The following is a 288,358-nucleotide window of genomic DNA, read 5'->3' on the forward strand; positions in this document are numbered from 1 at the left end:
TCTCGTCGTCCTTCTACAGGCCCAAAAACAACCCATCCTAATTCGATTGCGGCCGCGTACGGTCTCTCGCTGGCAAACCGTCTCGTTTTCAATGGCAGTCCTAGATGCCCATGGTCCAAACCAATAAGCAGCTTCGGCACTGCATTTACGTAGGGCTTCATTGGTAATCGAGCGTCCTTGTTCACGCTCCTAACATCCCTTCTGTGGAGGCTCTGCATCGGCAGACTCAAGTTCAAGATGGCATAGACGTTTCTCTGCACATGTCGGGAGGACTTGCCTGCTCCACTGATCTCCAGACGTACCACGTTAGTAGGCTCTCTTGTGGCCCTGCCTCCGAACCATTGGACGTTCAGCTGACGACGTACTCCTTGTACGCCTAGCTCTGCAACCAGCTCGTTGTCGATCATCGTCACCGAAGAACCTTCATCCAGAAGAGCGTACGTATCCACCTGCTTCCCACCTCCGTATAGCGTCACCGGCAATACACGGAACAGAAGTCGTTCTCGGTCCTCGTCGACACAGCTCAAATTTCTCTCCGGCGTCGCAGAGGCATCCACGGATGAGGCTGCTCCTTCATTCACTCGGACGCCTTCCCTCGGTCCGGCTGCCTGCCGGTTGTAGCTTCTTCAATTGCCGCCTCGCTGTGGCGGTCTCCTGAAGCCTCCATTGTTTTCCTCATGAAGAAGACGGTGATGGTTCCTCCTGCATCCATTCACGGGGCACTCTCCTGACGCAGCGCAGGATCCAGTCATATGCCCGCTTTGCGATGTCTTCTTGCGAGTCTCCAACTCTCTGTAGGTGTGGCTCCAATAAATCGTTGGCAGTCCCGAACTGCATGTTGTCCAAGGCCTTCACAAATTGGACAATTCCTGCGGCAGCTCTCCTATTGCTCGTCCTGCTCTCGGTCGACGCTGGCATGAAGCAATCGACGCCTTGGCTCCTTTCCATCAATGTCCGCCACCACGCAGACCACATTGGCTAATTCCATCAACCACGAACTGAAGTCCACAATCGTCGGATAGGGCTGAATAGTTGCAGCGTGCCTTGCCCAGTCCACTCGTTTGCTTATTGGGAGCTTGGCCACAAGATCCTCCATCAGCATAGGGTTACCCAGGTGCTGCTCCGCCTTCGCTGACTGTAGGAAAGCCTTGAGGTTGCTGACATGGGTGGCGAATGCGACGAGCTTTCCCAGGTTGTGCTCCGTAATTGCAGGCACATCTCGAATGCTGTTGAGCTGGCTGCGTATTAGTTGCTCCGGTCGGCCGTATCTGAATCGCAGCTGCTCCACCGCTGCATTCGCATTGCTGGGGTGAATCAACAACGACTTCACCGTCTCACGCGCATCGTCCTTTAACGCCTTCAGTAGCCTTTGGTTGTTCTCCAAGTCCGTACAACCATACGCTTGCGTCGTCTCCGTAAACGCGCAGTAGAAAATGGGCCAGTCCTCTGGCTTCCCTCCGAACGTAGGCAGTTCAGGAAGCTTTCGTGGCGCCCAGCGTGCAGTTCCTCCAATGCTCGTCGCCCAAGCACCGTCTCCAGGAGAAGGCGCACGTACCGATGTTCCGCCGGCCACTTCATTCTGCAGCCCGAAACCATGCGCTGGAACAGTAGTGCCGGTATCGCAAAATGGCGATGCGTGATTAATCCTCGTGGTACAGTTCTGCGAACACGGTACCGTTTGAGATCCGCTCCAGGATGGCGGTCTCTCTGACGCCGCATGATACACACTTGTTGCGTTGGGTACGGTCAGGCCGATTGCAAATGGCGGCTGTCCTACCCCAACCTCACTCGACATAACGGGGTCAGTGCGTTCCATATTAGCCCTGCGAGCGCGTTTCAACTCCTTCTCCAACTCGGCAATCCTATCCATGAGGTCGGCCACCTTCGGTTTCCTGGTGGCTCCAGATGCTGCCAGCTGCGCTGATGACGCCGGGGCTTCACTACCTCGGCCGCCGGCTTGCGACGCCCCTACACTCGGTTGCGGGGCCAAAATGCTGCCATCTACTTGCGTTGCGATATTCTGTCCCTCGTTCAGTCGGGGACTCCTTCTGGGCGAATGGTGCATCATGTCGTCCAGGCAAGATCGACCCTCTCACCAGGGTGTTGTTTTCAAAACAATGTCGCCTGATTGTGAATAAAAGCTTCTGTCGTCTCTCGGGGGGGAGATGCCTTAAACATATGTACGGCGGCGATGGGGCAACCCGCTTCTAAAACACAAACCAATGTGTATTCGTACAGCGTATGTTTTATTCTATGGGGATTACATGTTAGGGTAAGAAGAATGATAAATTACAAAAGCTTACCGCAGTTTAACCTCCCACACTCTATGACAACAATCACAAATTCACCACACGCGCCATTATTTTCTATCCTAGTGTGCCCAATCTCTTCACGAGTGCACAATAACAAAATTCTACTTAAATACTAACTATCGATAATCGATCCGCGACAACATGCAATAGGTGGTTGCGCCCATAGGCCAAAAATAAAAAAAGAAACAAAATTTTTCTGGAAGTCTTACGGTTCTTTGTAAAAATAGAATTGAAGTTGTGAGAAGGTGTTCATTTGCTCAGCGCAGCTTGCGCGCATCGAATATTTTACAACAAAACCGAACTTTGAAGTTGTCAGTTTATTCATTACGTATCCAAATTTAAAATATTTTTAATGTTAAACTGTTCTTGTTATATTCATTTGAAATAATATATGTTTTTTGCATACTTGTGTTCGCTTGGCTCTAAAGGTAATAAATGTGTAACTTTTTTTTACAGAACAGGCAAGCGAGCACGGCAGAGTCGGAAGCGCCAGCGCAGCCGTGTTTAGAAAGAACGGAAGAGAAGAAATGCGTCGAGTACGGACGGCATACGGGGGCAGCAGCGGGGGCAGAGGAACCAGCACGGCGTCGTGCATGTAAGAAGGAGAAAGAGGAATCACCGTGGAACGTAACGGTCCCGGGCGGGCCTCCAGGGCCGCGCTCGAATGTTATAGGAGAGAGCGGGGAAGGCGGGGAACGAAGCGGCCCGCGACTGCGCAGCTGTGATTAGCAAAATTCACAAAACACAGAAATGCATTTGGAGTGACCAAAGGGGGTATCTGGACGAAGTCCGATGACCAGAACAATAACAATACGGATCGGAGGCCCAAGCGGACAAATAAAGAAAACCCGCGGACAGAAATGCGGCGAAGGATTAACGGCAGGAAGCGAGATTTGCAGGGATTAACGGGCGCCTCTGGCACTATATAAGGAGGGCCCCTGGAGCAAATCGGGACCGAGTCTTCTAGGGAAGCTGGAAGAGTTAAGTGAAAGACCCTCCATGGGTAAGTCTGACATTCAAGCGGAAAAGTTTCCTTGGAGGAATTAGGAGTATAGGCTAAAGGACCCCCCAAGGGTAAGTCCGACAGTCTTAATTGCGGGATTTAAAGCGAGTGCGCAAGGAGCTGCGATCAGTAGCTTAAGGACCCCCTGTGGGTAAGTCCGGCGGCGGTACGCGATTCAGATAAGGAGTAGAAATCAAGGAGCAAGTGGGAAAAAAAATCAAAAATCCGCGGCGGAACTGAAACCCAAGAGTAAAACGAGTTGGGATGGGTTATTCCCGGACACGACAGGTATCCTGGTGTCATAGCGATAGCGAGGAAACGGCCTGGCGTACGTTAAAACCAGGTGTGATCCTGTAAAGCGAGGGGTAGCCAGCTCGGGAACTCAAGCCCAACAGTGAAACCAAGCAGGGACACCCCGGGAGATCAGATAAGGAGTCAAGAGAATCCTGATCCAGGCGCTGGGGCGTATGCACAGCGTATCACCTGGAGTTAAAGGAGACGCGACTCTAAAACCTCTGGTCTGCCATAGATCCTGCGGAGCGTACCGGGGGCGTGTCCTGCGGGGTAGGTAGGCCCTTCGTGCCTTGATCCGGCCGCCAGGCACCGAGAAGCGCATCCTGCCCGGCGTATGCCAGGAAGGTGAGCCTATCGGTCTGCTAACACGGATTAGGTGCCTGCCACGGCGAAAGGGCATTCCCAGTGAGCCAAGGATACCGAAGGTCGACGGCGCCCACAGAAGAAGAGCAGCGACAAGGGGAGCGAATTAATTGCCAAAGGCCAATCCTAATGACACTTTCGAGAACAAATAAGATTGACCAAAATAGAATGGAAGTCCCATCATTCTAGTTTAAAAAACACCAAAGCTATGTCAATTCCGATCGTGCAGTTATATGGCAGCTATAGGATATAGTTGGCCGATCCTTATGAAATTTGGCAAATCAGATTATTTTGTCTAAAATAGAATCTGTACCAAGTCTCATATTTCTAACTTAAAAAACATCATAGTTATGCCAATTCCGATCGTTGTATGACAGCTATAGGATATAGTCGGACGATCCCTATGAAATTTTGTACATATATTTTGGCCAAATATAAAATGTGTAGAAAGTTCCAACCATTTTACCTAAAAAACACTAAAGTTATGGCATTTCCGATCAATCAGTTATATGGCAGCTATAAGATATAGTCGACCGAGGAAAAGAAGGATGTGTGCAAAGTTTCAACTCGATAACTCTAAAGCTGAGAGACTAGTTTGCTTAGAAACAGACAGACAGGCGGACAGACGGACATGCTTATGTGGACTCAGGATGATCCTGATCCTGTGATCCTGATCAAGAATATACATATAATACTAGAACATATATATATAGATACATATATATATATACTTTATAGTGTCGGAGATGTCTCCTTCACTGCGTCGCGAAAATTCGCCACGTGGTTTCGGCATAACCAATAAAGCTTTGAGCTTTGGTGCTGCCAACCGCGTTGAACGCGTAAAAAAGCTTAAAAACAGCTGTGCGTCGGTGCTGCTATCGCGGTGAAAACTATAAAAACATCTGTTAACAGCTGTTTTTGGTGTTGCCATATAGGTAAAAAGTTGTGGAACAGCTGTGTGTAGTGTGACCGTGTTTAGTAAACTTTTTGGTACTAAATTTGGAGCATTTTGTGGCGCGGAAAACTCGAATTTTCGAATTTAAATTTGAATATGCCGCGCGGTCGAGGTTGCCGCAGCTGCTCAGGCACTCGCTCGAGCATAGCGAGGGCTGTCAGCGTCGCGTGCGTTGCCAGCGTCGCGGTCGACGTCCCAGCTGCCATACGGCAGGCAAGGAAGTCGAGGGAGCGCTCCATCTCCTTCGATCTGGAGGAGGAAATGCGGGAGCCGAAGCGTGTGGAGCTCGCCGAAGAAGGCCGGCGCAGAGATGACCTTCTCCTGCCCTGGAGGATAGAATGGTGCTGGCCTGGAGGCCGCACATGGAGCCAACGCCGTCGCCTCCGCTGCCGCCGCCATCGCCGCTATCATTGCCGAGCCCGTCGCCGTCGCCCCCGCTGCTGCAACAACTCTTGCCCCCGCTGCTGTCAAGGAGAAGATCGGTGCTCGTGCAGCCGTTGCTGCTGGACATGGAGCGGTCCTCACGGAGCTGTCTGACACCCAGCGTATCGTCCGAGATGCCCTGCTGAGCGGCAATGACGAGCTGGTGCCGCTATGACGAGCTGGTGGTGGCTCTGATGCTCCGGGTTGCGGAGCTGGAGACCCGGCTCACCATGCCGCCGCCGACGACATCGACGCTGAGCCCCAACGCCGTTTGACAAGCCGCCACCCCCGTAGTCGCAGTTCCGGTCCCCCGTACAAAGGTGCGGGAGACTTGGTCCTGTGTGGTGAAGGGGACGGACCCGGAGCTCTGCAGGCGACAGATCGTGGATAAGGTGCGCAAGAAGGTCGCACCAGCACTAGGAGTCCGTGTGCACGAAGTCCGGGAGCTGAAGCGTGGCGGAGCCATCATCCGCACGCCGTCAGCCTCGGAGGCGTCGAAGGTTGCTGCGTCGAGGAAGTCAAGCCCCGCCTGACGGTCTTCGATGTGGACATGGCGCTGACACCGAAGGACTTCATGCAGGAGTTGTGGACGAACAACTTCAAGACTTCGGTGCACTTTGCATCGAAGCCGTGGACCGCAGCTGATGGAGGCACGACGAACGTGATTCTGGAGGTCAGCGAGAAGGCTCTAGCCGCTTTAGACATGCTGCGTGGGCTTCGACCACAAGGTCCAGGAGTGCCGCTTGAAGGCCAGTACGGCCAGTACGTACTGGTATGTGTGGGTTTAGAGGGAATTTTTGGTAGGTTGTATGTTGTGAGTATATATTGCAAGTTTTCCGAGGCAATAGATTCGTACCTTCAGTACATGAATGCGGTACTACTCCAGGTGAGTAGCAATCCTGTCATTCTTGGCCTTGATGCGAACGCGTCGTCCCCTTTCTGGTTTAGTAAGATGTCCAGGCTTGGGCCTGGCCGTCGGAACTATGACCGGGGTGAGACGCTGGCCGAATGGGTGATCACCCAGGATGTGCAGGTTGTTAACAAAGTCGAGTGGTACACATTTAACGGTCCGAACGGAGCGAGTGACATTGATGTTACTCTCGCGAATGAGGCAGCAATGAGAGTGTGTGACTTTCAATGGAATGTGTTGGGGGGTCATGGCGTGAGTGATCATAATCCGATTGAGATTGTTGTGACCCGCGCCTTGGCCCCGGAAGCGAATGAGGGGCTTAATGGGTGGTGCTATCGTGGAGCGAATTGGGCCCTTCATGGGAATTATGTGAGAGAAGCGGCGGCGCAAGTCCCGTTTAGCACCTTCTGTGCTATGAATGTGGATGAGCAAGTTGCATGTGTGACAGGGTGGGTTACAAGTGCGAATGATTCCATGTTTGCGAGGTACCGCAAGGTGCATCGTACCACGCAGTGTTTAGTGGTGGACGAGTGAACTGCAAGCCGAGAAGCGGTCTCTCCGGTCTCTGAGGAAGAGGCCAAGTGCTTATAACCTGGAAGGACTGAGTGGAATGTCTTTTGTCCGAATTCTTTCCTTGGGAGGATCGGCAGCACTCAATGCCTGATGCAGTGGGTGATGCCGACCCCCTCCCGATGAGCGAGCTTGAGTGGGCGTTCACCAAGCTTCACTCTGGGAAAGCGCCTGGTTTGGATGGGTTTACGGGGGAAATTTGTAAAAGTATCGGAAGTCCATTCCAGATCACTTATACGAATTGTATGCAAAGTGTGTTAGCGAGGGGGCCTTTCCGAGTGCATGGAAGTGCACAAGAGTGAGTGTGCTCCTAAAGTCACTCGATAGGGACCGGAGCAATCCACGTTCCTTTCGGGGCATCAGTCTCGTTCCAGTTCTTGCAAAAGTTCTGAACGAGTGTGGGTGCCGGGACGTAGCTCTTTGGAAGAGCTATTTCTCGGGACGAAATGCATGAATGATCATGCATTGAGGGAGTAAATGAGGTTGTTTGGAAGGATGTGGCTCGTGGTTGCATCTGTGGTCCATTTATATGGAACCTCATGATGGATCCCCTGCTTTGGCAGCTAGGGCAAGAATGGCAGTGTTGTGCGTATGCGGACGACTTGCTCATCTTGGTTGAGGGCCAGTCGTGTTCCACGATTGAGGCAAGCGCTTCAGAGTGCTTGCGCATTGTTGGCCAGTGGGGCAACAGTGTGGGTGTCAGCGTGGCAAGGGATAAGACTGTGACAATGCTGCTGAAACAGGTGAAGTACCTGGGCGTGACCGTTGGAGAACGGTTGCGCTTCGCACCACACCTTGCCAATCTGAAGAACCGATTGGTCAGTACGGTTGGACGATTGCGCCGAATTTTGAGAAGTGAATGGGGCCTTAGCAGAAAAGCTGTTCGCACCATATATGGTGGTCTATTTGTTGCTTATGCAGCAAGCGGATCACCTGCGTGGTACGATGCAGTCTTGGACGTTAGGGGCAGAATGAAAATTTTAAGTGTGCAGAGGTTGATTTTGTTGAGGTGTATGCCTGTGTGTCGCAGTGTCTCTACGGAGGAATGTGTCCTGTCGGACTGGCAAGCCCGATGGGATGAAAGTGAGAATATGCGGGCTACTTACGAGTTCATTCCAGATGTCTCGTTTGTTGTCGATCGACCGGACTTTGGTTTTAACCTTAGTGCCGGGTTCCTGTTGACTGGCCATGGGTCGCTGAATGCATTCTTGCATAGGCGGAACCTGGCAGACAGTCCGGAATGCCGGTGTGGCTCTCGGCAGGAGACCTGGAAACATATTCCCTGTGAGCGTCCGTTGTATGATGATCTTCGAGATCTGGGCGGGTTGGGTGTGGTTCAGGCTGGGGGGGACTTCGACTTCAAGTGCTCTCCACTAGCAATAGGGTTAATAGGTTGAATGTGTTTGCGAGAACCGTATTCAGTCGTCGACGAATGCGTTGATTTGTAGATGCCGAGATGTGTTAGGGGTGAATGGTGCGTAAATAAGGATCGAGTGAATAGGTGTGTGTAAAGTTCGCCGGGTTTTCGCCCGCCGCCGGGGTTACCAGTCCCCAAGCTTCATGGTAACCAAACTGGGAGTGCTTCGTTTAGTTGCACGAACCTGACCATAAGATTTTTCTGGTACCACGGGTGATGAGGATTCACGGAGATGGTGCTCCAACTCCGCCATGTCACAAGCCCTTAGGGGTTGTTGGGAACATAGCTGGCCGTTTTTGAGCGGTCTGGTCACTGACCCGCAGCGATGTCCACGCTTTGCGGAAGAGGAAGGAATAGTCTTCGCCTCCGAACAGTGAGAAAGCCATGTCCATGAACATGGTAGATAAAACTGTACCACCTTATGACTTGGCTTTGGCCACTTCATAATCTATTCCCAGCAGCTATGCACTATACAGGGCCACCTACCCGTGACTGTTCTGGAGTCAAAATCGGTAGTGTCCTTGTTGGCACGGCGCCTGACCGGAGGCTGTGATAATTTCTGGTACCACGGGAGCCAGAGCCCACGTAACTTGTTCCGTCCAGGCAATGGTTGAGGCCCCTTAGTGAGCTACGTGGTGGTTGTGGTTTATCACCCAAATGCGGATAGAGCCCTCACGCTCGACGTGGAGTTGCGTTACACAACCGCGTGCCGTGATCCCTTAGATCGGAAGAGGTTTTAGATAGGCCTCCACCTTAACCGAGGATTAAGTCATGACCGAACAGATTGACTTACATTCGGTTTCCGGCGGAACATGGTTCCAAAGGGGCGCTGATTGACGCATAGTTTCATATCCCACGGCCAAGGGGGCCGTGAGATTAAGCCAACATGGCAGGTGCTCACGTTAAACATATTAGACTTTCATACCGAAGGTCCACGGCACCTACAAAGGAGAAGCAGCGACCGGACCAGCGAAGGAAGCAGCAATAGGAGCGGCGACGACGAGGGAGCAGCGACGTCAGAAAAGCAGCGACGACGAGGAAGCAGCGTCGACAGAAGAGCAGTGATGACAACAACAGCGACAGCACAGGCCCAAACGGAGGGAACTGTGAGCCGTTTCGGCACCAGGCACCAAGACCACAAGTCCTGGGAAGCTTTGGGAGGGCGTGTGTATTGGCACCAACCCGGAGCGGGAATCGGGGATCGACGGGAGGACGAGCGGTCGGTCGGCTGAGCCAAGCAGCCGGTGAGATTCACCGTTTTGTAAAGTTACCGCAATAAAGGGAATATTTATTAAACGAAGCACCCTGTGTTATTTCTGGGTTTGGGCAATCACGTCGAATCTATAAATTCGGTGGAACGTTCCCCCAAACTCTGTGAGCTAGCCGCGGCATTTGTTGCGAGCAAAAGTTAACAAAAACAGTTCGTTACTGTATATATAAGTAATATATATTGCCGACGCTCGGCCGCGTCCCTCTGCAGCAGCGCAGCCTTTTTATGAAAGGTTTAGAATAAGTGAAATTGTACGAAAAGAATCAGAATGGAGTAGCGACACGACTTGTCGCTCTCTAAGAATAAATGGATTATATTGCATGGCGACCGTGCAGGACCAAAAATAATTTACTTCAAAAACAACAAAGGAAAGACAAAGGAAAATTGGAAGACTGGAAAAGCGGAGCGAATAAATGTGAGTGAGTAGAGATGGAGCCATGGCAAAAAAGAGGGGGCGTAAAGAACAAAATAAAAAAAAGAAGAGCGCACATTAAACGGCTATTATTTACAAATCAACTGCCACCACCCTGGGCCAAAGCCCAAAAATTGCAAGAAGAACTTTACTTTCATAAATCAAGCCTTGTAAAAATAAAGACCAAGGCTCCAGCTCACTCAATAATTAAACAAATAAACGAAAAAAAATTAACATCTCCAATTCAAAAACAGTTGCCAAAAAGACGAAAGGAATGCCCCAAAGATTGCCCAGGACCATTGGAGAGTCCATTCTGCGAATCAACCTGTTCGAAACCTGTGCAAGGACCAGCACCGGTGCCCCAACGAGAAGCAGCAAACAAGGAGCAGACTGTGCAGCCAGCACCGGCACCGTCCGGCGTACCAGGTCAGACCCAGAGCTGTGAACCGACAGTGCTACAAAGAGCGCACAACAATAAATACTATTTTTTTTAATGCACTGCGTTGTATTATTAATATACTAGGATACATTATAGTTATAAACGACTTTATGTTAAATTAAGCGGAACCCTTTCCGTCGCAGTGTAGCCTGTAAAGCTATGCGAAAAATTAGGTAGACATTTGTAAAAACAAAACCGACTTAAAATAATAAAAAAAAAAATAGAATGCTAATGAACAAAAATAACATAAGTAAATTTGATAATTGTAACGAAATTAATAATATAAATACAATGGGATTGATCGATACAAAGACGGTGGATTCCACTGCAAATGTTATTAATAAAATAGAATCAACAAATATCGATTCCCATTTAACAAATATATTTTTGTTGATAGTTGTTATAATTATGGGTGGATATATACTGTATAAAGCATACTTTATGCACACTAAATGCATAAGAAACAAGGCACTGAGATAAGCAAACGATCTGGATAGGATCTAGTTACATATGCCCACAATAATTATGATAGTTGTAATTTATTTAAAATTTATACATTGAAAACTAACGGTTTTATTTTGAATAAACAAATTAATACATAAAAAAAATTGAAAATCTAAAATATATTAAAAATAATAAGAATAAAAGAATACAAATATTTTTTTTCAATATGATGGTAAATTTAAAGGAAAACAACTATATATCTTTGTCTCAATGCCTGCAAATAAGGCAATAAGGGAAACCTTAAAAAGAGATCCCGAATATATTGAAAGGTATAACTTACAATTTTCTGTATTGATCCATTGCACGGCAACACAAAAAGGAATTATTCTGTCTACAGTACCAAAGTGTAAAATTTTTTCGAAGTTATCACACCGCTCAATAAGTTCCCGGCCTAAAAAGGAAAAACACTTTTTTAAAAATTTTTTTTTTTATTAATCAATATAGTTTTCATCTACGGCTATATACTCAGTCCAGCGCTTCTCCAACCTTTCTATGCCATTTTTGTAGAAAGATGAACTTTTACCCTCAAAAAAGGTCTCAGTATCGACAATCACCTCCTCATTTGATCGATATCTCTTGACTTGGAGGTGCTTTTTGAGATCTGAAAAAAGCCCGTAGTCACTGGGAGCCATATCTGAAGAATAGGGTGGATGCGGCAGAAGTTCGAACCTCAATTGACTCAATTTCACAATTGTTGCACGGTGCATTATCCTAATGAAACAGTGGTTTCTTCTTTGCTATATGTGGACGTTTTTCCTTGATAACGCGCTCCAGTCGATCCAGCAGTTTTATATAATATTCGCTGTTTATTGTTTTACCTTTTTTCAGGTAGTCTATAAATAAAATCCGATGTGCATCCCAAAATACAGAAGCTATAACCTTACCCGCCGATATTTGTGTTTTGCGACGCTTCCGACGGCTTTCACCGGCTACCACCCACTCAGAAGACTGACGACTCAGTGGTGTATCCAGGTTTCATCCATGATTACGTAACAGCGAAAAAAGTCGGTCCTATTATGCTTCAACATGCTTAAACACGTCTCGGAAGCATCGATGCGTTGTTGCTTTTGGTCCGGTGTTAGCAATCGTGGCACCCACTTTGAGCAGATCTTTCTCATATCCAAATGTTCATGTAATATCGTAAACACACTGCCTTCCGATATCTTTGAGGCATCAGCTATCTCCTTTAATTGCAATTTGCGATCGGCTAATACCATTTTTCGGATTTTTGCATCATTTTCTGGCGTAACTGCTGTTTTTGGGCGACCACTGCGTTCAGCGTCTTCAGTGTCCACACGACCACGTTGAAATTCATTGTACCAATCTTTGATGGTTGATTTTCCCGGAGAAGAATCTGAGTAATGTTTATCAACCCTAGTTTTTGCTTCTACTGTATTTTTTCCGATCAAAAAACAGTGCTTAATCAGGACACGAAACTCCTTTTTTTTCATATTGTGAAAAAACCCAAAGGTTGTATCACTTAAAAATTTGTAACTTAAAAGCACGTGGTTGTAGAGTTGTAGAATTTTTACACATAGCTTATGATAATCGACACTTTCGATAAAAAATATCTATATTTGCTTACTACTGCTCCTTATATGTCCCTAAATAAAAATCCTTTAATTGGTAATGTAATTGTGATAAAAATAGCATGGAATGAAAAGAAATAAAGGATGAGCTTACAGAAGTAAAGAGTGCGTTTGACAAATCCTTTAAATGCCTACATCAAAATAGAAATATGTATACAAGAAGTGGAATTGTAGCACTTGCCATTACGTAAAGTGACCCCTAGAAGCCGCAGTTGGCGGAAGGAGGCGCCATCTATGGGAAGGGTGTAGCTGTAGGTAGTGAGGAAGCGCCTGAAACAATTAAATTCCGGTAGTTCGCCATTTGTGGACCCCAGGATCCAGACCGCCTAAAAAGCGTCGGTCTGGTTATGAGAGTAGGTCGGTTCATTCCCGAGCGAGACATTGAACTGTCAAGAAGGGTGAAGCAGCCTTGTAGCAGGCAAGAATAACCGTAGATCCAGCTCGCATTTGAGGTAATTTTTGGGACGCGCAAAGGCTCCCCATTGGAGAACACCCCATGGTGAGTGTGTCAATAGTCAAGGAAGAGGTGGGCGTAGTCCCAAATTCAAATTTCTCAAAGTTTTAGCAGGCCCAAGCAGAAGTTCGTATTGGCTATTCCAAGTGTGGAGGCCAAAGGAAAGGACTGTAGGTGGCTCGAAGAAGCCAGTCCCATCAAAGGCGGACAAGAAGAGCGCCAAGGAGCAGCAGTAATCCCAGCTTAGAATAGGGTACCGCAGCAAGTTCGCTTCGAACCAAAGCTAGGTTCGAGCGAACGGAGGAGCGCAGAAGAGGCCCTAATTGAAGTTTAGCGCGTCAGACCGGAATGTGAGGGACGAAGACGGCTGAGGTTTCCCCTTTTTAGAAGGTCCAAGCTGAGTGGGTTCCAGCCTAGGATCCGGTCCGACAGTGAACCCGTAGAGTGAACCGGCAAAGTGATTTCAAGGCTCTTGGAGTCGTATTATAAGATCAGTTAAACAGTAGAGTAAAATGATAGAGATATAAACCGAAAAAAACAAGAAAATACGAAAAAATCATCACCGGGGAAAAAGTAAAGAAAAAAAAAAGAGAAAAAAAGTATATATTAACATAATTGTACTAACGATTTTAATCGGGGAACCATCTTAATCAAAATGAATTGTCTCTGCAAATTGTGATTTTTGTTGGTTTTATTTGTTTGTGCGGACCCCATAGGGGAAACAGGTCTTTGTGTAAAACTTTGTTTCAGTGACCCATCGAAAGCGCTTTCGTCCCCACTCTTACCATCTATAGGAAATCGGGACTCATTTCGGAGAGTATGTTGTCAAGAGCACGCAATTTTTAAGTTAGATCCCTACCTGGCACCCTTGGAAACCAGAAAGGAAAACAAGAAAGGAAAGCTAACTTCGGGCGGAGCCGAAGTTTATATACCCTTTCAGTCAAGGTTGTACCATTTCCGATCGTTCAGTTATATGGCGGCTATCGGATATAGTCGGCCAATCCTAATGAAATTTTCCAGAACAAATAAGATTGACCAAAATGGAATGGAAGTCCCATCATTCTAGCTTAAAAAACACCAAAGCTATGCCAATTCCGATCGTTCAGTTATATGGCAGCTATAGGATATAGTCGGCCGATTCTTATGAAATTTGGTAAATCAGATTATTTTGTCTAAAATAGAATCTGTACCAAGTCTCATATTTCTAATTTAAAAAACATCATAGTTATGCCAATTGTATGCCGATCGTTGTATGACAGCTATAGGATATAATCGGACGATCCTTATGAAATTTTGTAAAATTTTGATATTTTGGCCAAATATCTTATTATGCTAATCGTAATATGCTGTCGTAATATCTTATTATGCATAATATATACTAATATGTGTAGAAAGTCCCAACCATCTTACATAAAAAACACCAAAATTATGGCATTTCCGATCAATCAGTTATATGGCAGCTATAAGATATAGTCGACCGATCCCGGCCGTTCCGACTTATATACTGCCTGTAAAGAAAAGAAGGATGTGTGCAAAGTTTCAACTCGATAGCTCTAAAATTAGTTTGCTTAGAAACCGACAGACAGGCGGACATGCTCATATCGACACAGGAGGTGATCCTGATCAAGAATATATGCACTTTATAGGGTCGCAGATGACTTCTTCACTGCGTTGCAGAGATTTGACCAAATAATATACTCTCTGCAAGGGTATGAAAAATGAGAAGAAAACAAAAACAAACGAGAAGCTGGAACCTCGCCGCTTCTGTCGTTTCCCGAAGAAGCAGGGAAGTGTGAGGAGATTAAATCTCCCACACGCCAAAACAGGTGGCAAGAGGGGGCAACAGCGGGGGGCAGGCAAACTGACACGGCTGCGCACACGCATAAAGAAGAAAGAGAAGACGTGGAACGTAACGTGGAACGTGACGGTTCCGGACGGCCAGTGCGGCTGTGTTTAGAAAGTACGGAAAGAAATAAATGCGTTTGAAATGTAGACGGCATGAGGGGGCAGCAGCGGGGGCAGAAGAACCAGCACGGCTGAGCGCATGGAAGAAGGAGAAAGAGGAATCAGCGTGGATAGTAACGGTTCCGGGCGGGACGCCGCGTCCTCACTCGAATGTCGTAGGAGAAAACGGGGACGGCGGGGAACGTTGCGGCGCACGACACCACAGCTGTGTTTAGAAAAGCCAAAAACGAATAAATGCGTTTGAAATGGCCAAAGTGGGGACCGCGGCGGTATGAGGACGTAGTCCGGTGACCTGCATAATAACAATAAGAATCGGTGGCCCAAGCGGGGCAAAGGGGGGCAACAAAAGGATCCCGCCAATGGAAATGCGACGGGAATTCAAGAAAGGATTAACGGCGAGAACAGAAGAACAAAGGGTTAACGGCAGGAAGCGAGATTTGCATGGATTAACAGGCGCCTCAGGCGCTATATAAGGAGGACCATTAAAGAGAATCGAGGTCGAGTGTTCTAGGGAAGCTGGAAGAGTTAAGTGAAAGACCCCCGTGGGTAAGTCTAACATTCAAGCGAGAAAGTTTTCTTTCAGGAGTATAGGAGTGTAGGACTGAAGGACCCCCCAGTGGGTAAATCCGACAGTCTCAAGTGTGGGATTTAGAGCGAGTGCGCAAGGATCTGTGATCCGTGGCTCAAGGACCCCCTGTGGGTAAGTCCGGCGGCTGTACACGAGTCATCAAGCAAGGATAAGTCAAGGAGCAAGTGAGGAAAGGATCATGGATTCGCGGCGGAACTGAAGCCCCAGGGTAAATCAAGTGGGGTTGATTTATTCCCGGACACGAAAGGTATCCTGGTGTCATAGAAATAGCGACGGATCGGTCTGGCCTTATCGATTTCTACAGTTACAACCGTAAACAGCTCAGGAACGCAAGCCCAACAGTAAAATCAAACAGGGACAACCCGGTCAAGTCAAGAGACTCCTGATCCAGGCGCTGGGGCGTATCCAATGAGCCAAGGATAACGACGGTCCACGGGGCCCACAGAAGAAGACCAGCGTCAACGGGAGCGAATCAATTGCCAGGAGCAGCGACGACGACGGGAGCGGAGCCACGGTGACACCAACAACGAGAGCGGCAACTGGAGCAGCGACCGCGGCCGGATAGGAGCAGCATAAGGCCTGCAACTGGAGCACGTGAGTCCAAACGGAGGGAACTATGAGCCGAACAGGCGCCAGGCACCAAGACCACACGTCCTGCTAGGCGAAAGCTTCGGGGGGCGTGTATATTGGCACCAACCCGGAACGGTGACCGGCGAACGACGGTAGGACGAGCGCTCGATCGGGGGAGCCGCATTCGTACAGTCAGCGAGGACCCGGCGGAGTAGTCAACACCGAAGAGATTCACCCCTTGTAAAAGTTAACTAAGTCAACCGGGCGACGGCAACGACCGATCGTTCGACAGCTCGCTCCGGCCAAATTGCTGACCCAGCGTCTGGCCGGAAGCTCGTGCATAGCCGGCAAGCACTGCCCATTGGAGTGGCCGCTATGAGTCTCACTTTTGTTAGTTCTTAAGTTCAGTTCTGTTTTGACAATTATGAAATAAAGAGCCATCGCTCTCATACTGAAACTCCGACGATCTGTCGTAAAGCATGTATTATTACAAATCTGACTGAGTCTCTAGGCCAGCAGATAAAGAGGGACAGTCATCCCTCCAACCTAATCTCCCTAACTGGATATTCTACGGCCAGCCGGCTAGAAGACATCAAAGGGCCTGTTGCCCCAACCTTACATCTCCAGGAACAATCCGTGGCGGAATAGAAATTGTCAACGGCGAATCATCGCCGCACAACATCTTATTAATTTAAACAATATGGAAATAAAAGGGTTATTGTTTAAGGGGGCAGGATGGTTTCAGAGGCAGAAAAAATGCAGATTTTTGCGATTTTTTTTTTTTTTCATTTCTGAGTGAATATAATTATTCAATTTTTTTACACGATAAATTGCTATATTTGGAGAGTATCTAGGAATTTGTTTGTTAAGAAATAATTATTATTTATCCCGTGACGGGCAGTTGGCCGGAGTCGCTTCAAAAAATTATTATCTTGCGGTGCGTAAAGGTGGCCTAACAGTGTTATCGGAAATAAAAATAATGAATTGATTTACTTAAAATATTAGTTTTTTGTGCGGATAAACGAAACCATTTTGAAAATTATGCGATTTTGGCGCGGTTGTAAAGTCGGAGGTACCCTTTTAAAATAAAAATCAGCCCATTATTGCCGGTAAAAATGGTTAAAAAAAGTTGTTTTGAGGAAAACGCGTCTAAAGTTTTAAAAGCAATTGAAAGTATATGGAGAGAAAGAAACTAGAAAATCGGTATCTCAGCAAGTTTTAGTAAGATCGACATAAACCTTGTCAGGATATTCCTGAGATAATGTTCCATTATATAATATAAAAAATTTCTGAAAAAATTTCCACGAAAAACAGCTTGATTCACCACACGATAGAAACAAGATAGGAAAGCTAACTTCGGGTTGCAGTTAGGTATCAACTTATATTATTATATATATATCGGATCTTATATAGTTAGCCGATCCTTGTGAGAATTTCACCATCAAATCAAGTTTCTAATAAAAATAGCAAAATTGTGCCATTTCCGATCGTTCATTTATATGTCAGCTATATGATACAGTCGGTCAGCCCCGTTATATGACAGCTATAAGATATAGTTGGCCGATAGTCATGCAATTAGGCAAATTAGATTACTTTGTCAAAATAAAACCAATCTGTACCACCTTTCTAACTTAAAAAACACCAAATTTATGACAATTCCGATCGTTCTATGACAGCTATAGGATTTAGTCGGCCGATCCTTATGGAAATTTGTACATTTTGTACATAAGAGATTTTTTCAAAATTTGTCAATACATGTGTGGAAAGTCCCAACTCTCTAACTTAGAAAACACCAAAGTTATGGGATTTCCGATCAATCAGTTATATGGCAGCTATAGGATATAGCCGACCGATCCCGGCCGTTCCGACTTATGTACTACCTGCAAGAAAAAATAGGATGTGTGCAAAGTTTCAGCTCGATAGCTTTAAAACTGAGAGATCAGTTTGCGTAGAAACCGACAGACAGACGGACATGCTTATATCGACTCAGGAGGTGATCCTGATCAAGAATATATATACTTTATAGTGTCGGAGATGTCTCCTTCAGTGCGTTGCACCCTTTTGACCACAATTATATAATTATATTTATATATAAATATATAATTATATAATCTCTGCAAGGGTATAAAAATTAAAAGGTTTTCCGGTAAACTTTTAAAAACTTTCCGGTTAAAACTTTTATCTTGCTTACTCACCGAGAACTGTAATTTTACTTCATTTTTTTAAATATATTTAAATATGCGGTCTTTTGGAAATTATATAACAAATATTTTCTAACTTGTATGAAGAAGAGTAAACGAAAGTATTCAGAAATATTTTTTTATAACAATCTAAAACATCGCTAAAATCAATTTCTACATTTATTTAAACTAAACGTTCTTCAGTATTTTCGTGTACTTAAAATCGTATCTTAAAACGGTTATAGACAAAATGTATAAAATATCCTAGTAATTTTGGTATACTTTTGTAAAATTAGTACCAAAAAGCTTTTTTAGATATATATTCACAGCTGAAGCTTGTTCACCAAAAACGCAAGGCTACATACAAATAAGCATTCCAGGTAAAAAAGTTTAAAAAAGTCGCTGTTGTCGTTTTGTTTTTTTTTAAGTTTTTATTATTCAGAGTTTGAAATCGGCTATGATAATTTAAAAAAGTGCTAAAAAGATCATATACATTTCGAAAAATGATAAAACTTAGTGATGTATACTTACTAAGGAAGCTTAAAAAATATTCATAGTCTCCTCTGCGCATGTGTTGAAGTGTGAAATAAGTACATAAGTACATGCGAATATATACACAAATATCACATACACATATACATATAGTCACATATACATAGTGAATATATTATTTTAAAAAATAATACTGGTGTTGGTGATAACAATAGAAGCAGTAAAGGTAATAGTTTTTTTTGCTTAAAAATGCAGTGAGAACTCTGAATTCAAGCAAACCAAACGAAATAAATAATAATTTATTGTTTGTTAGTTGAACTTTTTAATTATTTTACGCCCAATTTTAACAGGTTGAGCCCCCGTATCGAATTTTAATTTGGGAATGGCGAAAATTTTAACTTATATGCGGATTCTTTATTTCCCATGGTTCCCCAAGTGCTTACGTTTTCTTGATTATATTGCGCTGGGACCGTTGATAACAAAAATCATCTTTATTAACATGCCTAAATGCATAAATGGAAACTTTCATAAAAGCCGGAAAAAGTAAATGTATATTCCAAAGTGAAAACGAGTTTTTACTAATTGCACAAAGTATTTCATGTTTTTGCACAGCACCTGTTATTAAAATGCACCATAAAACATTGCACTCAATACTAAATTATGTAAATATGATCAATAACGAATAATATTTCCATAAAAATACTAGCTAGATAGGCCGAAGTTTCTCTTACCTTTGCAAAGGATATTATAAATTCGCCTAATTTAATTTTTAAAACTTAACTTACTTTGTAAAGGGTTAAGGATTTTGAATGTCAGTATTTAATTTTAAGAGACTCTTATTTAATAATCTCTTGATCTTGGTGTTAAAATGTACGTTAAGGCTTAGGGATTTTTTAAAAGCCCATAAAACAGCTTTCCCCTTTTGAAATAAAATTATAAATCATCATTGTTTGGCATTTTGGTTCAGCGGTTTTAAGTGAGTAAGAAGTGACACCTCAAAATCAGTCATTTCAGTTGTTTCAACTGCAAATAAATTTGTAGACTTGGGTCTTCTCTCAAAAGAGTCTCGCTAAAGAGTATCTTCGTCATCGTTTTTGTGTAAACTCACTTCTTCTTTTTCTTGTCGTCTTTAAAAAGTTGGTTTATACTTGATGACCACATCTATACTACATTTTCAATATAATTATTATATTTTTCCTAAAATTTTATATTCGTCGTTATTTCTTTTCCGGAAAGTATATATGCAATATCTGTCATCGCCTTCGTAACTCACTTTGTATACTTTTATTGATTTTCGTCTATCTTGTCACTTTTAGGTGGAGGGTATTATAATTTTGGTCAAAAGTGTGCAACGCAGTGAAGGAGACATCTCCAACCCTGTAAAGTATATATTCTTGATCAGGATAACCTCCTGAGTCGATATGAGCATGTCCGTCTGACCGTCTGTCCGTTTTTACGCAAACTAGTCTCTCAGTTTTAATGCTATCAAGTTGAAACTTTGCACACATCCTTCTTTCCTTTGCAGGTAGTATATAAGTCGGAATGGCCGGGATCGGTCGACTTTATCCTATAGCTGCCATATAACTGATTGATCGGAAATGCTATAACTTCGTTGTTTATCAAGTTAGAAGGATTTTCAATTCCTCGTTGGGCAAAATAATTCGATATGCCAAATTTCATTAGGATCGGCCGACTATATACAATCCGCTATATATCTAATAATATAAGATGGGGCGTGGCGCCACCTATCCGACTGCGACTCAACTGCAAGGGTATATAAATTTCGGCTCCGCCCGAATTTAGCTTTCCTTTCTTGTTTTTATTTTGTGTTGTTATCTTGTCCCTCTTCTTGTTTGTTTTCTTTTTTTAATATACGTACTGTAGGGACTTGTGCCAGCATCAAATATCGTAATTATTACTAATTAATTCTCTCAGTGTAACTAGCCGCAGCGGTCCACTAATTGCCCGTTATCAGCAGTTCCATATTTTTTGATTCTGTTGTTGTTCTTTTGTAGCGCATGCACTTTGGGAGCTTTGGTAGAGCTTCTGTGCAAGCACTTAGTTTATGCACTTGTTATTCGGCATTATTTTGGATAGGCCGCTGCATTTTTTTTGGGGTTAAATTGACCCATAATAAATTGAAATAGAAAATAAACCTCGTCTATTTAATTCGGCCGCTATCAAAACTCCGATAGCGCAACATGTACATGTCGGGAAATGTTGGTCGTTTTTCTCAGTCATTTTCTATTTTGCACACGCAGCGAGTCGCAATGATATTCTTCCTTATGACCTTTCACTTCCGATGGCTGTTCTCGATTGCCTTCCCATTCCACTTCCTTCCTTCCATCATTGCGCCACGCTCAGCAGGGCTTTACTCTCTTTCCCTACCGCGCTCTTATTCTAATAAGCTTCTCTCTCTTCATTTTCAATACTTACATACAATACTTACTTTTTGCCGTCGTCAAGCTCTTCTTCAAATTCCAAGGTCTCTCGATCTTTAGGCACACTACGCACACTATCATGCGGGTATTTATACACCCTTCTAGTTGTCAATGATTTTAACAAATATCGGTCACCATCTAGCAATTGTACAATTTCGAATGGTCCCTTAAACTTTGGATCCAACTTCGTTTGGTGCCGCTCTTCGCTTTTCAGCAATACATGATCGCCAATTTTATGCCTTACTACCTGAGCATGCTTTTTATTTACTCTTGCCTTATCATACTGAGTATTCTTACTTATGCCTTCCTTAGCGTCCTTCCTAGCCTTATTCAGATCTACACGCCCTTCCTCATTTACAGTGAGCATTCCCAAGGGTCTCGCTTCTTTGCCAATCATCAGCTCTAATGTACTATGGTTAGTTACCCGGTTCATGGTACAGTTTATTGCCAATTGTACTTCGCCCAATGCTTCTTGCCATGTTCGCTCACTTGTCTCTACAACCGTTAGCATGCCCTTTAGCACACTCATAACGCGCTCCACCTGGCCATTTGCCCTACTGGCACCCGTTGCTACTACATGAAGGTAAATTTTGTTATTGGAACAGAATTTTCGAAATTCGCTACTCGTGAAGCATCTACCTTGGTCCGCTATAATTCTGTTAGGAACACCAAATACTGATATCGCAGACTTTACTGACTGTATGCAGTTCACCGTGTCCAAGTTCCACGTGTGGTACAGGTAAACAAATTTGGTGAAGGCATCCATTTGAACTATTACGTATTCCTTCTCGTCCTTTTTTCCGCTTAATTTCCCACTAATATCAATGTGCACCGTATGCCATGGTATCTCTACTTTGGGAATGGGATGTAACTCCGATTGTATTTTACCTGTCACCGATTTTGACAATTTACATGTCACACAATTTTCTACAAATCTTCGCACGTATTTTGACATTCCATCAAACCAATATTGCTCGTAAATCTTATCTAGGGTTTTTTGCCACCCCAAGTGCATTACAGCTTCGTGAACATGATTAACCACCGACCACCTGAATGCCCTGGGTACGACTGGCAAGCATCGTGTCTTCCCATTTCTTTGAATTTTACGATGCAGCAAACTATTCCTGATTTCATAAGAATTAGCTGTTTCTTTCTGCATTTCATCACTATTTAACTCGGTCATGATTTGCGATATGTCTTGATCACGCTTCTGTTCGGATATAAGCCAGTTGTGGGTTATAGTTGCCAAGTCAACTCGTACCTCCACTACCTTACTCAAACTTTCCTGCTCTACTATGGTGACGGGATTCCTAGACAAGCAGTCAACGTGAGCCACTTGGCTCTCTTTTTTATATTCCACCTGGAATTCGTATGACTGCAGAAATGACCACCAACGATGAACTCGCGGCGTCAATGCCGCTTTCTTTTGACTTGCACTAACAGAATTACATTCCGTATATACTGTGAACTTTCTGCCGCTTAAATAATGTCGGAAATTTCTAATCGCATTGTACACCGCCAATGTCTCGAGTTCATACGAATGATATTTTGACTCGGATATATTGGTGCATTTACTGTAATACTCAACTACACGGCGCTGACCATCTACCATGTGCAATAGCATAGCGCCATACCCATTGGCGCTAGCATCCGTATGCAGCTCTATTGGTAAATTTGGATCGAATATGATCAAAACGGGATCACTAGTTAGCACCTTAATAATTTTTTTTCGAATTTCCTCATGCTTTTCGCTCCACTCAAATTCGTTTATTTTTGATGTTAGCAGATAAAGAGGCTTCATTACTTCTGAGAAATGTGGGACAAATTTCCTAAAGTAAGATGCTAAACCTATGAACTGTCTAGTTTGTGTGACTGATTCTGGTTTGGGAAGTTGTGTTAGTGCTTGTATTTTTCGAGGATTGGGTTTTAGCTCGCCATCTCTTATAAGAAAACCTAAGTACTCTATCTCCGTTTGCAGAAATTTGCATTTTTTAATGTTAAAGGAAAAGCCTGACTTTGATAATGCGCTTAGAACTGTTTCCAATCTGTCAAATGCTTCCTCTATAGTACTAGAAACAATTAATACGTCATCGATATAGACTACTGCATATTTATTAACCAAATCCCCTAAAGCTCGAACTATGGCACGATGAAAGACTGACGAAGCGTTTCTGAGGCCAAAGGGCATAGCTAAAAATTCATATTGACCCTCTGGTGTCACGAATGCAGTTCGCTCAACCGAATCGGGGTGAATTGGCACCTGATAGAAGCCACTGGTCATGTCTAGGCTAGAGAAATATTTACCGCCTTGCAGGCGATCTATTTGGTCTGATATTAATGACAAGGGGTATCTATCTGACACATTATTTGCGTTGAGTTCTCGATAATCTATGCACAGTCTGTCACTGCCGTCCTTCTTTTTTACAAGTAACATTGGACTAGCGAAAGGGGAGCTTGGTCTAATTACGTTGGATTCTAGCATTTGCTGAATATTTTCTCTTACTATTTCTTTCTCACTCTCGCTAAGACGATATGGTCGTCTCTGTACTATTTTGTTTACGTCCACTAAACGGATTTCTAAAGAACCTGTCTTAACACGTCTATTTGGAATGCCATCAATGAGAAATTTGGAATATTTGGCCAGTATGTCGTTTAGTTTTAACTTATCACTATTACTTAGCTCCAAATTAACATTACTTTTATGATCTATCTCGTTTACATTTTTATCATTATTTAAAGACAATACGGTTTGAGTTTTGTAGATATCGAATCTATCTCTTTCTAAAGTTACTCCAGAACCAAGCTCAAAAATTTCTTGTCCAATTATCATTTCATATTTGAGGCACTATCTACTACATGAAATGACAATTCAAAATTAAATTGTGAAATTTGTATGGTGGACAGAATCTGCATATTGCTCTTGACAACATTGTCGCCTATGCCTCTCAAAACAACCATGTTATGGATTCTCTTTCCAGCCAGCTTGGCGCCAACTGTTTCTTTAACCAAAGAGCATTCTGATCCAGAATCAAAGAAAAATGGAAACTTCTTACCAAATTGAATTGCAGTCCCATTTGGCTGATGTAATGCGCACATGTCTACTCTCCTTTTGTTGCTGCTTCGGCTCGCTGTTGCTGTTCCTCTCGTACACACTGAAGCGATATGTCCAACGCCGCCGCACTTGAAGCAAGTAATTGTTGATCTCTCTCGTACCATCGTTGTTCTGTTGTTGCTTTCGCCATGTCTAGTCTCGTTTCGTTCTTCTGTTCTCCTCTTGCGACACTCCATTGCCTTATGTCCAAGTTTTCCGCAATTATGGCATCCAATCGGCGTCTGCATTTTGAATCTATTCCTCTCGGGTCCCGCTGATGCAGAAAATTCTAAATTTCTGCTGAACGTATGCGCCTTGAGTTGTTGTTGCAGTTCAGCACGTGTTTTTATGTTTGTGGTGAACGCTACACTGCAGTCTGGGGTCGATTTGGGATGCATGAGCCAAGACTAGGGATATAGCGATCTCCTCATGGGTCATTGATTTCCACTTGGTCAATAACGATGTAATTAGTCGGCTTGAATACACCGAGAGGCATTCATTTGCATTAGGACGTCCCTTGAGCATGTTGAGCAACACTGCTGCCGGCGTCTCGTTGCCTTCGTAGCGTTCCATGAACAAATCTCTGAATTGCGACCAGCTCATTCCGGGAAAACAAATTTGCGAAAGCCACTGCGATGCACTACCGAGTAGCGATTTGCTGAGCGTCATCACCAAGGATGCACCTTCTTGTGGATGTTCACTTAAAATCATATCCGCCGTTTTGCACCATGCTGCCGCATCGGCTTCTGCAGCTTCGGGGTTGAATATCGGTAACATCGCGGATGCGGCGCGCGTGTCAGGTTGCGGCGTTGCTTTTAATAGTTCGGTTATCACTCTATTTTGCGATTCTAATAGTCTGCGCCAGCTATCTTCCGAGTTATCTTGTAGGGGCGGTGATCCCACTTCTGATGTCGGGAAATGTTGGTCGTTTTTCTCAGTCATTTTCTATTTTGCACACGCAGCGAGTCGCAATGATATTCTTCCTTATGACCTTTCACTTCCGATGGCTGTTCTCGATTGCCTTCCCATTCCACTTCCTTCCTTCCATCATTGCGCCACGCTCAGCAGGGCTTTACTCTCTTTCCCTACCGCGCTCTTATTCTAATAAGCTTCTCTCTCTTCATTTTCAATACTCATTTATTTCCTTTTGGACCATACACTTAACTTATAATTAATCAGTAAATATTATTTGAATTAAATCTATCTTTTCTCCGACATACATTTATATAAATATACTAGCTGACCCGGCAGACTTCGCACTGCCAGCTGTTGTTTTTTTCTTCTTTTCTTAACAAAACTTCTTTTGTGACTTTTTCTTGAAACTTCTTTTGTGATAAAATTTAAAATTTTTCAAACTTAAAAATATCTGATACAGTAAGAACTGAAGATAGCTAAAGTAAAGTTTCGTGGAGCTGACCAAATAAATTAAATTATAGTACTAATTACAATTGGTGACTCTGAAAATTTTTCGCGATCGCGATTCACTTTTGTTTAATTTCGAAACGCGACATTAGATCCTCCAAAGCGCACGCGACGAATAATTTGATTGGATTTGAACTTTGTGGAGCGGGAAAAAATTTAAAATTGACCCTTTTTCGTTAGAAACACACCTAAATTGCTTTAAATTATAATCACATTGACTGATTATAATTTAATATGAACTGTATTGAATAGCAATAGATAAATAATAATCATTTTTAATCCCAGAAACTAAAGAGCGTAAAGGAGCTGGTGGTGGGACCATTTGTGGCAATTTTATTTTGCCTTTAGCACAACATAATCCAGTAAATTCACCAGTGTACTTTAACGCCTTACAATATTTACAAAGTGTTTTCATTTCCGCAATTGTTACTGTTTTGTCGGCACAATAATCAATTGCCGGATCATAGTGGAATGCAGCTCGTTCAAGAATCACAGAAGCACTGCGTCTGCGGATTCGCTCATTTTCATTATGTCTAGCTTGCTGTTGTTGTGTTTGATTTACACGAACTCGTTGCATTCTAAGCTTATCTCCTACATTGTCACTCACTAAAGAACGCAATTCTGACATAGCAATACGACTATTTTCTTCTGTCTGTCTCTGGTCATCAGTGCGGCTAGCACGTGAGGTAGCTCTTCGCACATTTAATTGACTACGACGACCTAAGTCTTCTCCTCGGCATCGTAAATTGTAATTAATCAAATTGAGAAAATTTCCCGCGAAATTTGAGAAGTAATAAAATTTCAAATAAAAATTTTTTTCAATTTTTTTCACAATTTTTCAGTGAACACAATATCGGTTTGTCACATAAAATTAACTGAGCAGAGAACAATGAGTAGCTGTCAAACAATATCACATACCGGCGCCTACTATTATTGTAGTCTCCATTTTGTTTAAAAAACGTTTGTATGGGAAATAGAAAAATGCTGTTTATGGATTTTCCCGGCAATCATTCCCGGTTGATCGTAGAAGGGTGAAAATTGAGGATTGCATGTATTTTTGTATGTTGTATCATAAAAAAAGAGAAATTAAAAATTTTGTCTAAAAAATAAAAATAAAAATTTAGGGTTGGACTACCCCTAACATTTAGGGGGATGAAAAATAGATGTTGGCCGATTCTCATAGATACCGGATAAGCAAAAAAAATTTCATCAAAATCGGTCAAGCCGTTTCGGAGGAGTATGGTAACGAAAACTGTGACACGAGAATTTTATATATTAGATATTTCTCCTATGCTTTTGGTGCCGACTCTTTTGCCGCGCTTAGGTGTGCCTTCTATTCTTTCTTCGTGTCTGTATGCCGCACTTGAATCCTTCGGCAGCCTTGGACAAGTGATGCACCTTCGTCCACATGGTGCCGCCAACCTTTGGACTCCATTTCCGTCTCCTCAAGTTCTACTGTCGAGTTTGGTCCAGTGCCACTTTTCGTAGCTTCACCGCGATCTCCGTTGGGGTGTTTTGTCAGATATCTGTTTCTAGTGCGCTTTTATCAAACATAGCCCTCAGCATTATTGACTCTCTGCTCTATTACCTAAGACTTGGCAAGGCCACGAAGTCTGACACGCTTGAGTTTACTGCCACCATTAACTCTGGTAGGTGCTCGTCCCATGTCCCAAAACCAATCTCTTGCAAACTGAACTGGGCGTTGTCCATCAGCTGGACGATCATTGCGTGATCATCTTTGGCTTTTGCCACCCCGTACCGTGCAACAATTCTTTCGAGGATTGCCTTTTGTAGCGTTTCAGTACAATCTCCGTCCAGTTCGATAATCCGTCGAACTTGTCCGTTTGAATACTATGATGGCATCTATTTATATTTATCTATTTATATTTGGGCCTACGACCTAGCCCAATACCCTCTGAAACGTTGCAAAAGCTGAGTGCAACCCGACATCTAATATGGCATCACTTTCTCTGGTACGTTGCCTTTTCCTGGAACTGTGAAAGCAGTGTACTTCTTGCTTCCCTCCTCTATTAAGATTTTCCATTATCCGTCCTTTAATTCGAGCAAGCTAAAAATCCTTGCCTCTCTCCGCTGCTCTAAAATATAATTGATGTGGTGCATTAGATTCGCATACTTTATTAATTTTGCGTTAATCTGTTGAAAGTCCACACACTTCCTTCATTGACTTTCCTCTTCTTTACTATAACAATCGGTGAGCTTTACGCTGTATTTCACGGCTCAATGCACACTTTCTCTAACAGCTCTTCTAGCTTTGTAACATCACACTGTCTCCCAAGCCTGGCATCACCTGCAGGTTCAGCGTCTTCTCCTTGTCGCCGAAGCTTACGCTTGTTTGTAGTATCGCCCGTGACTCCGTGTGACTCCCATTGTCCAAATTCACGGCACATCTTGTCGCTACGCGTTTTCCGGCAATCTCTGGGCTGCCTGCTAACTTCTCTGCAATAAGGCTTGACGTTGCCCCTGTATCTGTTAAGGCCTCAATTTTAGCTTTTTCGATCTTGACGACTACCGACAACTGCTGATAATGGCAGCATTCTACACCCTTCCCGATGGCCCATGCCCATGCACTTGTGGCATGCAAGCGCTGGGTTGTCTACTGGTTCTTGCCTCGGACTTGCAGCCCAATGTCGATTCTGCTATTTTTGAGCCATTCAATGCTTTTCCTCGGCCTGCCATCTTGGCATCCATCCTTGATCCATCCTGGGGTGCTCTGTTGCTCCGGTGGTGCTTGGTCTCTCTCAGCCATCTTGGTGTCCAGACTGGATGTTTCTGCCTGTTCTGAATGGGCGGTTGGTAGAATTCTTCAATCTTTTGGCACCAACGTTTTGTCAACCTGAAGGTTGCCTATCCAAGGCCTCTAATTCTAGAATTCATTCCTTGAATTCATTGAATAGACTCCTTTATATCGTTGGATTTATTATGCTGCAGGAACAATTTCGCTAAGCTAATAATAGTTTGTTAAATGTTGACTTTATGCTAAGTTAGATGTTAATTAAACTATCTTAAGTCTCAGCACCTTACGCACGCCAGCCCCTCTATAGCTGCCGATGCTGACTGGGGTATAAGCGAGGAGGTAACCCTTCGAGGTTTTAGATCAGACACACTCCAAACGAGGATCTTTACCGAGAAAGCACGCGACATCGGCAACGTCCCACCTGGAGGCTCTGATGAAATAGCTGACACCTTCGCAGCTAAGCTCGACGCCGCTATCCAAGGCATCACACCCTGGGGTATTGGTGGAGCAGCTAGATCGACTCCATCCGCAAAAAGTGCAAGAAGATAAGGAGGCTGATGCAACGAGCGACAGGCAGCGACAGCTTAGAGGAACTAAGTGCTTTATGGAGCTTTGCGACTCGGCAGGGGAAAACCCAAGAGCGACAACAGAAGCTTTTAAGACAATTGAGTGGTGGCTCAATAATGCATAATGCTTAGCCTAGCCCCCACAGAACGGAAGTAGTGCCAGGTAGAGATCAGTGGAGTGGCCATAACATACAGGGTAAGGCCACTCTTAGAGGCCTCGCCTCCTCCTGAACACCAGAGGCCCGAGGCAGAACAGGAACAGCCTTCTGCTGAGCATTGTCTCGGCGCAAGTTCTGTACGCCGCACCCATATGGACAGAGGCAATGAATACGCCCGATCTGATTAAGTTGTAGAAAATGGAATCCGTAGAAAGTCGAATCTATCTAGCTTAAAAAACAAAGTTATGACATTTTCAATCAATCAGTTATATGGCAGCTATATGATATAGTCACCCGATACCGACTGTTCTGACTTATATACTGCCTGCAAATAAAAGAAGGATTTTTTCAAAGTTACAATTCGATTGTTTTAAAACTGAAAAACACGTTGGCATAGAAACAGGTAGACTAACGGACAGACGGACATGATTATTGACTCAGGAGGTGATTCTGATCAAGAATATATATACACACATATATGTATACATTACATGGTCGGAGATGTCTCCTTACCTACCAAAATTGTAATACCCTTTGAAAGGGTATAAATATCCGAATGAATTAAGTTGTTAGCCGCAGAGTTTTTATTACTTTTCGTTGTTGGTGTTGGGGGGTTTTTATTACTCCATTGGTTTTATTTTTTATTCACGGGCACTTGTAAGTCAATGGCGAAAAAGTATTATATTTGTGTAATTTTCATCTATTCTCAACGAGTACCATAAAGTCCTTTTGATCATCTAAAAATGTCAGATTTGGTTGAATATTGTAATGAAAATTTAAAGTAGCTATTGAAACAGTTTTCATTTTATTGATTTAATTTTGGGTGGCGGGGTTGCTAAAATTTTGACACATGCTTGATCTGCATGGGTACAATGTAGGTGCCAAGGAGGATAGCTTTATCTCTAATAGTCTTTCAGATCAACGAATTCAAAAATACTGTGTGCCAGTATTAGAGTCAAAATAGTACATGGGTGCCACAGAAATTGCTTTCGATCGGAAACTCTTCAATTTCATTTAGTTCTGACACAGCCTATTGCGCCTAAAGATTTTCAGCAGAATGAGTTAAAAAAAAAACAAGAAAGGAAAGCTAACTTCGGGCGGAGCCGAAGTTTGTATACCCTTGCAGTTCAGTCGCAGTCCGCTAGGTGGCGCCACCCATCTTATTTTATTAGATATATAGCGGATCGTTTATAGTCGGCCGATCCTTATGATCAGATTGTTTTCCCCAAAATAGAATCTGTACCAAATCCCATCTTTCTAACTTAAAAAACACCAAAGTTATGCCAATTCCGATCGTTCTATGACAGCTATAGGATATAGTTGACCGAACCCGGCCGTTCCGACTTACATACTGCCTGCAAAGGAAAGAAGGATGTGTGCGAAGTTTCAACTCCATAGCTTTAAAACTGAGAGACTAGTTTGCGTAGAAACAGACAGACGGACAGACGGACAGACGGACATGCTCATATCGACTCAGGAGGTGATCCTGATCAAGAATATATATTCTTTATAGGGTCGGAGATGTCTCCTTCACTGCGTTGCACACTTTTGACCAAAATTATAATACCCTCTGCAAGGGTATAATAAATAAATGTTAAAATTCATCGATAGAATTGGAAAAGGTTCTAATCAATCCCTTGATATACTTAAACTTACAAGGTGTCAGCCCTAATCAGAATGGTTTGTGACCAGAATGGCTTGTGATCTGAACAAAATTTAAAATGGTTTTTGAGTTGGGTAAAAAACTTAAATACTGTGCCTCCTCTGAAAGTTTCAAGCGACATTGTTTTAACCTTATATTATTAATTATTATTTATCATTATATTAATTTATCAATCATACTATTTTGACCCTATAAAACACATTACAAATAAATGAAGTACATTTTAAAAATTTATAACCAAATATAGAAAAAATTTATATGTTCTTGCATGATTTCGAATATAAATTGACGTAAAACCTTATATATATATATATATTTATGTTTCGCATACTTATTTACATTTTTCTTTTTTAATAATAGATTATTCCACTTTGGGAATTTATAATAGCCCGATGCAAGAAAAGGAGCGATTTTCCAATTAATGTAATAATATTTGAGGGATTTTAAGATTCTTTTTAAAAATGCATTACAGTTGGTTATTGGTAAGTATACTACTAATTTAGACTACAAGATTGCACGTTTTTCTATATACTGTATCATATATTATCGCAGATAAAATGTATTCAATTTGACTTATTGGTTATTTTGGCAAATCTAAAGCAAAGCGATGCAAGCTATTTGATCCCACGTAATCGTGGAAAAAGCGAAAATTATAGCAATGAAAGAAAAATCGAAGATTCATCTTCCAATGTTAGGACAGTTGGTGAAGTGTTTGTGCCAAAAACATTTTCAATCAACTCACAGGAACCATCATGCGAGGAGCTTCGGGCAATGTGGATGTAAGCTTTGTAAAATTGTTAATATTATATTATTATATTAATTTTCTCTTCTCAAATAGCTTTTCACGAAGGCAATCGCGTGCAGCTGAAATAACTAATGAAATCCCAACATATCGAGATCCTTTCAAATATAATATTTGGGAACCTCTTTATTTAAACCCACGAATGTTAGGAGCGTAAGTAATACATACTAAAAATATTTCGACAAAAAATCTTTGGCAAAGATTATATAAAGCATTTTAAAACGACATTTTACGCACCAAAAACCCTTAAAGCATGTGCGATTCCAATAAGAAAATTTAAAAGTCAAACTTAAATCGATAAATATCTGTGTTAGGCTAAGCAGCCACCAGATAAGCCGATTAGAATACTGATAATTTTTTTAGCTGCAGCGGAACTTAATCTTCTCTTCTGTCTTCAAGTTTCGCATGCACTTTGTTGCCATTTGTTGCGCATTCGCTTTTGGGCGCTTTGGAAGAGCTTCTGCGCCAAAACTCTTGTTCTTACTAGTATATTCGGCATTGTTTGGATCGGCTGCATTTCGTTTTGGGGTTAAATTGTCCCGTAATAAATAGAGAAATATAAACTGAACCTCGTCTATTTAATTCGGCCGCTATAAAACGCTGATGGCACAACAATCTCTAAATAACGACTAAAGAACCCTAAACTTTTACAAACTATTTTTTACAAATTAAATTCACTCTTACGCAAACTAGTCTCTCTCAGTTTAGATCTATCGAGTTGAAACTTTGCACACATCCTTCTTTTCCTTGCAGGTAATATATAAGTCGGAACGGCCGGGATCGGTCGACTATATCCTATAGCTTTCATATAACTGATTGATCGGAAATGCCATAACTTAAGTGTTTTTTAAGTTGGAAGGTTGGGAATTTGGGACAACACATGGTAAATTTGGCCAAAATATCTTATGTACAAAATTTCATAAGGATCGGCCTAATATATCCTATAACCGACATAGAACTGAACGATCGGAAATGGAAAAACCTTATCTGCAAGAGTATATCAACTTCGGCTCCGCCCGAAGTTAGCTTTTCTTTCTTGTTTTTACTAAATTTCTTAAAGATTGGCCGACTATATCCTATAGCCGCCATATAACTGAACGATCGGACATGGCACAACCTTAACTGTAAGAGTATATCAACTTCGGCTCCGCCCGAAGTTACCTTTCTTGCTTTTATTCTATTTTGGACAAAATAATCTTATTTGCCGAATTTCATAAGGATCGGCCAAGGGTATTTCAACTTCCTTTCTTTGCTTTCCTTTCTTGCTTCATATATTCTTCAACCCAAACACCCAATATTCATATTCCATGAAGCGTGTTTTTATGAGCATCCCTTATTATCAAAGTCGAAATGTTTTGCAGTCTTCCACCTACCCGAAGTATTTTTCAATCTCTTTACCTGTTCTTGGGCATTGTATTTCTTTGTTAAATTGCCACTCCTTTTGTTTTTTGAGTATGATTATTTCTGTTTCTTTTAATGCTTTTGCTGTTAAAAACTTTGGGTTAGAATTTGCTCTTGTTTTTATCTTCAAAAATCGTATTACTCGTGTTAATTTATGTATGAAAGAGAACAATTGCATCAATTCATAAATCGCGTCATCTTACGTTTTTCTTTCTTCTTTTTCTTCTAGTTTTTTTTCTACATTTTCTGCTTAGTTTTATAACTTAAATTTAATTTTAATTTAAACAAAAAAAAAAGAAATTCAAAATGTCGACATAAGAAAAGACCAGGTGCGCCTCACCCGCAAGTGATGCGCTACTAGCAAAAAATACCTATTTATAAGAGTATAGGGAGTCGCAAAAAAATCTGGAGCTAAGAGCCTGTACCAATCACAATCATTAGGTTCAATTTGGTGCTGCAGAACACGAATATTTTACAAAAAATATTTCGATAGCATGCTATCAAAATTTAAGTCCGCCAAAGAAAAAAATAAAAACATTATTGGCCAGGCTAAGCTTTTTTCTAGGCTTGAGGGTGCTATAAAGAATCTCGAGGATTACCTCGAGAAAACTTACATAGAAATTCAGGAAAGGAAAGCTGAAACCTTTCCAATAAGACTTAAAAAATTAAAAATGTTTCTCAGCAGAGTAGAAACAATGTCCGATTTAATAAATATTAAGGGATTAATAACAAATATATGTCCAAAATAATAGAGCTCAAAGAAGGTGTTACATAAACATTGAGCAAATGAATAATAAAATCGAAGTAAGTCGATTAGAAAAGGAAGAAGGTGGTAGCCCTAAAATAGACGAACTACCTACCCTACCAAAAATTGGGGTCCCCAATTTCTTTGGAAACTTCAAAGATTGGGACCATTTTTATGAGCTAATCAAGGAGCTTGGGCATTCAAGAATGCATTTAAGTCCATCCTTGAAGCTAAGCTACCTTAAAAGTGCTCTAAAAGGGGAAGCACGAAATGTGGTTTTTCATATATTGCTTGTCTCAGGCAATAATTATGATGCAGCCTGGGAGTTGCCCATTAAGAGGTATGAGAATAATAGAAAAATATTTTCAGACCAACTGAATCGCCTCATTGACCTTCCAAAAATAAATTTGGACTCATATAGGCATTTAAAAAATACAATTGATTCTATAAATGAAACAATTTATATGATGCGTCTCAAAGAAAATCTGACCGAAGAACCAGATTGCACTTTTGCGTAAAAATTATAAAGAAATTTAATATTGAGGCTTTGCAACAATATGAGGGCCAAGTAAAAAAGTCAAATGATATCTAGAATTTAAAAGATGTCATCGAATTTTAAGATCAACTAGAATTACTTACAATTTTTTTTCATCAGTTGGAAATGAGTTACCAACTAGAATAAATAATACAAAAAAATACAAAAAAATCACAAAAATATCCAAATATGCCTGATGTGCAATTAATAATCAATTAATTGTTTTCTATAAATTTAAAGCATAAAGTCCACAGGAAAGAACGAATAAAAATTGAATTTGTATAGCACAAATGTTTGCTCAGATGTTTAAAGCACAGTTCAAACACAAAATGTGCAAGCGAGCTAGTACATGCTCGTATTGTCAAAAATTTTCACACCATAGCATGTTGCATTTTAAACAAGAAAGGAAAGCTAACTTCGGACGGAGCCGAAGTTGATATACCATTGCAGTTGAGTCGCAGTCCGCTAGGTGGCGCCACGCATCTTATATTATTAGATATATAGCGGATCGTATATAGTCGGCCGATCCTTATGAAATTTGGCATATTGGATTATTTTTTTCCAAAGAGGAATCTGTACCAAGTCTCATCTTAAAGTCATCTTAAAAAAACACCAAAGTTATGCCAATTCCGATCGTTCTATGACAGCTATAGGATATAGTCGGCCGATCCTTATGAAATTTTCTCATAAGATATTTTGGTCAAATATAACATGTGTGGAAAGTCCCAACCCTCTAACTTAAAAAACATCAAAGTTATGGAATTTTCGGCTTTAGGATATAGTCGATCGGTCGCGACCGAGGAAAAGAAGGATGTGTGCAAAGTTTTAACTCAATAGCTCTTAAAGTGAGAGACCAGTTTGCGTAGAAACCGACAGACAGACGGGCAGACAGACAGAGGGACAGACGGACATGCTTATATCGACTCAAAAGGTGATCCTGATCCAGAATATACATATATACTCTTTAGGGTCGGAGATGTCTCCTTCACTGCGTTGCACACTTTTGACCAAAATTATAATACCCTCTACAAGGATATAAAAAGAGAATGTAAATACATGCATGACCTCTGAACCAGCGTTGTTGGCCCCGGCGTATGTTCAGATTAAAGGTAAAGATGGTGAATTCGGGAAATTTACAGCATTGATTGACAATGGGTCACAAAGCACTTTAATTTCTGAAGAAGCGGCACAAAAATGTAAGTTGCCAAAAATAAAAGCGCACACTGAAATAAGTGGAGTATCAGTAATAAGTCGGATGGGAAAGGATTCTATTTAGCGGATCCCGATTTCGATATACCTGGCCGAATTGACCTGGTTATTGGTGCGGATTTATATCCATAAATTTTACTACCGGAGATAACAAAAAAAAACTTCATGGGCAAAAAACTATGTTTGGATGGAGTAAGTCAATTGTAGCAACAAGTATCGAGCTCAAACAAATAGAACGATTTTGAGAGGTAGAAGAAGAAGATAACAATGACTTAGAAACAGAAATATCTGGAATTAATTTTTTAAAAATTTACTAAAAAAGATCCGAATGGAAAATATATTGTAGGTATACCTTTTCAAGAAGATACAACATTAGGAGGCTCGAAGAATTAAGCAATGTATCGTTTCATGAACTTACGAAAGTTATTACAAAAAAATGCAAAACTTCGAATTGAAACCATATTATATAAATCACTGTGGACGGAAGTCCACGAGGTGACGACCTACATGCCTTGGCGTGCGCGAGGAAACTCTATATATAGCCGAAGAATTAAAAATTTTCTGTAGGCAACCGATCTAAATGAATTATACACCAATCGAAAGGTATTGTTTCAATTGGATAATTTTTGTCAAAACATATTCCAAAAGTTATTTGGTTTGGGAGAAATTAGGGTGAAAGTAAAAAAATTTTATATCACTAAAGTGGGACTGGGGGATACATTTTAGATATAGAAGAAGATAGAATATTTTTATATATTTGCATTCTAGAGCTAAATACGCGTCGATTGGTACCTCAATCGACCCGATCCAACATTTCATTCAGAAGTTATTCGAAAAATTCGATTTTTTCTTCTTCTTCAAAATGAAGCCAGCCAACATTAAAAAAACTTTGTTAATGAAAAAATTCATAACTTTATAATTAAGAAAAATATTAAAAAGAGCTTTACACCGTTGAAATATTTTTTTAAATATCAATTTCACTTTCTTTGAGACCAAACGTCTATATAGTATACAAAAAAAAATACACTAAAAATAAACTTTTTTTTTAAGAAAAAAAATTATTTTTCAAAATTTGGTCGACTGATCCTTTTTATATTGCACGTGGAGATAGCTTTTGAGATGACGCAACTTTTGATATATCGCTCATATCTAGCAAAATCCGTTAACTCAAGATATAGTCCTGTAAGTGCAGCTACCCATTTTGTGCAGCCTCCTGTGAAGCTTGCAGTTACTTATACATGTGTGTGTATTTGATTGGCAACTTTGCTTTTTGGAGTCTGCATATATTTGGTCAATACCCTATGAAATATGGAGTATATCTTTTCAGATTTTAGTTTATTTATTTAAAAATAAAATCCAAATAAAAAAGGGCTTAAAAAAAGTAAAACGCAAACATTGACTCAACTTGGACTCGAACCCAGGCCCTCCGTGTTGGGAACCACGACGCTCTTCACTCGGCTAACCTCGAACTTTGTTGCTTGATGGCAACTTTTGTAATAATTCTGCTTTGTGTTTCAGTGTCTCATGTCTTAATGAGAAGACTCACAAGATTGATACTTCAACCGACCCGGTCCGACATTTCTTTCAGAAGTTATTCAAGAAATTCGATTTTTACAGTTTTTTCAAAATGAAGCCAGTGTGTCTGTTTGTCTGTATTTTTTTCTTGGCAATCCTGAAAAAAATTGGAGATTTTTGTTATTGTCATATGAGCAATTATTGTTCTACAACTTTTTGAAAAAACTGTAAAAATCTAATTTCTTGAATAACTTCTGAAAGAAATGTCGGACGGGTCGGTTGAGGTACTAATCTTGAGGTCCCAAAGAAAAACAAGAAAGGAAAGCTAACTTCGGGCGAAGCCGAAGTTGATATACCCTTACAGTTGTGCCATTTCCGATCGTTCAGTTATATGGCTGCTATTGGATATAGTTGGCCGATCCCTATAAAATTTGGCCAATAAGATTATTTTGCCCAAAATGGAATCTGTACCAAGTCCCATCTTTCTAACTTAAAAAACACCAAAGTTATGCCAATTCCGATCGTTCTATGACAGCTATAGGATATAGTCGGCCCACCCTTATTAAATTTTGTACATAAGATATTTTCAAATATTTCAAAAATTAAATCCACATAAAAAAGGGCCTTTTCCAAATTTCCAAATTTCAAAACCTTTGTAAATTAAAAATACGTATAACTTCAGAGCCACTGAAGCTATCGAAAAATTCTTTACGTCTTTGGAAAGGTTTTTAATTATTCCACCTTCTTGAATGTCAAAATCTATAGAGTTAAAAAAAACAAGAAAGGAAAGCTAACTTCGGGCGGAGCCGAAGTTGATATACCCTTGCATTTGAGTCGCAGTCCGCTAGGTGGCGCGACGCATCTTATATTATTAGATATATAGCGGATCGTATATAGTCGGCCGATCCTTATGAAATTTGGCATATCGAATTATTTTGCCAAAAGAGGAATCCATTGAAACTCCTATGCTTCTAACTTGAAAAACAACGAAGTTATAGCATTTCCGATCAATCAGTTATGAAATTCGACAAATCAGATTTTTTTCCCCAAAATTAATTCTGTACCAAATCCCATCTTTCTAACTTAAAAAACAACAAAGTTATGCCAATTTCGATCGTTCTATGACAGCTATAGGATATAGTCGGCCGATCCTTATGAAATTTTGTACATAAGATATTTTGGTCAAATATTACAAGGACTGCGACTCAACTGCAAGGGTATATCAACTTCAACTTCGCCCGAAGTTAGCTTTCCTTTCTTGTTAATATGCAATTTTTTACTCCTAGATAGCATATTTTCGTCACTAAAATTGATATCAGATATTTTACCTCGTCAAGAGGTTTTTTTATATGATATATAATACCATAAATATGGTATTACCATATTTGCATATGGTAGAAGTAAATAATGAAGGAAAATATTACCTTCCTCGCCAAGCTGTTATCAAAGAACAAAATGAAGAGTAGTTTTTGATGCTTCAGCCAAAACTAGTAATAAAACAAACTAGTCTTGTGGGTTGGACCAAGAGTTTAAAAATATATTTTCGATATAATCATAATTTGACGTAAGTGGGAATATGAGGTATCCATCGGACATTGAGAAATGTACCGAAAAATTAAAATAAAACATAAAGATACAAAATTTCAATATATATTGTGGAGGGATGACCCTAAAACAACAGTGAAAACCTAAAAACTACCTACGGTTACTTATGGTACCGCTTCCGCCCCATATTTAGCATTTAGAATATTAGAAGATGTAGGTGAAAATTGCGAAAACAAAATGGTTGGGAAATTCAATAGAAGATGCCACAACCATTGTTTAATTAATTTTTAAGGAACTATTGAACTCTGGGTATAATTTGAGAAAGTGGGTTTCAAATAACGCAAAAATATTAAAAATGGTAGAAAATTCAGGAGATAATAAAATAATTAGCATCAGAGAAGATCAATTTTTAAAAATCTATGGGCTACAATGGGACCCTAGTAAGGACGAGTTTAAATTTACAGTATGTTGAACTGAACCTAAAATATTAACTAAAAGATTCGTGTTGTCCACATTATCAAAAATATTTGATCCATTAGGCTGGTTGGCACCGGTAACGATTGTGGGAAAAATCTTTATACAAAAATTGCGGACAGCAGGAATTAATTGGGATCAAAAGCTAGGTAATGAAGATCGTAAGGAATGGGAAGAATACTTTTTTTTTTTTTTTTCATACTTTTATCTTTTATTTGTTGGATCTTCTCTTATTAAGAGACTAACAACAATTTTAAAAATCTTAATCTAATAAATAATTAGTTTATCTTTGTAAACATCTATACTATGGGGCCTCCGATGTCAACGGGCTGGAAGGTAATTTCTTCTTAATCGGGATTGTTGACTAACTTGGTTTAGCGATCTGGCTAGAGGATTTTGGTGCGTGGAGAGTTTCCTTTGGTATTTTTCCTGGAGTTGAGAAATTTCGACTTTAACGAGAGGTATTAGTGGGGAACGAGGATTGATAAGCCAGTGCAGTCCTCTGGATTTATGTCTTAATTGGTCCCGTTTCGCTTCAATGTGTTTTTTCCACGTAAGACGCCTGTTCAGGTGGACGCCGAGATATGTGACCTCAGGGGACTATGGTATTGTTTTGAGTTGGAGCGGGGCAGTTTTGTCTGTTGAGAGTAAAGGTAATGTGTTTAGATTTTTCACCGTTTATCTTTATACGCCAGTCCGCCATCCACTTTTCTATTAGTGCAAGGTTAGAGGAGAGGCTTCTGGATGCCTCCAGCGGGCATTTAGATCTTTTTAGTATGGCTGTATCATCGGCGAATGTTGACATAGTTAGACGCTGGTCTGTTGGGATATCTGCTGTATATAGAAGATATAGGGTGGGGCCGAGGACGCTTCCTTGGGATACGCCCGCCTTAATTTCAAACTCTTCTGTTGTAAAGTTTTTTTGTTTTACAGTGAACACTCGATTAAGCAGGTATGTTTTGAGCAGCTCATGACAGTTTTGTGGGAGTAATAGTTTTATTTTATACATAAGTCCTTGCAGCCAGACTCGGTCAAATGCCTGGGATATGTCCAGAAATATAGCAGAACAGTATTCTCGCTGTTCATCGCACCTGCTCTATGGTGCCATGCTTTTCTCGGAAACCAAATTGATGTTCAGGGATTATATTATTCGAAGTCATATGAGGCGTGATACGGAGCAGTAGAAGTTTCTCAAAAAGCTTTGATAAGCATGAAAGTAGACTTTTTGGTCTATATGAAGAGGCCAAAGCTTTGTCTTTCCCTGGTTTCGGTATCATTATTATAATAGATTTTTTCCATTGTTGGGGGAAGGGGCCAAGCTTTGTAATAGAGTTAAATAGAATTTTTATATAATTGATAGCGCACGCAGGGAGCTCCATAATCATTTTCGGCGCAATGAGGTCATACCCTGGAGTCTTATTTGGCTTGAGCTGCTCTTTGAAGACCTTAGTGATTTCAGTTGTTTGAAATTCTATAGCTGGAATTGGATCTGGAATTGGTAGCTCTGGAAGAATGAAAGGAAAGGCTGCTTGATTTGGAGTAAAAACTTTACAAAGGTGACTAGCGAAACCGCTTGCTTTTTCTTCATCGCTGCGCGCCCAAGATCCATCTGGTTTTCGAAGGGGCATATCTGCTTCTATGGGCGGCTTTAAGTTAGGATGGGCTTTCCATAGAGGACACCTGGTACTTTTTGGGGAAAGCTGTTCTATGTATGATTTTTGAGCAAGTTCTTCTCTGCTCCGTAGGACCTTTGTGAGCCTTCGTGTCGCTGTTTTTAGCCTTTCCTTTGAAGAAGGGGATCTGTGTGCCTGCCATTCACGGCCGAGCTGCCGCTTTTCCCGGACTAGATTTTCTATATAGGAATTTGTGGCGGAGTATTTTCAGTGGTCGCAGGAGTCGAGAGCTTTGCTGCTGAGGTCATCATGTCTTCCAGGTGGTTGACCGCATCTTGAATGTCCTTGCTACAGTTAATTGACGGTCTTATGTTTATGTGAGAGCTTATGTACTTTTTGTACCTAAGCCAGTTTTTTTTCTTTGATGTGAGATAAATTTGATTATTTTGTAATTCGGCATATTGAAATAGGTGAAGAAGAACAACTGAATGGTCAGACGATAGGTCATCGAAAGGTTCGGCTCGAATGATGCTTCGTGGAATTTTTCTAGTGATCGCAAAGTCAATTAAGTCTGGCTTCTTCCGTGGGTCCGCTGGCCAGTATGTAGGCTTTCCCGGTGATAGAAAGTCTAGTTTATTTCCTGGCTGTATCAAAGCGTTGTATAGTTGTCTAACCTTTAGGTTGGTTAGGCGAGAACCCCAGTGAGGGTTCTTGGCATTGTAGTCGCCGCCTGCTATGAAGCAATCTCCTAGGGTATCAAAGAATTGCATAAACTCCATATCAGATATGCAGAAACGTGGTGGGCAGTATATTGCAGCTAGGTGTAGATGACCTCCCACGGTCTGAATTCGTATTGAAGTTGACTGCAAGGAATTTGTAGCAGCTCGTTGGAGGGAGTGGTGTTTTATGCGCTGCTTTATGAGGATCCCAGTTCCTCCATGAGCCTTCCCATCTGGATGATTTGTTGCATGTAATATATATCCCGTCAGATAGAAGATGTTTTTGTTCGTTAGATGGGATTCGGAGAGGAGCATAATATCGATATTATTATCATCAAGAAAATGAAAGTTCATTTTTGCGCTTCTAATTGGCCATCTATTGGATGGAAATAAGCCATCTAATTGGATTTTTGTTTGACTAAAAGCTCCATTAGTCGATTTTGGTTTCGCATGAGCTCCTGCATATTATTTTGCATTGTGACCATTAGACTTATAAGTGTGGACAACATTGCTTCGATACCCTTTATTTCGGGGGTTGCAGATTCTTGGCCTACTCTTTCCCTCGTAGTACCCGTAGGCGGAGGTGGATATCCTATAGTTTCAGGTTCCAGTGGTGCTGAACCTACGCTATTAAATTGACCTGGCCATCGTAGAGCGCTAGAGAAAGAAACTCCAGGTGTAGTCAAAGACGCCGTGGTGGTTTGGTGGTTAGTGTGAGTGGCAAACGGACGTTGTTGTAAGGGTTTTTTTGTATTCATGCGATTTTTTAGCTCTTTATAAACTGGGCATCCCCTGTAATTGGCAGTATGATTTCCACCGCAGTTGCCACATTTCTTAGAGTTATGGTCGGTTTTATTTATGGTACAGATGGCAGTGTTATGGAGGCCGCCACAAGCCACACAGACTGCACGCAAGGTGCAGTACGACTTTGAGTGTCCGCATTCTTGGCAGTTTGAACAGTGTAGATGTTGGTTGCGCTTATGAGGTTCCTCTACCATGATTCTTCTATGCAGAAGATACTGTAGTTTGTATATGGGATGAATCATATTTTTAGGAGTTGTTTTCGTTTCAGGTTGCAGCTCAACTTTGAACATAGGCTGGGGGACTTTTTGTCTTTTGATGATATTAATGGCTCCATTAACTTTAAGACCTGCGCTTGAAAGGGCTTCGATGATTTCTTTTATTGGTACCGACGATTCAATACCCTTTATGACCACTTGAAGGCCCTTGCTGCTCTTCAATTGGTAGGTGTAATATTTTTTCTGGTTGTTGTATAGGTATTTCGCTGCAGTTTTGATCACGTATGTAAATGGGTGGGGGCTTTTGCTTGGCTTTGGGAACTTCCGTATTCTCTTCATTATTACAGTCTTCGCTTAATATAAAAATCTGTTTTCAGACAGAGAATTAATCGGTTCGTCTTGATTGTTGACTTTCATCGCTTTTGCAGCGTTAGCATTTTTTTTCAGCTGAGGACTGAGCTTTCGTTTTACTTGGATATATCGGTCAATGCCCGTTTGGATTTTTGCTCGAGGAGGCTGAGAGGCAGCTACCGATGTTTCTGTTGTGGTTGATGTACACGATATGGTGATCGATGTAGTAGTGCTCGTTGTAGGCAAATATAACGGAGTTGATAGACCAGAGGGTGATAGGCTTTGAGGAAAGAATACAAATCAGGCTTTGAGGCATTGGGGCAAATAAGAGTCCCTAAATGGATTAATTTTAAATTAAAATTATGTATTCAAATTCATGGTTTCGCAGACGCTTAGCAAAAGGCGTAGGCGGTAGTATTATATGCCTAGGTGGGATGGAAGTAATCGAAATCGCTAGCAAAAGTAAGGTGAATCTGTTCAAAAATAGAAAAACTATTCCAAAACTAAAATTATGCGCAGCACATTTTCTCAGTAAGTTAATGATACCCAAACGGAAGCCATGAAAAATTAAATATATGCATGGAGTGATTCAACCATAACGCTAACAAGGACTAAGAATGGGTTAAATAATATAAAATTTATCAGGCGTTGAACAGATGAAATTCGGGCATTAAAAAATGCAGAATAGAATCTATGGAATATAAGATCCGAGGATAATCCAGTAAAAAGTGTGCAACGCAGTGAAGGAGACTTCTCCGTTTTAGATATCGAGTTAAAACTTTGCACATATCCTTCTTTTCCTTGCAGGTAGTATATAAGTCGGAACGGTCGGGATCGGTCGACTATATCCTATAGCTTCCAAATAACTGATTGATCGGAAATGCCATAACTTTGGTGTTAAAAAACACCAAGGGTAAAAGGGTTGGTATTTTTCACAAATGGTATATTTGCCACAATATCTTATGTACAATTCCTTAAGGATCTGCCGACTTTATCCTATAGCTGACATAGAACCATCGGAATTTACATAACTTGGTTGTTTTTCAAGTTAGAAGGATGGGAGTTTCAATGGATTCCTCTTTGGGCAAAATAATTCGATATTCCAAATTTCATAAGGATCGGCCGACTTTATAAGATCCGCTATATATCTAATAATATAAGATCATATAAAAAAACCTCTTGACGAGGTAAAGTACCGGTGACGAACCTGCATGCGAAACCGAAAATATCTGATATCAATTTTAGTGACGAAAATATGCTATATAGGTGTACAAAATTGCAAATAAAAAATATACTTGTTCGGCACGTGACTGATTTTTTTTTTGTTTTTCTTGCACGTGCCGAACATCTATATAGCATCCTATACCTATAGCTACAGTGGCTCTGAAGTTATACGTATTTTTAATTTGCAAAGGTTTTGGAATTTGGTTAGTTTAAAAATGTTAATAAACAAGAAAGGAAAGCTAACTTCGGGCGGAACCGAAGTTTATATACCCTTGCAGTTGAGTCGCAGTCCGCTATGTGGCGCCACGCATCTTATATTATTAGATATATAGCAGATTTTATATAGTTGGCCGATCCTTAAGAAATTTGTCATATCGAATTATTTTGCCAAAAGAGGAAACTCCCATCCTTCTAACTTGAAAAACAACGAAGTTATAGCATTTCCGATCAAACAGTTATATGGCAGCAATAGCGGACAGCGGACAGTCGGCCGATACATATGAAATTCGACAAATCAGATTGTTTTTAGATTCTGTACCAAATCCCATCTTCCTAACTTAAAAAACACCAAAGTTATGCCAATTTCGGTCGTTCTATGACAGCTATAGGATATAGTCGGCCGATCCTTATGAAATTTTGTACATAAGATATTTTGGTCAAATATAACATGTTTTCCACATGTCCCAACCCTCTAACATAAAAAACACCAAAGTTATCGCATTTCCGATCAATCAGTTATATGGCAGCTATAGGATATAGTTGACCGAACCCGGCCGTTCCGACTTATATACTGCCTGCAAAGGAAAGAAGGATGTGTGCAAAGTTTCAACTTGATAGCTTTAAAACTGAGAGACTAGTTTGCGTAGAAACGGACAGACGGACATGCTCATATCGACTCAGGAGGTGATCCTGATCAAGAATATATATTCTTTATAGGGTCGGAGATGTCTCCTTCACTGCGTTGCACACTTTTGACCAAAATTATAATACCCTCTGCAAGGGTATAAAAATATTGGAAACAGCCCCAAGCATCTTTAAAAATTGAAAGGTTGTGCCATTTCCGATCGTTCAGTTATATGGCAGGTATAGGATATAGTTAGCCGATTCTTATGAAACATAGGATTAGATTTCTTAAAACGGAAACCGTAGATAGTCCCATCTTGCTAGCTTCAAAAACAACAAAGTTAAGCCAAATTCCTAATAAAATTTTGCAAATGCCCAAAATGCAATCTGTACTAAGTCCCATCCATCTAACTTATAAAAAACAAGAAAGAAAAGCTAACGTCCGGAATAAAACCATAGAAAGGAAGAAAATGTTTATTTATTTTTGTTTTTTCTTTCTATTTATGTTTGCTCATTGGCATTTATATAATTCTATTTTCTGTGTTCCTTACCTCTTGGGGGAAACGTCAGTTGTTTCCTGATTACGATTTTAAACTGGGCTGTTTTTTGCCCAGATCGAAGCTTTATTTTATTTACCCTGGGATGAGAATTTTTATTTTTCTACAGCCACTTATAGGTTAAAATATTATAAACCGGAGTCTCTTACCACAGGGGGAAAACGTCAGGGTGTCCCGAAGGACCCAATGTTAAGAGGAGCCCCTTATAATAATTAGGTGTTACTCCAATGAGTTTCGTTTTTATTTCATACAATTCACTTACAATCAAGATACATGAAAATCTTAAATCTATTTTAAACTACTTATCAACGGATTTCACTTTGACATGATATGTGACCCTTTCTTAAGTGTTTCAAGTGCACCACTTAAGTATTTATTTAGACTGCAGGAGATCCTTTTTAAACCTTTTTAAACCTAATTAAACTATTAATTAGGTATTCCCATGGGTCCGATCTCTTGACATTCTATCTTTAGAATTTTTATCGTGTTCAATGCTTGAAAAAACTGAGCTTGCGACTAGTTTGCATAGAAATAGACAGACAGTCACCGATTGTTCGGAATTGTCCTACCTTTGGCGTTTTTTAAGTTTACATTATAGGACTTTCTACGCAAAATTGGGAGATTTGCGTAGATTTGCGTAGATTAACTTTTCTCTCTTGTTTTATTTTAGTTGGTACGCATACATTTCAAAAATGATATTTACTAAAAACAATGATGGTCCACGCAATTACATGGACTACATAATTCATATTCGTAAAATTTGATCAATTTTTTCTCTTAGGTGTACCGCGGAAACTATGGGTGTGGAACCTATGTTTGTTCTGAACTTTGGCTCAGGGGAGTATGAAGGTTATGGAGCAATTAAAATTTTGCATGGAGGAAAAAAAATTGGAAATTGTCGATCTAAGTAATTAGTATAATTTATTAGGAAATTGAAAAATTTATATATGAGACTTACGTCGTCCCGAGATACGTCGAGATATTGGGTTTCTAATTTTTGTTGGAACTGTAAAGTGCCTTTAAGATATAATTTCTCTAAATAACAACTATGGCATCCTAAACTAACATATAAATATATATGTTTGTATATTCGGATAGTTCCTTCTTTGTATTTTGTATTACTGTCTTTGCAGAAAGGAGATCTTTATCTTTTCCGGCCGTTAAGACTCATATACTTCGTGCAAAGGAAAGAAGAATGTGTGCAAAGTTTTAAGTTAATAGACCGACGGACATGCTTATATTGACTCAGGAGATGAAGAATATATTTACTTTATAGGATCGGAGGTGTCTCCTTTACTGCGTTGCACACTTTAGACCACAATTATAATACCTTTTGCTAGGGTATAACAAAAGCCAAATCGGACAATTTTGTGATGAGCTTCATTTTACTTCCCTACTGAATTAATAATGTTTTTTTCCAAAATATACAAAAGTGTGCAAAAAAATGTTTTTTGTTTAATTTACACTAAAGGCTAAATAAAGTTTTGAATGTATAATATATGAGTACCTTTCTGGATATAGTCGACTTGTTATATAGTTGGGAAACTCGACTAAAGCCCTTTGCTTCTAAGTTAATAAAGCCCCTAAGGTGACATCTTCTTGAAATGAAATTGACACAATGTATCACCCTTCTGAATCTTTTTCTGTAAAATCTTAGGTTAGGTTAGGTTAGGGCGGTGATGCAAGGGGGTCATAGAATACCCCCTCACTTCCACTTGAGCCGCAAGGGCTCCTTGTGCTGCCGCTGGAGCAAGGGGTTTCACCGAGATGCTACCCCCCCCCCCCCCCTTCCTGTCTACCAGGGTGCGTATAAATGCCTAGACTTCCTATGGCGGCCCATGGTCCCAGCCTGCTTTTTTTATGAAGGCGACCAGTCCGCGTGGAGAGATCTCTGAGAGATCGCTAAGGTCCGAGAGTTCTTCGGACCCGAAGTGTTTGAGCCTGCTGCGTCCGAGTGCCGGGCAGTGGCATAAGAGGTGCGATACCGATTCTACCTCCTCTTCATCCCTGCAGCTCCTGCAGAAATCATTGTGAGGGACTGCAAGCCTGGCCGCGTGCTCACCTATCAGCCAGTGCCCAGTGATTGCCCCAATCGCTAGGCTGCATTCCGGTCTAGTCAGAGCAATGAGTCTCGCCGATCTTTTCTGAGAGCGTGTCGGCCAGATCAAACGTGATGTTTTACAGGTCTGGAGATTATTCCATTTCCTATTGGCTGCCAGGTCGAAAAACTCCCTGCACTTTAGCCTGCAAGTAGCCAAGGGTATGCCTACAAGTTCTTTCTCCGGTAGGAGAGGGTTGGTAGTCCCTGCCCTAGCTAGTTCATCTGCAGCACAGTTTCCCTCGTGGTCCCTGTGACCGGGAACCCAGATGAGGTAGATGTCAAGCTGTTCAGCCATCTCGTTGAGAGATCTGCGACAGTCATTGACTGTCCTGGAGTTGGATGAGAATCCGTCAAGTGCCTTGAGCGCTGCTTGACTATCTGAGAAGATACATATTGTACCCCGGTTTCCCCTTAGAGCTGGGGATTCAAGTGCTTCCTTAATGGCTACTACTTCAGCCTGGAACACACTGCAGTGGTCAGGGAGTCTGAAGGACTCCTTTAGGCTCAGATGCTCACAAAAATAACCGCCTCCCACCTGGCCGTTAAGTTTTGATCCATCTGTATAGATATGAATGGAGCCCTCCGGTCCCGGTATCCGGGCTTCCCATTCTTCCCTCGAGGGGATTAAGACTTTGTAGTTAGTAGTGGGTTGGTCGACGGGCACACAGTAATCCGTACCCCCCTCAGGCATGAAATGTTGTAGGTCCAGTCTGGTATGACCGAAACTATTTTTGCTCCATAGGTTTGCCTCCCGCAGTCTTATTGCTGCCAGAGTAGCTGTCTTTACCCCCATCAGTTCAACTGGTAGTAGGTCAAGTATAGTGTCTAGGGCATCACTAGCCGTAGTGCGTAGACTGCCTGTCATACAGACTTCCGCCATGCGCTGCATCTTCCTGAACTTTTCCCTGCATGAGGAGTTGTCTAGGGCGGGCCACCAGACAACAACACCATAGAATAGAATTGGTCTGATGATCGCTGTGTATAACCATCTGACCATCTTCGGGGACATTCCCCATTTCAGGCCTACCGCCTTGCGGCAGGTATAGAGTGCTATTGCCGCTTTCTTAGTCCTTTCAGCGGTGTTCAGCTTCCAGTCCAGCTTCCTGTCTAGTGTGATACCTAGGTACTTCGCACTATCACTAAGAGCTAGTGTTCTCCTAGGAGCCTCGGAAGTCTTAAGCTAGGTATTTTGTACTTCCTGGTGAACAGCACGAGCTCTGTCTTGGATGGGTTGACTCCCAGCCCGTTCTTTTGCGCCCAGGCCGACAGAACTTCGAGCTTCCCTGTCATTAGGTCGCATAGCGTCTGTGGGAATTTCCCCACGAAGGCAATAGCAACATCGTCCGCGTACGCAATGATCTTACATCCGCCACCCTCTAAGGAACGTAGTAGGCTGTTAACCGCCACGTTCCAGAGTAGTGGTGAGAGTACACCTCCTTGTGGGGTGCCCCTCTTGACGTATCTTCGAATAGTCGAACCTCCAAGTGTAGCCTCGACACTCCTGTTAACCAGGATCTGCCGTATTAGGTGAGTTGATCGATTGTCTATTCCAAGTCCCGTCAGTGCGTCGATTATTGAGCACGGTAGGATGTTATTGAAGGCCCCTTCTATGTCTAGAAAAGCCACAAGTGCGTATTCCTTAAAATTAATCGCTCGTTCGGCGATCATAGTGATATCGTGCAGGGCTGTTTCTGTTGATCGGCCCCTTTTGTAGGCATGCTGAGAGCAAGAGATGTCGTTTGGGTTAATGTTAAGTTGTAGATGGTGACTTAAGAGTCTTTCCATCGTCTTAAGGAGAAAGGAAGACAGACTTATAGGTCTGAAGTCCTTGGGGGTGCAGTGGGATGGTTTCCCCGCCTTGGGTATGAATACAACCTTCGTGCACAGCCATGTCTTTGGTATCATACCAGTAGTGAAGACTGTGCTGAAGATTTTCTTAATCCATTTCCTTAGGTTAATACCGGCTCTGGATAACTGAGCTGGTAGAATACCGTCCGGTCCCGGAGATTTGAAGGGTTTAAAACTGTCCATTGCCCATTTCAGGTTTCTGTCACTAAGTAGGTAGTTGAGCGAGCCCTGATGACCCTAGCTACGCATCACCTGGGTTGTTCCTTCCGAAGAGCAACCCGGGAAGTGTGCGTTGATAAGGGTCTCCAGGGTTTCCAGGCTTGAGGTTGTCCAGCACCCCTCCGTGTTCTTAATGTAACCTGCGATGGGGGCTGTAGTCGAGAGAATCTTTCTTAGGCGGGCGGCCTCTGATGTCTCCTGAATGTTGGTGCAGAAATTGGCCCAGGCAACCCTCTTTGCCTTGCGCAATTCTATGTTATATTGCCTAAGTTCAGCTTTATAGGTTTCCCACGCCTCGTCTGTGTTGGAACGGTGCGCGTGGTTGAAGGCCCTACGTGCATTTTTTTTGTACGGGGCTAAAGACGAGGTCCACCACGGAGGCTTCTTCGATCTGTTGCTACCTATCCTTTTTTTGGGGCAGGCCTTGTGGTAAGCTTTTGCACTAGTCGCAGTAAGCTTGTCTACCATGGCGTTAAGCCCCTCATAGGTCTCGATGGTCTCCGAAGGCGGTTCGCCTAAGGATCTATCTAGTATATTTTTATAGAGCTCCCAGTTTGCCTTTCTAGGATTTCGTACTGCTTGCTTGGTAAAGTTTTCAAAATTTACTACTATCTCAATATAGCGATGGTCTGAAAATGAGTGTTTGTCAAGGACTCTCCAGCTGGTGATTGCATCAGCCAGGGAGTGCGAGAATAGTGTGACATCAAGAACCTCCCTTCTGTTCTTGACTACAAAAGTGGGTTCTGAACCTCTATTACCCACTAAAAGCTTAGAGCTGAGGATTGACTCACCCCTCTCGTTTGTGTCAGTGCTTTCCCACTGACTGTGATGAGCGTTGGCATCGCATCCTATTATTAGGTCGATGTCCTTCCTTTCGCTGTCTTCCACAAGCCGCCTGAGTAGCGAATGGGGTGGAGGTCTTAGGTGGTCGTGACCCATATATGCCGAGCATATTCTTAGATGGCCGTCTGGGCCCTCTATCGATGCGGCTACGTGATCTTCATTGCTGAAATTTGGTAGCAAGAAGGTATTAAGGCTTTTCTTTGCGAGTATGCATGCTCGCTTTTTACCTGTTACATCGGCTGTGTACAGCCTGAAGTCCGACGCCCCCAGACCGAGAATCCTGTCTCCGTGGATCCAGGGTTCTTGGATGAGGGCCACGTCAGCTCCATCCTCTGCAAGATGGAGCAGGAGGGCGGCGGAAGCCACCTTACTGTGATGGAGGTTTATCTGCAGGAATGTCAGGGACATCCTTTAGATTCTCCACCACAGTAACCTCCGCCTCGGTGTCGGAGCCCAGTAAAGAGTCCTCCTCCATGCCGACGCCACCAAGAGCCCTCGCCAGGTCACTCTCCTCTGAGGTGTACCCTTCCAGAATGTCCTCCTCCACATCCGACATTCCTTCTGGGCGGACCTCTTCGGTCGGTTCCCCCGAGTCCAGCTCCTGTGCGTCCATCTCCAAGTCGATGCCTCCAGGTTTACTCTTCGCATCCGACTTGTAGATCCTCACCGCAACGTGCTCGAACCCGTATTTGATACGGCTACCGGCACCCTCCAGGATCTTCGCAGTCTCCTCATTAAGAGTGAGGACAACCTGCCTTCTCAGTCCCACTGCTTCCTCCACCTTGGCGACCCTCCAGTCCGCCGTAGGGAGTGTGGGATTGCAGATTTTAAGCATGGCCAGAATGGTGTCAGGGTCCGCCGGCTTCTCTGTCAGCCATACGCGGGCCCTCGGTTTGCTGGGGATCTTGTCCCAGTCCACCGCCTCCAATCTGGCTCCTGGGTAAACCTCCCCAAGCGACGCTATCATTCGCTTGTAGAGGCTTACAGACCTCGCATCTTGGCACGCTATCACCTTGATGCTACCCTGGTACCACCCTGCATCTTTGCAGTCCGGTGGGGGTCCTCCGCTCTTGAGCATCTCCTCCATGAAGCGCCCATGCAGCTCATTCACTACCTTACGCCAAAGCTCCTTGGGGATCAGGCCATCTTTGGAGCCATTATCAATGACCCCAATGATGGTCCTGCCCTTGGTAACTTCGGCGAAGGATCTGCTACTCTGTGTCTGCACCTTCTTCTTCCTAGCTAGGGGCGCTCCACCGTCGGTCGACCTCTGCCTTTTCGCACTCTGTGCACTCTCCTTGGCAGAGTCGCCTACTCCTGTCGGCTTTTTTGGGTCCAATCTGGCTCCCGCTCTTGCTGGCTGAAAGTCAGGCAGGATTTCCCTCGCCCACTTTATAATTACAGCCTGATCGGGATTGGACTCCGCCGATGGGTCTGCCCTCATTAGGATGAAGGCCGCTCTCCTCCTATCTTTATAGGAGCCCTTCCGCTGCAGGGGGCCAGCAGTCGTCGGACCGGGGCCTTCCTTAGGGTTGCCGCCGGTGCGAAAGGAGCTCGATTCAGGGATCTTACCCCCCACACCGCTCGGTGGTCCCATAGTGGGCCCCGTTTTGGGGGTCGGTGCCTTGGCATCTCCCCCTACACCGGCGCCGCTCGCCTCCGGATGTTGTCCCTCAGTGGGGAGCTTCGCCATCCCAGCATCTCTTTGGCCTCTATCTGCCTTGGAGATTGACGGATCCGAGATCCCATTTCCGGACTTTCTTAGGGAGTTCCGTTCTCCACTGTTTTTTTTTTTTTTTTATAGTGTTATTGTTTATTTTTGGACCGACGAGTAGGCGGGAAGGGGTTCCTCCATCATGACATAGCCCGCTTGTCATGATAAGCCTGGCTAAAACTGAGGGGTCGGCCGGTCCCCCAGAGTCCGCATATTAACGTCCGTGCATCCCCCGGACATGCATCCCTCGGCATATGCTGTTCCACCTTGGATTGGTGTGATTTGAGGAAGGGAGTTTTCTTCTCCCCGCCCGACTACAATTAGCCAGCATTCTCGGCAGAGACATGACCTAACCGGGACCTGTTACCAGCCGCCCTCACGTGGAGAGTATAGTCGCACTACCATCGGTGTACACAGTTACGGCACATGAGCTCATGCGTTTCTCCCCCTGTTGTACCCGATTGGCTGACGGCCTGTAAAATCTTACTTTTTTATCTTTTTTTTTTACAAATTCAATTTCAAATTTTATCCTCTTTCTTTACTTCCTAAAAACCATGCATATCTTTCGATGCTGTCACGATTACTTTCTTTTCTTTCGATTTACAACCAGAAAAAATCCACCGCGAAGGCAGTTTTTTGGAATAAACATTCTTAATTACCTAGCTGAGTCCACATTCAAATATTAAAGACCAAGAAAGCAATTTAATTGAATTAAATTTTAAGGTTGAACTCAAGTCCTCGCTGGTGGATAAATGAATATATGTTCCGTAAATTTAGGTTTCAAATCTAATAGGAAAGCCAGATCGTTGACCTAAATTAATTGTTCTACGGCGTTTCCATAGAGGAAGAGCATAGTCTGGTGAGGACTAGATCGATAAAATGGCATCAGTTTACAATTTGATCCATTAAGCTTTAGATTATTTACTAAACACCAACTTAGAAATTTATCCAAATTGAATTGTGAATTTATACTGAAGACAAACCTTAACGTCATCAGCGTACATAAGTACAAATCAAACAGTTCAGGCAAGGGGCTCCTTAATAAGTTTACAGTGTAAAAACTAAGGGTCTCCAAGGATACCATCTTCCTTGGGGCACCCCAGATATGACGCGGATTAAACGCGAAGTCTTCTTTAAAGAAGACACGTTGGGTCTTCTTCCAGATAAGTAGCTCGAAATTCAGATAAGGAGATACGTTGGGAATCCCAAAAGACTGAGTTTACTTATAAGAAGCGAATGGTTAACAGAGTCGAATGCTTTACTGAAGTCAGTGTAAATACATTCTGTTTGTAAGCCATTCCAGAACCCATCCGTGACAAAAGATGTTAGCTCCAATGTTAGATGCTGGCACGGAGATATTATTGAACTACATGGGTGTTGCAAATGTGGAGTGATAAGTTTTTCAAAAAGCTTTGGAATTGCTCACAGTTTAGAAATGCCTCCCTTTATCATGCTAGAAGAATAGATTTAAGGAGCGGTTTTCACATAGCCTCGGCGCTGTTCTTCAGAACATAGCCTAGTACTCCATCAGGGCCTGGCGAATACACGGGCTTGACCTTAAGAAGATCCGATAATACACCACTTTGATCGAAAGGTGGGCAAAATATAAGGTTTGCTGATTGAATATTTTATATGTAAGGCTGAGCTGGACTGCTGCTAGGTGAATGCGTTGTTTTGAAAAAACTGTGCAAAGACCTGATCAGTGTTCGCATATGAGCTCTCAGGCGAAAGCAGAGAAGGAAAAGATACATGTTTGCGCTTAGTATTTACAAAGTTATAAAACTGCTTCGGATCCTGAGTAAACTGAATCCGGAAGCGGTGAATATACATTGGACCGAGCTAGTAAGTATATTAAATAACTAACTGTACAGCCAGAAAATTTAGTTTATTTAAAAGTCTACTCATAACGTTCTTTAAATTTAATAGGGGCTTGTATACCAAGGCGGATAAGTTAAGAAGCGGACGGATATTTCCACGGCACGCAAGCGTCGAAAAATATATTCAAGGTGTAATACAATTTATGAAAGGGAATGCTTATATCGTCGCATGCCAATAGATCGGACCAATTAAATTCCAAAATAAACTTATTTACTTCCATAAACTCAGCCTTACGGAATAAACTTATGGGAGGAACTTTATGAGATTTAAGCCCTAAGGTCAATTAAGCCCTAAGGTCAATTAAGCTATTGTTTTCGATTAAAACCTCCCACCGACCTTTTTTTTTTAGAATTTCTAACGTGGTTAATTTTCCCGAGTTACATCCCGCAGGGGTGTCGTGGTGCGAGTTAAGCTGTAAAGACGGTAAATTAATTGGCGAAACAAACATATCGTCTTGAACATCTGAAAGGGCACACATATTTTGAAAGATGTCCTGTGCCTGGTGTATGAATATATCAATTTTGTAATATTCACCACCTTTATGTCGGCTTTTGTTTTGGTTTTGATGTAAGCCGAGATATTAATCTCAGAAGTATCAGTATCTGGGAAACAAAAATGTGTTTCAATGGTGGGATGACCTGCAAGGGCCCTAACTAATACTGCGGCATCAGTTCGTATCGGGGGTCCCGACCATGTTCGGTGACTTTTAAGAGGGTTTGAATTATTGGGCCTAGGATCACTCGATGTCCACAAAGGACATATCAGACAATTACTCATTTATTCTGAGATATTCGGAAGGCGAATTTTCCCAAATTCCGGCCCTTGGAGTGGCCAGAGATATAAGCGGCTGCATAATTATCGACTGAGTAGGCTGAAGATTATTCGCCACAAGCACATCACTAAAGGAGGATTTCTTACGCTTTGGAGACTCATTTAATAGTTGAGGACTACTAAACTGTATATCGAGCGCACAGAGTTGGTCATTGATTTTATGAAAGCCGCTGTTTTTAGTCTGTCTCATGAACGTTCTCATTTCGTCCTGACAACCGTCACAGCATAAGTGGAGACCAGACCTACGTTAAATAGCATCCGAAACTGAGGCCGTGAATCCGGCAGACTTAGCGTGTAAAACGTTTTCACAGCGCCAGCAGTGGATAGTAGGCTGGGAAGAAGAGATTGTCTGATTGCAAGACTTCAACGCACAGAAAAGTTTAAATTCCATGATTATTAAATAATTAATTTAATAATATTTTGTATTTTTTTATTGACGTACCTTGTACCAATGTACTAGGGAAACGAAAAGAGAGCTATTAGTGTGAGTTAGTAAGCTATAAAGAATAGAAATAAGAATCTCTATTGAGCGAGAATAGAAGCAACACCGTAATAGATGAAGAAACAGAGCAGGGCTATTTTTGGAAGATAATTAATAAAATAGTTATTTTACCTCCGAATATATCACTGCACAATGCATAAGTTTGTTTTTATAAATGTAATTAAATAAAAATAAACACCGAAATGTTTAAAGTTGACAAATGAAAGATTTTATAACAAAGAGAGGAAGTGATCAATTCTGTTTCCCTCCATTTCATCTGCAAGCAAAATAAACATTATTATCCGTCATTAAGGTCATTGCGATTTTGCAATATCGTTCCGAATAACAAGACGGAATATGTATTTAAAAAGTTATAAGAATTTTTATTCACCTGCAGATGAAATTGAGACCAATATAACGGAGCTAAGCTGGATCGAGCTTCAAACATTCGTTGAAGTCAGCAAGTACGCGTATTTTGCTGTCTATACTTGCGCAAGGTGACCAAGGTGACACCTTCAAAACCACTAACGATTCCGCGTATGTAGTGGTATTGCAGTGGCTAACTATGGAACTACGTAACTTTCATCAGTTCGTGTTGCTCAGAGTCGCCGAAATCATAGATACTGGTCCAGCAATGGTGGTGAATATATCCTTCGGAATTGAATATAGGAGACAGAGCTACAAAGGTCACCAGCAAGCCTCAGCAAGAGACGTGGTCAACGGGGCCGGAGTTTTTGAAGACCAATTCCAGCGATTGGACAAAATCATCTGGGCAGGAGAGCAGCATTGATACTTCAGAGATATGGGATGACGACTCATGCAATATTAGCGGTTATGTTCAACGGGCAACATTTTTTCGGATTGGCGGCGAATATATTTATCGCCAAAATGCGCCAGCCAAAACATGCCAATAGCGGGGACAAAGGCTAATATAAGCTTTCTTTCCCTCTTCCATACAAGCAATCTAAATCCATCGCCATCGCTGAAGAGTTAAAAAGAAACAACGCTCCTTAAGGGGAATAGATTGGATTAAACGAATTCCTGGACAACGATGGATTTCTGCGGGCTAGATTTAGAATGATCTCAGAAGACATAGCTGATGTAGCACTCATAACGACTTCAGAATGCCACTCATAACGGTTCCAGAATACCCAATATAATAATAAGGTGTTTCCATGAGAAGTACCACCATCTCGCTCATGAAACTTTATGAAACAACATCAAGGCATCTTTTTAAATCAGCCATTCCCGACTAATTCCTAAATCTGTGCAAAAAACAAGCCAACGATGCTCCGAGAGACCGTTTACCAATACAGGCGCTGATTATTTTTGATTATAAAGAGAATACATAGGTAGCCCTGTTTGAGATCGGCTACTGCCAGGATACTAGTTCCTGCATCATATGCCCACCCAACTTTATGAAGGGATTCGAGGGAAACCAAAGAAAATATTCTCAGATAATGGTAGGAACTATAATGCCACGGAAAAAGCCGTGAGTGAAGACCTGAAAAACTCAAGCACGATAAGATCACCCACCCATCATGAGCGCCGCACATAATTTCATAAGAAAAACTTGTCTGGGCATCCAAGGGGATTTCGATGAACATTTGACCAAATTAGTCTTATTAAAATAAATAAGGCTCAGCGCTTCGAAGACAGCTTTTGGCATCGCACAGCTTATGCACTTCTGTGTTTAAGTCTTATCGGAAGCCAAGCATCGAAAACGATTCCAAGTTTGGTTGATTTGCTTTTAAGCCGTAGGACACTGTGATGGAGCTTTATCTTTAGATTTCTCAATATTGTCTAAAAAAAAAAACCGTTTAGGTACCTCGAATGAGTTTATTTAACATTAAATAGCACTCGAGTATTTTTCTTATAATATTCTTTGCATAATGTTCAGTCCTGCTCAGACGATAAAATCGTTTTAGTTGACCAAGAAGTTTATGATGCGATATTGCAGAAAATTGGCATCTAATAGACATACACATGCCAACTTTTTTTCCTTCCTTTCTCGGAGGCAAGCCTCACACTTAGACCGAATTCGGTCTTGTTTTTCGTGGACTCACAAGTGTGATTTCGTGCCACAGTTTTCCCACCCTGAGACTTTGATAAATTTTTGAATGCTTTGTGGATCTATTTCTGACATATCAAAAATTTTGGTTAAGACACTACTTAAGTTAAGCTTACTTAAGAAACGCGAATTCTGGCGCCAAATTTTTAACGCTTTTCACGGTTTGCGGATGGTCTGGTGGCTGTGGTGCAATAATGCTCAAGATTTTATAATGCTCAATTTTATAGTATTTGGCCCATTTAGCCTTTCTGGGGGTTTCAAAAACTACTGGCTTTGTGCTTTTATGAAGGAGAGATATATCAATATACCTGTTGAGAAAGGAGTGATTTTCCAGGACCTTTCAGAAAGCTACATGGATAAGTATCCGTAGCCATAATAGTGTCGTGATTCGCAATATAATAATTCCGAAAATAGACACATCTTCACTTTTTCCCTGGAATTTTGCATCGGCGCTACCTTTGTCGATAACCCTGAGCAGAGTGCGACTTTTTGCTATTCCTTCGCGAAGGACCGATTCGGTTGTGTGCGCAGCCGCTTTGCCGTGGGTCCTACTGGATCATCCTGAGATCGCTTACTTTTGGGTTGTGGTTTTGACTCTTGCTTTAGATCTGTGAGTTTTTACTCTTCCGTACTCCGGGAGTACGCTTTTTGCCCATTCCACTTTTTTGAGCCACTCCTCAGAAGTCTTCGCCGATTTTCTTCGCTGTTCTTTTCTCTACGTAAGTAAACTTTTTTTCGCGAATCGTCGTAAGTTCGCAGCCCTTAACTACACCTGAAGGAGGGATCATGGCACTAAGGCTGGAAAATGGTATTGTGGCGGTAGTGGGTGGCTTTCCGCAGGCCACCCTCGTTTTGGGGCGGGGTTCTTCTAGACCCTGCCTAGGCAGCTTGGCCGGACGGGTGGTTCGCTCGCTATTTGCTTCGTATTCGACCATTGACCAGACTCACTCGTCAATGCCGCCGGATTAGTGGGTTATTTAGGAGATCCCGACTTCTTTTTTGGCTGATGTTGCTAAGAATTTTCTATAGGTGGTCCAACGAGCTGAAAGAGGACAGTCCAGCGGGCCCCCGCCCAGGCTGATTCTCGGCACGGATCGGGTGACACCTTAGTGCGTCCCGTCGTGAGATGGTGTTTTGGGATGGGAGGTGGGTACTGTAGTGTGGAAAAGGAAAGTGTATGATGCCACTTGTTAGAGGCGGTCACACAAGCGCATCGTCGGCACCGCTTACGTCGCGGATACTCGTCCGGGGCTGCTTTGCAGCTATTCTTACTGTAAGGTCATTCGCTATCCGTAACCTGCGACCCGTTCGGTAGTCCTAAGCTAGGCATCTTAGGGGTCATTTCACAAACTCTTTAAGCTTAAGACTATTGCTGTTAATCCGAGCGCATTTTGCTTCTTTTTTGCTACCCTCTGTAGAAGTTATGGTAACAGATCAAACCGGGGATTCATTGGCCACTTATCTTCCGGTTCCTTTAAAATCGATGCACCTGTTAACTAGATCAATTCTACAGTCTCCTTTACGTCTCCACCTCTTGACACTATATCTGCCTGGTTATGTTTAGTCGGTACATGGCGCCATCTGACCACTCTTGAATCTCAACTCTACGTATGATAAGAGGCTTGATCTTGCGGCAGAGATCTGTGTGAAGATGAGCTTTCTACTGGTTCCATTTTGGGCAATCTAATTTGATCTGCCAAATTTCATAAGGAACAGACGACTATATTATACCATAGCCTTCATATAATTGAACGATGGGAAATGGCACAACCTTAAGTGCAAGGGTATATCAACTTCGGCTCTGCCGGAAGTTAGCTTTCCTTTCTTGTTCTTGGTAATTCAGGCTAGATCGACGGTTGAGCAGTTGAAGAACTTACCATATTTTATTTGATTTATTTATTGGATATAAGCCACAGCTAAAAAACAAGAAAGAAAAGCTAACTTCGGGCGGGGCCGAAGTTGATAAGCCCTTGCAGTTAGGCAGCAGCTATTATTATTATATATATATCGGATCGTATACAGTTGGCAGATTCTGCAAAATACGCGTCGATTGGTACCTCAACCATCCCGATCCGACATTTCGTTCAAAAATTATTCAGGAAAAACGAAGTTAAAAGAATTTCCCAAATGAAGATGTTTGTAAAATTTGTCTCCGAAAAATGTCCCGTCCGCGTGTCTCTTATTTTGTCTTTTAAAATTTTGAAAAAAGTTCAGTATGTTCGTTATTAAAACTGAACAGATAACATGAATACAATAACAGGAGATTACAGTAAAATTACTGCTTTAGGACTCGGGAAACATTACGTCCTCTTGTCCAGAGATCGCTGGGGTGTCTTCGTTTCAGTCTTCTTCGGTTATTTTGATTAGCTAGAGACGCTGCTAGGTGGTTGGGGTGCGCTAAGAGGCGATCGCTGTAGCGACTCGAGTGACGGTTGATCTGCTCTCTAATGGAGGGAATGTGGAGATCATTTGCTAGGGCGTCGTTTCGAACATACCAAGGCTCGTTTGCCATCATGCGAAGCGCTCGGTTTTGGGTTCTCTGCACTTTCATGACACTTGTGTCAGAAGCCATGCCCCATATCTGAATGCAATATGTGATCGAGGGCAGCACGATAGATTTATACAGCAACACTTTGTTGCCAAGGCTGAGCTTGCTTGTTGGCTTAAGTAACCAATTTAGCTGCCTGAGTTTACTCCGACATGTAGCTGTTATTTTCTTGGTTTGTTCCTTCCAGGTGAGCCGCTTGTCTAAGATCAGACCCAGGTACTGGGCGTCGTGGAGTTCGACTCTGGGTAGTGACTTTGCTCTCAAAGTGAAACTGCAATGTTGCGACTTCCTGCTATTTATGGCAATATTCCACCTGTTAGCCCACTTGCCATATGAGTCCAGAAATTCCTGGGTGATCCTTGATGCCTCGACTCGGCAGGAAGAGTTCACAAGGAAGGCAGTATCGTCAGCGTATGTGGCCAAAAGTGTGCCCGGTTCCACTAAACTTGGGAGGTCCGATGTGAACAGAGTGTAGAGAACGGGACCCAGAACGCTTCCCTGCGGAACGCCAGCACGAGCAAGTCTAATGCTTGACCTTTCCCCTCTCACCTCGACCATAAAACTTCGATCAAGCAGGTATGATTTTAGCAGCAGAAATTGGCCAGTCGGGAGTAATGACTTCAACTTATGAAGTAGTCCGAGATGCCATACGCGGTCAAAAGCTTCCTTGACGTCGAGGAAAATTGCAGAGCAGTATTGCTTGTTTTCAAAGGCCTTTAAAATGTGATTCACTACTCGATGTGCTTGCTCTGGGGTCCCATGACGATGCCTAAAACCAAACTGATGGTCGGGAATGGCGACCTTCACGCTTCACGCTATTCTCTCGAATATTTTAGAGAATGTAGGAAGCAAGCTTATAGGTCGGTATGACTCTACAAGGTTCTCCGGTTTTCCTGGCTTTGGTATCATCGTTATCACAGCACACTTCCATTGGGAGGGAAAGTGGTGGATACGTAGCATTGAATTAAAGAGGAGAACGAGGAACAGGATACCCTTCTTAGGCAGAGCCTTGGCAATTCTATTGTCTATGCCATCGAATCCCGGCGCTTTATTGACATGTAGCTTTCAAATATGGAGACAAACTTCTTCTGGGCTGACATGTGGGATCGGTAGAGCATTCGGTGAAGGAGCATTTATGAAGGCCATTGTTTCTTCAAGATCCTCTGGGCTCGCAAGGTCGAATGGCTGAAAGCGTTTCTCTAGTTCGTCCGCGAAAGCTAAAGAAATCTCTGAGTCAGACCTGCACCATGTATTGTCAGTTTTCTTTATGGGGATCTTTCGGAGAGGCTGTCGTTTGATGTTTCGTGTCGATTTCCAGAGGTTGAAGCCGTACGATTTGGTGGGGTCCGCCTTGAGGAGCATCTCATCAAAATATTCGCGCTTGGTTCGATGCAGAAGTTTTTTAAGCTCGTTCTCGGCACGACGGTAAGCCCTCTTGTCGACTAAGTCTTGGGATCTCATATATCTGCGACGTAAGGATCTTTTCAGCCTTACCAAGTCCATAACTACAGGTTTTAAAAGAGCCTGAGGTGGATTGGGGTGGCTTGAAACTTGTCTACAGGTTGAGGACTCGGCAGCGATATGAATGCTCCGGATAAATATCTCTACAGCGTCGTTTATGTCCTCGGGAGAGTTTAACACCAGATTGAGGTTTACAAGCCGGTTGACTGCTGCTTGGAAGCGCGGGATACTCGCGTTTCGAGGGAGGATACGAGGCCTATTCCGAATTATTTGCGCAGCTACTCTTAACTTTATAATCAGCGGGATGTGATCAGAGCTAAGCTCAAGGCTTTCTGTGATGGAGAGACACTCGGACCGTATCCCTCTATAGACGGCAAAGTCAATAGCTGTTGGCGTTCTTTGGCTGTATGGATAATGCGTAGGTCCTCCAGTTGCAAGGACCTGGACGTTTGATCTTTGAACAACATCTGCGAGTGCTCTTCCTCGGCTGGTTGAGTTTCGGGATCCCCAGATCGTCAAAGAGCTTTTCAAAGTCGTCAGCAGAACACTGAAAGTTTGGTGGACAGAATATAGATGCAATACCTATTTCCCCAAGGTCGGTTTTAACTTTGACAGAGACACATTGTACATTCGTGCTTTGTAAACTGTAGGACTGGTAGCATTTAATACCACGTTTTATTATTATTGCAGACCCACTGCGCTTACGATCGGCAGGATAAGTTGCTTGATGGATATCGTACCCATGCAAGTTGTAGTACGACCTCGAGCAAAAGTGTGTTTCACTAACCAGCATAATGTCAATATTATGACTTTGCACAAAGAGCTCCAGCTCAATGGCTTTGTTGGCCAGTCCGTCGGCGTTCCACACACCAATGCTCAGGCCGATTTGGCTCATGGTTGTGTCGCATTAACTGGGATAGATCCAGGGAAGCCTTGAGCTGTTCCTGGAGTATTTTGGGGTAATAATCTAGAGACAAGACCCATCATCGACACCATCATTCTTTTAAATTTTTTAAATAAAAACGCATAACTTTACAAAAAATGAAGCTTATTTCACATGCATATCTTTTAAATATCTTTTTCCCTTATTTTAAGAGCAAATGTCTAAATCTTAAGGATACAAGAAATACACTGAAACCTCAACTAAAAAACCCGTTAAAATGTTTTCAAAATTAACTTCAACAATCCATTTATAATAAATGTGGAGATAGCATTTGAGTTAACGCAACTTTTGGCTGGCTGGCTTTTTGGTATGCATAGATCAGAGTACCCTATCCCCATGTATTTTGGACCGCTGAACACGAATCTGAAGTCCGTTTTGGTCCTGCACGTGTACGTTTCTTCCTAACCTCAAAAAAAGTTTCACATTTTTGGAGGTATGCGACTTTTTTTTAAATTTATTGGATTTTCATGAAACTGGGTACCCAGGGGTTTTTGGGGTCGCTGATTACGAATTTGAAGTCAGATTTTCAAAATTCAATATGGCGGATCCAATATGGCAGACGAATTTTTAAAAAAATTTTGGATTTTCTTTAAAATGGGTACCCAGGGGTTTTTGGGGTCGCTGATTACGAATCTGGAGTCAGATTTTCAAAATCTACAACAACAACAATCCGCGGCCGGATCAGGGCACGAAGGGCCTACCTACCCCACAGGACACGCCCCCGTTTGCGCTCGCCACTCGCCTCCAAACACCTGCGTGCCTACGCTCCGCAAGATTTATGGCAGACCAGAGGTACCCACGGGGTAAGCCTATCTTCCGAATAGCCTTCAGCCTATACTCCTAATTCCGCCAAGGAAACATTCTCGCTTGAATGTCAGACTTACCCACGGGGAGTCTTTCACTCAACTCTTCCAGCTTCCCTAGAAGACTCGGTTCCTATTTGCTCCAGGGGCCCTCCTTATATAGCGCCTGAGCGCCGGATACCCCCTCGCTCCCAACCTTAGAGCATTCCAAATGCATTTATGCGTTTCTGTATTTTTTAAACACAGTTGCGCTGTCGCGGGCCGCTTCGTTTCCCGCCGTCCCCGCTCTCTCCTATAACATTCGAGCGTGGCCGTGGGGGCCCGCCCGGGATCATTACGTTTCACAGTGATTCCTCTTTCTCCTTCTTCCGTGCGCGCTGCCGTGCTAGCTTGCCTGTCCCCCTTGCCACCTGTTTTGGCGTGTGGGAGATATAATCTCTTCACAAGTTCTGTAATTGTGTTGCTCGTTGTTGTAGACAGCAAATGGAAATTGAGAAAATTCGCTTACACAGATTAGCCACATGGACTCAAATATGGGGCTAGTGAAATCAATGTGAACACGCTCTTAGATTTTTCTTGCTTCAGACTAACTGTCGTACTCTTTCGGCGGTGTTGATTTTTGATATCTTGATCAATGGTAGGACACTAAACAAGTTACCTGACTAACTAATTCATATTGATTATGTTTGGCTGGAATTATTAGACGATTCATATCTGTATGATGTTGGTTAGTGGTAAGTGCAAACATTCGATTGAAAATTCACTAAAAAAGAGCAATAAAGCTCCTGTATCGGTTGAAGTTTTTCTGGCCAGCTTATCGGTATAAATTTGAGAAAAATGGTTGCCTGGATTCAATGTTTTTTAGAATTTGGCTGTGTATTACTTATTGTTGTCAAGAGTACTTAGGTCGAAAACTGTTTGTCTTTCGGTTCCTCAGTGCTGAAGATAAGAAAGCACTACTCCGATTCCAAAGGATGAGGCATCGGTAGCTAGTATTACCAGTAGTTTTTCATAGTATTGAGCCATTGAGTTGAGTTTATAATGAGAGTTTTTAAATCTGTGAACACTTGATGGTGTTGAGGCTATCACTTCACCAAAATAGGCGCCAATGGTGCCTATCTACAGATGGAATTGGATGATGGTTGTAAATACACCTCTGGCCCTTTTCCAATATCAGCTCTTTCCGTATGGAATTGCCAACGCCCCGGGGACTTTCCGACTTGCATTTTACGATTATTTGAAATGCATTTTTTGGTGGCTGCTTGGACCAACTCCCCCCCATTGAATAGTGGGCCTTCAATAACAATGTTAGAAGGGGCAGCAGTGACATCATTGCAGTGGTTATTCTGTGGGTTGTCCTTCCTAGCATACCTAGCAGAAAACACACAGGCAAATCGAGTATTCTGAGCAATGTGACCTAACTGGATTTGGCCAGCCAACAATAGGTCAAAGAATAAGCTGGCTCCAATCAGAAGGTCCACGGAAGGTCAGAAGGTCCATGGACTGCCAAGACGGAAGGTTGTCGTTGTTTCCGGCAAGAGTGTCTTTCCACTTGGGTTTTGTGGCAGGATCCAACTTCTGCAGGATAATCTTGATAAGCGAGCATCCTTGGATCTCGGCAGCTGATCCGGAACTCATAAGAGCCCGCATATGCCCATTGAGCCGATCCGATAGCTCCCGCAGAGTAGCAACAGACCCTGGCTCGACCACACGAAGCTGCAGGATCTCAATAATGTAAGACTGAAATATTAAACGCCGATTACTGAAACGATTCCGCAATAGGTCAAGGCCCACATCGTAGTTCGCTTAAGTTATTTCCAGAGCTCTCACCGTATCCAAAACTGACTCGCGCAGGCATGAAATGAGCCACCGGAGCTTTTCCATTTTCGTTAGGTTAGGATGGCTGTCAATCGTGGTCTTAAAAAGGGCGCCGAAATCCGGCCAATGTTGTTGAATGTTGGCATCGGCAACGGTGGCAAGGAGGGGGCTGGCTTGTATAGCATTGGCGATACACTGGCACCGTCGAGAAGTGTGGAGTGGGCAGCGATTCTCATGGAGGCCTTGGCAACCTCCACTTGCACATCAGTCGCCAGCTGCGAGAATCTCCAATACAGATCGCTCCCGATCTCGCTAAAATTAAGCTCCTCCAACTCTTCTTGAAGCGCGGTGAACCGCTCACGCAAACGCTTCCCCAACTGACTCCAGCGTCATAATGGTGCAATCCTCATTCCGCGCCGCAGCTTTCACCTTATGATGCAGCGCCTCCATCTCCTGGCAGGACACCTCTTCTCCGCAGCATTTTTTCCCAAGTTTCGGCAGCAGCTCTAATAGTCTCAGCTCCAGACTCCATTACTCAATTAAAATGCAACTTGTAACAACAACAACAAGGGCATTTTCTTGGCACTTTTAATGCTGATCACAATAATCAACCGGAATGAAATTACGTCAGGATCACCAAATGTTAATAGGTTTTAATAGCAGCCGAATAATTAGACGCGTTTCTAATCAGATTTTCAATACATTTATTTCGATTCAATTTAACCCTTATCTATGCTGCTCCAATCAATTCCAAATCACAACCAATGCAAACCAATAGCTTGCGCAAAAGCTCTACCAAAGCGTAGACGCTACAAATAACAATAAAGCGCATTCGAAACTGGGAGACAAAACAGAGAAGAATACATGCTGATAACAACAGCTGCAGCTAAGCATTTATGATTATTTTAAATGCATTTCTTGGTGGCTGCTTGGCCCAACACCCAATCGCGAATGTTTTGAATAAATCCATACCAAAGAGATTGAATTTTCTATGCTTGCTACTATTGAATTAATTTCCCTTTTCTGCCACATTTCACAACCGTATGCAGCTTTTGTGTAATAGAAGCGCGTCTTTATTACAAATGCGGTTGCTCCTAAGTCTGTTTGAAATTAAACCACTTTGTCCAAATTTCCACATCAATGGCTTTTCAGTTCCTTTCATTTGTCACTACTATTACACAGTATACTCCTTCAGTCATTTCTTTTATTTTTGCATCTTTGTTGTTCTGTTTTTTAGCACGTCTTCAAGCATTGTGAAAAAATATGAGGTTTCGTTGTGAAATGCTTTGTGAGCTTGTCTGTGAGTTGCTTGTATGCAAATGTGTTCAAATCAGGGACCGTAATCACTATGCGTTATATTTTAAAAATCAGAAAATAATTATTATTTTCTGAACGAAAAAATAAAAATCAAATGCAGGTGGGCTATCAAATTCACGAGAGCGGGCGACTCGAATAGATACATAAAGATAATGAAAAGATAAACAAATTCAATAAATTATTACCGGCCAAACTTTCCGGCGACTGCTTGACCCGACAATCAAAAATAATTATTGCTTGTGTTTTTTATTTTTTTCGCACAAAAAAATATAACTCAATTCATGATTCGCAATCTATTAAATTTTTTGGACACATGAATTCATACCTCTATATAGGTCCAAATTAACACTATGATTTTTCCGCGAGTCCACCAGTAGATGGAGTCCTTTCAACTTTTATATGGGTCGGCTTCTTTACACAGCCAGATTTTGCGCCATTTTGGTGACTGTTAAGCAAACGTATTAGTATAGCTGTCAATATTTCTGTAACCACCAATCATGTATGAAAATTCATTTAAATTGCCTTCATAATTTTGGCTTTATTTTATTTAATGTTTGTTAATTTAATTTTATTCATTCATTTAATGTTTTAATGTTTAATTTTGGTTTATTTTACTTAATGTGTCACTATGTGGTAATTCCACAAGAAATCTTTCACTATTTTGTGACGCGTCCGATCTTATTGCACATTTCTTATTATGTCACTACTACCCATCATTAACCCATTCGACCCCGAAGTTGCCTGTGAGCAATTTCAAAAGTTTAACGGCTATCGGTAGTCGGTGCTTTTGTTTTTGTCTGCTTATTCTTCGAGATAACGGTGCTTTGATGTGTATACTTACAATGTAAGCAAAAAAAATTCTAGTTTGCGCATCATTTGACGAAATTATTTGGAATGTGCTGGACGTGCCTCGCGTAAAAAGTGTTTGTTGTATTGTGAGGTATATTGAAAAAAAAGTGATTTACTTTTAAATTACGCATTAAAAGTGGAAGAATGTGAGTGAAATTTGTTAATAAATGAATTCTTTAATGCATGTTGTAGTTCAATCTAATTGATTTCTATTAAAAAACAGCTGAGGAATTTTCAAAGTAATAAAGTTGCTTGTGAGCAACCTTGGGCCATTGCACCACCAAAATATGAGACCAAAAGAAAAAGGTTTATCAAATGATGATATTGAGAGAATTGTTAACTTCGATTGGGATGTCTCCAGTGACGAAGAAAGTGGTGATGAAATGGAAGACATCTCTGAAGACAGGGACAGAGATAGAGACAGGGATAGGGATAGGGATAGGGAGAGGCGAGGTGGGAGGGGGCCGGGGGATAACGGAGTCGTCAACAATCTCGGCAAGGACGTGCGCGGCAAGAAGCACGACGTCAATATCAACATCATATCCGACGGGGGCACTGGCCACGCCCACCCGCACCGCAAACTGGGCGGCGGTGCCAGCGGCAGCGCCAGCAGCAACCGTTGCCGCCAGGTCCAGGGTCCGGGTGGTCAGGGGTCAAGTCCGGGGCATCGCAGCTCCCTGAAACTGACCGCCGAGTGCCTCTCGAACGTAACGGCCTCCACATACTGCAACGGGAATGGGAGCGGAAACGGAACCAGCATCGCCATCCCGGACGACAGCAGCACCAGCAACTACGGGGACGGGGAGGAGAGCTTCGTGGTGAGCAGCATGATGGTGCCGCCGCAGCGGTGGCCTCCGGGCGGCGTCGACCTCCTGCGCCACAAGGACGTCTCGTTCAGCGAGTGCAGCAGCAGCACATTCTCCTCCAGCACTTTGGAACGGGACCTGGAGATCATGGACCAGCTGGAGCGGGAACGGAGCATGGACATCCAGGAGATGTTGCAGCGGGATCGGGAGAGGGAGCGGGAACGGGAACGGGAGAAGGGGGGTCGTGGGCGGCAGCTGCCGGACATCGAGAAGCTATATGCCCAGTTGTCGCCCAAAGGGGGCGGCAAAGGGAAATCCAGGTCCCGTTCCAAAGTGCTGGAGGAGAATGTGCTGCTGCTGCACTCGCTGAACGAGACGTCCTTGTGGCGCAGGAGGTCGACGCCGCCCGGAGGCCACCGCTGCGGCGGCACCATCATGCTGCTCACCACGAAGCTCTCCTCCCCGTCCCCGTAGTTGCTGGTGCTGCTGTCGTCCGGGATGGCGATGCTGGTTCCGTTTCCGCTCCCATTCCCGTTGCAGTATGTGGAGGCCGTTACGTTCGAGAGGCACTCGGCGGTCAGTTTCAGGGAGCTGCGATGCCCCGGACTTGACCCCTGACCACCCGGACCCTGGACCTGGCGGCAACGGTTGCTGCTGGCGCTGCCGCTGGCACCGCCGCCCAGTTTGCGGTGCGGGTGGGCGTGGCCAGTGCCCCCGTCGGATATGATGTTGATATTGACGTCGTGCTTCTTGCCGCGCACGTCCTTGCCGAGATTGTTGACGACTCCGTTATCCCCCGGCCCCCTCCCACCTCGCCTCTCCCTATCCCTATCCCTATCCCTGTCTCTATCTCTGTCCCTGTCTTCAGAGATGTCTTCCATTTCATCACCACTTTCTTCGTCACTGGAGACATCCCAATCGAAGTTAACAATTCTCTCAATATCATCATTTGATAAACCTTTTTCTTTTGGTCTCATATTTTGGTGGTGCAATGGCCCAAGGTTGCTCACAAGCAACTTTATTACTTTGAAAATTCCTCAGCTGTTTTTTAATAGAAATCAATTAGATTGAACTACAACATGCATTAAAGAATTCATTTATTAACAAATTTCACTCACATTCTTCCACTTTTAATGCGTAATTTAAAAGTAAATCACTTTTTTTTCAATATACCTCACAATACAACAAACACTTTTTACGCGAGGCACGTCCAGCACATTCCAAATAATTTCGTCAAATGATGCGCAAACTAGAATTTTTTTTGCTTACATTGTAAGTATACACATCAAAGCACCGTTATCTCGAAGAATAAGCAGACAAAAACAAAAGCACCGACTACCGATAGCCGTTAAACTTTTGAAATTGCTCACAGGCAACTTCGGGGTCGAATGGGTTAATGATGGGTAGTAGTGACATAATAAGAAATGTGCAATAAGATCGGACGCGTCACAAAATAGTGAAAGATTTCTTGTGGAATTACCACATAGTGACACATTAAGTAAAATAAACCAAAATTAAACATTAAAACATTAAATGAATGAATAAAATTAAATTAACAAACATTAAATAAAATAAAGCCAAAATTATGAAGGCAATTTAAATTAATTTTCATACATGATTGGTGGTTACAGAAATATTGACAGCTATACTAATACGTTTGCTTAACAGTCACCAAAATGGCGCAGAAAATCTGGCTGTGTAAAGAAGCCGACCCATATAAAAGTTGAAAGGACTCCATCTACTGGTGGACTCGCGGAAAAATCATAGTGTTAATTTGGACCTATATAGAGGTATGAATTCATGTGTCCAAAAAATTTAATAGATTGCGAATCATGAATTGAGTTATATTTTTTTGTGCGAAAAAAATAAAAAACACAAGCAATAATTATTTTTGATTGTCGGGTCAAGCAGTCGCCGGAAAGTTTGGCCGGTAATAATTTATTGAATTTGTTTATCTTTTCATTATCTTTATGTATCTATTCGAGTCGCCCGCTCTCGTGAATTTGATAGCCCACCTGCATTTGATTTTTATTTTTTCGTTCAGAAAATAATAATTATTTTCTGATTTTTAAAATATAACGCATAGTGATTACGGTCCCTGATTTGAACACATTTGCATACAAGCAACTCACAGACAAGCTCACAAAGCATTTCACAACGAAACCTCATATTTTTTCACAATGCTTGAAGACGTGCTAAAAAACAGAACAACAAAGATGCAAAAATAAAAGAAATGACTGAAGGAGTATACTGTGTAATAGTAGTGACAAATGAAAGGAACTGAAAAGCCATTGATGTGGAAATTTGGACAAAGTGGTTTAATTTCAAACAGACTTAGGAGCAACCGCATTTGTAATAAAGACGCGCTTCTATTACACAAAAGCTGCATACGGTTGTGAAATGTGGCAGAAAAGGGAAATTAATTCAATAGTAGCAAGCATAGAAAATTCAATCTCTTTGGTATGGATTTATTCAAAACATTCGCGATTGGGTGTTGGGCCAAGCAGCCACCAAGAAATGCATTTAAAATAATCATAAATGCTTAGCTGCAGCTGTTGTTATCAGCATGTATTCTTCTCTGTTTTGTCTCCCAGTTTCGAATGCGCTTTATTGTTATTTGTAGCGTCTACGCTTTGGTAGAGCTTTTGCGCAAGCTATTGGTTTGCATTGGTTGTGATTTGGAATTGATTGGAGCAGCATAGATAAGGGTTAAATTGAATCGAAATAAATGTATTGAAAATCTGATTAGAAACGCGTCTAATTATTCGGCTGCTATTAAAACCTATTAACATTTGGTGATCCTGACGTAATTTCATTCCGGTTGATTATTGTGATCAGCATTAAAAGTGCCAAGAAAATGCCCTTGTTGTTGTTGTTACAAGTTGCATTTTAATTGAGTAATGGAGTCTGGAGCTGAGACTATTAGAGCTGCTGCCGAAACTTGGGAAAAAATGCTGCGGAGAAGAGGTGTCCTGCCAGGAGATGGAGGCGCTGCATCATAAGGTGAAAGCTGCGGCGCGGAATGAGGATTGCACCATTATGACGCTGGAGTCAGTTGGGGAAGCGTTTGCGTGAGCGGTTCACCGCGCTTCAAGAAGAGTTGGAGGAGCTTAATTTTAGCGAGATCGGGAGCGATCTGTATTGGAGATTCTCGCAGCTGGCGACTGATGTGCAAGTGGAGGTTGCCAAGGCCTCCATGAGAATCGCTGCCCACTCCACACTTCTCGACGGTGCCAGTGTATCGCCAATGCTATACAAGCCAGCCCCCTCCTTGCCACCGTTGCCGATGCCAACATTCAACAACATTGGCCGGATTTCGGCGCCCTTTTTAAGACCACGATTGACAGCCATCCTAACCTAACGAAAATGGAAAAGCTCCGGTGGCTCATTTCATGCCTGCGCGAGTCAGTTTTGGATACGGTGAGAGCTCTGGAAATAACTTAAGCGAACTACGATGTGGGCCTTGACCTATTGCGGAATCGTTTCAGTAATCGGCGTTTAATATTTCAGTCTTACATTATTGAGATCCTGCAGCTTCGTGTGGTCGAGCCAGGGTCTGTTGCTACTCTGCGGGAGCTATCGGATCGGCTCAATGGGCATATGCGGGCTCTTATGAGTTCCGGATCAGCTGCCGAGATCCAAGGATGCTCGCTTATCAAGATTATCCTGCAGAAGTTGGATCCTGCCACAAAACCCAAGTGGAAAGACACTCTTGCCGGAAACAACGACAACCTTCCGTCTTGGCAGTCCATGGACCTTCTGACCTTCCGTGGACCTTCTGATTGGAGCCAGCTTATTCTTTGACCTATTGTTGGCTGGCCAAATCCAGTTAGGTCACATTGCTCAGAATACTCGATTTGCCTGTGTGTTTTCTGCTAGGTATGCTAGGAAGGACAACCCACAGAATAACCACTGCAATGATGTCACTGCTGCCCCTTCTAACATTGTTATTGAAGGCCCACTATTCAATGGGGGGGAGTTGGTCCAAGCAGCCACCAAAAAATGCATTTCAAATAATCGTAAAATGCAAGTCGGAAAGTCCCCGGGGCGTTGGCAATTCCATACGGAAAGAGCTGATATTGGAAAAGGGCCAGAGGTGTATTTACAACCATCATCCAATTCCATCTGTAGATAGGCACCATTGGCGCCTATTTTGGTGAAGTGATAGCCTCAACACCATCAAGTGTTCACAGATTTAAAAACTCTCATTATAAACTCAACTCAATGGCTCAATACTATGAAAAACTACTGGTAATACTAGCTACCGATGCCTCATCCTTTGGAATCGGAGTAGTGCTTTCTTATCTTCAGCACTGAGGAACCGAAAGACAAACAGTTTTCGACCTAAGTACTCTTGACAACAATAAGTAATACACAGCCAAATTCTAAAAAACATTGAATCCAGGCAACCATTTTTCTCAAATTTATACCGATAAGCTGGCCAGAAAAACTTCAACCGATACAGGAGCTTTATTGCTCTTTTTTAGTGAATTTTCAATCGAATGTTTGCACTTACCACTAACCAACATCATACAGATATGAATCGTCTAATAATTCCAGCCAAACATAATCAATATGAATTAGTTAGTCAGGTAACTTGTTTAGTGTCCTACCATTGATCAAGATATCAAAAATCAACACCGCCGAAAGAGTACGACAGTTAGTCTGAAGCAAGAAAAATCTAAGAGCGTGTTCACATTGATTTCACTAGCCCCATATTTGAGTCCATGTGGCTAATCTGTGTAAGCGAATTTTCTCAATTTCCATTTGCTGTCTACAACAACGAGCAACACAATTACAGAACTTGTGAAGAGATTATATCTCCCACACGCCAAAACAGGTGGCAAGGGGGACAGGCAAGCTAGCACGGCAGCGCGCACGGAAGAAGGAGAAAGAGGAATCACTGTGAAACGTAATGATCCCGGGCGGGCCCCCACGGCCACGCTCGAATGTTATAGGAGAGAGCGGGGACGGCGGGAAACGAAGCGGCCCGCGACAGCGCAACTGTGTTTAAAAAATACAGAAACGCATAAATGCATTTGGAATGCTCTAAGGTTGGGAGCGAGGGGGTATCCGGCGCTCAGGCGCTATATAAGGAGGGCCCCTGGAGCAAATAGGGACCGAGTCTTCTAGGGAAGCTGGAAGAGTTGAGTGAAAGACTCCCCGTGGGTAAGTCTGACATTCAAGCGAGAATGTTTCCTTGGCGGAATTAGGAGTATAGGCTGAAGGCTATTCGGAAGATAGGCTTACCCCGTGGGTACCTCTGGTCTGCCATAAATCTTGCGGAGCGTAGGCACGCAGGTGTTTGGAGGCGAGTGGCGAGCGCAAACGGGGGCGTGTCCTGTGGGGTAGGTAGGCCCTTCGTGCCCTGATCCGGCCGCGGATTGTTGTTGTTGTAGATTTTGAAAATCTGACTCCAGATTCGTAATCAGCGACCCCAAAAACCCCTGGGTACCCATTTTAAAGAAAATCCAAAATTTTTTTAAAAATTCGTCTGCCATATTGGATCCGCCATATTGAATTTTGAAAATCTGACTTCAAATTCGTAATCAGCGACCCCAAAAACCCCTGGGTACCCAGTTTCATGAAAATCCAATAAATTTAAAAAAAAGTCGCATACCTCCAAAAATGTGAAACTTTTTTTGAGGTTAGGAAGAAACGTACACGTGCAGGACCAAAACGGACTTCAGATTCGTGTTCAGCGGTCCAAAATACATGGGGATAGGGTACTCTGATCTATGCATACCAAAAAGCCAGCCAGCCAAAAGTTGCGTTAACTCAAATGCTATCTCCACATTTATTATAAATGGATTGTTGAAGTTAATTTTGAAAACATTTTAACGGGTTTTTTAGTTGAGGTTTCAGTGTATTTCTTGTATCCTTAAGATTTAGACATTTGCTCTTAAAATAAGGGAAAAAGATATTTAAAAGATATGCATGTGAAATAAGCTTCATTTTTTGTAAAGTTATGCGTTTTTATTTAAAAAATTTAAAAGAATGATGGTGTCGATGATGGGTCTTGTCTCTAGATTATTACCCCAAAATACTCCAGGAACAGCTCAAGGCTTCCCTGGATCTATCCCAGTTAATGCGACACAACCATGAGCCAAATCGGCCTGAGCATTGGTGTGTGGAACGCCGACGGACTGGCCAACAAAGCCATTGAGCTGGAGCTCTTTGTGCAAAGTCATAATATTGACATTATGCTGGTTAGTGAAACACACTTTTGCTCGAGGTCGTACTACAACTTGCATGGGTACGATATCCATCAAGCAACTTATCCTGCCGATCGTAAGCGCGGTGGGTCTGCAATAATAATAAAACGTGGTATTAAATGCTACCAGTCCTACAGTTTACAAAGCACGAATGTACAATGTGTCTCTGTCAAAGTTAAAACCGACCTTGGGGAAATAGGTATTGCATCTATATTCTGTCCACCAAACTTTCAGTGTTCTGCTGACGACTTTGAAAAGCTCTTTGACGATCTGGGGATCCCGAAACTCAACCAGCCGAGGAAGAGCACTCGCAGATGTTGTTCAAAGATCAAACGTCCAGGTCCTTGCAACTGGAGGACCTACGCATTATCCATACAGCCAAAGAACGCCAACAGCTATTGACTTTGCCGTCTATAGAGGGATACGGTCCGAGTGTCTCTCCATCACAGAAAGCCTTGAGCTTAGCTCTGATCACATCCCGCTGATTATAAAGTTAAGAGTAGCTGCGCAAATAATTCGGAATAGGCCTCGTATCCTCCCTCGAAACGCGAGTATCCCGCGCTTCCAAGCAGCAGTCAACCGGCTTGTAAACCTCAATCTGGTGTTAAACTCTCCCGAGGACATAAACGACGCTGTAGAGATATTTATCCGGAGCATTCATATCGCTGCCGAGTCCTCAACCTGTAGACAAGTTTCAAGCCACCCCAATCCACCTCAGGCTCTTTTAAAACCTGTAGTTATGGACTTGGTAAGGCTGAAAAGATCCTTACGTCGCAGATATATGAGATCCCAAGACTTAGTCGACAAGAGGGCTTACCGTCGTGCCGAGAACGAGCTTAAAAAACTTCTGCATCGAACCAAGCGCGAATATTTTGATGAGATGCTCCTCAAGGCGGACCCCACCAAATCGTACGGCTTCAACCTCTGGAAATCGACACGAAACATCAAACGACAGCCTCTCCGAAAGATCCCCATAAAGAAAACTGACAATACATGGTGCAGGTCTGACTCAGAGATTTCTTTAGCTTTCGCGGACGAACTAGAGAAACGCTTTCAGCCATTCGACCTTGCGAGCCCAGAGGATCTTGAAGAAACAATGGCCTTCATAAATGCTCCTTCACCGAATGCTCTACCGATCCCACATGTCAGCCCAGAAGAAGTTTGTCTCCATATTTGAAAGCTACATGTCAATAAAGCGCCGGGATTCGATGGCATAGACAATAGAATTGCCAAGGCTCTGCCTAAGAAGGGTATCCTGTTCCTCGTTCTCCTCTTTAATTCAATGCTACGTATCCACCACTTTCCCTCCCAATGGAAGTGTGCTGTGATAACGATGATACCAAAGCCAGGAAAACCGGAGAACCTTGTAGAGTCATACCGACCTATAAGCTTGCTTCCTACATTCTCTAAAATATTCGAGAGAATAGCGTGAAGCGTGAAGGTCGCCATTCCCGACCATCAGTTTGGTTTTAGGCATCGTCATGGGACCCCAGAGCAAGCACATCGAGTAGTGAATCACATTTTAAAGGCCTTTGAAAACAAGCAATACTGCTCTGCAATTTTCCTCGACGTCAAGGAAGCTTTTGACCGCGTATGGCATCTCGGACTACTTCATAAGTTGAAGTCATTACTCCCGACTGGCCAATTTCTGCTGCTAAAATCATACCTGCTTGATCGAAGTTTTATGGTCGAGGTGAGAGGGGAAAGGTCAAGCATTAGACTTGCTCGTGCTGGCGTTCCGCAGGGAAGCGTTCTGGGTCCCGTTCTCTACACTCTGTTCACATCGGACCTCCCAAGTTTAGTGGAACCGGGCACACTTTTGGCCACATACGCTGACGATACTGCCTTCCTTGTGAACTCTTCCTGCCGAGTCGAGGCATCAAGGATCACCCAGGAATTTCTGGACTCATATGGCAAGTGGGCTAACAGGTGGAATATTGCCATAAATAGCAGGAAGTCGCAACATTGCAGTTTCACTTTGAGAGCAAAGTCACTACCCAGAGTCGAACTCCACGACGCCCAGTACCTGGGTCTGATCTTAGACAAGCGGCTCACCTGGAAGGAACAAACCAAGAAAATAACAGCTACATGTCGGAGTAAACTCAGGCAGCTAAATTGGTTACTTAAGCCAACAAGCAAGCTCAGCCTTGGCAACAAAGTGTTGCTGTATAAATCTATCGTGCTGCCCTCGATCACATATTGCATTCAGATATGGGGCATGGCTTCTGACACAAGTGTCATGAAAGTGCAGAGAACCCAAAACCGAGCGCTTCGCATGATGGCAAACGAGCCTTGGTATGTTCGAAACGACGCCCTAGCAAATGATCTCCACATTCCCTCCATTAGAGAGCAGATCAACCGTCACTCGAGTCGCTACAGCGATCGCCTCTTAGCGCACCCCAACCACCTAGCAGCGTCTCTAGCTAATCAAAATAACCGAAGAAGACTGAAACGAAGACACCCCAGCGATCTCTGGACAAGAGGACGTAATGTTTCCCGAGTCCTAAAGCAGTAATTTTACTGTAATCTCCTGTTATTGTATTCATGTTATCTGTTCAGTTTTAATAACGAACATACTGAACTTTTTTCAAAATTTTAAAAGACAAAATAAGAGACACGCGGACGGGACATTTTTCGGAGACAAATTTTACAAACATCTTCATTTGGGAAATTCTTTTAACTTCGTTTTTCCTGAATAATTTTTGAACGAAATGTCGGATCGGGATGGTTGAGGTACCAATCGACGCGTATTTTGCAGAATCTGCCAACTGTATACGATCCGATATATATATAATAATAATAGCTGCTGCCTAACTGCAAGGGCTTATCAACTTCGGCCCCGCCCGAAGTTAGCTTTTCTTTCTTGTTTTTTAGCTGTGGCTTATATCCAATAAATAAATCAAATAAAATATGGTAAGTTCTTCAACTGCTCAACCGTCGATCTAGCCTGAATTACCAAGAACAAGAAAGGAAAGCTAACTTCCGGCAGAGCCGAAGTTGATATACCCTTGCACTTAAGGTTGTGCCATTTCCCATCGTTCAATTATATGAAGGCTATGGTATAATATAGTCGTCTGTTCCTTATGAAATTTGGCAGATCAAATTAGATTGCCCAAAATGGAACCAGTAGAAAGCTCATCTTCACACAGATCTCTGCCGCAAGATCAAGCCTCTTATCATACGTAGAGTTGAGATTCAAGAGTGGTCAGATGGCGCCATGTACCGACTAAACATAACCAGGCAGATATAGTGTCAAGAGGTGGAGACGTAAAGGAGACTGTAGAATTGATCTAGTTAACAGGTGCATCGATTTTAAAGGAACCGGAAGATAAGTGGCCAATGAATCCCCGGTTTGATCTGTTACCATAACTTCTACAGAGGGTAGCAAAAAAGAAGCAAAATGCGCTCGGATTAACAGCAATAGTCTTAAGCTTAAAGAGTTTGTGAAATGACCCCTAAGATGCCTAGCTTAGGACTACCGAACGGGTCGCAGGTTACGGATAGCGAATGACCTTACAGTAAGAATAGCTGCAAAGCAGCCCCGGACGAGTATCCGCGACGTAAGCGGTGCCGACGATGCGCTTGTGTGACCGCCTCTTACAAGTGGCATCATATTTCTATAATCTTCGATCTTTCGAAATTTTACTTTATCCTTTAGTCTTAGATCTAACCCAGCGATGTAACATTGTAACGAACTGTTTTCGCTAATATTTGTTCGCAACAAGTGCTGCGGCTAGCTCACAGAGTTTGGGGGATCGTATTCGACGTGATTGCCCGAGCCCAGAAATAATAAAAGGTGCTTCGTTTAATAAATATCCCCTTTATTTTCGATAAAGTTACAAAAGGGTCAATCTCACCGGCTGCTTGGCTCAGCGCCAAAACGGCTCACGGTTCCCTCCGTTTGGACTCACGTGCTCCAGCTGCCGGGCCTGTGCCGTTGCCGGTGCCGTCGCTCCCTCGTCGTTGCGGCTCTTCTGACGTCGCGGCTCTTCTGACGTCGCTGCTCTCTCGTCGTCGCTGCTCTTCTGTCGTCACCGCTCCTGTTGCTGCTTCCTTCGCTGATCCTGTCACTGCATCTCCTTTGCGGGTGCCGTGGACCTTCGGTATCCTTGGCTCACTGGTAATGCCCTTTCGCCGTGGCCGGCACGTTAGCAGACCGCTAGGCTCACCTTCCAAGCATACGCCGGGCAGGATACGCTTCTCGGTGCCTGGCGGCCGGATCAGGGCACGAAGTTGGGTCATTGTTGGGTTTGAGTTCCCGAACTGGCTACGCCTCGCTTTACAGGATCACAGCTGGTCTTAACGGTCAGGAATCGACAAGGCGTACTCCAGGCCGATCCATCGTTATGGCTATGACACCTGTCGTGTCCGGGATACCTGTCGTGTCCGGGAATAACCCGACCGCCGGACTTACCCACAGGGGGTCCTTAAGCTACTGATCCTGATCCTTGCGCACTCGCTTTAAATCCCGCACTTGAAACTGTCGGACTTACTCACGGGGGGTCCTTAAGCCTATACTCCTAATTCTTCCAAGGAAACTTTCCCGCTTGAATGTCAGACTTACCTACGGGGGGTCTTTCACTCAACTCTTCTAGCTTCCCTAGAAGACTCGGTCCCGATTTGCTCCAGGGGCCCTTTCTTATATAGTGCCTGAGGCGCCCGTTAATCCTTGCAAATCTCGCTTCCGGCCGTTAATCCTTCGCTCCTCTGCTCTCGCCGTTAACTTTCTCCAATTCCCGCGCATTTTTTTCGGCGGGCTTACTTTACTTGCCCCGCCGTCTGCACTCGACGCATTTCTTTTCTTCCGTACTTTCAAAATACAGCCGCGCTGTGCCGTCCGACGCAGCCGTGCTAGCATTCCTTTTCTCCCCGCTGCTGCCCCTCTTGCCACCTGTCTTGGCGTGAGGGAGATCTTATCTCCTCACAACATTTTGCGGCAGCGCCCGCAGTCGGTTTTGGGGAAGAAGGGTATGCAGCGGGAAGTATAATATATTCAGTCAATCATATCTATAAATATGTGATTTTTATTATTATCTCTACTCTACTCTGGTTATACTTCACGTATTATAGCCATTAAGTTGGCTGATCGACGTAATAAAACTTATATGTTAAATCAAAATATTATTATCTAGTAAAATTGTAAGGTTCTATTAAAGTAATATTTTTTTTAATCTAAAACAGAGTTCGGATGGGCTCTAGAGAAAGACCCCAATCTCCTGTATTTGGTCGTGTTGTCAGTCGAGAGCCAACTGCTTCGCATCGGAGTCCATTCGATCAGCATCAAAGAGCTTTTGATTTTGGGCTTGGTAGCTCGGGCCTAATTCAAACACGTTTTTATGGAGCAGAAATTCGACCTCCAAATGGAGCTTCTTCTTCGCGGAGATCTAGCAAAAATCGATATATGGGAGTACCAAATGGAACTGGAACTAGCATAAAAGAAAATCAGAATTACGTTCCTGTACAAGGTAGTTTTCAGAAATTAAAAGAACTCATTTGGACTGAGAGGGCAAAAGAATTAACTCAACAACGAAGAGATGAAGAATTAGCAGCACGAGTTGCAGCTCTAAAAGAGATTGCTAACGGAAGGAAGTAAGAAAACATTTAGAACATTTAAAACATTGGCGTAAACCTATTTTTATTTTTCAGCGTTAAGTCGCCATATTACTCAAAATCGACCGCTTCCTCTGACTCAATTTTAATGGATGAAAACCGGAGCCCAGATGAAAATTATAACCAGTATAGTGGTACTAATCGTATGCATATTTTAAGCGGACAACACCATCAAAATGTTAAAAATAATCGAAATATGCCCCAGGCAGATTTTCCTGCAAGCATCCGGCGTATTGGAAATTTTCCTTCCTCTGAAATAAAAACTGAAAAATCTAACAAAGAAATTAAAGGCAGTGCTGCTGGATACTATGTTGGGGATCTTCCTAATAACCGATTTCGTATTCAAATTCCATCGGCTTATATTTTGTCCAATGAAAGAGAGCAGTCTGTTATTGGTATACCAAGGAAGTATCCTATGCGAAAATCTCACTTCAGAGAACGGAACCGCTCCCTTATAAGAGAGGTAATATAAATAAATTTTTTTTATAAAAATTAACTATAGACTATACTATATACTATAATAATACTGTAAAACAAGAAAGGAAAGCTAACTTCGGGCGGAGCCGAAGTTGATATACCCTTGCAGTTGTGCCATTTCTGATAGTTCAGTTATATGGATGCTATTGTAGGCTAAATTTGTCAAATAAGATTATTTTGCCCAAAATGGAATCTGTACCAAGTCCCATTTTTCTAACTTAAAAAACATCAAAGTTATGCCAATTTCTAACGATCTATGACATGATATGATATGATAAGGATATAGTCGGCGGATCCTTATGAAATTTTGTAGACAAGATATTTTGGCCAAATATAACATGTGTGGAAAGTCTCAACCCTCCAACTTAAAAAACATCAATGTAATGGCATTTCCGATCAATCAGTTATATGGCAGCTATAGGATATAGTCGACCGATCCCGACCGTTCCGACTTATATACTACCTGCAAGGAAAAAAAGGATGTGTGCAAAGTTTCAACTCGATAGCTCCTAAACTGAGAGACAAAATTATAATACTCTCTGCAAGGGTATAAAAAATACTATAATAAAAAAAATATACAATACTTAAAAAAAAAACAAAAACAAGAAAGGAAAGCTAACTTCGGGCGGAGCCGAAGTTGATATACCCTTGCAGTTCAGTCACAGTCCGATAGGTGGCGCCACCCATCTTATTTTATTAGATATATAGCGGATCGTTTATAGTCGGCCGATTCTTATGAAAATTGGCAGATCAGATAGTTTTCCCCAAAATAAAATCTGTACCAAATCCCATCTTTCTAACTTAAAAAACACCAAAGTTATGCCAATTCCGATCGTTCTATGACAGCTATAGGATATAGTCGGCCGATCCTTATGAAATTTTGTACACAAGATATTTTGGTCAAATATAACATGTGTGGAAAGTCCCAACCCTCTAACTTAAAAAACACCAAAGTTATGGCATTTCCGATCAATCAGTTATATGGCAGCTATAGGATATAGTCGACCGATCCCGGCCGTTCCGACTTATATACTGCCTGCAAAGGAAAGAAGGATGTGTGCAAAGTTTCAACTCGATAGCTTTAAAACTGAGAGACAAGTTTGCGTAGAAACAGACAGACGGACAGACGGACATGCTTATATCGACTCAGGAGGTGATCCTGATCAAGAATATATATACTTTATAGGGTCGGAGATGTCTCCTTCACTGCGTTGCACACTTTTGACCAAAATTATAATACCCTCTGCAAGGGTATAAAAATTAAGAGATACATAGATTCGGGTGGAGCCGAAGTTAATATACCCTTTCAGTTATATTCAGTGGCAGCTTATATTATAAGATATAAATCGCAAATATCGGCTATGTTTAAGCTATCCTTGTGAGAATTTTATTAAAAAACTTATTAATTATAATACGAACTAAAAAAATCCTAACCCAATAGTGTTTTTCTTCAAAAACACTATCTAATTTCTGATCGTTCATTTATATACCAGATATGGTCCGATAAATTGGCCCAAAATAGAAACCATAGAAAGTACCATCCTCCTATCTTATGGGGGATGTACTCATAATGCCTAACTTAAACACCAAAGTTATGGTGTTTCAATCAGTTATTTGGTAGCTATAGTCTGACCTAAGACGTGCTAAGATACTGCGTGCAAGAGAATTAAGGATGTTTGCAAAATTTCAAGTCAATAGTTTTAAAACTGAGAGACTATTTTGCGTAGAAACAGGCAGACAGGCGAACCGACGGACATGCTTATATCGACTCAGGAGGTAATCCCGGTCAAGAAAATTTAAAATTTGTAGGGTCGCAGATGTCTGGTTCACTGAGTTACCTCTGCACAGATATAAATATATTCTTCACGGAACCTGTCTATGTCATATGTGGAGGGGTATTATAGTTTTAGACAAAAGTCTGCAACTAAGTGAAGGTTTGTTTATATGATATGAGAATGTTATTTTGGTGACTCCAGTGTCCCCAGTATCACTAATTCATTGAATAGAAATTTTCACATTCATCTAATTCTTGACATAAGCTATATCTTGACATAATTTTTGCAAGCTTGTTTTGACTTATTCCAGATATAAGGCTTGTTAACGCAGGGCTATCTCCAATCGCTTTATAAATAAAATTGTAACGCTAAAAGCTAATAGAAACAATTACAATTTTTGTTTATGGGCTAAGTTTAACCCCAAAGCGCAGCGGCCGTTCAACTAACTAGAATATACAAGAAAACTAAGTAATGAGCTTCGGCGCAGAATCTGTACAAATCTAATAAAAGCACATCTGGGAGTATCAAAGAAAATTTACGCCTGAATACGAGTAAATAGTAGGATGAATATTTTAATGATGGCACAAGTCCCAACAAAAATCATAAGAGCTTATTTTGAATTATATGTTTCTTTTTTTTTACTATTTAGACGTTGGAAAGAAATGAAATAAATGAAAGATGAAAGTTTTTTTTTTTTTTTTACCGCAAGCTAAAGATATTTCAAAAGTCTTAGAACACAAGTTGCTCCCATTTCCGTCATAAGCATATACGTTATATGATTTATAAACAACTTTGATCCATGAGCTCATTTCCTATTAATTCTGACAGACCCGAGATAAATCCGTGGTCAGCTGTTTCGGTTAACTACGTCTTCTTATTATTATGAGGTTGGGACTTTCCACACATGTTATATTTGACCAAAATATCTTATGTACAAAATTGCATAAGGATCGGCCGACAATATCCTATAGCTGTCATAGAACGATCGAAATTGGCATAGCTTTGGTGTTTTTTAAGTTAGAAAGATGGGATTTGGTACAGATTTTATTTTGAAAACAATCTGATTTGTCGAATTTCATAAGGATCGGCCGACTATATCCTATAGCTGCCATATAACTGATTGATCGGAAATGCTTTAACTTCGTTGTTTTTTAAGTTAGAAGGATGAGACTTTCTGTGCATTCTAATTTGGGCCAACTTATATGATCTGCCAAATGTCATAACGGCCGTCTATATCCTATAGCTGTCATATAACTGATTGATCGGAAATGCTATAACTTCGTTGTTTTTCAAGTTAGAAGGATGGGAGTTTCAATGGATTCCTCTTTTGGCAAAATAATTCGATTTAAGGATCGGCCAAGTATATACGACCGCTATACATCTAATAATATAAGATGCGTGTCACCACCTAGCGGACTGCGACTCATCTGCAAGGGTATAAAAACTTCGGCTCCGCCCGAAGTTAGCTTTCCTTTCTTGTTTTCTTTATTATTTTTTATTACGGTCACCGGGTTGAGTAGCGCTACTCTTAATGATTTCAATATATAATTGCCCATATATTTAAAATTATCAATTGAAACATGTTCAAATATATTTTCCCACGGTGCCACTTTAAGTTGGCTGATTTTGTGCATACCAGCTTGCTTTTCAAGCCTTTGAAAGAATTGACCTAAGTCAAGGGTTCCATTAGTATACAAATCGCTAAAATTATATCTTGCTGTAATTTTCCTTCCGTGCTTAAATAAACTCATATTGTTATTTACATGCAGGGTCACTATTTTACGTACTTCATCATTATTAATGACTTCATATACGTTGGGCTTTGAAGCTTTTTCTATGGATTGCCTATGCAATTCTGTTTTTTCTTTTCCTGCGCAGGATTTTTGCCTACTTTGGTTTCTGGTAGTGACTTTCAGAATTTTATTGTTTAAATGTATGTTTTTCAAGTCGGTGACTGTTATTCTAGAGAATAACTTTTCTCTACTGTATCTTTAGATACTCTACTGTAAAATTATATTCCTCTAATTCAAGTCTCATTCGTGTCAGTTTGGAACTGTCAGTTTGGAACTAAGTGCTCTGTGGCCTGTTTTGACAGTGAAGTGCCTACCATAAATATATGGTCTGAAGTATGTTATTGCCCAATGAATAGCTGCTAATTCTTGTTCTGTAGTGCTCTTGTTGCTTATACCTTTCGAAAAGGATCTTGATGCGTATGCAACTGGAAGCTGTAATCCATTTTTATTTTGAGTTAGTACTGCTCCACAAGCGTATTTGCTAGCATCTGTAATTATGCAAAATTCTTTGCTAAAATCTGGGTATTGCAACAGAGTTGGGTTTATTAATGCTGATTTTAGATGTTCGAAAACGTTTTGACATTCTGTTGTCCATTCGAATTTTACATTTTTCCTACATAATCTTGTTATGTGACGGGAGTATTCTGCAAAATTCTTTATAAAACGTCTGTAATAATTGCAAAATGCAACGAATCTTCTAGCGCTGTCCACATCATGTGGGACTGGGTAATTTTGAATGACGTCGTATTTTTTGTCGACAGGCAAGATTCTTTTATTTGTGCATTTATGTCCTAGGAAGGTGACTTCATGCATGAAAAATGAACATTTTTCGGGATGTAACTTTAGGTTGTGTTTCCTACATTTCTCGAAAACATCAGTTAGGTTCTTGAGCATGTGGTTTTCGGAGCCACCTATGACTATTAAGTCATCCATGTAAAGAAATGCTTGCGAAGGTTCCAATCCAGAGAAAGCTATAGTCATCATTCTCTGAAAGGAGTTTGGAGCTATTTTAAAACCGAATGGTCATCGCGTGAAACGACATGAACCATTGTTTATTGAAAAGGATGTTATATCTCGTGAATTTTTTTCGAGTTCAATTTGATGAAAACCGGACATTAAGTCGAGACATGAGAAATACTTTGCTCTACCTAGTTGATCTAAAATGTTATCGATTCTAGGGAGTGGAAATTTATCAGATAAGAGTTTTTTATTAATTTGACGATAATCAATTGCTAATCGCTATTTTTTATTTTCTGAATTTGGGAAAGTGGGCTATTATAAGGTGACACTATTTTATCATTAATGAGTTTTTGGACTTGTCTTTGAATTTCGTCTTGTTGATTATGAGTTTTTGTTTATAGAAGTTATTTGTAGTGATCGCTTCGGTTTGTAGTCCGAATACATTACTATACTGGGTGCATAATTTTGTAAGTTGATCATTGAATTGAGGTGGGAAGTTTTTTGTAAGTTGGGATAATACAGTTTTTTTACGGTTTTCTGGGTCTGTTTTTACTACATCGTAGTTTGAAAGTGGTTCATGATGAATATTTTTAATATTAACTACCTGATCTATATTTGTGGTATTTAGGAGTCTTACTTATGCGTTCTGGACGGTATTTGCTATATAGATACCTTTATGAATCTCTTGATTCGGAATTAATACTCTTTTTTCTTCGGAATTTATCTTAATTTTTCGGATGACTTGGGATCTTGCTGGCAGAATAAGGGAGTTGTTGCCATTTGGTCTAATTACAATTGTACCTTTTGATAAAATCCATTCCCAGTATCCCATCACAAGGAATAGCCAATTGCACATTTACTATATGGAAATCATGTGGGATGATGTACTTAGAAGTTTGAATTTCGATAGAAGTTATGCCTTTTGATTTGGTAACCTCTTGGCTTATACCCTGTATGTTTATGATATGATTATCTTGAATGTTTTGAAAATTATCAGAATTTTCCTTTAATATGGATATTTCTGCACCTGTATCTAGTAGAAAAACTAATTCTTTTCCTGTTGCTGCGTTTATGAAACTAACAAATGTACTTTGACTGAGATTTATAGTGTGAATTTTGTTGTTTTTTACCATTTTTTAAACATGTATCATGTTTCATCGAAAGTCCCAATGATTTTAATATAATAAGCAGCCGAAGTTTAGTTTAATCTTCTTTATTTTATTTAGGTCAGGAGCAGCTGCTGTTGCCGCTCCGACCTCATGGGAGTTTTCCGAATTCGTTTGGGCCATCCTAATATTGTTATTTTGATTATTATTATTATTACCGTTATTTTGGTAATATCTGGTATTATTATAATTACCTTGATTACTACCTCTACCGTGATAATTATTTCCTCGTTGGGTGTATAATATTGAATTGGCATTACCTGTCATTTCAGTACTGCATTGTATGTACTTTGTGACGGCTTCATTCATAGTTACGAAAGTGCCTGCTTCCAATATTGTTTTGAGGCGGCCATGCTCACAGTTTTTAACCATTGTGGTGGTGAACTCCTTGGTACTGAATTTGTTATCTGAATTATGTCAGATGTTTTTCCGCTTCTATTCTATTGCTTCCATTGCTTCTATAGTTCTTTCATTTTGGACTCTGTATAAAGTTGATCCAATTATTTTGGATTTAATTACTTCTACACCAAAATTCTCGAATGTGCCTTTCGTTAGGTTAACTAACTTCAAAGCTGTTATAAATCTTTGAAGGTGTATCCTTTGCCCGTTAAATTCAGGGATGGCATTCGATATTTCCTTAATGTATACCCTTTGGGCAATGCTCTCATCAGCCATTGTGGTTGGTTTTAATTCTACAATGCTGTCGTTAAATTCAGAGTCGGTCAAGTCCTGGTCTGATAATTCAGATTGAGTAAAGACTGCCGGGATCGTAAGGTTGTTAATATCTCCTTCTTCTATTTCTTGTTGGTCAATAACTTCTTTTGATTCTATTTCGTCACCAGCTTCAATTGTTAGATTAGATCTTAGTCTGATCAAAAACTCGAATACTCGAGACCAGTGATCTGGATTTAACTTTTCTCTGTGTTCATATATTAATATTCGAGCTTCATTAAAGCATTTAACTAATATTTCTACGTGTTTAATGACCGTTGTTTTTTGTATCGGTCTATTCTGTGTTAGTGATTTATGCGATTTGTCGAATTCTGCTTTAATGCTTGATAGTTCTTTCGATAATTCATTCCTTTCCATTATTTTAGGGGTATGGATTATCTTTTAGAAACCATCATAAAAATCGTTCTACCTAAAATTGGATGCTCATCTATTCTTGATTTCACTAGCACACCCAGAATTGTTGTTAATACTATTCTTTTTTGGGTTGCGGTACAGTGAAACATGGCAGTTAAATGTTTCTATATAAAGAACTCATACACACTAACTGGGGTTGTTGATACTAAATGCTGGATTCTTTCATTGAAATATGGGTCCTTTTCATATGTTTTGTTTACGGCTCTTTGTGTATTCATACTGGGATTATTTCTTTTCAACTTTCTTTATTTTATTTATTATTATACCCTTGCAGAGGGTATTATAATTTTCCGACCCTATAAAGTATATATATTCTTGATCAGGATCACCTCCTGAGTCGATATGAGCATGTCCGTCTGTCCGTCTGTCCGCCTGTCTGTTTCTACGCAAACTAGTCTCTCAGTTCCTTCTTTCCTTTGCAGGCAGTATATAAGTCGGAACGGCCGGGATCGGTCGACTATATCCTATAGCTGCCATATAACTGATTGATCGGAAATGCCATAACTTTGGTTTTTTTTAGGTTAGAGGGACCTAGTTAAGTTAGAGGGTTGGGACTTTCCACACATGTTATATTTGACCAGAATATCTTATGTACAAAATTTCATAAGGATCGGCCGACTATATCCTATAGCTGTCAAAGAACGATCGAAATTGGCATAGCTTAGGTGTTTTTTAAGTTAGAAAGATGGGATTTGGTACAGATTCTATTTTGGGAAAAAAAATCTGATCTGCCAATTTTCATAAGGATCGGCCGACTATATACGATCCGCTATATATCTTATAATATAAGATGTATGCTTTGTACAAAATGAATGCGATCAAAATGAATACAATAATTGATAATAGAATGTTTGTCAATTCTGTGTTCATTGTTTTGGACTCAATTTTATTTATTACATTTGCTGTGGAGTCCACTTGTTTTACATCTACTAAACCCATTTTGGGTATTTTCTCAAAAATTGGTATTTATTTATTATTTATTTATTAATTAATTTAATTTATTATTTATTTGCCATTCAGTTTGGCTCATTTAAAAACTTGCCCTATTTGGCTATATACATATATATTGTTTTTTTTTTCTTATTTTTATTTCTTTTTTTTTTACATAAAAACCTGCCTATTTTTTTTGTATATATATTGTTTTTTGTTCTTATTGTTTCTTTTTTAAATGAAAAAAAACCTGCCTATTTTTTTGTACGCTAATCGGGCAACTTTAATGTCGGTCAGTGCACTACAAAAAAATATGCAACGCAGTGCATGGGGGGGGAAAAAAAATTTTTGCGCTCTAGGTAGCGCTGTCGGTTCACTGTTCCGGGTTTAGCTTGAAGCGCTAAACGGGGCCGGTGCTGGCTGCACAGACTTCTCTTCTTCCATTAGGCTGTTGGGGCACCGGTGCTGGCACAGGTGTGTTCACAAATGGTGATTCCAGGAGTCCTCTGCAGTCGTTGAGGCATTTATACTTTCGTTGTGGGAGCTTCTTTTGTGTTGGTGTATTAATAGTTTGTTTTTCAAGTGTTTTTATAATACTTGAGTGAGTAGATGGGATTGGGATTTGTTTTCGGGTTTTTTTTTTATAAGCAATCAAGCTCGTTTTGTAGCTATTGAGCTGTTGACCATGCGGGTGCTGAAGTTTTCATAAAGAGTAGTCTCTCTCTCTGATGCGCTATTCCTTCTTTTTTTTTTTTGTTGTACTCCACCGTGCTTTCCCATCACATCACTCTACTCACACAGTTTTTTTTTTACTTTAGTCTCCGTTTCTTTGGCCAGCGTTGGCTGCGATATGCATTTAAAATGTCGATCTTCATGTGTTTGCTGAAGTTTGCTGCGTTCTTCATCGACCCATGTTGTTTTATTGTATGTTTTATTTATGGATCCCTCGACGTCCTAGTTGTTGGAGATCCTTCGATGTCGATGTCCTGAAGGTGCTGTCACGGTCGCCATGTATCATGTTTCATCGAAGGTCCCAATGATTTTAATATAATAAGCAGCCGAAGTTGAGTTTAATCTTCTTTATTTTATTTAGGTCAGGAGCAGCTGTTGTTGCCGCTCCGAGCTCAGAGAAGTTTCTGATTTTACAAATCTACTTAGGAGTTAAAGGAGGTCTAAGTCTCGTAGCTGCGCTGCACATAGCGGTAGCGGAGAGACGGTTATGAATTCTTAATTATATAGTTATGTTATGTATATATGTTCGCTTAGACGGAGGAATGTAGACATGCATAGGGTCAACTCGTGTTACATATATGCGGACATTTTCACTTTTCGGCGTACAGCAAAGGCACAGCGGGTGATTAATATTTCGGTGCACTTAGGTTTATGACCGAGACCTTGAATAACGTAAACACTGCGACAAAGTGTTACAGCGTGTACCCTTTAAGTACTCTTGGTACAGTGGGTGGTCGATATATATATAAAATATTAATTGTGCATATATGTGCATATTACAGGGGACTTAAGTGTTTTTTAATGGCTATTACTTCAGCCAGAAAAACACTGGAATGGCCGGGCAGCCTGAATGACTCATTTAGAACCAGATGTTCACAAAAGAAATCGCTTCCCACCTGGACGTTGAGCTTTGATCCATTCGTGTAGATATGAAAGGAGCCCGCTGGTCCCGGGGTTTACGCATCCCATTCCTCCCTAGAGGGGATGACGACTTTGTAGTTTATGGTGTATTGATCCACGGGGATACAGTAGTCCAACTTGGTATGGCCAAAACTAGTCCTCGTCCATAGATAGGTATAGAGTGAAATTGCCGCTTTATTTGCCCTATCTACGGTATTGAGCTTCCAGTCCAGTTTCTTGCCTAGAGTGATGCCTAGGTATTCCGCACTACCAATCAGGGTAAGAGATCCCCTAGGAGCTTCGGAAGCTTAAGACTTGGTATTTCCTAGTAAATAGAACGAGCTCTGTCTTGGATGGATTAATTCCGAACCCGTTCTCATGTGCCCATGCTGAGAGCACTCCCAGCTTCTCAGTCCGTAAGGTCAGTACAGCATTTGCGGGAATTTCCCTACAAAGGCCCGCAGTAGGTTGTTGACCGCCACGTTCCAAAGTAGTGGGGAGAGTACACCTCCTTGCGGGGTGGCCCTTTTAACGAATCTTCGAATTGACGATTCTTCAAGAGTCGTCTCGACCCTCCTGTTGACCGGATTTTTATGGTGTGCAGTGGGAGGGTTTCTTTGCCTTGGGTATGGAAAAAATCTTCATACGCAGTCACGTCCCTGGCGCCATGTCAGTAGTGAAGACTGTGCTGAAGATCTTCTCGATTCCATTGTCTTAGGTATGCCGTCCGGCCCGGAGGCTTAAAACTATTTGTCGCTCATTTAAGATTCCTATGCTTAGGTGGTATTCCAGTGAACCCTGGTATCCCTGGCTATGCATCGGGTTGTCCTTACCACGGAGCAGCCTGGGAAGTGTTGGTAGGAGTCTCAAGGGATTATTAGCTTCACGAAGTTCACCGTCCATCCGTAGTCTTTCTATATTCTTCGTTGGGAAAAACCTTGTAGGTAGGTACCTTGTAGGTAGTTCTTCTAAGGACCTATTTAGTATCTTTTTACAGAGCTCCCAGTTTGCCTTTCTAGGTTTGCGTACTGCTAGCTAGCTGGCGGTGGTCTAGCTAGCGGTGGTCTGGAGAGCGCTTATCAAGGATCCTCCAGCTGGTGACTGCATCAGCTAGGAAGTACGAGTATAGGGTAATATCAAGGACTTCTCTCCTGTTCTTGACGACAAAGGTGAGAATCTGAGCCTCTATTACCCACTAAGAACTTAGAGCTGAGGATAAAATCGAAAGTTGACTCACCCCTCTAATTTTTTTTTGTTTTTGTTGTTGGTAGATTCATGGAATTCATGGACCCACGAGAAGGCGGGAAGGAGTTCGTTCGTCCGTCATAGCTTAGCCCGCTTAAAATGATTGGCTTGCTTAAACCTGTTGGGGTTGGCTGGTCCCCCAGAGTCCGCATATTAACGTCCGTGCTCCGCCCCGGACATGCATCCCTCCGCAAATGCTGTTCCACCTTGGATTGGACTGATTTGAGGAAGGGAGTATTCTTCTCCCCGCCCGACTACAATGCGTCAGCATTCTCGGTAGAGACATGACCTTACCGGGACCTGTTACTAGCCGCCCTCCCGCGGAGAGTATACTCGCACTACCAGCGGTGTACACAGTTACAGCCCGTACAGGCTCACGTCTTGATGTACTCGTTGGCCGACCCAATATATATATATATAAAAAAATAAAAGATCCTGGCGACGGAGGTGGTGTTTTTGTGAAAAAAAAAACTTTAAAAAAAACCAGAAAGGAAAGCTAACTTCGGTCGGAGTCGAAGTTTATATACCCATACAGTTAAGTATTAGCATATTTTATATATATATATATCGGCGCGTTAATAGTGGGTCGATCTTTATGAGAGTTCACCATCAAATCAATTTTACAATGTTGGAAACAGCCGCAAGCATCTTTAAAAAATTCTATTTTTGATCGTTCAGTTCATATGACAGCTATAAGATATAGTCGGCCGATCCTTATGAAATTTTGTACATAAGATATTTTGACCAAATATAATATGTGTGGAAAATCTCTCTCTCCAACTCCCTAACTTTAAAACACTAAAGGTAAGGTGTTTCCGATCAATCAGTTATATGGCAGCAGTTATATGGCAGGGATATAGTCGACCGATCGCTGCCGTTCCAACTTATATACTACTGAGAGGCTAGTTTGCGTAAAAACAGATGGACATGCTTATATCGACTCAGGTGGTGATCAAGAATATATATAATTAAATATCTTCTTCAAAAATAGTTTGAAAAAATATATTTTTATTTGAGTTCCGTTTTTGATACAGTGTGATTTTTTTTAAAACTGCTTAGAATTTTTGGAGTTTCAGAACTAACTTAACTTTGGGGCTCTAAGTCCCTTTTATAGCTACCCTTGCTGAAGCTTTTTGCAGATCAAAGCTCGAAAGAAGCTTTTCTCTCAGAGAGGCTTTGTTTTCTGAAGGAAATCGATTGAGTCGGAACCTATTACTTGAGGTGTCAGTTGACGTGGAAGACTTTGGGTCTCAATTAATCGAGGTGACAAGAAAATGTGAAATTTCCTGTGAAGTGGATGCCCATTTAAGAATGGTTTGAGCTGTTTAGTTTTATTTCACTTAAAAGGAGTGAGAAAGATTTGAGTCGGGATTCTGTTTACCAAAATATTGTTTTGGTTTTCAATCTGAAGTGGCTCTTAGAAATTGGAAATCTTAAATGAGACTGTTTTCAGCCGAATTGAAAAATTAAATTTTTATGTTTTTACAAAAATTGGAATGATGCAATTTGCAGCTGGATTACGAATTTCAATACAAAAGGCTTCAGCTTCGGTTTACAAAATTGGTTTACAAAATTGGTTTACAAAATTTACTGATATACACTTAAAGAAATTTTGTTGATATGTTACTTCCCCATCCTTAAGAATTTAGCCTGTCCTCAGGCGGTTAGTTTGGGGTATAACTGTAGGTCATGTTCTTTATTCTCTGAACTTATAGTTTCTTCTTCGGGAGTTATAACCTTTTGTTTTTTATAATTAATTATTATCCTTTTTGGGATGTTCTTAAATTTATAAATCAAATATATGATTATAATAATAATTATTACTACTAGTAGTATTAGTAAAATTGTTTGAGTTTTAAAATATTGTTTTGAGTGGTTTTGGAATATTTCTTTGGCTACGATATACGATAAAGGTTCGAGTTTAGTTATGTTGTTGTTTACATAAATAGTTCGGGTGTAATCAAGCATAGTATTTGTTATTATTACATCTTCTATTTGTATAGAACAGTTGAATACTTTTATTATATTGTTTCCTTCTGCTATTAGATCTTTATTTATACAATTCTGATTTAACAAAGTTTTTGGTAAATTCCATGTTATTATAATGTTGGGTTCAATATAATTTAATTCGAAGTTCTTGTACATTTTTGTATATCTATTATTTTATTTTTTATTGAAAACTTGATTTTCTTGAGAACTTGAGAATTGATTTTATTTTGAAAACAATCTGATTTGTCGAATTTCATAAGGATCGGCCGACTATATCCTATAGCTGCCATATAACTGATTGATCGGAAATGCTTTAACTTCGTTGTTTTTTAAATTAGAAGGATGAGACTTTCTGTGCATTCTAATTTGGGCCAACTTATATGATCTGCCAAATGTCATAACGGCCGTCTATATCCTATAGCTGTCATATAACTGATTGATCGGAAATGCTATAACTTCGTTGTTTTTCAAGTTAGAAGGATGGGAGTTTCAATGGATTCCTCTTTTGGCAAAATAATTCGATTTAAGGATCGGCCAAGTATATACGACCGCTATACATCTAATAATATAAGATGCGTGTCACCACCTAGCGGACTGCGACTCATCTGCAAGGGTATAAAAACTTCGGCTCCGCCCGAAGTTAGCTTTCCTTTCTTGTTTTCTTTATTATTTTTTATTACGGTCACCGGGTTGAGTAGCGCTACTCTTAATGATTTCAATATATAATTGCCCATATATTTAAAATTATCAATTGAAACATGTTCAAATATATTTTCCCACGGTGCCACTTTAAGTTGGCTGATTTTGTGCATACCAGCTTGCTTTTCAAGCCTTTGAAAGAATTGACCTAAGTCAAGGGTTCCATTAGTATACAAATCGCTAAAATTATATCTTGCTGTAATTTTCCTTCCGTGCTTAAATAAACTCATATTGTTATTTACATGCAGGGTCACTATTTTACGTACTTCATCATTATTAATGACTTCATATACGTTGGGCTTTGAAGCTTTTTCTATGGATTGCCTATGCAATTCTGTTTTTTCTTTTCCTGCGCAGGATTTTTGCCTACTTTGGTTTCTGGTAGTGACTTTCAGAATTTTATTGTTTAAATGTATGTTTTTCAAGTCGGTGACTGTTATTCTAGAGAATAACTTTTCTATACTGTATCTTTAGATACTCTACTGTAAAATTATATTCCTCTAATTCAAGTCTCATTCGTGTCAGTTTGGAACTGTCAGTTTGGAACTAAGTGCTCTGTGGCCTGTTTTGACAGTGAAGTGCCTACCATAAATATATGGTCTGAAGTATGTTATTGCCCAATGAATAGCTGCTAATTCTTGTTCTGTAGTGCTCTTGTTGCTTATACCTTTCGAAAAGGATCTTGATGCGTATGCAACTGGAAGCTGTAATCCATTTTTATTTTGAGTTAGTACTGCTCCACAAGCGTATTTGCTAGCATCTGTAATTATGCAAAATTCTTTGCTAAAATCTGGGTATTGCAACAGAGTTGGGTTTATTAATGCTGATTTTAGATGTTCGAAAACGTTTTGACATTCTGTTGTCCATTCGAATTTTACATTTTTCCTACATAATCTTGTTATGTGACGGGAGTATTCTGCAAAATTCTTTATAAAACGTCTGTAATAATTGCAAAATGCAACGAATCTTCTAGCGCTGTCCACATCATGTGGGACTGGGTAATTTTGAATGACGTCGTATTTTTTGTCGACAGGCAAGATTCTTTTATTTGTGCATTTATGTCCTAGGAAGGTGACTTCATGCATGAAAAATGAACATTTTTCGGGATGTAACTTTAGGTTGTGTTTCCTACATTTCTCGAAAACATCAGTTAGGTTCTTGAGCATGTGGTTTTCGGAGCCACCTATGACTATTAAGTCATCCATGTAAAGAAATGCTTGCGAAGGTTCCAATCCAGAGAAAGCTATAGTCATCATTCTCTGAAAGGAGTTGGGAGCTATTTTAAAACCGAATGGTCATCGCGTGAAACGACATGAACCATTGTTTATTGAAAAGGATGTTATATCTCGTGAATTTTTTTCGAGTTCAATTTGATGAAAACCGGACATTAAGTCGAGACATGAGAAATACTTTGCTCTACCTAGTTGATCTAAAATGTTATCGATTCTAGGGAGTGGAAATTTATCAGATAAGAGTTTTTTATTAATTTGACGATAATCAATTGCTAATCGCTATTTTTTATTTTCTGAATTTGGGAAAGTGGGCTATTATAAGGTGACACTATTTTATCATTAATGAGTTTTTGGACTTGTCTTTGAATTTCGTCTTGTTGATTATGAGTTTTTGTTTATAGAAGTTATTTGTAGTGATCGCTTCGGTTTGTAGTCCGAATACATTACTATACTGGGTGCATAATTTTGTAAGTTGATCATTGAATTGAGGTGGGAAGTTTTTTGTAAGTTGGGATAATACAGTTTTTTTACGGTTTTCTGGGTCTGTTTTTACTACATCGTAGTTTGAAAGTGGTTCATGATGAATATTTTTAATATTAACTACCTGATCTATATTTGTGGTATTTAGGAGTCTTACTTATGCGTTCTGGACGGTATTTGCTATATAGATACCTTTATGAATCTCTTGATTCGGAATTAATACTCTTTTTTCTTCGGAATTTATCTTAATTTTTCGGATGACTTGGGATCTTGCTGGCAGAATAAGGGAGTTGTTGCCATTTGGTCTAATTACAATTGTACCTTTTGATAAAATCCATTCCCAGTATCCCATCACAAGGAATAGCGAATTGCACATTTACTATATGGAAATCATGTGGGATGATGTACTTAGAAGTTTGAATTTCGATAGAAGTTATGCCTTTTGATTTGGTAACCTCTTGGCTTATACCCTGTATGTTTATGATATGATTATCTTGAATGTTTTGAAAATTATCAGAATTTTCCTTTAATATGGATATTTCTGCACCTGTATCTAGTAGAAAAACTAATTCTTTTCCTGTTGCTGCGTTTATGAAACTAACAAATGTACTTTGACTGAGATTTATAGTGTGAATTTTGTTGTTTTTTACCATTTTTTAAACATGTATCATGTTTCATCGAAAGTCCCAATGATTTTAATATAATAAGCAGCCGAAGTTTAGTTTAATCTTCTTTATTTTATTTAGGTCAGGAGCAGCTGCTGTTGCCGCTCCGACCTCATGGGAGTTTTCCGAATTCGTTTGGGCCATCCTAATATTGTTATTTTGATTATTATTATTATTACCGTTATTTTGGTAATATCTGGTATTATTATAATTACCTTGATTACTACCTCTACCGTGATAATTATTTCCCCGTTGGGTGTATAATATTGAATTGGCATTACCTGTCATTTCAGTACTGCATTGTATGTACTTTGTGACGGCTTCATTCATAGTTACGAAAGTGCCTGCTTCCAATATTGTTTTGAGGCGGCCATGCTCACAGTTTTTAACCATTGTGGTGGTGAACTCCTTGGTACTGAATTTGTTATCTGAATTATGTCAGATGTTTTTCCGCTTCTATTCTATTGCTTCCATTGCTTCTATAGTTCTTTCATTTTGGACTCTGTATAAAGTTGATCCAATTATTTTGGATTTAATTACTTCTACACCAAAATTCTCGAATGTGCCTTTCGTTAGGTTAACTAACTTCAAAGCTGTTATAAATCTTTGAAGGTGTATCCTTTGCCCGTTAAATTCAGGGATGGCATTCGATATTTCCTTAATGTATGCCCTTTGGGCAATGCTCTCATCAGCCATTGTGGTTGGTTTTAATTCTACAATGCTGTCGTTAAATTCAGAGTCGGTCAAGTCCTGGTCTGATAATTCAGATTGAGTAAAGACTGCCGGGATCGTAAGGTTGTTAATATCTCCTTCTTCTATTTCTTGTTGGTCAATAACTTCTTTTGATTCTGGTTCGTCACCAGCTTCAATTGTTAGATTAGATCTTAGTCTGATCAAAAACTCGAATACTCGAGACCAGTGATCTGGATTTAACTTTTCTCTGTGTTCATATATTAATATTCGAGCTTCATTAAAGCATTTAACTAATATTTCTACGTGTTTAATGACCGTTGTTTTTTGTATCGGTCTATTCTGTGTTAGTGATTTATGCGATTTGTCGAATTCTGCTTTAATGCTTGATAGTTCTTTCGATAATTCATTCCTTTCCATTATTTTAGGGGTATGGATTATCTTTTAGAAACCATCATAAAAATCGTTCTACCTAAAATTGGATGCTCATCTATTCTTGATTTCACTAGCACACCCAGAATTGTTGTTAATACTATTCTTTTTTGGGTTGCGGTACAGTGAAACATGGCAGTTAAATGTTTCTATATAAAGAACTCATACACACTAACTGGGGTTGTTGATACTAAATGCTGGATTCTTTCATTGAAATATGGGTCCTTTTCATATGTTTTGTTTACGGCTCTTTGTGTATTCATACTGGGATTATTTCTTTTCAACTTTCTTTATTTTATTTATTATTATACCCTTGCAGAGGGTATTATAATTTTCCGACCCTATAAAGTATATATATTCTTGATCAGGATCACCTCCTGAGTCGATATGAGCATGTCCGTCTGTCCGTCTGTCCGCCTGTCTGTTTCTACGCAAACTAGTCTCTCAGTTCCTTCTTTCCTTTGCAGGCAGTATATAAGTCGGAACGGCCGGGATCGGTCGACTATATCCTATAGCTGCCATATAACTGATTGATCGGAAATGCCATAACTTTGGTTTTTTTTAGGTTAGAGGGACCTAGTTAAGTTAGAGGGTTGGGACTTTCCACACATGTTATATTTGACCAGAATATCTTATGTACAAAATTTCATAAGGATCGGCCGACTATATCCTATAGCTGTCAAAGAACGATCGAAATTGGCATAGCTTAGGTGTTTTTTAAGTTAGAAAGATGGGATTTGGTACAGATTCTATTTTGGGAAAAAAAATCTGATCTGCCAATTTTCATAAGGATCGGCCGACTATATACGATCCGCTATATATCTTATAATATAAGATGTATGCTTTGTACAAAATGAATGCGATCAAAATGAATACAATAATTGATAATAGAATGTTTGTCAATTCTGTGTTCATTGTTTTGGACTCAATTTTATTTATTACATTTGCTGTGGAGTCCACTTGTTTTACATCTACTAAACCCATTTTGGGTATTTTCTCAAAAATTGGTATTTATTTATTATTTATTTATTAATTAATTTAATTTATTATTTATTTGCCATTCAGTTTGGCTCATTTAAAAACTTGCCCTATTTGGCTATATACATATATATTGTTTTTTTTTTTTCTTATTTTTATTTCTTTTTTTTTTACATAAAAACCTGCCTATTTTTTTTGTATATATATTGTTTTTTGTTCTTATTGTTTCTTTTTTAAATGAAAAAAAAACCTGCCTATTTTTTTGTACGCTAATCGGGCAACTTTAATGTCGGTCAGTGCACTACAAAAAAATATGCAACGCAGTGCATGGGGGGGGAAAAAAAATTTTTGCGCTCTAGGTAGCGCTGTCGGTTCACTGTTCCGGGTTTAGCTTGAAGCGCTAAACGGGGCCGGTGCTGGCTGCACAGACTTCTCTTCTTCCATTAGGCTGTTGGGGCACCGGTGCTGGCACAGGTGTGTTCACAAATGGTGATTCCAGGAGTCCTCTGCAGTCGTTGAGGCATTTATACTTTCGTTGTGGGAGCTTCTTTTGTGTTGGTGTATTAATAGTTTGTTTTTCAAGTGTTTTTATAATACTTGAGTGAGTAGATGGGATTGGGATTTGTTTTCGGGTTTTTTTTTTTATAAGCAATCAAGCTCGTTTTGTAGCTATTGAGCTGTTGACCATGCGGGTGCTGAAGTTTTCATAAAGAGTAGTCTCTCTCTCTGATGCGCTATTCCTTCTTTTTTTTTTTTTGTTGTACTCCACCGTGCTTTCCCATCACATCACTCTACTCACACAGTTTTTTTTTTACTTTAGTCTCCGTTTCTTTGGCCAGCGTTGGCTGCGATATGCATTTAAAATGTCGATCTTCATGTGTTTGCTGAAGTTTGCTGCGTTCTTCATCGACCCATGTTGTTTTATTGTATGTTTTATTTATGGATCCCTCGACGTCCTAGTTGTTGGAGATCCTTCGATGTCGATGTCCTGAAGGTGCTGTCACGGTCGCCATGTATCATGTTTCATCGAAGGTCCCAATGATTTTAATATAATAAGCAGCCGAAGTTGAGTTTAATCTTCTTTATTTTATTTAGGTCAGGAGCAGCTGTTGTTGCCGCTCCGAGCTCAGAGAAGTTTCTGATTTTACAAATCTACTTAGGAGTTAAAGGAGGTCTAAGTCTCGTAGCTGCGCTGCACATAGCGGTAGCGGAGAGACGGTTATGAATTCTTAATTATATAGTTATGTTATGTATATATGTTCGCTTAGACGGAGGAATGTAGACATGCATAGGGTCAACTCGTGTTACATATATGCGGACATTTTCACTTTTCGGCGTACAGCAAAGGCACAGCGGGTGATTAATATTTCGGTGCACTTAGGTTTATGACCGAGACCTTGAATAACGTAAACACTGCGACAAAGTGTTACAGCGTGTACCCTTTAAGTACTCTTGGTACAGTGGGTGGTCGATATATATATAAAATATTAATTGTGCATATATGTGCATATTACAGGGGACTTAAGTGTTTTTTAATGGCTATTACTTCAGCCAGAAAAACACTGGAATGGCCGGGCAGCCTGAATGACTCATTTAGAACCAGATGTTCACAAAAGAAATCGCTTCCCACCTGGACGTTGAGCTTTGATCCATTCGTGTAGATATGAAAGGAGCCCGCTGGTCCCGGGGTTTACGCATCCCATTCCTCCCTAGAGGGGATGACGACTTTGTAGTTTATGGTGTATTGATCCACGGGGATACAGTAGTCCAACTTGGTATGGCCAAAACTAGTCCTCGTCCATAGATAGGTATAGAGTGAAATTGCCGCTTTATTTGCCCTATCTACGGTATTGAGCTTCCAGTCCAGTTTCTTGCCTAGAGTGATGCCTAGGTATTCCGCACTACCAATCAGGGTAAGAGATCCCCTAGGAGCTTCGGAAGCTTAAGACTTGGTATTTCCTAGTAAATAGAACGAGCTCTGTCTTGGATGGATTAATTCCGAACCCGTTCTCATGTGCCCATGCTGAGAGCACTCCCAGCTTCTCAGTCCGTAAGGTCCGTACAGCATTTGCGGGAATTTCCCTACAAAGGCCCGCAGTAGGTTGTTGACCGCCACGTTCCAAAGTAGTGGGGAGAGTACACCTCCTTGCGGGGTGGCCCTTTTAACGAATCTTCGAATTGACGATTCTTCAAGAGTCGTCTCGACCCTCCTGTTGACCGGATTTTTATGGTGTGCAGTGGGAGGGTTTCTTTGCCTTGGGTATGGAAAAAATCTTCATACGCAGTCACGTCCCTGGCGCCATGTCAGTAGTGAAGACTGTGCTGAAGATCTTCTCGATTCCATTGTCTTAGGTATGCCGTCCGGCCCGGAGGCTTAAAACTATTTGTCGCTCATTTAAGATTCCTATGCTTAGGTGGTATTCCAGTGAACCCTGGTATCCCTGGCTATGCATCGGGTTGTCCTTACCACGGAGCAGCCTGGGAAGTGTTGGTAGGAGTCTCAAGGGATTATTAGCTTCACGAAGTTCACCGTCCATCCGTAGTCTTTCTATATTCTTCGTTGGGAAAAACCTTGTAGGTAGGTACCTTGTAGGTAGTTCTTCTAAGGACCTATTTAGTATCTTTTTACAGAGCTCCCAGTTTGCCTTCCTAGGTTTGCGTACTGCTAGCTAGCTGGCGGTGGTCTAGCTAGCGGTGGTCTGGAGAGCGCTTATCAAGGATCCTCCAGCTGGTGACTGCATCAGCTAGGAAGTACGAGTATAGGGTAATATCAAGGACTTCTCTCCTGTTCTTGACGACAAAGGTGAGAATCTGAGCCTCTATTACCCACTAAGAACTTAGAGCTGAGGATAAAATCGAAAGTTGACTCACCCCTCTAATTTTTTTTTGTTTTTGTTGTTGGTAGATTCATGGAATTCATGGACCCACGAGAAGGCGGGAAGGAGTTCGTTCGTCCGTCATAGCTTAGCCCGCTTAAAATGATTGGCTTGCTTAAACCTGTTGGGGTTGGCTGGTCCCCCAGAGTCCGCATATTAACGTCCGTGCTCCGCCCCGGACATGCATCCCTCCGCAAATGCTGTTCCACCTTGGATTGGACTGATTAGAGGAAGGGAGTATTCTTCTCCCCGCCCGACTACAATGCGTCAGCATTCTCGGTAGAGACATGACCTTACCGGGACCTGTTACTAGCCGCCCTCCCGCGGAGAGTATACTCGCACTACCAGCGGTGTACACAGTTACAGCCCGTACAGGCTCACGTCTTGATGTACTCGTTGGCCGACCCAATATATATATATATATAAAAAAATAAAAGATCCTGGCGACGGAGGTGGTGTTTTTGTGAAAAAAAAAACTTTAAAAAAAACCAGAAAGGAAAGCTAACTTCGGTCGGAGTCGAAGTTTATATACCCATACAGTTAAGTATTAGCATATTTTATATATATATATATCGGCGCGTTAATAGTGGGTCGATCTTTATGAGAGTTCACCATCAAATCAATTTTACAATGTTTGAAACAGCCGCAAGCATCTTTAAAAAATTCTATTTTTGATCGTTCAGTTCATATGACAGCTATAAGATATAGTCGGCCGATCCTTATGAAATTTTGTACATAAGATATTTTGACCAAATATAATATGTGTGGAAAATCTCTCTCTCCAACTCCCTAACTTTAAAACACTAAAGGTAAGGTGTTTCCGATCAATCAGTTATATGGCAGCAGTTATATGGCAGGGATATAGTCGACCGATCGCTGCCGTTCCAACTTATATACTACTGAGAGGCTAGTTTGCGTAAAAACAGATGGACATGCTTATATCGACTCAGGTGGTGATCAAGAATATATATAATTAAATATCTTCTTCAAAAATAGTTTGAAAAAATATATTTTTATTTGAGTTCCGTTTTTGATTCAGTGTGATTTTTTTTAAAACTGCTTAGAATTTTTGGAGTTTCAGAACTAACTTAACTTTGGGGCTCTAAGTCCCTTTTATAGCTACCCTTGCTGAAGCTTTTTGCAGATCAAAGCTCGAAAGAAGCTTTTCTCTCAGAGAGGCTTTGTTTTCTGAAGGAAATCGATTGAGTCGGAACCTATTACTTGAGGTGTCAGTTGACGTGGAAGACTTTGGGTCTCAATTAATCGAGGTGACAAGAAAATGTGAAATTTCCTGTGAAGTGGATGCCCATTTAAGAATGGTTTGAGCTGTTTAGTTTTATTTCACTTAAAAGGAGTGAGAAAGATTTGAGTCGGGATTCTGTTTACCAAAATATTGTTTTGGTTTTCAATCTGAAGTGGCTCTTAGAAATTGGAAATCTTAAATGAGACTGTTTTCAGCCGAATTGAAAAATTAAATGTTTATGTTTTTACAAAAATTGGAATGATGCAATTTGCAGCTGGATTACGAATTTCAATACAAAAGGCTTCAGCTTCGGTTTACAAAATTGGTTTACAAAATTTACTGATATACACTTAAAGAAATTTTGTTGATATGTTACTTCCCCATCCTTAAGAATTTAGCCTGTCCTCAGGCGGTTAGTTTGGGGTATAACTGTAGGTCATGTTCTTTATTCTCTGAACTTATAGTTTCTTCTTCGGGAGTTATAACCTTTTGTTTTTTATAATTAATTATTATCCTTTTTGGGATGTTCTTAAATTTATAAATCAAATATATGATTATAATAATAATTATTACTACTAGTAGTATTAGTAAAATTGTTTGAGTTTTAAAATATTGTTTTGAGTGGTTTTGGAATATTTCTTTGGCTACGATATACGATAAAGGTTCGAGTTTAGTTATGTTGTTGTTTACATAAATAGTTCGGGTGTAATCAAGCATAGTATTTGTTATTATTACATCTTCTATTTGTATAGAACAGTTGAATACTTTTATTATATTGTTTCCTTCTGCTATTAGATCTTTATTTATACAATTCTGATTTAACAAAGTTTTTGGTAAATTCCATGTTATTATAATGTTGGGTTCAATATAATTTAATTCGAAGTTCTTGTACATTTTTGTATATCTACATTCTGTATTTGTTTGTCTTAAGAGACCTATTATACATTTATTATTTACTATTTCTTTTGTTTTTACTTTAAAGACTTGCTGATTTTTTATGTAATATTTATCATGCAATGTTTCGGTTATTATATTCTGATTCTGATCCGGATACGGTAAAATTTTGTAAATGGGGGTTTTAATAATAGTACGAGGAATATGAGAAATTATCAATATTTCGTTAGTATTAACTTGTAACCAAGTAGATGTTTTAATATTTAACAATTTTTCTGAATTAATATGTTTAAGCGGGTCATGTTTTAGGAGCTTTGGGTTGAATATGCCTAATCTTGTAAATTGCATTCCTAATTCAATGTCTTCTATGTACTCTGTAAATTCTTGTAAATTGAAAATAAGGATTGCTAACCTTTGGTTTTCATTTTGGTTTTCATTTAAACGATTTACTGTTTCTATTCCTTTATTAATTGCATCAATAACTTTATTTAATTCGTTGATCTGTATACTATTTTCGGACAAGTTATCAATTTTTGATTCTAATTCTTCCCTATCTTGTTGATCCAATGTGCCAAATAAATATTTATAAAAGGTACCTACAAAATTTGCAAGTCCTCTTTTGTTTCGTTGAGCAATTTTTATTCCATTCATTTCTCTATTTAATTTTTCTTTTAGATATTGAATTTGATCCAAATGTTCAAATTCTCGTGTTTGTTCCATTAGATTTTTATAAGTTTGTTCAGTTTTAGTTAAATTGACTGTGAGACAATGATATTCATAATTAGTGGGAAGATCTATGTTACCTGTTTGGAAAATTAAGTATCCATTTTTTGCTTGAATTGGATTGATATCTATGTTCTGACACATGGCGTGATATATAAGACATAATAAAGTTATTATATAAAAGATAATTTTATTAAGCTGGGTTGTCTTCCGGTGGAAATCTGGAATTATTATATTTGCTGGTATTAATTTTCTTTTTCTTTTTAAATTTAGATTTATAGTGTGTGATTTCTCTACCTCTATTTTTTTCTACATAATGTTTTTCGTCAGTTTGTGTAATTTGGCCTGTCTTCCTAAAAGGATTTGTTGTTTTAGATTTTATAAGTGGAGCTTGTCTATACCTAGTATCAATATCGAATGTATGACGATTTTTATTAAGCTTGTTTATTTTCTTTATTTTATTCACTTGAATATTATAACTTGGAGTTCCGGCGAAAATAAAAATGTCTGCTGGTGTTCTACCTGTAGAGCTATGTTTTGTTTTATGATTATAAATATAAACGATTGTTTCAAATTTAGTAATTATATTTTCAGGATTCTGTTCACAATTTATAATTCTTAATTTTTCATTAATAGTTTTATGAAATCTCTCTATGTCAGAAACGCCATTTTTACTTGTGGTTATAGTTATTCTTACATCTTCTGATTGCAGCCAAAGTTGCAATGCTGAGCACATAAATGCAGAGTCTTTGTCGGCTTTAATTTCTTTTGGTTTACCCATTACATTAAATATCATGAGTAATGCCCTTTTTGCTTCTAACCAATCCCTACTGTTGACATTTATTAAAGCAGCATATTTGGAATAAATATCAATGCAAGATAAGAATTGTTTATTATCGATCATGTAAAAATCTATAACATATTTTTCTCTGGGGTTAAAGGTTTCTGGGGTTAATTCAAATGTAAGTTTTGTATCTCTGTGTTCTGTTTTAGCAAGGTTACAAATTTCACACTCATTTATAATATTCTGAATTAATCTCTGATAATCGGGAAAATAATATTTTTCTTTAAAAAGGCTTGTTTGTTTTTCTATTCCTGGATGTAATAATTCTACGTGAGCTTTAAGGACAATTTCCTTGAATTCGGCGAATGTTTGGACATCTGTTAATATTGTACTAGTTTTCATAACTTTGGTTAAGTTGTTTGGGCTGATGATTTCTATATAAGCATTTTGAAATATTATGAAGTCCATTTCACAAGGAAAATAAATAACACTTTTTTTAGAGCACAAATATTCTTTAATTAATTCTTTTGCATATTCATGGGTCATTTCTTTATAAATTATTTTAAGGTTGGTTTTATGAAAGTATTGGCTCAATTTGACTTCATTTGAGTTTCCTCTATGAAATTCAATTTGTCTATTGTAATAGTTTAAAGGTCTTTCCGTTATTTCTATATAATTCTGATTGTCTTCATGTGCACTATGAACTGTTGCTATTGTGGGTAATGACTCGGTATTATCCGGTGTTTCTCCTAAAAAATTTTCTTCTAGCTTCACTCTTGACAGAGCATCAGCTACCTGGTTTTCCTTTCCCGGCAAATATTTAATAGTGAAGTCAAACTCGTTTAATTTTATTCTCCATCTTTGTAGTTTCATGTTTGGTTCTTTTATATTATGAAGCCAAACTAATGGTCTATGATCGCTAAGGATTTCGAATTTTCTACCAAAGAGATAAGACCTAAAATATTTAGTGGCCCAGACTATAGCCAGAAGCTCTTTTTCTATTGCTGAATAATTAATTTCATGTTCATTAAGAGTTCTACTTGCATAACAAATAGGTTTATGATTTTGCGATAATACTGCGCCTATGGCGACATTGCTAGCATCTGTTGTTAAGGAAAATAATTTTTCAAAGTTAGGGTAAATTAAAATTGGGTCTGATGTAATAATTCTCAAATGCTTCTAAATATTCTTTATTGGTTGAATTTATAGTGGAACCTTTCTTTAAGTTTACAGTCATAGGTTTTGCAATTTTAGCAAAATCAGGTATGAATTTTCTATAAAATCCACAGAGACCTAAAAATGATTTTATTTCTTTTTGAGTTTTTGGTATTGGAAATTTTTGTATTGCCTCAATTTTTTGGGGGTTTGGCTTTATTCCTTCTGTTGTTATTATATGTCCAAGGAATTCAGTTTCCTTTTTCATAAACTCACATTTGTCAAGTTGAAGTTTAAGATTAGCTTCTCGAAGTTTTGAAAACACCTTTTTTATGGACAATATGTGTTCTTCTAATGAAGTAGAAAATATAATTATGTCATCCATGTAAACAAGGCAATGCTGGTATATTAAATCTTCTAATAAATTGTTCAAGCAACGTTGGAAAGTTGCAGGCGCATTTTTCAGACCAAATGGCATTCGTGTGTATTCGTAATGTCCATTTTTAGTAGAAAAAGCTGTTTTTGAAATAGAATTTTCATCCATTTTAATTTGATGGAAACCCTTGGCAAGGTCAATTGTTGTAAAATATTGACACTTTCCAAGTTTGTCAAGTATTTCATCCATAACTGGTATCGGATACTTATCATCAATAGTTATTTCATTTAGACTTCGATAGTCTATTACTATTCGAAATTTCTTTTTACCTGATGCATCTTCTTTCTTTTTGACTATCCATATTGGAGAACAATAAGGGGATTTCGATTTACGTATTATTCCCTGATTCATCATTTCTTTAATTTGGTCTTCTACTTCTTGATCATAAGCTTGGGGGTATTTATAAGGTTTTTTGTAAATAGGATCTTCATGTTTGGTTTGGATTGAATGTTTTATAGCACTGGTAAAGGTCAAATTTTCACCTTCCCTGTACTGGATATCCCTAAATTCAAATAAAATGTTATTTAATTTAGTTCTTTCTTCTTTATTAAGATGATTTATTCGAAATTTATTATTTTCTTCTAAGTCATTATTAATTGCAAAATTAAAAGATATATCCTCAGATGAAGGTGGACTGAGATAATCTTCCAATGTTTCAATTTCGGAATTCTTGAAATCTTCGTGGTTATATATCATGGAAAAAACAAATCCGCTCAAAGTGACTGTTTCCTGTTTATAATTAATAATTGCTTCACATGCTTCTAAATACTCTCTTCCTATCAATATGTCATATTTTTGCGAAAAATTGTGAACCCAAAATGGTTGATCGATCGGACAAAGTTTACTTGATTTAAAATTTACGGACTTATTTAATTTAATTACACCATTAATTGTGTGTACTTCTAACGTTTTTAATGTTTGTGGGAAATTAAAATAATTTTCTTTTATTAGGTTTATTGAACTTCCTGTATCTATTACACATTTAAATGCGCGATTGTTAATAGTTATTCTGATGTAAGGATTTCTATTTCTTCTATTGGATCCGAGGCTATTTGATGAAAATTTTCGATTTCCATTCTAGATTGATCGCTTGAATATTCACGCTGTCTTTTCACTGGTTTGTTAGAATTATAACCTTGTAAAGAAGATGTTGGCTGTTGATAATTCATAGGATTCTGAGCTCTACCATGATTTAAATTTTGCTGCAATTCCTGTTGAAATTGTTGTTGATTGAAATTATTTGGTTGTCTATAGTTACTTTGCTGATTATAATTTTGTTGATTATTATTATTATAAAAGGAATTATTTCTTTGGAAATTATTATTTCTTTGATAATTTCTCCTATCTTGTCCGTTTTGTTTTGAATTATGTTGTGATTTAACTTTATCAGAACCAGAATCATAACAACCTTCTTGTTGTGCTACTTGTTTAAGTTTACTGACTGTAGTTATATCGTGCCTTGCTAATGTCATGAATAACCTGTCAGGAAGTTTTCTCATTATTACATCTTTTACAGTATTATTCATGGCATTATTATAAATCATTGTATTTAAATTGTTATTTTCTAACGACAATTTGTTTGTTATGACAAATATTTTATATTCTAGATCCTCGACGAACTTACGAATGCTTCCATTGAAAGGGGTATTGTAGAGTCGTCTTAGTAATTCCTCGCATGGGGTTTGGGTTTTATACTCATCGATGAGAGCAATCCTTAGATCGGGCCAATTGGTTGCTGCTGATATCTGTGACACTCGCTGGGCATCTCCTGATAATTGCATCTCGATTGCACTGAAGAATACAGCTGTTTGACGCGGATCAGTTGATGGATACAAATTTAAAATGTATTCGATCCGTCTGATGAATGCACTTAATTCCCTGGTGCTTCCATTAAAATTGGGAACTTGCCTAATCTGGCTTAAAGCCTGATTAAGGTGTAGCTCGGAGAGTAACTGGACTTGTGCTACTGGTTCGGCCATTGTAATGTTCGTATTTCTTATTTGTTTCGGTAGCGGTCACACTATGAAAGCGGGCTACTAATTTATTTTAAGTTTTTGTGTTTTGTATATTTTCGGTAGCAGTCACACTTCGAAAAGTGGGCTACAAATTGAAACTAACACGTAAGTTCTTTTGCGGATATGAATAGCGATTAACACTCGCGGTTAGTATTAAGGCTGCAGTTGCATTAGCACAAAATACTTCAACGATGTTCTATGATCTCGATTGATCACTGGTCACTTTTACACATCCTACCGACTGCGCCAATTAAATATCTTCTTCAAAAATAGTTTGAAAAAATATATTTTTATTTGAGTTCCGTTTTTGATACAGTGTGATTTTTTTTAAAACTGCTTAGAATTTTTGGAGTTTCAGAACTAACTTAACTTTGGGGCTCTAAGTCCCTTTTATAGCTACCCTTGCTGAAGCTTTTTGCAGATCAAAGCTCGAAAGAAGCTTTTCTCTCAGAGAGGCTTTGTTTTCTGAAGGAAATCGATTGAGTCGGAACCTATTACTTGAGGTGTCAGTTGACGTGGAAGACTTTGGGTCTCAATTAATCGAGGTGACGAGAAAATGTGAAATTTCCTGTGAAGTGGATGCCCATTTAAGAATGGTTTGAGCTGTTTAGTTTTATTTCACTTAAAAGGAGTGAGAAAGATTTGAGTCGGGATTCTGTTTACCAAAATATTGTTTTGGTTTTCAATCTGAAGTGGCTCTTAGAAATTGGAAATCTTAAATGAGACTGTTTTCAGCCGAATTGAAAAATTAAATGTTTATGTTTTTACAAAAATTGGAATGATGCAATTTGCAGCTGGATTACGAATTTCAATACAAAAGGCTTCAGCTTCGGTTTACAAAATTGGTTTACAAAATTTACTGATATACACTTAAAGAAATTTTGTTGATATGTTACTTCCCCATCCTTAAGAATTTAGCCTGTCCTCAGGCGGTTAGTTTGGGGTATAACTGTAGGTCATGTTCTTTATTCTCTGAACTTATAGTTTCTTCTTCGGGAGTTATAACCTTTTGTTTTTTATAATTAATTATTATCCTTTTTGGGATGTTCTTAAATTTATAAATCAAATATATGATTATAATAATAATTATTACTACTAGTAGTATTAGTAAAATTGTTTGAGTTTTAAAATATTGTTTTGAGTGGTTTTGGAATATTTCTTTGGCTACGATATACGATAAAGGTTCGAGTTTAGTTATGTTGTTGTTTACATAAATAGTTCGGGTGTAATCAAGCATAGTATTTGTTATTATTACATCTTCTATTTGTATAGAACAGTTGAATACTTTTATTATATTGTTTCCTTCTGCTATTAGATCTTTATTTATACAATTCTGATTTAACAAAGTTTTTGGTAAATTCCATGTTATTATAATGTTGGGTTCAATATAATTTAATTCGAAGTTCTTGTACATTTTTGTATATCTACATTCTGTATTTGTTTGTCTTAAGAGACCTATTATACATTTATTATTTACTATTTCTTTTGTTTTTACTTTAAAGACTTGCTGATTTTTTATGTAATATTTATCATGCAATGTTTCGGTTATTATATTCTGATTCTGATCCGGATACGGTAAAATTTTGTAAATGGGGGTTTTAATAATAGTACGAGGAATATGAGAAATTATCAATATTTCGTTAGTATTAACTTGTAACCAAGTAGATGTTTTAATATTTAACAATTTTTCTGAATTAATATGTTTAAGCGGGTCATGTTTTAGGAGCTTTGGGTTGAATATGCCTAATCTTGTAAATTGCATTCCTAATTCAATGTCTTCTATGTACTCTGTAAATTCTTGTAAATTGAAAATAAGGATTGCTAACCTTTGGTTTTCATTTTGGTTTTCATTTAAACGATTTACTGTTTCTATTCCTTTATTAATTGCATCAATAACTTTATTTAATTCGTTGATCTGTATACTATTTTCGGACAAGTTATCAATTTTTGATTCTAATTCTTCCCTATCTTGTTGATCCAATGTGCCAAATAAATATTTATAAAAGGTACCTACAAAATTTGCAAGTCCTCTTTTGTTTCGTTGAGCAATTTTTATTCCATTCATTTCTCTATTTAATTTTTCTTTTAGATATTGAATTTGATCCAAATGTTCAAATTCTCGTGTTTGTTCCATTAGATTTTTATAAGTTTGTTCAGTTTTAGTTAAATTGACTGTGAGACAATGATATTCATAATTAGTGGGAAGATCTATGTTACCTGTTTGGAAAATTAAGTATCCATTTTTTGCTTGAATTGGATTGATATCTATGTTCTGACACATGGCGTGATATATAAGACATAATAAAGTTATTATATAAAAGATAATTTTATTAAGCTGGGTTGTCTTCCGGTGGAAATCTGGAATTATTATATTTGCTGGTATTAATTTTCTTTTTCTTTTTAAATTTAGATTTATAGTGTGTGATTTCTCTACCTCTATTTTTTTCTACATAATGTTTTTCGTCAGTTTGTGTAATTTGGCCTGTCTTCCTAAAAGGATTTGTTGTTTTAGATTTTATAAGTGGAGCTTGTCTATACCTAGTATCAATATCGAATGTATGACGATTTTTATTAAGCTTGTTTATTTTCTTTATTTTATTCACTTGAATATTATAACTTGGAGTTCCGGCGAAAATAAAAATGTCTGCTGGTGTTCTACCTGTAGAGCTATGTTTTGTTTTATGATTATAAATATAAACGATTGTTTCAAATTTAGTAATTATATTTTCAGGATTCTGTTCACAATTTATAATTCTTAATTTTTCATTAATAGTTTTATGAAATCTCTCTATGTCAGAAACGCCATTTTTACTTGTGGTTATAGTTATTCTTACATCTTCTGATTGCAGCCAAAGTTGCAATGCTGAGCACATAAATGCAGAGTCTTTGTCGGCTTTAATTTCTTTTGGTTTACCCATTACATTAAATATCATGAGTAATGCCCTTTTTGCTTCTAACCAATCCCTACTGTTGACATTTATTAAAGCAGCATATTTGGAATAAATATCAATGCAAGATAAGAATTGTTTATTATCGATCATGTAAAAATCTATAACATATTTTTCTCTGGGGTTAAAGGTTTCTGGGGTTAATTCAAATGTAAGTTTTGTATCTCTGTGTTCTGTTTTAGCAAGGTTACAAATTTCACACTCATTTATAATATTCTGAATTAATCTCTGATAATCGGGAAAATAATATTTTTCTTTAAAAAGGCTTGTTTGTTTTTCTATTCCTGGATGTAATAATTCTACGTGAGCTTTAAGGACAATTTCCTTGAATTCGGCGAATGTTTGGACATCTGTTAATATTGTACTAGTTTTCATAACTTTGGTTAAGTTGTTTGGGCTGATGATTTCTATATAAGCATTTTGAAATATTATGAAGTCCATTTCACAAGGAAAATAAATAACACTTTTTTTAGAGCACAAATATTCTTTAATTAATTCTTTTGCATATTCATGGGTCATTTCTTTATAAATTATTTTAAGGTTGGTTTTATGAAAGTATTGGCTCAATTTGACTTCATTTGAGTTTCCTCTATGAAATTCAATTTGTCTATTGTAATAGTTTAAAGGTCTTTCCGTTATTTCTATATAATTCTGATTGTCTTCATGTGCACTATGAACTGTTGCTATTGTGGGTAATGACTCGGTATTATCCGGTGTTTCTCCTAAAAAATTTTCTTCTAGCTTCACTCTTGACAGAGCATCAGCTACCTGGTTTTCCTTTCCCGGCAAATATTTAATAGTGAAGTCAAACTCGTTTAATTTTATTCTCCATCTTTGTAGTTTCATGTTTGGTTCTTTTATATTATGAAGCCAAACTAATGGTCTATGATCGCTAAGGATTTCGAATTTTCTACCAAAGAGATAAGACCTAAAATATTACTATACTATACTATACTTAAATACTATAGCCAGAAGCTCTTTTTCTATTGCTGAATAATTAATTTCATGTTCATTAAGAGTTCTACTTGCATAACAAATAGGTTTATGATTTTGCGATAATACTGCGCCTATGGCGACATTGCTAGCATCTGTTGTTAAGGAAAATAATTTTTCAAAGTTAGGGTAAATTAAAATTGGGTCTGATGTAATAATTCTCAAATGCTTCTAAATATTCTTTATTGGTTGAATTTATAGTGGAACCTTTCTTTAAGTTTACAGTCATAGGTTTTGCAATTTTAGCAAAATCAGGTATGAATTTTCTATAAAATCCACAGAGACCTAAAAATGATTTTATTTCTTTTTGAGTTTTTGGTATTGGAAATTTTTGTATTGCCTCAATTTTTTGGGGGTTTGGCTTTATTCCTTCTGTTGTTATTATATGTCCAAGGAATTCAGTTTCCTTTTTCATAAACTCACATTTGTCAAGTTGAAGTTTAAGATTAGCTTCTCGAAGTTTTGAAAACACCTTTTTTATGGACAATATGTGTTCTTCTAATGAAGTAGAAAATATAATTATGTCATCCATGTAAACAAGGCAATGCTGGTATATTAAATCTTCTAATAAATTGTTCAAGCAACGTTGGAAAGTTGCAGGCGCATTTTTCAGACCAAATGGCATTCGTGTGTATTCGTAATGTCCATTTTTAGTAGAAAAAGCTGTTTTTGAAATAGAATTTTCATCCATTTTAATTTGATGGAAACCCTTGGCAAGGTCAATTGTTGTAAAATATTGACACTTTCCAAGTTTGTCAAGTATTTCATCCATAACTGGTATCGGATACTTATCATCAATAGTTATTTCATTTAGACTTCGATAGTCTATTACTATTCGAAATTTCTTTTTACCTGATGCATCTTCTTTCTTTTTGACTATCCATATTGGAGAACAATAAGGGGATTTCGATTTACGTATTATTCCCTGATTCATCATTTCTTTAATTTGGTCTTCTACTTCTTGATCATAAGCTTGGGGGTATTTATAAGGTTTTTTGTAAATAGGATCTTCATGTTTGGTTTGGATTGAATGTTTTATAGCACTGGTAAAGGTCAAATTTTCACCTTCCCTGTACTGGATATCCCTAAATTCAAATAAAATGTTATTTAATTTAGTTCTTTCTTCTTTATTAAGATGATTTATTCGAAATTTATTATTTTCTTCTAAGTCATTATTAATTGCAAAATTAAAAGATATATCCTCAGATGAAGGTGGACTGAGATAATCTTCCAATGTTTCAATTTCGGAATTCTTGAAATCTTCGTGGTTATATATCATGGAAAAAACAAATCCGCTCAAAGTGACTGTTTCCTGTTTATAATTAATAATTGCTTCACATGCTTCTAAATACTCTCTTCCTATCAATATGTCATATTTTTGCGAAAAATTGTGAACCCAAAATGGTTGATCGATCGGACAAAGTTTACTTGATTTAAAATTTACGGACTTATTTAATTTAATTACACCATTAATTGTGTGTACTTCTAACGTTTTTAATGTTTGTGGGAAATTAAAATAATTTTCTTTTATTAGGTTTATTGAACTTCCTGTATCTATTACACATTTAAATGCGCGATTGTTAATAGTTATTCTGATGTAAGGATTTCTATTTCTTCTATTGGATCCGAGGCTATTTGATGAAAATTTTCGATTTCCATTCTAGATTGATCGCTTGAATATTCACGCTGTCTTTTCACTGGTTTGTTAGAATTATAACCTTGTAAAGAAGATGTTGGCTGTTGATAATTCATAGGATTCTGAGCTCTACCATGATTTAAATTTTGCTGCAATTCCTGTTGAAATTGTTGTTGATTGAAATTATTTGGTTGTCTATAGTTACTTTGCTGATTATAATTTTGTTGATTATTATTATTATAAAAGGAATTATTTCTTTGGAAATTATTATTTCTTTGATAATTTCTCCTATCTTGTCCGTTTTGTTTTGAATTATGTTGTGATTTAACTTTATCAGAACCAGAATCATAACAACCTTCTTGTTGTGCTACTTGTTTAAGTTTACTGACTGTAGTTATATCGTGCCTTGCTAATGTCATGAATAACCTGTCAGGAAGTTTTCTCATTATTACATCTTTTACAGTATTATTCATGGCATTATTATAAATCATTGTATTTAAATTGTTATTTTCTAACGACAATTTGTTTGTTATGACAAATATTTTATATTCTAGATCCTCGACGAACTTACGAATGCTTCCATTGAAAGGGGTATTGTAGAGTCGTCTTAGTAATTCCTCGCATGGGGTTTGGGTTTTATACTCATCGATGAGAGCAATCCTTAGATCGGGCCAATTGGTTGCTGCTGATATCTGTGACACTCGCTGGGCATCTCCTGATAATTGCATCTCGATTGCACTGAAGAATACAGCTGTTTGACGCGGATCAGTTGATGGATACAAATTTAAAATGTATTCGATCCGTCTGATGAATGCACTTAATTCCCTGGTGCTTCCATTAAAATTGGGAACTTGCCTAATCTGGCTTAAAGCCTGATTAAGGTGTAGCTCGGAGAGTAACTGGACTTGTGCTACTGGTTCGGCCATTGTAATGTTCGTATTTCTTATTTGTTTCGGTAGCGGTCACACTATGAAAGCGGGCTACTAATTTATTTTAAGTTTTTGTGTTTTGTATATTTTCGGTAGCAGTCACACTTCGAAAAGTGGGCTACAAATTGAAACTAACACGTAAGTTCTTTTGCGGATATGAATAGCGATTAACACTCGCGGTTAGTATTAAGGCTGCAGTTGCATTAGCACAAAATACTTCAACGATGTTCTATGATCTCGATTGATCACTGGTCACTTTTACACATCCTACCGACTGCGCCAATTAAATATCTTCTTCAAAAATAGTTTGAAAAAATATATTTTTATTTGAGTTCCGTTTTTGATACAGTGTGATTTTTTTTAAAACTGCTTAGAATTTTTGGAGTTTCAGAACTAACTTAACTTTGGGGCTCTAAGTCCCTTTTATAGCTACCCTTGCTGAAGCTTTTTGCAGATCAAAGCTCGAAAGAAGCTTTTCTCTCAGAGAGGCTTTGTTTTCTGAAGGAAATCGATTGAGTCGGAACCTATTACTTGAGGTGTCAGTTGACGTGGAAGACTTTGGGTCTCAATTAATCGAGGTGACGAGAAAATGTGAAATTTCCTGTGAAGTGGATGCCCATTTAAGAATGGTTTGAGCTGTTTAGTTTTATTTCACTTAAAAGGAGTGAGAAAGATTTGAGTCGGGATTCTGTTTACCAAAATATTGTTTTGGTTTTCAATCTGAAGTGGCTCTTAGAAATTGGAAATCTTAAATGAGACTGTTTTCAGCCGAATTGAAAAATTAAATGTTTATGTTTTTACAAAAATTGGAATGATGCAATTTGCAGCTGGATTACGAATTTCAATACAAAAGGCTTCAGCTTCGGTTTACAAAATTGGTTTACAAAATTTACTGATATACACTTAAAGAAATTTTGTTGATATGTTACTATATACTTTATTGGGTTGGAGATGTCTCCTTCACTGCGTTGCACACTTTTGACCAAAATTAGATTGCCCTCTGCAACAAATAAATAAATAAAAAAAATTTAATTTTGCACCGCGAAACAAGTCTAATAACATTTTACGGGAAACTATTAACTGGAAAGATTCATCTTAGCATCCCCATGCCATGCACCTGCATCGATTTTACAAAGAAAGTGGCAGCAAAGGATCCGAACGAAGAACCGCAGGTATTTGTGCAAACAATTTAAAGTGGAAAAAGACAATTTAAGATCCGTCATGTGCTGGAATACGTACCGCCGCATACGTACTTGAAAAATATAAGAGCTAGAGTGAATAGTAAAATGTGTATAAATTTCATTATAAACCCATGCACATACATAAATGAAAAACTGCCTGTGGACAAAATTAAAAACATATATAAATTACGTTATTTTGTTATCCCGCGCCGCTGCCACTAGTTTCTACTGCTTCGGTAGGCTTCTACTGCTTCTACTGCACCTTCTGTTGAAAAGGTTCCTTTTTGGGAGGACTATCCTCCGTAATTACTTGCCATTAAAGCTAAGCAACCAATTTATAATAATAAAATGGTATAATTACCGCGGAGCCGGAGTAACGACGGTTAAATTTGTTAGCTACGCTATATATCATCTCTTTTAGCTGGGACGCAGTTCTTCTTGCCTGGGTGTTTCGCCGATAGGTTAAGCCGATGCAGATCAACGCGAAGAATATTGCTCCTGCAATTAGTACCATCTAATGTGAACGATAGTTGTTGACGTCCATCCTGAACTTTTTGGTATGTTCCAAACTACGCCCACTCAACCAGTGAACTGGCTACTCCTGGAGTCCTCTTCTATGCTGTGTCATGGTTGACAAATTACGTTTCGTTGACAGTGGCACTTTCTGTGGCATGGACGCATTACACGCATGGCGATCGTTTGCTCCTGCACGCTCGCATGCTCCTCTTAACGCCAGATGGCAAAACGTAGCCCCTGGCGTTATGGAGCAATTCTTTCCCATGTGACACGGGAAAAATGGTAATCTTATTGTAGGTTGACTTAATTTATGGAAATTTAATAATAAAGTATATTATAAAATGTTAACGAATTGTAAGACTTCAACGAACGCTACGGACAATACGCCTTTAATCGGTCTTGGTGGGAACTTTCATTTACACACTTTCCTAGTCTGCATGATCTTGTATGCTAGGACTAACGATATTAACTTTACTTTGTCCTGTACTTCGCTATTTATGTTTACTTGCCTATAATTTGCATTTATTAGTTGGAATTCATTAAATTTAATTTTTTCAAAATAGTTAGCGGGTAGCGTTTCCGCCACTACCTTTAACGCTGTCCCTAGGAAGTATAAGCATGATGCCCAATGAATCGAGCAAGTCGCGCAGGTGTCTTATCTATTACGCGCCCACGATATTAGAGATTCGCTGAGTGTTTTACAAATACGAATTCCTCCCATACCTAGACCCATTTCACCAGCAACGATGGGAATGTATGTATGTTATGAGTACTTAATGACGTGTGACGATGTTATGGTTAAAAGGAATAGCAGGGTTATGGATGTAAACCTGTAATTATACGGAATTGTTTGTTTAAAACGGAATAGCCCACCACTAAAACATGAAAAATTAAGCATGATTAAAAATAATAGTAATATATAACTTTTTATTTTTCGGTTGGTCATTGATATTTTTCAATGCCGTTGCAAAATAATAATACACAAGTGTTAACTCAGCCCACTATGAATAACATCCGCTGAATGTAGGAAGAGGAAGCAAGGCTTGAAAATTCCGACTGAGCGCTGCGTCCGCTTGAATAGTGGAAACTCTGCTGGCAAGCGTGGAATGGGCAGCAATTCGAGCAGAGCGCAGTGACGTCTCGTGTTCGGTTTCGGCATGCATCGTCGCTACAAGCTCAAACACGGTCCATCGCAAGTCGCTGTTGATCTCTGAAATGTCAAAGTCATTAAGATCCCCGTGGATGGCCTTGAAGTCACGTGGATCATTGCACCGTCCACTTTGGACACTGGCTGGACGGCACCTTTTATCTGGATCTTTGATCTTTGAGCTGGAGTGAGTGCTACTGTGACGGTGCCGCTGGGGTTCATCGCCACTAATTGAACTTTGGCGCCAAAATAATATTGCTTGTTATTTATTTGATTATATTTAATTATATTTGCACGCGTCGAACACAACTTATCCCACTTTGCCCTCAGAACCGTACACTGAGTTGTGGAATGTATATATGTATGAATTCTTATGAGCAGCGGATGCACTTGCAAGTGGAATGTATGTATATTAACAATATTATTATGTTTCTTACGAATATAGCTCTGCTCTGCTTATTCATCTTTTATGGTGCTGCTTTTATTGTCGCTCAGTTGAGATTCTTATCTATATTTTTTATCCCATACTAATCGCTTGTCTTATAATAAGACAATCTCATCATCCCAGCCTACTACTTCTAGGCTGTAGGTCACGTAGGTCTAGTCTCCACTTTTGTAACGGTTGTCGTGCTGTTTAGGACGAAATATGATCGTTCATGAGACAGAATAAAAGTGGATTCAAAGAGTTGATTAGCGGTTTTCATAAAATCAATGACCAACTCTATGCGCTCGATACACAGTTTAGTAATAAACTACTACTACTACAGCTACTAAATGAGCGTAAGGAATCCTCTTTTAGTGATGTGCCTACTCAGCCGACAACAATGCAGCCGCATTATTTGTTCTCTGGCCACCCCGAGGGCCGGACCTGAGAAAAATTCGGCTTCCGAATATCTCAGAATTAATGAGCAATTGTCTGATATGTCCTCTGTGACATCGCTTTAAGTGATCCCAGACCCATAGTTCAAACCCTTAAAAGTCCCCGTAATCAACCGTCCGGACCCCCGGTACGAACTAATTACCGGTACGCAGTATTAGTTACGGCGGCACGAAAACCCTTGCAGGTGAACCCACCATCGAAACACATTTTTGTTTCCCGGCTTGCCCCTGATACTTTCGAGATTGATATCTCGGCTCATATCAAAGCCAAAACAAAAGCCGACATAAAGGTGGTGGATATTACAAAATTTAAATACTCATACACCAGGCACAGGGCATCTTTCAAAATAAATGTGCCCTTGCAGATGTTCAAGACGATTTGTTACGCACCACTTAACTCGCAACACGAATTCTCTGCGGGCATATTCGACATGTCACTCTGGCAAATTAACCATGTTAGAAATTCTTTGCAACACCCATGTAGTTCAATAATGTCTCCGAGACAACATGACATTATACGGCGCACTATCATGTTATTGGAGCTTACATCTTTTGTCACGGAGGGGTTCTGGAATGGCTTACACAAAAACGTCATTTACACTTACTTCAGTAAAGCATTTGACTCTATTAACCATTCGCGTCTTATAAGTAAACTCAGTCTTTTGGGTTTCCGAACTGGTCTCCTTATCAGGATTTCGAGCTACTTATCTGGAAGAACCCAACGTGTCTTCTTTAAAGACATTTGTTGGCACCTAGTGCCAAGACCTACTACCTTTCTATTTACACTTAGTAATCTGATCTAATCAATGGTCATCAGCATATCACAATACACAATAATCAGACCTTTTGGAACTTTTGCTTTTTGGCAATAAGCATGAAACAATATCCAACTTAATAACCCAGCACTAGTAGACGGCGCCAGAAGCAGAAATCAGCAGCATCAGCGGGAAGAATGACCGCCACAGCAGACTCAGAGGTGGGTGACAGTGGCATTAACACAACATTGACCTTCCCTAAACTTAGTTTATGTATAATTTAGTATCTAGGTAGGTAAGGCTCTTAAAACCAACCTACTTCGAGTGATCTTGTGTAAAACGAGCCACAAGTCGGACTCTCTTAAAACAAATATACTTCGAGTATTGCTCCTGTGTAAAACAGACCACAAGTAGAAATTTCGGCATCGAACGTACTTCGATTGGCTCCTGTGTAAAACGGACCACAAGTAGCCTTCGGTATCTAATATACTTCGAGTGTTGCACTCGTGAAACGGACCACAAGTAGAACACGCGTTACCTAACCTACTTCGAGTGTTGCTCCCATAAAACGGACCACAAGTAGGACCCGCGTTACCCGCGGACCCTCGAGTGTCGCTCCTGTGAAACGGACCACAAGTAGGACCCTCGTTACCTAACCTTCTTCGAGTGTTGCTCCCGTGAAACGGCCAATAATGAATCAGCCGAAACCCCTTACCATCTGTACTTGAGGAGAACAAACCCAGGACTTCAAGTATCTCACATCAGCTCCAGCCTGATCACAGCAAGCGCCTGGTCAACCCGATCAGTCCCTTGCAGAATGCAGGTACATTTAGTCAGAACTTTTATACGTTCTTTGCTAACTTTCTTATACGAACTTTTATACATTTAGTCAGAACTTTTTATACGTTAGTGACCGCACAACGCTCTACGAACGAACAATGTTACCTCGCGATTAGTCCGCGCCACATCTGGGGTGCCCCAAGGAAGCCATCTTGGACCCTTACTTTTTACACTGTTTATTAATTGACTTTCCAAATTTCAAAATTGGTGTTTAGCAAATAACTTAAAGCTTTATGGATCGAAATGTAAACTCATTAGAACAGGGTCATTAGAACAGGGATGCCTAGTCCCATTGCTCTCGTTTCGCCTTTTTTGTTGGATTGCTCTGTCATATGGGTGAAGCAAAATCATAAACGTGTGCTGCTCCCAGCATAGGAAAGACAAATTACAATTTCAATTTTGCATAGCTTAACAAACCTTAACTTAGTTTCTTAATTTTAACTTAGTTTAAGAATCTTAAATTCCTTTTATTACTCCTACTCTTATCTTAAACTTTCTCGGATCTATCTCCGCGATGCGAGCCGTACGTTATGCGTTCGCTTTCATATTAAAAAAATAAACAAATCATTTTTTTAAAGGAAATGGATACTAACAAACAAAAAATTAATTCCACGTCCCTTGTTAGTTATAAAAAAAGGTTTAATGTTTGAAGTAAAAAGCGTTCGCCGGTTAGAGAAACGTTTGGAAGCTGGATCACATCCCTTTCGTAAAGACCGAGATAGGGTGCAAGCTTCAGGTTTTAGATGAGACAATTTCTAAAGCAAATGAGTTGCAAGACCAGATTGAGGAATTCGATAAAATGGATGATTTTGGAGACCACTTGGAAGAATTGGCAATAACGACCAATGCAATGGTTATGTCCTTATGCAATGCCTTCAATGCAGCTAAAGACTCCCATCCAGCTACTAAAAAGAGTCTTTGATAACGAATGTCTCATCTTTGCGAACCAAAGAAGTAAATTTTTTAACCTCCCGAAAATTTCCCAGCTGTCTGTGTCGTCGTTGGGAAAAACGTTATAACTTTAACAATTTTCATAATTTTTTGATGAAATTTGTCTCGTTTTATTCAGAATTAATGAGACAACATTGATATGTGGCATGAATGACAGAATTTTTGTCAGAAGAATGGAATTTGGTCTTATTCTTATACACATTGTTATTCCGGAGCGCTCGCTGGGTTGAATTGACATTTTTTGGGAAAAGCGTTATGACTTCAACAATTTCTGTTATGTTTAAATGAAATTTATCTTGTTTTATTCAGTATTAATGAGAAAACATTGACATGTGGCATGAATGACAGAATTTTTGTAAGTTTTACCGAAAAACTGGCGAATCCGAAAAACACGTTTTAGCGAATCCGAACAATTTTTACCGAAAAACACGAATAAAATGCGAAAATTTCAGTTTCTTGTGTAAAAATTTTGTCTTTTTTGTTTAAAAAAATCAAAGAATTATTTAATTGAAACAATACCTTTCGATTGCTATATATTTCATTTAGATCAGTTGCCTACAGAAAATTTTTAATTCTTCGGCTATATATAGTTTCCTCGCGCACGCGTAGGCTTGCAGGTCGTCACCTCGTGGACTTCCGTCCACAGTGATATATTTTTTTTTTTCAAGCCTTTCAAGCTACAACCTTTAACTATTGAAAAATAATTTTGAAATTGGTTTAAAAAACGCGTTCAGAAATATTTAAGCGCAAACAAGTCCCAAAAAACGGTTTTTTAACCATAAATCAAAATTTTGAGTGTGTTACAAATTCTTCATACACGGTTTTGTGTTATACTCGACCAGATAAACAAATGTCACCTTAAAAGTTCAGAATCACTGTTGCACTGTGTTATTATCTATAGAAGATAATACTAAAATTGTAACCTCAATGATTACACTAGTTTACACCAAAAATGAACCTCCATAAAAAAGTGTTTTTTATAGTAATTTGGGGTCGGAGAACACGAAAATGACATCCGTTTATTTTTCTTAAGAACCGTTTTTGAGATATTTTTGAAAATCGTGTTTTTGAGGTCCTTTTTCAGTTTTTTGGTAATATCTCATGAAAAAAACTGTTTACAAACAAAAAAAGGATATTGATTGACAGGTATTGAAGTAACGTTTACGTGGATATATAATATGTGCAGATTGAATCAAATCTCTGTAATGCACAAGCGAACAAAGTACAAAAATAGTGTCATTTTCGACCAATTGAAAAATTGAAATTTTCAAAATTGGTCGAAAATGACACTATTTTTGTTGAATTGAAAAATTGAAATTTTCAAAATTGGTCGAAAATGACACTATTTTTGTTGAATTGAAAAATTGAAATTTTCAAAATTGGTCGAAAATGACACTATTTTTGTACTTTGTTCGCTTGTGCATTACAGAGATTTGATTCAATCTGCACATATTATATATCCACGTAAACGTTACTTCAATACTTGTCAATCAATATCCTTTTTTTGTTTGTAAACAGTTTTTTTCATGAGATATTACCAAAAAACTGAAAAAGGACCTCAAAAACACGATTTTCAAAAATATCTCAAAAACGGTTCTTAAGAAAAATAAACGGATGTCATTTTCGTGTTCTCCGACCCCAAATTACTATAAAACAATCATCAATTTTAAGGTTCACTCGATTACATTTAAATTTGTAAACTAGTGTTATTCAATAAGTTTTGAGTAGAGTGGATCCAGTGACAAGGCAAAAATGGGAAAAGTCACTGGATTATGCGGAATTGCCGCTGTGGTCCGATTTCGAATACATATTAAAAACAAGAAAGGAAAGCTAACTTCGAGCGGAGCCGAAGTTTATGTACCCTTGCAGTTCAGTCGCAGTCCGCTAGGTGGCGCCACGCATCTTATATTATTAGATATGTAGCGGATCGTATATAGTTGGCCGATCCTTATGAAATTCGGCATATCGATTTATTTTGCCAAAAGAGTAATCTGTACCAAATCCCATCTTTCTAACTTAAAAAACATCAAAGTTATGCCAATTTCGATCGTTCTATGACAGCTATAGGATATAGTCGGCCGATCCTTATGAAATTTTTCACACAAGATTTTTTGGTCAAATATAACATGTGTGGAAAGTCCCAACCCTCTAACTTAAAAAACACCAAAGTTATGGCATTTCCGATCAATCAGTTATATGGCAGCTATAGGATATAGTCGACCGATCCCGGCCGTTCCGACTTATATACTCCCTGCAAAGGAAAGAAGGGTGTGTGCAAAGTTTCAACTCGATAGCTTTAAAACTGAGAGACTAGTTTGCGTAGAAACGGACAGACGGACAGACGGACATGCTCATATCGACTCAGGAGGTGATCCTGATCAAGAATATATATACTTTATAGGGTCGGAGATGTCTCCTTCACTGCGTTGCACACTTTTGACCAAAATTATAATACCCTCTGCAAGGGTATAACAAGAAAGGAAAGCTGGAAAGAAATAAGGAACAATAAAGAAAGTGTTAAGGTTGTTCCATTTCCGATCGATCAGATATATGGCGTCGGATCGGATTATATTGCCCAAAATGGAATCCGTAGAAAGTCCCAACCCTCTAACTTAAAAAACACCAAAGTTATGGCATTTCCGATCAATCAGTTATATGGCAGCTATAGGATATAGTCGACCGATCCCGGCCGTTCCGACTTATATACTACCTGCAAGGAAAAAATGAATGTGTGCAAAGTTTCAACTCGATAGCTTGAAAACTGAGAGACTAGTTTGCGTAGAAACCGACAGACAGACGGACAGACGCAAAAATTTCTTGCAAGAGGCCCCAGAGTAAAAATTACTCTCATCCTTACGCTCATAATCTCATTGAAATTTTTTGTTTGTTTACTCGCAGAAAAGTGCATTATCAAGAAGGCGGTTTTTGTCGGTGGTTAAACTGGTCTTTATATGTCTCACACATTCACATACTCGGTTTTATGTTTCTAATGTATCACAACCTGAACACAAGACACACGGCAGTTCATCTTTAACCTCAATCATGGGATCCGAATCAGACCGTCATGCAAATGCTCATTGATGAGAAAATTGAAGGCAATATAGCTATCCAAAGGCTAATAAAAAACTTCACTAAAAATTCCTCAGAGCGGAAACTCAAAGGGGTACTTCGAGGAGAGAATAAGACGGTGAACTGTCGTGGACCCTATTTAAAAAAAATTATGCCAAGCTCCATGAGCTAGCACTAAGTCCTGAAAAAGAGTATTTGACAAAGGACATTAAGGCCTTAAGGAAAGGCGTTAGAAGACATTGTGAAAAAATTTGAAGTCATACTTTCGAATGGAAAACCATCAGGCAAAAAAACAGGCAAAAATCTTGAGCCAACGGCACGAGGAAACAAAGCAGAAGACCTTCGACTTGCATCACTAAAAAGAAGGCATGATTGAAGGGCGTTTAGACGATCTTGAAGATTTTCTTATGGGGCCACAAAAAGTACATTTGGGAGAAGGACAGCTACTACTTAAAAATAACGCCCTGGGATGGATTTTGATCGGGCCAGCTCGACTAGAATCAGCTCCAGAGTTGGAGGCAGAAAAGATCGTCCTTAATCACGCGATAAGGACACCGGAAGCTATTAAGCCATTAAAAGGAATCGGTGAATTCAAAGCATACGTGCGATGTTCTAGTACATTCATCTTCGAGGAACTACTGGGAAAACCTGGAAGATAGGGAAATTCCCCACAGAAGGCGGATCACCAATATGAGCCTCAGAAGGACATTAAACCACAAGTCCAAGTTTGTCAACAATACATCCGGCATGGGTAACAGGTATCTCCAAAAGGGACCAAAAAACAAGGCCAAGAATGGACCGAGAGTCCTGTATGAGCACTAACCAACCAGAAAACAACCCCTACTACTACATGGGATGACCAAGGGATGGTTATGAGGACGCGCAATAAGTCGAAGAAGACAACAGGCTGAATAGAAATATCGTTGGTATCTAACGAATGTTTGAGGTTTCACAAACATGATTCAAATATTTTTTTTGGTATTAATATTTGATTTGTAGTTATTAGTTTAAAGATTCACAATTTTTTTTAGTGCAACGGTTCACTGAGAGGGTCCAACACCAACGCACAGTCACATTGGATTTAGTTCCTTAATGGGGGGAGGAATGTTGGGAGGAACAGAAATCAGCAATATCATCGGTAAGAATGATCGACTGACCGGAGCAAGCAAAACCACCGAGCTCAGCAGAATCCCAATACCAAGCGATCGGAGTCAGCAGACCCGGAACTAGTACCTAGCACGTACCTAATCCTAGTTTTAAAGCCGCATAAACCAATCCACGACATATCTTCCTTTATACCCATTTCTCTCTTTCGCTGTTTAAGCGAGACTCTTGAAAAATGGTAGCCAAAAGACTTAAAAAAGGTTTTAAACATCAGCTTAGCACTCTCGATTCTCTTCTGCATCTCCACCATTATGCATCTGATGCCCTTTCTACCAAAAATCATGTTACCATTCTGGCAACTGATTTCGAAAGGGTTTTTGATCGTAGTGGATCAACTTTCCCGGTGGGGGGTAGGTCAAAAGAACCTCTACTTAGCGAAGGCTTTCATGATCAACCGTTCAATCCGAGAAAGAGTAAACAACACTCTATCTAAGTTCTATACTCTGCACAATGGCATCCACAAGGATCCCCCCTATCTGTGTTGTTGTTCATGATTGCCTTCCAATCCTTAAATAACATCATTTTAAGATAAGCAAATTAACCTGTCAATCTATGCCGATGATGCCATTATTTTTAGCAAATGTAAGAATACCAATTCACTAAACAATAAATTCAAAGATATTCTTAGTGAAATCCAAATATGGGGAAACACTTTCGGTGCTACCATTGCTGTAAATAAATGTAAACTCTTTCATATATGCAAAATACATATCCATCATTATTTTTCAATAACATTGACATTGAACTCGTACCATTTCTTGAAATTCTCGGCCTGACTATCGTTTAACGACTCACTTTCAAACAACATTGTATAGAACCACTAACCATACAACATATAGACTTCTCATTTCATACAACGAAAATGGACGCAAAAATTTCTTGCGACAGGCCCCCGGAGGCCCCAGAGAGAATCTTACGCTCAAATTATCTCTGAACGTTTTTGGTTGTTTAGTCGCTGAGAGGCGCATCATCAAGAAGGTTGCTCCGCGGTTAAACTGATATTTATATGTATGCGTGCTCACGCATTCACCTACACGTTTTCATGTGTGTGCTAAACTTCGTTTTGAAGGCAGCTAAAATTTTTGATTTTTGCAACTTTTCAGGCATGCTACCCTAAGAAAATGGGAGTATTCATTATTATTAAACTATGAAAAAATGTTATTATATATTATATTATATATTTTAATATTTAATACTATTTATACATGTTTAGGAATACGATTAGATGGCAGCAGTAAAATGCTTTACATATATATTAACGAAATTACATATTTATATATTTACGAACACTGTTCTTATTTTCAAACGGATGGTTCTTGCATACCCTACTGATGCCCACAGAAACAAAAAATCAGCTGTTTTTGTTTATTCTCACTCCACAAAACTCATCCATCAGAAGGGTATGGAACACCATCCGCTTGCAGAATTACAACAACTTAAAAGCAATCGACTGAAATATACCCTGTTTCTACCTTAATATATAGATTTAAATGCATTCGTTGACACATGTATATGTATATACATGCATGTGTATATACATGTGTATGAAAAACATTTTACAGCTACCACTTAATCGTATTCCATAACAAATATAAAATATAAGCTGAAATATAAAAATATAAATCATATTTTTATCATCATTAGCGAATAATGTATACCCCAATTTTCTTAGGATAGCATGCCTGAACATGAAACCGTGTAGGTGAATGCGTAAGCACGCATACATATAAAGATCAGTTTAACCGGGGAGCAATTTTCTTGATGATGCGCCTCTCAGCGAACAACCAAAAACGTTCAGAGAGAATTTGAGCTTAAGAATGAGAGTAAGATTCTCTCTGGGGCCTCTGGGGGCCTGTCGCTGGAAATTTTTGCGTTCATTTTCGTTGTATAAAATGAGAAGTCTATATGTTGTATGGTTTGTGATAGAACTAAAGATAAAACTTATCAATAGGCTTAACATTAAAAAATTCTAAAAAACTAAGCGCTTAGTAATTCACCCCACAACACTTATACAAGCGACGAGAGCCTTGATGCTGTCCAAAATCGAGTATGACCTCCCTATCTACGGCTGGTGTGCGCCATCTAACCTAAATAAGATCTAACCTAAATAAGATCTTATCTAAATAAGAGTATTGGCGCCTTTCCAACGACCCCAACGAAATGCCTCCTGGCCGAAGCGGGATTACCGGATATTAAAACCAGAGTATCTCAAACCACTTTTAAGCAGATACCAAAACTCATGTGCTCAATGAACTCCATTCTTTGCAAGGACTACGACGTGGCCCTGAAGGATCGAAGGCAATTCAAAGTTTAATCCACTATACGAAGAGGCATTCAGTTTGTGAAGAGATACAATATTCGAAAGCCTTACCGATGGAATGAAGTCATCCTGTCTCCCCCATGGAAATTACCCTCCACGGCCATTGACACTTCTGCAAAATCTAGGAGACCATTCGCAACATTTAGGCAGCTATTCCAAGAAGTTACCATCAACTACAACCTCTTTCGCAGTGGTAGACGAATACGGAATAATTATTTCGTGGGGGGCTATTACCTTACAACTACTCGGTTTTTGCCGTTATTAAAGAAATTACAGTTTCCCTCAAACTAAAAGGAAGATATATCATGTGCAGTGGCAGTCTTCCTACCCTGCAAGGAGTCCAAAACTTCTATAATAACAGCAACCTTCTAAGTGAAATTCGTTACCTCTGCATACAAAATAATGCTAAAATTAAGCTATTATGGGTCTCAGCGCATATAGGAATATCTGGAAACGAGTTAGCCGACAAAGCAGCAAAGTTTGCCGGACGGGCTCCGTGCCATTCAATTATACCCGGAGTACAGCAGGAAATCTGGAAAAATATCAAACAAATACTGCTCGACATCGAATTAGAAGACTGGTAGTCCATTATCCACTGTTAGAAACAATTTAACCCTGAAAAAACGAAACCAAATTCCCTGCGTCGGTCGACAGAAAGGAATGCGCCATTATCGATTAAAAACTATACACACAAAACTCACACACAAGCACATACTAAACGGCGAAAGACGCAAAACCGCCCTAACTGTAGGGAGGAACTATCAGTCAAACATATACTAGATTCATGCAGATACTATCATAAACTTAGGACCAACCTTTTTGGGCTTACTCCGCTCTCAAATTTATTAGCTACCCTAACAACTACTAATTTAAACCTAAAAATATCTTTCTTAAGGAAATGGAAATCATACACCTAATTTAAACAGCACGACATGTTATAACTCTTATTAATGGTTAAGCATAAACATCACTGAAACAAATTGTAATATTATATTAATTATCGAGTCGATGGCCTTAGTAGCTAGTTACTCCTCTCTATAATAAGTTATTTTTAATAAATTTTTTAAAATAATTTTATGTATAATAGCTAATAGTAATTGTATAAAATTATTATTACCTTCCTTTGGGAGTCACAAGCCACGTAAAGATTTTCTTGAGAATTTACTTAAGGGGGGGTTAGGGTCTGAGCGAGCAAAAAAAGACACATTTTCATGTTTTTTTTTTGAGGATCTGGTAAACATCTATTTATTTAAACTATTTTTAAATTGAAGTACAACATTTGAAGAATGTTTTGTAAAATTTTCAGAAAAAAATAATAAGAACTACGGCAATGGCGACCATTATTAGCAGGCTCCTCGAAAAAAAGTTGCTTTGCGGTGCCCCTCATATATCGGTTGTAGATTATCCGAAATCAAAAAATCAAAGTTCTTTCGTTAGATAGACATTTTTCCCAGGTATCCCTGGGAGGGTTTTTAGAAGTTCCGATTTTTAAATTTTTGGGAACACTTTGAAGTGAAAAACGTGATTTTTGAGGAAAAAAATCGGCTAATTTGTTATTTAAAAAATAGAAATTTAAACAAATTTGGGAAAAACTCTCCAGGGATACCTGGTCAATTATGTTGGCAAGAAGTGGTAAAAATTTCAAAACGATCGATTCAGTAGTTTTGAAGTTATGATGGGCACCGACTTTGAAAAAGTGAGTTTTGGGAAAAACGCTTTGAAGTTTTTCTGACCGTTGGCCTGGCTCGGAGGTGGGGTTGCTAAAATCGCTGTATCTTTGTTAATAATGCACCTATCCATCTAAAATTTGGACACAGTATTCTTGAAAGGTTCTTTAATAGGAAAATAAAAAAAAAAAAAAATCGAAAAAAAAAAATTTTAAAACCCTAACCCCCCCTTAATTTCAGTTTTTGCCGTGAAACTTTGATTATGTACTTTAAAGTGACTTAGTAGGAATTGTTTATCTGGTCGAGTATGACACAAAACCGCGTATGAAATATTTTTAACACCCTAAAAATCGTGATTTATTGTTAAAACTAGAAAGGAAAGCTAACTTCGGCGGAGCCGAAGTTGATATACCCTTGCAGTTTAGTCGCAGTCCGCTAGGTGGCGCCACGCATCTTATATTATTAGATATATAGCGGATCGTATATAGTCGGCCGATCCTTATTGGCAGATCAGATTGTTTTTCCCAAAATAGAATCTGTACCAAATCCCATCTTTCTTTTAATATTTTTTTATATGCAATTTGGTACACCTATATAGCATATTTTCGTCACTAAAATTGATATCAGATATTTTGCGTTTCACATGCAGGTTCGTCACCGGTACTTTACCTCGTCAAGAGGTTTTTATACCCTTGCAGAGGGTATTATAATTTTGGTCAAAAGTGTGCAACGCAGTGAAGGAGACATCTCCGACCCTAAAGTATATATATTCTTGATCAGGATCACCTCCTGAGTCGATATGAGCATGTCCGTCTGTCCGTCTGTCTGTATCTACGCAAACTAGTCTCCCAGTTTTAAAGCTATCGAGTTGAAACTTTGCACACATCCTTCTTTCCTTTGCAGGCAGTATATAAGTCGGAACGGCCGGGATCGGTCGACTATATCCTATAGCTGCCATATAACTGATTGATCGGAAATGCCATAACTTTGGTGTTTTTTAAGTTAGAGGGTTGGGACTTTCCACACATGCTATGTTTGACCAAAATATCTTATGTACAAAATTTCAAAAGGATCGGCCGACTATATCCTATAGCTGTCATAGAACGATCGAAATCGGCATAGCTTTGGTGTTTTTTAAGTTAGAAAGATGGGATTTGGTACAGATTCTATTTTGGGAAAAACAATCTGATCTGCCAATTTTCATAAGGATCGGCCGACTATATACGATCCGCTATATATCTAATAAAATAAGATGCGTGGCGCCACCTAGCGGACTGCGACTAAACTGCAAGGGTATATCAACTTCGGCTCCGCCCGAAGTTAGCTTTCCTTTCTTGTTTTATATGATATCCTATAGCTGTCATAGAACGATCGGAATTGGCATAACTTTGGTGTTTTTTAAGTTGGAGGGTTGAGACTTTCCACACATGGTATATCTGACCAAAATATCTTGTGTACAAAATTTCATAAGGATCGGCCGACTATATCCTATAGCTGTCATGGAACGATCGAAATTGGCATAACTTTGTTGTTTTTTAAGTTAGAAAGATGGGATTTGGTACAGAATCAATTTTGGGGAAAAAAATCTGATTTGTCGAATTTCATAAGGATCGGCCAACTATATCCTATAGCTGTCATATAACTGATTGATCGGAAATGCTATAACTTCGTTGTTTTTCAAGTTAGAAGCATGGGAGTTTCAATGGATTCCTCTTTTGGCAAAATAATTCGATATGCCAAATTTCATAAGGATCGGCCGACTATATACGATCCGCTATATATCTAATAATATAAGATGCGTGGCGCCACCTAGCGGACTGCGACTCAAATGCAAGGGTTTATCAACTTCGGCTCCGCCCGAAGTTAGCTTTCCTTTCTTGTTTTTTTTAACTCTATAGATTTTGACATTCAAGAAGGTGGAATAATTAAAAACCTTTCCAAAGGCGTAAAGAATTTTTCGATAGCTTCAGTGGCTCTGAAGTTATACGTATTTTTAATTTACAAAGGTTTTGGAATTTGATTAGTTTAAAAATTTTAATTAAAAATTTGTCCAAAAATTTATTTAAAATCCAAAATTGTTTCGTAGTTGTGGGAAACCAAATTATTTTAACAAATTAACAGATGAGAGGCCTATCCTAATAAGAGTTCCACTATATAAAACATTATAAAAAAAAAAAACAAGAAAGGAAACTAGTCTTAGAAAGGAAAGCTAACTTCAAGCGGAGCCGAAGTTGATATACCCTTGCAGTTAAGCAGAAGCTTATACAGTGGCGAGCAAAACTGAGTGCATGTTCACAACTCTCACTTTGGCCATCAATAAAAACACAACCGCTTATGCAAATTCAATAATTTTTTTTATATTATTAATCTTAATTAATTTATAACTTATTTTATGAGAAAAAACAAATTTAGCATATATATTCAAAGACTTAGAATAAAAAAACTAAATAAACTCACATAAACTCAATTTTGCACGTTTCAATCAAAACTTAATAACTACATTATTGCTAATATTTAGTCCAGAGCCCTTTATTTACAATGACTTCTGTTACGCGCTTTGGCATACTCTCGACCAAATTTCGAAGGATGTCCTGCGGAATCCGACTCCATTCCACCGCAACACGCTCCCAGAGGTCGCCCATGTTTTTTGGAGCAGAATCGTATTGCCCAAGCCGTCTTTTCACAATTGACCATAGATTTTCAATTGGATTGAGGTCTGGACTTTGTGCAGGCCACTCCATCAATTGAAAGTGCTGTTTTCCAATCCATTCCTTGACTATTTTGGCTGTGTGCTTTGGATCCCCATCTTGTTGGAAAATGATATCCTTCTCGGGGTAGGCACATTTATCAAAATAGTTCGGAAGATTTGTTTGAAGGATTCGAAGGTAGTCCTCTTTTTTCATGATACCTTCGACTAATTGTAGAGGTCCAATATGCCACCAAGTAAAGCATCCCCAAACCATAATGTTTCCACCGCCATGTTTGACGGTTTGCTTTACATGGTGTCTTTGGACTCTATCGCCTGGTCGAATCCAACAATATTGTTTTCCATCACTCTGAAAACGGTTAAATTTTGACTCATCAGACCAGACAACTCGTTTCCAATCATCAATGGTCCAATTTTTATGATCTTTTGCAAATTTTAACCGAGCCTTGACATTTTTGTCGGATAACGCAGGCTTATTTTTTTTAACGATCGACATATATCCGATGTCTTGCAATGCTCTCCTAGCAGTCCATTCGCTGACATTTTTATTTATTGCCAGACAAGCACCCTTTGGGGTTAAATTCTTATTTTTCCGCATTTCGGACATCATTAGTCGAGCATCTGAGTCCTTCAATAATTTTTTCCGGCCTGAGACTTGAGGTTTGGGGGTCAACTTTCGCCTCTTCTGAATGGAGACCACCGCAGATTGGCTAATTCCAAGCCTTTCGGCAATTTGACGAGTGGAATTGCCACTTTCGGTCAAGCTGACAATATTATTTTGAATTTCTCCCGATAATTTTCGCATTTTAAGGATTTTATCACTAATTATTTATATTTATTCACCCTAAAGAACTTTGCTCTGCAAAAACACGCTTTTAACTAATCAATGACCACCGAAAATAGCATTAAAAGAAATATAACGGTAAATCTGGCCGATTTATACTGATAAGAGATGTTAAAATCAAAAACAGTTACAAGACTTAAAACGTGCAAAATTGAGTTTATGTGAGTTTATTTAGTTTTTTTATTCTAAGTCTTTGAATATATATGCTAAATTTGTTTTTTCTCATAAAATAAGTTATAAATTAATTAAGATTAATAATATAAAAAAAATTATTGAATTTGCATAAGCGGTTGTGTTTTTATTGATGGCCAAAGTGAGAGTTGTGAACATGCACTCAGTTTTGCTCGCCACTGTATATAGGGCTAACTTATTATATATATCGGATCCTATATAGTTGTACGATCCTTATGAGAATTTCACCATCAACCAAATTTCTAATAAAAATATTGGAAACAGCCCCAAGCATCTTTAAAAATAGAAAGGTTGTGCCATTTCCGATCGTTCAGTTATATGGCAGGTATAGGATATAGTTGGCCGATTCTTATGAACATAGGATTAGATTGCCCAAAACGGAAACCGTAGACAATCCCATCATTCTAGCTTCAAAAACAACAAAGTTAAGCTAATTATCCTAATAAAATTTTGCAAATCGGATAAGATTTCCCAAAATGCAATCTGTACTAAGTCCCATCCTTCTAACCTATCAAAAAAGAAAAAATGTATGGCATATCCGATCAATCATACAAAAAACATGTATTATATCTTAAATAAATGCGCAAAGATAAAAAATTAAAAGTTGGAGTTGGTTTGCCTGGTTTTTTTTTTAGCTTTTAATCCATGATTTGGCCCAAAACGGTGGTGGCTGCATTTATTCATATGCATTATATGCTCAGTGGGGGCATATAAAGCGTCCTACTCATAAAATTTTGCATTCTTCTCATTAAGACATGAGACACTGAAACACAAAGCAGAACTACATCAAAATTTGCCATCAAGCCACGAAGTCCGACATTAGCCGAGTGGAGAGCGTAGTTGTTTCTAACACGGGAGGGCCTGAGTTCTAATCCTAATTGGGTCAATGTTTATGTTTTACTTTTTTTATTTGGATTTTATTTTTGAAATATTTGAAAATATCTTATGTACAAACTTTCATAAGGATGGGCCGACTATATCCTATAGCTGTCATAGAACGATCGGAATTGGCATAACTTTGGTGTTAAGTTAGAAAGATGGGACTTGGTACAGATTCCATTTTGGGCAAAATAATCTTATTGGCCAAATTTCATAGGGATCGGCCAACTATATCCAATAGCCGCTATATAACTGCACGATCGGAAATGGCACAACTGCAAGGGTATATCAACTTCGGCTTCGCCCGAAGTTAGCTTTCCCTTCTTCTTTTTCTTTGGGACCTCAAGATTGGTACCTCAACCGACCCGTCCGACATTTCTTTCAGAAGTTATTCAAGAAATTCGATTTTTACAGCTTTTTCAAAAAGTTAATTGCTCATATCATATGAGTCATATGGAATTAACAAAAATCTCCAATTTTATTCAGGATTGCCAAGCAAAAAATACAGACAAACAGACACACTGGCTTCATTTTGAAAAAACTGTAAAAATCGAATTTTTTGAATAACTTCTAAAAGAAATGTCGGACCGGGTCGGTTAAAGTACCAATTTTCTGAGTCTTCTCATTAAGACATGAGACACTGAAACACAAAGCAGAATTACATCAAAAGTTGCCATCAAGCAATAAAGTTCGAGTCCTAGTTGAGTCAATGTTTACGTTTTACTTTTTTTAAGCCCTTTTTTATTTGGATTTTATTTTTAAGTAAATAAACTAAAATCTGAAAAGATATACTCCATATTTTTTAGGGTATTGACCAAATATATGCAGACTCCAAAAAGCAAAGTTGCCAATCAAATACACACACATGTATAAGTAACTGCAAGCTTCACAGGAGGCTGCACAAAATGGGTAGCTGCACTTACAGGACTATATCTTGAGTTAACGGATTTTGCCAGATATGAGCGATATATCAAAAGTTGCGTCATCTCAAAAGCTATCTCCACGTGCAATATAAATAGGATCAGTCGACCAAATTTTGAAAAATAATTTTTTTTCTTAAAAAAAAAGTTTATTTTCAGTGTATTTTTTTTTGTATACTATATAGACGTTTGGTCTCAAAGAAAGTGAAATTGATATTTAAAAAACCATTTCAACGGTGTAAATTTCTTTTTATATCTTTCTTAATTATAAAGTTATGAATTTTTTCATTAAGAAAGTTTTTTTAATTTTTTGACGTAAGCTTCAGGTATTTCAAAAAGTTGTAGAACAATAGTTGCTCATATGATAGTAACAAACATTTTCCAATTTTTTTCAGGATTTTTAAGGAAAAAATAGTGCAAACAGACAAACCGACAAACCGACGCAAACTGGCTTCATTTTGAAGAAGAAGAAAAAATCGAATTTTTCGAATAACTTCTGAATGAAATGTTGGATCGGGGTTCGATTGAGGTACCAATCGACGCGTATTTAGCTCTAGAATGCGAATATATAAAAATATTCTATCTGCGGACTAAAATGTGTCCCCCAGCCCCACTTTAGTGTTTAAAATTTTTTTTAATTTCACCCTAATTTCTCCCAAACCAAAAAACTTTAGGAATATGTTTCGACAAAAATTATCTAATTGAAATAATACCTTTCGATTGGTATATCATTCATTTAGATCGGTTGCCTACAGAAAATTTTTAATTCTTCGGCTATATAAGTTATCTAGTTGAACGTTTCTCGATGGTAAGGCTGCTCCAGATCCGCCGGTGATGAGGTGGCACCAGTAGGGTGCTTGATGAGTAGTAGCGGTTGGCACGAATTGGCGGCAGGGCTGCTGGTCCCAGGTGGCCACTGATGGGGTGCCACCGATATGGTGGTTGATGACGTGTAAAATAAGGTTTATGTTGAGAGGGTGACTGCCCCCCTATACCCCTGGCCTTAAGCTCAGTGGGCGAATGCAAATAATAAAACGGCGATGGCCGGAGTTAAGTTTATGGAGCTAAGTGCTCTTTATTCCAATGATTATAAAACAGAACTGAGGAACTTAGCAGTAGGGTGCCTAGTCGGCAGGCCGACCGCGTGACAGTGGGAAATGCTGACGATCGCAAGATACCGGAAACCAGTGGGATCCAGGCACGGCCCCCAAAGGCGGGTATGCTGAGTCGACATTATAAAGACTAGGGTGATCCAAGAATCACCCAAGATTTCTACCGACTGTTTGTTACCCCTCAGAAGTGTTAACTACTCCCCCCTTAGGAGTAAGACCGTCCTCGGTCGTCTTGAATGTTTCGGCAACCTGTTGCATTTCCCATGCATCTCGTCTCCTCCTCCACACGAGGTGGAGCAGGATGAAAGTGCTGACCAAAAAGCTTACTCCCACGCCGACAGCGATCCAGATGTCCGTTGATCCAGCCGACTTTATTTCGTTTTTGAGGGTTTGGATCGTTTCCAGGTTTTGGCTGTTCATCCTCTGAAGCATTGGCATACTAAGGGCGTGATTATGCCCGATAATGTTTAGCAGGGGGGAGGCCGCCACGCCCGCAGTCTTTCTTATGCTTTCGCGCAGGTTCAGGTATTTTGTGCCGTTTATAAAGGCTAGTCGCTCAAATATTATTAGATGCGTGCCATTTGTTTCTATATTGGGGCCGTCATCCGTGCTGACTACTGCCGGACACTCATTGACTATCATTATACCATCGTCTACCAGCGTTATGGGGCTTAGGTGGCTGGCCTGCGTTTCGCAATGCGCCGTGACCCCTGCGTGTAGACCTCGGGCGCAAGTGTCCTGGGTTGCCAGTTTGCAGAATGCTCCGTACATCGTCGACACGCAATCAGTGATCGCTAAGACTCCTTGGTTGCACTCAGCTACTACGTTGTCCCGTAATTGGAGAACGGTGTGTTGGTGAGAAACGGGGAAGACGGTAACCTTTTTACAATTAAATTTAATCTTAGGGTATGCAATGAGCACGTGAATAATATTGTCGGACTGAAGGACTTTAATATTAGATGCCTCTATTAGGCTGATAACGGGGACCTCTGTGGGATGATCAACTAAAACGGACTTCAAATCTTCATGGTTAAAAATGGCAGGGTTTATGATATTTGATTTTGCAAGTGTGACCGTGAGCATCAGATTCTGTATCTCTGTAATTAGCATTCTATTTCTGGCCAAAAGAACTTCGTATAAATGGGGTGTGTCAACCAGGTTATTCTTTTTGGCCTTAATGATTTCGTTGACAGCATCGGTTAGCTTGTTAATCTGCTTTTGCGTTTCGGTGTTAATAACTACTTGTCTATTGTTTGATTCGATTAACCGGGACTCGGACATATTTAACATTTCGAGGTCAGCGGCATCAGGTGTGCCCGCTACCACTTTTAACGCTGTGCCTAAAAAGTCTAGGCTTCTAGCAATGCGGTGGTGTACCTTTAGTACGGATAATATATTTCTAATATGATCAGTATCAACATCTAACAATTTTCGCATGTGCGATTGTGGGAATAAAGCGGACAATTTAGCTGTTTCGTCTATCATAATTGAAAACTCCGTCAAATTGCTCGAATGCCTAAAGTAATTCCTATGTTCCCACACCAAAGCAGTTCCGTCGGTTATGGGGATGTACCGGGCGTGAGTGTAGTCTGTCACTCTAGCGTTAACTACTGCTAATATTGTTAATATGATTCCCGCGATCCTGTAAGAAAATGACAAGTTAAATCTATTGGCTAATTTCCAAGTTTGTGTTTGTGTTGGGTGTGTTAATTGGAGAAAAGGGTTACTTAAGGTTGTCCTTGTGGACCACCCTCCCTCCAATGAGGACCGCTGTCCCCAGGTCCGCTTCTACGTGTTTTTCCGTGTATAACGGAGTTAACTTATTGCCAAGTCTTTTATTGTTCTTTAAGTAGACTCTTTCTCCTACCTCAAATATTCTATTTTGTCTTGATGGGTTACACCTGTCAAGATTATCTCTCTGCGCTTTTTCAATATTAATTTTTATTGCTTCCTTAACTTTTTCGGAAGCAGAGTGGATTACATCAATGGGTTTTTGGTTAATGACCGAATGTAATGTTTTATTATATTCAACGGTCGCCCGCATAACTAGCTCCACTGTATCATTAATTTGCTTATCCATTTTGATGCACCTCGCTATTTCTGTTAGGGTGCTGTGGAGGCGTTCGACTTGCCCGTTTGAACTACTGTGCAGGGGGGGTGAATTTACAACATCTATGCCATACTGATTTTTGAGTAACGATGTGATCGTTTCAGAGCTGAAAGACGCTTCGTTATCACAGTATATTGTCTTTATATTTGGGAACAAGTTTATTAATTGGAGGATAGGGATTTTCACGTCTACTATTGCCCTAGACACTATTGGTTGTACTACCGCAAATTTGGAGAACTTGTCGATGGCCGTTAAAAATAGTTTTTTATCGGTGGAAAAAATATCAATATGTAGCATTTCGCCGACGTTTGACGGAATTGGAGTTACCCTGAGTTCTTGTTTCTTGGAGTGTCTGTCATACTTTGCTGTAGTGCAAATTTTGCAATTTGTCACTATTTCAGTAGCTAACTTTGACATTTTTGGAAAATAATAGTCGCGGAGGACTTGTTTGATATTTTCCTGGGCAGCTCTGTGTGCACGATTGTGCTCTGCGGTGATTATTTCAATCTGCTCACTTTTATTAGAAATATCTGACACAAAGTTCTTGCAGTGCCAAAATTTCGTAGCTGGAAAATTTGATACTAATGCATGTTGGATACTTGCCAATGTTGGCAAGTTACAATGAATAGCGTTGACAACTTTTGGGTTAATGATTGGTCTTAATGTTTCGAACAGGGTTGATTTTTCCGTGAAATGTATAATGTGCCGGCATTTATTTCCGAAAAATATAAAGTATCGCTTTAAGGAATACTTTGCCTCTTCTAGGACTATCTGATTTTTGAAACAATTTAGAGGTTTTTCCGTTGTTTCTATCGTATAAGTGCTAGATTCTTCACTGTGAACTGTTGCACAATCAGATTCGGGTTCGTTTTGAAGGGCGTTGATGTTTTGTCGCGAAAGTGCGTCGGCAACAAAATTTTCTTTGCCTGGAGTGTATATGACTTTTGCGCCGTAGTCATCTATAAATGATTTCCAACGTTTTAATTTGTCATTTGGGTTCTTGTCGGAGACAGCGAACGTTAGCGGCTTATGATCTGTGTAGACTCTTATGTCACGAGTGCCATACAGATACTGCCTTAATTTTCCTAGAGCCCAGACTATAGCGAGTAACTCTCTTTCGTTAGTTGCGTAACGGGTCTCGCAGTCTTTAAGGGTTCTGGATATCATTGTTATGGGTTTTTTGTCCTGCGACAGTACTGCCCCGATGCCGTAAGCTGACGCATCGGTTGTCAGATCGAACGGTTTCTTAAAATCTGGGTATTTAAGGGTGACATCTTCTGATGCCAAAATGTTTCGAAGTCTATCGAACGCGTCTCTTTGCTGATCGTTAAATTTAATGGGTATTTTCCTAGACATGTGTTTACTTACGGAACCGTTTTCTCCCTTAAGGAGGTCGGTTAGTGGCCTGGCTATTGTAGCGAAATCTTTTATAAAACACCTATAATAGCTGGCTAGTCCTAAGAATGATCTTAGTGAGAATAAGCTTGTCGGTTCTGTGTATTCCTTAATGGCTGCTACCTTTTCTGGGTCAGTTGTAGCCCCATTTCGGGTTACCACGAAGCCGAGGTATTGGACACTTTCTTTAAAAAAATGGGTTTTCTCTTTCGAGATGGTCATATTGGCTTGGCCTAATTTTTTGAGGACCCAGTCATTGTGACTGACATGCTCTTTTTCGTTTTCCGAAAAGATTATGACATCGTCAACATAGACGTAGCACGACTTCCCTATCTGCTCTCTCAATACGTCATCGATTGCCCTCTGAAAAATGCTACCAGCATTTTTTAATCCAAAAGGCAAACGGCAGAATTCATATTTGCCTCCGTTGACTGAAAATGATGTTTTTTCGCGATCTTGTTCCGCGAGGAAAATTTGGTGATAACCAGATTTTAAGTCTAGAGTTGTAAAATATTTGGCTTTGCCAAGGTTTGCAAGTATTAACTCGATACTTGGCAAGGGGTATTTATCAGGAATGGTTTTTTCGTTCAGTTTCCTGAAGTCGATTACCAAACGCTTTTTCCTACCACCTGTCTCATCTGACCCTTTTTTATCGACCACCCAAGTTGGATTATTATACGGTGATCTCGACGGGGTTATAATCTTAGACTTCAGTAGGTCTTTTATTTCTTTATTAACGAAGTCTGCGACACCCATTGGGTGCGGGTACGCTTTAGAGTACACTGGGTTGTTATCCTCAGTGCGAATAGTAGCCACAACATTTGTGTTGTACGGCAACGTTTGATTTGCGACGGAGAAGACCTTAGATCTTTTTTTCATCATATCGATAAACTCCTTTTTTACTGATTCTGGAACGACTATGTCCTTTATGTTGGTAAAGTTTACATCGTTGCAATCAAGAAACTGCAGGTCCTCAGACACGGAACCATACAATATTTTTTTAGTTTGCATATTGAGGGTGGCTCCCACTTGCGTTAGCAAGTCGAAGCCTATGATCCCGTCAAATGTTGTTAGGGAATCTAATATGAAGAATGGGGAAGTTGTTCCCAAGACATTTATTTGGCACTTTTTATTTATGCTATTGGATCCGTGAATTGTATTCACGCGAAACGGTGAGGCTACTGGCGTTATGTTTTTAAGCTCCTTTACGGGCTTTATATAACTTTTCGCTGCCCCTGTATCAATAAGAATTTTTAAAGTCCTCCCAGCCAACTGTCGTTCGATGAACGGCAGCCGGGACCGCTCTCTAAAAAATTGAGGAGGTCATGGGAGTCGATCGAGTCGCTGTCGTCTTCGATTGCGCTCATCGCGGCTACCGCAGCACTCTCATACTCTTGATCGTTGGCACTAGCGGTCTGCTCGATGTTGTTAAGCCGCTGACGCCTTTGATCCGTTATCCTATCAGAGGAGTTGGGTCTTTTTGAATTTTTTGCCTGCATATTTTGCGGTTGTGATACATATTGGTTTTGTTTAAAATGCTGTTGCTTGGACTTAGAAGACGATGGGTTCCAGTCCATGGGCTCTGCTGCCTGACGTGGATTTCCACGGTCGGCCCAGTCCTCTGGCTTACGCCCAGAACCATTTTGTTGGTTTTTATCTGGTCTTTTAAAATAATGAGGGTTCTTTTCGTTTCCTTGTTTATCAGGAGTGCGGAACTGAGTCCTACGAAAATCAGAATTCTGTGTCTTCTGTTCCATTGCCCTAGCATACGTTGCCGCAAACTGGCTTCTTTCGATGCTGGCTTCAGCCTCCCTAGCTTATGCCAATGCCGAAGGAAGGTCTTTTGGCTGTGCCGGGAAAACGACTGCTCTCAGGTTTTTTTTTAGGCCTGAGATAAACACATGTAGTGCGTCCGCCCTTACCTCATTGTTGAGCAGTGTGGCTCTTTCAATGTCGTGGGATATGACAATTTTGTTCGTGACGAGGGTTAGCTTACGCTCAACCTCGTCATAGTATTGCATGAGGCTTTGGTCACTTTGGCGAACTGCCTCAAGCTGTTGTCGTAACAGCCTCAACGAAGTTTTGTCTACGTAGGAGCAGTCTAATCTTGCCAGAATGGCATCGAAATTAAGCACAGTGTTGTGTGATACCAACAACGCTCGCGCTGGGCCCCTAATTTTATTCCTGATTATGGTAACGGCTTGATAATGGGCACAGCTGCCCTGGTAAGGTTTAAAGAGTTCGTATGCGTCCGTGGCGGACTGCCTCCACGTTACGTACCCGTCTTGCTCACCGTTAAAATCTGGTACTGACTTAATTATGTGGAGCGGTATGTCGCATGGGGGCGCTCCTGGCTGTACCGACACTCTTTGGTAGGCCTCCACCTGTGGGGTCTCTACGCGCATGTTTTGTAACTGCACGTTAACGGAATTGATTTGAGCTTCAAATTCAGCTCGGAGCCTAGCTTCCTGTTGCGCTAAGGCGCCCTGGATAATACTTTGCAATTCGTTCGCGTTCATTATTTTTTCTTTCTCTACGATTTGAGCCTGCCCCGGTCTAAAACCCCGGATCTCTTCTTCTTCACTATCACTCACGACTTCTTTTTTAATTTCTCTATACGGACCTGGAAAGTTCATTAAAAACTTGAACTTATGCCACCTAATTTATACGAGGTTCAATACATATGGCCGAATATTCTGTCCGGCTGGCATAATACTTTAATATATTTTATATTTATTCAATTTATTAAAATATATTTTCACCAAAAAGAAATAAAAAATCTTATATGAGCTGCAGTTCACAAATGCAGCTTTATTATTATATACGTATAATAATTGTTTTATTATATATATATATATATTTAATATATTTAATTTACTAAAATATATTTTCACCAAAAAGAAATAAAAAATCTTATATGAGCTGCAGGTCACAAATGCAGCTTTATTATTATATATGTATAATAATTGTTTTTTTTTTTTTTTTTTTTGTTTTTTTACGTGTGCAAGTTATATTTGTTTTTGCCAATTATAAGGTGTACTTTTATTGTATATGGTATATGTTTTTTGAAGCCGTATTAATTAATTAGCCCACTTACATGTTTGAAAATTTTTGGGTCGCTAGTTTTTTGCTCGTTAGGCGCCAGTTATCTAGTTGAACGTTTCTCGATGGTAAGGCTGCTCCAGATCCGCCGGTGATGAGGTGGCACCAGTAGGGTGCTTGATGAGTAGTAGCGGTTGGCACGAATTGGCGGCAGGGCTGCTGGTCCCAGGTGGCCACTGATGGGGTGCCACCGATATGGTGGTTGATGACGTGTAAAATAAGGTTTATGTTGAGAGGGTGACTGCCCCCCTATACCCCTGGCCTTAAGCTCAGTGGGCGAATGCAAATAATAAAACGGCGATGGCCGGAGTTAAGTTTATGGAGCTAAGTGCTCTTTATTCCAATGATTATAAAACAGAACTGAGGAACTTAGCAGTAGGGTGCCTAGTCGGCAGGCCGACCGCGTGACAGTGGGAAATGCTGACGATCGCAAGATACCGGAAACCAGTGGGATCCAGGCACGGCCCCCAAAGGCGGGTATGCTGAGTCGACATTATAAAGACTAGGGTGATCCAAGAATCACCCAAGATTTCTACCGACTGTTTGTTACCCCTCAGAAGTGTTAACTTATACTGCCTGCAAAGGAAAGAAGGATGTGTGCAAAGTTTCAACTCAATAGCTCTAAAACTGAGAGACTAGTTTTGCGTAGAAACAGACAGACGGACAGACGGACAGACGGACAGACGGACAGACGGACATGCTCATATCGACTCAGGAGGTGATCCTGATCAAGAATATATATACTTTATAGGGTCGGAGATGTCTCCTTCACTGCGTTGCACACTTTTGACCAAAATTATAATACCCTCTGCAAGGGTATAAAAACGGGTTTCGGGATTTTTTGCGCTTCAAAATTCCTGAACTTTTTTTTTAAAACGATTTCAAAATTGCCGGTGTTTTTCAATAGTTTCAGGTTGTAGCTTTTGAAAAAAAAATAGATCTTAGATTTTTTTAAACAAAAAGGACAAAATTTTTACACAAGAAACTGAAATTTTCGCCATTTGTTCGTGTTTTTCGGATTTTGGCGCCAGTTTTTCGGTACAACTTACAAAAATTCTGTCATTCATGCCACATATCAATGTTGTCTGATTAATAATTAATAAAACTAGACAAATTTCATTAAAAAATTATGAATTTAAGTTATAACACTTTTCCCAAAAAAAGTCAATTCAACCTAGCGAGCGCTAGGGAGTAATAATGTGTATAAGAATAAGAGCATATTCCTTTCTTCTTAGTGTTTACAAAGTTATAAAACTGCTTTGGATCCTGAGTAAACTGAATCCGACAGCGGCGAATATAATAACATTCGGCGTTTTGCACGGTTTTTGTGAAATCTAACCGATCTATTAAGTATCTTGATAAATCTATGCTATCTATATACGATCCGCTATATATCTAATAATATAAGATGCGTGGCGCCACCTAGCGGACTGCGACTCAAATGCAAGGGTTTGTCAACTTCGGCTCCGGCCGAAGTTAGCTTTCCTTTCTTTTTTTTTTTAACTCTATAGATTTTGACATTCAAGAAGGTGGAATAATTAAAAACCTTTCCAAAGACGTAAAGAATTTTTCGATAGCTTCAGTGGCTCTGAAGTTATACGTATTTTTAATTTACAAAGGTTTTGGAATTTGATTAGTTTAAAAATTTTAATTAAAAATTTGTCCAAAAATTTATTTAAAATCCAAAATTGTTTCGTAGTTGTGGGAAACCAAATTATTTTAACAAATTAACAGATGAGAGGCCTATCCTAATAAGAGTTCCACTATATAAAACATTATAAAAAAAAAAAAACAAGAAAGGAAAGCTAACTTCAAGCGGAGCCGAAGTTGATATACCCTTGCAGTTAAGCAGAAGCTTATATTATTATTATATATATCGGATCCTATATAGTTGTCCGATCCTTATGAGAATTTCACCATCAACCAAATTTCTAATAAAAATATTGGAAACAGCCCCAAGCATCTTTAAAAATAGAAAGGTTGTGCCATTTCCGATCGTTCAGTTATATGGCAGGTATAGGATATAGCTGGCCGATTCTTATGAACATAGGATTAGATTGCCCAAAACGGAAACCGTAGACAGTCCCATCATTCTAGCTTCAAAAACAACAAAGTTAAGCTAATTATCCTAATAAAATTTTGCAAATCGGATAAGATTTCCCAAAATGCAATCTGTACTAAGTCCCATCCTTCTAACCTATCAAAAAAGAAAAAATGTATGGCATATCCGATCAATCATATAAAAAACATGTATTATATCTAAAATAAATGCGCAAAGATAAAAAATTAAAAGTTGGAGTTAGTTTGCCTGGTTTTTTTTTTAGCTTTTAATCCATGATTTGGCCCAAAACGGTGGTGGCTGCATTTATTCATATGCATTATATGCTCAGTGGGGGCATATAAAGCGTCCTACTCATAAAATTTTGCATTCTTCTCATTAAGACATGAGACACTGAAACACAAAGCAGAACTACATCAAAATTTGCCATCAAGCCACGAAGTCCGACATTAGCCGAGTGGAGAGCGTAGTTGTTTCTAACACGGGAGGGCCTGAGTTCTAATCCTAGTTGGGTCAATGTTTATGTTTTACTTTTTTTACTTGGATTTTATTTTTGAAATATTTGAAAATATCTTATGTACAAACTTTCATAAGGATGGGCCGACTATATCCTATAGCTGTCATAGAACGATCGGAATTGGCATAACTTTGGTGTTAAGTTAGAAAGATGGGACTTGGTACAGATTCCATTTTGGGCAAAATAATCTTATTGGCCAAATTTCATAGGGATCGGCCAACTATATCCAATAGCCGCTATATAACTGCACGATCGGAAATGGCACAACTGCAAGGGTATATCAACTTCGGCTTCGCCCGAAGTTAGCTTTCCCTTCTTCTTTTTCTTTGGGACCTCAAGATTGGTACCTCAACCGACCCGTCCGACATTTCTTTCAGAAGTTATTCAAGAAATTCGATTTTTACAGCTTTTTCAAAAAGTTAATTGCTCATATCATATGAGTCATATGGAATTAACAAAAATCTCCAATTTTATTCAGGATTGCCAAGCAAAAAATACAGACAAACAGACACACTGGCTTCATTTTGAAAAAACTGTAAAAATCGAATTTTTTGAATAACTTCTAAAAGAAATGTCGGACCGGGTCGGTTAAAGTACCAATCTTCTGAGTCTTCTCATTAAGACATGAGACACTGAAACACAAAGCAGAATTACATCAAAAGTTGCCATCAAGCAATAAAGTTCGAGGTTAGCCGAGTGGAGAGCGTCGTGGTTCCTAACGAGGAGGGCCTGGGTTCGAGTCCTAGTTGAGTCAATGTTTACGTTTTACTTTTTTTAAGCCCTTTTTTATTTGGATTTTATTTTTAAGTAAATAAACTAAAATCTGAAAAGATATACTCCATATTTTTTAGGGTATTGACCAAATATATGCAGACTCCAAAAAGCAAAGTTGCCAATCAAATACACACACATGTATAAGTAACTGCAAGCTTCACAGGAGGCTGCACAAAATGGGTAGCTGCACTTACAGGACTATATCTTGAGTTAACGGATTTTGCCAGATATGAGCGATATATCAAAAGTTGCGTCATCTCAAAAGCTATCTCCACGTGCAATATAAAAAGGATCAGTCGACCAAATTTTGAAAAATAATTTTTTTTCTTAAAAAAAAAGTTTATTTTCAGTGTATTTTTTTTTGTATACTATATAGACGTTTGGTCTCAAAGAAAGTGAAATTGATATTTAAAAAACCATTTCAACGGTGTAAATTTCTTTTTATATCTTTCTTAATTATAAAGTTATGAATTTTTTCATTAACAAAGTTTTTTTAATTTTTTGACGTAAGCTTCAGGTATTTCAAAAAGTTGTAGAACAATAGTTGCTCATATGATAGTAACAAACATTTTCCAATTTTTTTCAGGATTTTTAAGGAAAAAATAGTGCAAACAGACAAACCGACAAACCGACGCAAACTGGCTTCATTTTGAAGAAGAAGAAAAAATCGAATTTTTCGAATAACTTCTGAATGAAATGTTGGATCGGGGTTCGATTGAGGTACCAATCGACGCGTATTTAGCTCTAGAATGCGAATATATAAAAATATTCTATCTGCGGACTAAAATGTGTCCCCCAGCCCCACTTTAGTGTTTAAAATTTTTTTTAATTTCACCCTAATTTCTCCCAAACCAAAAAACTTTAGGAATATGTTTCGACAAAAATTATCTAATTGAAATAATACCTTTCGATTGGTATATCATTCATTTAGATCGGTTGCCTACAGAAAATTTTTAATTCTTCGGCTATATATAGAGTTTCCTCGCGCACGCCTAGGCATACAGGTCGTCACCTCGTGGACTTCCGTCCACAGTGATAGTCGGCCGATCCTTATGAAATTTTGTACATAAGATATTTGGGTCAAACATAACATGTGTGGAAAGTCCCAACTTAAAAAACACTAAAGTTATGGCATTTCCGATCAATCAGTTATATGGCAGCAATAGGATATTGTCGACCGATCCCGGCCGTTCCGACTTATATACTGCCTGCAAAGGAAAGAAGGATGTGTGCAAAGTTTCAACTCAATAGCTCTAAAACTGAGAGACTAGTTTTGCGTAGAAACAGACAGACGGACAGACGGACAGACGGACATGCTCATATCGACTCAAGAGGTGATCCTGATCAAGAATATATATACTTTATAGGGTCGGAGATGTCTCCTTCACTGCGTTGCACACTTTTGACCAAAATTATAATACCCTCTGCAAGGGTATAAAAACGGGTTTCGGGATTTTTTGCGCTTCAAAATTCCTGAACTTTTTTTTTAAACCGATTTCAAAATTGCCGGTGTTTTTCAATAGTTTCAGGTTGTAGCTTTTGAAAAAAAAATAGATCTTAGATTTTTTTAAACAAAAAGGACAAAATTTTTACACAAGAAACTGAAATTTTCGCCATTTGTTCGTGTTTTTCGGATTTTGGCGCCAGTTTTTCGGTACAACTTACAAAAATTCTGTCATTCATGCCACATATCAATGTTGTCTCATTAATAATTAATAAAACTAGACAAATTTCATTAAAAAATTATGAATTTAAGTTATAACACTTTTCCCAAAAAAAGTCAATTCAACCTAGCGAGCGCTAGGGAGTAATAATGTGTATAAGAATAAGAGCATATTCCTTTCTTCTTAGTGTTTACAAAGTTATAAAACTGCTTTGGATCCTGAGTAAACTGAATCCGACAGCGGCGAATATAATAACATTCGGCGTTTTGCACGGTTTTTGTGAAATCTAACCGATCTATTAAGTATCTTGATAAATCTATGCTATCTATATACGATCCGCTATATATCTAATAATATAAGATGCGTGGCGCCACCTAGCGGACTGCGACTCAAATGCAAGGGTTTATCAACTTCGGCTCCGCCCGAAGTTAGCTTTCCTTTCTTGTTTTTTTTAACTCTATAGATTTTGACATTCAAGAAGGTGGAATAATTAAAAACCTTTCCAAAGACGTAAAGAATTTTTCGATAGCTTCAGTGGCTCTGAAGTTATACGTATTTTTAATTTACAAAGGTTTTGGAATTTGATTAGTTTAAAAATTTTAATTAAAAATTTGTCCAAAAATTTATTTAAAATCCAAAATTGTTTCGTAGTTGTGGGAAACCAAATTATTTTAACAAATTAACAGATGAGAGGCCTATCCTAATAAGAGTTCCACTATATAAAACATTATAAAAAAAAAAAAACAAGAAAGGAAAGCTAACTTCAAGCGGAGCCGAAGTTGATATACCCTTGCAGTTAAGCAGAAGCTTATATTATTATTATATATATCGGATCCTATATAGTTGTCCGATCCTTATGAGAATTTCACCATCAACCAAATTTCCAATAAAAATATTGGAAACAGCCCCAAGCATCTTTAAAAATAGAAAGGTTGTGCCATTTCCGATCGTTCAGTTATATGGCAGGTATAGGATATAGTTGGCCGATTCTTATGAACATAGGATTAGATTGCCCAAAACGGAAACCGTAGACAGTCCCATCATTCTAGCTTCAAAAACAACAAAGTTAAGCTAATTATCCTAATAAAATTTTGCAAATCGGATAAGATTTCCCAAAATGCAATCTGTACTAAGTCCCATCCTTCTAACCTATCAAAAAAGAAAAAATTTATGGCATATCCGATCAATCATATAAAAAACATGTATTATATCTAAAATAAATGCGCAAAGATAAAAAATTAAAAGTTGGAGTTGGTTTGCCTGGTTTTTTTTTTAGCTTTTAATCCATGATTTGGCCCAAAACGGTGGTGGCTGCATTTATTCATATGCATTATATGCTCAGTGGGGGCATATAAAGCGTCCTACTCATAAAATTTTGCATTCTTCTCATTAAGACATGAGACACTGAAACACAAAGCAGAACTACATCAAAATTTGCCATCAAGCCACGAAGTCCGACATTAGCCGAGTGGAGAGCGTAGTTGTTTCTAACACGGGAGGGCCTGAGTTCTAATCCTAGTTGGGTCAATGTTTATGTTTTACTTTTTTTATTTGGATTTTATTTTTGAAATATTTGAAAATATCTTATGTACAAACTTTCATAAGGATGGGCCGACTATATCCTATAGCTGTCATAGAACGATCGGAATTGGCATAACTTTGGTGTTAAGTTAGAAAGATGGGACTTGGTACAGATTCCATTTTGGGCAAAATAATCTTATTGGCCAAATTTCATAGGGATCGGCCAACTATATCCAATAGCCGCTATATAACTGCACGATCGGAAATGGCACAACTGCAAGGGTATATCAACTTCGGCTTCGCCCGAAGTTAGCTTTCCCTTCTTCTTTTTCTTTGGGACCTCAAGATTGGTACCTCAACCGACCCGTCCGACATTTCTTTCAGAAGTTATTCAAGAAATTCGATTTTTACAGCTTTTTCAAAAAGTTAATTGCTCATATCATATGAGTCATATGGAATTAACAAAAATCTCCAATTTTATTCAGGATTGCCAAGCAAAAAATACAGACAAACAGACACACTGGCTTCATTTTGAAAAAACTGTAAAAATCGAATTTTTTGAATAACTTCTAAAAGAAATGTCGGACCGGGTCGGTTAAAGTACCAATCTTCTGAGTCTTCTCATTAAGACATGAGACACTGAAACACAAAGCAGAATTACATCAAAAGTTGCCATCAAGCAATAAAGTTCGAGGTTAGCCGAGTGGAGAGCGTCGTGGTTCCTAACGAGGAGGGCCTGGGTTCGAGTCCTAGTTGAGTCAATGTTTACGTTTTACTTTTTTTAAGCCCTTTTTTATTTGGATTTTATTTTTAAGTAAATAAACTAAAATCTGAAAAGATATACTCCATATTTTTTAGGGTATTGACCAAATATATGCAGACTCCAAAAAGCAAAGTTGCCAATCAAATACACACACATGTATAAGTAACTGCAAGCTTCACAGGAGGCTGCACAAAATGGGTAGCTGCACTTACAGGACTATATCTTGAGTTAACGGATTTTGCCAGATATGAGCGATATATCAAAAGTTGCGTCATCTCAAAAGCTATCTCCACGTGCAATATAAAAAGGATCAGTCGACCAAATTTTGAAAAATAATTTTTTTTCTTAAAAAAAAGTTTATTTTCAGTGTATTTTTTTTTGTATACTATATAGACGTTTGGTCTCAAAGAAAGTGAAATTGATATTTAAAAAACCATTTCAACGGTGTAAATTTCTTTTTATATCTTTCTTAATTATAAAGTTATGAATTTTTTCATTAACAAAGTTTTTTTAATTTTTTGACGTAAGCTTCAGGTATTTCAAAAAGTTGTAGAACAATAGTTGCTCATATGATAGTAACAAACATTTTCCAATTTTTTTCAGGATTTTTAAGGAAAAAATAGTGCAAACAGACAAACCGACAAACCGACGCAAACTGGCTTCATTTTGAAGAAGAAGAAAAAATCGAATTTTTCGAATAACTTCTGAATGAAATGTTGGATCGGGGTTCGATTGAGGTACCAATCGACGCGTATTTAGCTCTAGAATGCGAATATATAAAAATATTCTATCTGCGGACTAAAATGTGTCCCCCAGCCCCACTTTAGTGTTTAAAATTTTTTTTAATTTCACCCTAATTTCTCCCAAACCAAAAAACTTTAGGAATATGTTTCGACAAAAATTATCTAATTGAAATAATACCTTTCGATTGGTATATCATTCATTTAGATCGGTTGCCTACAGAAAATTTTTAATTCTTCGGCTATATATAGAGTTTCCTCGCGCACGCCTAGGCATACAGGTCGTCACCTCGTGGACTTCCGTCCACAGTGATAGTCGGCCGATCCTTATGAAATTGTACATAAGATATTTGGGTCAAACATAACATGTGTGGAAAGTCCCAACCCTCTAACTTAAAAAACACTAAAGTTATGGCATTTCCGATCAATCAGTTATATGGCAGCAATAGGATATTGTCGACCGATCCCGGCCGTTCCGACTTATATACTGCCTGCAAAGGAAAGAAGGATGTGTGCAAAGTTTCAACTCAATAGCTCTAAAACTGAGAGACTAGTTTTGCGTAGAAACAGACAGACGGACAGACGGACAGACGGACATGCTCATATCGACTCAGGAGGTGATCCTGATCAAGAATATATATACTTTATAGGGTCGGAGATGTCTCCTTCACTGCGTTGCACACTTTTGACCAAAATTATAATACCCTCTGCAAGGGTATAAAAACGGGTTGCGGGATTTTTTGCGCTTCAAAATTCCTGAACTTTTTTTTTAAACCGATTTCAAAATTGCCGGTGTTTTTCAATAGTTTCAGGTTGTAGCTTTTGAAAAAAAAAATAGATCTTAGATTTTTTTAAACAAAAAGGACAAAATTTTTACACAAGAAACTGAAATTTTCGCCATTTGTTCGTGTTTTTCGGATTTTGGCGCCAGTTTTTCGGTACAACTTACAAAAATTCTGTCATTCATGCCACATATCAATGTTGTCTCATTAATAATTAATAAAACTAGACAAATTTCATTAAAAAATTATGAATTTAAGTTATAACACTTTTCCCAAAAAAAGTCAATTCAACCTAGCGAGCGCTAGGGAGTAATAATGTGTATAAGAATAAGAGCATATTCCTTTCTTCTTAGTGTTTACAAAGTTATAAAACTGCTTTGGATCCTGAGTAAACTGAATCCGACAGCGGCGAATATAATAACATTCGGCGTTTTGCACGGTTTTTGTGAAATCTAACCGATCTATTAAGTATCTTGATAAATCTATGCTATCTATATACGATCCGCTATATATCTAATAATATAAGATGCGTGGCGCCACCTAGCGGACTGCGACTCAAATGCAAGGGTTTATCAACTTCGGCTCCGCCCGAAGTTAGCTTTCCTTTTTTTTTTTTTTTAACTCTATAGATTTTGACATTCAAGAAGGTGGAATAATTAAAAACCTTTCCAAAGACGTAAAGAATTTTTCGATAGCTTCATTGGCTCTGAAGTTATACGTATTTTTAATTTACAAAGGTTTTGGAATTTGATTAGTTTAAAAATTTTAATTAAAAATTTGTCCAAAAATTTATTTAAAATCCAAAATTGTTTCGTAGTTGTGGGAAACCAAATTATTTTAACAAATTAACAGATGAGAGGCCTATCCTAATAAGAGTTCCACTATATAAAACATTATAAAAAAAAAAAACAAGAAAGGAAAGCTAACTTCAAGCGGAGCCGAAGTTGATATACCCTTGCAGTTAAGCAGAAGCTTATATTATTATTATATATATCGGATCCTATATAGTTGTCCGATCCTTATGAGAATTTCACCATCAACCAAATTTCTAATAAAAATATTGGAAACAGCCCCAAGCATCTTTAAAAATAGAAAGGTTGTGCCATTTCCGATCGTTCAGTTATATGGCAGGTATAGGATATAGCTGGCCGATTCTTATGAACATAGGATTAGATTGCCCAAAACGGAAACCGTAGACAGTCCCATCATTCTAGCTTCAAAAACAACAAAGTTAAGCTAATTATCCTAATAAAATTTTGCAAATCGGATAAGATTTCCCAAAATGCAATCTGTACTAAGTCCCATCCTTCTAACCTATCAAAAAAGAAAAAATTTATGGCATATCCGATCAATCATATAAAAAACATGTATTATATCTAAAATAAATGCGCAAAGATAAAAAATTAAAAGTTGGAGTTGGTTTGCCTGGTTTTTTTTTTAGCTTTTAATCCATGATTTGGCCCAAAACGGTGGTGGCTGCATTTATTCATATGCATTATATGCTCAGTGGGGGCATATAAAGCGTCCTACTCATAAAATTTTGCATTCTTCTCATTAAGACATGAGACACTGAAACACAAAGCAGAACTACATCAAAATTTGCCATCAAGCCACGAAGTCCGACATTAGCCGAGTGGAGAGCGTAGTTGTTTCTAACACGGGAGGGCCTGAGTTCTAATCCTAGTTGGGTCAATGTTTATGTTTTACTTTTTTTATTTGGATTTTATTTTTGAAATATTTGAAAATATCTTATGTACAAACTTTCATAAGGATGGGCCGACTATATCCTATAGCTGTCATAGAACGATCGGAATTGGCATAACTTTGGTGTTAAGTTAGAAAGATGGGACTTGGTACAGATTCCATTTTGGGCAAAATAATCTTATTGGCCAAATTTCATAGGGATCGGCCAACTATATCCAATAGCCGCTATATAACTGCACGATCGGAAATGGCACAACTGCAAGGGTATATCAACTTCGGCTTCGCCCGAAGTTAGCTTTCCCTTCTTCTTTTTCTTTGGGACCTCAAGATTGGTACCTCAACCGACCCGTCCGACATTTCTTTCAGAAGTTATTCAAGAAATTCGATTTTTACAGCTTTTTCAAAAAGTTAATTGCTCATATCATATGAGTCATATGGAATTAACAAAAATCTCCAATTTTATTCAGGATTGCCAAGCAAAAAATACAGACAAACAGACACACTGGCTTCATTTTGAAAAAACTGTAAAAATCGAATTTTTTGAATAACTTCTAAAAGAAATGTCGGACCGGGTCGGTTAAAGTACCAATCTTCTGAGTCTTCTCATTAAGACATGAGACACTGAAACACAAAGCAGAATTACATCAAAAGTTGCCATCAAGCAATAAAGTTCGAGGTTAGCCGAGTGGAGAGCGTCGTGGTTCCTAACGAGGAGGGCCTGGGTTCGAGTCCTAGTTGAGTCAATGTTTACGTTTTACTTTTTTTAAGCCCTTTTTTATTTGGATTTTATTTTTAAGTAAATAAACTAAAATCTGAAAAGATATACTCCATATTTTTTAGGGTATTGACCAAATATATGCAGACTCCAAAAAGCAAAGTTGCCAATCAAATACACACACATGTATAAGTAACTGCAAGCTTCACAGGAGGCTGCACAAAATGGGTAGCTGCACTTACAGGACTATATCTTGAGTTAACGGATTTTGCCAGATATGAGCGATATATCAAAAGTTGCGTCATCTCAAAAGCTATCTCCACGTGCAATATAAAAAGGATCAGTCGACCAAATTTTGAAAAATAATTTTTTTTCTTAAAAAAAAAGTTTATTTTCAGTGTATTTTTTTTTGTATACTATATAGACGTTTGGTCTCAAAGAAAGTGAAATTGATATTTAAAAAACCATTTCAACGGTGTAAATTTCTTTTTATATCTTTCTTAATTATAAAGTTATGAATTTTTTCATTAACAAAGTTTTTTTAATTTTTTGACGTAAGCTTCAGGTATTTCAAAAAGTTGTAGAACAATAGTTGCTCATATGATAGTAACAAACATTTTCCAATTTTTTTCAGGATTTTTAAGGAAAAAATAGTGCAAACAGACAAACCGACAAACCGACGCAAACTGGCTTCATTTTGAAGAAGAAGAAAAAATCGAATTTTTCGAATAACTTCTGAATGAAATGTTGGATCGGGGTTCGATTGAGGTACCAATCGACGCGTATTTAGCTCTAGAATGCGAATATATAAAAATATTCTATCTGCGGACTAAAATGTGTCCCCCAGCCCCACTTTAGTGTTTAAAATTTTTTTTAATTTCACCCTAATTTCTCCCAAACCAAAAAACTTTAGGAATATGTTTCGACAAAAATTATCTAATTGAAATAATACCTTTCGATTGGTATATCATTCATTTAGATCGGTTGCCTACAGAAAATTTTTAATTCTTCGGCTATATATAGAGTTTCCTCGCGCACGCCTAGGCATACAGGTCGTCACCTCGTGGACTTCCGTCCACAGTGATAGTCGGCCGATCCTTATGAAATTTTGTACATAAGATATTTGGGTCAAACATAACATGTGTGGAAAGTCCCAACCCTCTAACTTAAAAAACACTAAAGTTATGGCATTTCCGATCAATCAGTTATATGGCAGCAATAGGATATTGTCGACCGATCCCGGCCGTTCCGACTTATATACTGCCTGCAAAGGAAAGAAGGATGTGTGCAAAGTTTCAACTCAATAGCTCTAAAACTGAGAGACTAGTTTTGCGTAGAAACAGACAGACGGACAGACGGACATGCTCATATCGACTCAGGAGGTGATCCTGATCAAGAATATATATACTTTATAGGGTCGGAGATGTCTCCTTCACTGCGTTGCACACTTTTGACCAAAATTATAATACCCTCTGCAAGGGTATAAAAACGGGTTTCGGGATTTTTTGCGCTTCAAAATTCCTGAACTTTTTTTTTAAACCGATTTCAAAATTGCCGGTGTTTTTCAATAGTTTCAGGTTGTAGCTTTTGAAAAAAAAAATAGATCTTAGATTTTTTTAAACAAAAAGGACAAAATTTTTACACAAGAAACTGAAATTTTCGCCATTTGTTCGTGTTTTTCGGATTTTGGCGCCAGTTTTTCGGTACAACTTACAAAAATTCTGTCATTCATGCCACATATCAATGTTGTCTCATTAATAATTAATAAAACTAGACAAATTTCATTAAAAAATTATGAATTTAAGTTATAACACTTTTCCCAAAAAAAGTCAATTCAACCTAGCGAGCGCTAGGGAGTAATAATGTGTATAAGAATAAGAGCATATTCCTTTCTTCTTAGTGTTTACAAAGTTATAAAACTGCTTTGGATCCTGAGTAAACTGAATCCGACAGCGGCGAATATAATAACATTCGGCGTTTTGCACGGTTTTTGTGAAATCTAACCGATCTATTAAGTATCTTGATAAATCTATGCTATCTATATACGATCCGCTATATATCTAATAATATAAGATGCGTGGCGCCACCTAGCGGACTGCGACTCAAATGCAAGGGTTTATCAACTTCGGCTCCGCCCGAAGTTAGCTTTCCTTTCTTGTTTTTTTTAACTCTATAGATTTTGACATTCAAGAAGGTGGAATAATTAAAAACCTTTCCAAAGACGTAAAGAATTTTTCGATAGCTTCAGTGGCTCTGAAGTTATAAGTATTTTTAATTTACAAAGGTTTTGGAATTTGATTAGTTTAAAAATTTTAATTAAAAATTTGTCCAAAAATTTATTTAAAATCCAAAATTGTTTCGTAGTTGTGGGAAACCAAATTATTTTAACAAATTAATTAAAATTTTAATAAAACATTATAAAAAAAAAAAAACAAGAGAGGAAAGCTAACTTCAAGCGGAGCCGAAGTTGATATACCCTTGCAGTTAAGCAGAAGCTTATATTATTATTATATATATCGGATCCTATATAGTTGTCCGATCCTTATGAGAATTTCACCATCAACCAAATTTCTAATAAAAATATTGGAAACAGCCCCAAGCATCTTTAAAAATAGAAAGGTTGTGCCATTTCCGATCGTTCAGTTATATGGCAGGTATAGGATATAGTTGGCCGATTCTTATGAACATAGGATTAGATTGCCCAAAACGGAAACCGTAGACAGTCCCATCATTCTAGCTTCAAAAACAACAAAGTTAAGCTAATTATCCTAATAAAATTTTGCAAATCGGATAAGATTTCCCAAAATGCAATCTGTACTAAGTCCCATCCTTCTAACCTATCAAAAAAGAAAAAATTTATGGCATATCCGATCAATCATATAAAAAACATGTATTATATCTAAAATAAATGCGCAAAGATAAAAAATTAAAAGTTGGAGTTGGTTTGCCTGGTTTTTTTTTTAGCTTTTAATCCATGATTTGGCCCAAAACGGTGGTGGCTGCATTTATTCATATGCATTATATGCTCAGTGGGGGCATATAAAGCGTCCTACTCATAAAATTTTGCATTCTTCTCATTAAGACATGAGACACTGAAACACAAAGCAGAACTACATCAAAATTTGCCATCAAGCCACGAAGTCCGACATTAGCCGAGTGGAGAGCGTAGTTGTTTCTAACACGGGAGGGCCTGAGTTCTAATCCTAGTTGGGTCAATGTTTATGTTTTACTTTTTTTATTTGGATTTTATTTTTGAAATATTTGAAAATATCTTATGTACAAACTTTCATAAGGATGGGCCGACTATATCCTATAGCTGTCATAGAACGATCGGAATTGGCATAACTTTGGTGTTAAGTTAGAAAGATGGGACTTGGTACAGATTCCATTTTGGGCAAAATAATCTTATTGGCCAAATTTCATAGGGATCGGCCAACTATATCCAATAGCCGCTATATAACTGCACGATCGGAAATGGCACAACTGCAAGGGTATATCAACTTCGGCTTCGCCCGAAGTTAGCTTTCCCTTCTTCTTTTTCTTTGGGACCTCAAGATTGGTACCTCAACCGACCCGTCCGACATTTCTTTCAGAAGTTATTCAAGAAATTCGATTTTTACAGCTTTTTCAAAAAGTTAATTGCTCATATCATATGAGTCATATGGAATTAACAAAAATCTCCAATTTTATTCAGGATTGCCAAGCAAAAAATACAGACAAACAGACACACTGGCTTCATTTTGAAAAAACTGTAAAAATCGAATTTTTTGAATAACTTCTGAAAGAAATGTCGGACCGGGTCGGTTAAAGTACCAATCTTCTGAGTCTTCTCATTAAGACATGAGACACTGAAACACAAAGCAGAATTACATCAAAAGTTGCCATCAAGCAATAAAGTTCGAGGTTAGCCGAGTGGAGAGCGTCGTGATTCCTAACGAGGAGGGCCTGGGTTCGAGTCCTAGTTGAGTCAATGTTTACGTTTTACTTTTTTTAAGCCCTTTTTTATTTGGATTTTATTTTTAAGTAAATAAACTAAAATCTGAAAAGATATACTCCATATTTTTTAGGGTATTGACCAAATATATGCAGACTCCAAAAAGCAAAGTTGCCAATCAAATACACACACATGTATAAGTAACTGCAAGCTTCACAGGAGGCTGCACAAAATGGGTAGCTGCACTTACAGGACTATATCTTGAGTTAACGGATTTTGCCAGATATGAGCGATATATCAAAAGTTGCGTCATCTCAAAAGCTATCTCCACGTGCAATATAAAAAGGATCAGTCGACCAAATTTTGAAAAATAATTTTTTTTCTTAAAAAAAAAGTTTATTTTCAGTGTATTTTTTTTTGTATACTATATAGACGTTTGGTCTCAAAGAAAGTGAAATTGATATTTAAAAAACTATTTCAACGGTGGAAATTTCTTTTTATATCTTTCTTAATTATAAAGTTATGAATTTTTTCATTAACAAAGTTTTTTTAATTTTTTGACGTAAGCTTCAGGTATTTCAAAAAGTTGTAGAACAATTGCTCATATGATACAACATTTTCCAATTTTTTTCAGGATTTTTAAGGAAAAAATAGTGCAAACAGACAAACCGACAAACCGACGCAAACTGGCTTCATTTTGAAGAAGAAGAAAAAATCGAATTTTTCGAATAACTTCTGAATGAAATGTTGGATCGGGGTTCGATTGAGGTACCAATCGACGCGTATTTAGCTCTAGAATGCGAATATATAAAAATATTCTATCTGCGGACTAAAATGTGTCCCCCAGCCCCACTTTAGTGTTTAAAATTTTTTTTAATTTCACCCTAATTTCTCCCAAACCAAAAAACTTTAGGAATATGTTTCGACAAAAATTATCTAATTGAAATAATACCTTTCGATTGGTATATCATTCATTTAGATCATTTAGAAAATTTTTAATTTTTCGGCTATATATAGAGTTTCCTCGCGCACGCCTAGGCATACAGGTCGTCACCTCGTGGACTTCCGTCCACAGTGATAGTCGGCCGATCCTTATGAAATTTTGTACATAAGATATTTGGGTCAAACATAACATGTGTGGAAAGTCCCAACCCTCTAACTTAAAAAACACTAAAGTTATGGCATTTCCGATCAATCAGTTATATGGCAGCAATAGGATATTGTCGACCGATCCCGGCCGTTCCGACTTATATACTGCCTGCAAAGGAAAGAAGGATATGTGCAAAGTTTCAACTCAATAGCTCTAAAACTGAGAGACTAGTTTTGCGTAGAAACAGACAGACGGACAGACGGACATGCTCATATCAACTCAGGAGGTGATCCTGATCAAGAATATATATACTTTATAGGGTCGGAGATGTCTCAATTATATGTCAAAATTATAATACCCTCTGCAAGGGTATAAAAACGGGTTTCGGGATTTTTTGCGCTTCAAAATTCCTGAACTTTTTTTTTAAACCGATTTCAAAATTGCCGGTGTTTTTCAATAGTTTCAGGTTGTAGCTTTTGAAAAAAAAAATAGATCTTAGATTTTTTTAAACAAAAAGGACAAAATTTTTACACAAGAAACTGAAATTTTCGCCATTTGTTCGTGTTTTTCGGATTTTGGCGCCAGTTTTTCGGTACAACTTACAAAAATTCTGTCATTCATGCCACATATCAATGTTGTCTCATTAATAATTAATAAAACTAGACAAATTTCATTAAAAAATTATGAATTTAAGTTATAACACTTTTCCCAAAAAAAGTCAATTCAACCTAGCGAGCGCTAGGGAGTAATAATGTGTATAAGAATAAGAGCATATTCCTTTCTTCTTAGTGTTTACAAAGTTATAAAACTGCTTTGGATCCTGAGTAAACTGAATCCGACAGCGGCGAATATAATAACATTCGGCGTTTTGCACGGTTTTTGTGAAATCTAACCGATCTATTAAGTATCTTGATAAATCTATGCTATCTATATACGATCCGCTATATATCTAATAATATAAGATGCGTGGCGCCACCTAGCGGACTGCGACTCAAATGCAAGGGTTTATCAACTTCGGCTCCGCCCGAAGTTAGCTTTCCTTTCTTGTTTTTTTTAACTCTATAGATTTTGACATTCAAGAAGGTGGAATAATTAAAAACCTTTCCAAAGACGTGAAGAATTTTTCGATAGCTTCAGTGGCTCTGAAGTTATACGTATTTTTAATTTACAAAGGTTTTGGAATTTGATTAGTTTAAAAATTTTAATTAAAAATTTGTCCAAAAATTTATTTAAAATCCAAAATTGTTTCGTAGTTGTGGGAAACCAAATTATTTTAACAAATTAATTAAAATTTTAATAAAACATTATAAAAAAAAAAAAACAAGAAAGGAAAGCTAACTTCAAGCGGAGCCGAAGTTGATATACCCTTGCAGTTAAGCAGAAGCTTATATTATTATTATATATATCGGATCCTATATAGTTGTCCGATCCTTATGAGAATTTCACCATCAACCAAATTTCTAATAAAAATATTGGAAACAGCCCCAAGCATCTTTAAAAATAGAAAGGTTGTGCCATTTCCGATCGTTCAGTTATATGGCAGGTATAGGATATAGTTGGCCGATTCTTATGAACATAGGATTAGATTGCCCAAAACGGAAACCGTAGACAGTCCCATCATTCTAGCTTCAAAAACAACAAAGTTAAGCTAATTATCCTAATAAAATTTTGCAAATCGGATAAGATTTCCCAAAATGCAATCTGTACTAAGTCCCATCCTTCTAACCTATCAAAAAAGAAAAAATTTATGGCATATCCGATCAATCATATAAAAAACATGTATTATATCTAAAATAAATGCGCAAAGATAAAAAATTAAAAGTTGGAGTTGGTTTGCCTGGTTTTTTTTTTAGCTTTTAATCCATGATTTGGCCCAAAACGGTGGTGGCTGCATTTATTCATATGCATTATATGCTCAGTGGGGGCATATAAAGCGTCCTACTCATAAAATTTTGCATTCTTCTCATTAAGACATGAGACACTGAAACACAAAGCAGAACTACATCAAAATTTGCCATCAAGCCACGAAGTCCGACATTAGCCGAGTGGAGAGCGTAGTTGTTTCTAACACGGGAGGGCCTGAGTTCTAATCCTAGTTGGGTCAATGTTTATGTTTTACTTTTTTTATTTGGATTTTATTTTTGAAATATTTGAAAATATCTTATGTACAAACTTTCATAAGGATGGGCCGACTATATCCTATAGCTGTCATAGAACGATCGGAATTGGCATAACTTTGGTGTTTTTTAAGTTAGAAAGATGGGACTTGGTACAGATTCCATTTTGGGCAAAATAATCTTATTGGCCAAATTTCATAGGGATCGGCCAACTATATCCAATAGCCGCTATATAACTGCACGATCGGAAATGGCACAACTGCAAGGGTATATCAACTTCGGCTTCGCCCGAAGTTAGCTTTCCCTTCTTCTTTTTCTTTGGGACCTCAAGATTGGTACCTCAACCGACCCGTCCGACATTTCTTTCAGAAGTTATTCAAGAAATTCGATTTTTACAGCTTTTTCAAAAAGTTAATTGCTCATATCATATGAGTCATATGGAATTAACAAAAATCTCCAATTTTATTCAGGATTGCCAAGCAAAAAATACAGACAAACAGACACACTGGCTTCATTTTGAAAAAACTGTAAAAATCGAATTTTTTGAATAACTTCTGAAAGAAATGTCGGACCGGGTCGGTTAAAGTACCAATCTTCTGAGTCTTCTCATTAAGACATGAGACACTGAAACACAAAGCAGAATTACATCAAAAGTTGCCATCAAGCAATAAAGTTCGAGGTTAGCCGAGTGGAGAGCGTCGTGGTTCCTAACGAGGAGGGCCTGGGTTCGAGTCCTAGTTGAGTCAATGTTTACGTTTTACTTTTTTTAAGCCCTTTTTTATTTGGATTTTATTTTTAAGTAAATAAACTAAAATCTGAAAAGATATACTCCATATTTTTTAGGGTATTGACCAAATATATGCAGACTCCAAAAAGCAAAGTTGCCAATCAAATACACACACATGTATAAGTAACTGCAAGCTTCACAGGAGGCTGAACAAAATGGGTAGCTGCACTTACAGGACTATATCTTGAGTTAACGGATTTTGCCAGATATGAGCGATATATCAAAAGTTGCGTCATCTCAAAAGCTATCTCCACGTGCAATATAAAAAGGATCAGTCGACCAAATTTTGAAAAATAATTTTTTTTCTTAAAAAAAAAGTTTATTTTCAGTGTATTTTTTTTTGTATACTATATAGACGTTTGGTCTCAAAGAAAGTGAAATTGATATTTAAAAAACTATTTCAACGGTGTAAATTTCTTTTTATATCTTTCTTAATTATAAAGTTATGAATTTTTTCATTAACAAAGTTTTTTTAATTTTTTGACGTAAGCTTCAGGTATTTCAAAAAGTTGTAGAACAATAGTTGCTCATATGATAGTAACAAACATTTTCCAATTTTTTTCAGGATTTTTAAGGAAAAAATAGTGCAAACAGACAAACCGACAAACCGACGCAAACTGGCTTCATTTTGAAGAAGAAGAAAAAATCGAATTTTTCGAATAACTTCTGAATGAAATGTTGGATCGGGGTTCGATTGAGGTACCAATCGACGCGTATTTAGCTCTAGAATGCGAATATATAAAAATATTCTATCTGCGGACTAAAATGTGTCCCCCAGCCCCACTTTAGTGTTTAAAATTTTTTTTAATTTCACCCTAATTTCTCCCAAACCAAAAAACTTTAGGAATATGTTTCGACAAAAATTATCTAATTGAAATAATACCTTTCGATTGGTATATCATTCATTTAGATCGGTTGCCTACAGAAAATTTTTAATTTTTCGGCTATATATAGAGTTTCCTCGCGCACGCCTAGGCATACAGGTCGTCACCTCGTGGACTTCCGTCCACAGTGATAGTCGGCCGATCCTTATGAAATTTTGTACATAAGATATTTGGGTCAAACATAACATGTGTGGAAAGTCCCAACCCTCTAACTTAAAAAACACTAAAGTTATGGCATTTCCGATCAATCAGTTATATGGCAGCAATAGGATATTGTCGACCGATCCCGTTCCGACTTATATACTGCCTGCAAAGGAAAGAAGGATGTGTGCAAAGTTTCAACTCAATAGCTCTACAACTGAGAGACTAGTTTTGCGTAGAAACAGACAGACGGACAGACGGACATGCTCATATCGACTCAGGAGGTGATCCTGATCAAGAATATATATACTTTATAGGGTCGGAGATGTCTCCTTCACTGCGTTGCACACTTTTGACCAAAATTATAATACCCTCTGCAAGGGTATAAAAACGGGTTTCGGGATTTTTTGCGCTTCAAAATTCCTGAACTTTTTTTTTAAACCGATTTCAAAATTGCCGGTGTTTTTCAATAGTTTCAGGTTGTAGCTTTTGAAAAAAAAAATAGATCTTAGATTTTTTTAAACAAAAAGGACAAAATTTTTACACAAGAAACTGAAATTTTCGCCATTTGTTCGTGTTTTTCGGATTTTGGCGCCAGTTTTTCGGTACAACTTACAAAAATTCTGTCATTCATGCCACATATCAATGTTGTCTCATTAATAATTAATAAAACTAGACAAATTTCATTAAAAAATTATGAATTTAAGTTATAACACTTTTCCCAAAAAAAGTCAATTCAACCTAGCGAGCGCTAGGGAGTAATAATGTGTATAAGAATAAGAGCATATTCCTTTCTTCTTAGTGTTTACAAAGTTATAAAACTGCTTTGGATCCTGAGTAAACTGAATCCGACAGCGGCGAATATAATAACATTCGGCGTTTTGCACGGTTTTTGTGAAATCTAACCGATCTATTAAGTATCTTGATAAATCTATGCTATCTATATACGATCCGCTATATATCTAATAATATAAGATGCGTGGCGCCACCTAGCGGACTGCGACTCAAATGCAAGGGTTTATCAACTTCGGCTCCGCCCGAAGTTAGCTTTCCTTTCTTGTTTTTTTTAACTCTATAGATTTTGACATTCAAGAAGGTGGAATAATTAAAAACCTTTCCAAAGACGTGAAGAATTTTTCGATAGCTTCAGTGGCTCTGAAGTTATACGTATTTTTAATTTACAAAGGTTTTGGAATTTGATTAGTTTAAAAATTTTAATTAAAAATTTGTCCAAAAATTTATTTAAAATCCAAAATTGTTTCGTAGTTGTGGGAAACCAAATTATTTTAACAAATTAATTAAAATTTTAATAAAACATTATAAAAAAAAAAAACAAGAAAGGAAAGCTAACTTCAAGCGGAGCCGAAGTTGATATACCCTTGCAGTTAAGCAGAAGCTTATATTATTATTATATATATCGGATCCTATATAGTTGTCCGATCCTTATGAGAATTTCACCATCAACCAAATTTCTAATAAAAATATTGGAAACAGCCCCAAGCATCTTTAAAAATAGAAAGGTTGTGCCATTTCCGATCGTTCAGTTATATGGCAGGTATAGGATATAGTTGGCCGATTCTTATGAACATAGGATTAGATTGCCCAAAACGGAAACCGTAGACAGTCCCATCATTCTAGCTTCAAAAACAACAAAGTTAAGCTAATTATCCTAATAAAATTTTGCAAATCGGATAAGATTTCCCAAAATGCAATCTGTACTAAGTCCCATCCTTCTAACCTATCAAAAAAGAAAAAATTTATGGCATATCCGATCAATCATATAAAAAACATGTATTATATCTAAAATAAATGCGCAAAGATAAAAAATTAAAAGTTGGAGTTGGTTTGCCTGGTTTTTTTTTTAGCTTTTAATCCATGATTTGGCCCAAAACGGTGGTGGCTGCATTTATTCATATGCATTATATGCTCAGTGGGGGCATATAAAGCGTCCTACTCATAAAATTTTGCATTCTTCTCATTAAGACATGAGACACTGAAACACAAAGCAGAACTACATCAAAATTTGCCATCAAGCCACAAAGTCCGACATTAGCCGAGTGGAGAGCGTAGTTGTTTCTAACACGGGAGGGCCTGAGTTCTAATCCTAATTGGGTCAATGTTTATGTTTTACTTTTTTTATTTGGATTTTATTTTTGAAATATTTGAAAATATCTTATGTACAAACTTTCATAAGGATGGGCCGACTATATCCTATAGCTGTCATAGAATGATCGGAATTGGCATAACTTTGGTGTTTTTTAAGTTAGAAAGATGGGACTTGGTACAGATTCCATTTTGGGCAAAATAATCTTATTGGCCAAATTTCATAGGGATCGGCCAACTATATCCAATAGCCGCTATATAACTGCACGATCGGAAATGGCACAACTGCAAGGGTATATCAACTTCGGCTTCGCCCGAAGTTAGCTTTCCCTTCTTCTTTTTCTTTGGGACCTCAAGATTGGTACCTCAACCGACCCGTCCGACATTTCTTTCAGAAGTTATTCAAGAAATTCGATTTTTACAGCTTTTTCAAAAAGTTAATTGCTCATATCATATGAGTCATATGGAATTAACAAAAATCTCCAATTTTATTCAGGATTGCCAAGCAAAAAATACAGACAAACAGACACACTGGCTTCATTTTGAAAAAACTGTAAAAATCGAATTTTTTGAATAACTTCTGAAAGAAATGTCGGACCGGGTCGGTTAAAGTACCAATCTTCTGAGTCTTCTCATTAAGACATGAGACACTGAAACACAAAGCAGAATTACATCAAAAGTTGCCATCAAGCAATAAAGTTCGAGGTTAGCCGAGTGGAGAGCGTCGTGGTTCCTAACGAGGAGGGCCTGGGTTCGAGTCCTAGTTGAGTCAATGTTTACGTTTTACTTTTTTTAAGCCCTTTTTTATTTGGATTTTATTTTTAAGTAAATAAACTAAAATCTGAAAAGATATACTCCATATTTTTTAGGGTATTGACCAAATATATGCAGACTCCAAAAAGCAAAGTTGCCAATCAAATACACACACATGTATAAGTAACTGCAAGCTTCACAGGAGGCTGAACAAAATGGGTAGCTGCACTTACAGGACTATATCTTGAGTTAACGGATTTTGCCAGATATGAGCGATATATCAAAAGTTGCGTCATCTCAAAAGCTATCTCCACGTGCAATCTAAAAAGGATCAGTCGACCAAATTTTGAAAAATAATTTTTTTTCTTAAAAAAAAAGTTTATTTTCAGTGTATTTTTTTTTGTATACTATATAGACGTTTGGTCTCAAAGAAAGTGAAATTGATATTTAAAAAACTATTTCAACGGTGTAAATTTCTTTTTATATCTTTCTTAATTATAAAGTTATGAATTTTTTCATTAACAAAGTTTTTTTAATTTTTTGACGTAAGCTTCAGGTATTTCAAAAAGTTGTAGAACAATTGCTCATATGATACAACATTTTCCAATTTTTTTCAGGATTTTTAAGGAAAAAATAGTGCAAACAGACAAACCGACAAACCGACGCAAACTGGCTTCATTTTGAAGAAGAAGAAAAAATCGAATTTTTCGAATAACTTCTGAATGAAATGTTGGATCGGGGTTCGATTGAGGTACCAATCGACGCGTATTTAGCTCTAGAATGCGAATATATAAAAATATTCTATCTGCGGACTAAAATGTGTCCCCCAGCCCCACTTTAGTGTTTAAAATTTTTTTTAATTTCACCCTAATTTCTCCCAAACCAAAAAACTTTAGGAATATGTTTCGACAAAAATTATCTAATTGAAATAATACCTTTCGATTGGTATATCATTCATTTAGATCGGTTGCCAACAGAAAATTTTTAATTCTTCGGCTATATATAGAGTTTCCTCCCGCACGCCTAGGCATACAGGTCGTCACCTCGTGGACATCCGTCCACAGTGATAGTCGGCCGATCCTTATGAAATTTTGTACATAAGATATTTGGGTCAAACATAACATGTGCCCCCCCCCCAACCCTCCCTCCCCTGTGGCCCCAACCCTCTAACTTAAAAAACACTAAAGTTATGCCATTTCCGATCAATCAGTTATGTGGCAGCAATAGGATATTGTCGACCGATCCCGGCCGTTCCGACTTATATACTGCCTGCAAAGGAAAGAAGGATGTGTGCAAAGTTTCAACTCAATAGCTCTAAAACTGAGAGACTAGTTTTGCGTAGAAACAGACAGACGGACAGACGGACATGCTCATATCGACTCAGGAGGTGATCCTGATCAAGAATATAGGGTCGAAGATGTCTCCTTCACTGCGTTGCACACTTTTGACCAAAATTATAATACCCTCTGCAAGGGTATAAAAACGGGTTTCGGGATTTTTTGCGTTTCAAAATTCCTGAACTTTTTTTTTAAACCGATTTCAAAATTGCCGGTGTTTTTCAATAGTTTCAGGTTGTAGCTTTTGAAAAAAAAATAGATCTTAGATTTTTTTAAACAAAAAGGACAAAATTTTTACACAAGAAACTGAAATTTTCGCCATTTGTTCGTGTTTTTCGGATTTTGGCGCCAGTTTTTCGGTACAACTTACAAAAATTCTGTCATTCATGCCACATATCAATGTTGTCTCATTAATAATTAATAAAACTAGACAAATTTCATTAAAAAATTATGAATTTAAGTTATAACACTTTTCCCAAAAAAAGTCAATTCAACCTAGCGAGCGCTAGGGAGTAATAATGTGTATAAGAATAAGAGCATATTCCTTTCTTCTTAGTGTTTACAAAGTTATAAAACTGCTTTGGATCCTGAGTAAACTGAATCCGACAGCGGCGAATATAATAACATTCGGCGTTTTGCACGGTTTTTGTGAAATCTAACCGATCTATTAAGTATCTTGATAAATCTATGCTGCTACAGGTTCTTTTATATTTATTTAAAAGCCTGTCTTTATCTTTTTTTAATTTCGTGAGGCACCTTGTAACCAAGGAGGATTATTTGAAGCGGACAGATATTTCCACGACACACAAGTCAAAAAATGTATTTAATGTATAATACAATTTTTCTAAGAGGATATTTATATCGGTGCACCAGTCAAAATTATCAATTACCCAATTAAATTTGTGAAAGTCAGCCTTACTAAAACACAAATTTTATTGACACGCGGGGGAGCTTCTGATCGACACCAGAAATAGTTTCGATTGAAACCTCAAGCGTGGGGTAATATGGAACTTCAGGGGTTGAGAGGGGCAAAGCTCTGGAAAGTGTGGTACCATCATCAGGATCAGATACAAAACATAAGTCTATAAGCTGACCCAACGAATTTGTAGTATGCATGGGTCATTATAATAAGTACAAACTATAGCCATAACAATATTGTACTACAGTGGATATATGATCGCACATACATATATGTCCACTAATGGGAAGAGATATGGTCAGCATATTCTCATTACTTGACAGCGCACACAAGTGAGCCGCTTTCACCAGCCTCATATACGAGCATAGATCTAAATGTATAAATCTTTGTGGTCTTTATTTGTTGAAAATACAATGTAATGTAAATGTGAGACAGACAAGAAGAAACCTTCAACAAATAAAGGCCACAAAGGTTTGGCCATCGGCCTAAAACGCAATTCCAAAGACATTATTATACTAGTCGAATTTGAGAACACGGCGACCGTGACAGTTATTTTCAACCTTCGGATAGGAGCAAAATAATTTTTCGCAGTGAAAACAAATATAATATAATGGAAATTGTGAAAACAACAAAATATATTATCGTTAAAAAAAAAACTTACTTAAAACTGTACTTTAAAGGGAGTCTGGAAATGTAACATTTAAATTTACCATAAGTTTCTTTTCAACTTGCTTCAATAACTTGCACCTTTTTTGTTTCACTTGAATAGCACATTTTAGATTTTGTGTCATTTCAGCAACCAAGGAGATTGAATCATAAATGTTTTTTGATTAATGTGTGAATTTTAAACATAGTTTAATCATTTTGTGCAATTAGGGGTCGTGGAACGTCACTAAGTCACAAAGAACAGATCCAAATACAAAGCTATATTGGTTTTAACTTTTCTGTAGCTAATATACCAAAAAATGGAAGCAGAAGAAAAGTCGTATACACTTTTATCAAGAACAAATAAAACTATGGTAAAAATATAAAAGGTCGCAAAGGTAATGTTCTTAGCGACACAGATTAATAAAACAGATTAAATTAATTTATTACAAATTTTCTTTTCATGATCTGAGGAAAGAGACGCATCAATTGGAGCGTTTACATAGTCGAGTAGGCGGAGTGATGGAATGGGGAGCCATATCTTGGGAACTCCAATTTTTATCCTCAAACATGAATGCAAAAGCATATCTAAACGTCCTTAAAAAAGATTTTCCACCATTTGAAAATTTTTTCAATCGTTTGCCTTGGACATTCCAGCACGACAATGGCCCACTACATACTGCACGTGTTGTTAAATCTTTTTAAAAGATAATAATGTTGAAACTCTGAACTGGCCCGGATCTGAATATATTGAAAATGTTTGGGGATGGCTGGCCAAAAAGGTTTATGAGTCTGGCAAACAATTTGGGACTGGGCTACAAAATCCCAAGACTACATTAAAAGTCTATATGATTCGCTGCCCATAAAAATTGAATAAAAACAAATTTTCTAATGTTTAAGTTCGTTAAATATACTTTAAAAATAAAATGTCAACGAGCAACTAAAATAAAATACTATCAACAAATGATAAAAAAAATATAATAGTATTAATAATAATACAAAAATCAACTTATGAGCAGCGCTGGATTCGGGGAAACTGCAACCAATGACAAAGAGAAGAACTTTAAAACAATCGAGGGCCTAACTTGCAAACGGTCGAAGTAACGCAACCAGGCTGCATTTATGCCAATGCCTTGTTCAGTTGCCAATAGTCTTTGTCTCTATTCGCGTGGCCCCCCTCGTGCATTCGATCGGCCACCTGCATCTGCCGTCATGCGCTATAGTTGTCTCGCTCTCTCGCGATATCTCTCGGTCGCTCCGCAGCATCAAGCGTCGAGGCGCGGTTCCGCGTCTATTATTATAGTTATACCCTTGCAGAGGGTATTATAATTTTGGTCAAAAGTGTGCAACGCAGTGAAGGAGACATATAAAGTATATATATTCTTGATCAGGATCTGAGTCGATATAAGCATGTCCGTCTGTCTGTCTGTCCGTCTGTCTGTCGGTTTCTACGCAAACTAGTCTCTCCGTTTTAGAGCTATCGAGTTGAAACTTTGCACACATCTTTGTTTTGTTTGCAGGCAGTATATAAGTCGGAACGGCCGGGATCGGTCAACTATATCCTATAGCCATATAACTGATTGATCGGAAATGCCATAATTTTGGTGTTTTTTATGTTAAGTATGGAGAACTAGAAAATAGTTCTCCATATTAATAAAAATAAAATTGAATGAATTATATGGTGAAATAAATAAATTAAAATCAGATTTCGTCAAATCATCTTTAAAGCAAAAACGGGTAATTCAACAGAATACCCTAAACAAACATGTCGAAGTATTAGTAGCTCGTTTTAATGAAGCGTATATACTAATACACGACCAGAGAGATCAATTAGATAAAAATCATTGGTCACATGTTTTAAAGTTCCTAAACAGATTGCGGTCGAACTTAATAAACATAAAAGAAGAACACGACTTCGCTATTTCATTGCCAACTATCTTAAACACTCCTTTAACAGTAGAACTTGAGGAAGAATTAGAATCGCAAAAATTACAAGTAGAGGCAGAAGTTTCAGATTGTGATAGACTACATATAGAAGAACAAGTTTCAAATAATCTAACCATTCCCGCTGTACTTTTTCAACCTGAATTATCAGATCAGGAAGAAGTGAACTTTGACTCGAACAGTATATAAGAATATAAAACAATAACAATGGCTGACGAAACAATCGCCCAATGGGCATACATAAAAGATATTTCAAATGCCATTCCAGAGTTCAATGGCAAAAAACTAAATCTTCAAATATTTATCACAGCTTTGAATTTTGTAAATTTAACAAGAGGAATATTTTAACATATAGCGGTTGAAGTAATCAAATCAAAAATTCCAGGATCAACCCTATATAAAGTACAAAATGAAACCACAACAAGAAAGGAAAGCTAACTTCGGGCGGAGCCGAAGTTTATATACCCTTGCAGTTGAGTCGCAGTCCGCTAGGTGGCGCCACGCATCTTATATTATTAGATATATAGCGGATCGTATATAGTTGGCCGATCCTTATGAAACTTGGCAAATCGAATTATTTTGCCAAAAGAGGAATCCATTGAAACTCCCATCCTTCTAACTTGAAAAACAACGAAGTTATAGCATTTCCGATCAATCAGTTATATGACAGCTATAGGATATAGACGGCCGATCCTGATGACATTTAGCAGATCATATAAGTTGGCCCAAATTAGAATGCACAGAAAGTCCCATCCTTCTAACTTGAAAAACAACGAAGTTATAGCATTTCCGATCAATCAGTTATATGGCATCTATAGGATATAGTTGGCCGATCCTTATGAAATTCGACAGATTGTTTTCAGATTGTTTTTCCCAAAATAGAATCTCTACCAAATCCCATCTTTCTAACTTAAAAAACACCAAAGTTATGCCAATTTCGATCGTTCTATGACAGCTATAGGATATAGTCGGCCGATCCTTACGAAATTTTGTACATAAGATATTTTGGTCAAATATAACATGTGTAGAAACTCCCAACCTTCTAACTTAAAAAACACCAAAGTTATGGCATTTCCGATCAATCAGTTATATGGCAGCTATAGGATATAGTCGACCGATCCCGGCCGTTCCGACTTATATACTGCCTGCAAAGGAAAGAAGGGTGTGTGCAAAGTTTCAACTCGATAGCTCTAAAACTGAGAGACTAGTTTGCGTAGAAACAGACAGACGGACAGACGGACAGACGGACATGCTCATATCGACTCAGGGGGTGATCCTGATCAAGAATATATATACTTTATAGGGTCGGAGATGTCTCCTTCACTGCGTTGCACACTTTTGACAAAAATTATAATACCCTCTGCAAGGGTATAATAAATGGAATCATTAAAAAGCTCAAAGATACTATTATCGGTGAAACATCTGATGAATTTAAAGCAACAATGTTGAAAACTACCCAGAAATGCAAAACGCCTGAAAAGTTCACAACAGAAATAGAAAACTTACGAAAACTACTAGAAACATCGTATATCAATGAGGTATTGCCATATTTCAAAATTGTATAAAATAAATCTCGGTCTCAACTCGATTTTCAAACAGATCAGGATTGGTTAATACCATTAGATTTCAATCAAGAAATAAATATCTCAATTACACATTCGATCAATAATATTTTTATCATCCCAGCACGATCCGAAGTTGTGAGACAAATTCATATAACATCTCTCCCAAAGAAGTCCTTATTAAAAATCAATGTATAGATGATGTCATAATTGTAACTAGAAATAACTAGTTATTACTAGTTACTTTATTTCACTATAACTTATTCAAGCAACACATTTGTCCGAATATTAAATACAACCGATAAAAATAAAATTATAAACATTTCCAATAATTAGAAAACAAGATGTCCTTTCAAAACTAAAGAAAAACGTTATATATAAAAAAAATATAAAAGTATCCTCACCAAACTATGTACCGAATTTACCGATATATTTGGATTAGAAACAGAACCCATTTCAGCAAATAATTTTTACAAACAAAAGCTAAAATTTAAAGATAATACACCCATAAGCCCATAACCCATAGCCAAAAAGACGAAATAGATAAATAAGTAGAAAAACTAATAGAAGCTGACATCGTAGAACCCTCAGTATCAGAATACAACAGCCCATTACTATTAGTACCCAAAAAGTCACTTCCTGGCTCATAACAAAAACGTTGGAGGCTAGTTATAGACTACCGTCAAATAAACAAAAAACTACTAGCTGATAGTTCGGATTTGCAAAAGAAACCGACAGCTTCTAAGCCCAAGATATTTGACGATGTTAAAAAAGTAGTAAACCTTGCATTTAACAATATTGAAATGTTCTCTTCAGAAAGAAAAATAGATATATGCAAAAATAAATGTTGATGATCTATATACCAATGGAATATTCAATTTAGATCAATTTTTCCAAAGGCATGCAAAAGTAGCCGGTATAAACAAGTATCCACTGTAGCCATAAAAATATTGTTATGCCCCGCCAAATAGCCAGTGGGTACATGATCGCACATATATGTCTACTTATGGGAAGCGCAAGGGTCAGCATATTCTCATTACCCTTGCGCTCCCGCTGCTACCAGCCTTATATTCGAGCATAAATATGGATGTATATGAAGATGCGACTGATCTCTCCCGAGCTTTTTGGGCAATGCAGCAGCGAGAATAAACTGTAAGAGAGACCAGAAGAAACATTCATCAAATAAAGACCACAAAGGTTTGGCCATCGGCCTAAAACGTAATTACAAAGACATTATTATATTCGGATTAACCATTAACTATTGATACTCTTTTGTATATAGGAAGCTCATTTATTCGTATTTATTTATTTATTCGTTTTATGTAAGGCTAGTTTAATCTTGACCTTCCTCTAAAAATTATCCTCTTGAATATTATTCAATTTCATTGATTTATGTTGTGGTTGGTTCAATTTTCCTTCATGTTCTCATTTTATTGGAGAACTGCTTGGGACAGTCTGGATTTGATCACCAGGTTTGAGGTTAGTGGGGCGTTATAGTTCGGACGACTAAAATTCTGATGATTGTGATTCTGACGACTTGAATACGGACGATCGGGATTTTGATTTATGTGATAATTTGAGTAATTTCCCTGACGATAGTTATTTGTTTGCCATTTGGGCCGATTTAAAATTTAAATAGATATATCTATTTCCTATTTCAATGTTTGAAAATTACTTTGATCGAAGCTATTTTGTTAAGGCAATCTTTGATTTTTATAAATATATATAAGGAATATGTTTCGACAAAAATTATATAATTGAAACAATACCTTTCGATTGGTATATAATTCATTTAGATCGGTTGCCTACAGAAAATTTTTAATTCCTCGGCTATATATAGAGTTTCCTCGCGCACGCCTAGGCATGCAGGTCATCACCTCGTGGACTTCCGTCCACAGTGATATATATTATTTTATAATACATATATTATTATTATTATTATATATTATATATATAATATTATATATTATATACATTATAAATTGTTTTTGGTTAGGCCGAATGAAATCTTAATCAAGATTTACTTTTTCTTCGGGTTTCATTCTGAAAGCCACAGTATCTTTATGCGAATTGTGATCTGAAATTATTTGATTCAAGTTCCTGTACTTTTGCTAAAGCATTTAGAAGATCTCAAGAATTTGGTGAGAAAGGAGTTTCTTAAATTGGACGGTTCAAACCGGAGATAAAGATTCCCGCTACCTATCATACGTGTGTTAGTTCTACCACCGGTTGCCTTGTTAAGATTTTCAAAACTTTTAATAATATTTTTCAGATTGCAAAATGGTAAAAATTTAACAATATAAGAGATGAGAATTAGTATATTTTTTATAAATTATATGTTTATTACATTGTGTGAGACTTAGAGAGCTTAACTAAATGGAACCTAGAGCCAAGACCTACTAACCTATAGACACAACTAGTAATCTGATCTAATCAATGTTCATCAGCATGTCGCAATAAGCAATGATCAGACCCACTAGTCAATTGGCACACCTAGTAATAATTAGCAACAATATCCAACCTGAAGCAATATCCTCCAATGAAACAATATCCAACCTAATAACCCAGCACTAGTAGACGGCGCCAGAAGCAGAAATCAGCAGTATCAGCGGGAAGAATGACCGAAACAAGCAAAGCCAGTTAGCGAAATGCATGAACAAGCAATCTGAGTCAGCAAACTCAGAGGTGGGTGGCATTGGCATTAACATTTGGGGAACACGTCCATAACATTGACCTTCCCTAGACTTAGTTTATGTAAGTTAAAAAGATTTTATGAATATTCTTTAAAAAACGATCCAGTAATTCTTTGATATTAATAAACAGATTATTTTCTTTATTAAAAATTTGTTCTAGAATATTGGTTTCTATTGTTGAGAATATAAAAGAGTTTATAATATTTGTTTTGGCCCAAGTTATTGCATGTAGTATATTAGATATTTCTTCTTTTACTATTTGAATTCCATATCTGAGGATATTTGCCTCTTCATTAATTATTTCGTTTGAAATTTTAGTTATTTTTAAAATGGCATTTGTTACGTTACTTATTTGATTAATTTTCTCACTTAATTTTTTATTTATTATAACCTGCTTATTTTTATTTGCTAATTGTCCGTTTATTTTGTTCTTTAGTATTTCATGATCATGGTGGTCCGGTGTTCCTGCCAACCATTTCCATGCCGTTCCTAGGATTTCTATTGCTCTTTTTTGTCTATTGCTCGTTATACCCTTGCAGAGGGTATTATTATTTTGGTCAAAAGTGTGCAACGCAGTGAAGGAGCCATCTCCGACCCTATAAAGTATATATATTCTTGATCAGGATCACCTCCTGAGTCGATATGAGCATGTCCGTCTGTCCGTCTGTCTGTCTGTCGGTTTCTACGCAAACTAGTCTCTCAGTTTTAAAGCTATCGAGTTGAAACTTTGCACACATCCTTTTTTTCCTTGCAGGTAGTATATAAGTCGGAACGGCAGGGATCGGTCAACTATATCCTATAGCTGTCATAGAACGATCCGAATTGGCATAACTTTGGTGTTTTTTAAGTTAGAAAGATGGGACTTGGTACAGATTAATCTTCGGGCAAAATAATTCAATATGCCAAATTTCATAAGGATCGGCCGACTATATACGATCCGCTATATATCTAATAATATAAGATGCGTGGCGCCACCTAGCGGACTGCGACTGAACTGCGAGGGTATATCAACTTCGGCTCCGCCCGAAGTTAGCTTTCCTTTCTTGTTTTTAGTTTGAGAAGGTTTTGTTTTATCTCATTTAATTCGTAAGACAGGTAGGGGTATAGATAGTGTGATGGTGTAAGGCTGTTTAGTCCTTTGCTAAGTTCGTCAAATGTATTGTCGTATTCTTTTAGGTCGAATGTATGGATGATTTTGAATGTTCCCTCTTGTTTGGCCGTACGTCCAGTCTCAAGTGAGATCACTTGTGAATTTGTATAATCAAGGACTGTAGACAAGCTGAGGCAAGTTGGTATGAATAGTCTGAAAGTTAGTTTCTGATATTATTCTTGTGTATTATTTTCTCGGATTGAGTTTTTATTGTAGTGTTATTATTTTCGTTCACTGTTTCTTTTTTATAGCGTGGAGAAAGTTTGGTACCTAGTCTTTTGTTGATTTTTACATGAATTGTATCTCCTGTATCATATTGTTTTGGCTGTACTTTATTCTTTTATTTTTTCCCTGATTTCGGTCCTCTGTTTCTCTATGTCTTCTGTGGTGTTCGGAGTGGACCTTCTGAAAAACACCTCAACTGGTTTTTCCTTTATTACTTAATGGATGGACCTATTGTATTCTTCGACTGAATTGAAAATTAGGTCTTCGAATGTCATACTCCCGTTGTCTTTTTTAATGCATTTCATGATTTCCGAAAGTGTTGAATGAAATCGTTCTACCTGACCATTGCTGGTTGAAGCGTATGGGGCTGTTGTATGGACTGATATTTTAAGTTGATCTTCTAAAAGGAATCGAATCGCCGCAGAGTTTAAGTCGCGTTCGTTGTCCATTACTACCCACTTGGGCATGCCGAGTGCTATCAGCATTTCTCTCAAAGGCGCTGTAATGTCCTTGGAGGCCCTTGAGTTTAGTACCTTGATTTGGGCGTATTTTGAGAACTTGTCGAGACCGGTTAGAATATTAATATTTTCTGTAATATAAATGTCGATGTGGATGATTTCTCCTGGGTACTTAGGGATGGGAGTTGGTTGGACCCCCCTTCGGTGGGTGTCTATCGTATTTGGATTCTCTAAATGTTTGACAGGATTGGAATATTGCCTAAATTTTCCTTTGAGCTTGTGGGAAGAAGTATTTTTTAAGAATTTGTATTTTGTTTTCGTTTGCGTCTCTGTGGGCCCTTTTGTGCTCTAATGATCTGATTCTGGGTTGTTTCTGATGGTACATCTTCAACTTGACTACTAGTAAACCTAACTTTGTAAGGCTTGAAGTGCGTAGGATAAATAGTTTGAATTTTTCCCATTATTTCTTCTGAAGTGTAGATACCATTGATAATTCTAATCGGATCTAATCGGGCTCGGAGTATGTTAATGATTTCCTGTTCTGTGTAAGAAATCTTTTTTATTATATGGCGATGAAAAGTTGGAAATGGAATTTCGAAGTTATACGCATCAGTGTCTCTTTTAATAAAAAATTTTGGTTTTTAAATGCGTTGATCGGGGCTTCTACTGTGAATTTAAGATTATTTGAGGAACTTTCGTCGCTGTGGATTGTAGAGTCTGAACGGATTGAATTAACTTCTGGTCGGGCTCTGGATAGGGCGTCTTCTACTACGTTAGCTACACCGGCCTGTATTTAATTTCTGGGCTGTATTCGTCGATAATGTCCCTCCAGCGTTTTAGCTTGGCATTGTGGTTATTTGCACTATTTGAAAAGGTCAGAGGTTGGTGGTCTGTATAAATTGTCACTTTCGAATATCCGTACAGATAATGTCTTAAGCTTTGGAGAGCCCATACGATGGCTAACATTTCCCTTTCGTTCGTTGCGTAATTTTCTTCGGTTTTCGAGAGGGTACGGGATATGAATGTTTTTGGTCTATGGTTCTGTTCTACAACGGCTCCAATTGCAAAATTTGATGCGTCTGTGGTCAGTTGAAACTCCTTCGTGATGTCTGCTAGTGTTACATCCCTAGATATAAGTGTATTTTTAAGTTTTTCAAATGCACCTGTTGCTTCTTTGTCCAGATTAATGGCTATTCTGCTTGCCTTGTATTTGGATACGCGTCCTTCTTCTCCCCTTAGGAGGGCATTTAAAGGTTTGGCTATCTTCGCGTAATCTTTAATAAATCTCCTATAATAGCTCGTCATTCCTAAAAATGATCGAAGTTCTTTTAGTGTTTTGGGTATTGGGAAGTTTTTAATTGTCTTGATTTTTTCGGTGTTGGTTTTAATTCCCTCTTCTGAAATCGTATATCCCAGAAAATCGACTTCTTTTTTGAAAAAGTGGCATTTGTCAACTTTTCGGCATGATCGTTTTCTGAATTGCTGAAAACGATGATGTCGTCAACGTACACATAACAGATTTTCCCTATGTGTTCTCGCAAAATGTCATCTAAAGCTCTTTGAAATATGGCTGGTGAGTTTTTTAATCCAAATGGTAATCTGGGAAATTCGTATTTGCCTTCATTCACTGCGAATGCAGTTTTTTCCATGTCTGACTCTTTAAGTGGTATTTAATGAAATCCACTTCTTAAGTCTAGTACTAGGCGTGAACGAATATACTGGTCTACGTCCATGGGTGTTGGCTTTGGTTGGGGTCTGGGAGGTGGGTTGGGGTTAAAGAAAGCTTGCATTGCAAGAAGCATTGCGCGTTTTTTTTCTTGGCTTGGGTAATAGTACAGATTTGGTTGAAAATTTGTTTTGGTCATTCGGGGTAGGGCTTGAGGCAGATACATTCTAGTGGGTACTAAGTTATCTCTTCTGGGGTATATGTTTTGATTCTCTATTAGGTTGAAAGGTGTAGTGCATTTCCTAAGTCGTGGGGCTCTTTAATAGTCAAAAGTTGGGAAAGATTGCCGTTCAGGCCTCTTACAAATGTATCCAGTGCTTTCTTTCTATACAGTGCTGTTAGGGCCTGTATAGTTTCCTGAGATGCTTTGAGATTCCTAATTTGGTTCAAAATCAGAGAAAGTTGTTGGTATACGGCTTGATAGAATTCAACTATCGAGTTGCTGCCTTGGTTAAGTGCATACAACGGATATTCTAGTGTCTTTAGGTCTCTTCTATCAGCAAAGTGTGCAGTCAGAATTTTCGATATTGCCTCCCAGTCCAAAGGTGTGTTATAGGACTCGAGAACAGCATCTGCTTGACCGACGATTTTGTTCCTAATTGATAATATTATGCTGTAATATTTTGGGGACCCCTTTTTACTGTCATAAATTTTTAAATCCCTTTCTACGCTTTTCTTCCAAGACGAATATTCGGTCTTGTTTCCAGAAAAATCTCTAAGCGTCCGCACTATGTCCGGTAATTTATCTAACTTGCCAATATTGTGGGCTGGTTCCTTTTTAATTATTTGGTCTGAAAAGTTTGAAAAGTCTGTGTTTGGATTAATGATTTCCTTAACCAACCCAGCTAGGTTCTCTTGAAGTATGTCCCTAATTTTCTCTTCAATGTCTTTTTCCGTCAGTAGTTTCGAACTCGTCCTTATAGAGGAAGGGATCACGCCGATAAAAATTGGAGCCTGGTTTTTCCGCTAGGTACAATTCCTTTAGGAGTGCGTTGTAGCGTTTCTTTTTGAACGGCACTTTTGCACTTCCGAATCGCGGTGTTTGGCGTTTTCTTAATTAATTGAAGATATAGCCGAACGTCGGGATTTTTTTACCGATCTGAACGAGATTCGGAACTTGTATCCTTTCGCAGTTTTTCACCAGGTCCCTGCTCGGGCGCCAGTTAAAAAGATTTTATTAATATTCTTTAAAAAAAGAAATTAATCTTTTTACATTTTTTTTATTTGAGTATCGGATTAGAACTGACAATTATGATTCTTATAAATAATAATTACACCTATACGTCGCTCCATCGGTGCCGCGATCTCGGTCGCGGTTGCTGCTTCTGCTGGCGTCCCTCGATGTAATTGGTAGCTGATGTTGCTGCTGTAGCTTAAATTCATGTCTTTATTGCTAATTGGTCAATGCGAGTGCATTGTGTTTTTGGTGGATGCACTTGCCATTTAGTTCAGTGAGCTTTGCCAAATATTTGGGTGTTTTCTTTCTCTTGGCTTTCCCACGATCGCAAGCATAATCAATGCTTACTCAGCGCACGTGTCTTTCGATCCGTGTGACCCTTATTGGTGCCACGGCGTCATATTGCATCCGATGCACTCAATGCGGTTATGTAAGCTCTTTTGAAGTTGTTTTTAAGAACTTATGCGCGTGTGGCTGGACTTAGCGTTTTATTAATATTATCTAGTATTTGACATTTTAGGTGTTAACTTGTATATTTTAGCATCTTATATAAGAATTGCTCTTCTGAAATAAAGATAGTTGCGAATACTGAGTAAATCGGTTTGTGCTCAGTGTCAAGGAATTTAAAATTAACCTACTTCGAGTGTTGATCCTGTATAAAATGGACCTGTGTAGGACTATCTACTTCGAGTGACTCCTATGTAAACGGAGCACAAGTAGAACTTTCGGCATCGAACCTACTTTAAGCGGCTCTTGTGTAAACGGACCACAAGTAGCACTTCGTTATCTAATCTACTTCGAGTGTTGGTCCCGTGAAACAGACCACAAGTAGAACACGCGTTACCCAACCTACTTTGAGTGTTGCTCCCGTGAAACGGACCACAAATAGAACAGGCCGATAGGGAATCATCCGAAACTTCTTACCATCTGTACTTGAGGAGAACCAATCCAGGCCTTCAAAAATCTCATATCAACTCCAGCCTGATAACAGCAAGCGCCTGGTCAACCCGATCAGTCCCTTGCAGAATCCAGATACATTTAGTCAGAACTTTTATACGTTCTGAATACGATCGGAATTGGCATGGCCTTGCTATTTTTAAAGATCCTTGGGGCTGCTTCCATTATATATTAGAAAATTTATTTGATTGTGAAAATTCTCAATTAGTATCAATTAGACAGTAAAACTGACAAAAACATGAAAGTCTACAGTCCAGTCCTCATTCGACTCTTGATTGATGATCATTGTTTGGTCCTTCGCAACCGGATGTTTTTGTAGTTTTCTGTGCATTGGTTATCATTTTTAATTGTTTCTCGGCATGAAGCTCGGTTAAAAGCATTGACTAAAGGTCGCGCCAGACTCAAGGCCAATATCACACGGAGCTTGGCTTGGGATGAGGACGCGCAGCAATCGAACGCCACACGGGCAGAGGTGTCTTCGCGGCTGGAGCATCTCAACACAATATGGAAATACTTAAAAAGATTTGGTGATGAAATAGCTATGCTAGACCAAATAGATGGCTATGTAGATCCAGAGCATGTCAACATATCTACGAGGAAAAATACTTAACGGCACATGCATTACTTTCGGCGATGCACTGTGGGAAAAAAGTCAATTTAGCATAAAATCAAATTATTTTATACATTATATTTGAAAATAAAATATATTTTTTGAATTTACATACCCTAATTAGCCAAGAACCGTTATTTAAGATTTTTTATTAACAACACTATAGAACTGATAAACGAACAAAGTCTTAAATTAGTGAAAAATTAGTGAACAATTTTTGCAAACTTTGACTGTTTATTTTGTGGAGCAACAAATTGATTTATTATTTCTGATTATGACAAATCGTAGCAAAGGTATTTATAAATGTATCTTAGATTACATGTTTTGATTATTATGACTTGTTGTCCAACTGTGAACTGTTTTATATGTGTATCTTTTTACCTTAAACTAACAAGTTTGTTTGTGTTCCGTGGTGTATAACTTATAATTAACACAATTTTGCAAAAAGGTAAAAACGCAAAGTTATTACTAAATGTATTCTTAATATCGCAAAAATAATTATTTTTGCACCTTTTTGCACGTTTCTTAAAAAAAAATGACTTATGTCCAGCAACTTATGAGCTTGCACACGCTGCACTTCTCGAAGTTTGGGATAAAAACAGCCGCTCGGATGATTTTCTAAGAAGCTACAAACACAGCTTAACGTGGAGTAATTTGATGAAACTTTAAATCAGCAAATATCAACCAAAATTAAATGTTTCATTGGCTATATTAATTGGACCAATTTATGAAAAACACTGATTCAAAAAGCTACAAAAACCAAAATTACACATTAATCTTAATAGTATATATAAGTTATAGAGTATTTTAAGTTTTTATCTTTCAAACTAGCGTTTATGCCAAAAAAATTTACTTTTTTCCATAGTGCGATGGTAAGTGCAAGACCTAGTCCATCCATTGTAAAAAGTGAAAACGGCAGCGGGGTACTGCAAAACAACGACGCATAATCAGTTTCCTACAACAACAACTCTTCGAGCAGTTGGTGGCAAATCGAGTAACTGCAAACATGAATTTGAAACAATTCAAATTAAATGGTTTGCATGCAATTATTCAGAGTAGAGGTGGGCATGGGCTCGTGTTTTTGTCGTGGCACGCGTGCGCACGCAAACCACGCGCGTTCGTGTTGAAAATTAAAATTTAACACGCCTGCGTGCGTTTTCGTGCCGACCAAAACACGACAAAACACAAAGCATTAAAAATTCTTTATTTTCTAGAAATTTCGAGAAAAAAAATTTTTGTATCGTTGTAATTCGATTTTGTCATTTCAATCGTGATGCCACTCGATATTGGCAAAAAAAAAAAATATTTTTTACAACGTTGTCATTCGATCGCCTTTCGATAATTTTCAGCTTCAGCTTTTCAATGACCTCTATTTTTGTGAAAAGCCAATAAAATGTGCGAAAAAATTGATAAAGTAAAAGTTCAACGAGCTTTACAAGAAAATGATCCGGATTACAAGCTTGTGAATATATGCGAAAAATATATAAATTAATTAAATTAAGGTGGGGATAGTTATATGTTCTTCGCTGGAGAAGATGTCTTCAGTGATGAGGATAGTTGTATGTTCTTCGCTGGAGAGGATGTCATCAGTGGAGGGTGATTTAATATCCCTGGCGGTTGCCTAGGGTTCTTACTTCTGACAGGAGGTTATGTTGGGAGTTACTAACTCCGTTGTTACCGCCCTTGAGGCTGAGTAACCAATCAAGTACAAGTGAATTGAATTTTACGGCTTGTGCCGGAGTTTTGGTAAATGAGTTCTTTATGTGAGACTCAAGTACAAACTGAAACTTAAAGCTAACAAAATGTATTTCATAGCGGTCACGCAAATATGCAGTGCTCGCCGGCTATGCACGACCATCCGGCCAGACGCTGTGTCAGCAGTTTGGCCAGAGCGAGCTCTTAAGTAATCGGACATTGCCGTTGCGCGCTTAACTTCAGTTAACTACTGCCCCTTCAAGAATAAGGCCGCGCTCGGCCGACCCTATTTGGGCGATCATCTCTTTTAGTTGGGCCGCGCTTCTTCGGGCCTGAGTGACCCGCCGATAGGTCAAGCCGATGCAAATTTAAGCGCAGCATATTGCTCCCGCTATGAACACCATCTGATATATTTGATGATGGTTGATCTTCTCCCCGAACTCCTTGATGTGTTCCAAGTTACGTTCACTCAGCCGGTGAAGGTAAGGAAGACTGAGAACGTTGCGTTCCATAGTGACGTTTAGGGAAGGCGAGCTGGCAACTCCTGGAGCCCTCTTCTGGGCTGTGTCATAGTTGACCAATCGGGTTTCGTTGACGGTGGCACCTTCTTCAAAGGTGACGAGGTATGTGCCCCTTATTTGGGCACAGGTGCCATTATCCACACACACTCGAGCCGGGCTATCATTTATAATCTCAATCCCCTCATCAACGTAGGTGATGGGGTGTAAATCGCTTTGCTGAATCTCGCAATGTGCCTTGCCTCCAGCGTGGAGCTCTTGAGCGCATGATCTTCTTCACGCCAGCCGACAAAATGTAGCCCCTGCTGTCAAAGAGCAGTTTTCTACCGTGTGGATATTGCCGTCGCATTCAGCAATAATATTGTCCTCCAGCCTGAGTATGGTGGTGGTGATGTGACACCGGGAAAACGGTGATCTTGTTGCAGGCTGCCTTAATCTTTGGAAACTTAATAATAATTTGTAATATGTTATTGGATTGTAAAATCTTAATGGACGATACGGACAAAACATCCCCAATCGAGGTCTCGGTGGCCTCTTCCATCCACACACCAGGTCTGCATGATCTAAGATGCTAGGGCTAACGACATTAACTTTGGCAAGAGCTACTGCTAGTATTAAACCCTGCAGCTCCATTGTTATCATTCTATTTCGAGTTAAAAGCATCTCGAATAGGTGCCCTGTATCAATTTGGGATTTTTTACCTGACCCCAGAAGTTGGTTGACGGTAGCCGAAATGTTAATAATTTGAATTTGTACCTTGTTGTAAATATTGACCTGTGTATTGTTTGCATTTGTTAATTCGAATTATCTAAATTTAATCTGGATGTGTTGTAAGTTTTGTTGAAATTGGGTAGCCCACCACCAAAGCGAGATTAAAATAATGGAAGCAAAACTTATGCCAAGTGGCTACCAAAAATGGATAATAAAAAATTTAAAAATTATCAGTCGAGGGATAATATAGTCACGCTCGGCCTACATAAGGTTGTCTTTGTGGACCACCCTCCCCTTAATGAGGACTGTGGTCCCCATGTCCACTTCAACGGTTTTTTCTTCACACAAAGGTGAGAGTTTGTTGCCCCGGCGTTTGTTGGACTTCACTGGGACTTTTTCGCCAACCTCGAACACTCTATTTTGTCGGGAAGCGTTTTCCGTGTTTCAGAGCTTGTCCTGGGCTATTTTAATCTTATCCTGTATTTCGTATTGTGGCCCATTTGATAGAGTCTGAACCACGTCAGCCGGCCTCTTGTCGATGACCGAATGGATAGATTTGTTGTATTTGGTTGAAGCCAGTAGGATCAGCTCAACGGTATCGCTAATGCCTTTGTCGATTTTATGGCATCTATCAAGCTCTACCAGATTGCTGTGGAAGCGTTCCACCTGTCCGTTTGAGACACTGTGGAGGGGCGGAGCATTTGAAATGCTAACGCTGAAATGGTTTTCCAGCATGACCACGATGGTGTGCGAGTTCAACGATGGTTCGTTGTCGCAATATATGACCTTTGCCTTGGAGAAAATGTTCATCAGTTGTAGTAGCGCGGGTTTGAGGTCCTCTATGGATCTAGAGGGAACCGGTTGGACGACGGCAAATTTCGAGAATTTGTCGATGCACGTAAGGAATTACTTTACATGAGATGGGATTGGTGTTCCGCCAAGCTCCTGTTTCTTTGGATGTCTGTCGTATTTAACCTTGGCGCAAGTCCTGCAGGAATCGACTATTTCGTTCGCCATTTTGGTCATTTTTGGGAAGTAGTAATCGGAGAGAACCTGCTTCACGTTTTCTTGTGCAGACCTGTGAGCTCTGTTGTGCTCGACAGTGAGAATCTCCCGCCTCTCGTCAAATGCAAAAATATCCGTTACTCGGTTTTAGCAGTGCCAAAATTTGGTGGCAGGGAATTGCCGAACCAATTTGTCCTGTACCATTGCTAGCGTGTGCAAATCGCAATGGATGGCGTTTACGCCTTTAGGAACTATCACGTCCGCCAGCTCCTCCAGCAATGACTCCTCGCAAGTGAAGTCAATGTTATGCCGTCTCTTGTTTCCAAAGAGAAAAAAGCGAGCTTTCTCCAGAGTTATCTGTTTTTAAAAGCAATTGAGAGGCTTGTCCGTGGATGGGATGGTGTGAGTTAGCGACAGCTCACTGTGGATTGTGGCCGCGCTTGAAAATGCCTCTTCCTCTTCTACAACGTTGAGTTGTTGCCTCAAGAGGGCATCTGCAACGAGGTTATCTTTGTCAGGCATGTAATGAACCTTGGCACAACACTCGTCGCCTGATGACTGGTGACTTGGTGACTGGTGACTGATGACTTTCCCCTAAAAAATTAATGACGTCCGAATCATATTCCTTAATGGCGTCGTCGCCAATTTCTTGAGCCGCGCCTGAAGCTGCGGCGGTATATTTCACACCGGATTCACCTGCGCCCTGCACGACGTGGTTAACCCTCTGCCTTTTGTGTGGGCCCGATCGATCGCACTCTGCCGGCTTCCTGTTTTGGTATGCCGGGGCTAGAGACGGCTTGAGCATCCTGGAAAGTGATGGGTCAATGTCCATGGGTTCAGGGGTGCCTCCTCTGTGTGGGGCAGAGTGCACTTGTGCCTTGTGTTGCTTGGCGTAGTACGGATTTTTGCCAGTATTTGTCTGGGCATTAGCCATCGCAGGAGCCGGTGACGGTGGTCTTGTGTTTTTGGATATTGTTTTTTATCCTTGTCTTCCTGGCTTCTGGCAAACGAAGCCGCGAAGGAGTACCTCCCGTGGTTAGATTCTATTTCTTGTGCCAAAACGAGGACTGAAGGCATATCTTTCGGCTTTGCCGAAAAGAGGACATCCGTAAGGCTACGCTTAAGTCCCGAGATAAATACTCGGAGTGCGTCGTCCCGGAATTTGTCACACAAAACCTTTGCTGCCGAGGCTTCGTACGACATGGTGGCTTTGTTGGTGAGCAAGGTCAGTTTTTTCTCGACCTCGTCATAGTACTGCAGTAGGGTCATATTTCCCTGCCTGAGAGTACCCATCTCCTGCTCGATAACGTGAATCTGGCGTTTATCACTGTACGTGAAGTCGAGTCGATTTATAATCGCGTCGAAATTCAGCACAGTGCCAAACGAGGATAGCACGGCATCGGCAGGGCCTTTTATTTTACTCCTAATAATTATAACTGCTTGGTAATGGCGAGAGCTATTTACATGGTTCCTAAAAATATAATATGCGGCTACTGCCGCTTGCCGCCAGGAAACGTATGCTGCCTGCGCTCCCGTAAATTCGGGCAGGCACTTGACGGCATCTAGGGGCTCGTCACATTTTACGTTGTCCCTAATTTCTATGGGTTCATACACTTTGATTATGGGAGCTTCCACTTGCGCGGGAGCGATTTGTACTGCGTTGACTTGTTCGGTCAGCCGCTGGATAGCCAGGCGAAGTTCATTTTCCCTACGTTGGCTCTCAATGTTGGCTTCTTGGACGGCATGTTGAACGGCCGCCTGAATAGTGGCTATCATTTGTTCCTGAATGGCTGAAAGCCATTTTCGCGAGTTTGAGTGCTCTAGCGTTCGCGCTTTTTGGGGTGAAAGATCTGGCCGGTCTTTCGGACTCGGACTCAGAATCACTGGAGAATTTTCTTACGCTTCTATATCGTCGGAAGGGATTGCTCATGTGGAGCTGCAGTTATGTATAAAACCCGAGAAAAAAAAAACCATTTCATGCTCGATTTGCATGCCCACAGAGGCGATTGGTAGGGTGAGGGGCCTCGCGAGGGCTGAGCCGTCGTTTTAGTTACATATGTGTGCGGGCTCGTCGAGCTGCACTATTGTTTTGCCAAGTAGAGGCAAGGTGAGGGGTATGCGGGCATTGAGCCTCCGCTATGACACAAAGATAAAAAAATAAAAATAAAAAAGTGCCACACACTGCATGCGCGGCCGTATCGTATTCCCAAAAAATGGAGTGGGGAAACAAAACGGAAAGGGAAAATAAATAACCAAGACTGTGTAGCTAATATCAAGAATTTTTGTGTAACAAAAGAGACATATAAAAGCTGAATTAAATGCACACAATAATAAGAATTATTTTTGATTAAAAATTAAATTTTGAGCTAGTGACTTTTTTGTCTTGGTTAAGAATTTTCTATTCTGCAACTTTGCGGTGTTGTATAAAAATGTTTATTTATTTATTCATACAGAAAAAGAAATGCAAACAGGTGGTAGAGGGAGGTAGATATCCCAAAAATGGTTTATATAAAAAATTTGTATAAAATTTGTTTTGTTATAAAAAATTTGTATAAAATTTGTTTTGTTATAAAAAATTTGTATAAAAATACAATGCTAAACCGTCAGCCAATTAATGGAAATTATTTAATGTAAAAATAAAGGTTAAAGGGGCTGCAGTTTTTTAGCTGTCAGTGTAACACAATTTCACTACTTTTTTATTTTTTATTAAACATAAAACCAATGCAGACTTGAAGGAATAATGAATGAAAGTGCTCACTTACATGATTTTACGATGGGCGCCAATTAATTAAATTAAGGTGGGGATAGTTATATGTTCTTCGCTGGAGAGGATGTCTTCAGTGATGAGGATAGTTGTATGTTCTTCGCTGGAGAGGATGTCTTCAGTGGAGGGTGATTTAATATCCCTGGCGGTTGCCTAGGGTTCTTCCTTCTGACAGGAGGTTATGTTGGGAGTTACTAACTCCGTTGTTACCGCCCTTGAGGCTGAGTAACCAATCAAGTACAAATGAATTGAATTTTACGGCTTGTGCCGGAGTTTTGGTAAATGAGTTCTTTATTGTGTGAGACTCAAGTACAAACTGAAACTTAAAGCTAACAAAATGTATTTCATAGCGGTCACGCAAATATGCAGTGCTCGCCGGCTATGCACGAGCATCCGGCCAGACGCTGTGTCAGCAGTTTGGCCAGAGCGAGCTCTTAAGTAATCGGACATTACCGTTGCGCGGTTAACTTCAGTTAACTTATATACCTATGCCTACAAAAATAAATAATGTACATATTATATTTCATGTTGGGCCGTGTTGGGCCGTGTTGACAAAATTTTTGGCCTTGCGTGTGCGTGCGTGCTAAAAAAACTTCGCTGTCGTGTCGTGTCGTATCGAAAAATGCAGCCCATGCCCACCTTTAATTTATAGGGGGCAGCTTTCGAAGACATTTATGAGAGCACAATGAACAACAAGGCAAATTTGACGAATACGCATAAATTTTACCATTTGAAATTTCTTCTGATTGACGAGGCTGCGAATGTGGTACGACATCTAGCTATTAAGGATTCAGCTTACAACACAGCGTGGGAGCGACGTAATGAAAGATATAATCGTCCACGGCTCATCGTGATTTCTCTATTGGAGCAGTTTATGAAGCTGCCAACAACAACAAGGTCGGATACAGCAACATTACGGAAGGTGTCAGACGACGCAAATGAAATAGTGCGTGGTCTGGATGCCATCAAGGAAACAGGACGAGACTGTTGGATCATCTAATTGACGCTGGAGATCGAGCACAGGGTGGAGTCAAACTCACCCGCTCTAGAGGAATTCTTCAAATTTTTGGATGCACGTTGCGAGGAACTGGAGCTTAGCAAGCGTGAAACACTTGGAGGCAAGACTACAGCATCAATCGACAAGACAAGGAAGGTCACACATTCGTTGGTTGTACTTGAAGGAAAAAAATGCAGAAAATATAATTTTACAGAGCATCGTCTGTATGGATGCCAACAATTCATGGATATGTCAGCAGGATAGAGGATTTCGTTTGCCAAGGAAAACTCTCTGCTGCAACTTTCTAAAACCTGGTCATGGGGTCAGAAATGTCAAATCTGCTTTCAACTGCTGTTGCACTCACTGTTGCACCTGCAAGGCACCCAACAGGCTCGCAATCGCTCAAACTGGAAAGGATCAGGAGGATCCTGGCGTACACTCCTAGCGATCTAGACAACCTTCACAAGCTCCAGATACCACGCTTAGTTAAAGCGACACACAGAAAATCAACTGCACGGATTTTCAGATGCATCCACCAAAGCGTACTCAACTGTGGTATACACCCGAGTGGTTAACGACGATGGAACCATTTCGGTCGCCATACTTGCAGCAAAACAAGAGTGACACCTGTAAAGCAGGTGTCTTTGCCACGCCTGGAACTATGGGGCGGACTTCTACTGAGTCTACTTCTGCAATCGATAAAAGCTGGACTTATGCGCAAGGACGTAACGATCTACGCATGAAGTGCTTCCACTTTAGTTCTGTCATGGCTATCGTATTCACCAGCCCAACTAAAGAAGTTTCTTGGGAACCGCATATCAGAGTTCCTCGAAACCCTTCCAAAGCATGCATGGCGGCATGTAGATTTAAAATCTAAACCAGCGAATTGCGCATCCCGGGGCTTGGGAGTATCCGAGCTCTTTGACTTCCAATTATGGTGGAAGGATCCTTCATGGCTGAGTGACAAGGATCAATTCATGGTAAAGATGAACAATTCTCACAACTGTACTTCTCTTTCAGACAAAGGCATACAAGGCAAAGTCAAAACTAACTGCTTAGCTGCGCAGATTATTGTCACGACGAACAACACTTTGGATAAGCTTCTCAATCGCATATCATCCTGCATGAAGCTTATACACACACTTGCTAACGTTTTGCGTTATTCAATTGCGTATTTCAATTATTCAATTATTTGTCGTTTCAATTTGCATCCTGGAGTCTCATCTCTCTTCGTTATGATCCGACAAAGGTATTGGATTCTCGGCGCACGAAATTTAATACGCAAAATACGATACAACACAATGCATCAACGTATGACAGATCTATCGAGCGTACGAATCACGCAAGCACTTCCATTCGTAAGCACTGGATGCGACTACGCAGGTCCCATTCTTCTGAAGGACGCGAGGGTGCGCAAACCACGCATAAGTAAGGGCTACATATGCTTATTTTTTTTATGGTCACTTCAGCGATCCACCTAGATCTCGCCACGGACCTATCCACAGAAACATTTCTGGCGGCGTTGCGACGATTTTTTTCCATACGAGGCAAATGCAACCGCATGTACACCGACAATGGTACAAATTTGATGAAATGCAGCACCTCTTGAATTCTTCTCAACACACAGATCACATTGTGAACACCCTTGCGGACGAATCAATGGACATTCATCCCACCACGTGCTCTGCATTGCCGAGGAAAATGGGAATCTGCAGTTCGATGAGAAAAACTGCATCTTCGACGAGTAATCCGAAACACCACACGTACATATGAAACAAGAAAGGAAAGCTAACTTCGGGCGGAGCCGAAGTTGATATACAATTGCAGTTGAGTCGCAGTCCGCTAGGTGGCGCCACGCAATTTATATTATTAGATATATAGCAGATCGTATATAGTCGGCTGATCCTTATGAAATTTGGCATATTGAATTATTTTGCTCAAAGAGTAATCTGTACCAAGTCCCATCTTTCTATCTTAAAAAACACCAAAGTTATGGCGTTTCCGATCAATCAGTTATATGGCAGCTATAGGATATAGTCGACCGATCCCGACCGTTCCGACTTATATACTACCTGCAAGGAAAAACCGGATGTGTGCAAAGTTTCAACTCGTTAGCTCCAAAACTGAGAGACTAGTTTGCGTAGAAACCGACAGACAGACAGACAGACAGACAGACAGACAGACAGACAGACAGACAGACAGACAGACAGACAGACAGACAGACAGACAGACAGACAGACAGACAGACAGACAGACAGACAGACAGACAGACAGACAGACGGACAGACAGACGGACAGACGAATATGCTCATATCGACTCAGGAGGTGATCCTGATCAAGAATATATATACTTTATGGGGTCGGAGATGTCTCCTTCACTGCGTTGCACACTTTTGACCAAAATTATAATACCCTCTGCAAGGGTATAAAAATGAGCACCTTGCTTGCGCAAATTAGTGCTGTCGACAACTCACGACCCCTATGCTACACATCAGATACAGATGTCAGCTATCTATCACCAGCCCATTTTCTTATTGGTACATGATTCACGCCGATCCCGGAGGCGGATTTTGGCCACATCCCTGTGAACCCACTGGGATACTAGCAGAGTATCCAATCCATGTGCCAAGGCTTCTAGAAACAATGGCACCAGAAGTATCTGACAATGCTGCAGCAGCGCCCTAAGTGGGCCACGACAACCCCTAACATTTCAATCGGCAGCGTTGTTCTCGTCCAACACAACACCAGGATCATGGCATCAAGCAAATGTGATCAACAATATGTTTCGAGCGGTCAGGATCAAGACGGCAGCAGGAGAAGTGACCCCTTCAGCCACAAATGGCAAATCTGTAACTTTTCTTTAGTATCAATTAGACAGCAAAACTGACAACTACATAAACGTCTACAGTCCATTGCTCATTCGTCTCTTGGTTGAAGATCAGATCGGCCATCTATATACGGTCAGATATATATATATATTGATATAAGCTGCTTCATTGCTATATTTTCTACCTTGTAGGGTCCTGTTTACTTAAAGTCTTATTTATGTTCTACTTTATTTTTTAGTAAAACTCTATCTCATACTTCTTATTTTCAAAATATTGAATTTCTTATTCCAATGTTTCTTTCTGTCTGGTCTTATTTTGATCGATCATCATTCTTGCCCTTTTATGCGCGTTTTCGAGTCTCAACTTTGATTCTTTTGCATAATTGTCTATATCGTATAAGGGTGCAATACTGCTATTGAATATCATGTTGGGGTCATAGTTGGGGATTTTACCAAACACTACCTCCTTCCGCGGCGACGCGTCCAGGTTAGCGCCCTACTGTCTTCTGTTTAATGATCACTCTGCCAAGTCCTCCAAAAGGTCCAAACTGGCACCTATTCTCGGTAGAACGCCCCTTATAAGCGCCGCAAACGCTTCGCTCTGAGACTCGATTTCTGTTGCATCCGGTCCTTTACGCACAACGCTTGAGTTCTGTTTCGCTGCCAACCAAGTTATCTTAACTCCTCCACCGAGATTCTCGAACTCGTCTGGGCGATTCCCGAACTGCCTCACCTTGGCACAACACCAAGTATTCACCGCTTGTGGTCTTATGGCTGTCGCCGACTTAACCACACCTCCTTATAGTGCGATGATCCCTGGACGGGTAATCTCTTGCTTTCTATTTTCCGAATGAAGTTTCTCATATTGTGGCAGAAACGCAAAAAAGGCTACTTCCACGTGGTTTTCTAACCTCAGCTTTATTTCCTATTGCCAGGTCGCCGTGATCCGCAATAAAACAGGGAAATTGGGTCCTATAAATAAATTGGGGGGCCTCATAGCCTAGTGGTTAGTGTACTAGCTCGCTAAGCGTGAGGTCGTGGGTTCGAGCCCCACTCGTGTCAAGTGCATGGCCCTGCAAGTTTTTCGGCGCTCGCGCATATGATGTAAGTAGCGAAAAGCTCTCGTTGGATTCTCGCTATTTATAATTATGTGCATGAGACCCGAAAAACCGGCATTCCCAGATGTCGTTAGGTGGCAAGCCCACTTCTGAGATAGGTTGCACTCGGCTAATCACCGGATCGACTGAACAATAACGATTACAGAAACAACCACAAGATCAGAAAAACACTCACACACCCCAACCCGATGACGAGCCGCCGCTTTTCGCAACGGACACGAATTGGACAATGGAATGTGAGGACCCTAATGGAGCCTTCCAGAATTGCGCAGTTTGAATAAGGAGATGGGCATAGTTAGGATTGGAACCCTGGAGTGGAACCCGCAAGGAAGAAGAAGAGTGGGACGCCCCAAAGCTAACCTGGCGCCGATCTACAATACGCGAACTCGCAGACAATATTGCATCACCTGGGGACTTGGCAGAACAGAGAACAGCGCAGAATAGGGTCCGGTGGAATACACTTGTGGATGCCCTAAGCTCCCAAGCGGAGTAATAGGAATAAAAAAATAAATAGGGCTACCACGTACGCACTCCACCCCCGCCCCCTAGTTTCAACCTTTGCCATCCTATCGCCGACGTTACACTTCTTATTTTAGCCTGACATTGTACTTGCACTGTAGCGTCATTTCTAGTCGGCATCCTTGGGGTGGGTTCAGGAAGAGGATTTTTGCCAACCAAAATCATAAAAATATAAATATGGAAATATAATTATTTTGTTTTCGTTTTTAAATAAAAAAATGGAGAACTATGGAGCATAGCTTGCAAATAACTGTTAACCGTTTTTTTTTTGCTCGCGAGAGCAACCGAAAAAAAGCATGCCGTTTCGGTTTCTCTCTGAGCAGCACACTTTGTTTCGTTTAGTTTCGGTTTTTTGTTGAACGAATTACGATGAGCCAATCATGAAACTCTCGTCTACCGAACATCGCTCAATGAGAGATTCGAGTGACGCTCGCGGAGAGAGACTCAGTAAAAGACCGATTGACTGAAAAAGTCAGCGCAAAAAGTCTTTTCATTAATTTTTTTTCGTTTCGCGAAAAAACTTCTTAAAATTTTAAACGCGAATTTTTCCAATTTCAAACTAATATATTGATTATTTTAATTAAAAAATGAATAGTTTTTTTTTTTAAATTCATTTATTTTGAGTTAAGCTTAACATTTAATATAAAAAATATAAATTTACTAGCTGACCCGGACACGCGTTGCTGTTGCTTTTTCACACAGATGGTATTTTTTAAAAAATATGGTGATCTCCTTATTTGACTTTCTACTACTATAACCCTTTAGTACAATGAAATTATTTACGAACAAAGACGAAAATGTTGATGTTGGTATACAAATTCACTGGACTGAGATTTGAAGGGGAAGTACGTTGAACACAATTAATTAAAATGTTCTTACACTTGATATTAAGCAGAAATCAATAGGTGCAAAATAAAAATTTATCAGATTTATTATTTCCATTTAAATTTATAACAAATAAAGTATATTGCAGTATAATATAGTAAATAATATGTGACGCTTAAACTCATGAATGAGGTAGGCAAGGCAGACAGTCTTAAACTTTTAAACATTAATATCTATTTTTTTGAATTATAAATAATTTCAATTTAATTTAACACCAATCGGTGCACAATGTTTTCGGTTAACCTGTCTGTTCAAGAATTGAACACGATATGAATTCCAAAGATAGAATGTAAGAGGAATAAGTAGGAATAAGTAATCAACCGCATGGTTTGAAAACGATCTCCTGCAGTCTAAACAAATATTTATGAGGTGCACTTGAATCACTTAAGAAAGGGTCATATAGCATTTCAGCGTGCAGTCCGTTGATAAGTGTTTTAAATAGATTTCAGATTTTTATGTATCTTTCTTGTAAGAGAAGTGTATGAAATAAAAACAGTTTTGAAACGGAACTCATTGGAGTAACACCATTATTTAAGGGGCACCTCTTAACACTGTCCTTACCTAACACAAATAGATTTGACGGTTTCCCAACACGTGAACACGCAACACACATATAGTTGCCCATGAGAAAAACATGGATTTTTCAAATCTAAACCACAAATGGACATTGATTGACCTTGAGATTTATTTATAGACATGGCGAAAGCTAAACGAATGGGAAACTGTAGCCTTTTGAAGGGTATGGTAAATTCTGATGGTATCATCGGAATACATGGCAGCAGGGCCAAAATGGTTGCTTCAAGAATGTTTCCGGTGATCATTTCCGGTGAAACGCGTACCGTTACATGATTGAGGTGGATTCAAATTACGGAGGAGAATAATAGGGGAGCCAATCAATAATCGACGACTATGTGGTGGCATTCCAGGGATATCTAATGCATTTAAAAATGCAATCGGAAAATTTACACTTTCATTTTCATCAACAACAGTATCGATTGATTTAGAAGACATCAGATCGCCTGGTAACAACTGTTTTATGTGGAAGTTAATTTCGTCAACATCAACGTTTTTAGCTGCCAAAATCGCCCGTTGACCAAGCCATTCACGATTCAAAAATTTTTTCTGTATATCCGGGAAAATACTCTGATTCAATTCATTTTTATCCTGAACAACAGTGAAAAAATTGTCGGGTAGTTTAATGCAACGCGTATTTGGTGACAGTTCTATTTTACCGTTCCAAATATCTAGTTATAATATGCATTCAATTTACACTTCAGTCTGATTAAGACGTGGCCGGCTATGCTAACACTAAAAATTTAAAAAGTGGAATTGAATTATACGGTATTTCGTTCACTACAAAATAAATTTAATTAATTGTATAGCGTCAACAACACGTGGTAATTATGCTGTTAAAATGTAGCTTATATGACATGTTCGTAGATTTACCATAGCAGCGCCATCTATTGATTACTTACTCATCATTTGGAGTTAACAAATAACTGGCGTCAAATAATAACAGACAAATAATTAGCAATAAATTAAAATTGCGACTATAATTTGAGATTTAAACTATCCTATCTCTCAAGTTGGATCGAAACATGGTGTGCGAATTTCATTATAATCGGTTAAGTGGTTTAGGAGTTAAGGAGTCCATTGAAGACAAACATTGTGACACGAGATTTATATATATTAAGATATATATAATTAAATATAAAAAAAATATTGAACTTTTTTATTAATTTCTCGTCCCATTTTCAATAAATTTGATGAATCACTGTTTACACGAGAGATTTACAAAGTAAATGGACAGGTTGAGCCCACGAAACTTCACATACACACATACATGCACAAAAGACTTTTTGAATTGTCGAACGCAAGCAAACGGTCCTACAATGAGCAGACCAAACGAAAACAGAAAAAAGTGTTCTTCGACTGAGCGTGAGCAAAATTTGTATACGAGCAACTCAATCGGTAGCTCTCAGACTTTTTCCTCAAAGTCTCAGTGACAAACACTTATTTTGAGACCGCACGAATCGGTTAACAGTTATTTATTTATTTACATATTTATTTATTGAATATAACAATTATCTGTTATTTTTACAAATATTATTAAAATTAATTATAATTAGGAATTAGGTAAATTATTCTAATAAAAAAACATTAAATTTAGATTTTATTACATATAGGGATAATTCAGGCGAAAATATATGTGACAAATTGTTATAGTTTTTACAAATAACGCGAAAAGGATCATGATCCGCAAAATTAGATTTACAAATTGGCAACCAAAGGGGTCGGAAGGACCTGGTTGACCTGTTTGGAACAGAGAAAAGTATCTTTTCGAGTAAAAGTTTCGAGTCAACTTGACCAAGAATAATTTTTTGAAGGAGCATGGCCCCAGAACAAGTACGACGTACCTGCAATGGTGGTAGGTCTAATAATTTTAGCCGACAAAGATATGGTGAAAGAAGATCATCTGAGTCCCAGTTTAAATATTTTAAGGAAAATAAAAGAAACTGCTTTTGCCCTGATTTAATACTTTTTTGATGAACCATATACTACGGACTCCAAACGCATGAACAGTATTCCAGGATCGGTCAAGCCAAAGAGACATACAACGTTTTAGTGGTGAAGGGATCATCAAACTCTTTTGACCAACGCTTGATAAAAGCAAGTACTCCTCTGGCTTTATTAACTGTTACAGAAATATGTTCATTAAACGACAGCTTGTGATCGAAAAGAACTCCAAGATCATTCATTAAGGATACACGATCTAAAAAGTGATTCCCAAGTGAGTACGAGATGACATGAAGCATGCTACGGTTAAACGTCATAACCTTGCACTTTGAGCAATTTAGTGAGAGAAGATTGCACGGTGCGACAGTGAAAAAACACTTGTGAAACGAGATAGTGTAGGTTGTTAATCTGGTCGAAGAGAACTCAAAAATATTTTTTTTTATATTTTTTGAACCCTCCAATTTTCATTTATTAAAAAAAAAACCGTTTTTCGGGACTTTTTTGCGCTTAAAAATTCCTGAACGCTTTTTTTTCAACCGATTTCAAAATTTTTGCTGTTTTTCAATAGTTAAATGTTGTAGCTTTTGAAAAAAAAATATATCTTCGATTTTGTTGAACAAAAAGGACAAAATTTTTACACCTGAAACTGAAGTTTTCGACTTTTATTCGTGTTTTTCGGATTTTGATACCAGTTTTTCGGTACTACTTACAAATATTCGGCCATTTTTGATACATATCAATGTTGTCTCATTCATTCTGAATAAAACGAGACAAATTTCATCAAAAAATTATGAAAATTGGTGAAGTTATAACGCTTTTCCTAAAAAGAGTTAATTCAACCTAGCGTTTTGAGTTCTCTCCGACCAGATTAACAACCTACACTATCTCATTTCCCAAGTGTATTTCGTTTTTTTTTTTTGTCGCACAGTGTTGTTAGAGCACCACAAGAAAACTTCATCAAGGTCGAATTGCAGATGTTTATGAAGGAAGTGGTCAGAGAAAGAAAAGCAGAGCTTGACATCATCAGCATACATAAGTGTAGAAGCATAGCTCACGACACTAGGTAAGTCGTTAACAAAGAGGATAAATAGAAGAGGTCCTAAGTGACTGCCTTGCGGAACACCAGATGTTACTTTTATGATATGAGATGTGATGTTCTTGAACAAAATCCGCTGCGTAGTTCGATAGATATGAAGTCATCCACTGTATGATATTAGGAGGAAAACCCATAAGATAAAGTTTCCGGAGAAGGAGACGATGATTAACAGAATCGAAAGCTTTGCTAAAATCGGTGTAAGCTACATCGGTTTGCATTCGTTTTAGATAACCCTTGTGGACGATCGAAGTGAATTCTAGCTGATTGGTTGTTGTAGAACGATATTTGACAAAACCATGCTGGGAGGAGGAAATTATGCTTTTGCAATGATGTTACAGTTGCAATGTAACCAATTTCTTCAGCAGCTTGGGAATAGCAGAAAGCTTAGCAATACCGCGGTAGTTATCTATAAGTATTTTAGAACCTTTCTTATGAAGTGGAATAATAAAAGATTCATTCCATCTCTAAGGAAGGCATGAAAGGTCTAGAGATAAATTGAATAGGATGGTAAGAGGGTAGCATAGGATATCAGAGCAGTGCCTGAGAATACAGCTCGGGACATTATCGGGACCAGCAGAAAATGAGATATCCAAGGTTGAAAGAGCATTAAAAACATCAAGATGGTTAAATTTAGACAAGTAAATATTGTTTATATACGGAATTAAATTATAAGAATCGGACGAATAAGTTGATTGAAAAAATGAAGCAAAGAGATTAGAAATACCTTGTTCTGAAGAATCAGAAATATTTTTATAAGTTAGGGAAGGAGGAAAAAGACTGGATTTACGTTTCATATTGACAAACGAATAGAAGGAGCTCGGATCATTTCGGAAGTTTGCCTTACAATTCACGATGTAACGCTTATAAAGTTGATTATTAAAGATAATAAACTGGTTGCAAATGTAAAGAAAGTTTGTCTGATGAAACAAAGATACAGACTTAAGAAACATTTTGCAAGCTCTAGATTTCCTGTTCTTAAGACGAGATAGGTGTTTATTAAACCATGGTGGTTTATTTGATGAGGACAAGGCATCGTGGATTACATCATAAAAAGAATCAGTAGCAGCATCAATAGAGTTATAAAATGAAAGATATTCCCAGTCAAATCCAGCTAAATGATTGCGAAGAGCATTATAATCCGTTTTTCGGAAACATTTACGATACTGAGTCTTATAGTTAGCATGTATATTAGGGACATCAATTAATACCGAACCGAAGGTATATAGGAACAGCTGAGAATTTATTATTAACAGCAATGAGGACACCACCACCGAAAGATGGTCTATCTATTCGAAACACAGTGTACTTTGCAACAAAAATTTCATAATCAGAGACAGAGGAATTAAGCCAGGTTTCAGTAAGTGCAATAGCATCAAAATCAAAAGAAGCACTCTTAGTAAAAAATTGGCTCAATTTACCTAGAATACTTCGAACGTTTTGGTAGCAGCGGGGGGAAGAATCTTTGGCTAAAAATTCATGAATAATACTGTGCTCATTCCAGGCTGATGGATCAAGTGACCGCTAATTCATTAGGAGTTACCTTAAGATGGTTTGAGAGGTGACTCCTGACATCATCCACAGTGGCATCCGGCATGAGGCGGGATACAAATAAAGCTTTACGAGGTGCAACAGCTCTAAGCGAAAGCCCAGAGGATCTTAACACAGGCGCCACACCAGTGAGAGGCCTAGGAGACGTTGCCACTGGAACCTGCAAGTTTTCCAACGATGGAGGTTCCAAGACAATAGGTGGATCAAGGCTCTTTGACGATTCCATTGGCTGACTAGGTGAATGGATCACTTCCACAGGCACAACAGCACATTTAATATGTGAGCAGTTGTTACAAAGCCAGCAGGACAGATACGAGTCACCAGTGATGCATCCTCCAAACTCGCATTTCTTAGCAGTGCAAATTAGACTCATTATTGACTGAGATTTGTCCACTGTAGTGAGAGCGAGAAGAGATCAGTTAGAAATTTGTGGTAGAGAGGCACGCTCGGATCAGGCACGTCGAAGAGAAGACGTCACAAAAGAGATACGCCGTGACAAATAACCGCTTGAGGGTAACAATGATGTAACGGGATTACTCGACCTGAGAATAGAACTCAGGAAGAGAATATATATATATGAATATTCGAAGAGCACGACAGAAGTAATATTGAATAATAATATTGTTTTTAAGAAGTGAATGGTTCAATGAACTATGTAAGTCAAATATGCTCCGACGATGATACGCGAAAAGGGGAAACTCTTATCAAAGATATAGGTAATCAGATGAGAGCAATCGCAAAAACACGTCGAAATGCGGCAAAGTTAGACTAAAGACTCTAGCTATGCTATGGATTTGCAAGCTATGCTATGGAGAAAAAATGTCGATTGCTAAAAAATTTTAATCGATAACACAGGCCAACAGCAAAAAATCTCCACGCATAATTTCACCTGCTCCATATCCTTTAAGCCCCCCTGAACCAAAGTCCAGAACAAACATAGGTTCTATCACACACAGTTTCCGCGGTACACCTAAGAGAAGAAATTGATCAAATTTTACCATATGTTGAATTATGTAGGCCGTGAAATGGCTATGACCATCATTGTTTTTAGTAAATATCATTTTTGAAATATCTGCAACCGAATATGTTTCTGTAATGCTATGAATATGCATATGCATACCAAAAAGCCAGCCAGCCAAAAGTTGCGTTAACTCAAATGCTATCTCCACATTTATTATAAGTGGATTGTTGAAGTTAATTTTGAAAACATTTTAACGGGTTTTTTAGTTGAGGTTTCAGTGTATTTCTTGTATCCTTAAGATTTAGACATTTGCTCTTAAAATAAGGGAAGTTTAGGTTAGGTCGGTTATGCTAGGGGTACATAGAAGACCCCCCGCTTCACCTTGAGCCGCTAGGGCTCCTTGTGCTACCGCTAGGGCAAGGGTTTCACCGAAGTGCTTACACCCCCTGACTATCTGAGAAGATGCATATTGTAACCCGGTTGCCCCTTAGTGCTGGGGATTCCAGTGCTTCCCTAATGGCTACTACTTCAGCCTGGAAAACACTGCAGTGGTCAGGGAGTCTGAAGGACTTCTTTAGGCTCAAATGCTCACAAAAGTAACCGCCTCCCACCTGGCCGTTGAGTTTTGATCCATCTGTGTAGATATGAAGGGAGCCCTCCGATCCCGGTGTCCGGGCATCCCATTCCTCCCTCGAGGGGATGATGGTTTTGCCTTTCCCTGCATATGGAGATGTCCAGGGCAGGCCACCAGACCACAACTCTATAGAATAAGATTGGTCTGATGATCGCTGTGTACAATTATCTGACTATCTTGGGGGACATTCCCCATTTCAGGCCTACCGCCTTGCGGCAGGTATAGAGTGCTATTGCCGCTTTCTTAGTCCTATCTGCGGTGTTCAGCTTCCAGTCCAGTTTCTTGTCTAGTGTGATGCCTAGGTAATTTGCACTATCTCTAAGAACTAATTCCTCTCTTTATAAAGGAATTTTGTACTTCCTGGTAAACAGCACGACCTCTGTCTTGGACGGAATGACTCCCAGCCCGTTTCTTTGCGCCCAGGCCGACAGAACTTCGAGCTTCCCTGTCATTAGGTCGCATAACGTTTGTGGGAATTTCCCTACGAAGGCAATAGCAACACCGTCCGCGTACGCAATGATCTTACAGCCGCCACCCTCTAAGGATCGCAGTAGGCTGTTAACCGCCACGTTCCAGAGTAGTGGTGAGAGTACACCTCCTTGCGGGGTGCCCCTCTTGACGTATCTTCGAATAGTCGAACCTCCAAGAGTAACCTCGACACTCCTGTTAACCAGGATCTGCCGTATTAGGTGAGTTGATCGGTTGTCTATTCCAAGTCCCGTCAGTGCGTCGATTATTGAGCACGGCAAGATGTTGTTGAAGGCCCCTTCTATGTCTAGAAAAGCCACAAGTGCGTATTCCTTAAAGTTGATCGCTCGTTCGGCGATCATAGTGATATCGTGCAGGGCTGTTTCTGTTGATCGGCCCCTTTTGTAAGCATGCTGAGAGCATGAGATGTCATTTGGGTTAATGTTTAGTTGTAGATGGAGACTTAAGAGTCTTTCCGTAGTCTTAAGGAGGAAGGAAGACAGACTTATAGGTCTGAAGTCCTTGGGGGTGCAGTGGGATGGTTTCCCCGCCTTGGGTATGAATACAACCTTCGTGCACAGCCACGCCTTTGGTATCATACCAGTAGTGAAGACTGTGCTGAAGATTTTCTTAATCCATTTCCTTAGGTTAATACCGGCTCTGGATAACTGAGCCGGTAGAATACCGTCCGGTCCCGGAGATTTGAAGGGTTTAAAACTGTCTATTGCCCATTTAAGATTTCTGTCACTAAGAAGGTAGTTGAGTGGGTCCTGGTGACCCTGGCTACGCATCACCTGGGTTGTTCCTTCCGATGAGCAACCCGGGAAGTGTGCGTTGATAAGGGTTTCCAGGGATTCCCGGCTTGAGGTTGTCCACCGCCCATCCGTGTTCTTAATATAACCTACGATGGGGGCTGTAGTAGAGAGAATCTTTCTTAGGCGGACGGCCTCCTATGTCTCCTGGATGTTGGTGCAGAAATTGGCCCAGGCAACCCTCTTTGCCTTTCGCAATTCCTTGTTATACCGCCTGAGTTCAGCTTTATAGGCCTCCCACGCCTCGTCTGTGTTGGTACGGTGCGCGTGGTTAAAGGCCCTACGTGTATGTTTCTTGAAGGGGGCTAACGACGAGGTCCACCATGAAGGCTTCTTCGATCTGCTGCTACCTATTCTTTTCTTGGGGTAGGCCCTGCGCTCGTCACAGTAAGCTTATCTACCGTGGCGTTGAGCCCCTCGTAAGTCTCGATAATCTCTGAAGGTGGTTAACCTAAGGATCTATCTAGTATCTTTTTATAGAGCTCCCAGTTTTCCTTCCTAGGATTTCGAACTGCTTGCTTGGTGAAGTTCTCAAAACTTACGGCTATCTCAATGTAGCGGTGGTCTGAAAAGGAGTGTTTGCCTGGGACTCTCCAGCTGGTGATTGCATCAGCCAGAGAGTACGAGAATTATGTAATGTCAAGAACCTCTCTCCTGTTCTTGACGACGATGGTGGGCTCTGAACCTCTGTTACTCACTAGAAGCTTAGAGCTGAGGATAAAATCGAAGATTGACTCACCCCTCTCATTTGTGTCAGTGCTTCCCCACTGACTGTGATGAGCGTTGGCATCGCATCCTATTAGTAGGTCGATTTTCTTCCTCTCGCTGTCCTCCACAAGCCGCCTGAGTAGCAAGTGCGGTGGAGGTCCTATGTGGTCATGACCCATATACGCCGAGCATATTCTTAGATGGCCGCCTGAGCCTTCTATCGATGCGGCTACACGATCTTCATTGCTGAAATTTGGTAGCAAGAAAATTTTAAGGCTCTTTTTTGCGAGTATACATGCTCGCTTTTTACCTGTTACATCGGCTGTGCACAGCCTGAAATCCGACGCTCCCAAACCGAGAATCCTGTCTCCATGGAACCAGGGTTCTTGGATGAGGGCCACGTCAGCTCCACTCTCTGCGAGATGGAGCAGGAGGGCGGCGGATGCCACCTTACTGTGATGGAGACTTATCTGCAGGAATGTCAGAGACATCCTTTAGATTCTCCACCACAGTAACCTCAGCCTCGGTGTCGGAGCCTAGCAGTGAGTCCTCCTCCATACCGACGCCTCCAAGAGCCCTTGCCAAGTCACTCTGTTCGTCCGTAGAGCGTTATGCGGCAACTACGTCAAACTTGAACTCACGGGAGTAACGGTAGGTCCCGGAGTCGTAGTCAAAACCGTAAATAGTCCTGACTAAATTTACATGGATTCTGCAAGGGACTGCTCGGGTTGGCCAGACGCTTGCTGTGATCAGGCAGGAGTTGATGTGCTTGAAGTCCTGGGTTGGTTTTCCTTAAGTATCGGTGTTATGGTGGTTCGGCTGATTCCTTATCGGCCGGTCCTACTGGCGGTCCGTTTCACAGGAGCAACACTCGAAGTAGGTTAGGTACGGCGGGGTCTACTGGTGGTCCGTTTCACGGGAGCAATACTCAAAATAGACTGGTCTGCCGCGGGATCTCCTCGTAGTCCGTTTAACGGGAGCAACACTCGAAGTGGTTAGGTAATGGCCGAAATGGTTAGGTTAGGCCATACGCGGTCTACTTGTGGTCCATTTCACGGGAGCAACACTTGAAGTAGACTGGTATGCCGCGGATTCTACTTGTGGTCCGTTTACACAGGAGCCACTCGAAGTAGATACGATGATGAAAGTTCTACTGGTGGTCCGTTTACACTGGAGCCACGCGAAGTAGATAGCTTTCAGAGAGTCCTACTTGTGAACAGTTTTACACAGGATCACTCGAAGTAGGTTGATTTAAAGTGCCGGGGTTCAGACACTGAGTAACGAGACGATTAACTCTGATTTCGGAACTATCTTTATTTCAGAAGAACAACTCTTATATAAGATGCTGAATTAAAAGGTCTGACATTCCTTCTGGGCGGACCTCTTCGGTCGGTTCCCCCAAGTCTAACTCTTGTGCGTCCATCTCCAAGTCGATGCCTCCAGGCTTACTCTTCGCATCCGACTTGTAGATCCTCATCGAACCCGTATTTGATACGGCTACCAGCACCCTCCAGGATCTTCGCAGTCTTCTCATTTAAGGTGAGTTCAACCTGCCTTCTTAGTCCCACTGCTTCCTCCACCTTGGCGAATCTCCAGTCCGCCGTAGGGAGTGTGGGATTGCACATTTTTAGCATGGCCAGTTTGGTTGCAGGGTCCACCGGCTTCTATGTCAGCGATACGCGGGCCCTTGGTTTGCTGGGGATCTTGTCCCAGTCCACCGCCTCCAGACTGGCTCCTGGGTAAACCCCTCCAAGCGGTGCAACCATGCGATTGTAGAGGCCTACAGACCTCGCATCTTAGCACGCTATCACCTTGATGCTACCCTGGTAACACCCTGCGTCTTCGCAGTCCGATGGAGGTCCTTTGCTCTTGAGCATCTCCTCCATGAAGCGCCCATGCAGCTCATTCATCACCCTCCGCCAAAGCTCCTTGGGGATCAGGCCATCTTTGGAGCCGTTGTCAACAACCCCAATGATGGTCCTTCCCTTTGTAACCTCGGCGAAGGATCTGTTGCTCTGTTGCGTCTGCACCTTTATCTTCTTCGCTAGGGGCGCTCCACCGTCAGTCGACCTCTGCCTCTTCGCACTTTGTGTGCTGTCTTTGGCAGAGTCGCCTACTCCTGTCGGCTTCTTCGGATCAAATCACACTCCCGCTTTTGCTCGCTGAAAGTCAGGCAGGATTTCCCTCGCCCACTTTATAATCTCAGCCTGATCGGGGTTGGCTTTCGCCGATGGGTCCGCCCTCATCAGAATGAAGGCCGCTCTCCTCCTATCCTTATAGGAGCCCTTCCGCTGCAAGGGGCCAGCAGTCGCCGGACCGGGGCCTTCCTTAGGGATACCGCCGGTGCGAGAGGAGCTCGACCTGGGATCTTGTCCCCCACACCGTTTGGTGGTCCCATAGTGGGCCCCGTTTTGGGGGTTGGTGCCTTGACATCCCCCCTACACCGGCGCAGCTCGCCTCCAGACGTTGTCCCTCAGTGGTGAGCTTCGCCATCCCAGCATCTCAAAAAAAAAATTTCTAACGAAATATAGCATGTGAAATTTGCTTCATTTTTTGTAAAGTTATGCGTTTTTAAATTTAAAAGTATTTTTTTATTTTTTAAGGTAACCTTAAGGGGGGGTTAGGGTCTGAGCGAGCAAAAAAAGACACATTTTCATGTTTTTTTTTTGAGGATCTGGTAAACATCTATTTATTTAAACTATTTTTAAATTGAATTACAACATTTGAAGAATGTTTTGTAAAATTTTCAGAAAAAAAAAATAAGAACTACGGCAATGGCGACCATTATTAGCAGGCTCCTCGAAAAAAAGTTGCATTGCGGTGCCCCTCATATATCGGTTGTAGATTATCCGAAATCAAAAAATCAAAGTTCTTTCGTTAGATAGACATTTTTCCCAGGTATCCCTGGGAGGGTTTTTAGAAGTTCCGATTTTTAAATTTTTGGGAACACTTTGAAGTGAAAAACGTGATTTTTGAAGAAAAAAATCGGCTAATTTGTTATTTAAAAAATAGAAATTTAAACAAATTTGGAAAAAACTCTTCAGGGATACCTGGTCAATTATGTTGGCAAGAAGTGGTAAAAATTTCAAAACGATCGATTCAGTAGTTTTGAAGTTATGATGGGCACCGACTTTGAAAAAGTGAGTTTTGGGAAAAACGCTTTGAAGTTTTTCTGACCGTTGGCCTGGCTCGGAGGTGGGGTTGCTAAAATCGCTGTATCTTTGTTAATAATGCACCTATCCATCTAAAATTTGGACACAGTATTCTTGAAAGGTTCTTTAATAAGAAAATAAAAAAAAAAAAAATCGAAAAAAAAAAAATTTAAAACCCTAACCCCCCCTTAAGTAATTTAAAAAAATCGTAGAACAAACGTTCGAGTTTTAATATCGAACATACTGAACTTTTTTCAAAATTTTAAAAGACAAAATAAGTGAAACGCGGATGGGAAATTTTTTACAAACATCTTCATTTGGGAAATTCTTTAAAATTCTTTTTTTCTGAATAACTTTCTTGGGATGGTGGAATGGCTGATGTACCAGTCAATATGTGTACATTAAAATATTTTGTCTGGTGACACCAATGTCCGCACTATCTTCAATTTAGTAAATCAAAAGTTTTTTTTTATTTGATTCAAAGCAAATTTACATTGACGTAAATTTTTCCCAAGTCAGCTTGTTTGGATAAAATCCCTCTAATGAAAACAATACCTTACATTTGATATAAAACTCACACCGAAAATTTTTAATTCTTCGGCTATATATAGTGTCTTCACGCTCCTGCTACAAGCAAGGCATGCGTGCCGCGGACTGCTGACCGCTGTGATAATAATATAAGCTGCTACCTAACTGCAGGGTTATATCAACTTAAGCTTCTCCCGAGCTTAGGGAGTTATCTCGGGAGTTCATTCTTTTTTATACAATTTTTTAAGATTTCAATATTTCTTTTAAGCCAAAAGGAAGTGAACATTTTCATCGCATTGCAAGAGGCTTTACAACATCTCCTTCGAAGGAATTAGTTGAGAAAATGGCAACAAAAAACCGTTCATCTGAAGAAAAAGAACTAAGCCCCATGGATTGGTTCGATGATGCTTCTTATTTTACAACGATTCAGAATGACGAAACACCAGAATCTGCAGTATTAAAATTGCAATTTTCCAATTACAAAAATTATTAAGGAATGTTTTTAGTGTTTCTGCATAGGTTTGTATAAAAATGGAGTCTCTTTATTAAATAAAAAAAGGTAACATTGTACCCAATATTCATTGTAAATATATTCAAATAATTTTAAAACATAATGGCAGACCATAAATATTTGTCAATACTGTTAATTAATGTACAAATTATACAACTCTGTAAGAGGATACATTTCCGTTGCAAGTCTCTGAAAATATTCAAAAAAATAAAAAAATATACAAAAAAAGGCTAGTTTTCCTAATGAATTATATTGATACTTGTTTTTTTTTTGTTTTTCATGGTATTTACGGAAATGGTCTTTCATTTTAACCCTTTATTATCATTTACACTCAATACCTAATATAATTAATTTATACTCAATACTTAAATACTTACTTCTATTCATTGTATTGAGTATATTCTAGTTCTATACAAATATTTCTTACAGCTCCTTACAATCAATTTTAAGATAGGATATGTATCTTGCTTCATCGCTCATTTACAAGAAGATCTACGTAAGAAAACCCATATTTCAGAGTTACTTAAACTTCATTTACTCAATTTAGGAACGTAATATTATTATTTTAGAAAGGAAGTTCTCACAAGATTTACCAGGATATTTCGTATATTGTATGGTGTCATATACCATTGTGTTACGTAGATTATGATATGGGTTATTTGGTTTGATATGGTTTATTAATTTTAAGATTTTTTTAACAAAAACAACGACACATCTTAAATAAAATTGTTAAAGTATAGGAGGAAAAGGACGGGTAGGGATATAAAAGGTTATCGAAATTTCACTGCGTCACACTCCGACCCTATAAAGTATATATATTCTTGATCAGGATATGAGTCGATATAAGCATGTCCATCTGTCTGTCTGTCCGTCTGTCTGTCGGTTTCTGCGCAAACTAGTCTCTCAGTTTTAGAGCTATCGAGTTGAAACTTTGCACATATCCTTCTTTTCCTTGCAGGTAGTATATAAGCCGGGATCGGTCGACTATATCCTATATCTGCCATATAACTGATTGATCGGAAATGCCATAACTTTGGTGTTTTTTAAGTTTTTAGAGGGTTGGGACTTTCCACACATGTTTTATTTGACCAAAATATCTTATGTACAAAATTTCATAAGTATCGGACGACTATATCCTATAGCTGTCATAGAACGATCGGAAGTGGCATAACTTTGATGTTTTTTAAGTTAGAAAGATGGGACTTGGTACAGATTCCATTTTAGGCAAAATAATCTTTTGCCAAATTTCATAGGGATCGGCCAACTATATTCAAAATCAATCAATTATCAAAAATGGCACAACTGCAAGGGTATATCAACTTCGGCTCCGCCCGAAGTTAGCTTTCCTTTCTTGTTTTTTTTCTGAATTCAAATTGACTCGCCTCAGTGTTCAATCTAATGGATATGTATGTGATTATGTGCCAGTGTATATTGTATATGTACATACGTACTCACTCTATGTACTCTTTTAGTAAATGAGCGATTTTTTATTTTGGGTTGATGCACTAATACCTATTCTATATACATACATGTGTATGTATGTATTAACTTTAAAAACCGTAAAGTAAAAACATATCACGATCTATTATGTAAGACATAACAATAAATCTAAAAAAACATATGCATGTATGTGCGGTTATTTATGTACAAATGAATGTATTGTATCATTCATAAATAGTGATGCCCATCTAAAAACAACAAAAAATTTGTATTTCAGTGATGAAATGGACAATAATCATAAAGGTATAATCAATGACAATATTCGCGATTTTATTATATACTAAATACATATGAGACAAGTTTGTAGTTTTTAAACATGAAGTTATCTACGCATGGTTGATGTTTAAGAAATCTGATTCAATCAACCCAAATAAATAATAAGACAAATGTATAATTTAATTGTAAAAATGTTGTAAATTATATTGTAATAAAATATATTTATTCAACGATGTTAAGTTTTGTTGATTGGAACAGTTGATATAGTTATTTCTGTAGAGAAGTTTTTCTGGAGATACGCCTTTTGCAGTATGTGTGAAACTGAATATATGATTTGACTGAATATTTGCGATTCATAGAAACCGTGCTCTCTCACGGGTCAAGGTTTCTTTTGGCCACATCATAAAACCTTTTGCACGGGATGTAGTTGCTTCGCCGTCGTTGCTTGCCAAGAATAAGAATAAAAAAAGACTCAAATTTTGTATTTTTTAAAGATAAAAGCTTGGGACCTTCTATGGAAAGTCCAATTCTATTTTGAATCAACTGACCTAATCTAAAAAATTTCTTTAGGATTGGTGGACTATATCATATTGCTTCCATGTAACTGGAAGATCACAAAATTTATGTGTTTTTGACAAAAGAAGCTTTGGAGTTGTTAAAATGCATATTGTGGAAGCCGGCAATGCACAGTGGTTGCGCTCATAGGCCATAATTCAAAAAATCGGCAGAACAGAAAATTTGCGAAAAGTAAACAAAAAGTCTACATAATGTCCAAGTTTCTCAATGGCAAACCAGATTTTTCAGAAATCTAACGGGACTTTCTAAAAATAGAATGCAAAGCGTGAACAAGTGTTCAGTTTTGAAGCGCAGCGGCGTTAAGTTACCTCTTCGTCAAAATATTACTGGATTTCAAAGTGTTCAAACGTTTGTTAGAGAGGTCCTAATTTTATTATTTAAAATAAATTTTAAAGTTGAAGGTATTTACTTACTAATTACTTATTGTGAAATTTATTTGATAAATATTTTATTCGTTATGTGTTTTTATTTAACTATACATTTTTTGTGTATTATATGAACGTCTTTTTCATGTTTAAGTAGACTTTTAGATATGTTCCCCCCCCGATTCCCCCTTTATGAGTGATATCAGTGCATTTGCCAATGTTTTCAGGTAATAAAAATGTTAAGTTAAACTGCCGATTTTTGCCTATGTGTATGTACACATTAATAATCTCCAGCTGTCAAGGTCAAATTCGCAACGCAATCTGCTACTCTTCCTTTGATTTTATGATGTTTCTTTTGTTTTCGTCATATGTGTTTATCGATAATTTCGCATATTATTTTTTCGCTTATTTTTATGTTTTCATTTTTAATAGGTGCTTCTTGTAAGTGCGAATTTTCACGCATTTGATATTTGGTGCAAAGAAAAGGGCGTTGATGCAGAAAAAAATTGGAGAGTTACTAATGTAATAGAAGAAAGCATTAAACCTAAAGGCTACGCAGTCGACATGACAACACTTAGTAATTGCATTAGTTACATTTGCAAAAAAATTTGTACTTTTTTGGCCAAATACAATCGTTTTAAGAATTAAATTGTTAAACATCAATCTAATTGGCTGAACACTATTGAAACAATTATAATTGAGCCACCTCAACAAAGGATTGCAAGTGCTGAACGTGGACGACCCAAAATTGATTTTGCTGAGTCCTCAAAAAGGACAAAACGTCGTCGGATAGCTCTGCTAGAAAAACAAGATGAGTCTGCAGCTTCTGTTCTACGCTCATACTATTTTCAACCGATCCCAAAGTCATCCGAAACAAATATGGAAAAGGTCTTATCGCTTTTAATGGACACTGGAATCACGAAACATCAATACTTGCTTATTCGTGAATTTATAAATAGTGAAGCTTCATGCAATATATTGCCAAGCTATGAAAAAATTCTCAAATTTAAAACCTTAAGATATCCAGAAAATATAACAGTAGCAGAAACATATGCAGAAGTTGAGCTGCAGAGTCTACTAGACAACACAGCTTCAATCATTTTAGAGCTCCAAAAAACTGTAACTGAAAATTGTCTTGATAGCACGGAGAACACACTAACATTAATTGGAAAATGGGGCTTTGATGGCAGTACAGGGCACAGTGAATATAAGCAAAAGTTTTCAAACTGCACGATGATAGATGTCTATTTGTAACATCATACGTCCCACTTCAGCTTATATCTGAAAATAACTCAAAAATAATATGGCAAAATCCTAGACCATCATCTACACGCTATTGTAGACCAGTCAGACTTCAATTTAAAAAGGAAACAGCCACACTATCCGTTGAAGAAGAACTGTACTTCAAAAATAAAATAGATAACCTAAAGCCAACCGAATTTGAAAGTCCCAATAAAAAATTATTTATAAATCATAGCCTGCAACTTACTATGGTAGATGGTAAATTGTGCAACGCCTTAAGCAATACGTCGTCTATGAAATGCTTTATATGCGGTGCAAAGCCCACCAAAATGAATAATATAGAAAAATGTCTTACAAAAATAGCTGACAAAAAGTATTATGAATTTGGCTTATCACCACTTCATTCCTACATACGCTTTTTTGAGTACTTTTTGCACATTTCGTATAAATTGGAAATAAAAATGTGGCAAGCGAGATCAGCAGAACAAAAGCTTAATGTACTGCAAAGAAAAGAACGAGTACAAGCGCAGTTTCGCGATAAAATGGGAATAATTGTTGATAAGCCTAGAGACGGAGGCAGAGGAACTTCCAACGATGGAAATACGGCCAGGAAATTTTTTGGTAACCCGAGCTTGGCATCTGATATTACAGGCATTGATGAAGAAGTCATAACCCGCTGCGCAACGATATTGCAAGCCTTAGCATCAGGATATTCCATTAATGCTAAAAAATTCGATATCTATGCGTTGGATACTGCTAAGCAGTTGATAAAAATATATCCATGGTACTATCTTCCAGCAACAGTGCTTACAATTTTAATTCACGGTGCGAAAGTGATAGAGCATGCGTTTCTGTCAATTGGAGAGCTATCAGAAGAAGCTGCGGAGTCCAACAACAAAGAAATAAAGAAATGCCGGCTGCAACATATTCGGAAGATGTCTCGCATATTGACAAATACAGACTTAATTAATACACTTCTTTTGCGTTCAGACCCTTTCATAACAAGTCAAAGGAAACTACCAAAAAGAGACAAATCGAATTTTTCTCCCAGCACATGTGATTACACATTAAGTGCAGCGGGTTATGACTTCTTCATCAATGCCTGTAATATCAGATGCCAAGCTCGGGTTACCAAAAAATTTCCTGGCCGTATTTCCATCGTTGGAAGTTCCTCTGCCTCCGTCTCTAGGCTTATCAAAAATTATTCCCATGTTATCGCGAAACTGCGCTTGTACTCGTTCTTTTCTTTGCAGTACATTAAGCTTTTGTTTTGCTGATCTCGCTTGCCACATTTTTATTTCCAATTTGTACGAAATGTGCATAAGTACTCAAAAAAGCGTATGTAGGAATGAAGTGGTGATAAGCCAAATTCATAATACTTTTTGTCAGCTATTTTTGTAAGACATTTTTCTATATTATTCATTTCGGTGGGCTTTGCACCGCATATAAAGCATTTCATAGACGACGTATTGCTTAAGGCGTTGCACACTTTACCATCTACCATAGTAAGTTGCAGGCTATGATTTATAAATAATTTTTTATTGGGACTTTCAAATTCGGTTGGCTTTAGGTTATCTATTTTATTTTTGAAGTACAGTTCTTCTTCAACGGATAGTGTGGCTGTTTCCTTTTTAAATTGAAGTCTGACTGGTCTACAATAGCGTGTAGATGATGGTCTAGGATTTTGCCATATTATTTTTGAGTTATTTTCAGATATAATCTGAAGTGGGACGTATGATGTTACAAATAGACATCTATCATCGTGCAGTTTGAAAACTTTTGCTTATATTCACAGTGCCCTGTACTGCCATCAAAGCCCCATTTTTCAATTAATGTTAGTGTGTTCTCCGTGCCATCAAGACAATTTTCAGTTACAGCTGTCTAGTAGACTCTGCGGCTCAACTTCTGCATATGTTTCTGCTACTGTTATATTTTCTGGATATCTTAAGGTTTTAAATTTGAGAATTTTTTCATAGCTTGGCAATATATTGCATGAAGCTTCACTATTTATAAATTCACGAATAAGCAAGTATTGATGTTTCGTGATTCCAGTGTCCATTAAAAGCGATAAGACCTTTTCCATATTTGTTTCGGATGACTTTGGGATCGGTTGAAAATAGTATGAGCGTAGAACAGAAGCTGCAGACTCATCTTGTTTTTCTAGCAGAGCTATCCGACGACGTTTTGTCCTTTTTGAGGACTCAGCAAAATCAATTTTGGGTCGTCAACGTTCAGCACTTGCAATCCTTTGTTGAGGTGGCACAATTATAATTGTTTCAATAGTGTTCAGCCAATTAGATTGATATTTAACAATTTAATTCTTAAAACGATTGTATTTGGCCAAAAAAGTACAAATTTTTTTGCAAATGTAACTAATGCAATTACTAAGTGTTGTCATGTCGACTGCGTAGCCTTTAGGTTTAATGCTTTCTTCTATTACATTAGTAACTCTCCAATTTTTTTCTGCATCAACGCCCTTTTCTTTGCACCAAATATCAAATGCGTGAAAATTCGCACTTACAAGAAGCACCTATTAAAAATGAAAACATAAAAATAAGCGAAAAAATAATATGCGAAATTATCGATAAACACATATGACGAAAACAAAAGAAACATCATAAAATCAAAGGAAGAGTAGCAGATTGCGTTGCGAATTTGACCTTGACAGCTTGAGATTATTAATGTGTATAAGTTAACACTTCTGAGGGGTAACAAACAGTCGGTAGAAATCTTGGGTGATTCTTGGATCACCCTAGTCTTTATAATGTCGACTCAGCATACCCGCCTTTGGGGGCCGTGCCTGGATCCCACTGGTTTCCGGTATCTTGCGATCGTCAGCATTTCCCACTGTCACGCGGTCGGCCTGCCGACTAGGCACCCTACTGCTAAGTTCCTCAGTTCTGTTTTATAATCATTGGAATAAAGAGCACTTAGCTCCATAAACTTAACTCCGGCCATCGCCGTTTCATTATTTGCATTCGCCCACTGAGCTTAAGGCCAGGGGTATAGGGGGGCAGTCACCCTCTCAACATAAACCTTATTTTACACGTCATCAACCACCATATCGGTGGCACCCCATCAGTGGCCACCTGGGACCAGCAGCCCTGCCGCCAATTCGTGCCAACCGCTACTACTCATCAAGCATCCTACTGGTGCCACCTCATCACCGGCGGATCTGGAGCAGCCTTACCATCGAGAAACGTTCAACTAGATAACTGGCGCCTAACGAGCAAAAAACTAGCGACCCAAAAATTTTCAAACATGTAAGTGGGCTAATTAATTAATACGGCTTCAAAAAACATATACCATATACAATAAAAGTACACCTTATAATTGGCAAAAACAAATATAACTTGCACACTTAAAAAAAAAAAAAAAAAAAAAAAAAAAAAACAATTATTATACATATATAATAATAAAGCTGCATTTGTGACCTGCAGCTCATATAAGATTTTTTATTTCTTTTTGGTGAAAATATATTTTAATAAATTAAATATATTAAATATATATATATATATATAATAAAACAATTATTATACGTATATAATAATAAAGCTGCATTTGTGAACTGCAGCTCATATAAGATTTTTTATTTCTTTTTGGTGAAAATATATTTTAATAAATTAAATATATTAAATATATATATATATATAATAAAACAATTATTATACGTATATAATAATAAAGCTGCATTTGTGAACTGCAGCTCATATAAGATTTTTTATTTCTTTTTGGTGAAAATATATTTTAATAAATTGAATAAATATAAAATATATTAAAGTCTTATGCCAGCCGGACAGAATATTCGGCCATATGTATTGAACCTCGTATAAATTAGGTGGCATAAGTTCAAGTTTTTAATGAACTTTCCAGGTCCGTATAGAGAAATTAAAAAAGAAGTCGTGAGTGATAGTGAAGAAGAAGAGATCCGGGGTTTTAGACCGGGGCAGGCTCAAATCGTAGAGAAAGAAAAAATAATGAACGCGAACGAATTGCAAAGTATTATCCAGGGCGCCTTAGCGCAACAGGAAGCTAGGCTCCGAGCTGAATTTGAAGCTCAAATCAATTCCGTTAACGTGCAGTTACAAAACATGCGCGTAGAGACCCCACAGGTGGAGGCCTACCAAAGAGTGTCGGTACAGCCAGGAGCGCCCCCATGCGACATACCGCTCCACATAATTAAGTCAGTACCAGATTTTAACGGTGAGCAAGACGGGTACGTAGCGTGGAGGCAGTCCGCCACGGACGCATACGAACTCTTTAAACCTTACCAGGGCAGCTGTGCCCATTATCAAGCCGTTACCATAATCAGGAATAAAATTAGGGGCCCAGCGTGAGCGTTGTTGGTATCACACAACACTGTGCTTAATTTCGATGCCATTCTGGCAAGATTAGACTGCTCCTACGCAGACAAAACTTCCTTGAGGCTGTTACGACAACAGCTTGAGGCAGTTCGCCAAAGTGACCAAAGCCTCATGCAATACTATGACGAGGTTGAGCGTAAGCTAACCCTCGTCACGAACAAAATTGTCATGTCCCACGACATTGAAAGAGCCACACTGCTCAACAATGAGGTAAGGGCGGACGCACTACATGTGTTTATCTCAGGCCTAAAAAAAAACCTGAGAGCAGTCGTTTTCCCGGCACAGCCAAAAGACCTTCCTTCGGCATTGGCATTAGCTAGGGAGGCTGAAGCCAGCATCGAAAGAAGCCAGTTTGCGGCAACGTATGCTAGGGCAATGGAACAGAAGACACAGAATTCTGATTTTCGTAGGACTCAGTTCCGCACTCCTGATAAACAAGGAAACGAAAAGAACCCTCATTATTTTAAAAGACCAGATAAAAACCAACAAAATGGTTCTGGGCGTAAGCCAGAGGACTGGGCCGACCGTGGAGATCCACGTCAGGCAGCAGAGCCCATGGACTGGAACCCATCGTCTTCTTAGTCCAAGCAACAGCATTTTAAACAAAACCAATATGTATCACAACCGCAAAATATGCAGGCAATAAATTCAAAAAGACCCAACTCCTCTGATAGGATAACGGATCAAAGGCGTCAGCGGCTTAACAACATCGAGCAGACCGCTAGTGCCAACGATCAAGAGTATGAGAGTGCTGCGGTAGCCGCGATGAGCGCAATCGAAGACGACAGCGACTCGATCGACTCCCATGACCTCCTCAATTTTTTAGAGAGCGGTCCCGGCTGCCGTTCATCGAACGACAGTTGGCTGGGAGGACTTTAAAAATTCTTATTGATACAGGGGCAGCGAAAAGTTATATAAAGCCCGTAAAGGAGCTTAAAAACATAACGCCAGTAGCCTCACCGTTTCGCGTGAATACAATTCACGGATCCAATAGCATAAATAAAAAGTGCCAAATAAATGTCTTGGGAACAACTTCCCCATTCTTCATATTAGATTCCCTAACAACATTTGACGGGATCATAGGCTTCGACTTGCTAACGCAAGTGGGAGCCACCCTCAATATGCAAACTAAAAAAATATTGTATGGTTCCGTGTCTGAGGACCTGCAGTTTCCTGATTGCAACGATGTAAACTTTACCAACATAAAGGACATAGTCGTTCCAGAATCAGTAAAAAAGGAGTTTATCGATATGATGAAAAAAAGATCTAAGGTCTTCTCCGTCGCAAATCAAACGTTTGTGAGGGTACGAATATGATTTTTATGAAAAATAAACAGAAAAGTTAAACTCTAAAGGTAAACAAACCATAGTCGATAGTTAGTAGTCGAATAAAAATAAGTCGATAACAGATCGCTGTTACAGCCCTTTAAAGCTGTTAAGGCAAACAATCCGGCAACCCCATCCATCTGGCAATTTTGACAACTGAATTTCCGCTTGCTTGGCTGGTTCTTTTGCAATCAAAACGCCAAAGTTAGAAGTTGTCTACAACCAAAAGAAATAGTGAATATCGCCAACGTGGAAACTGGGATAGTACCGAACACGGTACACCAGGAGACTGAGATCAGAAGCCGAACGTTGGCTGTGGATGAGCCCAGCCGTTCGCCGCTGCACGTGTGTTGTGGTTGTGGCGAAAAAGACTCCAGGTGAGCCGGCTAATATGTCGCTAAGTAGAGTAATAATATAAGGTGTTCTAGGAAGTGTTAGGAAACCCCCCCGATCGTTTACGTAGCGCTCGCCAAAAGCCTACGTCAAGCCACCGATCGAGTTTCGACCCAGAGGTCTACGGCGGAGACACCGCGTGGATCATCGGCCAGGGATCCAGGAAAAGCTTTCCTCGATCAGCCCCTAAACGTGCGCGAACCCGGTCCAGACTCGAACCGCGATCGGCGAGGTCTGTGACCGGCGACGTGTGCGTGATTGGGGCCGCAGAAGATCAGGAGCGGCTGGAACCTGGCCAACCCAGGAGCGTGGAGGACATAACCTCACTTTCCGGCGCAGAACCGCATGTTCGTTTGAGCCGACCGCATTTAACCTGATGGGCTAGCCGACGATCGCTGAGGCAGACATCTCGTCCATAGTGACGATTCAACGAGAACAACAACAACCAGGAGAGAGGCGCGACAAGCTGTGCCAGGATTAGTGTATTATTGAGTAGAATTTAATTTTCATTATTTTTGTTTTGTAAGTCATTTTGGATCGTACATAGACTCATCTTTTGTTTTCTGTAGAGCATTGATAAGAGGCACATGTACATCAAAACTCCATAATATAATTCGCATTTAACCTGATCACCCCAAAACATCCAGCGTTCTCGTCTACAGGCCTGCGGACTTCGAGGGATGGTTTCGTGAGTAAACATTGTCATGTAACAAACTTGATCATGTAACAGTGCCTCTAGAGGAAAACATATGAATAGTCAGTCCATATCAAAATGATTGGGTAGACGTTATAACTTAACTCCTACTTCACATTCATACATATAATTCTTTATCCACACATTTTTACATTATATTCCAATTTGTTAATTAAGCTAGAGTAAACTCATTTTATAGGATTAGGACCAATTAGGAGTAAGGGTTTAGGTTAAGCATGAGTCTGAAGAAGAAGCTATTATGATTTTGTATTGAAGTTTGATTTTGAAATGAAGTAAAATTATAGTTTAATGGGCACCTGAGCTGATCGATTTCAATATGGGTAAGGGCAGCAGCAATTCGGTGTTGTTTCTTTACAGGTAGGGCGGGCAAAGCAGAAGAACCTCACCACCTTAGTTCTTCAAACAGCATGGTTTCCTGTCTCGACTTCATATCCTTCCAGAGGACTGTATCCCCTTTCCTAACTCTGCCTACAAATTTTTATTGTGTGGCGGTGATGCTGATTAGGAAGTAACCGACCCCCTTGCCTCTTCACTGAGCTAGGCCGTTCCCGTAGGCAGAGTATGCAACCAGTCGGTATCCACTACACCGTGTTCGTCACAGAATAAAATGGCGCCCAACGTGGGGCTAGCAAAACGGCTAGCAAAACATCTAGCTAAGCAACAAACAAAACACCAAATCGCAGCCCCTGCTCTTACGAGCTGTCCTCCAACCTATCCTAACAGTCAGCCTTCCAAACAAGTTTCTTTAGTTTCAGAAAACCCTTCTTTTTGATTCCACTAGGACTGCTGTGTTTTGGGAAATCCTCAGAACCAGACCAGGGAACAAATTAAGGATTAGGAAAGATGTTTCTCTTGAAATATCCTTTTGTTTATATATGTATCTAAGGAACAAGAAGTCGAGACTGTATTGGCTGGAATGTTTCAGCAATAACTCCTTCTTAGCCTTTGATCAACTCATCAAACCATAAATATTCATAAATTCGAGAATTGTAATTGTTGGAAAATTCAGCAATACCTCATTTTTGAATATTTTGGCTTCAATTTTGGCCTCTATTATTGTCAAAAGTTGCCTAAAAGAAATTGAGATTTATATTGGTTGGAGTATTTCAGCAGTATACTCTTTCATTTAGCGCAATGAACACATCAGTTTGTTTTAGATTCAATACAGATATGAAAATACAGACAGAAACCCTTGTAATATATTAAATGAAATCGATACAGCAAAGGATAAGACCCAAGATATCCCATAAAAATTCAGGTTTCCGAAATTAAATTGTGGAAATAATAGACTTTATATCTATCAAATTTCGTTATATTTTGTTGTTGTTGTTGTATATCGAAAACGAAACAATGTCAGTTCGGCGTAGTCCCGAAAATAGTTCAAGATTGGCCATTGAGTCGGTGCAATGCTCCATATGCAATGATACCAACGCCGAGATAGACTTTGTCGAAACCCCCTGTCAACACCGCTTTCATCGAACGTGCGTAACTTCCTGGTTACTGCAAAATGAAACGTGTCCAAATTGTCGACAACCATGCTTATCGTCGCAGCTCAATGATAGCACGCGAAGAGCGCAAGACACTACCCTAGAAGTTCCGAGAGTTCAAAACGGATCCAATCCAAACTCACGAACAGGCGCCGTTCCTAGAAGTCGTCCGAATACCAGACCGACAACAAGGTCAACCTCAACCGTATCCAATAATCGTCCGAGCACCGCCTCACAAGCGCAGCGTTCACCACGTGCTGGAGGTTCGCAGAGAACGACTAGCATTTCAGAAGAGGAGATTTTTGTATGTTTTGGAACCCCGGAGGTTTTGGTTAGCGATAATGGCACTCAGTTTAAAAGCCAGGACTTCGCAGCCTTTACATCCAAGCATGGAATCCAACATAATTTCACTGGTGCTTACTCTCCGCAATCCAACGCGGCGGAGCGCGTCAACCGTAAAAAGAGAAATTTCGTTCTAAGCAACCAGGCTAAGCATATCAACGCAAAATTGTCACCGGTGGGAATCAAGGCCAGAGTAAAGGAGAAGAGAGGGCAGTCGTTATATCTGCTCGAAGACATCAATGGAAAGGAGTTAGGAGTTTTCATGCAAAAGACCTTTGGTGAAGTACCCTTTTTCAGCTTTCATCTCCTTTTATTATCAGGTCGATAAAACCTGTGGTGTGAGGGTACGAATATGATTTTTATGAAAAATAAACAGAAAAGTTAAACTCTAAAGGTAAACAAACCATAGTCGATAGTTAGTAGTCGAATAAAAATAAGTCGATAACAGATCGCTGTTACAGCCCTTTAAAGCTGTTAAGGCAAACAATCCGGCAACCCCATCCATCTGGCAATTTTGACAACTGAATTTCCGCTTGCTTGGCTGGTTCTTTTGCAATCAAAACGCCAAAGTTAGAAGTTGTCTACAACCAAAAGAAATAGTGAATATCGCCAACGTGGAAACTGGGATAGTACCGAACACGGTACACCAGGAGACTGAGATCAGAAGCCGAACGTTGGCTGTGGATGAGCCCAGCCGTTCGCCGCTGCACGTGTGTTGTGGTTGTGGCGAAAAAGACTCCAGGTGAGCCGGCTAATATGTCGCTAAGTAGAGTAATAATATAAGGTGTTCTAGGAAGTGTTAGGAAACCCCCCCGATCGTTTACGTAGCGCTCGCCAAAAGCCTACGTCAAGCCACCGATCGAGTTTCGACCCAGAGGTCTACGGCGGAGACACCGCGTGGATCATCGGCCAGGGATCCAGGAAAAGCTTTCCTCGATCAGCCCCTAAACGTGCGCGAACCCGGTCCAGACTCGAACCGCGATCGGCGAGGTCTGTGACCGGCGACGTGTGCGTGATTGGGGCCGCAGAAGATCAGGAGCGGCTGGAACCTGGCCAACCCAGGAGCGTGGAGGACATAACCTCACTTTCCGGCGCAGAACCGCATGTTCGTTTGAGCCGACCGCATTTAACCTGATGGGCTAGCCGACGATCGCTGAGGCAGACATCTCGTCCATAGTGACGATTCAACGAGAACAACAACAACCAGGAGAGAGGCGCGACAAGCTGTGCCAGGATTAGTGTATTATTGAGTAGAATTTAATTTTCATTATTTTTGTTTTGTAAGTCATTTTGGATCGTACATAGACTCATCTTTTGTTTTCTGTAGAGCATTGATAAGAGGCACATGTACATCAAAACTCCATAATATAATTCGCATTTAACCTGATCACCCCAAAACATCCAGCGTTCTCGTCTACAGGCCTGCGGACTTCGAGGGATGGTTTCGTGAGTAAACATTGTCATGTAACAAACTTGATCATGTAACAGTGCCTCTAGAGGAAAACATATGAATAGTCAGTCCATATCAAAATGATTGGGTAGACGTTATAACTTAACTCCTACTTCACATTCATACATATAATTCTTTATCCACACATTTTTACATTATATTCCAATTTGTTAATTAAGCTAGAGTAAACTCATTTTATAGGATTAGGACCAATTAGGAGTAAGGGTTTAGGTTAAGCATGAGTCTGAAGAAGAAGCTATTATGATTTTGTATTGAAGTTTGATTTTGAAATGAAGTAAAATTATAGTTTAATGGGCACCTGAGCTGATCGATTTCAATATGGGTAAGGGCAGCAGCAATTCGGTGTTGTTTCTTTACAGGTAGGGCGGGCAAAGCAGAAGAACCTCACCACCTTAGTTCTTCAAACAGCATGGTTTCCTGTCTCGACTTCATATCCTTCCAGAGGACTGTATCCCCTTTCCTAACTCTGCCTACAAATTTTTATTGTGTGGCGGTGATGCTGATTAGGAAGTAACCGACCCCCTTGCCTCTTCACTGAGCTAGGCCGTTCCCGTAGGCAGAGTATGCAACCAGTCGGTATCCACTACACCGTGTTCGTCACACGTTGCCGTACAACACAAATGTTGTGGCTACTATTCGCACTGAGGATAACAACCCAGTGTACTCTAAAGCGTACCCGCACCCAATGGGTGTCGCGGACTTCGTTAATAAAGAAATAAAAGACCTACTGAAGTCTAAGATTATAACCCCGTCGAGATCACCGTATAATAATCCAACTTGGGTGGTCGATAAAAAAGGGTCAGATGAGACAGGTGGTAGGAAAAAGCGTTTGGTAATCGACTTCAGGAAACTGAACGAAAAAACCATTCCTGATAAATACCCCTTGCCAAGTATCGAGTTAATACTTGCAAACCTTGGCAAAGCCAAATATTTTACAACTCTAGACTTAAAATCTGGTTATCACCAAATTTTCCTCGCGGAACAAGATCGCGAAAAAACCTCATTTTCAGTCAACGGAGGCAAATATGAATTCTGCCGTTTGCCTTTTGGATTAAAAAATGCTGGTAGCATTTTTCAGAGGGCAATCGATGACGTATTGAGAGAGCAGATAGGGAAGTCGTGCTACGTCTATGTTGACGATGTCATAATCTTTTCGGAAAACGAAAAAGAGCATGTCAGTCACATTGACTGGGTCCTGAAAAAATTAGGCCAAGCCAATATGACCATCTCGAAAGAGAAAACCCATTTTTTTAAAGAAAGTGTCCAATACCTCGGCTTCGTGGTAACCCGAAATGGGGCTACAACTGACCCAGAAAAGGTAGCAGCCATTAAGGAATACACAGAACCGACAAGCTTATTCTCACTAAGATCATTCTTAGGACTAGCCAGCTATTATAGGTGTTTTATAAAAGATTTCGCTACAATAGCCAGGCCACTAACCGACCTCCTTAAGGGAGAAAACGGTTCCGTAAGTAAACACATGTCTAGGAAAATACCCATTAAATTTAACGATCAGCAAAGAGACGGTTCGATAGACTTCGAAACATTTTGGCATCAGAAGATGTCACCCTTAAATACCCAGATTTTAAGAAACCGTTCGATCTGACAACCGATGCGTCAGCTTACGGCATCGGGGCAGTACTGTCGCAGGACAAAAAACCCATAACAATGATATCCAGAACCCTTAAAGACTGCGAGACCCGTTACGCAACTAACGAAAGAGAGTTACTCGCTATAGTCTGGGCTCTAGGAAAATTAAGGGAGTATCTGTATGGCACTCGTGACATAAGAGTCTACACAGATCATAAGCCGCTAACGTTCGCTGTCTCCGACAAGAACCCAAATGACAAATTAAAACGTTGGAAATCATTTATAGATGACTACGGCGCAAAAGTCATATACACTCCAGGCAAAGAAAATTTTGTTGCCGACGCACTTTCGCGACAAAACATCGACGCCCTTCAAAACGAACCCGAATCTGATTGTGCAACAGTTCACAGTGAAGAATCTAGCACTTATACGATAGAAACAACGGAAAAACCTCTAAATTGTTTCAAAAATCAGATAGTCCTAGAAGAGGCAAAGTATTCCTTAAAGCGATACTTTATATTTTTCGGAAATAAATGCCGGCACATTATACATTTCACGGAAAAATCAACCCTGTTCGAAACGTTAAGACCAATCATTAACCCAAAAGTTGTCAACGCTATTCATTGTAACTTGCCAACATTGGCAAGTATCCAACATGCATTAGTATCAAATTTTCCAGCTACGACATTTTGGCACTGCAAGAACTTTGTGTCAGATATTTCTAATAAAAGTGAGCAGATTGAAATAATCACCGCAGAGCACAATCGTGCACACAGAGCTGCCCAGGAAAATATCAAACAAGTCCTCCGCGACTATTATTTTCCAAAAATGCCAAAGTTAGCTACTGAAATAGTGACAAATTGCAAAATTTGCACTACAGCAAAGTATGACAGACACCCCAAGAAACAAGAACTTGGGGTAACTCCAATTCCTTCAAACGTCGGCGAAATGCTACATATTGATATTTTTTCCACCGATAAAAAACTATTTTTAACGGCCATCGACAAGTTCTCCAAATTTGCGGTAGTACAACCAATAGTGTCTAGGGCAATAGTAGACGTGAAAATCCCTATTCTCCAGTTAATAAACTTGTTCCCAAATATAAAGACAATATACTGTGATAACGAAGCGTCTTTCAGCTCTGAAACGATCACATCGTTACTCAAAAATCAGTATGGCATAGATGTTGTAAATTCACCCCCCCTGCACAGTAGTTCAAACGGGCAAGTCGAACGCCTCCACAGCACCCTAACAGAAATAGCGAGGTGCATCAAAATGGATAAGCAAATTAATGATACAGTGGAGCTAGTTATGCGGGCGACCGTTGAGTATAATAAAACATTACATTCGGTCATTAACCAAAAACCCATTGATGTAATCCACTCTGCTTCCGAAAAAGTTAAGGAAGCAATAAAAATTAATATTGAAAAAGCGCAGAGAGATAATCTTGACAGGTGTAACCCATCAAGACAAAATAGAATATTTGAGGTAGGAGAAAGAGTCTACTTAAAGAACAATAAAAGACTTGGCAATAAGTTAACTCCGTTATACACGGAAAAACACGTAGAAGCGGACCTGGGGACAGCGGTCCTCATTGGAGGGAGGGTGGTCCACAAGGACAACCTTAAGTAACCCTTTTCTCCAATTAACACACCCAACACAAACACAAACTTGGAAATTAGCCAATAGATTTAACTTGTCATTTTCTTACAGGATCGCGGGAATCATATTAACAATATTAGCAGTAGTTAACGCTAGAGTGACAGACTACACTCACGCCCGGTACATCCCCATAACCGACGGAACTGCTTTGGTGTGGGAACATAGGAATTACTTTAGGCATTCGAGCAATTTGACGGAGTTTTCAATTATGATAGACGAAACAGCTAAATTGTCCGCTTTCTTCCCACAATCGCACATGCGAAAATTGTTAGATGTTGATACTGATCATATTAGAAATATATTATCCGTACTAAAGGTACACCACCGCATTGCTAGAAGCCTAGACTTTTTAGGCACAGCGTTAAAAGTGGTAGCGGGCACACCTGATGCCGCTGACCTCGAAATGTTAAAAATGTCCGAGTCCCGGTTAATCGAATCAAACAATAGACAAGTAGTTATTAACACCGAAACGCAAAAGCAGATTAACAAGCTAACCGATGCTGTCAACGAAATCATTAAGGCCAAAAAGAATAACCTGGTTGACACACCCCATTTATACGAAGTTCTTTTGGCCAGAAATAGAATGCTAATTACAGAGATACAGAATCTGATGCTCACGGTCACACTTGCAAAATCAAATATCATAAACCCTGCCATTTTTAACCATGAAGATTTGAAGTCCGTTTTAGTTGATCATCCCACAGAGGTCCCCGTTATCAGCCTAATAGAGGCATCTAATATTAAAGTCCTTCAGTCCGACAATATTATTCACGTGCTCATTGCATACCCTAAGATTAAATTTAATTGTAAAAAGGTTACCGTCTTCCCCGTTTCTCACCAACACACCGTTCTCCAATTACGGGACAACGTAGTAGCTGAGTGCAACCAAGGAGTCTTAGCGATCACTGATTGCGTGTCGACGATGTACGGAGCATTCTGCAAACTGGCAACCCAGGACACTTGCGCCCGAGGTCTACACGCAGGGGTCACGGCGCATTGCGAAACGCAGGCCAGCCACCTAAGCCCCATAACGCTGGTAGACGATGGTATAATGATAGTCAATGAGTGTCCGGCAGTAGTCAGCACGGATGACGGCCCCAATATAGAAACAAATGGCACGCATCTAATAATATTTGAGCGACTAGCCTTTATAAACGGCACAAAATACCTGAACCTGCGCGAAAGCATAAGAAAGACTGCGGGCGTGGCGGCCTCCCCCCTGCTAAACATTATCGGGCATAATCACGCCCTTAGTATGCCAATGCTTCAGAGGATGAACAGCCAAAACCTGGAAACGATCCAAACCCTCAAAAACGAAATAAAGTCGGCTGGATCAACGGACATCTGGATCGCTGTCGGCGTGGGAGTAAGCTTTTTGGTCAGCACTTTCATCCTGCTCCACCTCGTGTGGAGGAGGAGACGAGATGCATGGGAAATGCAACAGGTTGCCGAAACATTCAAGACGACCGAGGACGGTCTTACTCCTAAGGGGGGAGTAGTTAACACTTCTGAGGGGTAAGAAACAGTCGGTAGAAATCTTGGGTGATTCTTGGATCACCCTAGTCTTTATAATGTCGACTCAGCATACCCGCCTTTGGGGGCCGTGCCTGGATCCCACTGGTTTCCGGTATCTTGCGATCGTCAGCATTTCCCACTGTCACGCGGTCGGCCTGCCGACTAGGCACCCTACTGCTAAGTTCCTCAGTTCTGTTTTATAATCATTGGAATAAAGAGCACTTAGCTCCATAAACTTAACTCCGGCCATCGCCGTTTTATTATTTGCATTCGCCCACTGAGCTTAAGGCCAGGGGTATAGGGGGGCAGTCACCCTCTCAACATAAACCTTATTTTACACGTCATCAACCACCATATCGGTGGCACCCCATCAGTGGCCACCTGGGACCAGCAGCCCTGCCGCCAATTCGTGCCAACCGCTACTACTCATCAAGCACCCTACTGGTGCCACCTCATCACCGGCGGATCTGGAGCAGCCTTACCATCGAGAAACGTTCAACTAGATAACTTATATACACATAGGCAAAAATCGGCAGTTTAACTTAACATTTTTATTACCTGAAAACATTGGCAAATGCACTGATATCACTCATAAAGGGGGAATCGGGGGGGAACATATCTAAAAGTCTACTTAAACATGAAAAAGACGTTCATATAATACACAAAAAATGTATAGTTAAATAAAAACACATAACGAATAAAATATTTATCAAATAAATTTCACAATAAGTAATTAGTAAGTAAATACCTTCAACTTTAAAATTGATTTTAAATAATAAAATTAGGACCTCTCTAACAAACGTTTGAACACTTTGAAATCCAGTAATATTTTGACGAAGAGGTAACTTAACGCCGCTGCGCTTCAAAACTGAACACTTGTTCACGCTTTGCATTCTATTTTTAGAAAGTCCCGTTAGATTTCTGAAAAATCTGGTTTGCCATTGAGAAACTTGGACATTATGTAGAATTTTTGTTTTCTTTTCGCAAATTTTCTGTTCTGCCGATTTTTTGAATTATGGCCTATGAGCGCAACCACTGTACATTGTGCAGTGGCCTTGTAATGGTTCTCAGCAAATCACTGGAGGGCGCCTCATGTCACTGGCGCTCGCAGACATGTTTTCCCGGCATTAAATGGACGCAGTTCCGAGACTTATTTTAGCAACATATTTCTGGAACCGAGACTTTGACAGCCACCGGTATGAATTACTAAATGCACCCCCAAATGAAGGCGAGTGCTTATCGTTGCATGAGAGCAGAATGGTCACTTCACTTATGGCCCGCTGGAAGTCGCTCAGCGTCGAGCAGATTCGGGTGAGAAAGTACCAGCACCACAAGGATAAAGATTCAGGGCTATGCCTCACATCACGTTTCACAATATATACCGTAATTGAGCCCTCTGAAACGATGCTGCAGTTTGGTGAGTAGTTATAATTTGACTTCGACTCCGGAGCTGAATGCTCACTTATCAAAGAGACTGCATCGCTGAGATTATCAGGGACTAGAATAAACAACGTAGTGACATTAAGGGGTATAGGTACTACCTTTAGTGCTATACCTATAGTACCTATTAGGTAGTTACTCCGTTGATATCACTTTACAGATTAACTGAAATTTGAACTGTGAGCGTTCAGTTGAAATCTTATTTCACGTAGTTCTAGATAATCATATCAAATATGACGTTTTGATTGGTCACAAAATTTTGAGCCAAGACATCGGCGTGACAATTACATCAAGCGCTTACTTTGTTTAATGAAAAGTCGACTCCTGACCTGGCTGATTTTGAAAAAAAAATTAATAAAAGCTATCGTTCAAGCACAAGGAGTTATAACTAATGAAACTAAACTAATGAAATTTGTTTACTTTTATGGTTTCAGTTAAATTGTTCGACCTGGGGAACCGTCACCGCAAGGTTCTGCCAAAAAAAAAGGAAAACAGCCACCCCTTGAAAACTATTTGATATTTTTCCACGAAATTTCGCACAAACATTGTTAATAAAGTATACTATAAAAAGTTCAGTGTGTACCCAAGTTTTCACAGTTGCTAAAACCCCTCTATGATCTAACTTCAAAAATTATGTAATTTTTATGGAAATTAGAGCACGAGCAAATACGACAGAAAGAAATTTCTATCCTGACTAGTGAACCTGTTCTGACTATCTTCGATCCAATTCCCATAGGGAATTTTTGAGCTCCATACAGATGCGAGTGCTGGTGGTGGACTTTATTGCACAAAATCGAACACAAGCCACGAGTTATCGAATACTTTAGTAAACGGACTTTAGTTCGAATACTTTAGTTTAGTCGCCAGAGAAATCGCGTTACCATTCTTACGAACTGGCAACACTTGCAGTATACAATTCTATTAAGTATTGCCTACATTTCGTCGTGTTTACTGATTGTAATTCGCTCAAAGTCTCTCGCACAAAAGCAAAACTAACTCGGAGAGTGAGCTTAATATTCAGTATAGGTCTGGTGAAAGAATGGCCCACGTAGATTTTCAGTCCCGAAACCCTTATCAAAAGATTGCATCAAGTCACACGGTACAGTGGAAAAACTTATAATATAAATTGGACAGAAATCACTGACAATTGGGTGTTAGCTGACCAGCAACGCGATGAGGAATCGTCGTCTATTATTTCTAAATTGCGTAACGATGATCTTTATGATGATTTGGCCGAAACGTATGAATTAAGGGCAACTACACTTTATAGGAAAATTCAAAAAAATGGAAAAAACTCGTTGTCTCCCTATCATCCCAAAGCCGTTTAGAAGGTCGGCCGTAAACAATGTGTATGAGTCCATTATGCACCTTGGTTGGGAAAAAACACTTGAGAAAATGTACGAGATGAGAAGATATAATCATTTCAATAAACGCGTTCACGAAGTTTGTTTCTTTGTCCCATACAGTGAGAGCTGTATCAAGGCATTAAAGTCGCTAATATTTTATATAATTTTTTAAGAACAGCTTTCCGTAATTTCTGCTCTCTTCAAAAAATGTAGAATACATTAAACATACCTTTTTTTAAAAAGCGATCAATATGTATTAGTTCCTTTTTAATTGCCATCAATTTGGCACAAAATTTTTCAATTTTTACACAGGCGAATGTTGAAATTATTTTAGCGATGTGAGACGCCAGCTATCGAAGGCACCACCGAGAGTGGTTGGGTCACTATCGATTGCGGCTCGATAGCGGCCAACCATCGATAGTGTCGATAGCGCAATCGATAGTTCTCCACTTCAACGCCCAATCGAGTGACAAAGGTTAGCCCTTTAGAAATGCTTATTGGCAAGGAAGCAAGGCTGTTTGGTCTCGTACCTGTCTTCGAAAAAGCGAGTTTTGTTGATATTTACCAAGTTAGGAAAATGGCGAAGCAAAACATTGAAAAGAATGCCCATTATGATGAGGCTAGATTTGATAAAGCTAAGGCTACTATTGTAAGACACAAGGTCGGTGAATCCTTATTGCATAATAACGAAGAGCGTCATCAGACAAAACTAGACTCTAAGTTTAGAGAACCGTTCTTAGTGACCAAAATATTAGAAGGAGATCGGTTTCGATTTAAGGCGTTAAAGAGGACATATAAGTATTCTCACGAATTTTTGAGAAACTTTGAAATAATTTTGTTGGATTCTGATTTAATAAGAAAAAAAATGTTATACCGTACATTTGTGTTTTAAAACCCGCTTGAATTTTTTTTGTATAGAAAATCAGAGAATAGATTTTGTAAACCTTTATTTTGTACACTCACGAGGACGTAAGATAGGTCAGGAAGATCGTGTCGTACATTGTTTTGAATATACAAATTATAACGATTATTGCTTGTATTATTGCTTATTGCTTCTCCATTCTTTCGTGCGAGGCGGTTTCGCAATACCGCCAACGTAGTCTGGGCGTGGGCGTGAGTGAGACAGAAATTGTTCGTCATATAAGATGAATTGAAAAGGAACTGACATGAGTTTTGGAGTCCCGTTGCAGCCCACCTCCCGCCCAACCACCCAAGGATCGGTCTAGTTTATAGTCCTTTCACTCGGAACGTAAGTAGCTTAGATTGCTTTATTAACCATGGTGGATGGTCAGTAAAATTTAAGTTTTAAATCTAACAGGACTCCCAGATCGGTAACCTGAGTTAATTGTTTTTTGGTGTAGCCATAGAAGAAGAAAGCCTTGTGACGGGTTGATCAATAAAATGACATGAATTTACACTTTGATTTATTAAGGTATAGGTCATTTGGTAAATACCAAGTTTAAAATTTATCCAAATCGGATTGAAGTCTAGATTGGGCATTAGTAAATGCATACTGTTTAAAGAGATTATTTTATCTCAAATTTCTCACCGAAATAATGAAAGAGGTGGCTGCGTTTTCTAAATTATAATATTAGAAAATTACGAAAAAATAACAAAATTCGTGTACTCGGCTGTACATTATAATTTGATCTATATTCAATAATAAACTTAAGCCTATCTTATTTATTGCGGAGAAGCGGGGCGAATTCACAGGAGAGCGCAACAGAGTTTTTCTTTCCCCCCCGCTACCCTCTAGGCTAACTTATACTAGTCATCCAAATAACTTAAGATTTTTTCATTTTCCTTTAATCTATCTATTTTTTATCTAATAACGCTACACCAGCCCCGTTGAAGGCCTCCATCCGGCTTCAACCAACTGGCAGCCTATTTTTTATCTAATAACGCTACACCAGCCCCGTTGAAGGCCTCCATCCGGCTTCAACCAACTGGCAGCCTCGCCAGCTTGTGAACTGCTCTCTTAAACACCGCTCCAGAGCTAGTCCTCACGACGGCGACCCTAACCCTTCCGTCCGCGCCTGCGTGGGTTTTGACAACGCGGCTGGTGATCCTCTGCGACAATGACCAGAGCGCCCTTCTCGAAGTCCTTCTGCTCCCGATAACACTTCGACCGCACCTGTAGGCCCAAGACATACTCCGAGGACCATCGCTGCCTAAACATTTGCTTGATTAACGAGACAAGCCGCCATTGCCGCAAGCACGTTGGATCCTGCTGGTCCTGGGTCCGCGGTGTTGGTGGGGCGATGAGCGGCCCGCCTGTCAACAAGTGCCCGGGAGTCAACGCCTCGCCGTCGCTGGAACGGATTACAACGAGGACGGTCTGCAGCTCCTCTGAGGTCAACCTCGCGCTGTTGGTGCTTTGCAGATTTGACACCTGCCTCCCATAGTACGCCTATGTGCGGAGCCCGTGCCGGCATAAAACCAAATACGCATCTTTTTTTTATGCGTATTGTCGCAGTTTTTCCGGTTTTTCCTCGATTTGCTGCCGCAGTTCCCCGAAGTGGCGACTCGCTCCGACGAAGTTCGTCGCGTTGACAATACGCAAAATAGTCACAGTGAACGATCTGCGGACATCCTCGGCGCTCAACGAATCTTTGAAATGCCAATAAATGCCAATTGGTCTAAGGGTAAATCTCCCATGATTTGAGTCATCACATGAGGCTTGCATTTAAAACAGCGTATGCATGACCGCACTATCTGACTGCAGACTTCCTGCGCGTTTACTATCCAAAAGCGCTGTCGCAAGAGACTCACTAGTACTCGTGGACCCACATGAAAATTCGACTCGTGCAAGTATCGGACGTAGCTCTGAACAAATTGAGAGCGCTTCGTCAACAATACTGGAAACTTGGCATCGTACGAAATAGGAGCATTAGCTAGTCGCCCCCCGACCCGCAACAACGAAAAGGTAAGCCCAGCCTGAGAGGTTTTTATGGACAAACGGACTTAGCTTCTATAGGCTTGGGCTAACAACAAGATTTTTTCTAACATTTTTAATTTCCTCTTGATACTCGTGCTCTTGAACTATATGGACAATTTTATTAAAAGCTTTTTAATATTCGACAGGGTAAGCTACACTATCAGAAGTACTAATTTTTTACACTTCTTTATAAACAAACACCCGCAGCAGTTTTAAATGGGAGGAAAATTTTTCTATTACTTCCAATAAATATGAGGTGGAGACATTTTGTTTGCTTCCATCTGAAAGCCATCCAAAAGTTCTGATGAAGGATCAAACCAGGGACTCGTTGGCCACTTATCTTCCGGCTCCGTTAAAAACGATGGACCTGTAAACCAGATCGATATTAGACTCCGTTACATCTCCACCTCATGACACGATATCTGCCGGGTTTTGTTTTGTTGGTAAATGCCACCACGTGCTATCCTCTGACCACTCTTGAATCTCAGAAACTCTATTTGATACGAACGTTGACAACGACGATGGATGGGAACGAATCCAATGAACACAAACTTCTGAATCTGACCAATATATACTTCGTTCGATCGGTACTTTAATAAGAGGCTTGATTTTGCGAGAGGTCTGCGAGAAGGAGAGCGGCACATAACTCAAGACGGGGGAGCGTCTTTGTCTTGAGCGGCGCTACTTTGGACTTTGCAGTCAACAACGAGACTTTAATACCTTCTGCGGATATAGACGCAGGCTCCCTAGGCTCTCATTGATGCGTCAGAGAAGGTATAAATTTCAATTGGTAACATTGGCTCACTCATCACAAATCTCGGTATTGAGATATCTTTTAACTGTGGCAAGGCTAGCTGAATTTGGTCCCACGCTGATTCCAAATGCAGTAGAATCGACTCATCCCAATTTAGCTTGCTAGGGCAAAGCTCCTGCAACAGGATCTTTCCTTTAATAAGGACTGGCTTTAATAAGCCAAGGGGGTCGAATAGCTTTGATGTCACCGAAAGAATGTTCTGCTTAGTCGCCCTTTGACCCATGACTGAAGTATAAATTTCAAATTTAACTACGTCATCTTTGTGAACCCAAGCGATTCCTAATGCCGTACTAAATTCAAACCCACCATTTTTAAGATCCTTATTTACTTCAGACTTAAGTATCTTTAGCTCCTCCACGCAACCAGCACCCGTTAACATGTCGTTGACGTAAAAGTCAGACCCGGTGTTGAGCTTGCACAGTTTCAAGGACTCATATGGATCTTTTCTCCACACTGCTTCATTCTCCATTACTTGGCGATACATATTTTTTTAGCGCTACATATTTTTTATGTCGGCTATCAGGGCGAATTTGTTCAGTCGAAACCGATAAGAGTTGAGTACAGCACATCCTGAATTGTTGGACCCACCATCAACAAATCATTTAAACATTTCTGTGTGGATGTCTTACATTACGCATAAAAAACGACTCTTAGTTTGGTCGTTGTACTTTGAGGCCGTAAGACACCATCGTGGGGTATTACGTAGTGTGGAGTAGTAAGAACATCATTGCTTGCAGGGGACATATGACCTTGGGATTCGTATTTTTTCATATATTCCAAATACATTTTTTTTAACTTCGGATCTCGAGATAATCTTCTCTCGAGCGACAGAAAACGGCGTTTGGCTATCTCGAATGAGTTGCCCAAAACGCTTGGATCCGACGCTTGGAAATGGAAGTCTGACTTAAAATCGACCTGAATGCAGTATTCTATTAGTCTTTCGATAATTTTCCTCAAAAAACTCCTGTTTTGGCGACATCATCTTTTTAGAAGATGGAACTTCCTCCAATGACCAGAATTTTTTCAAATTTAAGTCTATTGATTGTAATATTTCTTCTTGGTAGTTCAGGCTAGAGACCGGTTGTTGAGGAGTTGAGGAATTTACCAAATATTTTCCCGATACTATCCATCCTAGGAGCGTTTTTTGCAGTATGGTTCGGACCTTGCTTTATTCGGCCAACGGACCGAAAAAAGAGAGAAAATTTAAACAGCAAGGTGATCGAACGGACTGCACTGATGCAAAAAATGGTCTTGAGCGTTACAATTACTGCAAGCTGGATTGGTGTTGGAAGAGGAGCAAGCCAACGAACTTTTTTTAAGTGGCTTGCTAAACACAGTTTTCCCCTGTTTTTGTTTGCCAGTCTCTTCAGCGGACAGGTCCTGGTACCTACGATTTAATATTTTTTCACACTTCAGCGGCAATTCCTCATAATCCAGTGACTATTCCCATTTTTGCCTGATCACTTAATCTTCTCTACTCAAAACTAAATGTATAATCATTGAGTTTGCAATTTTAGTGTCACCTCCTATGGATAATAATGATCCATAAATCGATGACACAGTGTCGATGAGACCCTTTAACGATGACGCAGACGGCTGAAAATTTTCGGAATGCTAGTCAATTGACTTATTTGGTTCACAAAGATGAGACATTCGTTATCATAGACTCTTTTTAGACTATTGATAGCTTTGCCATAATTACTCTCGGTAATTTGTAGAAAAATTATTCCGGTTAAAGGTCGAAAAATAGTAAAAACATCCCCCTGTACCTGTATAAATCCACCTGAACCATCGGTGGATGCCCAAAGATTTGGATGAAGCTGCTCCTGTCGAGCAAAGGGACGCACAAATTCTAGAGGAGCTTTTAGAGTTGTGTCAAGGGTTAAAATGCTGATTCAAACAATATGAAAATAATTCAGAAATTACAAAAAGACAATAAATAGATGGAGACACGGTTGATATAGACTCTAATGATTACGTAATAATAGTAATTGTTGGCACCTAGTGCCACGACCTAATAACTCAGCTCCAATACACGGCGCCGCAAATAATCGGAATCGTGACAGAAACTAAAATCAGTAATATCATCATATAAATACCAACTGACCGGGGCGACCAAAATTAGCGAGCTCAGCAGAAACCCAATACCAAGCGAGTTCAGTCAGCAGATTCAGAACTAGTTGTCACTACTTATCACGTACTTTTTTTTAACATTGACCTAATAACCATAGTTAAGCCATAACATATGTATGTACTTATCTGAATACCAAATTAATCGGTTTGTAGTATCATTTGGTGGTACTTAAAACCAAAACCCACCCACTATCGCAAGAGAAATTTACTATCGTGTGGTGCATTCTCGTAGTGCAGACTCGTAGTTTTGTTTTGACTGCGTGTTGAATCGCACGTGTCCGTGGATTTTAGAAAAATGGAGAAAGAGCAATATTCGATTCTTGATTGAAGATGCGCTAGATAGTTGAGACAGTACGCATCTCAAAAACCGCGTGGGTCATATCCTGCATGAAATTTTGGGCACGAGAAAGCTGTCGGCGCGATCGGTGCCGCGTTTTCTCACTCCGGCCACGGTCACAGGGCTGTACTACGCTGAATTATTGGGCCGATTCGCCGCCTAATTGCAGAAAATACGGCTCCATTTGGCGAAGAAAAAAGTGCTCTTCCATTATGACAACGCACCGGTCCGCACTTGCCACTGTCAAATTGGTCGAATTTGGGTACGAACTGCTACCCCATCCACCATATTCTTCAGATTCACTCGATAGACAGAAATTAGCGTCGAATGAGGAGGTCGTCGCTGCCACAGAGCCCGATTATGCAGACCTCAAAAAAACGTATTTTTCAGACGGGTTAAAGAAGTATCGAGCTAAAAGAAGATTATTACACTTTTCCGACGGACGGCTCGATTATCTCGAGGACTTTATATGTAATCGCCCTTAAGAAAAACAAGTGCGTTTTACACCAAGCAGAATTTGATTGATGATATTGATTGAATGATTTATGGAAAGAGATTATGGCAGGCCATCCTGACCTATTTGTCTCAGATCCAAACATTAATAGATATGGACGTACCAACAATCGATTCCAGGTGGTTCGAGCAGAATATTTTACTTTTCTGAGAGAAGAACCACAAGAAAGACAGGGAGGTCAACACATGCCGTCTTCCGCATCAAAGTTTGCAATGCCGCCAGTCGAAATTCCATAGTTTGACGGAGATTATCGGCAATGGCTTTGATTCTACAAAATTTTAACGGAGTTTGTCCACAACCAAGACAATAGAATAAAAATTCTCGCATCTGAAGTATCATATAATAGGTGAAGCCAAAAACTTAATCTCAACATCAATTGGCGGACAGGCTGGTTACCAGGATACCTAAAGAATCAATACAAAAATTAACGGCTGTTGATCAAATCAACATCCAAGATCTTTTCGTACACCTCAGAACTAATAGATCATGATACCGTGCTCAGCCACTCTCAACGCTGTAGATCTAGCCATCACCGATCCAACCACGCCACAATCTCTGAAGCACATGTTAGAACAAGGTGTTCTATCAAGGAGCATGCAGGCAACCAGTTAAGTAAAGATGCAGAAAGATACGTCCACTTCAATCCAACTCATCATGAGTGGTGTGCTCATCCACAGCTCTTTTTACAAATGAACCTGCTGTTTTCTTACCAACCGCCCAAGTGGCCATACATGGACCAGCCGGACCCCTTCAGCAATGCCGCGCACTCCTAGATTCTGGGTCACAGGTTAACATTTTCTCCCACAGAATGGCTGGGACCCAGGAACTCCAAATGGAGCCTTTAACACTGAACATCGCTGGCCTAGGAGGGACAACTAAAAGATCACGAAAAAAAGGTGTGTTGACCCTATCATCATTAACCACTGGTTTCCGAAAACAAATCAAAGCAGTCGTACTACCGAAAATAATGCTCAACCAACCGTCCCACCCTATTCAGGCGCAAAGAAATATCCCACCTCAGTTGCGCTTCGCTGATCTTGAATTTATGCAGGGTTAGAAGTTTGACTCATTGTTGGGTGCCGAAACTTTCCAGCTTCAACAGACAGCGGCAGTTGATTTCTGAATCGGGCCAAAACCGAGCAATATAAGCAGTAAGAATGACAGACTGATCGGAGCGAGCAAAACCAGCGAGCTCAGCAGAAACCCAATACCATGAGATTGACAGACTGATCGGAGCGAGCAAAACCAGTTGAGTTTAAGTTCGACGATAGACGCCGCATAACGCTCCACGGGCGATCATTAGAGATACCTCTGTGGTCGCATCGTCGGATTTTTTTTGAATTGAAATGAAAATCGAGGTTCGAAGGGGAAAAATCAAAGCTCTGGAAAGGATGATACTATCAGGATACGATACAAAACATAAGTCTAGAAGTCTAACATGATGAATTATGTCAAATATGCCCGCCGTTAAATCATGATGGGTGGAACGGGATAAAAAAGGTGAGTTTTCAATATTTGACCAAGTGAATTTAGGTAAATTAAAGTCACCAAAAATTACTAACAGATGTGTATAAATTATACTAAAAGGTTTGTATAATTAATGTAGATAATTAAGTGGAATTTTATGAAGTCTAGTATAAGTTAGTTTAGGGCGGAGCGGGAGCGCAAGTAAAGCTCTCACTTGCGCTCTCCCATGAATTCGCCCCGCTTCGCCGCACTAGATAAGCTAGCCTTAAGTTGTTGTTGATATGAATATATAATCGAATTTATAACGTTGAAAAGAGTGCACGCATTTTTCGTTTTCGTTCGTCTTTTTTGCAATAATTTAATTCTACAGCCACCTTTTTTTCCTTTCGTTTTTTTGCGATGAGATAAACTAATCTCAGTTAACAAGATCCTTATCGGACATAAGATTGAAAACCGGCTGAATAGTAGATAAGTGATGACAGATGATCGGCATTAGCTCACGTATCGTAAAGGATGACCTGCGCCACGAGTAGAAATATTTAAAATTCCTAATGACTGCCACTCTAATAACGGCCTTGGTTTTGGCTTTGATATAAGCCGAAATGTCAATCTCAGAGGTATTAGGGGCCCCTGTTAACTTGACTATTCCCAACAGTAGCTAGATTCTGTGCCTGTGGGGTATCACAAATAGCTTTAGCGGCTCAAGTGGCTATGAGTGGTTATTACATTCACATCGCTGCATGTACTTAAGCTAGCGCTTTTTAAAACATAATAAAATAAAGGATATTTTGCAAAGAGGTAAAGAGACCGCAACTGAATGAGCCAATTCAACATAAACTAATCAAATAAAAAAAACCTATCGACGCGGGTTCAGTTACCGAGCGTTTTCAGGAGCTTTATTATACCCTTGCAGAGGGTATTATAATTTTGGTCAAAAGTGTGCAACGCAGTGAAAGAGACATCTCCGACCCTATAAAGTATATATATTCTTGATCAGGATCACCTCCTGAGGACGATATAAGCATGTCCGTCTGTCTGTCGGTTTCTACGCCAATTAGATATATAGCGGATCGTATATAGTTCACCGATCCTTATGAAATTTGGCATATCGAATTATTTTGCCCAAAGAGGAACCCCCATTGAAACTCCCATCCTTCGAACTTGAAAAACAACGAAGTTATAGCTTTTCCGATCAGTTATATGGCAGCTATAGGATAAAGTCGGCCGATCCTTATGAAATTTGACAAATCAGATTGTTTTTCCCAAAATAAAATCTGTACCAAATCACATCTTTCTTACTTAAAAAACACCAAAGTTATGCCAACTCCGATCGTTCTATGACAGCTATAGCATATAATCGGCAGATCCTTATGAAATTTTGTACACAAGATATTTTTTCCAAAAAACACCAATCAGGTATATCAATCAGTTATATGGCAGCTAAAGGATATAGTCAACCGAAAGACAGTCAGACGGACAGACGGACATGCTCATATCAACTCACGAGGCGATCCTGATCCAGAAAATGTATACTTTATAGGGTCGGAGATGTCTCCTTCACTGCATTGCACACTTTTGACCAAAATCATAATATCCTCTGCAAGGGTAAATATTTTTACCCGGCACGTGTTTATATGAATTATACAAATTTCTTTGGATTTTTTTTCGAAGCAATTCACAAACATGACGCGTTGGACTGACCTCTAGGGCAAAGCGCCATCAGCTGTTTGTGAATCGTTTGGGATGATTTTTTCGTATTGCGGTTGCGGTCCGGGGGCAGTTTTTAAGGCCTTACACCACTGTAGAAAAAAAAAAAAATGACTGTTTTGAGGAATTATTTTGGGATGCAAAAAATGGAATAATCCGAATTTTATATAAAGCGCTTTTTAATGTATATGTGAAAGTACAAAAAAATGATTATTTCGAAAAATTCAAAAACAAAATGGCGGCTTAGCGGCAATTCCCCGAAAGTGCTGCATTTTCACGGGCGGAAATTCAGCTGCCGCAATTGTTGATCTGGAACAAAAAACAAAACATTTTCTAAATCTCTATTACAATGGGAATAAAAGTACGTAGGGGTTTTTTAATTAATTTATTTTTTGTTAAATGGCAGCTCTTTGAAAAAAAAACTGAATTTCGTCCTCACAAAATTGTTTATAAAAAAAAAATATGCAGAATTTCAGAAAACCCCTACGTACTTTTGTGGAGAAAACTATTTAGAAAATACTGTAGAATTTTTAAATCCATTGGTAAAGATTTACTCGACTTATGTTTCCGCCCAGTTCAAAAAACGTGGTTTCGAGATAAACGCATTTAAACTTTTCGGCGCTGTAAGAGTATACGTCAGAGGTCTAGCGGTAAAACTTAAAATTGAGACAGGTAGAAATGAGTCACGCCTTTCATCTTTTGGGATGTTGTTTTTAAGATCATAAATGACCTTTTGCAATGAAAAAAAAATTTTCGATTTTTTGAAAATTCTACAGTGGTGTAAGGCCTTAATAAAGAACTTTGTCGGGTCAAGCAGCCCCCGGCACTAAAAAGTTTGGCCGGCAATAATTTATTGAATTTTTTTTATCTTTTCTTATTACTTTATGCCTCTTTTCGCGTCTCCCGTTCTCGTGCTTTCGATTGGCCACCTGCATCTGAAAAAACCAAGGATTGATGTTCTCTTGAAATCAGTGGAGACATTTCCGGAGGCGATGAGTAATGTGGACTCTAATATTTAGCATTTTTATTACGGGTGGAATTTATTACGGATGTTTCCTTCATTGGAATTCGAAGAACACCCTGCTTATGGCCGCCTGTAGCCTCGTTGATATAATTTTTCCTCGCACCTTGCCCACAGAGTCTAACAGGCAAATCGGTCGATAGGATGCCCGGGTGGCTTGCCAGGCCATATTGCCGGAAAGGTGCCCTCCAGTAGGCACTGATTGTATATGGCAGCCATCTTCTGCGGTATCAGCGCCAGGGCGATCTTCAGTGCCCTATTCGGCACCGTGTCCGGGCCGGGGGCTTTACTGGGGGCTAGTTTGCTGGCCGCCTTACGCACCTCCTCTGCTGTGGGTGAAAGAAGCTTGGTTGGATTCTTGGTGACAATCCTGAAGGCCTGGCCCCACGGGTCGTGCTCTGCCTCGTCGCACAGCTTCAGGAATACCTTCCTTTTGCTCTCCCGTATAGCTTTTTTTAGGGCTTTCCTCGCCGCTCTGAATTCAGATCGTCTCTGTTCCTGTGAGACCGTGCCACGCTCAAGCTGCAGCGTTCTCCTGGCATTTAGGCACTCCTTACGGAGTAAAGAAATTTTACTGTTCCACCACGAAGTCGGTTTGTGGTGTCGTGCGTAGGTCGTTTGCGGCTTCATGCTCTGCAAACCTCGTCTAGAGCCAATGCAAGTGCAGGCACTGTTTCGTTGGCCGAAGAAAGGGGGACGACCAGCAGGGCAATGGGTGCTTGCCTCTGGCGTTGATCACTAAGTCTTCCAAGACCTTACAGAATGCATCGAGGGACAAGCTGGGTTCTAGATAGCAGCTTTATTCCCAGGTGCATTTCCACTGTTCTCTTGCGAACCCTTCGCCCTTCTCTGCGCACACAAAGCATACGCTATCATTGGGGCATCTGGCTATTATATGCCCTTTTTTCCGCGGTTTGCTGTCTTTTGGGAGGGACCTAGACTTGCGGATGTTCTCAGAGCCTGTGCGGGTGCTCGTTGCTCATCCTGCAGATGAGTCTTCGTGCTATCCTGACTTAGCCGTCGCTATATTTCTGCACAGTTATTTCCTTTCGCCGTATAGGCATGGTCTGCGCCTGCTTATCAGCCTTCGGGACGTCTTGCTGGCCACATCTCGAGCAAATAGCCTTAGATGTCAGTTGAATTTGGGATGTGTTTTGGGGCCTTCAGAATCCGTGCCCCGGCCGTGGGTTTCCCCACGGGTGGATTTCCACTTGAGTGGTTGCCACTGGAGTATTCTCGTTTGTGTACATCATCCTTCGGGTTTTTTTTTTATACCTACTGCCAGGTGGGTGGGTACTGCCGGCCACTATGGCTCCGACGCAGCCCACGTAGCTGCGTCCCAAAAGTGGGTCCCAAAGTGGGACAGACGCTACGTGGATTTGGGGTAGAGTAGAAAAAGTGGAGGGCGTTTACCATCGCTGCCACGATGGGGGATATACCGCCCCTGCTAGGTTACCAGAGCCCCATTTTCCAGCGTGCACCGCCGCAGCGGGGAGTTTGAAATCGGCCCGATCCATGAGCTTGTGCACTGTTTCTTGTCTCCAGCCCGCCCTCCAAAAGAGAGCCGCCATCTGTGGGTGACAGCCGCAAACAGCTCGAAAAGGAGCGCCGAGTGGCGCTCTCTGTCGGTTTTTTCCAGTGAGCACCCTCTACCGGTACCGCTTTAGTCGCGGTTAGTCAGGACTACCGATCAGCTGGGTCATCTATTCCAACATTCAGCATCGCTAACCAGCGCAATGCGGGAAAACATTGCCACCGAAAGAGAAGGAGTCCAGAGAAAGTTGCGCTTACCCCGTCCACTGGCCCTAGGGCGTCCGCTGCGAATCCGGGTCTGGCCTGTCGTCCAAGCTGAGCCACGGGGGATGCCTTCACTCCTACATCTCAGGTGAGCGGTGGTGGTACCGATATCTCACGGGCTTTGATCCATTACAGGGGTCGTATAGCAGCGCACACACCGCAGCACTTCGCGGCGCTCGTCCGTCTCACTTCACCTTTCACTTTACACTCCATGTTGCAGAACTCAGAAGCGATCTGTGCGTCAACTTCAACGATGACGATGGTGAGGAAGGCACGATTTATCCAGGACCAGGAGACTATGCGGCGCTCCAGTTTTTTGCCAGCGAGTTCGACGCTGATCAACGTTACTTCTGCCACTAATGTTGTTGCGTCGTTCGGCAGAACTTTCCAGGGGTTGCCGCCACTGGCACTTCCCACTTTTAGTGGTGGTTATGCGGAGTGGCTTGAATTCCGGTCATTATTCTCGACCATGGCGGACACATACCTATTCATAAGTCGGGTCGAGAAGCTTCAACGGTTACGGTCTTGCCTTAGTGAATCTGCTTTTGAGACTTTTCGATCGTTGCAGCTGACGGACAAAAATTATGACGTCGCATTGGAGCTGCAAATCAAAAGGTTTAGTAATCGCAGGCTTATTTTTCAAGCTCATGTTAAGGAGATAATGCATCTGAGCTTCCGGAAAAATTTAATTCGCATATGCGAGCCCTTTTAAGCATGGGCACAACGAAGCAGATTGCTAGCTGCATCATAATCCAAGTGCTGTTGCAGAAGGTTGTTGATGCCATGCAGTGGCATCTAAGTGGAAGGAAATGCTCGGATTCCTTGGATTCCATTCCAATCATCGGGAGTCCATCGCCAGTTTCCTTGAGCAGAGATGCCGGAGTTTGAAGAGCATGGATTTGCCGACGACATCACATGCACCGAACTTTGCGGTAGGTCGACGTAGACCCTTTCATCTAGGTAACTCTGCATTTGTGATCACAAACTCTTCCGCATGCATGATTTGTGATGGCCTTTCCCACGTGGTAAACTCCTGCCTAAGGTATTTAAGCTTGTCGCCTGAGGATCGTTTAGGCGAAGTTAGGCGATTTGATTTATGCCGTAAGTGCCTTGGATCTAGGCACCTATCTCGGCATTGCAATGCTTCAAGCTGCGTGTGGACGCAGGCATCATAGTCTGCTGCATTTTGGTGGCAATTCGCCAGCTCAAGGCCAACACCCCTCTTTCAAGGTTTCCGCATCTAGCATCTCGCATTCTGGCTCGCAGGTGCATCTAGTCACTTCAAGGCTTTCGGACCAGCTGCAGCTGCGGAAGATAAGGTCCCCGGTGACTGTATCCGGTATAGGTGGCGCAGGGTTCTAAAGATGGGTTTTCTGTGCAAGTGAGCTTGCAATCCCAATTCTCGGCCTATTCAGCGCAGTTAACTGCGATTGTAGCTTCCAACATCACTGACCTTCAGCCCAATTTTACATTGGACGTCAGCTCTTGGAAAATTCCCGCCAATGTAAGGCTAGCGGATCCTTATTTTCACCAGCCTCAGCTAGTTGATTTACTAATTGCAATTACAATTCATCTGTCTCCTGGTTTGCCTTCAATCCAAAAAACTCAGCTCGGTTGGATTGCTTGTGAAGGTGGAGGCCCTGACAATGGTAAAGCCCTCATGACAGCTGAGCAGTCAGAGTTGCTCAACCAGCCTCAGATACAGTCTCATCGCAGTCGTGTTTCCAAGCCAAAGAAGAAGCGCCTCCGCAAGGGTCTCACCAAGAAGGAGAAGTATTGCAGAAACTGTCGTCACTTCGAGCAGCGCATGGAGAAGCGTCTTGCTTCATAAGCGTCATATATTACCCAGTGTGGATGTTAAGCCGCTCTTGACTTTGGCAGCGAAATGGGTACCGAGATGCCATCGCCCAGCTGCAGTGACATCGAGGATGAAGACAGAGTGTGTCGGGTGCGCTGCGTACTGAAAAAACTTATTTAAGCTAAATAAATTAAATTCATTATTTCTATTTATTTTTTATGTTTTTTATGTTCGCAAACTACCTTAGCTTCACAGCGAGCACCATAGTTTGGACTTCTTATCGAACTATTTCTTGAGTAAGCGACTTTTTTCGAATAAAAACGATATATGTATTAAAAATTTCGTTATCTCAAGGGCTATCTCCCACATGCATAAATGAATGAAAAGAATCGCCAATTTTGAAAAAAATATTTTTTAAAATTTATTTTTAGTGTAGTTTTTTTTCTTACGATTATATTAAGTTGATCTACAAAAACCACAAGAAAACTTCATCAAGGTCGAATTGCAGATGTTTATGAAGGAAGTGGTCAGAGAAAGAAAAGCAGAGCTTGACATCATCAGCATACATAAGTGTAGAGGCATAGCTCACGACACTAGGTAAGTCGTTAACAAAGAGGATAAACAGAAGAGGTCCTAAGTGACTGCCTTGCGGAACACCATATGTAACTTTTATAATTTTTGGGTCTTGAACAAAAACCGCTGCGTACGATTCGATAAATATGAAGTGATCCACTGTATGATATTAGGAGGCAGACCCATAAGATAAAGTTTCCGGAAAAGGAGACGATAGCTTTGCTAAAATCGGTAAAAACTACTTCGGTTTTTACTTTTTTAAACATTTTAGACAAGGCTATATATTTCCTGTTTTTAAGACAAGAAAGGTGTTTATTAAACTAAGGCGGTTTCGTTGATGAAGACGATGAAACTACAGGAACAAATTTGTCCAACGCGTTGTGGATTACATCATAAAAAGAATCAGTAGCAGCATCGATAGAGTTAAAAGATGAAAGATATTCCAGGTCAATTCCAGCTAAATGATTGCGAAGAGCATTGTAATCCGTTTTTCGGAAACATTTAGTACGATGCTAAGCCTTATTATGAATATTAGGGACATCAATAAACACAGAAACCAATAGGATGGTGTAAGTCCTCTGGAAGCGATAGTGGTGAAGTCCGATTTACATTCACAGAGGATATCATATTAGACAAAATAAGGTCTAGAGATCTGCTAAGTGTGTTAAGGATGGGGTTAATTTGGAAAAAAGCAATTCGAACTAATTCTTCAATAAAGTCATTGTGAAAACTGGCATGCAGGGAATTGTCATCTTTACATGGGATCCAGGAGACTTGGGGAAGGTTGAAATCACCCATAATTAGGACAAAATCAGAGTCATTGACTAAAGATAAACAAAAGATAAAATTCAATTTGTTGGAGCTAAATCGGCATAGTTGGGATTTAGAGGGTCTTTGGCTAAAAATTCATGAATACTACTATGCTCAGACCAGGCTGACGGATCAAGTGCTTTTTCAAGGTAGGATTAAAGAGCTCTAAGCGACAGCACAGAGGATCTTAATTCAGGCGCCACACCAGTGAGAGGCCTAGGAGACTATACCATAAGAACCTGCAGGTTTTCCAACGATGCACTGTGGTCCCAAATCCCGATTTGGTGGCATAAAGTCCCAAATTTCATGGAAGAAAATCTGAACTTTTTTTTTATATATTTAAACTAGATACCCTAGATAGAAAGTATCAATAAATATTTTTGTCAAAAATGCAACCTTGCAATTTTTACAGATGTTTAAAGTCAGGTGATTGAGCAGCTGATTTTTGTGACAAAATTGGCGGGAAATATTTAATAACTTTGAGAGCTTGGCAAATCTAAACCAAACAATATTTTTCTATTATTTAAAATGGATATTGAAGTTGGAGGTATGTAAATTACGAATTATAAACACAATTTGTGTGGTAATTTGTTTAACGTTATATAATTGTACTGTTTTGTGTTGTCCAAGGAAATCCAAAAGCTGACAAAAGTGTTCGTCTTCTGTAGAGGAAAAAAGGTGTTGTGCGTATTTGTGCGTTGTTTAATGTATGTTAAACAATAGTAGACACTTTATATTACATTTTAATAATAGTTTCGTTTGCGGCTTTTTGCGGCTTTTCCGATGCTATAATTATTTAGATGTGCTTGAATTCTGTCACGCCACGTTGCTGGACGTGTGGATGGACAGCGGGCGCCACTCTTCCGCGCTGACTGAATTTGTATTTGGTCAAATAGATCAATGTACACTAAGCGACGACAAAAGGAGTGAAATAAATAAAAAAATAAGAAGTTTTGAAATTTTTGTTACGTCAAACCTGCAAAAGTGCAGTCGGAATATGCGAACATTCAGAGAAAAGCATTCACAGTGGCTATTAAAGTCTCTTAAAATACATTTGGAAAATCACTCGGAGATGGAAAATTTAAAGAAGGGAAGACCAAAACTGACTTATGATGAAGGAGGATCGCGCCTTAAAAGAAAACTTGCTGGTGAAGTAGCGCTTAAGAATGAAAATGATACGCAACTTTTGATACACGCAGCTTCAATATCAGCAAGGAAATCAAGTGAACATAGTGTTGCATTTTTACTTGCAAATTGTAATAGGTCTGAAGCACAGGCAACTGAAGCTAAAAGAAAGCTTCATACAGCAGAACCAATACCTCTTACAATAAATGAGGCTTTGGAATTTTTCATAGACAATTCATTAAGCAAACAATTGTACAAAGAAATTCGTCAAATAAGCAAACTGCATAATTGCGACATATACCCCTACTACAAAAAAGTTCTGGAAGCTAAATTACAGTTGAGACCTGTGGGGATAACAGCGACAGAAACATTTGCAAAGGTTGCTTTACAGGATTTATTAAATCATACTGCGAGCCGAATTGTATTGATGCAGGAGGAACTATTTGCAAATTTGGAAACTGTGTCAAGCCTTAAATTAATTGTAAGTTACGGATTTGATGGATCATCTGGACAGAGTATGTACAAACAAAGATTTGAATGTAACGAAAAAGACACCTCAGATCAGTCGTTATTTGTTACTACCATTATACCTCTGAAGCTTATAGATGATGCAGGATCCATATTTTGGAATAACAGAACTCCGCAATCTGTAAGATTTTGTCGCCCTCTAAAAATGGAATTCGCAAAAGAAACAAAAGATCACATTCTTGCAGAGAAAAACGATTTGGACAGGCAAATAGAACATTTGATTCCCTTCGTATTAACCATTTTAGAGGAAAGGAAAATCACTATCGCATTTGATATGCATATGACACTTATAGACGGAAAAGTTTTAAACGTTTTAACGGGCACGATTTCCTGCCAATTATGTTCAATTTGTGGAGCAGGCCCAAAACAATTTATGGATACTATTGACCAGAATTCTTTTAAGCCGAAACCTGGACACCTTCAGTATGGAATAAGTCCACTACACGCGTGGATACGTGTTTTTGAATTACTCCTAAAAATATCTTATAGATTGAAGTTTAAAAAGTGGCAAGCACGACTCGAAAGTGACAAACGCGATATGATTTCTAAAAAATAACATATACAAAAGCGAATGCGGCAAGAAATGGGATTGCATGTAGATAAGCCGAAACAGAATGGCAGCGGAAACACGAACGATGGCAATACAGCTAGAAAGGCTTTTTCTAATACAAAATTATTTGCATCCATTTTAAAACTTGACTTGGAGCTAATTAATAGTCTGCATACTATTCTAGTAGCTATTAACTGTGAATTTGCAATCGATCCTCAAAAATTTCAAAAATTCTCCGATAAAACTATTCGACTATACACATTACATTACCCGTGGTATCCGATGTCACCAACTCTACACAAGATTTTAATACATGGATCGCAAATAATAGCTGCATCAGTAGTCCGGGTTGGCTGTCTTGGGGAAAATGCTTCAGAAGCACGAAATAAATTGTACAAACGTGATAGGCAAATGCATGCTCGAAGAAATTTCCGAATTAATAATTTGATGGATGTTTTCCACAGATCTATGGACTCATCAGATCCACTTATTTCAAGTATGGGTATTAAGAAAAGGACAGCACGTCATAAGAAACAACCGCTTCCCCAAGATGTAATCGAACTCTTAGAAGCACCCCATCATATTGTTCAAAGCAATACAAAGTCATTTGTTAATAACGAAAGTTTTAATGATCTATTAGATGACTCAGATGACTCAGATGATTCTGAATCAAATGAAATAAATCCACTTTCGTTTGAATTAGCCGTAGAAAACTACTGAATACATATCTATATGCTTACACTTATATTTTTAGTTTTGACTTCTAACAACAGATTACTATAGAATAAAATAAACAAAAAGCAATAAAACTTTATTATAAATATAAAAAAAAGTATAAAATAAAAGAAAATAATAAAAATATGTTTAAGAAAACAAATTTTAAGAAAACATCACGTATACGTCATGATGTGTATATGGGCTGTTGGAGTAGGCGTGGTCAAACTTACTTGAAAGTTTGCTTAAATATTTAGAGTGGTCTATTAATGAAGTGTGCCAAGTTTCAGCTCGATAGATGCAATATTCGATTTTATGCCACCAAATCGGGATTTGGGACCATAGTGCGATGGTGGATCCAAGACAATAGGTGGACCAAGACACCTTGACGATTCCATCGTCTGATTTGGTGAACGGATCACTTCCACAGGAACAACAGTAAGCGATATTAGGCGCTAAAAATGTATCCGAATGAATCGCATGAGAAGCAGGAGTACCCAATAAATTGACCGTCATCGGGTCGTTGTTCGTAATTTTTCTCCTTGGAGATTCACTTAATATCTTGAGACCAAGAAATTGAGTCTCTAGTGTAAGGAATCGCTCATTAAGTGCAGAAAATTTCTTACGGGATTACACGACCAGAGAAAAAAACTCAGGAAGGGAATATATACTGAAATAGTTGAGTCAAATAAATTTCCCGTCGAAAAACTAAGGACATCGCTAAGATCCGTTTTTAATAAAATAAAAACCAATTTTAAAAATGTTTTGTTATTTATTATTTATTAAAATTGTACGCGACGAAAAAAAGGTTTCGTGTGTGTCAATTGGATTTCAGCTTAAGACTGATTTACAAAGAGAATGAAAATCTTGGTTTTGGCTATTGTCTATTGTTTACATTAAAATGAGTGTGCAGTTGGTCGCTTGATTCATTCGATGAGAGAGCTTATAGATTATTTGGTTTGTATAAGCGATGACGCTTACGGCGCGATCGCCGCTGAATATCCGGTCATTTGTTTACATTAAATTCTCTGCACAGCAAAAATGATGCGCAGCTCTTGTTATTTGTTTACTTGACTTTAATGGATCACCAAAATATTGATGCTGCAGTAATTGGATATTAGTAGATGGGTGTGAGAGTGAATATGTCACTCCTCCCCCCTTAAAAAGGCAGCCTATACTTGGGCTGGCATTGATGGATACAGTGTGGGTAATGGGTTTTCTCTAAGTTCATTTTCTTGAAGTTGTGGCTGATTTCTTTCAGTTTGTTTTCTTAATTTTATATATAAAAATATAAATGGATTAAAGTTTATGTACTTAAGAATAAAAATCACTGCCTGAGTACTCCAATTGGTAACCATTTCTATCAGGATAAGGGATTATTTTAATGGTGTTAATTAGTTCATGATTAATAGGAATATGTGAGATTATTAGTATTTCATTATTCTTATAGTTAATCCAAGTGGATGTTTTGGTTAATAATATGTTTTCGCTGTTAACGTTTTGGAGCTTGTCGTAATTAAGTAGTTTTGGGTTGAAAAGTCCCAGTCGTGAGAGCTGCATTCCCATTTCAAGGTCCTCAATGTACTCAATGAACTGCATTAGTTCATAAACCAAGGTGTCAATGCTATTTCTGACGATCATCATTTAATTTGTTTATTTTTTGTTCTTTAATTTTTTGTGCGTCCAGGGTTGGTTGTCCGGCGTAAAGAAATATGTGAGCGGGTGTCTGTCCAATGGTGTCATGCCTGGTTTTATGATTGTAAATATAAAGAATATTTTCCATTTTGCCCAGTTTGATTTCATCGTTTTTGGGGGAATTGATTATGCGAATTTTTTCATTTATTGTTTTATGTAATCTCTCAACATCCGCCACACCCGTTTTAGCTGTGTTTAATTGTAATTCAACACCCTCACTCTCGAGCCATTGCTTAAGAGCTAGGTTGGAAAATGCACCGTCCCTATCTGCCTTTAACAGTGTAGGTTTTCCGAGTTGGTTAAAAATACGCATCAGGGCGTTTTTGCATTCTATCCAATCTTTTGTTTTTATTTGTTCTAGAGTGGCGAACTTCGAGTAAATGTCAATGCAACTAAGGTAATGCTTACCCTCGGATGAATAGATGTCTATTACAAATTTATCGCGGCAATGCCCAGGGTTAGGTGTGACTTTAACAGGCATTTTTGTGTTTCTGTGTTCTGTCTTGGCTAGGTTACACACACGGCACTCATTTATGATATTTTGAATTAGTAGTTGACTATTTGGGAAATAATTGAGTCAATTTTTGGATACCTGGATGCAACAGTTTTTCATGGGCTTGAAGTATGATTTCTTTAAACTCAGCATATGAGCTCACGTTGTTCAATAAAATTAGGCTACGAGTCACTTTAGTATAAGAGGGGTTAATAATTTCCCTATAGGCTGTCTGGATGATCTCGAAATCGGCATCGCTCACGATGTACATGGCAATGCTTTTGGAAATGAAGTGGTCAAGTAAGAATTGTTTGGCGTTCTCAACAGTCATGTTGTTATAGTGAATTGTGGTTATTGAATTTCCGAAAACGGTTGTCTGCTTTACACTATTCTGATCTGATTTAATGAATATTATCTGTTTTTTGAATACATTTATTGGGTTTTCTGTTAACTGGATAAGATCATTATTGTCTTCTACTGCACTATGTTGGGTGGCTTCACTGAAATGATTCTCCTCAACCTTGATTCTGGACAGTGCGTCAGCAATTGAATTCTGTTACCCTTCTCCATCTCTGCAGTTTGGCATTTGGCTCCTTTAAATTATGTAACCATCTGAGAGGCTGATGATCACTAGCTATTTGGAAATGTTTTCCCAACAAGTAGTGACTGAATGTTTTTGTGGTTTTTCAAAAACCAATTGCAATGAGTTTAAGTGTTGGAAAAAATAATGATGTCATCCAAATAAACCAAACAGTGTTTGTTAATTAATGGTCGGAGTATGTTATTCATGCACCTCTGGAATGTGGCGTGTGCATTTCTTAAGCCAAATGGCATGCGAACGTATTCATAATGACCGCGTTTAGTTGAAAATGCAGTTTTCTGTATGGATTCTGAATCCATTTCTATCTGATGAAAACCCCTAGCCAAATCAATTGTTGTAAAGTACTGGCATTTTCCCAGTTTTCCAAGAATTTCGTCCATGTTGGGAATAGGAAATCTATCGGGGATGGTTATTTCATTTAGCTTCCTGTAATCAATGACTACTCTGTATTTTGCTTTCCCCGAAGCGTCGGGTTTCTTTGGTACAACCCAAGTGGGACTATTATAGGGTGAATTACTTTCTCTGATCAATCCCTGCTCAAGCATCTCCTGCACCTGGTTCTCTACCTCATTTTCGTGCGTTTGAGCAAGTGGATATTGTTTTGAATAAATGGGCGAATTGTGTGTTGTGTTTAATACATGTTTGATTGTGTTTGTGAATGTCAAACGCTCTCCTTCAGAATATTGCAAATCTTTAAATTGGTTTAATAAATGTTTTAATTTAGAGGTTTCCTCCGGATTAAGGTGATCCAGGCGGAATGGTGAAAAGTCTATTTTTTTATCTGATTTGGGGATTGGTTTCTCATATGAATCTTGTGTGTAGAAAAATTGACCTTTGTTTGAATCTGTGTCTATCAATGGGTAGGTTTTATCGAAAAGTGTAATAGTATGAGTTTTATAATTTATTATACCTTGTGCTTTATCGAGCAGTTTTCTGCCAATTAGCACATCGTAGTCGTCAGAAAAGTCGTGTAAGTAAAATTGTTCAGGTGTCCTAAATATGTTGTAAATATATTGTACCTGTTGGGTCCGGGGTAAGTTTGTCCGGGTCCCATGGGTTGGTTTTTAGATAATTGTTGTATATAAATGGGTCTGGGTGCATGCATGTATGGGTTAAAGTTGGGTTGTAATGGATGAGGGTATTGGGGGTATCTCGGTTGGTATTGGGATTGATTGATTGGGTAATTTTTAAATGCTTTCGGATTTTGGTAAAAATTTGGAGTTTTATTTTTAATTTCAATATTTTTCTTTGTTTCAAAATTAATATGTTCTTCATAAATGCCCTCATTTTGTGCAATGTTAATTAGACTTCTCAAGTCTGGAATGTCGTGATGGGCCAAAATTACAAGTAAACAATTGAATTGGTAATTTTCGAATTAGTGTTTTCATGGAATCTCGGACCGCTTGCAAATAAATAATAAGGTTTGATTGATTACCTTCCAGATGTAATTTGGAGATGAGTATTTGGCGTCGTCGCTCGGCCTCCTCGCAGAATGCACGCAGATTTCCCTTGTAGGGCGTCTCGCGGAAGTTCTCCAGCAGCTTGTAGTTCGGCGCCTGTGGTTTATACTCGCTGATCAATCTGAACCTCAAGGTCGGCCAGTCTTCTATGGTTGGCAGACCCAATGTTCTTGTCACATGACCCTCTATGTTCCGCTCAATGGCTCCAAGCAGGATGTGTTGTTGTCGCACATCATTGGTATGGTAGAGGGACAGTATGTAGTCCACTCTGCTGATGAAGGTAAAAAGTGTTTCTGGCTCTCCCCTAAATGAAGGGACATCCTTAAGTTGTCCACGGGCCTCAGCAAGGTTGCTCTCGTTTAATGTATTCTCTGGTTGTGTCATTTTTTTTTTGTTGTTTTTTTCTCTTTTTTTTTGTTTTTTTTTTTTTTTTGTTTGATTGTCACTTAATTTGATGTTTTTACCTTGCCTTTGGACTTACAGGTTTTTGTGTTTTTGAATTTTTGTTTTGCTTCCACTTGTTTGGGATGACCGAATTGGATTTATTTTCCCAGTTGAAGCACGTATTTTTCCGAATTGCGGATTATAAAATTTAATTTATTTTCCACTCGCGGTTCTTTTTTTCGGATACTTGAAGTATCCTACCGACTGCGCCACTGAAATAGTTGAGTCAAATAAATGTCCCGTCGAAAGACTAAGGACAACGCTAAGATCCGTTTGTTATAAAATAAAAACCAATTTTAAAAATGTTTTGTTATTTATTATTTATTAAAATTGTACGCGACGAAAAAAAGGTTTCGTGTGTGTCAATTGGATTTCAGCTTAAGACTGATTTACAAAGAGAATGAAAATCTTGGTTTTGGCTATTGTCTATTGTTTACATTAAAATGAGTGTGCAGTTGGTCGCTTGATTCATTCGATGAGAGAGCTTATAGATTATTTGGTTTGTATAAGCGAAGACGCTTACGGCGCGATCGCCGCTGAATATCCGGTCATTTGTTTACATTAAATTCTCTGCACAGCAAAAATGATGCGCAGCTCTTGTTATTTGTTTACTTGACTTTAATGGATCACCAAAATATTGATGCTGCAGTAATTGGATATTAGTAGATGGGTGTGAGAGTGAATATGTCACTATATATATGAATATTCGAAGAGCGCGGCAGACATAATTTTGAAGAATAATATTGTTTTTAAGATGGTTCAATGAACTGTATAGGTTAAATATGCTCCGAAAATGATACAGTATATTTAGCTTGTCGCGAAAAGAGGAAGTTCGTATTAAAGATATAGGCAATCAGATGAGGGCAATCGCAAAAAAACGTCGGGATACGGCAAAGTCAGACTAAATGGTATCTAAATGGTATTTAAATTTTTCAACCATATTTCTCAAACATATATCAAGTCTGCATAGAATCCATACAAAATACTTTTCTATCATTTGCACTTTACTGGAATGCAAATCTACACCTTCCTACGTATCATAGTAGACTCTTATATAATAAACTTACCTTCCTTAATAAACAATTCTGGGTGTCGTTTTCGTTCAAAACATTATTAATGGTAATGTAGATAGCATTTACTCACACGCTTACAGTTTAACGTTCCGAATAAAAGGACTAGAATTTCAGTCTTCTATTCCTTAGACATTTAAGTTAGTTATATGCACGGTATGATGCTCTTAGGGTTTTATGTTCGAACTACACTGGTATCTATCGTATAATTTGAATTTCTTCCCTTATAAATATGAAAATATCCATATTAAATTACTTACAAGAGCACAAAAACTATCCTTACGTTCCTAAATTACATTTTTTGTCCCTCTTTCTTACTTATTCTAACAATTCAATATCCACACTTGTCCGCTTGCCCACTTGCACCCACTTTATCGCTTATTATTACTAATACTTCGGAGTGATCAGAATTTAATATGGCTAATATGATCCTATGTAGTTCAGATAGCTAAACAAGATGAAATATAAATATCGTATTCGAAAGATCGTATTCAATTTTCAATTGGTGCGCCTTCTAAAATCATTTTACAATAGAAAGACAGTCAGCCTCAAATATGTGCGCTTGTGCGAAGGGCTTATTTGTCGTTGTGGCGCAATAATTTTACATTTTTAGGATTCGATGCAGAAGTTCTTATCGCACGATACGGTCTTCTTATGGACCGTCACTTCCCTAATTTCAAAGGAGTTATGGAGTACAGGCATCTAATAGGAGCTCCTTGGGGCGACGTATGGACGACGTAGAAGGATAACTATCGGAGAATCCCATATCACTCCCATTGGCTTCCTGTTTAGCTAAACCAGGGAGGCGAGAACTAGTGTGGAAAATCTTTGGCATGATTTTTACCTATCGCACGTCCCTGCATGTCCTCTAGCTTGTATGTAGCCTTTCCTGTTCTCTTCCGAACTCTAGCTTTTACCTACCTAGGTCCAAGCTTGGCATTACCCTAGCGAAATTACTCTGCTTGAAGCTCTTCCTGAAAATCTCCTGCCCTCTCCGAAAACACCGTCCCTGGAACTCCGAACTTGTGATACAACTCCTGGCTCATGTATTTCACCACGTCATCCACCGAAAGTTTTTTCACTACCTTAAGGAATACAAACTTTGTGTAATGATCCATCGCGATGAATATTCCAATATTACCACTTTTGGATCTCGTATACGGCCCCAGAAAATCCACATAAATGCGCTAAAAAAATCTTTATGTCTCTGCTGGCAAACCTTATAATTTCCTAGGTAATCATTTTTTCTCTTTATCTCAAAGCGGACGGACGTGTTTTTTTTGTGCGCACTGCGTTAACATAAAATTTGCTTATTAGCTTTCCATAAACACTCGGTGTTTGTTTCTATTTACATAAAAAAAAAAAACAAATTGCAATTTATACATCCGCATCGCTTCACGTGTGCAGTGATATAATTGGAGGTAAAATAATAATTTGATTAATTTTCCCTTCAAACATAGCCCTGCTCTGCTTCTTCATCTCTTACGGTGTTGCTTCTATTCTATTGCTCCTATTTCTCGCTCAATAGAGATTCTTATCTCTATTCTTTGCATTTTACTAACTCGCACTAACTGCTCTCTTCAATCTCCCCCTTTCGTTTCCCTGGTACAGTGGTACAAGGTTCATCAATATTATTAAAAAATTAATTATTGAATTTTTAATAATTTTTAATAAATTAATTATTTGAAATTTTTAATAATTGTGGAATTTAAATTGGTCTGTGCGTTAAAGTCTTGTAATAAGACAATTTCGTCTTCCCAGGCTACCATCCACTGCTGGCTTTGTGAAAACGTTTTACACGCTAAGTGTGCCGGGTTCACGGCCTCAGTTTCGGATGCAATCTCACGTAGGTCTCTACTTTTGCTGTGACGGTTGTCGTGCTGTTCAAGACGAAATGAGATCGTTCATGAGGCAGACTAAAGCGGATTCAAGGAGTTGATTAGTGGTTTTCGTAAAATCAATGACCAACTCTGTGCGCTCGATACACAGTTAAGTAGTCTCCAACTACTAAATGAGTCTCCAAGAAATCCTCTTTTTGTGATGTGTTTGTGGCGAATAATCTTCAGCCTGCTCAGCCGACAGCTATGCAGCCGCTTATGTCTCTGGCCACCCCGAGGGCCGGACCTGAGAAAAATTCGGCTTCCGAATATCTCAGAACTAATGAGCAATTGTTCGATATGTCCTCTGTGGCATCGCTTCAAGTGATCCCAGACCCAATAATTCAAACCCCTGTAACAGTCACCAAACAGGGTAATCAACCGTCCGGGCCCCCGGTACGTACTGATGCCGCTGTATTAGTTACGGCGGCACCAAAACCCTTGCAGGTGATGCCACCATCGAAACACATTTTTCCCGGCTTGCCCCTTATACTTCTGAGATTGATATCTTGGCTTAAAGCCAAAACAAAAGTCGACATTAAGGTGCTGGACTTTACAAAATTTAAATATTCAAGTAAGGTGAAAAAAAAATGACCAAACCTTTGGGTGTAAAACTCCCACATGTTACGGCCACTGACCAACCTTCCACTTCATCTTCCTCAGTTTTAAAAAACTTATGTCTTCTCTAACACTTACACATCAGAATACAAGAGGGTTACGTAGTAAACTTCCCAAACTGTATTCTGATAGTTCTTTCTTTGCATCTCTCATTATTGTATTTACAGAAACTTGGTTAAAGCCGGAGATCTTAAGCTCCGAAGTTTTTCCTAGTAGGTACACCACTTTTAAATGTGATAGAACTCTGCGAAGGGGAGGAGGAGTGTTAATTTCTGTAGACTCCAAACTCGCTTCTGAAGAGGTAAAATCACAAGAATTTGGTGACATTGAATTCCTTTGCATCAAAATCACTTTGTCCGATCAATCTCTGTATGTCACCTGTTCTTACATACCACCTTCGTCCGAACCGCCAACATACTGGCAACATTTGTCCGCTATTCGTTTGGTTTGTGATCGTCTGTCTGATGGTGACGAGCTGATAGCTCTGGGTGACTTTAATATCAAAGAACTTATGTGGTCAAATGTTGAAAATTCACCGTCTTTACAGCTTAACTCCCACCACGACTTCCCTGTGGGCATGTTTGACATGTCAAAAATTTTATTTCACTTTAAACTCATTTTTTGACGATTGTGTGCCGTGGAAATATCCGTCCGCTTCAACGAATCCGCCTTGGTATACAAGGCACCTTTTAAATTTAAAGAATAGTATGAGTAGATTTTTAAATAAACATAGATTATCTGGCTGCACAGTTAGTTATTCAAGATATTCAAGTTATTCAAGGTCCAATTTCACCCTGCATAACGCAGAATGTTATAGGAGTTATATTCGCCGCTGCAGGATTCAGTTTACAAAGGATCCGAAGCAGTTTTATAACTTTGTAAACACTAAGCGTAAACATGTATCTTTTCCCGCACTACTTACGTTTGAGAACTCTTATGCGAACATGGATCAGGCAATGGCCGATCTCTTTGCACAGTTTTTTCAAACTACGTATTCACTTAGCAGCAGCTCAACTCAGCCTTACACTTTTAATATCCAATCAGCCAACCTTATATTTTGCCCATCTTTCGATCAGAGTGGTGTGTTATCGGATCTTCTTAAGGTCAAGCCCGTGTATTCGCCAGGCCCTGATGGAGTACCAGGCTGTGTTCTGAAGAACTCCGCCGAGGGTCTGTGCAAACCGCTCGTTAAACTCTTTAATCTATCGCTGGAAACTTCGATCTTTCCCCTTATGTGGAAGGAATCCTTCATTATTCCGCTGCATAAAAAAGGGACAAAATCCGATGCTGCAAATTATAGAGGCCTCTCTAAATTGTAAACTTATCACTCCACATTTGCAACACCTATGTAGTTCAATAATAACTCCGTGCCAGCATGGCTTCATGAAGCGCCGCTCCACCACTTCCAACTTATTGGAGCTAACATCTTTTATCACGGATGGCTTCCGGAATGGCTTACAAACAGATGTCATTTACATTGACTTCAGTAAAGCATTTGAGTCTGTTAACCATTCGCTTCTTATAAGTAAACTCAGTCTTTTGGGATTCCCAACTTATGTTCTTATCTGGATTTCGAACTACTTATCTGGGAGAACCCAACGTGTTTTCTTTAAAGATGTTACCTTGCGTATAGTCCGCGCCACATCTGGGGTGCCCCAAGGAAGCCATCTTGGACCCCTACTTTTTACACTGTTTATTTACGACTTGCCCCTTGCCTTAACTAATTCACTTGTACTATGCCTTCAGTATAAATTCACTAGCGCCCAGTCTAGACTTCAATCCGATTTGGATAAACAAAATTGGTGTTTAGCAAATAACCTAAAGCTAAATGGATCGAATTGTAAACTCATGTCTTTTTACCGATCTAGTCCTCACCAGGCTGTACGTACGCAGGGGGAACCGCGCGATAATCTTTTACTTCCTTAACCAAACCTGGCAAGTAGTATATTCGACGAATCCTCTCCAGCGTCTTATGGACACCTCCACAACTTTCAAACGAAAGTCTCCGCTAGCTCTAGCCTCTGTACTTTCTTCGACCGCCGGAAACCTTTTTATCCATGACTTTTAAATCAGGTACCGTCTCTCCATTGGCTTCGATCGTCTCCCTATGGGTCTTATACTCCTCCGTCTCCGTCCGTGTCATAGTGATCCGACCAAGCCGAGATCTCAAATCTGGCTTTGCCAGTAGCCACCCTAACCACGCATGATCCGTAATTACTGTTAAATTATGCCCCTCGACATAGGGTCTGAACCGCTTAATACAAAAAATAGCGGCCAGGCATTCCTACTCTGCGACGGAGTAGTTTCTTCTCGGGATCAGTCCTTATGACGCCCTTTCCTCTCCACATGACCCAAATATTAAACAGTAAGCATGCAGAAGTGACGCTTCTCAATGTTCAGGGTTAGCGCTGTTTGATGAATTTGCCTTGCAACAGTAGTCAGAACCGCTAGATGTGACTTGAAGGTATCAGAGACGACCAACAGATCATCCAAATACACGAATGCCATGTTGCGTAACGCGGCTGGAATCACTTTATCCATGAGTCATGTCATGGTTTGCGATGCGTTCATAAGGCCGAAAGGCACAACTTTGAAATGATACAACGGTTTCCCTAGAATCGTAAACGCAGGCGTAAAAGCATCCTTTAGATCTAGACTGGAGATAAACATGGCTCTAGGAAGTCTGCTCAGGACCGCGTCGATTTGCGGTAGCGGATAAGCGTCGCCTTTGGTGAAGCTATTCACTTTCCTACAGTCCAGACACAACCGGACTTTTCCTGGCTTCTGCGACTTTCCAGCACTTTGCGACTCCTCAATCACTCCTAGCTTCATCATTCTCTCGACCTTGAAGTCAGTCCCGCTTCTTATGACTTTCTCCGCAAACCTACCTTTTGTACCTTATTGTCTCTATCATCTTCATTGAATGCCAATACTTCCTTAACCTGTTAGTGTTCCTTGACCTATTCTTACAATCAACCTTAGCCTTGCTATACACTCCTCTGAAATCCACAATCCCGCTTGTCCTTGTACAATCCTGATGGAACGCGCTGAGATGGACGATCTGGCGCATTCACTTTCCCGTTTTTAAGATTTTGGTCAAGATGGCTTGTGCTCACGGGTGCTCCGCACCAGAAACAGAAAACTTTTCGCTTTCCTGTACAGTCGTGGTACCTCTGACCCTCTTTCCTGCCGTTCCAGCAAATAAGAGCCACTGTGTCCACTTCGCCTGCTTTTTGGGCAATTCTTTGGGCCTCTTCCCATTCCAAGTCACTGCCTACCTCCGCTACTATTTTGCTTGACGCTGTGCGAGTCCTTGTATTCCCATTTCTGAGATTCATCATGCGTCCTCTTTACCCTTCCTGGCATGGGAGTGCTGCTATCTCGTCGCACCTCCTCTAGGAATAGTTCGCGGCGTCGCGGCGCGCCGGCAAATCTCCCGTAAGTGGCTTATGGAACGTATTGACACATTCAGCAGCTCGTGGCAGATATCGGTCCTGATATTCCTCCTTACTATCTCTACCAGCGTGGTTTCGCTTATTGTAACATTCAGACTGTCTATCAACTGCTCTACCGCCTCGTAAAATGTATCAAAATCTTCTCTATCGCGCTGCTTTCGGTCTATTACCGTTTCACGTATGTTCTCATCCGACCTATTATCCCTCAAAATGTTTCCTAAGCGCGTTACATTAATCACTCCAACTCATTCCTCTTTTCAATTTATGAAACCATAGCACCATAACCATAGCATAAAAAGCTCGCATTCCCGCAAAGTGCTGAAAAAGTTACTATCCAACGTCTGATGGGTTAGGGCTTCTATTCCATAGATAAAATTATCGATGGTCATCTCGTCGGGATGTCCAATAAAGCGAATCTTTCAACTATTTAGAATGTGGCCAATCTTATCTGATCTATACGCTAAGCTTTGATCTGCCTGCTGCCTCATGACATTTATAAAGCTGTCACCCAGATCTCGGTTCCCACCTTCATTATCGTAGAATCCACTGGGCTGCTCGTAGCCTCCTTTCCTCTGTTTTTCTTCCCTCTTTGACTTCGCTCTCTGGTGGACCATTCTGTCTACCTGTTCTGACAGCTGTTCCAGCAACATCGCTTACATATCACTAATCGATTGGGACACAACCAAATTTACCGCCGTTGTGGTTCCTACAAATTCAGCTTGAGAGCCTGCTTGGGTAGTCCCATAGGGTAAATCTGTCCTGCGAGTCTGCTGGCCCGTACTTGCAGCGGTCATGAGGCTTGCCACTTGAGCTTTCTCGAAGCACACTACCTTACACATTGAACGTGACGACTTTGACTTGGCGTGGCTTGGTATTCACGCTTTGTGAAATTCGTGTCCGCTCTCGATCTTGGCCCTGCCAGCTTCCATTTCTTTATTGTATAACGTGCAGACAGGAACCTTCACTAGTATAGGGCCGTCTTCTCTGCCTCTGCCGGGATCATCAGCACGGTATTCACTATTTCCTAGCAGTAGATATAGAATATCGACTCATTTCAGGGGCGAGGCACATCGCCCTAAATATACGGGGGTAATATTTCTCATCTCTTTCGGATCGGGTTGGAATCCAGTTTAGGAGATCTTCCCCCTTCTTTTTGCGCGATGTATTCCTTAAAAGGACACGGTTTCGGTTTCAAAGGAATTATAGAGGACAAACATCTGTTGGTGGAGCCCCTTGGGTCGGAGTACGGAAAATGTTACAGGGTAATGATCGGAGAATCGCATCGCTTCTATTGGCTTAGCAACGACTAAAGTTTCCTCACCTTCATCGTGCTTGAGGCAGGAAGAGAAAAATATGTTAGGAGGGTTTTCGCCAAACCCATGGACAGAAACAATATAATTTATATCCCTGAGCGGGTAAGCATTCCGGATTATCCCTGAGTGGGTAACTTTTAACATTCTTGAGCATTTTTTTTTATTTCTTCGTTGCCTTATATTGACCGTATGAATTTCTTCACATCGTGGCAGAAACGCAATAGAAAGCTGTTTTCACGCGGTTTTTTAAACACAGCTTTATGCCTATTGCCAGATCGCAAAAGCCCGCAATTTAATAGGGTCCTTCTATGAAATAGGGCTGCCATGTAGGCTACTTCACCCCCGCCCTCGGGTTGACACCTCTGCCGACTTAACGCCGACGTTAAAAAATGCTCCTTTTTCAAGAGCTAGAATAGGGTCTCACACGACCCTGTTTAGCTAAACCTCGAAGGCGGGAACTACTGCTTTAAATCTTTGGCATCATAGGTACCTATCGGTAATATGCTACGTATGCGTAGCTTTTCCCGTTCTCTTCAGAATTTTAGCTTTAACATATCTAGGACCAAGATTGGCATTATATCCTATAGTGAATTTACTTTGCTTGAAGTTTCTCCTTAAAATCTCGATTCTCGATTGATAACTTTCTGGAACGCACATTATAAAGTCTTAAATTATTTCTCCGTTTGCCTCGCTCTTCCAACGATTCCTCCCTGGATAGTCTCTAAGACTCCTAGCTCTCTCATTTGTTTTTTGTTTTTTTTTAGAATCACGCAGTTTTTTCAGACAGGGAGCGATCACGTCGGGGTCACCAAAATGTAACGCTACGAGCTTTTTAATAGCCGATTTATTATTTATTAAGGGTTGATTCCGCGCAATATAACAAAGTAGCGACCCTTCAATATCAACTCCAAAATATGCAAGTAAAACTAAGAGCTTGGGAGCAGAAGCTCTTCCAAAGCTCCCGAAACGCATGAGCTACAAATAACAACAAAGTGCATGCGAAACTGGGAGACAGGCAGACAAGAAGACAGACTGTGCTTTATCCCATTTTATTTGTATTCCTACCTTTAATGCCACTTCCAATACCTTTTCAATTGCGTTAAAGCCTGAAGCTTCTATATAAACCAAAATTTTATTTTCCTTGTCTTTAAATTTTACGCCGTTAGAGCTAAACATCAGATCAACTGAATATAGGGTGTCGTTGCCACAATTGCTGGTGGTGGCCACAATGGACGGATAAGTGATCTTATTACAAAGAATATTGGGCTGACAAGGTCTTGTATTGCCTGTAGAGAGATTGAGACTGAGATACGGATCTTCATGAAGCAGACGAGAAATGGTTTTCTAGATGTCCGTTAACAATTTTCTGCACTTAATGAGCAAATCCTTACACTTGAGACTCAATTTCTTGGTCTCAAGATATGAAGTGAATCTCCAAGGATAAAAGTTATCATTATACCCTTGCAGAGGGTATTATAATTTTGGTTAAAAGTGTGCAACGCACTGAAGGAGACATCTCCGACCCCATAAAGTATATATATTCTTGATCAGGATCACCTCCTGAGTCGATATAAGCAAGTCCTTCTGTCCGTCTGTCTGTCAGTCCGTCTGTCTGTCGGTTTCTACGAAAACTAGTCTCTTAGTTTTAAAGCTATCGAGTTGAAACTTTGCACACATCCTTGATTTCTTTCAAGGTAGTATATAAATCGGAACGGTCAGGATCGGTCGACTATATCTTATAGCTGCCATATGACTGATTGATCGGAAATGCCATTACTTTAGCTACGAGAAGTTGGGTCGGGTGAAATGATATTTTTTGGAAAAAAAGGTGCAATCGATTGCCCATCAAATGACCACAAATGACCATCAATATTTTGAAATGACCACCTCCCGTTTGGAAAATATTCAAAAATGAAAATTTTCGAAAAATTTTCGAATATTTTAAAATTTGACTTTTTGAATTTTTTTTTTTTTAAATCGAAATAAACTAAAATGACCACCAATGGTCATTTTTTAGAATTTAAAAACAATTTTTAGTTTTTGAAATATTTAAGTGTTCAATTTAGCTCATTTTTTTCACAGGTAAAACAAATTTTAAAAAAGAAACTACTGAAATCATTTTCCAATAGTGTGATAAACAATGACCATCAATATTTTCAAATGACCACCTACCGTTTTGAAATTATTTAAAATTGAACATAGTTAAGAATTTTTCAAAAATTTCAAAATTGACTTTTTGAATTTTTTTTTTCAATATCGAAATAAACGCAATTGACCACAAATGGTCATCTTTTAGAATTTTGAAAAAAACGTTTCGTTTTTTAAATATTTAAGTTTTAGTTTTGGTCATTTTTTGGACAGGTAAAAAAAAATTTCAAAAAAAAACTACTGAATTCGTTTCCCATTAGTGTGTAAAACAATGACCATCTTTTAATATTTTAAAATAACATTTACTTTTCGAGATACTTGATTTTCAAAGTCTTAAAAATAAAACAAGAAAGGAAAGCTAACTTCGGGCGGAGCCGAAGTTTATATACCCTTGCAGTTGAGTCGCAGTCCGCTAGGTGGCGCCACGCATCTTATATTATTAGATATATAGCGGATCGTATATAGTTGGCCGATCCTTATGAAACTTGGAAAATCGAATTATTTTGCCAAAAGAGGAATCCATTGAAACTCCCATCCTTCTAACTTGAAAAACAACGAAGTTATAGCATTTCCGATCAATCAGTTATATGACAGCTATAGGATATAGACGGCCGATCCTGATGACATTTAGCAGATCATATAAGTTGGCCCAAATTAGAATGCACAGAAAGTCCCATCCTTCTAACTTGAAAAACAACGAAGTTATAGCATTTCCGATCAATCAGTTATATGGCAGCTATAGGATATAGTTGGTCGATCCTTATGAAATTCGACAAATCAGATTGTTTTTCCCAAAATAGAATCTCTACCAAATCCCATCTTTCTAACTTAAAAAACACCAAAGTTATGCCAATTTCGATCGTTCTATGACAGCTATAGGATATAGTCGGCCGATCCTTACGAAATTTTGTACATAAGATATTTTGGTCAAATATAACATGTGTAGAAACTCCCAACCCTCTAACTTAAAAAGCACCAAAGTTATGGCATTTCCGATCAATCAGTTATATGGCAGCTATAGGATATAGTCGACCGATCCCGGCCGTTCCGACTTATATACTGCCTGCAAAGGAAAGAAGGGTGTGTGCAAAGTTTCAACTCGATAGCTTTAAAACTGAGAGACTAGTTTGCGTAGAAACAGACAGACGGACCGACGGACAGACGGACAGACGGACAGACGGACATGCTCATATCGACTCAGGAGGTGATCCTGATCAAGAATATATATACTTTATAGGGTCGGAGATGTCTCCTTCACTGCGTTGCACACTTTTGACCAAAATTATAATACCTTCTGCAAGGGTATAAAAATTAAAAAACCAAAAGATGACCATCATGGCCCATAGCCTAAAACATATAAATTAAAAAAAAAATTGATTTCCATCATTGCCCGTCCCTTAAAACTTAAAAAATTAACAAAAAACTCTATGCCCATCATGGCCCACATCTTAAAACTTACAAATTTTACAAAAAAAAACTATGCCCTTCATTGCCCATCCCTTAAAACTTAAAAATTTTATAAAAAAATCTATGCCCATCATGGCCCACATCTAAAAACTTACAAATTTTACAAAAAAAACTATGCCCATATCTTAAAACTTAAAAATTTAACAAAAAAAAATCATTGCCCATCCCTTGAAACTTAAAAAGTTTACAAAAAAAATCATGCCCACCATTGCCCACATCTTAAAACCTAAAAATTTTACCATTAAATCTATGCTCAGCATGGCCCACATCTTAAAACATAAAAATTTACAAATAAATCAATGTCAAATAAATCATCAATCAATTAAATAATTTGTAGGTTCTTGCAATTTGAACATTGGAAGTATAATATTGAGGAGGGTTATGTTAAGAAAAATACATAATCTAATTTGTATTGCTTAAAAAGTCTAACACGTAATTTTTGGAAAATTTTTAACTTATACCTGTCAAGGGAAAATCCAGAAAATGTACACACACAGGTCATAAAAGAAACGGTTACAGTAGTTTGGGAAAACACTTAAAACAAACAAAGTTAAAAATCATGCAAAATACATACATATGTATGTAATACCTATGGTACATTGAACCAGTACATACTCGTATTTGTTGCCGTAAATTTTTTCGCTTGCTTCGTAAAATCATAGTTTTTAAGGGCATAACAAGGAAAATCTGGGACATATCCTCATCTGGGACATCTTGATTGGTTACATCTTTGGGTTTTGAACCGTTTCCAGTTAGGAAAACCCAAAAAAATTGCGGTTATATGCATTTCCCAAAACGATCGTTTTTTTCCAAACCGCATAATTATGCAATTGAAGCTATATGGTGTACTGGTTCAATGTACCATAGGTATTCAAAATTGGTGGTCATTTGTGGTCATTTGATGGGCAATCGATTGCACCCTTTTTTTCCAAAAAATATAATTTCAGCCGACCCAACTTCTCGTAGCTCATTACTTTGGTGTTTTTTAAGTTAGAGAGTTGGGACTTTCCACATGTTATATTTGACCAAAATATCTTATGTACAAAATTTCATTACAAACAAAACAATATAATCTGATTTTCCAAATTTTATAAGGATCGGACTTTATATTACAGCTGTCATATAACTGAACGATCGAAAATTTTCTAACTTAAAAAACACCAAAGTTATGCCAATTTCGATCGTTCTATGACAGCTATAGGATATAGTCGGCCGATCCTTACGAAATTTTGTACATAAGATATTTTGGTCAAATATAACATGTGTAGAAACTCCCAACCCTCTAACTTAAAAAAACACCAAAGTTATGGCATTTCCGATCAATCAGTTATATGGCAGCTATAGGATATAGTCGACCGATCCCGGCCGTTCCGACTTATATACTGCCTGCAAAGGAAAGAAGGGTGTGTGCAAAGTTTCAACTCGATAGCTTTAAAACTGAGAGACTAGTTTGCGTAGAAACAGACAGACGGACCGACGGACAGACGGACAGACGGACAGACGGACATGCTCATATCGACTCAGGAGGTGATCCTGATCAAGAATATATATACTTTATAGGGTCGGAGATGTCTCCTTCACTGCGTTGCACACTTTTGACCAAAATTATAATACCCTCTGCAAGGGTATAAAAATTAAAAAACCAAAAGATGACCATCATGGCCCATAGCCTAAAACATATAAATTAAAAAAAAAATTGATTTCCATCATTGCCCGTCCCTTAAAACTTAAAAAATTAACAAAAAACTCTATGCCCATCATGGCCCACATCTTAAAACTTACAAATTTTACAAAAAAAAACTATGCCCTTCATTGCCCATCCCTTAAAACTTAAAAATTTTATAAAAAAATCTATGCCCATCATGGCCCACATCTAAAAACTTACAAATTTTACAAAAAAAACTATGCCCATATCTTAAAACTTAAAAATTTAACAAAAAAAATCATTGCCCATCCCTTGAAACTTAAAAAGTTTACAAAAAAAATCATGCCCACCATTGCCCACATCTTAAAACCTAAAAATTTTACCATTAAATCTATGCTCAGCATGGCCCACATCTTAAAACATAAAAATTTACAAATAAATCAATGTCAAATAAATCATCAATCAATTAAATAATTTGTAGGTTCTTGCAATTTGAACATTGGAAGTATAATATTGAGGAGGGTTATGTTAAGAAAAATACATAATCTAATTTGTATTGCTTAAAAAGTCTAACACGTAATTTTTGGAAAATTTTTAACTTATACCTGTCAAGGGAAAATCCAGAAAATGTACACACACAGGTCATAAAAGAAACGGTTACAGTAGTTTGGGAAAACACTTAAAACAAACAAAGTTAAAAATCATGCAAAATACATACATACATGTATGTATGTAATACATTCGTATGTATGTAATACCTATGGTACATTGAACCAGTACATACTCGTATTTGTTGCCGTAAATTTTTTCGCTTGCTTCGTAAAATCATAGTTTTTAAGGGCATAACAAGGAAAATCTGGGACATATCCTCATCTGGGACATCTTGATTGGTTACATCTTTGGGTTTTGAACCGTTTCCAGTTAGGAAAACCCAAAAAAATTGCGGTTATATGCATTTCCCAAAACGATCGTTTTTTTCCAAACCGCATAATTATGCAATTGAAGCTATATGGTGTACTGGTTCAATGTACCATAGGTATTCAAAATTGGTGGTCATTTGTGGTCATTTGATGGGCAATCGATTGCACCCTTTTTTTCCAAAAAATATAATTTCAGCCGACCCAACTTCTCGTAGCTCATTACTTTGGTGTTTTTTAAGTTAGAGAGTTGGGACTTTCCACATGTTATATTTGACCAAAATATCTTATGTACAAAATTTCATTACAAACAAAACAATATAATCTGATTTTCCAAATTTTATAAGGATCGGACTTTATATTACAGCTGTCATATAACTGAACGATCGAAAATGGCACAACTGCAAGGGTATATCTACTTCGTCTCCGTCCGAAGTTAGCTTTCCTTTCTTAAATATAATATATAAATATAAATATAAATTATATTATTATTGGATACCCCCGCTTCTCATGCTAGGGGGTGCTTATGATTCATTCGGATACATTTTTAACGCCAAATACATCATCACCTACTGATGTTCCTGTGGAAGTGATCCGTTTACCAAGTCAGCCGATGGAATCGGCAATGAGTCTTGGTCCGCCTATCGTAGTGGATCCTCCATCGTTTGAAAACCTGCAAGTTGCTGTTGTATTGTCTCCTAGGCCTCCTAAAGCCCTCTAAATTCCAACTATGCCGATTCAGCTCAAAAAAACTGAATAATAATGTATTTTCTTGCTGCTACCAAAACGTTCGAAGTATTCTTGGTAAATAGACAATTTTTTATAGAGAGTGCTTCTTTTGATTTTGATGCTATTGCACTTACTGAAAACTGGCGTAATTCCTCTGTCTTTGATTATGAAATGTTTGTTCCCAAGTACACTATGTTTCGAATGGATAGGCCATCTTTTGCAGGCAGTGTCCTCATTGATCTTCATCTTTTAACTCTATTGATGCTGCTATTGATTCTTTTTATGATGTAATCCACAACGGGTTGGACAAATTTGTTCATCGTCTTCTTCAACGAAACCGCCTTGGTTTAACAAATACCTTTCTCGTCTTAAGAACAGGAAATCTAGAGCTTACAAAATGTTTCTTAAGTCTGGATCTTTGTTTGATCAGACAAACTTTCTTTACATTCTTTGATTTTTTTGCGATTCCCAAGCTGCTGAAGATACTGGTAACATTACAACTGCAACATCTTTGCAAAAGTATAATTTCTTCCACACAGCATGGTTTTGTCAAGCATCGTTCTACAACAACCAATCTGCTTGAATTCACTTCGATCGTCCACAAGGGTTATGTAAAATGAATGCAAACCGATGTAGTTTACACGGATTTTAGCAAAGCTATCGATTCTGATAATCATCGTTTCCTTCTCCGGAAACTTTATCTTATTGGTTTTCCTCCTAATATCATACAGTGGATGATTTCATATCTATCGAATCGTACGCAGCGGGATTTGTTCAAAAACATAACATCACAAGTTATAAACGTTACATCGCATAGCAGTCACTTAGGACCTCTTCTGTTTACCCTTTTTGTTAACGACTTACCTATTGTGGTAAGCTATGCTACTACACTTATGTATGCTGATTACGTCAAGCTCTGTTTTTCTTTCTCTGAGCACTTCCTTTATAGACATCTGCAATTTGACCGTGATGAAGTCTTCTTGTGGTGCTCTAATAATCTCTTCTCACTAGACTGCTCGAAATACAAGGTTATGACGTTTAATCGTAGCATGCCTCATGTCATCTCGTACTCTCTTGGGAATTAATTTTTAAATCGTGTTTCTTTAATGAATGATCTTGGACTTCTTTTCGATCACAAGCTGTCGTTTAATGAACATATTTCTGTAACAGTTAATAAAGCCAGACGGGTACTTGCTTTTATCAAGCGCTGGTCAAAACAGTTAATAAATACATTCAATAAACAAAAAAACCTTTGACCATGCATTGCTCCACCAATACACCAATGTGGGAATCTCGTAACAAGTGCATCGGGTCCGAAACGTTGATTCCGAAACAAACTAGGCGATTCATTGGCATCAGTTGAGATGCATAGTCTGCTGACCGAAACTGCCAAGCTGTTTTCATGCGGTAGTCCATTGCGTTCAGAAACCACCCAGTCAAATAGCGTATTTTAAGCCATTGAGAGGTAGTGACCCAAATGGATTTGGACAACAGAGAAAAGGTTGAAGAACAGGCTTGCTTCAATTAGCAGGTCCACACGATGCGGTCTGTGGGAAGTTGGGATCAACCAGAGCTACGTTGTGAGGAATTTTCCATTTCGAAACATCGATTTTAAGGCTGGGCTGACAGTCCGCAATATGAGAAACTATGACAGAATTCAACAGCCTCTAGATTCGTAGAATATGTGGTTTGGTGGCACTTCACACACACATTAACGAAGGCTAAATTCGTAGCAAACTCAGTGTCACCGAGACCGGCGACCGCTATACAGCATTTGGAGCGACGAAGCTGAAGTTGATTTGCCAGGCGCGATGAGATAAGGTGAACTTGTGAACCTGAATCCAATAGCACTCTGCAAAGGAGGAAGGCAGCTGATCGACCACGGATGAGGATTTTGGCGGATGGCAGAAGCAGGTGTTGATTGGCTGGGAAGATGGGGTAGGAACGGCAACACCATCGGTGGAAATCAAGCCTCGTAGTGGTGGGGCATTTATAGGGCTGGACAGCTGCCCGCAATGCTGCAACAAGAAATGATGTCGGCGATTGCACGTTGAGCAATGGGAAGCTGAACATCCGCGTGCAAAATGGCCATCCTTTAAACATACAAAACAGCGGGTCAGTCGTCGCACTTCATCGACTAATTGGCAAGGCAATGAACCTTGGACAAGAAGGAAGCGCGTGCGTCAAAACACCTCACAGGGCGCATAGAGCTGAATGGGCTTTAATAACCATGCACGAAGATCGGTTATTGGAAGATCTACCGCGGTCTACTTGGTTAGCTGGTGGATACGCAGCCAAAGAAAAGTCAACACTTTCGAGAGTCCAACTCTTCTTGAAGCATGGTGAACCGATTACCCAAACGCTTTTCCATTGACTCCAGCGTCATAATGGTGCGGTTCTCATTCTGCGGCAGCCTTCACCTTATGATGCAGCAGCTCCACCTCCTCTGCTCTTCTCCGGGTCCTTTTACGGGTTGCGGTCCTTTTACGGGTTGCGGCAGCAGATTCAATAGTTTCACATCCAGAATTCATCCCCTAATTTTCCATAGCGATTGATGCAAACGAAAACAACAATTTTTTTTTTTTATTAGAATCTCGTCAGGGTCACCACGCTACCAGCTTTTTGATAGAGGCCGAATTACCAATTTCAAATTCCGGTTTATAATTTATAAAGGGTTAATTCCGCGCAATATAACCAAGTAGCGGCCTGTCAATAAAAACTCCAAAATATGCAAGTAAGAACTAAGAGCATGGGCGCAGAAGCTCTTCGAAAGCTCCAAAAAGCTCATGCGCTACAAATAACAACAAAGTGCATGGGAAACCGGGAGACAGATAGAGAAGATTAAATGCCGCTGCAGCTAAACAAATTATCAATATTCTAATCGGCTTATCTGGTGGCTGCTTAGCCCAACAGAAGGCATTAAGTCAAATCCTAAAAATTTCCGCCAAAAAAATTTTCTTCTCCCAAACACGAGGAAACAAACAATTAAATCATTCTTAGGGCTATTAAGATATTACAAAAAATGTATTAAATTGGCCAACATTACTAAGCCCCGTGCGCCACAGCTAATGGGCAAAGCCACTGTAAAAATGGGCGAGGATTACTAGTAAAACCCTACTGTGCAATGACCCCATCATGGCATTCTTACTACTGATGCCAGCAGTGTAGCGATAGGAGCAGTCCACAAAAAGACAAGAAAGGTTACAGACCAATATCCTAGCTAGCAGAACACTCTCTGATACGGAAAGAAGGTATTCAACAATCGAACGGGAAATGCTATTGGGCTCTATTGAACTATTAAATATTTCAGACCATACCATTTTAGCCAGGAGTTCTTGATCAATACACATCATAAACCCGTGGTTTGGCTAAAAAGATTCGACGAGCTTCGAGCCTTTAAAGCCTTAAAAGCTTTCTCCTTTAAGTTACCCCACATAAAGGGAAACCATTACGTATTTCCCTTAACTATAAATATGACAAAAATATTAGATTTACCAAATTATATTTCGTACGTAGGAAGATACTTCACATATCAAGTATTAAAGAAAATGCTTGGAGGAAATCTTAACCGGAACACCAACAATGTGTGTCGCTAAAGAAACCGACCAGGAAAAACTGATTTAGCAATCAGATGGCAATTAACGCTAAAAACACCACGATAATTCCTTCGTGTGTTGAACAATTTAACTTAACAGGTACAGGTATATTAGAAAAAAAGGCTGTCGCACCAAACCTTAAAGAACTATACGTTCAGAATGAAGTAATTACACTCAATATTTTTCTCAAATAACTAATAAAATAACAACGCCCTATATTCATAATTTCTTAATGGCAAATAATAGCAATTTAATCAGACCACCAATTTTAGAAACTGTTTCACAGCCTCAAACATCTACAGGTAATAGACAGGTACATGGAACAGAAAACAGACAACAAAAATATATATAAGGGAGCTCAGTTAGAAGAACATATTGAACAGAGAATCAACGAAAAGCTATCAGCAGTATTAAATCAATTAAATTTCAGTAAAGCACCGACTGATTTCGCTGAAGCAACTCCCTGCACTATAGATCCATCTTATGCAGAAAATATTGGCGACTTAGATCGGGTACCAGATATAGTGAAGAGCATGAAGGAATTTTCGGGAGAGCCAACAGAATTTAGTTCGTGGAAAAAAAACGGTAGATCGAGTGCTTGAAGCCTACGCGAGCAAAAAAGGCTCTAGAGTACTCTAGAATATCAACTGACAACAATGATACAACACGGAAATCATCTATCCCTTATTTTGAACAAAGTAAGTTACATGAATCTGGACAGACCGACAGAAATAGTAATGACCAAATCTTATAGAGATAGGGCTCTAGATACCTTTGTGAGAGGACTACAAGGTGATCACCACGTTTTCTTGGCATAAAAGAGCCAACAGACCTTCCTCAGGCTTTATATTTATGTCTGAAGTTAGAAAACCAAACTTACAGAACGAATTATGCCAATAGCAGGAAACCCGGTACTGGTAACTTCAGAAATACCGAAAACATTTGAATAATCCCATACCCTTTAAGCCAATACCTTCACCACGGAGATCGATACTATTTAATAATGTAATGTATCGACACCAGCAATTCAATCCCAATCAAATATCCCCTTCGGTCCCACCGAGAAGTTTCCTTCAACAGCAAACCCGACATTCTGGACATAACCAGGCCCAACAAATGTACTATCCACGACCCCAATTTAACCAACAAACTTATTTTAACCAATCTCGACCATTTATAAAACAGTACCAACACCCTCTAGCCCCACCACGCCCAAACTCAGCAAAACCCCAACCTAAGCCCGAACCCATGGATATTGATCGCAGTATTCAAACAAAAAATGTCAACTAAATGAATAGGCCGAACTTCGAGGCTGGGAAAAGACCTCCTTTCCCTATAGATCAAACGGGAAAACACCAAAGGCTTTTCAACATTTATGGAGAGAAAGTCTTTCTAACAGAACAAGAGGACACTGACGAAGTTAACATGACTGATTTAACAGAAGATCAAAGCCAGGAGGAATACGTGGAACATGCAGAACAGTACACAGAAGAGTATGACGAAGACGCAGAACAATGCAATAACACAGGGGTAGGGTCCTCCATACTACCTTATTTCGAATGTAAAATGGGGGATCAAACCATCAAAATTTTCATAGATACAGGCTCTAATAAAAATTACATTAAACCGAACCTAGTTACTGACACGAAACCCAATGAGAGGCTCTTTAGAGCCATAACTTTAGGCGGAAGCATACCCATCACCCATCATAAGAGGGCCTACTTATTCAAAAGACCTGACCTAACCGTGAAATTTTTCCTGTTATCAACCCTCAAATGAAAAACAGACATATACCTTGGTTGCATAGAAGCAGAAATAAGAACAACCAATAAAAACCCAATTTGGTCAAAATTCTATCAATACCCAATGTCCATATAGGATGAAATTGACAAACAAATCAAAGAACTCCTAGAGGACGGTATTATTCGACCTTCGCGTTCCCCATACAACTCACCAGTGTGGATTGTCCCAAAGAAAATAGACGCCTCTGAAAAAAGGAAATCCCAAATCCCTCTAAAATCTTCCGATATACCAAAGACTACCTTCTCCGTTAACAACGGAAAATATGAGTTTACACGACTTCCCTTCGGTCTCAAAAACGGGCCTGCCATTTTTCAACGGGCACTTGATGATATATCAAGGGAACATATCGGTAAGATATGTTTCACCTACATAGACGACATAATAACTTTCAGCAAAAGTTTCAAATCTCATACTAAAACAAGAAAGGAAAGCTAACTTCGGGCGGAGCCGAAGTTTATATACCCTTGCAGTTGAGTCGCAGTCCGCTAGGTGGCGCCACGCATCTTATATTATTAGATATATAGCAGATCGTATATAGTTGGCCGATCCTTATGAAACTTGGCAAATCGAATTATTTTGCCAAAAGAGGAATCCATTGAAACTCCCATCCTTCTAACTTGAAAAACAACGAAGTTATAGCATTTCCGATCAATCAGTTATATGGCAGCTATAGGATATAGTCGACCGATCCCGGCCGTTCCGACTTATATACTGCCTGCAAAGGAAAGAAGGGTGTGTGCAAAGTTTCAAATCGATAGCTTTAAAACTGAGAGACTAGTTTGCGTAGAAACAGACAGACGGACAGACGGACCGACGGACAGACGGACAGATGGACAGACGGACATGCTCATATCGACTCAGGAGGTGATCCTGATCAAAAATATATATACTTTATAGGGTCGGAGAGGTCTCCTTCACTGCGTTGCACACTTTTGACCAAAATTATAATACCCTCTGCAAGGGTATAAATATAGAAACCATATTTCAAACTTTGCAAGAAGCCAACATAAAATGTACATTAGACATATTCGAGTATAAAAATCAAGTTGTATACCTCGGATTTGTTATATCTGAAAAAGGTATTGAAACTAACCCGAACAAGGTCATAGCAATTGCCAATTGTCTCCAATCAAAAACGATAAAAGATCTACGGGCGTTTCTTGGACTAGCCGGATATTACCGAAGGTTTATAAGAGATTTTGCTAAGATCGCTAAGCCCCTTAGCTATTTTTTAAGAGGGATAGACGGACGTGTGTCCAAAAAAGTGTCCAGGTAAAAACTTATTGACATTAATCCTTAACCAAAATTAAAACCGCTCTTTTATAAGACGAAGTTATCTTGCATTATCCTGATTTCAAAAAGGAATTTCATTAAACCACGGATGCTTCTAACTATGCCATAGGTGTGCTATTGTCACAAGGAGAGAGATCCATTTCATTCATATCTAGGACCTTGTCGAGAGCCGAAGAGAACTATGCCACCAATGCTTGCCGTCATCTGGGCTTTAAAATCACTAAGAAACTACTTGTATGGAAAATCAAAGATAAAAATCTTTACAGACCATAAACCTCTGACTTACTCCCTGAGTAGTTGGAATGGAAATCCTAGAGTAAAAAGGTGGAAAGCATATCTCGAAGAATACGACTATGAATTATTGTATAAACCAGGGAAATCGAATGTAGTAGCAGATGCGTTATCGAGAAGTGGACCACTTAATTCAGTAACGTCAACACAACATAGCGCAAAAAGCTTAGGTGAACACCTCATCCTTAGTGTGGAAACTCCCATTAATGCTTTTAAAACCCAGCTTCTTATAAACAGTAGCCAATTAAGGGAATACAAGTTTAGCATTCCATTACCAACCTTTCATAGGCACATAATAGATCGATCAAATTATACCGAACAGGAAATGTTAGCAATTCTAAAAAAATATTTGAACACATCCGTCATAAACGGGATTAAAACCCCAGAAAATAATATGGGAATAATCCAAAGACTATACTCACAACATTTTAAAAATATTAAAATAACATTTACAAACTTACAGACAAAGGACCTTAAAACAGAAGTTGAGCAAAATGAGGAAATTCTTAAAATTCTTAATAGAGCGCATAGCGGAGTGGAAGAAAACAAAGCACAGTTAGCAGATAAATTTTATTTCCCAAGAATGAGACAAAAAATAACTAATCTCATTAAGATTAGTTCAGAACTTAAGGAAACCCCTATCCCACAGTATCCAAGTCACATAATTCATATAGATATTTACTCAACAGAAAAGAAGTTAGTCTTAACCGCAATAGAAAAATTTTCAAAACTAGCCCAGGCCAAAATCATTAAATCAAAAGCAATTCAAGATATAAAAAAACCATTACACGATATCTTATTTTATTATGGAGTTCCAAAATGCATTGTATTCGAAAATGAAAAATTATTTAATTCAGAGACTATAACATTCATGCTCCGTGACCAATTAAATATAGAAATTTACAAAGCCCCACCTTATAGAAGTTCTGTAAACGGACTAATAGAAAGATTTCATTCGACACTTTCAGAGATCATGCGTTGTCTCAAAGCTACAGCTACAGGAGTTAAGAACTTTCGAGGAACTATTGGACAGATCCATTTATGAATATAATTCCACAGTACATTCAGTGACTGCAAAAAAACCTCTTGACATATTTTTTGGAAGAAATATATCTGCCAATCCAGAAACCTATGAAAAATCAAGGCAGGATAACATTGACAGAATTAAGCGGAAACAAGAATTAGATTTAAAAATTCACAACAAAGACCGAAAGACAATGCAAAATTATCAGCCAGGACAAGAAATTTTTATCAAACGAAATGTAAGATTAGGAACTAAACTCTCACCAAGATATGCTATAGAAATAGTCAAATAGGCACAACAATACTAACCGAATCTGGGAAGATAGTTCACAAAAGTAATATAAAAACACAATAACCCCTTTTTACAGATTACTGATGCTGCATTTGAGACCAGCAAATGGGTTTATGGAGATAACAAACTTCACCGACGCACAGACAGTAACTATCTTTAAGGGTATAGGGTTTCCACAATTACAATAGTCCATGTAATAGACCTAAATACCTAAAGATAGAAACCATCCTCAATAAATTACACGATTACACAAATAATGATCTAAAAACAAATACTCTACATAACACCTTGAAACACGAAATAGAACTTGCTCTCATAAATTTCAATGCGATAATCTCATCATTTGGGCGTAGGAAAACTAGATCCATAAACTGGATTGGATCCATAAACCCCCGATCATAATGATCTTATCGCAATAGAAAATAATTTCGATAATCTAATTTCAAATAACGATCAGCAAATCATAATAAATAGGCAGTTGGAACAAAGAATAAATAAACTCACAAAGATATCAAATGATTTAACGAATGCTATCAGGAAGGATAGTTTTCTAAGCAATGAAATAGCCATTAGTTTTCAGAATCAGGTAAGATTGATAAAGGAAGAAATTATAAATATTAGTTACGCATTACAATGGGAAAGAGTAAATATAATAAATTCAATACTCCTAAATGAAAAAGAATTTTAAATAATAAGTCAAAATTTTAAAAATTATAACCTACCACGACTAACAATAGAAGATTCATTGGAGTTTTCTGACGTGTTCATATTGCATAATAAAACTGTACTGCTCTACTTTGTTAAAATCTCTATACTCGAATCTATAGATTATGAAAATATTATAATAAAGCCGGTCAAGGAAAATAATACCGTAATCCAAATGAAAACCAACGAATATTTAACGATCATCAGCGTCGGACTCTACATCTTATGCAGACGGAAAGAGAATGTTACGCTTCAAGTCAATGATGGTCCATTACAACCCGAATTAATTAAAAATTACAGTCTGGTACTCCATCCAGCAAGGAGAGATCTACCTCAAATAAAGTTCAACGATCTCCCATATTTCTGATAATTTGCTTGAGAACAAGCACAAATTTAGACGGGAAAAGTTAACAATAATTTCATTACTAAAATTTCAATAGCCGCAACATTGCAATAACCGGTAACTCAGCACACGGGCACCGCTTAACAATAATTTCAACAACTTCAACATTACAATAAACCGTAACTCAGCACACGCGCATCCTCTGGAGTTCTTAGGAAAAGAATCACGACACCTGACCCTGGTGCCGCTCTGCCGACGGCTGTGCCGAAAAGCCTTAGTAAGCTCAGGGTAGAATTGGTTTAAGTTTTTCAGTTTCAAAATTACCATAAAAGAATAAAGTACTATAACTTCCAAATAAAAAGGAAAGTTTTAACTTGTATACGTCAAGCTCTGTTTTTCTTTCTCTGACCACTTCCTTTATAGACATCTGCAATTTTACCTTGATGAAGTCCTCTTCATCAAGGTGCTCTAATAATCTCCTCTCACTAAACTGCTCGAAGTACAAGGTTATGACGTTTAATCGTAGCATGCCTCATGTCATCTAGTACTGTCTTGGGAATTAATTTTTAAATCGTGTTTCCTTAATGAATGATCTTGGACTTCTTTTCGATCACAAGCTGTCGTTTAATGAACATATTTCTGTAACAGTTAATAAAGCCAGACGGGTACTTGCTTTTATCAAGCGCTGGTCAAAACAGTTAATAAATACATTCAATAAAAAAAAAAACCTTTGACCATGCATTGCTCCACCAATACACCAATGTGGGAATCGAGTTCTCGTAACAAGTACATCGGGTCCGAAACGTTGATTCCTCTCTGCTTCTCCTTCTGCATAGGGCCATCCTGCCTCTCCGCTTACATACAAACCAGGCGATTCATTGGCATCAGTTGAGATGCATAGTCTGCTGACCGAAACTGCCAAGCTGTTTTCATGCGGTAGTCCATTGCGTTCAGAAACCACCCAGTCAAATAGCGTATTTTAAGCCATTGAGAGGTAGTGCCCCAAATGGATTTGGACAACAGAGAAAAGGTTGAAGAACATGCTTGCTTTAATTAGCAGGTCCACACGATGCGGTCTGTGGGAAGTTGGGATCAGCCAGAGCTACGTTGTGAGGAATTTTCCATTTCGAAATATCGATTTTAGGGCTGGGCTGACAGTCCGCAATATGAGAAACTATGACAGCATTCAACAGCCTCTAGATTCGTAGAATATGTGGTTAGGCGGCACTTCACACACACATTAACGAAGGCTAAATTCGTAGCAAACTCAGTGTCACCGAGACCGGCGACCGCTATACAGCATTTGGAGCGACGAAGCTGAAGTTGATTTGCCAGGCGCGATGAGATAAGGTGAACTTGTGAACCTGAATCCAATAGCACTCTGCAAAGGAGGAAGGCAGCTGATCGACCACGGATGAGGATTTTGGCGGATGGCAGAAGCAGGTGTTGATTGGCTGGGAAGATGGGGTAGGAACGGCAACACCATCGGTGGAAATCAAGCCTCGTAGTGGTGGGGCATTTATAGGGCTGGACAGCTGCCCGCAATGCTGCAACAAGAAATGATGTCGGCGATTGCACGTTGAGCAATGGGAAGCTGAACATCCGCGTGCAAAATGGCCATCCTTTAAACATACAAAACAGCGGGTCAGTCGTCGCACTTCATCGTACCGTACCGTACCTAATTGGCAAGGCAATGAACCTTGGACAAGAAGGAAGCGCGTGCGTCAAAACACCTCACAGGGCGCATAGAGCTGAATGGGCTTTAATAACCATGCACGAAGATCGGTTATTGGAAGATCTACCGCGGTCTACTTGGTTAGCTGGTGGATACGCAGCCAAAGAAAAGTCAACACTTTCGAGAGTCCAACTCTTCTTGAAGCATGGTGAACCGATTACCCAAACGCTTTTCCATTGACTCCAGCGTCATAATGGTGCAGTTCTCATTCTGCGGCAGCCTTCACCTTATGATGCAGCAGCTCCATCTCCTGGTAGGTCACCTCTGCTCTTCTCCGGGTCCTTTTACGGGTTGCGGCAGCAGATTCAATAGTTTCACATCCAGAATTCATCCCCTAATTTTCCATAGCGATTGATGCAAACGAAAACAACAAATTTTTTTTTTTTTTAGAATCTCGTCAGGTTCACCACGCTACCAGCTTTTTGATAGAGGCCGAATTACCAATTTCAAATTCCGGTTTATAATTTATAAAGGGTTAATTCCGCGCGATATAACCAAGTAGCGGCCCGTCAATAAAAACTCCAAAATATGCAAGTAAGAACTAAGAGCATGGGCGCAGAAGCTCTTCCAAAGCTCCAAAAAGCTCATGCGCTACAAATAACAACAAAGTGCATGGGAAACTGGGAGACAGATAGAGAAGATTAAATGCCGCTGCAGCTAAACAAATTATCAATATTCTAATCGGCTTATCTGGTGGCTGCTTAGCCCAACAGAAGGCATTAAGCCAAATCCTAAAAATTTCCGCAAAAAAAATTTTCTTCTCCCAAACACGAGGAAACAAACAATTAAATCATTCTTAGGGCTATTAAGATATTACAAAAAATGTATTAAATTGGCCAACATTACTAAACCCCTTTTCATTACCTATAAATAAGACAAAAATATTAGATTTACCAAATTATATTTCGTACGTAGGAAGATACTTCACATATCAAGTATTAAAGAAAATGCTTGGAGGAAATCTTAACAGGAACACCAACAATGTGTGTCGCTAAAGAAACCGACCAGGAAAAACTGATTTAGCAATCAGAGAGCGAACACATCGTCCTAATCAACGCTAAAAACACCACGATAATTCCTTCGTATGTTGAACAATTTAACTTAACCGGTACAAGTATATTAGAAAAAAAAAGGCTGTCGCACCACTATCAAGGATGTTCTGTACGGAGGAAGTATTGGCGAATTCAACGAAGTCATAAACATAACAGTTTTCAAGTGGACAGACATCAGTTTAAGAAAAATGTCAACATCACCAAACCTTAAAGAACTATAAGTTCAGAATGAGTAAATTTTTAGAAAATGGACAACATCAGCGAAACAGCTATCGAAGACCGTCTTACACCTACTCTTGGTTAGGAATAGCTACAATGGCAATATCACTAAACCTGATCAGGATAAGAAGACAAAAAACAACCATGGTATGGTTCGTGCCGACCATTCCTTCACTCTGAGCGTCATTTCACTCTTGGAGGGAAGGAGTGGCCGACGACGTCTCTATCCATTTTATCACCTCCCCTTGGGTTTGTCTCATATATTATTAAACTTGTATGTCTCCGCCTTTGACGCCGACTCTTTTGCTTAGACTTTGATCTCTCTTTGGTGTGCTCTCTTCTCCTTTTTCGTGCCATCATTGGTGACACAAAATTAAACATCTTGTACGTCCGTCGTATCATGGCGCTATTTTCAGCCGCCTTGGACAAATGGTGCTCCCTTGCACACCCTATATCGCCAATTTTTGGACTCCACTCCCGTCTCCTCAGGCTGTAGTGCCGAACATGATCTTACGTCACCCGCTCCATGTTTTTCCAAACCAGTTCTATCACTTTTTAGAGCTTCGCCGCGTTCTCTGGAGGCATGGCTTGTGCTGCTCCTGCCCCAAATGCATTCTTGTCATACGCCTTTTTCATTTTTGCCGAGTTCACAAAACGACACTTCCTAAAGCGACAACACACACCCACACAACCAATCACTTTGCAATTAGTGAGAGGTGAAAATGAACAAACGTGCCGTGTGGCGCTCCTCGAAGCGCAACCCGAATACAGTACCTGCGCAAGAAAATGACAGATAAAAAGGTGTCCATCAGGTGCGCAGAGGCCTTACCTGGGTCTGCTGGGTCGAGGCCCGCTGCAAATCTCCCTAATCCGTGCTCATCCGACGCGCCCGGATCTATGGCGCCAATGCCAAGGTAAGAGACGGAGAGACGGGGCGAGCTCTTTCTCTTCCGGTCACTCTCTTTTCAGCTCTTCCTGAGAAGTATGAACCCTGAGCTGACGGACAGATGTATTTTGGCACCTGAGTATGCGGAGTGAACTCCTGTTGAAATGGCTGTCAGGCTAATGCGGCTTCTGCCCCCGCCCCGCTAAAATCTGTCAAGTCTCCGAAAACGCTCCTTAGGCGTTGTCACTAAGCTGGCCGTGCAGGCGCAGATGGACCATACCTGACCAACGCGGATCTGGCACTGAACTCTTCACCTCGTAAGGGCTAGAGTCAACCCTAGCATGGACCTCACTGCGAGAAAAGGTAACCATAGGATCAACCACGCTACTGCACAACACCTAAGGATAACAGATCAGGAGTTGGGACCCTACAACATGAGTCATTTGGACAATAAAAAAAATAACGTAGACGGAGAAGCAGCCTTCGCGAGAAGCTGCAAACTCCCAAGATCACCCAGCAGCAGGCTGGACGTTGCCCCCCCATTTCAGGGATCCGCGTGGACCAATGCAAGAGCAGAGCAAGTGTAGGAGCGGCACCCAAGAGATGGGTAAAGCATCGTTGGAGGACCTCGGGAAGGAGATCGTGCTGCTGGTGGAGATGCTGGAGGATGGAAAAAGGAGGTCCATCCACCAGCCGATGAGGGACGTAATAGAGAGCATCCGTACTCTCTACGAGCGACTGGCCGCCCAGAGGGACGAACGAGGAGGCGAAGAAGCGCAGAAAACCTACCAGCCGCAGGGAGAGGCCGTCTCAAGGATTAGGAGGACCCAGAAAGGAGAATTCCTTCTCCAACTAAAAAAATCAGGAGATGACACTCACAATGTCGCACAAGATAGAGATCGATTGCCAGAGTCCGACATCCTCTTTAGAAAGTCATTACAAAAGAGTTACAAAATGTTATAGGTGTCTGGAGCTCGGGCACATGGCGAAACAATGCCAGAGCGCCATCGATCGCTCACGCATGTGCCGGATATGCGGCAAGGACGGGCATAAGGCCAAAAACTGCGCGGAGGAACCCAAATGGGCGTTCTGCATCAACGCTGGGAAGGACGCGGGACACGTGGCTGGAAGTGGAAAGTGTCCGATATTTAGGAGCGCCCTCTTAAATACGAAGCACAAGTGGCTCCAGCGAGGCACCTTTCCAAAAAACTGGAAGATGCAAAATCTTATTTTGCTGCCGAAATGGAACAAGCCGACTGACGACCCATCAGGATACAGGCCCATATATCTCTTGGACATGGTAGGGAAAGTCCTCGAGATGACCATTGCTACTCGCATCTCGAAATCCATTGAGGAGAAAGGAGCGCTCTCAGAGAACCAATATGGATTCCGGAAGGCGGTGACCGACATGGCAGGAGCTGCCATCGCAGAATCTAGGTGGAGATGAGGCGATAAGGAGTACTGCGCCATGGTAACATTAGACATCCGGAACGCCCTCAACTTGGCAGGAACCCCGGAGTACGTGACCAAAAAATCCGCTGGAATCCAAGGAGCTCTCTCTCAAATGCTGCCAAACTCTGGAGGCCCAAAATAAGGCAGGAGACGCCTTCTGGCCAGTGTCGTCACGTCGGTCCTACTGTATGCAGCGCCGATATGGGCAGCATCAGAGGAAACCAAGGACTTAAGCGGAAGCTAGGCGCATCGTACCGGCTCACAGCGCTACGAGTCATATCGGGCTTCAAGACGATCTCGGAGAACGCAGCTCTCGTCTTGGCAGGAATGATTCCCATAGACATTCTGGCCACCGAAGCGTAGGAGATCTACAAATCCATTCAACAAGAGGGAAGTATGGTACCCCGGAAGGCCACTAAGAGGTCCGCCCGTCAATGGGCATTATCCATTTGGCACGATAGGTGGGATTCAGCGACTAAAGGCAGATGAACGCATAGGTTAATCCCCAACCTACAAGAGTGGGTCGAAAGAGGCAAGGGCCAGGTGAGTTACCAACTTACCCAGTTTCTTTCAGGCCACGGGGGAAGGAAGTACCTCCACAGGATCGGACACGAGGAAAGCCCAGAATGCCCTAACTGCCCAGGAGCAGACGAGGACACAGAGCACATCCTCTATAATTGTAGAAGGTACCGTGCAAGAGCAGGAGCTCTAACAGCTCCAGAGCACCTAATAAAATATATGTGCAAATTAGAGGAGTATGGGAACCGGGTTAGCCAGGTTATAGCTTATACACAGGGCGACTTAAGAAGGCTAGAAAATGAACGTCGCTTAAGGGAGAATGCCTAGGTTAGGCAACCCTTCCCCGCGAAGTAATACCTTACAGTGGTTCCGCGGGGTCTGTGGTGTGTGCGGGGGCTAGACACGCCGGTGAATCGTGCGTACTACTGGTACGGGCCAATAGTATCTAGGATAGATTTACACCTCAACGGCGCAATCCAAAAAAAAAAAAAAATGGAACTTAGTGACTGTGGACTATTCCTATAATGGTGACATTCGCATACCCACACACTCATAAAAACTTCCACACACTCTTAGTGTGCGCCGACACGGCCATCCTGACCATTACACGACCTCGTGCAATTTTTCCACAAGTGCATTGTTACCATTCAATCAACTTATAACAGTATATTCAAATATAACTTCTCACTTCTCATTGTTGAGCTATCAACATTTTGATAGCGGCCGAAATAATTAGACGAGGTTCAAATTATATTTCAATTTATTATGGGTCAATTTAACCCCAAAACAAATGCGGCGGCCGATCCACCGTATTCAGCGGCCGAATATACAAGTGCTTAAAGACCCAAGAGCTTACGCAGAAGCTCCACCAAAGTGCATGCGCTACAAAAGAACACAAAGCGCATGCGAATTTTGGCTAATTAAAGAATATGGAAAAGCTGATAACGGGCAATTAGTGGACCGCTGCGGCTAGTTACATTGAGAGAATTAATTAGTAATAATTATGATATTTGATGCTGGCACAAGTCCCAAAACTCTTATCACGTTATAATTTTCATTACAAATTAAATCTTCATATTTCTGTGTTTTCTTTCTAAACTAATACAAATTCTTTTCTTTGACATAGCTCATTTTTACATTATCATTTTCCATTCAGCTTTTACATTATATTATCTAATTCGCCACACGCCATAAACAAAATAATTGTTTTGCACTTGTGCTTACATTAATATTACAAATTTCATTATTAGCCCTTAAGGCACCTGTACTGTCTCTTGGAACAGTTTCTCTTTACATGATTTCATTACTGTCTTTTTCAACAGTGTCTTTTTCATTACTGTCTCTTTCAACAGTTTCTTTTTACATGACTTCATTACTGTCTCTTACAGCAGTGTCTTTTTCATTACTGTCTCTTTCAACAGTCTCTGTAACAATTTTTTCATTACTTAAATCCTTCATAGCACTGCCTCCATAACACTGCCTTCTGTGCCATAAATAAAACTGACCATAACTCTAAGAAATGTGGCAACTGCGGTGGAAATCATACTGCCAATTACAGGGGATGTCCAGTTTATAAAGAGCTAAAAAATCGTATGAATACAAAAAAACCCTTACAACAACTCCCGTTTGCCACTCACACTAACCACCAAACCACCACGGCGTCTTTGACTACACCTGGAGTTTCTTTCTCCAGCGCTCTACGATGGCCAGGACTATTAAATAGCGTAGGTTCAGCACCACTGGAAACTGAAACTGTAGGATATCCACCTCCGCCTACGGGTACTACGAGGGAAAGGGTTGCCTACCCCGAAATAAAGGGTATCGAAGGAATGTTGTCCACACTTATAAGTCTAATGGTCACAATGCAAAATAATATGCAGGAGCTCATGCGAAACCAAAATCGACTAATGGAGCTTTTAGTCAAACAAAAATCCAATTAGATGGCTTATTTGAGAATCTGTCTATGGAATGCTAACGGCACTTCAAAGCGCAATAATGAACTTAAGACATTTCTTGATAATAATAATATCGATATTATGCTCCTCTCCGAAACCCACCAACAAAAACAACTTCTATCTAACGGGATATATATATCATGCAACAAATCATCGAGATGGGAAGGCTCATGGAGGAACTGGGATCCTCATAAAGCAGCGCATAAAACACCATTCCCTCCAACGAGTTGCTACAAATTCCTTGCAGTCAACTTCAATACGAATTCAGACCATGGGAGGTCATCTAAACCTAGCTGCAATATACTGCCCACCACGTTTCTGCATATCTGATATGGAGTTTATGCAATTCTTTGACACACTAGGCGATTGCTTTATAGCAGGAGGCGACTACAATGCCAAGCACCCTCACTGAGGTTCTCGCCTAACCAACCCAAAGGGTAGACAACTATACAACGCTTTGATACAGCCAGGAAATAAACTAGACTTTCTATTACCGGGAAAGCCTACATACTGGCCAGCGGACCCACGGAAGAAGCCAGACCTAAGTGACTTTGCGATCACTAGAAAAATTCCACGAAGCATCATTCGAGCCGAACCTTTGGATGACCTATCGTCTGACCATTCAGTTGTCCTTCTTCACCTATTAAAACATGCCGAATTACAAAATAATCAAAATTATCTCACATCAAAAAGGACAAACTGGCTTAGGTACAAAAAGTACATAAGCTCTCACATAAACATAAGACCGTCGATTAACTGTAGCAAGGACATTCAAGATGCAGTCAACCACCTGGAAGACATGATGATCAATCCTCGTTCCCCACTTCAAATGGAATATAAAGTACTACTCTACAATTCAGTCATAAAGCCTATCTGGAAGTATGGCTCCGAACTTTGGGGCAATGCAAGCAGTAGCAATATAGACTTTATCCAAAGGGCACAGTCCAAAGTGCTCAGAACCATCACTGGAGCTCCATGGTATATTCCATTCCAATGAAGATATCCATAGAGACCTAGGTATACCTCTCGTCAAAGTCGAAATTTCTCAACTCCAGGAAAAATACAAAAGGAAACTCTCCACGCACCAAAATCCTCTAGCCAGATCGCTAAACCAAGTTAGTCAACAATCCCGATTAAGAAGAAATGACCTTCCAGCCCGATGAAATCGGAGGCCCCATAGTATAGATGTTTACAAAGATAAACTAATTATGTATTAGATTAAGATTTTTAAAATTGTTGCTAGTCTCTAAATAAGAGAAGATCCAAAAAATAAAAGATAAAAGTATGAAAAAAAAAAAAAAAAAACTTAAATCCTTATTACAACTTTCAACTTATTACAACTGGTATTTGTACCAGTTGTATTTTATGCCATTTTTTTATGCCATCATGAGCATATTTATATTTTCTATTACACAGGCCAACAGCAAAAAATCACGCACCACGCACAATTTCACCTGCTCCATAACCTTTACCTTAAAGGTTGTCGCGGTATTTATTATAGGTGGTGTTCACTGAGATTATTTTATCTCGTCACGAAAGACCGAAAGAAAAAGGTGGCTGTAAAAATTTAAATAGTGCAACTACGAAAATTACCTGCATTCGCTTCCTCTTTATAAATTCGATTATATTTTTACCAAAAGAACTTAAGCCTAGCATATCTATTGCGGCGAAGCGGGGTGAATTCACGGGAGAGCGCAAGTTAGCTTTTCTTGCACACCCGCTCCTCCCTATGCTAACTTATACTAGACTTCAATACAATTCAAAACTTCTACAAAATCTTCTATATTAATTCTACACCAGCCCCGTTGAAGGCCGTCATCAGGCTTCAACCACTGGCAACCTCGCCAGCTTGTGGACTGCTCTCCTGAAGACCGCTCCTGCACTAGTCCTGACGTCGGCGTCCCTGACCCTTCCTGTCAGGGGCTGTCACAAGATCCAAAAGCGCTGTCACAAGAGACTCACCTCGTGGACCCACATGAAAATTCAAATCGTGCAAGTATCTGACGTAGCTCTGAACAAATTGAGAGCGCTTCGTCAACACTACTGGAAACTTGGCATCGTACGAAATAGGAGCATTCGCTAGTCGCCCCCAGACCCGTAACAACGAAAAGGTAACCCCGGCCTGAGAGGTTTCATGGACAAACGGACTTAGCTTCTGTAGGCTTGGGCTAACAACAAGATTTTTTCGAATATTTTTAATTTCCTCTTGATACTCGTGCTCTTGGACTATCTGGACAATTTTATTAAACGCGTCTTGATATTCGACAGGTGAAGGTACATTATCAGAAGTAACTACTAATATTTTACACTTCTTTATAAAGCGGAAGCCATGTAAACGAACACTCGCAGCAGGTTTTAGTGAGAGGAAAATCCTTCTATCACTTCCAACAAATATGAGGTAGAGACCATTGCAGTCAGTCCGACCGCACTCTTCTTTGCTTCCATCTGCAAAATCTCTGGTGACGGATCAAACCGAGGGCTCGTTGGCCACTTATCTTCCGGCTCCATAAAAAACGATGGACCTGTGAACCAGATTGATTCTATCGATTCCTTTACGTCTCCACCTCTTGACACAATATCTGCCGGGTTCTGTTTAGTTGGTACATGCTGCCACGTGATATCCTCTGACCACTCTTGAATCTCAGCAACTCTATTTGATACGAACGTTGACAACGACGATGGATGGGAACGAATCCAATGAACACAAACTTCTGAATCTGACCAATATATACTTCGTTCGATCGGTACTTTAATAAGAGGCTTGATTTTGCGAGAGGTCTGCGAGAAGGTGAGCGGCACATAACTCAAGACGGGGGAGCGTCTTTGTCTTGAGCGGCGCTACTTTCGAGTTTGCAGTGAACAATGAGACTTTACTACCTTCTGCACATTTGCAACGGATATAGACGCAGGCTCCATAGGCTCTCATCGATGCGTCAGAGAAGGCATGAATTTCAATTGGTAACATTGGCTCACTCATCACAAATCTCGGTATTGAAATATCTTCTAACTGTGACAAGGCGAGCTGAATTTTGTTCCACGCTGATTTCAAATGCAGTGGAATCGACTCATCGCAATCTTGCTTATTAAACCAAAGTTCCTGCAACAGGATCTTTCCTTTAATAAGGATCGGGCTTAATAAGCCAAGGGGGTCGAAAAGCTTTGATGTCACCGAAAGAATATTCCGCTTAGTCGCCCTTTGACCCATGACTGACCTATCAATTTCGAATTTAAACCCGTCATCTTTAGGAACCCAAACGATTCCAAATGCCTTAGTTAGCTCTGAGTCCGAAAGTGTTATTGGCTTAACCGTGATCTCGGATGCAGTAACTTCAGGCGAGTTTGAAAACCACTTACTCAATTCAAACCCAGCGTTTTGAAGAACCTGAGATACTTCAGACTTAGCTCCTCCACGCAACCAGCACCCGTTAACATGTCGTCGACGTAAAAGTCAGACCCAATATCTTTAGCAGCTCGAGGGAATGTATTTTTCGCGGATTCACTCAACCTCTTCAAACACCTTATGGCCAGGAATGGGGTTGGTGCAGTGCCATAAGTAACGGTGTTGAGCTTGCACAATTTCAAGGACTAAGACGGGTCTTTTCTCCAGTTCGAGTTGGGGCTGCAGAAATTGCAGTAGCTGGACGGAGTCTTCAGCTGAATTAAAGGCATTACATAAGCACATAATCCTTGCCTTGGTAGTTATTCCTAATTCTTCCAACTCGGCTCCGAAATCATCCAATTCATCTATTTGCTCGATCTGGTCTTGCAACTCATATGCTGTAGCAATTGCCTCATCTAAAACCTGAAGCCTGCACTTTAGCTCACTTTAGCTCGGTTAGCCAAACGTTCCTCTAACCGGCGAATGCTTTTTACTTTAACATTTAATCTTCTTTTTAAATCATGAAGGGTCGTGGAATTAATTTTGGGTTTATTACTCTCCATTGTAAAATTATTTATTTTCTAAAAAGAAGCAAATTAGTTGCAATTTAAATATTTAAAAATTATTTAAAATTTAATAAATACATAAAATTTTTATATTTGTTATTAAATAAATTTTAATTTTAATTTTGGTACAA

At 39.5% G+C, this 288,358-nt stretch overlaps 3 protein-coding genes and 1 long non-coding RNA gene across 8 annotated transcripts; all 4 read left to right on the plus strand.

Annotated features, from left to right (window-relative positions):
* The first annotated feature begins 18,524 nt into the window (after positions 1 to 18,524).
* Positions 18,525 to 208,782, plus strand: LOC6498715. 5 transcript variants are annotated; one of them, XM_044717825.1, is made up of 8 exons: positions 18,525 to 18,599; positions 19,062 to 19,254; positions 31,168 to 31,289; positions 31,360 to 31,586; positions 31,646 to 31,762; positions 79,287 to 79,694; positions 79,752 to 80,178; positions 206,569 to 208,782. In XM_044717825.1, exons 3-8 carry the CDS (start codon positions 31,269 to 31,271, stop codon positions 206,791 to 206,793), a joined length of 1,425 nt encoding a protein of 474 aa, XP_044573760.1. In that variant the 5' UTR covers positions 18,525 to 18,599; positions 19,062 to 19,254; positions 31,168 to 31,268; the 3' UTR covers positions 206,794 to 208,782. The 5 variants fall into 5 exon arrangements, with proteins under 5 accessions (XP_044573760.1, XP_044573761.1, XP_044573765.1 ...); XM_044717828.1 differs by lacking the exon at positions 18,525 to 18,599 and adding an exon at positions 18,662 to 18,937; XM_044717826.1 differs by lacking the exon at positions 19,062 to 19,254.
* Positions 208,783 to 216,374: 7,592 nt separating this feature from the next.
* On the plus strand, positions 216,375 to 217,752 carry LOC116655205. The gene is made up of 2 exons (XR_006507911.1): positions 216,375 to 216,776; positions 216,828 to 217,752. It is a non-coding gene; the product is annotated as an uncharacterized LOC116655205 (long non-coding RNA).
* A 360-nt stretch (positions 217,753 to 218,112) lies between these two features.
* Positions 218,113 to 221,409, plus strand: LOC123256968 (RING-H2 finger protein ATL58-like). Its single transcript, XM_044717808.1, has 2 exons — positions 218,113 to 220,078; positions 220,130 to 221,409. Exon 1 carries the CDS (start codon positions 218,858 to 218,860, stop codon positions 219,662 to 219,664), a length of 807 nt encoding a protein of 268 aa, XP_044573743.1. The 5' UTR covers positions 218,113 to 218,857; the 3' UTR covers positions 219,665 to 220,078; positions 220,130 to 221,409.
* Positions 221,410 to 244,581: 23,172 nt separating this feature from the next.
* LOC123257843 lies at positions 244,582 to 246,625 on the plus strand. Its single transcript, XM_044717810.1, has 2 exons — positions 244,582 to 244,816; positions 245,070 to 246,625. The coding sequence occupies exons 1-2, from the start codon at positions 244,798 to 244,800 to the stop codon at positions 246,476 to 246,478; spliced, it is 1,428 nt and encodes a 475-aa protein (XP_044573745.1). The 5' UTR covers positions 244,582 to 244,797; the 3' UTR covers positions 246,479 to 246,625.
* The last annotated feature ends 41,733 nt before the right edge of the window (positions 246,626 to 288,358 follow it).

This window comes from Drosophila ananassae (genome assembly GCF_017639315.1).
Source record: "Drosophila ananassae strain 14024-0371.13 chromosome 4 unlocalized genomic scaffold, ASM1763931v2 tig00000071, whole genome shotgun sequence".
NCBI classification, from domain to species: Eukaryota; Metazoa; Arthropoda; class Insecta; order Diptera; family Drosophilidae; genus Drosophila; species Drosophila ananassae.

Coding starts and splice junctions, on each gene's coding strand:
- LOC6498715 (XM_044717825.1), top strand. CDS start 31,269: ATGCATTACAGTTGGTTATTG. Junction 31,290..31,359: donor TGCATTACAGTTGGTTATTG/GTAAGTATACTA, acceptor ATATTATCGCAG/ATAAAATGTATTCAATTTGA. Junction 79,695..79,751: donor GAGATTGCTAACGGAAGGAA/GTAAGAAAACAT, acceptor TTTATTTTTCAG/CGTTAAGTCGCCATATTACT.
- LOC123256968 (XM_044717808.1), top strand. CDS start 218,858: ATGTCAGTTCGGCGTAGTCCCGAAAATAGTTCAAGATTGGCCATTGAG.